Source organism: Acomys russatus, chromosome 29 (genome assembly GCF_903995435.1).
Source record: "Acomys russatus chromosome 29, mAcoRus1.1, whole genome shotgun sequence".
NCBI lineage: Eukaryota > Metazoa > Chordata > Mammalia > Rodentia > Muridae > Acomys > Acomys russatus.
In genome coordinates this window covers 40,286,141-40,496,320 of record NC_067165.1, presented here as the reverse complement: position 1 = coordinate 40,496,320, position 210,180 = coordinate 40,286,141, and the positions used below count along the sequence as shown (strand labels likewise).

Sequence of the window (210,180 nt, the reverse complement as noted above, 5' to 3'; positions counted from 1 at the left end):
GGCCAGCTTGGTCTACAAAGTGAGTCCGGGACAGCCAAGGCTACATACACAGGGAAACCCTGTCTCTCGAAGAAATAATGATAGGGCCAAAGAGATGGCTCAACAGGCTTAGGGGCACAGAGGGGCTCTGGTTTAGTTCCTAACATTACAGCTTACAACTGCCTAGAACTCTGGTTCCAGGGGACTAGACATCTGGTTCCCATGGGCTTTGAGCACACGCACATGATACACATCTATACATGCAATCAAAGTACCTATACACATAAAATTAAAGGAATGGGGGCAAATGAGCCAGGGGGAGTGTGTGCATGTGGAGAAATACTCTTTCTGGAGCCAATTAGAAACTATTACTTTGTCAGGTGTGGTGGGGCACGCCTTTAATCCCAGCACTCAGGGAGGCAGAGGCTGGCGGATCGCTGTGAGTTCAAGGCCAGCCTGGTCTACAAAGTGAGTCCAGGACAGCCAAGGCTACACAGAGAAACCCTGTCTCAAAAAAAAAAAGTGCTTGCTTCCGATCTAAGTTTAACTGCTGGGATCACCGTCCCCCACCATCCCAGCCCCAAGTATACAATTTGGGCTAGGATGCAGCTCAGTGGTAAGATCATCTGCTTGGCATGCATGAAGGTCTGGGTCAATCCCTAGTATCATTTGTTTGAAGATAGGGTTTCTCTGTGTTGCCTTGGCTATCCCGGAACTAGCTGTGTAGACCAGGCTGGCCTCCAACTCAGAGATCTGCCTGCTTGTGACTAATAGTGCTGGGATTAATCCCTAGTATCTTAAAAAAATAATAAGCATAGTCAGACAATACAAATAAGCAGAAAGTTACTCATTCTCCCACCAGTCACATGATGCTGTTCAGTTTACTTTTTACAAGGTTTATCACCCACGGGGCTATGTAGTTAATGATGTTTAATAATACCTCCTCTCCACCCCTAGGAGGTGCTGTTTCCATCCTGTCAGTACTACAGGTGCTGGTTCCTGTTGATTTTTCAGAATTGAAGGGTTCCAAGAGTGGTCTTTTGGAAAGGAGGTGGGGCAAGTATGCAGCCAATCTCCTTACCTCTAGGGGTGAGGTTTGGGATTTTAATTCTTAGGGTAGCTGTTTAATGGAAACTTACTGTTTACCTTCCACCTGCTAATTATAGGTGATAAAATCCAAAATAATTTCAAAAGTAGGTCTGGATTAGAAGGAAGATTGTTCAAAAAAGGATAAGTCAGCAAAAGGAAAGTCCTTGAGAGAAAGGTTGAAAATTATGTCATGCTCATTTTGTGAGTCACCATTGAATGGGTTCTAAAAGGGATTTTGGGCAGACATCCAACCGAGCAACGTCCTGGCCCCAAGAGTACCATTTGGACCCTGAGTCTGTTGCCTGGTTTGCTTTACACTTGGCACACTGAATACAGAATAGCCTGCTCTTTCGGGTGGACCTCTAACGTGACCTAAGCAGTGGCTGTGTTTTTAAAAAGACACATTTGTTTTTATTCTAATTGTATGTGTCCTACCTGCACCACATGTGTGCCCATGAAAGCCAGAAGAGGGCATTGGATCCCCTGGAACTGATATTACAGTTGATTGTGAGTTGATGTTTGGGTACATGCTGAGCCAGCTCCATTTCTTACGGAAGGGTTTTCAAGGAGGAAACACGAGCACAGCATTGTATCAGCCAGCGCTGGGCTGTGGGAACTCTGCTGGGACTGATGGTTCGTGGTTTGCATGTCTTAAATATGATCAGTGTTCAGACCACTCTTAGGCATAGTAGTCGCTCACTTAATCCTCACCAGCCATAGTTAGATTGTGTAGTGAGACTGAGCCGCGACTCCAGGACTTCTGCCTTCGCCTGGTGTCATCACCGTTCCTGCTGCATGCAGGGTCCTTCAGAATTGGTCCAGACTCAGAATAGTTCAGAATGACCAAAGAAACAAAGCAGAGCACGTGGAAGGGCTGTGGCCCTTGAGAGCAGCCATAAAGCCAGTGGTCTCCTATTTGGTTTGTTTTTGAGACAGTCTTACTCTTTAGTACGAGCGGGACTAGAACTCACTATGTAGCCCAGGCTGACAACTTGCCTGTGGGAAAATCGTAAGAGCTAAGAGATGGCTCAAAAGTTAAAGAAGCGTCTTTTGTTTTACAGAGTAGAGGACACTGAGTGAGCCGTGCTTGGGGTTGATGAAAAATATTCAGAGATTGTTTTCTTAAGCCCACAGATACTTATTACTATCAGATCAAGCGGTCTCCCACATTGTTTTCTTTTTTTTTTCTTTTTTTTTGTTTTTCGAGACGGTTTCTCTGTGTAGCCTTGGCTGTCCTGGACTCGCTTTGTAGACCAGGCTGGCCTCGAACTCACAGCGATTCGCCTGCCTCTGCCTCCCGGGTGCTGGGATTAAAGGCGTGCGCCACCATGCCTGGCTCCCCACATTGTTTTCAAGTATTTATTTACTTATTCATATGCATGTGTTGACCTGTGTAAGTTTATGTGCACCACATGCATGTGGGTGCCCATGGAAGCTGGAAGAGGGCATGGGACCCCCTGGATCTGGAGTTACAGCAAACTGTCTGCTATGGGTGCTGGGAGTTGAACCAGGGTCCTCAGGAGGAGCAGTGAGCATTCTTAGCCACTGAGCCACCTCTCCAACTCCTCTGCCTTTTTTTTTTTTTTTTTTTTTTCCTCTTTTAATAACTAACATGGTGGGGGCTGGAGAGATGGCTCAGAGGTTAAAGGCACTGCTCCTCCAGAAGTCCTCAGTTCAATTCCCAGCAACCACATGGTGGCTCACAACCATCTATAATGTGATCTGATACCCTCTTCTGGCCTGCAGGTGTACATGCAGGCAGAGCACTGTATATGTAATAAATAAATCTCTTTATATAAAAAAAAAAAAAAAAACAGTGTTAACATGAAGTTTTTCCTATCCTGAAATGAAACCATAGGTAGTGCAACCCTGCTAACTGTGCCTGTGTGTCTGTGTGTTGTTTTGCTTGAAATGGACTCGTGTAGTCCATGTTAGTTCAAACTCACTGTGCAGCTGGAAATGACCTTGAAGGCTTATCCCCCTGCCTCCACCCTTCAGAGTGTTAGAATGGCAAGCTTGCGCCATCTCATCTGGTCTACGGTGCTGGAGATCAAACCCTGGGCCTCTCATTCGCCAGGCTGGTGCTCGGCCAACTGAGCTGTAACGCAAGCCTCCCCTTCCGGCAGCTATTATTAGAGAAGAGGGTAAGCTGAGAGTTGGTGATGCTCTTAGAATAATCCAGAAGATAGCTAGCTACGTATGACTCAGAACATAGCGTCAGGAGTAGACCCAGGAAGGCGGGCAGGATCCTGGGATAGGTTTGGTTGTGTAGTTGAGATCTGTAAACAGACTGAGGGATGCGCAGAAGGAGCCAGGAAGAAAGTCCACGTGATTCGAAGGACACTGAGGACAGTGATGGGGGTAATGAGTGGAGCAGGGATGGACGAACTGTAAGGATTTCAGGCTCGGTGTAGAAAGTGGAAAATCTCTTTTTGCTTCTGGGTGAACTCACTCATTATGATAATTTCTAGATCAATCCATTTGTCCACAAATTTTGGGAATTCCTCATTTTTAATAGCTGAGTAGTAGTCCATAGTGTAAATGTACCACAGTTTCTTAGTCCATTCTTCTACTGAGGGACACTTAGGCTGTTTCCATGTTCTGGCTATTATGTATAGAGCAGCTATGAACATGGTTGAGCATATGTCCCTGCTATGTGGTATATACTCACTTATATCAAAACACTAGTCCAAGGGATACGTACCATGAAAATCTTTACTTACCAAGAAAGTGGGTCAGAGGAGAGGATACCCATTTGAGACTTTAGGCAAGAGTAGCATGGAAGAAAGAGGAAATAATAGGACCCACAGGGTCCTGGAAACCTACAAGAAGAACTTTATGACAGGCAGATCTGGATCCTGGGGTCCTCCTCAAACTAAGACACCAGCCAAGGAGAATATAGGCAGTAAGCTTCGAACCCCTACCAAGACCTAGCCGATGAACAGGATATTCTCCACCGTTGAGTGGAGAGTGAGATCTGACTCTCACACGAACTCTGGGCCCCTTTTCTGACCATGTCCCCCGGATGGGGAGACCTGGTGGCACTCAGAGGAAGGATAGCTAGTTACCAAGAAGAGACTTGATATTCTGAGAGCATATATAGGGGGAGGAGGTCTCCCTCAGTCACAGACATAGGGGAGGGGAGAAGGGGAGAAATGGGAGGGAGGGAAGAATGGGAGGAAACGGGAAGGGCTAACAATCGAGATGTAATATGAATAAATTTTTAAAAAGGAAAAAAAAAGTGGAAAATCTTTAGATATTTGCAGTATAAGAGAAGTCTGAATCCCAGCACTCGGGAGGCAGAGGCAGGCGGATCGCTGTGAGTTCGAGGCCAGCCTGGTCTACAAAGTGAGTGCAGGACAGCCAAGGCTACATACACAGAGAAACCCTGTCAAAAAACCTGAAAAAAAAACAGAAGTCTGGACTGGTGAGGACATAATTCGGGAGCTCATGGTTCTTGTAATGGCTGAAAGCTATCAGACCAATGGGGTCTGACCACGTAAAATGATTGTTTTAGATGGGCATAGTGGAAAACACCTGTAATCTCAGCATAACCATAGGTAGAAGTGGGAGGAGAAGTGGGAGGCTTGGGACTTCAAGGTCATCTTTGGCTACATCACAAGTTCAAGATGAGACCAGCCTGGGCTACATGGGACCACTTCAGAAGATGTAAAAAATATATGATGTGGGCATTAGAAGCCAAGCGTTGGAGGGCTTAGAGCTAGAATCTCAGATGTTAGGAGGTAGACGCTGGGAGGGTCAGGCATTCAAGGTCAGTCTGCACTACATAAGGAATTTAGGACCATCTTGGGCTACCTGAGACCCTGTCTCGAAATATCCAAACCCAAACAAAACAATCTTCAGTGCACCTCTGTCTTTGCCTGCCTCTCAGTTCCAGGCCAGTGTTAACTACGTTAAGTTCTATTACCCAGTTCTAAGGACCTAAACCTTGTTCTTCAAAAGATCACCAAAATGTTGTGTGTTAAAGCCAGGAACTTCGTTGTGAGTTCGAGGCCAGCCTGGTCTACAAAGCGTGTCCAGGACAGTCAAGGCTACCCAGAGAAACCCCGTCTCAAAAAAAACCAAAATTAATTAATTAATTTAATTAAACTAGGAACTGCTATTTTTATCATTGTAAATCATGGTGTGGGTTGACCGAGATGAGAAAGTTTTCACTGAGGTAACTTACGTGTTTATGGTCAAATTATAGCTGGAGCTGAAGCTATCTTGAAGTCTTCCTCACATGTGCCGCATGGCCGATAGACCTCCAGGACCTCACTCCGGGCCAGTTACAGGTGGCTTTGCTTTCAGAAATTGAGAATATAAACCTATGTCTCAATGGGAGGAGCGCGATGTCATATCTTAAAAATAGCATGCGAGGGCTGGAGAGATGGCTCAGCAGTTAAAGGCTAGGCTCACAACCAAAAAATAGCATGAGAAGCCAAGGAGTTTCTTTGTTGTGAATTGATTTGTTTTTACTTTGGTACTAGGGTAAAGCCCAAGGCCTCACAAATAATAAGGAGGATATCTGCTGCTCCAAGCTACTCTTTGGAGTATTGTCATAAAGAATAAAGAAATGGGCAAGAGCCTTCCTCCAGTCATTTTCAAAGCCCCTGGGATCCCTGGGCCGGACTTGTGATGTAGCTCGCTTCCTGCAGAGTCTCTAAATCTTCCGTCCTTTTGTATCGTGTATCACTTTTATAGCGATTTAAATTATTTATGCTGTTTTGTTGAAAGCTAAGCATGTTGGAAAACTTGCCACTCAGGGAAGAGCAGGAAGTGGCAGGCACACTGCATTGAGGTAGGACAGAGGCTCTTCAGCATTGCTTTAACTTAAGACCCTCAGTTGAGGAGTGTGTGTGTGTGTGTGTGTGTGTGTGTGTAAGGAACCGTGTCTGTCTCTGTGTATGTGTGTGTCTGTGTCTGTGTATGCATGCATGTGTGTGTATTTGTGTATGTGTTCAACAAACACAAGACACAGAGAGAGTTGGTTGTTAGGGCTTCTCTCTCAGGTTCCCTAGTCTCTGTTTTTTGTTTTTTTAAGATATGGACTCATTATGTAGCCATGGCTGACCTGGAACTTGACATGTAGATCAGGTTGGTCTTGAACTCACAGAGATCTGCCTGTTTCTGTCTCCTGAATGCTAGGATTAAAGGTGCATACCATCTTGTCCAGCTCCTTTTTCTATTCTACATGCCTGTATGTATCATGTACATTCATGTGTGTGTACATATACATGTTTCCATTTGTATGTTGGTGTATGTGTACACGTGGAGGCCTGAGGTGAACAGCACAAGTCTTTGTTTTGTTTTGCTTTGCTTTGTTTTTGTTCTTTTTTTTTTTTTTTTTTTTTTTTGAGACAGGGTTCCTCTGTGTAGCTCTAGCTGTCTTGGAATTCACTTTGTAAACCAGGCTGTCCTTGAACTCACAGAGATCAGCTTGCCTCTGCCTCCCGAGTGCAAGGATTAAAGGTGTGTGCCACCACCACCTAGCTGACAGCACAAATTCTTTATTAAATGCCTCTCTCTACTGTATTTGTTGAGGCAGGGTCTCTCAATAGAACCCAAAACTTGGCAGTATGGTCTCGCTAGCTAGCTTGCTTCAAGATCCCCTATCTCTGTCTTAGGAGCCGAGGAATTACAGGCAGAGAGCCCATAATTGTTATTATTAAATTTTTAGTATATAAAATACTGGGTTTCAATATAACATTTTCAAATATATGTAAGATATAACTGTACTTTGCTCATCTCTGCACCCTTCCTTGTCTAGAAGTTTATACAGCGTCTTGCATCTTATTTCTCTGCTTTTCTGCCTCTTTATTACGTAGCACTGGTAACATCTCAGAGATGGAAGGAAATTGCTGATGAAATGGCCTTTTAATATTCTTAAACCTAGCCGGGCATGCTAGCGCACGCCTTTAATCCCAAGCTCAAGAGGCAGAGGCAGGCGGATCGCTGTAAGTTCGAGGCCAGCCTGGTCTACAAAGCGAGTCCAGGACAGACAAGGCTACACAGAGAGACCCTGTGTCAAAAAAACAAAACAAAACAAAACAAACATGTTCTTAAACCTTGAGGTCTTGCAAAGAAAGCACATCATTAATAAATGCATAGTTACTTCCTAACTTCCTCCAGAGTCAGCTGCTTATCTGAATGGTATAGATCCCATTGCTTTACCCTCCCTTGAAAATATCCTGTGTCTTAGTTACTGTTCAACTGCTGTGAAGAGACACCATGACCAAGGCAACTTATAAAAAAAGAAAGCATTTAATTGGAGGCTTGCTTACAGTTTCAGAGGGTGAGTCCTTGACTGTCGTGGCTGGGAACGTGGCAGCAGGAAGGTAGGCAGGCACTGGAGCAGCAGCTGAGAGCTCACATCTGATTCACAAGTACTGAGGCAGAGAGAGGGATGGCGTGGACTTTAGAAACCTCAGAGCCCACCCTCAGGGACACGCCCCCTCCAACAAGGCCACGCCTCCTAATCCTTCCCAAACAGTTCTACCAACTGGAAACCAAGCATTTAAATATATGAGCCTCTGGGGGCTGTTCTCAATGAAACCCCCACAGCCTGTCTTCAAGGCTGTCCGTTATGGTCCTTGTATACCCCTAGAGCTGTCCTGACTTACTGCTTTGTGTCCAAAAACCTAAGATGCAAATGCTATTCACTTAGAACATTGCAGCCCATTCTCCTACACTGACCCTTTATCTTAGAACTTTGCATATATTGAAATGGCAAAATTAAAAAAGGTTGAAAAGGAGATAAAAAGAATAAAGTCAATAGACGGACATGGATAAAGTGTGAAGGATGAGGGGCTGCGGTGTTTCTCAGTGTCAAAGGGCTTGCTTAGGCATGCGTGAACTCCTGGGTACCATCTTGGTGCCAGAGAAGGAGAGAGAGGGAGTGGGAGTGACAGACAGATGGGAGAAAGACAGAGACAAGAGGGCGAATCTATGTAAACAGAGATACCTAATGGATGCTAACTCCAAAAATACACGTTCAATCAAAAGCTAGGCAAGGCTGGGTGTAGAGCTACACACCTGTAATGCCAGCCCTGGGGAGGGAGGGGGGATGGTCAGGAGTCAAACGGCAGCCGCCGACACATAACAGAGTTTGAGGCCAGCCTGGGTTACAGGATATCCTGTCTCAAAAACAAGCTAGTGTTACAGAGTGAGGTCCTGCACATGCGCGCGCGCACACACACACACACACACACACACATATCTGAAATCTCAGCATTTGAGAGGAGGAGACAGGAGGGTGGTGAGTTCCAGACCAGCCTACAGAGGGAGACCCTGTGTCAAAAGACATCTAGTTATGTTTATAGATCAGGACTGAATTTCCCCCTAGATCCCAGCTTTCCCATTAGTTGACTTTCTCGGCACCCGGACAGTCAGTCCAGTTTCTTGCGGACCTTTGTGTTTGTTGGTACAGTGCTGGGGACTGGGCCCAGAGCCTGGCATTGCGTGAAAAGGCAGTGTTCTGCTTCTGAAGCCCCGGTCCTATTTTATTTTATTTTATTTTATTTTATTTTATTTTATTTTATTTTATTTTGAGGACGTTAAGGACAGAATTCCAATGGAAGGGAACAAAAGGAAACAGACCTCCTGAAAAGATAAGCAACTCCTCTGTCCTTTTTTTTTTTTTTTTAAATTTTTTTTTAACTCCTCTGTCCTTGATGGCCACAAGAGCCCACGATTGCTGCCAAGTGCACTCTTCAGCTGTGAGCCAAACATGGCAGCTGCCTTCTTTTTACAAAGTGCATCTTCTTGTTAACGCGCACACGTTCTTGGCAGGGATGTGATGGTGACCTAATTCTGCTCTAAAGCGTGTGGGAGAATGAGCTTCTAAAGTGACAACTTGAGTATTTGCACAAAAGAGAATCAATTTGGTACCTTGCTAGCAGTGAAGTTTTGGGTTTGCTTTATTTCTCCATTTGTTCATTAATAGTTAATTTCTGTTTGTATTATGCATAATGAACCCAGTGCTATGCTCAAGAGCATGCGTTTGATGCCCTGGGTTTGAATCCTGAGTGCACAACTCCTATTGACTGTGACCTTAAAGAAATGATCTTTAGGCCGGGCGTGGTAGCACATGCCTTTAAGCCCAACACTCTTGGGAGGCAGAGGCAGATGGATCGCTGTGAGTTCGAGGCCAGCCTGGTCTACAAAGCAAGTCTAGGCTAGCCGAGGCTACACAGGGAAACCCTGTTCGAAACCACCACCAGCCCCCGCCCCCCAAAAAGAAATGATCTTTGTGCTGATTTCTTGTGACTGTTCTAGCGGATTGCCACAGATGATATTAGTTCTCTATGTGTCCGCACACACATGGTGTACGAGTGTGTGTGTGTGTGTGTGTGTGTGTGTGTGTGTGTGTGTGTGTGTGCTGCGCAAAAGTCCTATGGACATCAGAGGGCAGTGTTTAGAGTCAGTTCTCTCTTTCTATCATGTGGATTCCAAGCTCTCTGGTCAGCAGGCTCATCTTTACCTGCTGAGCCACTCACCAACTCTTCTGTGATAGTTCTTTTTTTTTTTCCCCCGAGACAAGGTTTCTCTGTGTAGCTTTGGCTGTCCTGGACTTAACTTTGTAGACCAGGCTGGCCTCGAACTCACAGTGGTGATCCACCTGCCTCTGCCTCCCAAGTGCTGGGACTAAAGGCATGTGCTACCACACCAGCTTTGTTTTGTTGTTGTTGTTTTTTTTTTTCCAAGACAGAGTTTCTCTGTGTAACAAGTCCTGGATGTCCTGGACTCACTTTGTAGACCAAGCTGGCCTTGAACTCGCAGTGATCCACCTACCTCTACCTCCCTGAGTGCTGGGATTAAAGGTGTGTGCCACCACCCCAATAGTTCTTACGACCAGACGTCCAAAGCCAATCTGACTGGGCTGGAATGAAGGTGTTTCAGGGTTACATTGCCTCCCCAAGCTCAGAGAAGTCTGTGCCTGGCCTCTTCCAGCCCCCATGACTCCTTACATCCGTCTGTGGCCTTACCTCTGCAGTCTTGCTCCCGAGTTCTTCTCCCCATCTCTCTGTGTGTGGTCCAACCTCCCTTACCCATTTCTTTTACTTATCCCTCTGACTCCATGTAGGGTCTACCCTCATAGTCCCAGATAATTCCCGACCCCAAAGCCTTACTTTACAAAGGTCCTGTTTTCACACAAAATTATGTTTGCAAATTCCAATACTATATGTCCCTGCCTCCTCCTCCCCTTCCCAACAACCAGGAAGTGAGCAGTGACCCCGGACATGCCCTCCCACCGTGATGAATTGCACACACGGGCCAAAAGCAAAGCCTAGCCCGGGCTACATAGTAAGACCTTGTGTCAAAACAAACATATCTAATTATAATTTATAGATCAAAATTGAATTCCCCCTAGATCCCAGTTTTCCCAATAGCTGGCTTTCTTGGCACCAGGACAGTCAGTCCAGTTTCTCACATACCTTTGTGTTTGTTGGTGCAGTGCTGGGCACTGGGCCCAAAGCCTGGCATTGCGTGAAAAGCTTAGGTGGACTAAGTGGCCATAGACTGAAGTCTCTGAACCCATGAACTTTGTAATGTAGTTATCTCTGGTGCTTTGTCACAGTGATGGAACACTGGGTAAGAGAGTATCAAAGCCAGGTGCCACTCCCTTAGTCCTGTCTTTGCCGGCAGATATTTTCTCTTGGCACCAATTATATACTTATCTAAAGAGGCCTGTAAGAGTAACAAAGTTTTAGGGTCAGTAAGATGGCTCAGCAGAAAAAAAAAGCATTTGCCACCAAACCTGACAAGCTTGGTGAAATCCCCAGGGCCCTGCATGGTGAATGTTGTCCTTTGATCTCCACACACCAACGGTGGCGTGCGTGTGCTTGCACCCATACAAACACAAAATAAACAAAAGTGCAATTTAAAAAACAAGAAGCAATAAAGGTAAGTTTCAGGAGCACTGTGTGAGAGCTGAGGTACTGTTAAAACGACTGGAGTCTTCTGGATCATCTCGCTGGGCTGAGGGCTTTGGGAGTAGTGGGAAAGCTCTGAGAATCTCCGCCCTCCCTCTCTCCCTCCTTCCTTCCCTGCTTCTCTATCACCCCCCCTCCCCACCCCACCCCACCCCACACACGCTGTGATTTGAACCTAGAGCCTTACGCATGTTAGGCATATGCTTTACTATTGACTGTATCCACAGCCCACGCCCCTGTTCTTGTGTCTCAGGGCTCCCTCCTGGTGGCTAAACTCTCCCCGGTGCTGCGGGGAGCCCATTTCAGTCACAGTCTCTTGCCCATGTGTTCCAGGGCCATCTGTCACTGGCACAACGAGCCCAGTAAACAACAATTTCCTTCTCGAATCATGGTTTTAAAGGCGAAGTTAATTGATACAAGGTTGTTCCTAATTAGTAAAAGTGCCTGTTAGGGAAAAATAATGCCCACACTACAATTCAGAAGAGGGGAATCTTCTCAGAGTGTTCTCATCTGGCTGGGATGATTGATGCCCGGTCAGGACCGAGGAAAAGCACAAGACTCGCTGATTATAGAGGCTGACGGTGCACATGAGAGCCAATAGCTGATTAGAACAAAGACATGAACAAATCACTGGAATTCCAGAGAACAGATCCAATTAAAACTTCCCATTTCAGCCAGTCAAGGTAGCCATGCCTTCAACTCCAACACTCGGAAGGCAGGAGTAAGTGGATTTCTCTGATATCAAGGCCAAGTTGGTCTACCTAGCAAGTTCCAGGCCAGCCAGGAATACGGAGGAAGACCCTGTAGTCTTTACCAAAGCATCAGAGATTATTTTCTTTTTTAAAAAATTATTTTTATTTAAGTGTATGTGTGTATGTGTGTGTGAGTGAGCAGGTGCCGTCGGAGGCCAGAAGAGGGTTGTCACTGGATCCCCTGGAGCTGGGATTACAGGTAGCTGGGAGCCACCCAACATGGGTGCTTGGAACTGAACTTGGGTCCTCTTAACCAGTGAACCATCTCTCAGCCCTAGAATTTGGGTCTTGATTATTCCTTCCTCCCACCTTCTCTGCCTCCCTCCCTCCCTCCCTTCCTTCTGTCCTTCCAATTTTCCTCCCTCCCTCCCTCCCTCCTTTCCTCCCTCCCTCCCTCCCTTTCTTCTATCCTTCCAATTTTCCTCCCTCCCTCCCTCCCTTCCTTCCTTCTATCCTTCCAATTTTCCTCCCTCCCTCCCTCCCTCCCTCCCTCCCTCCCTCCCTTCGTTCCTCACTTTTTTCCTTTTCTAAGACAGGGTCATGTTACATATCTTAGATAGGCCTGAGCTTACTACAGAGCATTGAAGGAATAGGGAGAAACTGTCAACATTGATCTTGTTGTCGCCTTCAGGGTCAACAGAAAATGTGATCCAGGAAGCCGGAAACCTCTCTTCCGGGTCATCTGGATGACTATCCTCTTTAATTATATCTTACCTAACTACCATTGATTTAGTGCACACTGGAGAGAGAGAGAGAGAGAGAGAGAGAGAGAGAGAGAGAGAGAGAGAGAGAGAGAGAAGTTCTTCCTCTCCTTCCACTGTGCGGTCCCAGGGATTGAACTTGGGTCATCAGGCTTGGTGACAGGCACTTTTACCCACTGTACCATTTTCTTGAAGGTGTTACCTCTGCCCTGTGCTCAACAGGTTTTTACGAATACATTTTCTAGAACTTTGTTTCTGTCTGTGGCGTGCTGTTGATTATTTTAGCCAGCTAGCGCCAGGCATTCGTGTTCTGCATTTAATTTGGGTTTTGAAATAATCAAAAGTCACTTGGACCCAAATGCCACCAGCTGGTTGTTCTGAGCTCTTATATATGGCTCCTTGCTCTTTATTACCTTTTGTTGAAACTGGGTCTTAGGTTGTGAGGGTAGCCTTAAACTTCTGACTCTCCTGCCTCTACTGTCCCAGTGCCTTGTGTTTATCACCATGTGCTGTTTGTTCCATGCTGTTGCCTGAATTTAGGCTTTGTACATACCAGGCAAGCACTCCAGCAGCTGCGCTTCATCCAGCTCCCTATATATGCTTTTTATTTTTATTTATTTTGGTTTATCGAGACAGGGTTTCTCTGTGTAGCCCTGGCCATCCTGGACTCACTTTGTAGACCAGGCTAGTCTTGAACTCACAAAGATCTGCCTGCCTCTGCCTCCCTGAGTGCTGGGATTGAAGGTGTGTGCCACCATGCCCAGCTTATATATGCCTTTTAAATATCAGTCTCTGACAGGGCTGGAGAGATATCTCTGTGTTTAAAAGCACTAGCTCCTCTTCCAGAAGACCTGGGTTTGATTCTAAGCAGCCACATGGCTGATTACATCTGTTTGTAATTACAATCCTAAGGGATCTGATGCCTCCTTCTGGCATCTATGGGCACTGCGTGTACATGGTGCACCTCCAACATATACATAAAAATTTTTTAAAATTCAATTAATGTCAATCTTTGTAAATAATCCTAGCTTCCCCTAACTCTCACATCTTCAATTTCCTTCCAACTTCTCTAGCTAAATTTTCAGGCTGGCTGGGATGGGGCTTAGGAATGGTGAACTTGCCTAGTAACAACAAGGCCCCAGGTTTGATCCCCAGGAATAAAGAAAGAAAAGTGGTGAAATACTGATAAAGAGACCTTGAGCCTGCAGTAAAATGTCACCCTGGGATATGTGTGACCCTGTTATAAATAAATAAATATATAAGTGGGTTTCTGCTGTTGTTGGGTTTTGTTGTTGTTGTTGTTTGCTTTTTAAAATTTATTTATTTATTTATTTATTATTTATACAGTGCTCTGTCTGCAGGTACACCTGCATGACAGAAGAGAGCATCAGATCACATTAGGTTGTGAGCCACCATGTGGTTTCTAGAATTGAACTCAGGACCCTTGGAAGAACAGCCAGTGCTCTTAACCTCTGAGCCATCTCTCCAGCCTGTTGTTTGCTTTTTAATATGAGTATTTCATGTTCCAAACTGTCCCGGAATTACTGTGTAGCTCCAACAAGTCTGGAGTTACTATGTAGACCAGACTGGCCTTAAACTCACAGCCACATCACTGCTTCTCATCCTGGGTGCTGGGACTAAAGGCATGCGTCACCATGCCCAGCACCCGAGGGGCTCTTCAGGTGCACCAGACCCTAGCTCTCTCAGCTGTGCAGCCATTCCAAAGTAATTATAAAAGTGAAGAAGTAGATGTTGGGTGCATGCTTGAGGAACTCTGGTGAGTATGGGAATGTGTTTTTTTTTTTTTTTTTTTTAAAGATTTATTTATTATTATGTATACAGTGCTCTGGCTGCACGTACACCTGCAGGCCAGAAGAGGGCATCAGATCACATTATAGATGGCCACCATGTGGTTGCTGGGAATTGAACTCAGGATCTCTGGAAGAGCAGTCAGTGCACTTAACCTCTGAGCCATCTCTCCAGCCTGGGGAGTGTGTTTTATGACATCTATTTTGGAAGATTCTTCTCCATCTTTCTAGATTCTATCAATTGGGGGTGTAGCACAGTTGGTAAAGTGGTTGCCTTGGTCACAGGAAACCCTATGATCCATCCTGAGTACCACATACCCTGGTCACTTGGGAAACAGAAAGCTCAGAAGCTCCAAGGCATCCTTCCTACGTGGAAGAGTGTGCCTTCCTCACATGCACTAAGTCATGTACTCTACTCCAGTGCTGCATAAGAAAGTAGTCACAGCCAGGTGTGGTGATGTCATTAATCCCAGCACTTGGGAGGCAGAGGTAGATGGATCTCTGAGCAAGTTTCACGCCAACCAGGGCTACACAGAGAAACCCTGCCTTGAAAAACAGAACAACACGCTGGGCATGGTGGCGCATACCAGCACTTGAGAGTCAGAGGCAGGTGGATCTCTATGAGTTCGAGGCCAGCCTGATCTACAGAGTGGATCCCAGGACAGCAAGAGCTATACAGAGAAACAAACAACAACAAAAACAAAACCAAAACAAAACAAAACAAAAAAATCTGGGTATAGGTTGGGCAGTGGGGGCTCACGCCTTTAATCCTAGCACTTGGGAAGCAGAGGCCAGCCTGGTTTACAGAATGAGTTTCAGGACAGCCAGGGCTACACAGAGAAACCCTGTCTCAAAAACCAACCAAACAAACAAACAAACAAACTTGGGCCTAGTGGCACATGCCTGCAGTCGTGGCATTTAGGGGAAGTGGGCAGGGACAGGATGATCAGAATCTGAAGTCATCCTCAGCTTCATAGCATGTTTGAGGCCAGCTGGGCTACATGAGACTTTGTCTCAGAGTAAATTAAGAACGGCAAACAAACATGTAGGGCAAGATAAGATGGCTCAGATGGTAAAAATGGTTTAAAAAAAAAAAAAGATTTATTTATTTATTGCATACACAGTGTCCTGCCTGCATGTACACCTGCACACCAGAAGAGGGCACCAGATCTCATGATAGATGACTATGAGCCACCATGTGGTTGCTGAGAGTTGAACTCAGGACCTCTGGAAGAACAGATGGGGCTCTTAACCACTGAGCCATCTCTCCAGGCCCAGTAAAAATGTTTGTTAAATGAGCCTGATAAACTGAGTTCAATTGCTGGCACCCACAGTGGGAGGAGAGAACCATCTCCTACCCTCATACACACATCCCCTCCCCTGCCACAACTATAAGAATAAAACATTTAAATTAATAGACTTTTTTGAAAAAATTGGTCTTCTGTGGAGCATTTCAGGCCAGCTTCAACTACATAGTGAGATCCAGGCTAGCCTGGTCTACATAGTGGGTAGTGAGTTCCGGGTAGCTAGGAATACACAGTGAGACTGTGTCTAAGAGAGAAAAAAAAAAGAGGGAAGAGGGGAGATGAGGCGGAGGGGAGATGGAAGGGAGGAGGAGGTGGAAGAGGGGGAGGGAGAGGGAATGGGAGAGGGTGAGGGGAAAACCGAAAGGGGCAGGTGAAATGACTCAGCAGGTGAGGACTGACCGCCTGAGCTCCAGTCCCAGAACCCACCAACAAAATCTGCTGCAGTGGTCTGCGTGTGTAACCCCAGCCCTTCTCCATTGGCATAGAAAGTGGGTACAATAGAATAACCCCAAAGCCCACGGGCCGGCCAGCCCAAAGAACCAAGAGAGATCTCTTTCCCCAAAGTTGTCCTCTGACCTCCACATGCAACACACACACACACACACACACACCCCACTAATCATAAATAAAAGAAATAAAAACAACAGAGGCAGTCCGCACACTAGAGGCCTGCTGCGTGCATCACTCTGACAGAGTGGACGAACCGGTTCTGAAGTATGTTCAGGTTTTGATTTTCTGGTTCCAAATAACCTTGGCATGTGTGGTGCCACCATATGTTAATATTAGTGAGTCAAACCAAGTCACCCCGTGTTGTTAGAGTAGTCCCCGGAAAAAGCGAGGTGTTGATTGAATTGTCAGGAGCTTCTCAGCTCACACAGGGTTGAATGCCGTCTGCAGACATGTACGTACATCAAGTAGGTACTGGTTAGTATTTATAAAGACTTTGTATAGAAAAACAAAGCTCAGGGACTGAACAGGGCAGAGATTTCTAGTTTCTTAGATCCAAAAATATAAGCAGTCCCTATTTTTAAGCAGGCAACACGATCCGAGGCTGAGAACGTGTGCTATCTGACCTTCCGTTAAAGCAACTGGAAAATACTTTCTCTTCAGGCGCCTGGAGAGCTCAGCAGAGGTCTCAGAAGCTTCCCTCCCCAAAAATAGAAGTAGGCTTTTCAAATGGTTCTGTCAGTGGCGGTGGCAGCTTGTGGCAGTTTAGAGCGAAAGCAACTCACAGATGCACTTGAGCTGAGGTACCAAGCTCTCAGGTCTTCTTGGAGCTCCAGCGAGGACATCTGTGTCCCTCCCACCATCGGAAAGCGACGCCCAACACCTTGGCCAAGATGTGGAGGCTTTTCCAGTGGAGGTGTTCGGCCTAGTGTGCCTTAAAGCAGGGTCGGGGACAGGATCATGTGTCCCGCCCACATGGCTTCTCAGAGGCTTGGCCCAGCTGCCATGTTCCCCAACACTCTGATCCAGCGGCTGTCCTAATCTACAGAGGATTACTTGGGGTATCATAGCTCAGATGCTGCTGGACAAATATAGTTTATAAGCCCAGAACCTTACACTCCCTGGGCAAATGCTCCACAGCCGAGCTATGCCCTCCAACCCAAGATCTATTTTATAATAGTAAAAATTCAAAGTATATTCAAATAGTATAGTCAAATATTCAAATAGTAAAAACTCAAGGACTATGTATAGAATTCACCCATGAACCTACGACCCAAGGGCTTTTTCTTTCTTTTTTTTTTTTTGGTTTTTCGAGACAGGGTTTCTCTGTGTAGCCTTGGCCATCATGGACTCGCTTTGTAGACCAGGCTGGCCTCGAACTCACAGCGATCCGCCTGCCTCTGCCTCCCGAGTGCTGGGATTAAAGGCGTGCGCCACCACGCCTGGCTAAGATATTTATTTATATTCTATGTGTGAGTGCCTACATATATATAATTGCATGGATATGCCTGGGAGTTGTCAAGGGCTGAAGAAAAACATCAGGACTCCTGGAGCTGCAGTTACCGACTGAAGTCACCTGTGGATTTTGGCAACTGACTTCAGGCCCTCCTTGAGAACAGCAAGTGCTCTGAGCCCCTGAGCCATTCCTCCAGCCCCACATTCAAAAGTCAAAACTTCTTAATCCCAGCACTCAGGGAGGCAGAGGCAGGAGGATTTCTGTGAGTTGGAGGTCAAGTAGAATCCTAAGGCTACACAGAGAAACATTGTCTCAAGAAACCATAAAAAAAAAAAAAAAAAAAAAAAAGAAAGAAAGAAAAGAAAGAAAGAAAGAAAGAAAAGAAAAGAGAATGTCTGTATTTATTTTTTGGTTTTTCAAGACAGGGTTTCTCTGTGTTAGCCTTGGCTGTCCTGGACTTACTTTGTAGAACAGGCTGGCCTTGAACTCACAGCGATCCACCTGCCTCTGCCTCCTGAGTGCTGGGATTAAAGGCTTGAACCATTGTTGTCTGGTTTTGTTTTTGTTTTTTAAGACAGGATTTCTCTGTGTAACAGCTCTGACTATCTTGGAACTCACTCTGTGGTCCAGGCTGGCCTTGAACTCACGGGGATCTGCCTGCCTCTGCCTCCCAAGTGCTGGGAGTAAAGGCCTGCGTCACCACCTCCTGGCCTTCTGTAGTTATTTTTTATGAGACAGGGTCTCACTGTATATCTCTGGCTAGCCTGGAACTCTCTATGTAGACCAGGCTGGGTTTGAACTTACACAGCTCTTCCTCTGCCTCCTGAGTGCTGGAATTAAAGGCCTGCGCACTATGCTGGCCTTTGTGTAATTTTTTCAAATTAAATTTATTTATTTAGTGAGGAAGCAGGTGCTTGTTCCTGTGGAGGTCAGAAGACAACTTAGGGGAGACAGTTCTGCCCTTCTCCCATGCGGGCCTGGGGATGGGGTCTAACTCATGTCATCAGACTTGGACACAGGGCCTTTGCCCAATGAGCCGTCTACCCAACCCACCTCTCTTAATGCATTTGGAGGATCAAGACTGAGGTCGGAGGTCTTTCTCTATGTTTTTTTGTTTTTTTTTGTTTTTTGTTTTTTGTTTTTTTTTACCTTATTCATTGATGCAGGGTCTCCCAGCTTGCTTTGAGGGTCCTCTGCTTTTGTTTTCCAAGCTCTGGAATTATATATGAGCTGCCACTTATAATTCAAATTGTGGTTCCTCTTTTTTTTGTTTATTTTTGTTGTTGTTGTTGTTGGTTTTTTTTTTTTTTTTTTTTTTTTGAGACAGGGTTTCTTTGTGTAATATCTCTTGCTATCCTGGAACTCTCTTTGTGGCCTCAAACTCACAGAGATCCACCTGCCTCTGCTTCCCAAGTGCTAGGATTAAAGGCGTGCGCCTCCATGCCCGGCTCAAACTCTGGTTCTAACACTTGTGTGGCAAGAACACACACTCTCTCTCTCTCCCTCTCAATAAAACATTAGGGGCCAGGGAGATGGTGCAGTTGGTAAAGTGCTTCCCACAATAAGCACGGGCCCCTGAATTCAATACCCATCACTCATGTAAGCAGCCAGGCAAGGTGGCACCCTCACGTAACGCTAGAGCTGGGAGGCAGAAACCGCCAAGCCCCAGGGCTTGCCAGCCGCAAGTCTAACAATATAGTCTAATCTCAGTCCACTCCTGTCCCAGTGAGAGACTGTCTCACAGGCAAGGTGAACGTCTCCTGAGGAAGGATAGCAAGGTTGCCCTCTGGCTCCACATGCACATATGTGGCCACCTACGCTACACACACACACACACACACACACACACACACACACACACACACACACACACACGCAGGGGGAGAGAGTCAGAGACCGGCAGAGAGACAGAGAGAGAAGAAATAAAGGATTAGATGGAGTTGCAGCTTGCCACGTCCTACTGCAGGGCGTCTTTTCTTCTTCCTCCTGAGGTAACTTCATCCTGACTTTGGTGACTATAGCGCTCTTGAATGTTGTCCTACTTGACACAAATGCTCTAACAATTCTTTTCTTCTCTCTCTCTCTCTCTCTCTCTCTCTCTCTCTCTCTCTCTCTCTCTCCTCCTTTTTCTTCCTCCTCCCCTCCCCCCAACTCATAAACTTTTCTATCTCCCAGGCTGGCCTGGAGCTCACTATGAGGCCAGGGACAACCTTGAACCCTACAGTCCAGAATTACAGGAAATAAACTTTCTTACCTGACACTGGCCTGCCCTCTATTTTTCTTATCTTTTGCTTTGTGTAACATGTTTTTATTGTAGTGGAATTCACCAGTCAGTGCCTTTGATATCTTAAGATATTTTATTTCAAAGTCATAAAGGTATTTTGTATTTTCCTAGTAAAATGTTTAAAGTTTTGCCTTTTCCGATTTAGGCTTTTAATCTTTTTCTTTCTTTTCAGGTTTTGTTTGTTTGTTCAAGACCAGGTCTCTCTGTGTAGTCTGGCTATCCCGGAACTCACTATGTAGACCAGGCTGGCCTCAAACTCACAGAAATCCCCTTGCCTCTGCCTTCCATAGTGCTTAAAGGCATGTGCTACTGTGCCTAGCTTTTATTTAGGTTTTTAATCTACCCGAATCTTTATGTGATATAAAGAAAAAAAATCATATTTTTCACTTTTGTTGTTGTTGCTTTTTGAGATGGAATCTCATGTAACCTATGCTGTCCTCAGACACAAGGATGACCTTGGACGCCTGATCTTTCTCGGACTCCAGAGTGAGTGCGCCACATGGTACCCTGCTCTGTCATATTGTTGTGCAATTATTCCAGCATCCCTCATTATCATTTATAGGCTAACAGCGGCCCACTGACTGGTAATCCTGCTGCTGGCAGATGTTGTATCCCCACAGCTGTGTGTGAATCTGACTCTCCTGGTCCATTTCTAGGCGTGTATGTTCTTGTGTCAACACAACAGAGCTCCAATCTGTGTAATGTTTTAGAGTCTCTCTAATTAGAGGCAAATGGCTTCCCCACCCCCCTCATTTTCTTAGTAATCATTTTGACAGTAATTTGTGTTTTAAAAAAAAATATTTATTTTTATGTATGAGTACTCTATCTGCATGTACACCTCCATGCCAGAAGAGGGCATCAGATCACACTATAGGTGGTTGTGAGCTACCATGTGGTTGCTGGGATTTAAACTCGGGACCTCTGGATAAGTAGACAGTGCTCCTAACCACTGAGCCATCTCTCCAGGCCTCATAACTTGTGATTTTAAAGAGAGAGTTTCTTTTATACAAAATCTGTGCAGAGCGACTTCATTCGTCAGAGGGTCAACAGCTTATGCACAGCAGGCTATTTGGTCTTTTCTGGCTCTATTTATGGGTCTGGTTTACTACCCTACTCCTTGCACTAAGATCCTTTTTAGCTTGAGCCCCACTGAGTGTTCAATTCATCTAGGGGTTGGTAAACTCGAAGCTCCAGGCTTGGATTTAGGTGGGTGTCTCCCAGGACTCTGTGAGCTCTGTCTAGTAAGCCACCATCCGTTCAGCTTGGTCTCGGGCTTCAGGAAGCTGAGGCACTGAGACCTGTGCTCAGGGGCAGCATATCTTCCTGTTTTTGCTATTATCTTTCTTTCTCCGCACTCTGCTTATTGAAACAGAAACAGCATATTTTTGTTTAGTTGGCTGGGTTTTGTGGGATAGGGTCTCACTTTGTAGCTCCAGCTAGTTTATTCCACAATTTAGCGCAGGCTGGCTCCCAACTTGCAGAGATCTTCCTCTGTTTCCTGAGTACTGAGAATATAGAGACAAGCCCTTCATTCCTGGCTCAAGCTGGAGTTTCTCCACAGCCTCTTACTTGTTTAAAAAGACTTTATGATGTACGAAGTCATTAAAATTGTATGTATTAATGGGGATTGTATGTATTAATGGGGATGCCATAGCATGTTTGGACACATATACACTGAATAGTGTTTAAGTCAGGTTTAGCATATTTATCTCTTTAAACTTTTTTTTTTGAGGTTTTTTTTTTGAGACAGGGTTTCTCTGTGTAGCCTTGGCTGTCCTGGACTCGCTTTTGTAGACCAGGCTGGTCTCGAACTCACAGCGATCCACCTGCCTCTGCCTCCCAAGGGCTGGGATTAAAGGCATGTGCCCATGCCCAGCTTTCTCCTTAAACATTTTTAAAAGTTTTTTTTTTTTTTTTTTAATTTATATGTCTGTGTGCATCTATGTGTTGGTATGTGCACAGGAAAGCAGGTGCCCTGGGAGGCCAGATATGTCAGATCCTCCTGGAGCTGAGTTACAGGTGACTTGGTAGTTGCCCAAAGGCAGGTCCTGGGAACTCAGGTCCTTTCTTTCTTTCTTTCTTTCTTTCCATTTCTTTATTATGTATACAGTACTCTGCCTGCAGGCCAGAAGAGGGCATCAGGTCACATAATAGATGGTTGTGAGCCACCATGTGGTTGCTGGGAATTAAACTCAGGATCCCTGGAAGAGTAATCAGTGCTCTTAACCTCCGAGCCATCTTTCCAGCTCTCAGGTCCTTTTCAAGAGCAGGGAGCACTCTTAACTGCTGAGCCATCTCTCTGGCCCCTCCTGTAACATTTCTTCCTTACAGTGAAACTTTTGAAGTCCTTTCTCCTGGCTTTCAGCAGTATACAGCGCATCTGTCATTGTTACCAAGTAGACAGCATACTGTGCATCAGCACATCAGAGCCTCTTGCTCCTGTGCAATTTCATCAGCCTTTCCCTGTGCTTGATGATTCGTCTCCTCTTCCTCCTCCTTCATTTTAGGGATTGAACTCGGCCTCCCATTCACTAAACAAGTGCTCCACCACTTACCTACACTTCCAGGAGAACTTCTTCTTCTTCTTTTTTTTTTTTTTAAGATTTATTTATTTATTATGTATACAGTGCTCTGCCTTCATGTACTCCTGCAGGCCAGAAGAGGGCATCAGATCACATTATAGATGGTTGTGAGCCACGATGTGGTTGCTGGGAATTGAACTCAGGACCTCTGGAAGAGCAGCCAGTGATCTTAACCTATGAGCCGTCTCTCCAGCCCCGGAAAACTTTTTTTTTTGGATTTTCGAGACAGGGTTTCTCTGTGTAGCCTTGGCCATCCTGGACTCACTTTGTAGACCAGGCTGGCCTCGAACTCACAGCGATCTGCCTGCCTCTGCCTCCCGAGTGCTGGGATTAAAGGCGTGTGCCACCACGTCCGGCTCCAGAGAACTTCTTGATTCATTTATTAGTCTGCCAATTGTTTTTCTTTTTCATTTTTGGTTTTTTGAGATAGGGTTTCTCTGTGTATGTAGCCTTGGCTGTCCTGAAACTGGCTCAACAGACCAGGCTTACCTCGAACTCACAGACCAGACTCTGCCTCCCAAGTGCTGGGATTAAAGGTATGCACCACCACTGCCTAGCTAGTCTGCTAATTTTTACATTTATTATTATTACGGTGCGGTGTATGAGGTATGTGCCCATAGAAAGGGCGCCCTAGTTGAGGTCCTCGCCTTCCATCTTTACGCAGGTTCTGGAGATGGAACACAGGTCACTTCATCCCACTAAGCCATCTTGGCTAGCTTGGCTGGCCCTGTCTGTTTAAGACAGGGTTTCTCTGTGTAGCCCAGGCTGACCTTCAGCTCAAATTGTTGCTCATAATATTTTAAGCAATTTTATTGCTTGTACGTTTCAGTATAAATTATATCAAATCCTTTTGTGGGGAGCTGCAGTATAAATTCTAAATAAAATGAGAGCTGGACTTAGTGGTACACATCTTTAATCCCAGCAGTTGGGAGGCAGAGATAGACAGATCTCTGTGGGTTTGAGGCCAGCCTTGTCAACTTAGTTTCATGAGAACCAGAGCTACAAATTGAGACCCTGTCTCAGAAACAAAGAACAAACCAACCGAAAAAATAAATACAACGAGAAATGTCCAATAAAGGTGGAGTAACTGGGGAGTCTGAGAACTTCAGTGGCATAATGATTTTCCAGAATCGTTAGTGTAGAAGGCTAATTTCATGTTTTAGTGTGTAGGCCTTTCTCTACCCGATAATACTGTATTAAAGTCAGGGATGAGGGACAAAAAAAATCTTAACTTTCAATTCCTGCTAGTAAATCCAAAACACGTCCTCTAATCTTAAAAAGCAGTGTGATTGGCAGGTTGTCATTGTGATTTTTTACTAAGTACTGATTTGAGCTGCTTATGAACGCCTGTGGGGCTTTTCTTTTGAGCTGAACCTAAATCTGATTTTTAAAAAACGTGGCTCGTAGCGCTTTTGTGTTCTTATGAGCTCTGGTAACCCCCTTTAGGGGGATCTCTCTCAGGCCGCTCAGCTCAGTCCATTCACTGGGCGCGATACAAAGCGTTTTGTTCCTCTGCTCACACCAGCATGCCGTCTCCCAAGGAGACGCTGAATGCCCACTAAGTCATGCTTTCCCATTACTCATTCCTCCTTTTCTCCCAAGGTGGCGTGTGGGAGGTGTTGTGCTGGGGTTCGACTAGAATAGGCCAGGAAGCTTTCTGCTGGATACACACTCAAGCCTGAGCGTGGTTCCGTTCCCACCGCGCCGGGCTCGGCGGCTTCGCCGTGTGTGCTGTTTTCCAAACGGACAATGATGACTCCACACTCGGCCGCTCCCACATAATCCCAGCTCTCGGATGGCATCTGGACCGTCCAGTCCCTCAGGGTCACTGAGCCAACCTTTTGTCCCCTTACGAAGCCGGTCATCCGGCTACACGGGCGCGGCTGCTCTCCACCAACAAACACCCTTCGGGGGTCAGCCGGGAGGGGACTCGGGACACCGGCTTCGCCCACCCGGCACGCCCGCACCCGCATCCGCTCCCGGACCACCAGGGGGCGCTCGAGCGAGGTCTTCGTCTCCCGGGGGCATCTCCCGCCCCCTCTGCCTGACTCGCCTTTACCATTGGTCATCTGTCTCAAGATCTTCATCTCGATTGGTCGTCTTCCGCGTCGGTCTCGGTTGCTGGGCGGGCCGAGGTGACGCGCGGCGCTCTAGCTCGGGGCGGTGTCCCGCGCCGGCGGCAGCGGGCGGAGTTTGGCGAGCAGCGACGCGGTGTGATCAGACAGACGGCAGTGGTCCTGGGAGGCGGCCGCTCGCGTCCCGAGCTTCTCTCCGCTCCTCCGCCGCATCCGTCGCCGCGCCCCGGCCTCCCGCCAAACCCTCGATGCAGAGCTGGGCGGCTGCGTGATGGGGCTGCGGAGCGGCGCCCTGCGGCTCGCGGCGGCCGCTGCTCGCGCTGAGGTGCGTCGGTGCCCGGCCTCCCGCGCCCCTGCGCGCCGCGGCGTCTTCTGACTCGGCCGGCTCGCCCGTCGGTCCGCAGCGCGGCTGAGGTGAGGAGGAGGAGGAGGAGGAGAAGGAGGAGGAGGAGGAGGAGGAGGAGGAGGAGGAGGAGGAGGAGGCTGAGGCGGGGCGGCTGAGTGGAGGTGGGCGGTGGTGCTGCGGCGTCCGCCAAGGGGGCCGCTCCGGCGGGAGGGACTCCGGGCCGGGTGATGGGCCCCGGGGGGTGCGAAGCGAGGAAGAGGCGCGGCCGACCGGGGCTCCGGGTCGGCGGTGAGGAGCCTCGCCCTCAGTGGAGAGATCTGGCCGGCGGGGCCGCGAGCCCCGGGCTTTGGTCCAGCGGCCTGCCGGTCCCCCGCAGTGCCCTGCACCAGCCCTCCGCTGCCCCCCGGCTGCCAGGCCCGGCTCTGTCCTCGGGCCAGCAGAGCCGCCGTCGCTGTCCCGCCGTATCTGCGCACATTGCAGCTCTGAAGGGAGCCGGCCCTGCCGATCTTTCCCCCACTTCTGCTCTCTCACCCCCATTGTGGTTGGCATCAGGGTTCCCCACCGGCAATGTGGCAATGCCCCTGTGCCCGATGAAGGTAGGAAAGGGCGTCTGCTGGAGCGGAGGGCGCAAGGGCTGCGCCGATGCGCGGAGGAAGCGATGCCACGGGAGGGGGCTTGTTGGATGCTGGCCAGCTGGGAGGAAGGCTGGTGTGGGCTCGACGTTCAGCGGACCGGGATTACTCTGGCAGCCATATTGGGAGGATGATCTGACAAATCCTTTAGGAGCCAAGTTCGGTCGCTGGAAGGCACCGAGTGACAGCCCTGGCAGCTTTCAGGGTGACTGGCCGCGCCAGAAGCCAAGTTGTGGGGGTTGGGAGGCCGCTCGGAGCAAGCTAGTCATTGTTCATGCAACGCAAACCCTCGCCTACTGTAGAAGCAAAATTGAGCTCCCAAAATCACTTTTTTTCCCCCTCTTGGGTGAGTTGCTATATGAGCCTTCAGGGTAAATTGGCTTGAAGATTCCGCTCCTGTTGGGGTGAAATTCTGTATTTCTGCACTTAGATCATCGATATCCATAGCTGCTTTAGCCCTCAGAGGCCTGTTGATGCCTTTTGTATGCGAAGGCTACTTTACCATGTTGGAGGTGCTTAGCGTACATTGCATTGCGTGGATAGATTTGCATGGTATCTCAACATGCAGAGGTTAGGTAAACTGGAATATTCTGGTAGCAGAGAAGACTTAGAGCAGGATTTCTGAGGAAGCAGGTTGTCATCTTTGTGGAATCTGGAGGTAGCCTAAATTAGATCGTCAACAGATCTCTTGCTTATGTAGCGCTTGCTGTTCCAGGCAGCTGTTCTGCCAACACCGAGCATGCTGCTTTGTGTCATGATCTGCCTGTCTTCACCAGAGAAAGTGGCGACTGGCTTTTAAACTGTTAAAAAGTGATATTACAGTGGATATTTTATTTAAAGGCTGGCATTTTGTGCACTTGGCCTAGTCATAACAAAATTTTAGCTTGTGTTCTCATTTGAGAAGTGTGGTAGTGTTTTCTAATTTTGTTAGTATTGATTATGAAGTAATTGGCATTAATGTTCTATTTGAGGATGGTCTTTGAAGATTAATCCTCTTGATGTTTTAAAGTAGATCTAGAAGTGATCAATAACTGGGTTCAGAGGAAGCCTGTAAATGTGGCTTCCTGTATTTTGAACATCACAGGACCTGGAGAGATGGCATGACTCCTGGCTTCTTTATGCCCTTTAATTTAAACTTCATATATATTATACACACATATATACACACATATGTACATACATATACATACATGTATACACACACACACACACACACATATATTTGGCAATGGAGGCTGGAGATTTAACTCAGTTCTTAGACATGTTAAACAAGCTGTCTACTACTGAGCTATACCCCCACTTTTCATACATACATAAATTCTTTTTAATTTTTTTCTATTTTAATTTTTCTGTCCACTTAAAAATATCCACTAAAAACAAATTCTAATATTTTTCTAAGAAAAGTCAACACAATTTAATTTTTGTATTTTTTTTTTAATCATTAAATCATTAAACAATCTTTTTAAACTTTCAACAGACACTAGTTTTGTTCTTAATTTATACTATTTTATATGTATGAGTGTTTTTGCTTGCGTGTATGTATGTACACCATGTGCATGCCTGGGGCCCTCCAAGGACAGGTGAGGGCCGGATCCCCTGGACCTGCAGCGCTAGGTGATTGTGAGCCACTGTATTGGTGCTGGGAACTGAACCAGGGTCCTCCTCAAGAGCAAGAGCTGCTTTTAACTGCTGAGCTGTTTCTCTAGGCTGGACTTAGTGGATTTTGCAGTACATTAATATTAAAAAAATACAGAATGTCTGTTTTATGATCCCATGTCAAAATAAGAAATAGCTTTAACAGCCGGGCGTGGTGGCGCACGCCTTTAATCCCAGCACTCTGGAGGCAGAGGCAGGCGGATCGCTGTGAGTTCGAGGCCAGCCTGGTCTACAAAGTGAGTCCAGGATGGCCAAGGCTACACAGAGAAACCCTGTCTCGAAAAACCAAAAAAAAAAAAAAAAAAAAAAAAAAAAAAAAGAAATAGCTTTAAGTGTATGTAAAGAACTGAGATTAAATATAATTTAAGCATTTGTTAAAATGACACCTGATTGTGAATCTGAGATTGAGGGAAGAGTTCTTGAGTCTGTATAGGTCTTCACTGTTGAAGGGTTTATCTAATTAAGTACAGTTTTTAAGGCATAGGACAGACTGTTTTTCATTTCAAGACCAGATGTGAATGCACTTTTCTTTTTTTTCTACTAAACTAGTGCAGGGAATAAATTATTGCTCGAGAAAAGTCTGTCAACGGTTTCCAAGGCCAAAGCTTTCTGGCCTTTTTTTTCCTGTTTGCTCTTGTTCTGTGTACAAAATACAGGACAACAATGAATCCTTGCTGCCTTGTTTGCAAACCCTTCCCAGGCTACTCACTGTAGCCAATCTTTCCCAAGAGCAAGCATGTCCCTCAGGTCTTGTAAACCGATGTGATCTAATTCACAGCGCCCTGAAGTTGAAGGTGTCTTTGATCCTAGTTCACTACGACGTCCTTTGAAAGAGGTCTTGCCAGAACACACAGTAAACTTGTGAACTCTATACGAGGGTGAAGAAATATGTATACTTCTGGAACCTTTATTTTGGTGAAGGATAAAGACATTAAACAGATGTGACTAGGATAGGAAAATCTTGTAAAAGCTGTGTGTCTTGGACTGCTGAGAGGCTTTTTTTTGTTTTGTTGTTTTTGTTAACAGCTCAGGGATTGATTTGTTCTCATAGTTGTTAGGAGTTAATTGAGGCTATATAGAGACTCAAGTCTTTATCCTAGGAGAGTGTAAGCGCTGCCATTTGTTCTCAGACTTCCTTTTTTACTTATTATTATTATTACACTTAGTATACTCCCTTTATTTCAATGTAGTTAGTGTACTGCTGCTTGTGCTGTGGCAGTGTCTGCTTTTCAGTCAGCCTTTTTCTCTCTCCCATGCTGTATAGTGTTAGCGATTTTATGATTGTTTGTAGCTGCATATGCGATGGACGTTAAAAGACTAAAAATAGTGCTCTCTTCGGCAGCACATATATTAAAAGGCTAAACATATCTCTTAGATACAGAAGGTTTATTTGGTTGGAGGAGCTGAGAACTGAACTTGTGAGGCAAGTGCTCTACCACCGAGTGAAATCTCCAACTCCCAAAAGCTCTTAAATTAAATTTTATATTTTAAAAATTGACTGTCATGTTGTTTACAACAAAGCTTGTCATTCAGTTATATAGTCTGGTGTCATTTCTCCCTTTAGTAACTTGGGTACCCTTTGGCTTAGTTTTCCCTCTCATTCAAATTTTACTTTATTGTTATTTTTGTGTTGCTAGGCATTGGGCCCTTGGCTTGCAAATGCTGAACGAGGGGCTCTACTACTGAGCTGAGACTTTAGCCTCATACAAGCCTTTCACATCATCTTTGCAAATGTCAGAGATTGTATAAACAAACAGTAGTAGTAGCAGCAATAGTGATAGAAGTATTTTACTCATATTGAGTGGTTTTTATGTCAGGCTCTTTTGTAAGCACATTCATTTTTTTTTTTTTTTTTTTTTTGGTGTTTCGAGACAGGGTTTCTCTGTGTAGCCTTGGCCATCCTGGACTCACTTTGTAGACCAGGCTGGCCTCGAACTCACAGCAATCCGTCTGCCTCTGCCTCCCGAGTGCTGGGATTAAAGGCGTGCGCCACCACGCCCGGCTGCCCATTGATTTTTAATTTTGTAATTATTTTTGTTTTTTTGAAAGAGTTTTTCTGTGTAGCCTTGGCTGTTCTGGACTCACTTTGTAGACGAGGCTGGCTTCGAACTCACAGAGATCCGCCTGCCTTTGTCTCCCGCGTGCTGGGATCGTAGGCGTAAGCACATTTATTAACTTAATTCGTAGACAGCCAAGCCAAGTAGATGTTGCTGTTGTCATTGTCTCTCACGTGAAGAGACTGAAACATGCTGTGACTTCCCTCTCATCAGTAGATCTAGGTTAGTAACCACTGTGCACCCACACACTGGCTCGGCTCTATTCTGGTTAGTCTTGTGCCACATCTTCTACATATCATCCCTTTCTGATCTCAAATTTACCCTCTGATCTTAAGCCCTGATAACTTATGGTTTTCACTTCTGTAGTCTCTGCCTGTGTGTTCCCATGTTGAGTCTCCAGGGCTCTTAGTCTCTTTCCTATACTGATGTCTGGGGTTTGTTGCTCCAGCCTCTTCAGAGCACATGCCCGCTTGAGTCATTCCTGCTGTCCATACCTCTGTTCTTACTCTGGTTTCCTGAGGAAGCCTCACCTAGGGCTGGGGATTAGTGTCACCACCAGTATGGAGTCCCTGGGTTTGTTTTGATGTTTGCTGATGCAGGTTGACGTGGTCCTCTCGGGATGGTTTACAGTGGTTTAAGGCTCCCACTGCCTCTGCTTAGCAGGGAATGTGTCTCTTATTTCACAGGAAAAAGGGCGTGAGCTCCTTCAACCTCCCCTTTTTCTTCTACAAACTTTGCTGCCCTCCTCCATTTCTTTTCTCCAGTTTGAGAAAGGCTGTTCTCCCTGACTTCAGCTAATCCCCTGGTTTGTGCTGGGTGTCTCATGGCTCCTAATCCTTTGGGATTTGTTTCATTGGTTGCTCCTATTTCTCCTTCACTGACTTTTCACCACTGTTCCTTGACCGTGTTCTGTCTTTAGCCTGAGTTGTTCTTTCTCTAATCTGCTTGGCTGACTCTCTTTCACTTCTTTCAGATTTTTTTCTTAAATCTCACTGCCACATCACAGCCTCCCCTGATTTATTTGCATAGCTACATATCATTTCTTCTTGACTTTACTTTCCTCTCCTCAGTTACACTCATGGTGTTTCACTGCTTTTTGTTTTGAGATAGGGTTTCTCTGTGTAGCCTTGGAGTAGATTGGTAGACGGAGACTGGCCTCAAACTTACAGATCTACCTGCCTCTGTCTAAGTGTTGGGATTATGCCCACCACACCAGATTTATATCACTACTTTTTTTCTTTTCTTCTGAGACAAGGTTTCACTGTGTAGTCTTGGCTGTCCTGGACTTGCTTTGTAGACCAGGCTGGCCTCCACCTGCCTCTGCCTCCTGAGTGCTGGGATTAAACGTGTGTGCCACCACACCTGGCTCTAGCTCACTGCTTTTAATGCTTCTTTCCCCCAACAGAATGAAAGTTCATCCAAGACAGGGATTTCCTATAATATGTATACAAAAGTGCAAGTCTATTCTATTAAAAGCTAAGGTGATGAGGGGAGAAAAATCTCTTCTTAATTTCCACCCCTTTTCTCTTACTACAGTCATGATGGGTATTGGCATTTTCACTTTCTGCCACCCCAGCACGGGTGGCTGTTGTGCCGCCTACTTCTCTGATGCTGTTCCTAGCAAGTTTCCAGCCTTCCTTGCTAGGTGAAGGGGGAGCAGCACATTTTACTCTGGAAGTACCTCTCACTTAACTTGCTCTATCCTTGAACTTTTATCTACTTTTGTCTTGGGGGCTGTTTTAAGGCTCCTGTGTTCCTGTACACTTAACACAGCTATCAAGTTCATTGCACACAGAGTTTCATATAGCTTTTAAAGGCTTGCTTTGTTGTTTGCTTTTGGCTTAAAGAACTAGCACTTGAAGCCAGGCGTGGTGGTGCACGCCTTTAACTCCAGCACTCGGGAGGCAGAGGCAGGTGGATCGCTGTGAGTTCGAGGCCAGCCTGGTCTACAAAGTGAGTCTAGGACAGCCAAGGCTACACAGAGAAACCCTGTCTTGAAAAGCCAACCAACCAACCAACCAACCAAACCCCCAAAAATCTAGTATTTGAACTGTATGACATATATTCCAGTTAAAGTAAATAGTCAAAGAAGCCACTATGAGAATTTTTGTTTATTTATAGTTTGTAATATTGCCTTTGGAAAGCATTTGAGCAAATTACTATGAGCTTCACATATGTAATAAAGATGTAAAAATAGAAGTAAACAAAAATCTGCGTACAGAGGGGTAACTAAATATACAGCTTGCCTCGTCCAATGTGGTTATGTTTAGTTTTGAGGCACTTAGAAATCAAAGCAAAAACGAAAAGAAAAATCATAAAGTTTTTAACCTGGCAAAAGAAAAGTTAATGGCTTGTCAAGAGCAACTTTTTCTGATGCTAAATTCTAAATGAATCAAGTGTGGTAGTGCATGCCCATAAACCCAGCACTCAGTAGACAGAGGCAGGAGGAGGTAAACCTGTATCTCATAGAACTGTCTAAATAAATAAGTAAATTTTTGGTTTTTTTTTTTTTTTTGCTTTTCGTTTTGTTTTGTTTTGTTTTGTTTTTCTCTGTATGGTCTTGTAGACTCACTTTGTAGACCAGGCTGGTTTTGAACTCACAGAGATCTGCCTGCCTCAGCCTCCCTGAGTGCTGGGATTAAAGTCATGCACCAGGCTGGGCAGTGGTGGCACACGCCTTGTCTCAAAACAAAAACAAAAACATAAACCAAAGCCAAAAATCAAAAACTAAAGTCATGCACCAGTGTGCCCAGCTACAAATCAAAACTCTAGAGACGGTCTAAGGGAAATGTTTTCAGGCATCTTGGAGTTTTCAATAGAAAAGGAAGATCCTTTTAAAGCCCTTGTAGTGGCGCACACCTTTAATCCCAGCGTGTGGGAGATTGAGACAGATCTCCTGTGAGGTCGAGGCCAGCCTGGTCTACGTAGTTAGTTCCGGGACAGCCAGAGACTCTGTCTTGAAAAAAACAGCAAGCAAGCAAACAAGAAATCCTTTAAAAAGCTAACCTACAGACTGGCTAGATGGCCAGGTGGGTGAGGGCGCTTGCTCTAATGACCTGAGTTGGATTCTCAGCCTTCACTTCTGCAAGTTGTCCTCTGACCACCACACACATACAAATATAAAGAACAACATACTAAAAAGTAAACTAAATATAAAAAAGGAGGCATGGAGAGGGCTCTTGCAGAGGTTTTGAGTTTGGTTCCTAGTACCTACTTTGGGTGGCTCACAACTGCCTGTAATCCAGCTACAGGGGATCTGACACCCTTTTCTGGACTCAAGTACCTGAACTCATATTCACATACCCCCATAAACACACACATAAAGATACCCCATAAACACACACATAAAGATACCCCCATAAACACACACATAAACATACCCCCATAAACACACACATAAAGATACCCCCATAAACATACACATAAAAATATGAAATGCTTTTAAAGAATCTTAAATCCACTTGCTTTTCAAGCTGGGAATTTAGTATTATAACTAAAATGTTTTCAATGAAAGAAATAATAATTTCCATTCAGAATACTTTGTTTCAAGCTGATGAACCATAGGGACTATTTTTTTCCAATCCATGGCTTCCTCCCTTAGAGCCCCGGACTGGGGACAGCATCAGGGCTTTGTGCATATTAGACAAACACTCTGCATACAATTGGCTGCAACTCCAACTCCAAACTTTCACGAGGCATTTCTTTTTTTCTTTTTTTGGTTTTTCGAGACAGGGTTTCTCTGTGTAGCCTTGGCCATCCTGGACTCACTTTGTAGACCAGGCTGGCCTCGAACTCACAGCGATCTGCCTGCCTCTGCCTCCCGAGTGCTGGGATTAAAGGCGTGCGCCACCACGCCCGGCCACGAGGCATTTCTTGATTTCTGAGAAAAGACAAACTAAGAAGCCAACAAACCATGCCCACAGTGCAAAGGAGGATGCTTGATTTCATTGCTGCAGAGGCAGGAAGGACATATGCCTGGTAAATCTAAAAATTGTATCAAGTTATTTTAGACAGTGGTTAAAAGAAAACAGTTGGCTTGTTCAGCCACATTAGAAATTGAAAATTTGATCCGTCAGAAACTATTCCTGTGCAGTCTGATTCTTGGCGTTGAGTTATGATGCAAAAAGCAGCATTCCTGACATGTGCTCTGTTTTGCATTTCCACAGAATGGCTGTAGGATCAAAGATCAAGAACACACATACACCTCTCCCTTTTGGTCTGTCTGTCTTTCTCTTTCTGTTTTTTTCTGTCTGTCTCTCTTTCATGCTGCAGAGGTAGGAGGACATGGTGCATATACATACACATAAATTATAAAATAAGTAAGTCTTAAAATTTTTTTTGAAGCCAGGTGTGGTAGCGAATGCCCTTTAATCCCAGTGCTTAGGAGGCAGAGGTGGCTGGATCTCTGAGTTCAAGGCTAGCCTGGTCTACAAAGCAGTCCAGGAGAGCCAGGGCTCTGTTAAACAGAGAAACTGTCTTGAAAAACAAGTTTTTAAAAGAAGTTCACTGAGATGCGTGAAGTTTGGGATTGGGCAAGTGCTTGTTTCAGTAGCTACCTTAATCTAGTTTTTGAGTTCATTATACTAAGGTAATTTGTTCTTGTTTTTTGTTTTTGTTTTAGATTTATTTAATTTATTTATTGCATATGAGTGCTTTATAGAAGAGGGCAGCAGATCTCATTATATGGTTGTGAGCCACCATGTGGTTGTTGGGAATTGAACTCAAGACCTCTTGAAGAGTAGGTGGTGCTCTTAACCACTGAGTCATTTCTCCAGCCCCCTAAGGTAATTTGTGTTTCAAAAAGAAATTATTATTAGCCTAGTTTTCTAGAGCAACAAATTGACATCAAGGAATTTTTTTTTTTTCAATACAGGGTTTCTCTGCATAGCCTTGGCTGTCCTAGACTCGCTTTGTAGACCAGGCTGGCCTCAAACTCACAGAGATCCACCTGCACCTGCCTCCCGAGTGCTAGATTTGAAGGCGTGTGCCACCACCGCCCAGCACATTCTACTTTCTTAATGCTTCTAACTATGCCATAAGAAAAGAAAACTAGTCAGTAAAGCAGTCTAGAACTGGGGTGTATAAGTGATTTAGAGTACAGTTCGTTACCTGTCTGTGTGCTTTTCTTGTGTGTTGTGTGCAAGTGTGTGCATATATGCGGAGACCAGGGACAACCTTAGGAGTGGTTTCTCAGAAGTCATCCACTGTTTTTTGAGACAGGGTCATCATCATTTATGATGAGTTGGTTGGCCAGCCAGCAAGCCCCACACATCCTTCTGTCTCTGCCTCCAGGCTCTGGGACAGAACCTTGTTTTGGTTTTGAGAAAGGGTCTCACTGTGTAGTCTTGGCTGGCTGAAAACTCCCTGTGTAGACCAGATCGTAGAGATCTGTCTGCCCCTGCCTCCCGACTCCTGAGTACTCCTTGAGTGCTGGGATTTAAGCTGTGGGCCATCGTACTTGGCAAGTTTTGAAGTTGTAGATCCCTGATAGACATCTGTTACAGCTGTAGGTCATTTACATAGTAACTTTTTATAGCTCACTAAACTGTAATTTAAATTACTGTATAAAATTTTAACTCATTTGCGAAGATGTTCTGATTTTACTACAGAGTTAAATTAAAAAGCGCATTATTTTATATATTTTTACATGTTCATGCTGTGGGAAAGTTTGTGGGTTTTTTTTTTTTTTTCACTCATTGCGTTTTGTGGGAAAATAAAATTAAATGTATATGTTATTGGATGGGGAAGTAGTTTAGTTGGTAAAGTGCTTGCCTAGCATGCATGAAGCCCTGGATTTGATCCACCTCATAGAGGTGTGGTGGCATGTACCTACAATCTGAACTCTTAGGAGGGTGGAGCAGGAAGACCAGAGGTTTGAAGGAGAGAGAGAGGGATGGAAATGGGGGATATAAATATGACCATTAGCTTTTATTAATTAGAAAGGAATTTGATGGTTAACTAACAGGGCTATGGTAGGAATAGAAAGAATTTATAGCTAGAAGCTACACAGTGTGGTGACTGATCAGATAGAGGAAGCATGCTTGCATTGAGGTCAGAGACATTTTGGCCCTGTTTGTGTGAGGTTAAATGAAATGCCGGCAGAACAGCTGGGAAAGCAACTAAGCCTGCCACATCATGATTGTGTGAGGGTGCTAGAGATACTCACCTTTTTCTTCATAGTTGCAAGTCTTCCACGTCGAAAGCCAAGTAAAGAAGACTCAGTGTTTGTTGTTTTATTTCTAAGTGTGAAGCTTTGAGTAATTTACTAGACCCTGGGTAGAACAGAAAAAGAAAAACTGAAACCCCCCCCCCCAAAAAACCCCTTAATTCATATATTGAAAATAACTACCAACATTTTAGCAATCTTCTTTTTTATATCTTAAAAAATATGTTTTTTAAGCTGGGCGTGGTAGCACAGGCCTGTAATCCTAGCACTTGAGAGGCAGAGGCAGTTAGATCTCTGTGAGTTCAAGGCCACCTGGTTTACAAAGCTAGTCCAGGACAGTCAGGGCTACACAGAGAAACCCTGTCTCAAAAAACAAAACAAACAAGTGTGTGTGTGTGTGTACACACATATGTTTATACAGTTTTTCTTGACTGAAAAAAATCATTGCGTTTGGTTGATAAATGGTGTCTCTTTGATAACCTCCTTCTCCCTAGTTTTGCTATTTGAAGAAGTTGGTGACTTGTTGAGTATTTCTTCCCGTATTCTGGCCTTGGATAAGATCTTTGTGTTATCCAGATTCTCTTTACTTTCTGTGTCTTGCAAAAAGGTGAGTCTAAGGCTAAATTCTACTCACCTTTCCTTTAAGGGCAGGAACACTTACTAGATACTAGGTAGATGGTGCTGTGCCTTTCCTTTGTAGGACATCAGGGACAAATGAATTGTTGTTCATCTTAATCTGAATCTGGAGTATTTCTCTGCCAACCATCCTTTTATTCAGTGTGTTAAGCACAGTGCTGATTGTGTCAGAAAAGCCTTTATGTTATCACAGTTGGGAAAAAAGAAACATTCTAACTTCTTCTGTGTTTATTAGTCTTTTTTGTAAAGAAGAATTTACCTGTATCAACTATTTCATTATCTTGGAATATTTTATACAAGATACACTGTTTTTTAAAATTTGACTATACATTTGATGTTTTTCAGTTGTGTGTGTGTGTGTGTGTGTGTGTGTGTGTATGTGTGTGTAGAGGAGGGAGGGATGAAGATAAGAGAAAGAGAGAGAGCGAACGAGAGAGACAGACAGACAGACAGACAGACAGATTGACACTAAGACTTCAGCCTCCTACATAGCTGAGGATCATCTTGAACTTCTTGGTCCTCTTGCCTTCAGTCTCCCAAGTGCTGGCATTATAGACACATACTACCAATGTCTGGCTATTTTGTTTTTGTTTGTTTGTTTTCCCTTTTCTGTAATTACTCCATCTTAAAAGGTAGGAACTTTAAAAAATTGACATCTATGTCCTTAGTCATCGTTGACAGATGTTTGATTTGGATTCACTAAAATGTTTTGCTTAGGGTCGTGTTGATATTAACTCTTGCCCCAGCCCAAGTTCAAAGTGATTTTTGAAGGGATGTTCCCTTTGAGGAGCTATTATAGAACAGTATGGATAGAGTGCAGTCCTGTAAAGTGACCACGGTGTTCTCACTGGGTTTGAAGCTGTAAATGCTTAGGAAATACCATTGGCTTCTGAAGTAGTTGAGTCTGCTGTAAGGGAGTCATAGGGAGGAGCTGTGAAAGTGTGTGAGTGTGGGTGAGTGAAGGAGTTTGGCCGCAACTTGGATTTTTGCCTTTGGTCTTAGAGTCTTAGAAATGAGAGTGACATGAAGTCATAGCTTAGGAAGGCTGACCTGTTTGGGGCTGGACTCCTGCTGCATAAGCACGAGTGCCTGAGTTCTGGTCCTTGGCAGCCCTGCAAAAGGACATGGCCTCACACGCAGTGACTGCTGCTGCAAGGGAAGGGTGAGGACACAGGAGGATTGTCGGGGCTCCCTGGCCTGCCAGCCTGGCTGACAGACAGTGAGGTCCAGGTTCTGTAGATACCGTCTCAGGGGATGTGATAGAGCAGGGCTTCCATCTTCCTCTGGACTCCGCGTGAAGTTTAATCTTGAAACACAAGTTCTGGCGTAGCGGAGGGAGATGGTTCAGCAGGTAAAGGTGTCCGTCAGCCTGAGTCCCGTTCCCTGGAGTCATGGGGTAGATGGAGTGAACCATCTCCCACAAATTCTTCTCTGACACAACACAAAATAAATAAAATGTAGTAAAAACATTTAAACAAAACCCAGTACTTGGTGCCTGCCTTAAAACTGTTGAACACTGGCCTGTGGCTATCCTTGGCTTACTGCTTTTCAGTCCTGTTTGGTACAACCCTGCTAAAGGACTATTGGATCAAAACTGAGAATTCAGAGAACAGTTCATTTGTTTCGAGAATCCCAGGCATGGGTTAGAGTACAGATGGTGAGAATGAGAGGTAGAAAGGAACTGGAAACCCAGCATTTAGGAGGTTGAGGCAGAGGAGGATGGACAGGTCAAATCCGGCTTTGGCTATACAGTGAGAACTTATTTCCAAAAACTAGGGTGAAGGGGAAGGTGGGAGAATTGACAGATTTGGGAGATAACTGAATTTTGGATATCATAAGAGTTAAAGTGATAGTTACATATCAAAGTTCTAGGGGAGTTGAAACATTGATGGCGCTGGTCTTTTTTTTTTTTCTTTTCTTTCCCTCTACCTTCTCCACTATGTATGTATGTATGTATGTACGTACGTACGTACATATGAATGTATTTATGCATGCATCCATCCATCCATCCATTTACTCATCTACCCAGTGAGTTTATTTAGGGCCATTGAGGTTTATCTCAGCCCTTTTAAAAAATTTTATTATGAGACAACGTTTTATTGAATCAAGTTTAGGCTGGTGTTGAACTAGAAAACCTCATGGCGTAGCTTCTTGTGTATATAATTACAGACATGTGCTATCACACCCATATTCAGCTATGTTTTTATATGTAGCTCTTTTCTCAATGCCACATTCTGTGTGTGTGTGTGTGTGTGTGTGTGTGTGTGTGTGTGTGTGTGTAGTACTAAACTAGTGACTATAGCCTATGCAACATTAATTGGGAAAGTTAAGCTTTCATTTGATAAATGTGACCACAAAACTATTTGACATTAAGAACTTTTGGTTACTGTAAAATAAAATAAAAAAGATTGGAAAAAATTGTAGCACATATGTATTAAAAGATTAATATCTGGGCTGGAGAGATGGCTCAGAGGTTAAGAGCACAGACTGCTCCTCCAGAGGTCCTGAGTTCAATTCCCAGCAACTACATGGTGGCTCACAGCCATCTATAATGTAATCTGATGCCCTCTTCTGGCCTTCAGGTGTACATGCAGACAGAGCACTGTATTCATAATAATAAATAAATAAATAAAAAAAAATTAAAAAAAAAAAAAAAGATTAATATCAAAATACTGTAATAATTTGAAAAAAATCACTTCATCTAACAAGGACTTTTTTTTTTCCACAACCAGGGAAATAAAGCTCATTAATTCATTCCTTTAATGGATACTGAGCTCTTGAACTGTTCTAGGTACTAATACATATGACAGGAAATCTCTAAGCAGTCTGAACTGGTGTGAAAGAAGACACTTCCCCAAAAAGAAAAATGTCAAATAGTGACGATGTTATTAAGAAAATAAGAGTAAGCTGGGTGTGGTGGTGCATGCCTTTATTTCCAGCAGTGCTGAGTCAGAGGAAGGCGGATCACTGTGAGTTTGAGGCCAGCCAAGGTTACACAGAGAAACCCTGTCTCATGAAGGGAAAAAAAAAAAAAAAAAAAAAAGAAAATAGGAAATAAGAGTAGCCAGGTGTGGTGGCACATGCTTTTAATCCTAGCATGTTTGAGGCAGAGACAGGCAGTCTCTGTGAGTTTGAAGCCAGCCGTGTCTACATAATGAGTTTCAGACCAGCTAGGGCTTGAGAAATAGCTCAGTCAGTAAAGTGCTGAGGGACGGAATCACATCTCCAAAACCCATGTTAAAAAACAAAAGCCAGGCAGTGGTGCAAGCCTTTAATCCCAGCATTCAGGAGGCAAGTGCAGGTGGATCCCTGTGAGTTCCAGGCCAGCCTGGTCTACAAAGTGAGTCCAGGACAGCCAAGGCTACACAGAGAAACCCTGTCTCGAAAACAAAACAAAACAAAACAAAAAACCCTGAGTGCCATGTGTTTCAAGTTCCGGTGTTGGGAAGGTAGAGACAGGTGCATCCTTGGGACTGGGTTTAGGGCCTGCTAAACTGTAAGATGGTATAGTGGTACGTGCCAGCCTTAATCCCATCACTCAGAAGGCAGAGGCAGGCAGATCTCTGTGAGTTCCAGGACAGCCAAGGCTACACAAAACAACATGAAGAAGGAAATCTTGCCTGGTACTAGAAATGTAGTCAGCCCAACCTCAGGCTAGTGAAGTCATAGGTCTTGGCAGAACCTATAACTGCCACTTTACTAAACCAATATAATCCTTAGTTACCTTCTAAATATTTACTCTTTTTTTAAAAATATATATACAGTACTCTGCCTACATGTACACCTGTAGGCCAGAAGAGGACACTAGATCTCAGTATAGATGGTTGTGAGCCACCATGTGGTTGCTGGGAATTGAACTCAGGACCTCTGGAAGAGCAGTCAATGCTCTTAACCTCTGAGCCACCTCTCCATCCCTAAATATTTCCGCTTATACCCACAGATTAGTGTAGTCCTCACCCTTCATCAAGGAAACCTCTCTTCACAACAGATGGAGACCATTACATAAAACCAAAACTGTTCAAAATACAGAGTTTTATGGAGTCCAGTCCCCACCTGATACATCTTTAGCACAGCTCCTGTATTTATTTATTTATTTATTTTTAAAGGTTTACTTACGTATACATTGCTCTGTCTGTCTGCATGTACACTTGCAGGCCAGATAAGCACATCAGATCACATTATAGATGGTTGTGAGCCACCATGTAGTTGCTGGGAATTGAACTCAGGACCTCTGGAAGAGCAGTCAGTGCTCCTAACCTCTGAGCCATCTTACCAGCCCCAGCTCCTGCTTTTATTTATTTATTTATTTATTTAGTTTTTTTGAGACAGGGTTTCTCTGTGTAGCCTTGGCTGTCCTGGACTTGTTTTGTAGACCAGGCTGGTCTCGAATTCACAGTGATCCGCTTGCCTCTGCCTCCCAAGTGCTGAGATTAAAGGCGTGCGCCACCACCGCCTGGCTCAGCTCCTATATTTAAAGTTCAAGACCCAGCCTCGTGTGGTGGCACACACATTTAATCCTAGCACTCAGGAGGCAGAGACAGGCAGATCTCAAGGCCAGCCTGGTCTATAGTGGTCTACAAAGGGAGTCTAGGACAGCCATGGCTACACAGAGAAACCCTGTCTAGTTCAGGGCCCACCCATAAAATCTTTGACCCAAAATTTGTCCTGCTTTAATCCCAGCATCTGTGAATTCGAGGCCAGGCAGGGCTATACAGAGAAACTCTCTCCAAAACAAACAAACAGCAACCCCTCCCCAAAACCAAAACAAAACAAAAACCAAACAAACAACTAAAAGGTTTTCAGATGGAAACATAGTTTTAAGAAATTTGATGAGGGCTAGGTGTGGTGGCCCACACCTTTAATCCCAGCACTTGGGAGGCAGAGGCAGGCAGATCTCTGTGAGTTTCAGGCCAGCCTGGTCTACAAAGCAGAGTCCAGGATGGCCAAGGCTGTTACACAGAGAAACCCTGTCTTGAAAATCTGCCCCCCCCCCAAAAAAAACCAAACCAAACCAAACAAAAAAGAAATTTGACAGCAGATATATATATATATAATATATATATACACACACACACACATATGTGTGTGTGTGTGTGTGTGTGTGTGTGTGTGTGTGTGTGTGTGTGTGTGTATTATTGGAGATTGACCAGAAGACACACAAAGAAAAGATTGATGGCTGTTATTTTGCAGGTTATTTTTAATTAATCAGTTAGAGGCTTTAGATTCCAAAAAAGAGATGATGGGATGGGAAAAGGAATTTCCATTTCTACTGTCTGGTAAATACTGTTGGGAATGTTGGGATAGGCTTTTGGAAATAAACTGAAACAATAGCTTCTTTGAGTCAGCCTTTGTGTCCCTTGATTCTGACGACCTTGTGTACCATGTTTCTCTTTTAAAGGAACCTTGAACATAACTTCAAAAGAAGACGTGATTTTTATCTCTGGACTGCATATACATTATAAGGGCATCAGAATGTCGGGAGCCTCAGTGAAGGTGGCTGTTCGAGTGAGGCCCTTCAATTCTCGAGAGACCAGCAAGGAGTCCAAGTGCATCATTCAGATGCAAGGCAACTCGACCAGTGAGTACAAGCAGCTTTCCATCGGCGCATCTCTCACCTTCCCTTTCTCCTCACTGTGATCAGAGTAAATGAACATCTGTGTCCTCACACTTTGCCATTGAGAGTGATCTATTGAATGCCTTCCCCTTAGGACTGTTTGCTGCAGAACTTAACTATGGACTGTTTGTTTCATTCTTTATAATGAATAGCTGAAGTGTTGGTGCTTACTTATCAGACTTAGGTTCTGTGACAAGAAAGGTATAAACAGTAATTTTTGCTAAATTCTGAAATAAAATATAACTTTAAAGCCTCCTAATATTTTTCTTTCTTTTATTAAATACAATTGGAACTTGCTAAGATGTTCTTAAAACTTGCTTTCTTGGACTGGCGGTGGTGGTGACACACACCTTTAATCCTAGCACTTGGGAGGCAGAGGCAGGCGGATCTCTGTGAGTTGAAGGCCAGCCTGGTCTACAAAGTGAGTTTAGGTCACTATAAAAGAAACCCTGTCTGAAAAACAAAAACCAAAACAACAAAATAGAAATTAAAAGAAAGAAAGAAAGAAATTTTGCTGGGTGTGGTGGTGCACCCCTTTAATCCTAGCATTAGGAAAGCAGAGGCAGATGGATCTCTGTGAGTTCTAGGATAGCCAAGGCTACACAGAGAAACCCTGTCACAAAAAAACAAAAGAAAAAGGAAAAGAAAAGAAAAAAAAAAACCTTAAGCACTTACATTACTAAATTATTTTATATTGGTCTAAAGGCAAAACATTATTTTAAATAGAAGTAGACACTACCATCTTTTAGTCCATACTTTATTTTTTGTTTGTTTGATTTTCTTTTTCGAGACAGGATTTCTCTGTGTGTAGGCCTGGCTGTCATAGACTTGCTTTGTAGACTAGGCTGGCCTGGAACATACAAGAGATCCTCCTGCTTAATAAAAATCAGAGCTTGGGTGTTAGCTCAGTGAGTAAAGTGGTCACTGTGCAAGCATAAGGACCTGAGTGTGCTCCCTAGAACCCTCATTTAAGAATCTGAGTGTGAAATTACATTGCTGGGGAGGTTGAGGACAAGCAGATTCCTGGGGGCCCACTGGCTAGCTGGCCAGCCTAGCCTACTCTGCAGGTTCCAGGCCAACTGAGAGCCCTGTCTTAATAAATGAGGTCATGGTTTCCTGAGGAATAACATCTGAGATTGACCTCTGGTCTCTACATACATGCATACACATGCTTGTGTTCTCTCTGTCTCAGTCTCTCCCTCTCCCCGACCCCGCCACACAAGACAAAAACTGTAAATGTAGGTTTGGGAAAGAGCAAATAAAACGATTCAGTAATAAGACAGGTGTATGATGTGATCAAGGAATAAATAGATTAAAGCTATTTTTAAAAAAGATGTCTTTTTTTTTTTTTTTTTTTTTGGTTTTTCAAGACAGGGTTTCTCTGTATAGCCTTGGCTGTCATGGACTTTGCAGACCAGGCTGGCCTCGAACTCACAGTGATCCACCTGCCTCTTGATTGCTGGGATTAAAGGCGTGCGCCACCATGCCTGGCTAAGATGTCTTATTTGCGTATGACTCTTGAGTGTTGTGCCTGTGTATATGTATGTGAGTGTGCTATGTAATACCCAGTGCCTGAGGAGACCAGAAGAGGGTTTTTGATCTCCTGAAACTGGAGTTATAGGTGGTTGCGAGCCATTACATGGGTGCTGGGATCCAAACCTGGGTCTTCTGCAAGAACAGCAAGTGTTCTTATTAAAAAAACAGAAACCAGAAGCCTTAAACCAGACCAATAACTTATCACAGTGAACATTTTCAAGTAGAGTTGTGTGGACAGAAGGGTATACTTTGTGATAAACTGACACAGTGCAGGCTCTACAACAAGATTTTTTTTTTTCTATTTTTATTTTTTATTTTGTTTTGGGTAGGAGGTTGCAAGGGCAGAGGGCAGGTACAAAGGGACAGGGAGAGGAGTGAGATTAGGGTGCATGATACGAAATTTGCAAAGAATCTGTAAAAAGTTAAAAAACTAGTCTTAGATTGAAAGAGTACATGCAGTTTGTTTGTTTTGTTTTGTTTTTTTGAGACAGGGTTTCTCTGTGTAGCCTTGGCTGTCCTGGAACTCACTCTGTAGACCAGGCTGGCCTCAAACTCAGAGATCTGCCTGCCTCTTCCTTCAGAATGCTGAGATTAAAGGTGTGTGCTATCACCACCCAGTTGAGTACATGCATTTTTAAATGTAGCATTGTTTAAAAAAAAAAAAAAAAAAAAGATAAGCTTATGTGTGCTGCTACTAAAAGGCTGTTGTGCTGTAGACTGGCCTGCCTGTTGATCACAGGACTAAAAGTGGAGTGTGGAATGTTGGTTCTATAATGATTTTTACAAAAAGTAGGAAAGCATAAAGACTGTTTTGGGGAATATGCAAAATTTGAAAGCTTAGTAGTAACAGGCAGCCTTTTTATTTAAGTGCCCTGTGGTCTCAGGAAGCATTTTCTGGCACGACAAATATTACTACTGCCTTAAATATTTTAGAACCCTGAACACAGAAAAATGGCTTTGCTCATAATAACTATTTATATCCCATGTTTCTTCCACTTTAGAAGCATTTTTTTTGTTCGTCTAATTGTTTAGTAAAGAGGAAAATGGGTTCAAAAGTAATGATTTAATTGACATTCATGCTTAAGTTATGTGTGTATATTGGAGACACATCCCCTGAAAGAGGAGATAGGTAGAGCTGGTTTTCTCACAGGGTGTAAGGTGGAATTTTAGTATTTTGCTTTGTCTTTTATAGAATTCTGTCTCGCTCTTGGATAAATCTGCTTGTTTATCAGTCTTCCTTTGCCTAGAATCTTAAAATTTTTATTCCTTAATGCTTAAGCTCAGTGGAATGGAAGTATTTTTTCATTTTTTTCTTTTTCTTTCTTTCTTTCTTTCTTTTTTTTTTTTTTTAAGATTTATTTATTTACCACTTATACAGTATTCTGCCCAAATGTGTGCCTGTATACCAGAACTCATTGTAGATGGTTGTAAGCCATCATGTGGTCTCTGGGAATTGAACTCAGGACCTTAGGAAGAACAGACAGTGCTCTTAACCTCTGAACCATCTCTCCAGCCCCTAAGTATTTTTTCTTGATTGCTTATGTTGCATTTTTAAAAGCTTTCCTATCCACAGATACGCATTTCTAAACCAGATAATGCACATCACAGCAGGCAAAGAGAATGTTCCATGTCTACTGGTTGAAAATATGGGCATGGCCAGTGTGGGATGAGGGCTGGTGTAGAAAAGAATGCTCTTATTGTTTTGCAGTTCTGAGACAGGCCTCACTCTGTAGCCTAGGCTGGTCTCATACCCATGATTTCTCTACCTCAGTCTCTTGAGTGTTGACATTAAAATTGAGAGCCACTACATATGGCAGGAAGGAATGCTCTTTACATTTGTATGATTTTTTTTTCTATTATAAACTAATCTTAATCAGTCATGTAAAAAGAGAGATTGGGTATTCTGTGCCTGTCCACAGCAGAAGTTAGGGCATGTCTGTCCAAAGCCTAGCCTTACTCCCATAGCCCATCTTTCTGAAAAATTCCTGCCACATTTTTGCTTTTTTCTTTTTAAGAGATGTGAATCTTTACCTTTTCTTTTCTTTTTTTTGGGGGGGCGGTGGTGGTGGTGGTTCAAGACAGAGTTTCTCTGTGTAGCCCTGGCTGTCCTGGACTCACTTTGTAGACCAGGCTGGCCTCGAACTCACAGAGATCCGCCTGCATCTGCCTCCCAAGTGCTGGGACTAAAGGCGTGCGCCATGGAGCCTGGCTGGGAAGCTTTACTTCTAAAGCCATATGTCTCCTTGATTAAGTGTTTCACAAAAGTAATGGAGTGTCCAGGTCCTATCCTGCACTGTCAGTAGCCTTCTATTTTCTCAGTAGTGTCAAGATTGGGAAAGATTGAGATCTTCAAGGCCACTTTTCTTTGACACAGGCTTATGTGTTGGTTATTGACTTTCTGGTAGGCTTTTCCCACTCTGGCCTTTTTTCAGTCCTTCCAGTTTCTTTCTTTTCTTTCTTCCTTTTTTTCTTTTTTAATATTTATTTATTTAGTATACAGTGTTCTCCCTGCATGTAACACCTGCAGGCCAGAATTGGGCACCAGATCTCATTGTAGATGGTTGTGAGCTGCCACCATGTGGTTGCTGGGAATTGAACTCAGGACCTTTGAAAGAGAAGCCGGTGCTCTTAACCTCTGAGCCCATCTCTCCAGCCCTTATTTCTTTATTTATTTGCAGACATTGTTTATCTATCCTTCTTTCCTTTCTTTCTTGGTGTGTGTGTGTGTGTGTGTGTGTGTGTGTGTGTGTGTGTGTGTGTGTAACAAATATGGGTGTGGAGATCAGAGGACAACTTACTCTAATCTTTTGATTCTTTTTCCTTTCACTTTTTTGTGGGTTCTGGAGCTTTAGCTGTGACCACCAGGCTTCTGTGGCAAGCACTTGTGCTCACAGAGCCATCTTGCTGGCCCTGTTCCCCTATATTTATGTTGCTTTTTCCTTCTAGGTTAAAGTTCAGGATCACAAAGATTAGATTATGTTCTCCTTTATAGACAAGATATCAGGAATAACCCTTCCTCCTTTCCCCCTCCCTTCTTTCCTTCTTTACTTTAGTTTTAAGGCAGTGTCTCTTGTAGCCCAGGCTGCCCTCTCACTCACTGTGTGGTAGGGGATGATGGGTCTGTTCTACCTCCTCAAGGCTAGAGTTAGAGGCATGCATCGCTCTGTCCAGTATATAAGGTACTTTCCATTTTGCTTAAAATGTCTTAATGTTTTTGATTACTTGTGTATATCGTATTGAGAGATATTTGTATGTGATAAAAATAATACTGGTTTTGGTAAATTAATAAGTATTTCTTTTGTATTCTGTTTCTATTTATCTACCTTCTTTCCAAGGTTTAGTTGGCTTTATGAACGTAATTTGCTGGGATATTAGTGCTGAAGCCTGTGTTTTGGTTGTGTGTGGTCTATTTTGTGTTTATTTAGAAGTTCCTGCTGTGGAGTTCTATTTATAGCACTGCATTGCGGAAGAGAGAGATGATGTATCTTCTGGCTGCTTCTATAAACAAAAAAGGATTCTTTCGATTTAACTGTCAATTTTTGCAGCAGTAATTGTTGTCAGTGTTGTAATTGTTTTCTTTATATTAGGAAAATACTGGGTAGTGTTAGAATAGTTATTTTATAGATATTGTGGTTATTCATCCATATATATTATTCTATAAATATTGTGGGTGTTTATCCATATATATTATTTATCTGTATGTGTGGAGGCCAAAGGACAACTTAGGGAGGTGATTCATTCTTTCTACTTTGTGTGCTCCATGGATCAAACTTGGGTCATCAGGCTTCAGGGCAAATGCTTTTACCCACTGAGCAGCTAGCTAGCCTTGTTTATCTATTTCTCAGCAGTGTACTCTTTCAGGAGTCATTAATCTGGCTGTGATGATCTTCTTTACTTCTCAATAGGAGGAGTTCTGAGGTTGTGTTTCGTATGCCTTGTATCTTCCCCTTTCTTTCTTTCTTTGGCAGGGGGAGGGGGCTGAGGGAAGGGGTGGGAAGTTTCTCTGTGTCCAGTTGGTTGTCCTGGAACCAGCTCTGTAGACCAGGCTGGCCTCAAACTCACAGAGATCTGCCTGCCTCTGCCTCCCATGTGCTTACCCATTTTTTGAATATTCTTCAAGACTATGATTTCATCTAGGTTTAGACTTCTAATGCCAACACTTAGGAAAGGTTGAGGCAGGAGATCAGGATTTTCAAGTCAGGCTTGGGGACTTAATGAGTGTGAGGCCAGTCACAGCTGCATAATGAGAACCTGTCACAAAACAAAACCCAACCCGGTGATAGCAGAGCTAGTGGGATAACTCAGAAGTAGGCCATGTGCTTGGAGCGCTTAGCCTATATGATTTTAGTAGTGAGTGTCTTTTTGTTTTTTTTCGAGACAGGGTCTCTCTGTGTAGCCTTGGCTGTCCTGGACTTGCTTTGTAGACCAGGCTGGCCTCAAACTCACAGCGATCTGCCAGCCCGAGTGCTGGGATTAAAGGCGTGTGCCACCATGCCCGGCCTTTTGCCCTTTTGGTCTGTATTTCATTTGTCATCTTTGTTTCAGATTCTTGCGTCTTAGGGTCCTCCTTTGTTAAATGGAGATGCTGAGTTTGAGGTAGCTCATTGATACAGCCACTGCTTACCATGTGTGAGACATAGGCATCAGTTTCCAGAATCAGTAAACAGGGGAAAAAGATGTTGCAAGTGTCTTTCCGGCCTTCTGTTGGATCAGCTAGAATGATGGATACTTCTAGGGTGATATTTGAAATTTATTTTTGTGGTTAATCTTAGTACCAAAGTTATTTTTTGTCAGAGTTTAAGTTTAATTATTTTGTATTTATTTTATTTTTGTGTGTGTATGTCTATGGATGCTTGCATGCATTTTGTGGAGGTCAGAGGATAACTTGTGAAAGCCATTTCTCTTTCTACTTTGTGGATTCCAGGGATTGAATTCATCAGGCCGAGCAGTAAGCGTTTTTTCTGGTTGAGCAATTTGCTAGCCAGGGATATAAATTTAAAGTCAGAAATAGTTGTGCTTAACTTGGATGGGACTTTTTTTGGGTGTAATTGGAACTGATTTTCATTCATCCATTTATTAAAATATTCTCTCTCTCTCTCTCTCTCTCTCTCTCTCTCTGTGTGTGTGTGTGTGTGTGACACGTGTGTGCTGTGCTATGGTGTACATGTGGAGAGCAACATGAGTCAGTTTTGTCCTTCCTGCCGTACATGGGTTCTGGAGCTTCCCGCTCAGGTTATCAGGCTTACTCAAGAAGTGCCCATACCTGCTGAGCTGCCTTGCTGGCTCAAGAATTTAAAAAATTACATTTATTTGTTTGTTGTGTTTAGTGTGTGGGGGCACTAGTATTTGTGCCAGAGTACACATATGGAGATCAGAGTACACCTTTTGGGAGTTGGTTCCTTTTCCTCCATGTGAGTTCTGGGGGTCAAACATGGTTCATCAGACTTGGTGGCAAGTGCTTGTGCCTCCCACTGGCCCAAGAACTGATTTTTGTTGTATTTTATATAAGCTGCTTTAACTGCTTAAATTGTTTTTATGCCAGAACAGCTAAGCAAGAAACAGCTGGGTCTTGGGGCGGTGGCTCAGCACTTAAGCACTTGTTGCTGGTGCAGAGGACCAGGTTCGGTTCCCTCTGCTCACACCATCCAATGCTGCGGATCCAGAGAATCCCCAAGCTGCTTGTGACCTCCATGGAAATCTCTCTTTGCCTTGGCTTGCCTGCAACCCCTGTGTAAGCTAGGCTGGCCTGGAACATATCTGCCTGCCTCTGCTTTTTGAGTGCTAGGATTAAAGGTGTGTGCCTGTGCCCTCCTAGTAATAAGATCTGCTAGGAAACTTGGTCTTTGTTTTTTTGCTTTCCATTTTAGAGTTCATTTTTAAAAATCCACACCAATAGCATGGTGCTGTGACTGTTTTTGGTAACCTGGTGAGGTGTGAAATGGAGGGGGAGCTAGCAGGCTGTGGAGCTAGTCTGCTGCTTCCTGTTGGTTATTGCTCAGCCAAGGCTTGAGCATCATAGTAGATGAAACGCTGTTCACAGTGGTATTGTTTAGTAATGATGTGGGTATGAGCAGGAAACTGGAGTTTTGTTCTTCAGCAGGCAGAAGCTTTTAGAGTTGTTAGTTTATTTTAGAGATGAAAGTAATTGAAGTAGTGTGATGCCTGTTAGAAAGCACAGAGGAAGGACGTCTTTTATGAATGGTGGGGAGAGGGGAAAGGTAGAATGTTTCTCAGAAGCCCTTTGTGTTGGCAGAACAGAGAACAATGAAGAAATGATTTAACTACACTTATTGTTTCCCGAGGCGTGTTCTGACCAGATTCCAGAGAGCTTCTTCACTGTGAAAAACCTTGTGGTAAATTAGGTGCAGGGAAAAACAAAACCTTTACTTTTTACTTTTTTTTTTTTTTTTAAATTATGGGGAAAGTGTGATTTCTAATTAAAAACAGCAAACACATAAGCTGTCATATTTAGGTACTTAAACATTTTAATTCATTCAATCCTCAAAATACTCTTGTAGCTGGTTTTCTTAACTTTCTCATTGCACTAAAGTCATTGAGGCAAGTAGGGATTATCTCTCTTGCCTGGGCTCTCGTTTATTTTGGAATTAGAACTTGGCTGTCTGTCCCTGGGGTCCCTCAGTCTTTGTCAGAGTCATCTGTGCTCTACATGTCAAGATAGCTACTGTCTTACGGTCCTGTTCAATAATATTTTTGTCTAATTTGGAAATAACTTTAGGTTAAGATTGACTTGATGTTTTTCTTTTTATCTCTGTTTAGTCCTGCCTGTCTTGGTACTCACTCCATAGACCAGATTGGCCTTGAACTCAGAGATCCACTTGCCTCTGTCTCCCAAGTGCTGGGATTACCACCTCCTGGCAAAGATATTATTGTTGTTGTTGTTGTTATTATTATTATTTTGGCTTTTTGAGACAGAGTTTCTCTGTGTTAGCCTTGACTAACTAACTAAGGTGCTGGGACCTGAACTTGGGTCCTCTGGAAGAGCAGTATGCTTGCTTAACCCCCCCCCCCCCCCCCCGAGCCATCTAGCCAGCCCCCTGTGGTTTTTTTAAAAAGTTTTTCAAGACAGGGACTTACTGTGTAGCCTTGGGTGTCCTGGACTCACTTTGTAGACCAGGCTGACCTCGAACTCACAGCAATCCACCTGCCTCTGCCTCCCGAGTGCTGGGATTAAAGGCATGGGCCACCATGCCTGGCTGTGTTTTTCTTTCTTTTTTTTTTTTTTAAGATTTATTTATTTATTATGTATACCAGAAGAACGTACCATACCTCATTATAGATGGTTGTGAGCCACCATGTGGTTGCTGGGAATTGAACTTGGGACCTTTGGAAGAGCAAGCAGTGCTCTTAACCTCTGAGTCATGTCCCCAGCCCCCCCCCCCCCCCCCGCCCCTGTGTTTTTCTTTATTAAGAGAAATCATAAAATAGAGGAGTGCACAAGCATTGGTTTAAGTCTTTGGGCTACTCAGGTTGAATGAGATCTAGACCTTCCAGAGAGCTTTATTTTTTCCTTTCCTTTCCTTTGTCCTTTTTTCATTCTTTTTGTGTGTGTGTGTGTGTGGGGGGGGTGCCTTACTGTTTGACTCTAGATGGCCTGGAACTTGCTTTGTAGATGAGACTAGCCTTAAACTTGTCGCTATCCTCTTGTATTTGCCTTATTAGTGCTGGGTTATAGCCCTGTGCCTAGAGTTAGCTTTGCCTGTTCTTTTTTGTTGTTGTTTGTTTTTAATCTGTTTATTTAGTGTGTATGAGTTTGCCTGAGTAGCAAGTCATGCTGCATGCTAGCGGTTGGAGGACAATCTTCCTGAGTTGGTTCTCCTGCCTTCTACTTTGTTGAGGCATTTCTCTTGATTCTACTGTTGTACTGGGTTTACCAGGCTCTTTGGCCTTTGAGGTTTGTTTATGTGGGTGCATGTACCTGGGTTTAAGGTGCTTGCTGAGGCCAGAAGCAGTGATATCTCTGGGAGCTGCCAACATGGATGCTGGGATCTGAACTCTGGGCCTCATGATTGGGCAGCAAGTGCTCCTAACTGCCGAACCATCTGTTGAACCCCACACCTGACTTTTTTATGTTGACTCTGGGGATCAAAACTCAGGTTCTCAGGGTTATGTGGCTAGTCAGTCCTTTTACTGGCCTCAATTTCATCTCTTTTTAAAATTGTTCAAATTTTGCTCAGGACGATCAGAATTGCTCATTGAGAAGCTTTTTCTCCTTGGTAGGGCATGTAGGATCTCACTGTGCAGGTCGGGCTGGCCTCACCCTTCCTGAGTGATGGCATTACAGGCACGAGCCACCATATCCAGCTTTGAGAATTTTAGAAAATATTATAAAACAAGCATGTTGTAAATGTTATTTTATTATTTCATGTATTTGCCTGCATGTATGTCTCTGCACCACATGTCCTTCTGGTGCCTATGGAAGTCCGAAGAGAGGTCAGTCAGATCCCCTGAACTAGAATTATAGGAGGCTGTGAGCTGTCATCTGGGTGCTAGCCATCTAACTGGAGTCCTGGAAAAGTAGTCAGCGCTCTTAACCACTGAGCTGTCTGTTCACTCAGTTTCTCTCTCCTCTCTCCTCTCTCCTCTCTCCCCTCCCCTCTCTCCCCCCCCCCCAAGAATGATCATATGGTAACACTGAAGAGTTATAGTTTATTTCCTTTTCTTCCCATTTTTGTCTTCTTTTTTTTCCCTTCAAGACAGAGTCTTTTTATGTAGCTCTGGCTGTCCAAGAACTCACTTGACCTCTGCCTTTGGAATGCTGAGATTAAAGGTGTGCTACCTCTCTCTCTCTCTCTCTCTCTCTCTCTCTCTCTCTCTCTCTCTCTCTCTCTCACACACACACACACACACACACACACACACATACACACACACACACACACACACACACACATATGTGTTTTAGCTCTTTGGGATTAAGTATATTGTGAACATCTATAATATACTTACACTGCTTTTTTATTATCATGTTAAGGATGTGGTTTGCTATTTAAAAATGAGTAAAGCACTTTATAGATATGTGCTTTGTTCAAATTTACTTTATGCTTTCTGTCTTTTTACTATATTGCCAAAAGACTCTAAAATATTATGGCCTTAGATTTTGAAATATAAATGATTTATATAATGTTATTTTGTGCCAGTTTCTTTCTTAATTTTTCACATAGGATGCTTTCGGCAGAGGAGGCTACTCTGATATTACTGGGGTTTTTGTTTTGTTTTGTATTTTTGAGGCAGGGCCTTACATATCTTCAAACTCATGATCCTCCTGCCTCAGCCTCCTGAGTGCTATGATTAAAGGCATGAGCCACCATGCCTAGTCCATCACTAGGATTTTTAACAAACCCAAACATGCTTTTTGAGAAAACCCCAAACACGCTTTTGAGAAAAGATAATATAAAGTTACAGTGCTCCCACGCTGATATGTTAATTATGGTTGTAGGCTGAGTCTTAGTAGTTTGTCGACAACTGTATAATTACTACATTAGTGACTTTGAGATATGAGATAAACAAATTTACTCTGGAGATAAAAAAGGGTTCTAAATACAAATCTTGTTTTAACTGCCTTGTTTTCTAGGGTTCAGTAATGAAAACATTTCTATATGTAACAAAAGTGGAAAGCAGGCGAGAAGACAAGGAGGAGGGACTAAAATTGAGTACTTAATAGACTTTGGAAGGTTTTTTGTTGTTGTTGTTGTTGAGGTTTTAAAAAAAACATTATTTAGTTTATTGTGTGAGTGTAAACACATGCATGCATACATATCCCATGGTGTGTCTGTGGAGGTAAGGGAGTCAGTTCTCTCCTGCCAGTGTGTGGGTCTCAGGGACCAAACCCAGGTCGTCAGGCTTGATGGCAAGCATCTTTCCCTGATGAGCCACCTTGCCAGTACTCAAAGATTTAGCTTTTTAAAAAGACATACTTGGGCTGGAGAGATGGCTCAGAGGGTAAGAGCACTGTCTGCTCTTCCAGAGGTCCTGAGTTCAATTCCCAGCAACCGCATGGTGGCTCACAATCATCTATAATGTGATCTGATGCCCTCTTCTGGCCTGCAGGTGTACATGCAGGCAGAGCACTGTATTCTTTTTTTGTTTTGTTTTGTTTTTGTTTTTGTTTTTTGAGATAGACAGAGTTTCTCTGTGTAGCCTTGGCTTCTCTGGACTCACTCTGTAGACCAGGCTGGCCTCGAACTCACAGTGATCTGCCTGCCTCTGCCTGTGCTCTTTTCTGGCCTTCTTAAGGTAATCAGTGTTGACTGTGGCATGAGGAATTAAGGGTTTGAACTCAAAGGCAAAAGGTGTGAAACATTTCTGGAGCGGATGAATGAGAGCTAAATTGTTCCTTTTGATGTAAGGGGCCTTAGCTGCTGCAGCTGCTTCAGATTTATAAAGGGGAACTTAGAAAGCAGGCTTGAAATAAGACTGAACCAACCATTCAGGAGAGGGCGGTAGAAGGAACACAACTTTTAGGTCAGCCTATGAGACCTGTTCCTCACCATTTCCCCAAGTGTGTATGCATATACATATGTACATGTTTTAATTAGAAAATAATTTAATATTCAAGGTAATACATATATAAATATAAAATATTAAATATTAAAAATAAACTAAATTTCTGAGCGATATTGACACACGCCCTTATTCCCAGCACTCAGGTAGCAGAGGCAGGATAGGATCTCTGAGTTGGAGGCTAGCCTGGTCTACAGAGGGAGTTCCAGGACAGCCAGGATTACACAAAGAAACCCCATCTTAAAAAACAAAAACAACCCCCCCAAAAAAAAAGTAAAAAGAAAAACAAACCCTAAATCTAAAAAAGGAGGTATAGGAAGGGCTCATTGGTTAAGAACACATACTGTTCGTGTAGGCTTGAGTTTGGTTCCTAACATCTACTTTGGGTGGCTCACAACTGCCTGTAATTCCAGCTGCAGGGAATTAGACACCCTTTTCTGGATTCAAGTACCTGAACACATATTTTACATACCCCCACAAACATGCACACATGTGAGTGAGGGCGCGCGCACACACACAGAGTTGAAAACCAATCTAAAAAAGATTATGCCTGCTGAGGTGGCTCAGTGGTTAAGAGCACTTCCTGAGGATCTGGGTTCAACTTCCAGTGCCTACATGGTGGTTTCTAGCATCTGTAACTCCAGCTCCAAGCACCCAACATTCATCTTTTACCCTTTGCCACTAGGCATGTAAATGGTCCATAAACATAAATGCAGGCAAAACTCCCATGCAAGTTAAAAAAAAATCTTAAAAAATAATTCGAAAGCTGGGCGTGGTGGTACATACCTTTAATCCCAGCACTCTTGAGGCAGTGGCAGGTGGATCGCTGTGAGTTCGAGGCCAGCCTGGTCTACAAAGTAAGTCCAGAACAGCCAAGGCTACACAGAGAAACCCTGTCTCGAAAAACAAACAAACAAAATCTATAGATGCAGATACAGAACTTAAGAAGTAGAACATAGGGTCTGGAGAGTTGACCCAGTGCTTAAGAGCACTGGCTGCTCTTCCAGATGATCAGGGTTCAATTCCCGGCACTCATTTGGTAACTGTGGTTCCAAGATACCCGATGCCCTCTTTGGGCCTTAAGGGCAGTAGGCAGGTATACGCAAAATGCATAGACAGACATGCAAACAAAACATTCATATATATAAAATAAAATATTTTTAAAAAGAAGTAGGAATTACTATGTTTACTGATGCTCCTGAAAGCTCTAGTAACAATGCTGACTTTTGTATTATTTAATTTTCTCATTTGGGAACTGAAATATTTCAAATATAGGTAGATTTAATATTATTTATGTAAACTATTAGACAGTTATACTGTGTGTGTTGCTGGGGATTGAGCCCAGGCTCTTATATATCTTAGGAAGCCACTGAGCTAGGTCCCAAGACCTATAATAAAAAACTTTTGAAAAATTAAATATTTCTGAAGCCAGGTGCAGTGCATCTCTGAGTCGGAGGCCAGCCTGGTCTACAGAGGGAGTCCAGGACAGCCAAGGCTGAACAGAGAAACCCTGTCTGGAAAACCAAACAACACCCCCCCAACCAAACCAAAAACAAAACAGGGTGGGGCCGTGAAAGTAACAGAGTGGTAGCATACTTGCTTAGCCTGTACAAGGGCTTCAGTCCCTAGCACCGTGCAAACAGACAAACAAGAAACCCAGGTTGGTTGTGTTACTATCAGAAGCTTCAAAGATCTGGGAGACAAGCTTGCTGAGGAAGAAGACAATGTTTCCAGTGAACTTACTATCCTCTGATGTAGATTGTCTTTGTTTTTCCCTTAGGGAAATGACAAATCAAGGGATAGGATCTGAGAATTTGTACTTCTTCGTGTTCTGACAGAACTGGTCACTGGATGAAATATGGCTTAAGTGTTTGATAGCAGCCAATTTTCTAGATGTTACGAGTGTTTATTTAAGCATGCGTTGGAGTGGTGAAGACTGACTTCAGGGACATGCCTTCCACCTCAGGGTTCTTACTAGTTTTCAGCTCTGACTCATGCAGTAGGATTCTGATTTTTGTTTTCTTGGAAGACTTTGTTGTTAAAGTCCATTAAAACAGGGAAAGTTTAAGTGAATAAAGATAATTTTAAAGAATGCCTATGGTTTACTCTGTGTCTCTTGGGTAATCTTTGGATGTGAAGAGTAAGAATTTACGTGATGATGTCCTGGGCAGTTGTGGCAAGTCTGCAGATTCAAATTCTGGATCTGCTACCAGCTAGCTCTGTGGCCTGAGGAGTCCCGAGCTTTTCCATGATGGTTTCTTTATAAGATGGGATGAGAAAACATTTGCCTCATTGAGTGGTTGGGAGGATAAAAAGGGTTACCAAACACAAAATGCTTAGGGGTTGGAGTAACTATGTAGCAAATGCTGGCTGGTATGTTGTACTCTTTTGTTAGACTGATTAAATTACCATTTATTTGTAGGGAGCTGTTCTTTCTAGAACCATGTTCACTAGTCACATGATTCTGTGTAATGTGAGCCTTATTAATACTCTGTCAGCATTTGAGGTTGGAACGTAAGTCTGTGGCTGTACCCGGAGGAATCCAGAGAGAGGGAGAGCTAAGCACCGTAGCAACTGTTGCTATTTGTGTCCTGCACACCAGCTGCCCAAGACAGATTTACTTTTTAATCCTGTTTTCACTGATAGTTTGGCATGTAGCCTTGCCTCAGCAAAAGGAATTGGTTGAGATGTCCAGTATCTGAGCAGGTTTTATGACCACATGTTTGGGAGAGTCTGTCTCATGTGAAATAAGAGATGATAAAGCTTTGGAAGGATTAGGCTGCAGCATTCAGCCAGTTGCTGCAGTGCGCTGTGGTGGTGGTGTTACATGAGAAGTCATCTTCAGTGTGTGTAGTGAGACTTGTGGTTTATTAGGACTCTGGTTCTGCTTAAGCATCTATGAATACATTACACGTCATCTACTGTGGATTTCAGAAGCATAAACTTTGCATGGCTGCCTCACAACCAAGTGCATTTTTGAAGTAGATAGCAAGCACTTCACAAAGAGTTTGTTTCACATTGGCTTGGATTAATGTAATAATACCTTTTTTTAAAAAAATTTTTGGGAGCGGATTACGAGACAGGATTTCTCTGTATAGCTCTAGCTGTCCTGGAACTTGCTCTGTAGACCAGACTACACAGAAATCCGCCTGCCTCTGCCTCCCAAGTGGTGGGATTAAAGGCATGCAATCACCACCAACTGGCTAACTTTCTAATATTTCTTCTTCCTTCCTTCCTTTCAAAAGATTTACTTACATATTTATTATGTATACAATGTTCTGCCTGCACTTCAGAAGAGGGCACCAGATCTCATTTATATATGGTTGTGAACTACCATGTGGTTGCTGGGACTTGAACTCAGGACCATTGGAAGAAAAGCCAGTGCTCTTGACCTCTGAGCCATCTCTTCAGCCCCCAGTTTTTATTTCTTATCTGTTAAAGTATTTCAAACCTTACAGGTGCTTTGAAATAAAAATAGCTCATTTCCAAGTTTTAGCTGCTAACTTGCCAAGGGAGGACAAACATTCAGTTCTAGAAGATTTACTGCAAACCTGCTAAATACAAGGGTCTGTTCTGAATACTGGTAACACTCAAATGAGTGTCGTGGTATGATTTTTTGTGTGTGTGTGTGTGCGCGTGCGTGCGCGAGCAAGCACACGCTAACATAAATTGCCTTTTAAACAATGAATGATACTTTTGTTTTTTGATTTTCTTGTTAAGACTCAATAGTATAAATGTGCTGTTTGGGATGATTTAAACATATAATATGATATATTAAGCTAATGAACTTGTAATTGAAGGACTTAACACATATATTTTTATTCTTTAGGTATTATTAACCCAAAGAACCCAAAGGAAGCACCAAAGTCCTTCAGCTTTGACTACTCTTACTGGTCCCACACCTCGGTGAGTCTCCTGCCTCCCGTTTTCTTTTTTGTCTCTTTTATCCTTAGTTGCTCCAAGATCCAATTCTAATTTTCTGAGTGTGGTCAAGGATGAGTTTCTCTCTCTCTCTCTCTCTCTCTCTCTCTCTTTCTGTGTGTGTGTGTGTGTGTGTGTGTGTGTGTGTGTGTGTGTGTGTGTTTGAGGTGTTAGGGTTTTTGTCGTTGTTTCTTTGAGACAGACTCTGATTGTCCACATTGCTGTTGGACTCACTGTATACCTTAGGCTAGCTTCAAACTTGGGGCCATTATTTCTGACTTACCGTCTCAAGTTCTGAAATTACAGGCATGAACCACAACACTTGGCTAATAAACCCTCAGTTCATGAGTTCATTTTTTAAAAAATATTTATTTGTTCATTCATGTATTTTGTGTGTGTGTGCAGGGGTCCATGTGGAGGCTAGAGGTTGGTGTCTGGTGTCTTCTCTATTGCTTTCCACCATCCTGAGCGGGGTTTCTCTGAGGCTGTAGCTCACTGACTGGCTATAGACTGTCTGGCCAGCGAGCCCTAGGATCCTCTTGAGTACTTCTTAGCACTAGGGTAATAGCAGCTTTGTTGTTGTTGTTTGTGTGTTTTTGTTTTTTGTTTTTTCTTTTGTAGACAGGGTTTCTCTGTGTAGCCCTGGCTGTCCTGGGACTTGCTCTGTAGACTAGGCTGACCTCAAACTCACAGAGATCCGCCTGCCTCTCCTGAGTGCTGCGGTTACAGGTGTGTACTACTGTACCCGGTTTCTGGGCAGCTTTTACATGGGTGTAGGCATTCATGTTTGCACATAAGCCCTTTAGTCATGGAGCCAGTCGGCCGGCCTGCCTGCCTGCCTGCCTGCCTGCCTGCCTGCCTGCCTGCCTGTCTGTCTATCTATCTATCTATCTATCTATCTATCTATCTATCTGCCTATCTGCCTATCTATCTATCTATCTGCCTATCTATCTGCCTATCTATCTATCTAATGTATGAGTGCTCTGTCTGCATGTATGTCTGCACACCAGAAGAGGGCATCAGATCACAGCATAGATGATTGTGAGCCACTATATGGTTGCTGGGAATTGAACTCAGGACCTCAGGAAAAGCAGATAGTGCTCTTAACCACTGAGCCATCTCTCCAACTGAATTTATTTTAATTTTAATTTTTTAGACAGTTGTTTTGAAGCCCTGGTGTGGTGGCGCACACCTTGAGACCCAGCAGTCAGGAGGCAGATGGATCTCCGAGGTACAGGCCAGCCAGGGATATGTAGTGAGACTCTGTCTCAAAAACAAAAACAAAAACTTAAAAGAAAAAGAATGAGACAGGGTCTCCTTTGGCTTTGGACTCACTGTGTGAGGCTGAAGCTGACCTTATTTAATTCCTGATTCCCCTGCCTCTCCCTGCTCAGTGAGGAAATGCACCCAGCCATGAGTTGTTGTTCCTCCTTCTCCTCCTCCTGCTCTTCCTTTTGGTTTTTTGAGACAGGGTTTCTCTGTGTAGTCCTGGTGTCCTGGACTCGCTTTGTAGACCAAGCTGGCCTCGAACTCACAGCGATCCACCTGCCCCTGCCTCTGCCTCTGAGTGCTGGGATTATGGGCATGTGCCACCGCACTTGGCCAGGAGTTCATTTTTGACACAGAGAATACTACCTGAAGAATAAAATTGTCACTTTAATCAAGTATTTTGATTCGTCCCTGACAGCTTTAGTCCGTGGAGAGCCAGATTTTGTTGACGCTTAAAGACTGCTTCTGAACTTGATTTGCTTCCATTTCTGTGCCGTCTGTTTTGTAGACATTCTAAGTTTTTCCTGTTTTCTGAGGAAAGGTATTCCAAACTATCCACAAAGCCTAATCATTAAGGAAAGGGTTGAGGGAGGAATTGGAAATTCTCTTTACCAAAGTGAAAACAGCCGCACTATTTACAGTGAGTTCAAAGAGGTAGTTTTCTCTGAGGACCTGACCTCTGAGGACCTGACCTCTGGTCTTTTATTCCCATTTTCTACTTAAGAGACTCTTGGCGCTCCACCCACTACAGTGTCTCTCTATGTGACTGTCTCAGTAAGATGAAAAAAAGAAATATGTGTAGAAGGTTCTTAAAAATGTATAACATTGTCTAAATGACTATTCTGACTCCAGACATTTTTTAAAATATGGAATATAGGAACGAATGTTACGAAAATGCTCTAACTTTTCCTCCTAATCTTTACAGCCTGAAGATCCTTGTTTTGCATCGCAGAATCGTGTGTACAATGACATTGGGAAGGAAATGCTCTTACATGCCTTTGAAGGGTACAATGTGTGTATTTTTGCCTATGGGCAGACTGGTGCTGGGAAATCCTACACGATGATGGGGAAGCAAGAAGAAAGCCAGGCAGGCATCATCCCACAGGTAAAGCAGCTTGAATGTCAGCATCTGTGCGTGTCCATACTTGTGGCCTCAAATTGCCTTTTATTTGGCAAAAATATATTCAGAGAATATGCTATGAAAGGCGCTCAGCCAGACAACCTGTTTATTTCCCTTGAAGGTACTTACTATCTAGAAAAAAAGATTGACAGGTACGTACATAGACTTTTAAGATGGGAAAGTTAACATTTTCTAAACATGTTGCTGTTTCTGCATTGCCATGTTTTCCTATCTTCTAGTCGTTGCGGCTTCTTCAAGCTTTTTTTCCCCTTGAATATTGGAACACTCAGGAGATGTTGGTCTTATCTTATTTAAAGTTTCTAAATGGATCATCTCTAAAGAATAGATTTTTATTTTCCTTTTTTGTGGTCCTGAGGATAGAACCTAGGACCATGTGTTCTAGAAAAGTATTTTGCAGGCAACTACAGTTCTATCCCTCCCTCTTTTTGTTATTTTTCATTTATTTTATTTTTTTGTTTTTTTGAGACAGGGTTTCTCTGTGTAGCCATGGCTGTCCTGGGCTCACTTTGTAGACCAGGCTGGCCTCAAACTCACAGTGATCCGCCTGCCTCTGCCTCCTGAGTGCTGGGATTAAAAGTGTGCGCCACCACGCCTGGCTTTATTCACTTGATTTTTAATTTGTGTGTGTGCTATTATGCCTGGTTTATAGGGTTGTGGGGATCCAGCCCAGGGCTTTGAACATGCTAGGCCAGTACTTTACCAACTGAGTCACACAGCCCCCCCCCACACCCTCTTTAGACTGTAAGTTTTGATTGTGACGAATAATGTTGCAGTTAAGTGTTTTTTGCTTGCTTTTCTGCCTTTTGAAAGAGTTTCACTGTTTAGCTCTGGCTGTCCTAGAACTCACTATGTAGAGCAGGCTGTCCTAGAATTCACAGAGATCCCCCTGCTTCTGCCTCCAAATACTATTGGTGGCCTGTACTACCACATGCAGGCCATGGCAGCTACGTCTTTGATCATAAGTTTGTGCTCGTTTTCAGTTGTTGTTTGTTTTTTTTTCTGTAGTGGTACATTACTAGTTACTTGAGTACAGTATGAAGAATGAGATTTGGATAAATGGAGTTTTCTTCCTAAGGCAGCAATAGCAGTCTTCTATTGTTGAATGAGAATAACAGTTAGGAGCTTATCAGAGTACACATTTTTTATTTAAAATATTGTGATCGAAGTTTATGACATGCACATTTAGAGAGAGAAAAAGAAAGGATATCTTAATAATTCGTTCCTCTGACGCTGTGCGTGATGCAGCGCGTCTGGCTTACTGTCCCTTCGTTCTGCTTTTCTAGCTGTGTGAAGAGCTGTTTGAGAAGATTAATGACAACTGTAATGAGGAAATGTCTTATTCTGTAGAGGTGAGTACAGCTATTATTGAAACCAGGTACTTTTGTATATCTGTCTTTACATTTCTTTTCTTTTCTTTTCTCTTTTGGACAAACGGTCTCTCAATGCAGTCCTAGTCTCAGTGTAGCTGGAACTCAATATATAGACCAGGCTGGCCTCAAACTCACAAAGATCTGCCTGCCTCTGTCTACTTAGTGCAGTGATTAAAGGTGTGTACCACCATGTCCAGCCTTCCTGTATTATTTCTCTACCTACCTACCTACCTACAATCACATGCCATGATGTAGGAATATGGGAATGGAAGTTACCAGAGCTGATTCTTTCATACTATGTGGATCCCAAGGATTGAACTCAGGTTGTAAGGCTTGGTGGGAAGGGCCTTTCTCTGCTGAGTCATCTCACTGGGCCTCCATTGCTGCTGCTGCTGCTGCTGCTGCTGCTGCTGCTGCTGCTTCTTCTTCTTCTCTTCCTCCTCCTCCTTCTCCTCTTCCTCCTCATTCTTATTATCATTATTTTTAAGATTTATTTATTTATTATTATGTATACAGTGCTCTGCCTGCATGTACACCTACAGGTCAGAAGAGGGCATCAGATCACATTATAGATGGTTGTGAGCCACCATGTGGTTGCTGGGGATTGAACTCATGACCTCTGGCAGAGCAAGCAGTGCTCTTAACTGCTGAGCCATCTCTCCAGCCATCATCATCATCATTAAAGACAGTGTCTCTCTATTACCTCTGGCTGTCCTGGACAGCCAAGGCTACACATAGAAACCCTGTCTCAAAAAAAACAAAACCCTAAAAAAAAAAAAAAAAAAAGAAAAATCAGGTGAAGGATTTCTTGAGCTTATAGGTAATAAGAGAAGATACCATTTTGTGAGTTTCCAGAAATCATTTGGGGTGCACCTTCACGCCCTAGTCAACACTATGGTTCCTTGCCACATTTCCTGACCTCTTTTTTCTACTTCTGCACCTATTTGTCCCAGCCATACTGACTCTTTTTTTTATCTCAGTTTCTATAATGAGACCATAACATTCCTGTCTCAAGGCCTTAATATACAATCTGTCTATTGTCTAAAATGTTCTTCCTCTGGATATCTTTTTGTTAATTGTTTGAGAATTCCTTGATTAAATAATACATTTTGATTAACTCCTCCTCCTATTGTTTCTTTCCAACCTCCCTTCCCCCAGCACCATTGTAGCCTTCTCATTTCATGTGTTTGTTTTTTATTGTGCTTTTGTTTTATTTTAACCTCACTGTGCTCACTTAACATTGCCAGGATGTGCCTGGGTGTAGGACCATCTATTGAAGCATGGCTTCCCTCTCAGGGCGAAAGCTTTTTTCCATAATTAAAAAAATTTTTTTTAATACTCAAGATTGAACACACAAGCACACTAACACTTTACCACTGAGCTACATGCCCAGCCTTGTACTGATTGATCATGTGTAGGCATTTTTTGGGGGTGGGTGGGAGGGGAAGACACAATTTCCTTTCTGCCTGGGCAGACTATGTAGTCTAAGATGACTTTGACCTTTGATTCCCCTTTGTTCACCTTAGTGCATATGATAGGTGTAAGCCACCATCCCTGCTTTAGTGATGCTCAGAATTGAGCCTAGGGCTATGTATTCTAGGCAAGTATTCTATTTACTTAGCTATGTTCCTGGAACTATTTAACACACACACACACACAGACACACACACACACAGACACACACACACACACACACACACACACACACACACAGAAGTGCCAAGTCACATATAAGGTCAAAGGATACCTTACAGGAGTTGATTTTTCTCCTTTCTCCTCCCACCATGTTGGACCCAGGGACAGAACTCAGGTTGTCAGGCTTAGCAGCAAGCTTCTTTACTCACTGAGCTATCTTGCTGTCCCCCAACCCTGTTTCTAGTTTTCTTTTTGTAGTCTAGAGATTAAACCTAAGGCTTCGTATAAGCTAGGATGTACCACTGTGCCACACACCCTGGCCTTTTGCTGGATACCTTTTTGTTTAAGTTTCAGTCTTCCTTTTTCAAATCCTTGCTCAAGTCTTGCCCTCTTGGTGCCTTGACCATTACAGCTAATATTAGAACTTGACCGTACCCCAACACTCTGATCTCTTGCTTTGTTCTGTTTTTCTTTCCCAGTGTATTCATCTTGTTCTAACATATTTCAGGTCCCCAGAACCCATATAAATGCCTGGTAGGTGTGGGGTCCTCCTGTAAGACAGAGACAGAGACAGGATCTCACGGAAGCTAGCTAGCAAGAGCAACCTTATCCGCGAGCTCTAGGTCTGATGGAAAGATCCTGCCTCAGTGAATAGGTGGAAGAACAGTAGAGAACCATTCTCAACACGAAGGCAAATACACACATACCTTCACAGCACATATACATAAAAATAAGAAAAGAAAAAAAAAAACCTATTGTTGGAAAGATGGCTCAGCAGTTAAGAGTGCTTGCTGCTCTCCCACAGGACCCAAGTTTGGTTCTCAGCACCTGGCCAAGTGGCTCACGCCACTCTGTAACTCTAGCTGTAGGGGACCTCATGCCTTCTGCTGGCTTCCTCCAGCAGCTTCACTCTCAGGGATATATATAAGCAGATATACAAGCATACAAATAAGTAAAGATCTGAAAATTCCTTTTTAAAAACCTCCATTGTGTGTATGTGAAAAATTTTATGCTTACATTTTTTATTAGCACACAATGACAATGTGTTTCAGTGTGTTTTCATACATGCATATAATGTGTTTTGGTCATATTCACTCTTCAGCCTTTCTTTTCTTCCTCCCATGATCACTGATGCTCTTTCTTTCCACTAGATCTACTAGTCCTTTCTTTGTGTTTTTTGTGGGGGAGAATGTGACTCGATGAGTCTAAGAGTTACCCATGGGAACATGGGAAGGGGTTATTTACAGAAGCTTGGGCAGCTTGCCAGCAGCTGCTTTGCTGTATCAATGTCTCTTTTTCCATAGCAGCCATTAACTATATCCTCAGACTCAGATGGAGCCTTGTGGGCCCTACCCTCTAGCCACTTACATGCTACAAATGGTATTTGTGAACTCCTTCCCTTCTGTTTCAGAATGTTGACAGTCCCAATCTTGTGCACGTCACCATAGATCTTGTGAGTTCTCGAGTGCAGTGGCCATGTCATGCCCAGAAGCCAGTGTTCTGTAGAACTCTACCCGTTCCTTCAGTTCTTACATCCTTCTGCCCTCTCTTCCACTATGTTCCCTGATCCTTGGATGGGGTGAGGCACTGTTCATTTGGGGCAAAGCATTCAACAGTTGCTTATTCTTAACATTTTGACCAAGTTCAGACTTGAGTAAAGTTCATTTGGCTGAGATTATGAAGGCAACATACTGGTTTACAACTCTCCTATGAGGAATAGCTACTCACATTTCTACAAGTAGCATACTGTTTTTCTGTGGAAATCCTGATGACTTGATGAGCAAGGTATTAGAGGGAAGGGAATTGACTAGACAAACACTGCTTCAGACCAGGTTATAGCACAATTCCTTCATCACCACGATAGAAGCGTCCTGCTGATGGGACAGGAATTCGCGGAGTATATTGTCTGAGCCTTCCTAATTGTTCAGTAAGCCATTGTAATTGGTGAACCATTACTCCTTCTAGTGGATGCCTTGCCCATAGTTAATAACACTGTGGTCAATCTTAAAGAATTAGTTACTAGACTGAGGAGACAGTTCAGTTCAGAGCTTTTGCTGTAACCGAGCCAAGATGGTCATGTGAATGTGTAATCCCAGCTCCAAGCAGGCAGGGACAGCCAGTTCCCTGGTGTTCTCTTGCCAACAAACTCCGTGCCAGTGAGGGACCCTATCCCTGCCCCCCTCCCCCATATGGTGTATGGTATCTGAGAAAGGACAGCAAAGATGAGCTTTACCTCTACCCCTAGCTTTCACATGCATATCCACACAATTACATACAACAAAAGAATTAATCATTAGTCTTTCTTGTTTTCTCTGCTCTGACTATCGCTCCTTGGTTTCATTACCGATAGAAATATTAATTTCCAGACTCTTAGAATAACCTCACTTTAAATCTCAATATTGATAGTAATAATACATTTTAAAAATATCAATAAAGCTGGGTAAAATGGTACATTCCTGTAATCTCAGCACTTGTGAGGGTGAGAGAGGAAGATTGAAATTTTGAGGCCTGATTTAGCTAGTTAGAAACACCCTGCTTCAAAAGAGATGGGGCGGGCTGGAGAGATGGCTCAGCAATTAAGAGCACTGTCTGCTCTTCCAGAGGTCCTGAGTTCAATTCCCAGCAACCACATAGTGGCTCACAACCATCTATATTGGGATCTGATGTCCTTTTCTGGCGTGCAGGTGTACATGCAGACAGAACACTCATATGTATAGAATAAATAATTAAATCTTTGTTTTGTTTTGTTTTTTCAAGACAGGGTTTCTATGTGTAGCCTTTGCTATCCTCAAATCACTCTGTAGACCAGGCTGGCCTCGAAGTCACAATGATCTGCCTGCCTCTGCCTCCCTGAATGCTGGGATTACAGACATGTACCTCTGTGCCAGGCTTAATAACTAAATCTTCAAAACAAAACAAAAAAGAGAGCTGCCACTAATAAAGTTCTACTAAAAATATATTTTCTTCCTGAGACAAATAACTGTTATGTGTGCTTGTTTGCTGCTTCCTTCTCTCTCTCTCTCTCTCTCTCTCTCTCTCTCTCTCTCTCTCTCTCTCTCTCTCTCTCTCTCTCGCTCTCTCTCGCTCTCTCTCGCTCTCTCTCGCTCTCTCTCTTATGTATACAGTGCTCTGCCTGCATGTACACCTGCAAGCCAGAAGAGGGCACCAGATCTCATCATAGATGGTTGTGAGCCACCATGTGGTTGGTGGGAATTGAACTCAGGGCCTGGAAGAGCAGCCAGTGCTCTTAACCTCTGAGCCGTCTCTTCAGCCCCTGCTTCTTCCTTCTTGAGAAAAGACTATTTCTGACCTATGCAGCACAACCACACATACTGCTAGTAGAGTAGAAGGGTCCATGGCTGTGGTCTTCTAACCCATAATTGTTCGGCTTTTTATATTTTGTTTAAAATGAGACAGGATTTCTACTCCTTTTTTTTTTTTTTTTTTTTAAAGACCAGGCTGACTTTTTAATACATGATCCTTTTGTCTCTGCCTCTTGAATTCTGAGTTTTCAAGGTCCTTATCACTATACTTAGCTTGGAAAAAAGTGTATATATCTTTTCCAGATCCTTTGACTTACTTTAATAAAATGTTCCTAGGTGAGCTACATGGAAATTTACTGTGAGAGAGTACGAGATTTGCTGAATCCCAAAAATAAGGGTAATTTGCGTGTGCGTGAACACCCGCTTCTTGGACCTTATGTGGAGGATCTGTCCAAGCTGGCAGTCACTTCCTACACTGACATAGCTGACCTCATGGATGCTGGGAACAAAGCCAGGTATGGTAGCAAATAGACCAATGCTGAGTCCTTTGCCGTATTTTAAGGCCCTTTGTTTTCATCGTAAGGATTGAAGTGACATTTGTAGCTGTGAAAGTTGCTTTAATTGTAGAGTTTTTGCCCATGCTGGAGAGGTATAGGCATCTTTTCAGTAAAATGGTACATGTTGAAACAGGTCAGAACTTTGGTTATATTAACTCTTAGTGTTGATGAAGTCATGGTAAAATGTTAGCTGTAATGTCCACTGAGACTGTGGTAGTAATTGATTCTGGAAGCCATGGGCATCTAGTATAGAATGACAATTAAATGCTCTGGTGATTCCTAAAAGGATAGCTGGAGTATGAAAAGAGATTCCCATAGGGTGCCTTTTGAGTTGGGGGGGAACTTGATGGGCTCACAAATAAGGCAGCACCTAGGGCAATTGTGTAAGTGACAGTCCTTTAGTCTCAGTAAGCTTAAGGCTATTGTCTGGGATAGTTATGTTTGGTTGTATAGAGCCTGTTGTCCCTCTAACTCTTGTGGAAGAATTCTCTTGTCAAACGGTCACCTTTGGTTTATTTAGGACGGTGGCAGCTACCAACATGAATGAAACAAGCAGCCGTTCCCACGCTGTGTTCACCATTGTTTTCACCCAGAAGAAACACGATACTGAGACTAACCTTTCTACCGAAAAGGTAGGATGGCTTTTGATCCCTTGAATTGTGAAGAGACTTGGTGAAGAAATTTTGAGAAATTCCTTTTTTACTACTACTCTCTGCATTTTTTTCCTCTGCACTTTTTTTTTTTTTTTTTTTTTTTTTTGGGACAGGATAAGTGTTGTTCTTTTTATGCAGGTAGTTTTTAAATTTCTACTCACCATTTATTCTCACACCAATTTTCAGTATGCGTCTTTAATGAAACTGAAAGATAGAAAACACAGTTAAGAACATTTAAAACCCTGGGTCTAATAGTTTTCTTATTTTATGCAAGACAGTTAAGTGGTTCTGTTGGGAAAAATACTTTTTCTTCTTGACTGGACAACAGTAGTGTTCATTGGTAAAGCTATTGCACTGGTGTCTGTGGGGATTAGGTATGCATATTATGTTTCCTTCCTGGGAACAACACAACAACCCGACCACAGTCTATTACTGCCCAGTAAGTGCCTTGGCTTGCTTGTGCTCCTGAGAATTGAACTCAGAGCCTGTTGCATGGTGGGCAGACGCTACCCCTGAGCTACTCCAGCCCCTGTGGCATGGTGGGCAGACGCTACCCCTGAGCTACTCCAGCCCCTGTGGCATGGTGGGCAGATGCTACCCCTGAGCTACTCCAGCCCCTGTGGCATGGTGGGCAGATGCTACCCCTGAGCTACTCCAGCCCCTGTGGCATGGTGGGCAGATGCTACCCCTGAGCTACTCCAGCCCCTGTGGCATGGTGGGCAGACGCTACCCCTGAGCTACTCTTCGTAGCTGCTGGTTCTGTTTTTCTGGTATTGAGGATAGAAGCACATCAAGCTAGGCAAGCTCTTCCCAACCACCTTGGACAGCTGGTTTCTTATTTTATTGGGGTTAAATATTGTGGCGACTGGAAGGAAATTGCATGCTTTTGAGGTGTGGCTTTGCTACTTGTCAGTTCATAACGCTGAGCAAATTACCTTAACCTCCTTATGCCTCTGATTTCTCCTTCTGTGACAACTTGAGGGGCTTGTGAGAGGATTCAGTATTAATGTAGGTTAAGTGCATATAATAGTGTCTGGCATCAAGTAGTCACTCAGAATCTGTTAATAAAAATAAAAAACTTAACTAAAAATATTTATGATGATGCTACTTAAAATCTTAAGTTTCATTCAGTTGTATTCTTTTTGTTTGGGGGTCAGGGTGGGATGGGGTGCTCAGAATTGAACATAGGACTTCACGCATTTGGATAAGTGCTACATCACTGTGCTGTGCTTAGACAGGAGTCTCTGCCTTTGCCTGGTAAAGTGAGTGTCATTAAAAGCTAGGATCACTGTGTGCTTAGTGACTATTTTTTATTTCAGCTAATTGAAAGCTGTAGCTTTTGCATGCTAAACAAGTGTTCTGCAATTGAGCAACTTTTGAATAACCCCTTCTGGGTAATTTTGTATAAACTGTCCTAAAATTTTTTGAACAATTTTATTGAGGTATTATAAAAGTGTATAATAGCCTACACACATTCAAAGCATAAAATTTGACCATTTTTGATGAATGCTTACATATGTGAAATAATTAATATACTGAGACTATCTCTTATTCTAAAACGTTGCCTCATGACGTGGTACTTCTCTGTCTCATCTTCTACATCATCGAGGCAGTTCTTTTTTTTTTTTAAACGAGACAGGGTTTCTCTGTGTCACCCTGGATGTCCTGGACTTGCTTTGTAGACCAGGCTGGCCTTGAACTCACAGAAATCCACCTGCCTCTGCCTCCCATGTGCTAGAATTAAAGTCGTGCACCACCACGCCTGGCCCTCAAGGCAGTTCTTAATATGGTTTTTGTCACTGTGGATTAGTTTATATTTAGTATAGTTTTATGTACATGAGATAAATACTATATTTTTTTTTGCTTTAATGATTTTGATGCTCATTTGTGTTATTATGTAATAGTTGGTTCCTTTTCATTGCTGACAGATATTCCATTACTTAATTCACCTGGTCTTATGAACATTTGTGTACATGTGTGTAGAGATTTGTTTTGTTTCTTGTTTTTGTTTTTGTTTTTTTTTTTAAACACTTGTTTTATTCTTTACTCCAGGCTGACCTCGAACTCCCTGAGCTTCATGGTCTCTTGCTTGAGCTTCCCCAGTGTTATACCCAGCATGCACAGCTGCCAATCTGAGTTTCATTTTATTTTCGTTTATATTGATAAGTACTCAAGAGTAGAATTGAGTCTTGTGGCAGATTAGATCCTGGGTTTAGGTTTGGGGTTATCTGTTTGTTTGTCTTTTGAGGCAGGGTCTCTCTATTATGTAGCCCTGTCTGTCCTGCAACTTGAACTCACCAAGATCTGCCTGCCTCTGCTTCCTGAGTGCTGGGATTAAAACCAGACTTAGCTTAAGAAACAGCTAATCAGTTTTCAAAATAATTATTGCCACCAGAAGTACATAACAGCTCTAGTTGGTCAATGCTTCATGTTTCATGTGCCAATTTAATAGGTTTCTTGTTTGTGTGGATGTGTGTGTGTATGCACACGTGTGTACATGTAGAGGTGTTAAGACACAGCCTCACTATGAATTCCTGGCTAGCCTGGAACTTGTGTGGAGACCAGACTGGCCTAGAATTCACAGAAATCCACCTGCTGTGCTTCCTGGGTCTAAGGACTACTCCTGTTTGTTGTTGTTGTTAAGTCTTGAGCTCATTACCACTATGTAGAGCACTCTGCCTTTGAGCTCATGGCTGGTCCTCTGCCTCTACCTGCTGAGAATTGGAGTCCCAGTCACGTGCTACCACACCTAGCTATCTTACTTATTTTTTAATTTCCATGTTGTTGTTCTTTACTTAGGTCAGTAAAATCAGCTTGGTGGATCTAGCAGGAAGTGAACGTGCTGATTCAACTGGTGCCAAAGGAACTCGATTAAAGGTATTTATTTTAGCAAAATGATTTAGTCAATGTTTTGTATCACGGGTCTATAAACTATGGCTAGGGACCAAATCTACGTACTGCCTAGTGTTATAAATAAAATTCTATTGAGAAATAGCTGTATCTTTTAATTTATATGTTGTTTATAGTGACATTTACTAGTTTATTTATTTGGATACGGGTTCTCATGTAGTCCAAGCTGGCCTTGAATTTTATGTAGCTCCGATGAACTTGAACTTTGATCCTCCTGCCTCTATCTGACTGTTAAGATTATAGGCACATGCTACCATATCTCCTTTACGTGGTGCTAGAGACAGGACCTGGGGCTTTGTGCATGCGAGTCAAGCACGTGACCAACTGTGCTGACCCTCTGTGACTGCTCTTATGCTGCAGAGGAGGAATTGCACCAGAGACTTTGTATCCTACAAAGTACAATTTTTTGTTTGTTTCTTTGGTTGTTGGCTTTTCGAAACAGGGTTTCTCTGTATAGCAGTGCTCTGGCTATCCTAGACTCAACCTGTAGACCAGGCTGGCCTCAAAGTCACAGAGGTCTGCCTGCCTCTGCTTCTGGAGTGCTAGGATTAAAGCCTTGTGCCACCACAACTAGCCCAAAACGCAATTTTAAAATTGAATTTTAATTTAAAAATTCCTAATTATTGGTCTATAGTTTCAGGCCGGGCATAGTGGTGCACCCCTTTAATCCCAACACTCAGGCAGAGGCAGGCGGATTGCTGTGAGTTCAAGGCCAGCCTGGTCTACAAAGAGAGTCTAGGACAGAGAAGACCTGTCTTGAAAAAAAAAATTACTGGTCTGTAATAATCAATAAAACGATAAATTAGATAACAAAATGCTTGAGGAAGGATTTATGGTCAAGAGTGAGGATTGTCTCCATCAGTAGTATCTGGAGCTGGTTCGCGTTAAGCTTTAACACTTGACGTTGTACTTCCCTCTATAGAAATGCTTGTAATTTTAATTTTCCCTTAGTGGATTTAAACTTCTAAATCGTTAAAATTATTAGTGCATGTAAAAAAAAAAGAGTGAGGATTGTATTGTATTTTGAGAATTGGGCAAAATTTGTTTTGATGGAAGAGATAGTAATTGGAATAGAGTATACAAAATACAGATGTAAGAACGAGTGTGGACTTTGACAGAGATGTTGTTTAACCTGGTCAGGCCTTTCGTGTTGGTGAGTTGTGTAAGATTTTGCAATAGAGGCACCTTGAGGGTAGAAAGGATTGGGAGGTGGGCGAGGGGTCTCGGCATGTTACCAGGGAAGCAGAGGAAATACCAAAGGCTTCGGGAGTCTTTAGAAGTTAGGCTGTAATGATGCAGATATGCTCACCTTGAAGCAATAGGAGTGGTATGCAATAGTGGACATTCTTTTCGTAAATGTTCATGTTTGGTGTTTATTTTAGGAAGGTGCGAATATTAATAAGTCTCTGACAACTTTGGGCAAAGTCATTTCGGCCTTGGCGGAGGTGGTAAGTTTTCTGTTTCCTTCTAAGACAAAGTGTCTGCTCACTAAGTAAGCTTCTTTAAATGTTGTTCTGGCTTTGGCCTTTTTATGTGATGAAATGTTTTTTCAGGTAGGACTAGAGCATAGTACAATTTGACTTTGTACTGACGGTAGAATGAAAACAACTATAGCTATGTAAAGCTAGAGCAAAGACCTAAAATTTAATTAATTTTTTTGTGAGCCTTACTTCATGCCTCCTAATAGCCAAATGTATTTTTGTAGGTTTTCCTAGATCGTCTCTTATGCTAGAATACAGTATTTTTGGAATGTTTTGGAGAATGATGTTGATTTAGAAGCCAATAATATATATTCTTACAAATACAGTCCTGTATCAGTCAGTGAGATGAATGTCTTCTCAGAAATGCACCATTAGCAGGGTGGTGGCGCACGCCTTTAATCCCAGCACTTGGGAGGCAGAGGCAGACGGATCTCTGTGAGTTCGAGGCCAGCCTGGTCTACAAAGTGAGTCCAGGATGGCCAAGGCTACACAGAGAAAAAAAAGAAAAAAGAAAGAAATGCACCATTGGTTGATTTTGTCACTGTAATAAGTGGAAAGAATATACTAAAACCGTGGGGAAAATAGTATAGTGATGCAGTCTCAATCACCAAATGCCATGTATTAAACACAATTATGTGTACTCTGTGTTGTATGTGACTGGCAATATAGTAAATTTCTTTCCACCAGCATTTCTGCAAACAATGCATTGTGCTACCACCTGAAGACAGCAACAACATTGTCATTTTTCATTGCCATTGTAATATTAAAAGACAATCATTGCCTCTGCACTGTATATGTAGATTAAAATGTCTTTCTTTTTTGCCGCACTGGCACATTAAAGCTAAACCAACATTGGTATGCTCTTCATTATTAGATTTAAGACCCAAGGTAGTTTTGTATGTTCACATTTAGATTAATTGGTCATTTAAACCACTAAAAAGAATTTAATATCGTCCTGTCTCTAGAAAATACTCTGATTTCCATTTATTCTGGAGGCTTACCTTGTGTTGCTTTTCTCTCCTTTAAATGCTATCATTTGTAGGATAACTGCACGAGCAAGGTACGGTGGGGATTGGTCACACTGAACTAGCTAAATGATTAGCTCTGTGGTTTTAACATTTCAAGAGGATAAATAAGGCATACATTAGAATAGAACCTTCAAAAAGGTTTTCTCAGGCTTTGGAATTTAGAATGATTATTTAGGGTAGCTGTGAATCATGAGACTTCGCATCAGAATAAATCAAGGAACATAAAGTACTTTGGAGAGGGAATAAAAATAAAGGAACAAGAGAGAAGTTTGAGGAAGCTTTTCCATTGTGTCATGTGTCTGTTGTACTGATCTGTCTGAGTAACTCTTAACAGGTCTGTAAGCCACCCAGAAGAGTAGTAAGTTAAATTTCTTTGGAGTCAGCCAGGTTTGGTGGTGCACGCCTGTAATCCCAGCACTCTGGGAGGCAAAGGCAGGAGGATCTCTGTGAGTTGAGGCCAGCATCATCTACAAAGTGAGTCCAGGACAGCCAAGGCTTCACAGAGAAATCCAGTCTTGAGGAGTTGGGGGGAAGAATTATATGAGAGAAAGTCAGTGTAGAGGCAGTATTTATATGAAAATATTTAGTATTGGGCTGGAGGGATGGCTCAGCCCTTTAGGCTAGGCTCACGACCAAAAATAAAACAGTACTCAAATGCTTAATTTGTTTCTTTTCTCCACTTTTTGGGTTTTGTTTGAAAAGATTTTCTTCATCATTGTTGTGGCCTGTTCTATGGTACATGTGCAGATATTTGAGGACAGCATATGGTAGCTGCTCTCTCCTTTTGGGAACCAAACTTGTTTTCTGGTGTGTCAAGTGCTGGTTTTAGTTCTGCTGTTTTTTAACTCCTTGTCAAAGATAATGTGCCTGAAGCATTTATAAGTTAAATACTGGGTTTTTAAAAAACTTAATGTTTTAAAGACATAGTCTAAGGACATGGGTAGGATATTAGATAGTAGTATTACATTGTTAAACTTACTAAATATATCTGCTGAACTATTTAGATCTTGTGTCTGTAGTTTACTCAAGCAAAAATATGATTAAAGCTACATGATAGGTCTACCATGTATATTGTAATGCCGCTCTCTTGACTATTTGTGTTAAATTTAAAAATGAAATGCTAAAGGAAATTGTTTTGCATGTGCTTTTGAAGAATTGAACTGTGAGCAGAACAATTTCAGTCATGATAGAATTCTGTTAGAGTTTGATTCACTTTAGACCTTTAGACTGGCTTTTTATGTGAATTTTCCCCATAATGTTGCTAAAGTTATTCCCTTTTCTTTAATAGAGTAAAAAGAAGAAGAAAACGGATTTTATTCCTTACAGGGATTCTGTACTTACTTGGCTCCTTCGAGAAAATCTAGGTATGTTGACCACTAGTACATGCTAATTTTGTAGTTGTCATTTGAAAGCTGTTTAATGATGGTCCTCTGGGCCTCATTATTGCTTGTCTGTTTTGGAGAAGTGTCAGCTCTAGCTATTCATAGTAACTACTTGAGTGTTACCTGTCTATTCTGTTTTTGTGTTGGTTTTCCCTGGTTGGAGTCACTTGCTTCAGGACAGACACTAAGGAACAGTAACTGTCTTCTGCACTTCATACATCTGCTTGAAAATGTTGTTCCTTCTTAAGAGCCCCCTACCCCTATCAAGGCTTATTTATTTCATGTGCTCGAGTGTTTGCCTACATGTATGTGTGTGTACCATGTGTGTGTCTGCTGCCTGCAAAGCTTATAAGGCAGCATTGGATCCCCTGGAGTTGCAGGCTGTTGTAAACCACCACGTGGGTGCTGGGAACCGACTACCGTTTTCTGCAAAAGCAGTTAGCACTCTTAATCACTGAACCTTCTATCCAGCCCCTTTCTCAGCATACTGAAAAGCACATATTCCTCTGAATTTTACACAGTCAGCTGTACTCCACACAGCACTCCTCCTTTCAGTCTTTCTCTTCATTCCTTGCTCCTCAATTAGAAAAAGTCATCAATCAACTTTCCCATTACTGAGGGCAGTTTTGGTGGAGTGGTTGAGATCTTGGTTAGAGTGCTTGGTTGTTTAAGACAGGGTCACATACAACCCAGGCTGGCACTGAACTCCTGGTACCACCTCCTGGGAAGGAACTATAGGCACGTGCTACCATGCCTGGCTAGAGTGGTTTTAAGGGGGTATAAGACAGGAACTGAAGTCAGGGGATTCAGAAAGCAGAATATGAGTGGAACAGTGCATAGCATGGGAACATTTAGCATGTTGCTGGGTTCCAGGTTTGGTGGCACATACCTATAATTGCAGTCCTTAGTAAATGAAGGAAGGCAGTAATAAGATTGCCAGCTCAAACCAACATGACGACGTAAGACTCCCCACCCCACCCCCAAAAAAAAGTAAAAAGAAAAATGGTTTGGTTTTTATTAAATTTCTAACTGCTGTCAGCTTTAACACAGTAAATAAAACTCTTCCTCTAAAAACTGATTGTAATTACAATTCATTCTCTTAGGTGGCAACTCTCGAACTGCGATGGTCGCTGCTCTGAGCCCAGCAGATATCAACTATGATGAGACGTTGAGCACTCTGAGGTACTCTGCTAGGATCGAAGTAGCTCAGTAGTTCTGTGTGCCATAGAGTTTCTTATATTGTAAGGGGCATCATTTGATCCTATTTTCTCATAATAAAAGGAAAATGATTTTTATTATAATAGAGTTTACTTCTATGGCTTTCAGATTTGTTAGGGCAAATGAGAGCTTTTTTATTTTATTTTATTTTTTTTTTAAGGAAAAACAACAACAACAACAAAACCAAAACAAAACAGGAGAGACGTCCAAATTACTTGCATGAGATATTTGGATAACTTTTAGATAATAAAATTTTCTTGTTGGTATTCATTTCTATTAATAAAAGTGTTCCTCTCTACAGATAGTCTATAGATGTGTTCAGATTGTAAAAAGTAATGCAAACATCAGCACATGTAATCAGTACAGTGTAATCAGTGTGTGTAGCACTAAAAAATACCAACATCGTATTTATCAAATTTTGATATGTGGAGTATTTTAATCTGAAACTATCTTCTTTTCTCACATTAAAGATACATGTTTTTTAAGATTTTATTTATTTTATGTGTATAAGTGCTCTGTCTGCATGTACACCTGCATGCCAGAAGGGGGCATCAGATTACGTTATATATGGTGATGAGCTACCATGTGGTTGCTGGAAACTGAACTCAGGACCTCTGGAAGAGCAGACAGTGCTCTTAACCACTGGGCTATTCCTCCAGTCTCTCTCTCTCTCTGTCTCTCTCTCTGTCTCTCTCTGTCTCTCTCTCTCTGTCTCTCTCTCTCTCTCTCTCACACACACACACACACACACACACACACACACACACACACACACACAAAACAAACAAACAAACGGTTTCTCTGTGTAGCCCTGGCTGACCTGGAGTTGCTTTGTGGACCAGGCTGGCCTTGAACTCACAGCAATCCACCTGCCTCTGCCTCTTGTGTGCTGGGAGTAAAGGTGTGTGCCACCACGCCCGGCTTCCTAAAGTTATTTTTCATATGGCAAAAGAACGTTCTATAAGCTGACACACTGGGTTTGAGCCCTCTCTGTGATCTTAGCCAATCACTTAAGTTCTTCTGAGTCTTTGTCACCTCTGTAAGGTGCTAGAAAGCCTTGTACAAATAATTTGCTTATCGAGGTGCTTAAAATGTCTAAGAACATTAGAGGTAATGGCATGTTACCTGTAAGAAGTAGAGCCTCTGAGAAATAGCAAGGATGTATTTTCTTTCTGTAAACAGATATGCAGATCGTGCAAAACAAATTAAATGCAACGCTGTTATCAACGAGGACCCTAACGCCAGGCTGGTGCGGGAGTTGAAGGAGGAAGTGACGCGACTGAAGGACCTCCTTCGTGCTCAGGGCCTGGGAGACATTATTGATAGTAAGTAGTGAACTAAGGGTCATGCAGACTCTTACTTTCCTCTCCAGATTCTTATGTTTAAAAAACACTTAGGGCCGGGTGTGGTGGCACTCAGGAGGCAGAGGCAGACTGATCTTGGTGAGTTCAAGGCCAGCCTGGTCTACCTGGTGAGCTGCAGTCCAGCTAGAGCTACACAGTGAGACCCTATCTCAGAGGAGTAAGTAAATAAAGCATGCTTAGATTTTAGAGACCTGATGAAACTAAATGGTAGTACAAATGGTTTTATGAGGTTGTTTCTGCTTTAAAATGCCAATGAAATAACTTCAAATTTTCTTTATGCAGAATGTGCTGAGATATCCAAAGGTTTTTTTGTTTGTTTGTTTGTTTGTTTTAAGATTTATTTATTATTTATACAGTATTCTGCCTGCATGTGCATTGGATCTCATTATAGATGGTTGTGAGCCACCATGTGGGTGCTGGGAATTGAACTCAGGACCTCTGGAAGAGCAGCCAGTGCTCTTAACCTCTGAGCCATCTCTCCAGCCCCTTGTTTTGTTTTATTTTTTTTTTTTAAGATTTATTTATTATTATGTATACAGTGTTCTGTCTGCATGTACACCTGCAGGCCAGAAGAGGGCATTAGATCTCATAGATGGCTGTGCGCCACCATGTGGTTGCTGGGAATTGAACTCAGGACCTCTGGAAGAATAGCCAGTGCTCTTAATCACTGAGCCATCCCTGCAGCCCAGGTTTTTTGTTGTTGTTGTTTTTTAATGTTAAATTCATTCTGAAAAGTTAACTACTTCATAAAAATATTCTCTGGAAGCTTTTGCTTCCCTGCATTAGTGCAGCAGTAGCTACGCACATTGAAGAACCATTCAAGTCTACTATGAGATGTGCCTTTGCATGACCCTGGCTCTCTATGGAAAAGTGAAGAGGAAAAAGTCTAATTCCTGTAAGGTTCAAGAACTATCCTTCCAGAAAGTACTGATGCACAGAGTTCTTCCACACTGCATGCCTTTAAAGCCTTAGTCATCTCTATATAGCTCCTTCCAGTTGTGGGTGGCAGTGCAGCTCATTATTGCCTAGCGTGTGCAAGGCCCTGGTTTTAGCCTCAGCAGTTTAGGAAAAAGTTCTTGCCATAAGATAGATTATTCAGATAGAATGAGTTCATTTAACAAAGCATATTTTTATTTTAAATTTAAAAATACTGTATCCTTTAAAATACTAATAGATTTCAAACCCTTCTCCAACTTAGTTCATATGACTAGAACTTGGATTTTAATTAATATAATTTGTGAAATGATAATATATATTACTGAATTTTCATTTTGTTATCTTCCCAAATGCTACTCTATTCCCACTCTATGGCACTACTTAATCTGAACTCTGACCCTTCTTGTATTTTCCCTCCTGCTTACCTATAGTTGATCCATTGATTGATGATTACTCTGGAAGTGGAGGCAAATGTGTGTATATCATGTATTGGTTATTTCCAGTACGCTGGCTTACTAATCTGCCTTTGCTGGGTCAGCCTTACAATGAGCTTTGCATGCCAGCCGTCCTAACAGGGAAATCCCAGACAGAGTGTGATATAAAATCCAATTCTCTTGTTTTTACCCTTCTCCATCTAGCAAAGTAACTTAATGATTTTTACTTTATGCCTTCACTGAGGTTGAGAAATGTAGAATTTGAGTCTTCCACTCAGTCAGTGTTTCCATCCATATAATTAAATCAAATTCAAAATCACAGTTGATAAGGTTAGTGATAATAACAGCTTACATTTATTGAATGTTTATAATATACCTGGCCCTGTTCCAGGTGCCTTAAACATAAAAACAGCTTTTTGATCCTGTTATTGATGGAATAACTTTATCCCTATTTTAGCATAGCCGGGAGTGGTTCGTCTTCTGAGGTGCCGTGGTTTCTCATGTTTAGGTTAGGCACTTTAACTCAGAGCTCTTGCTTAATTACCAATACATCAACACCTTTCCCCCTCTTGAGTTGCTTCCTTTTATGATCCAATTATTTAATAGAAAATTTCCTTTTTAATTAGCATTGTAAATGTGAGTCTTTGTATAATTACAAAAATCATTTCTAGTTAGCCAAACTGTCTGTAATTAAAGAGCTCTGTGCGTGTTGGGTTAGCACTCACCTGTGCTTACACTCCATTGGTTTTCTCCCTATCTTGGGGCCTTATCTTGCTTGGTCATTAGATAGACATTCTTCCTCCTTTCATAAATTACTATTTAAAAATTTAAAATATGTATCTAAAGTATATGGCTTAAATAAAGATGTATATTACAAAAGATCATAGACCATTTTCTCCATATAAATGTTAAATTGACAAGGAAATAGTTTCTTAATGTGTTTAAGATAACTCATCAAGATATGTCAGATCTCAGTTTGGGAGTTAATTTTTAATTCTGTTGGTTTGTTTATCTGTAGAAAGCCATTTCAGACAGGGGAATACATAGGAGAGCCCAAATGTAGTACCCGTTACTCTGTTGACTTAAGCCCAGACACACATGTGGCTCTTGCCTGCAACAGCTCTGTCTGAGATCTCCGAAGCTGAAGGATATTGGTGTGGAGAGGGTGCCTTCTTGTTCTCGCTTTTGTGTTAAGGTGCTGCTGCTGCTGGCCTGTTGCCTTTCTCTTCTCTGAGCCGCTGTGGCATTTCCTGAGAACCGTGCATGACTAAGTTTTAATCTGTACCCACAAAGGAGAGCAGCCCTGGCCACTCCTCACTTTCCCTTTGGATTGCTTTTAATTCACATTAGGGCTTGCATGTGTCCACAGGACCTTCTAATCTTCTCCCAGCCCTCCTTCCCACCTTGCTGCCATCGTCTGATGGGTGATTTTTGCTCTAGTTCCTGTTCGCTGTTTAAGACCTTCTTCTTTGCTTGTTTCCCCATGTTCAGTATTTGCAGATGGTAGTTTTCAAACTGTCTTGCAGCAACTACCATAGGCTTTCAGGGGTTTCAAGAACTGTTTTCAGTAAATAGTAAAGATAAGTAAACCCGAGAGTGACTATGTTTCCTAACTACTTCTACTGCCTCATGTCCTTTAACAAAAACCTAATTTTGATAAGAATTTAAGTAATGTAGATTTTCTCAAATTTAAAAATGAGGGCCAGCAAGATGGGCCAGTGGATGAAAGTGCTTGCTACTGGGCCTGATTTAGATCCTTGATTCCCACATAGTGGAAGGAGAGAACTCACTCTCACAAGCTGTCCTGACCACACAGGAACACACACAAAATAAATGAATATAATAATTAAAAAACTCTTAATGGGCTAATTTTAACGTAGAGATGTAAGCGGATGTGGTGACACACTCCTGTAATCCCAGCAGCATCAGCACTCAGGAGTGGGAGGCCAGAGAGTCAGGAGTTCAATTAAGGTCATTCTTGGCCATATAGCCAGTATGAGGTTAGGCTGAGCTGCGTGAGACCCTGTCTTCAAACAAACAAGACAAAAAGGACTGTACCTATGGTTTTTCTCTGCAGTTCATATGAAAGGATGGTTAATAAATGAAGTACAAAAAACCAAATCAGTGCGTTTTGTTATTGGTGGACTTTTACCAGGACCAAGTTTAAGACTGTAATTTTTAGTTGTATTTCAGACTTAGTGAAAATATGTCTTGAAAACTTGTCTATCAGACTAGGAAGGAGACTTAACCAGTGGCCCAGTAATTGTGCCATTAAACACAGAAGGGTTTTGCTAAATTATCAAGTGGTTTTTGTTTGCTGTGACTCGTAAGTTGAAAATATACTAAAACTTATTAATTCACTAATTGTTCTTTACTGTTGAAACAACCATTCATGACCAAATTCATACTATTCTTCCTGAAAATTTCTCTCATTTCTATAGTAATTAGAATATATTTTTGGCATGTTAAAATGCTGCTATGCAGAGACTCTACTAAATGCTCAGAGTTGTAACTAACATAATATTTTTGTCTGAATTCCATTAAACACTATGGCAGACCAGTATTAATGATATTAATTGCTATTTTCCCCTTTCTGTTAAAAACTATAGGGTTTTAAAAAAAAAAAGTAAAACTGTAGGTATTGAAGATTTAGAATACTAGGGAGAACTGAAGGGCTATAGTTGACCTGCTTAGGAAGAATGTCTTTGAAGCTCTGGTTATACCCTCCCACATTGGAAACATTTCCTTTCTAAATTCAGAAGTGGCTAACTGCTTAGGATCAAATATTAAAGAGCGACATGTTTTAGAACTGCCATCTAGAACAGTCTTACAGCTTGCCTTGTGTTATAGCGTGTGTTAATCTTGGTGCTTTGATGCTGTCCTTTCTCACACTGGTGTTCCTTCCTGTCTTTTCTCCTCTGCTCCTCGCCTTCTCCTTTTCCGCCTTCCCTTCTTTCTGTCTCCCAGATCTGAAAGATTTTCAGAACAATAAGCATAGGTACTTGCTAGCCTCTGAGAATCAACGCCCTGGCAATTTTTCCACAGCATCCATGGGGTCTCTTACTTCATCTCCATCTTCATGCTCACTTAGTAGTCAGGTGGGCTTAACATCTGTGACCAGTATTCAAGAGAGGATCATGTCAACACCTGGAGGGGAGGAAGCCATTGAACGTCTGAAGGTAAGTGTGAAGATTGAATGCAAAGTGTTCTATGTCGTTCCCGAAGGCAGAACCGGAACTAAATGGGCATCACAGAAATTTTGGCATAGCACATGGAGATGTTAACAGCTAGAGGTGACCTGGAAATGAAAATATTCGTTTTATTTAAGTTAATTTCTTTTGATCAGAATGCTTGAGTTTGACTTGGACAGATATGGAAGGGTTATAAGTTAGCCATGCAAAATAGTAGAGGAGTAGAGATTCCATTAATTTTGGGGTGATTTATAAGTCACAGTGGCTCAGTGGTTAAGAGCACCGTCTGCTCTTCCAGAGTTCCTGAGTTCAATTCCCAGCAACCACATGGTGGCTCACAACCATCTATCATGACATCTGGTTCCCTCTTCTGGTGTGCAGGTGTACATGCAGGCAGAACACTGTATATGTAATAAATAAATAAATAAATAAATCTTTAAGAAAAAAAATTAGTTGTAAAGCCAGACATGGTGGCGTGAGCCTGTTAACCCAGTATTCAGAAAATGGAGAGTCATCCTGGCTACATAGTGAGTTTAAGGCCAGCCTAGGCAATATGAAACCCTTTCTAAAGTAGTGATAATTTAGTTTTAAATGAAATAACTACTTGGAAAATTTGGTTTCATTGAAGATAGACTTCTCCATAGAGCCATTCTTCTATTAGTAACATTAATGTAACATTAATTGGGAGTTTGAACATTGCGTAGGGATACCAGGTTTATAAGGTTTCATGAGATTATACTGTCTAGAATTCTTCAGTTATGGGGGATGAGGGCTCTCTCCTCCTGTCTGGTGCAGCTGGGGTCCCTGGGCCATGGTGCTGCACATTTGCAGATTGCCCACTCTACTGATTACTTGTTGGAACCCATTACCTGAGAAAAAGCAACTTAAGGGAGCGTTTCTTTAATCTCATGGTTTGAGGTTAGTCTAAAGAGAAGGCATGGCTGGAGGAGGATGAGGCGCCTGTTCACATCTTTGCAGACCAGGAAACAGGGCAATGAGAATGCCAGGACTCAGCTGCTTTCTCCTTCCTCCTCTTTCTTCAGTCTGGGACCCCAGCTCATAGGTTAGCTGCTACCACACTCATGGTGGCTCTTCTCTCTCTGTTCTGCTTCTCTGGCAGAGCTCTCTCAGACACAGTCAGAATGCATCTAATTTTAAATGCACTTAGGATGATTAACTGTCACATTATGCCTGGCTCCCGGCTCTGCAGATGGAATTCTTTCAGTCTGTTGCTGGCTGTATCCACTTGTGTCTTGTCTCTATGTGAAGATCAGGAGCAGTGCTTATCCTCTTCCTTCAGTGACTACAGTGAGAGCAGACAGGTGTCATCTGCGCTGCCAGCCATCAGACCACATTAGGAACATCGTGTTTTCTCTTTTCCTTCTTGTTACCTCCAGGGATATTGTTTCTCTCTACCTTTTGGCCTTTGTGTTCAAGAGTCCCAGGGCAGGGAACACTCACTTAGAATATGGGAAGTCACAGCCAAGCTACCAGTCAGGCATCCTCTTCGCCATCACTCAGTATCCGCAGTACCAGTTGTTGCCCATGCAGAGACTACTGAGCTCAGCAGTGCTCTAATAGGTAAAGGGTAAGGAGGAAAGGAAGGCAGGCAGTGGGCTTGTTGAGTCAGTGTCAGATGCTTTCAGGGGAAGTGTAACTGTATGAGTGGGCTTCAGAATTCTTTCTTGTTATCACATCCTTTCCCTTGACATTTTACTTAAAAAAGAAAAAAAAGGTGGTTCCAAGGTAAAAGCAATGCTTTTGTGTTTTGATTCAGAAAGTCAGTGGAATCTAAAATTCCTGGCAAAAGAAAAGGAAGGAGAAATCTTTCTATTCTGGGTTGCAAGGTTCAGGGTAAGCTTTGCTAGTGTGCCACTCAATTAACATTTTCTCTAAGCTGTTGGAGCTCCATGCCCCAACCCAACCCCGACAGGGTTTCTTTGTGTAGCCCTGTCTGTCCTGGAACTCTGTCTGTAGACCAGGTTGGCCATAGAGATCTGCTTGCCTCTGCCCTGGAATGGTGGGACTAAAGGCGTGTGCCGCCACCACCACCTGGCTTTTCCCTGGAGCTTTAAAAACAATAGCTTTTAAAACATTGTAAATATTATAATTTGAAGCCATAACTTGAAAAAAGAAGAAAGTGCCTTCCATTTTCCCCTGCCTTTATTAGTTGTTGTAAGATTTGTGTGTTTGATGTTTACTTAATTTTAGGCTTAATTTTGAGTTTGAGTTGCTTTTGTAGTTAGAAAAGATGAAACAGAATAAAAAACAAGTGTATGATTCTTACCTTCTCAAAAAAGAAACAGAGCCGCGACTGTCAGTCTTCCTCGTCCTGTCCCCGTGCTTTCCCTGCTGAACATGCTGTGTTAAATTGTGACAGTGCTGCTTTAACCTGTGCCCTTCCCTAGGAATCAGAGAAGATCATTGCTGAGCTGAATGAAACATGGGAAGAGAAGCTCCGTAAGACAGAGGCCATCCGAATGGAGAGGTCAGGAGATACAAATCGTGGATGCTACTGAGTTTTCTGGGGAGTTTAAGTTGCTTCTGTAGTAAGAAAAGATGAAATAGAACTAGAAACAAAGAACCCTCTCCCTGTCCTAAAACACAATGCAAATAAATCCACCTGGGAAGTATCCAATCACATTTCCACTTTGAAGTGAAATCTATGTACTTGAAGCTCCTCTAGGGCAGCGGTTCTCAACCTGTGGCCAGGGGTCGCATATGAGATACCCTGCATATCAGATACTTACATTACGATTCATAACAGTAGCAAATTGCAGTTATGATGTAGCAACAAAAATAATTTTGTAGTTGGGGTCACCACAATGTGAGGAGCTGTATTAAAGGGCCGCAGCGTCAGGAAGGTTGAGAACCTGGGCGCAGGAGTCATGTGCTTAATAGTTAGCACACTTCAGTGTTGCTTGGGACTGAGAAAAATCACACTAAGTAAAGGAGATTTTCATTTGTAAAAAGTAGATTTCACTTGGCAAACGTCCATATGCAAAGAGCTGTTTTGACTCTATCGAGTTATTTTGTTGGAACCTTTTGTGTAAAAGGTATGATCTAGGATGCAAACTTAAAATTCTTATTCTGCCTATACTATTGGAATAATTGCGTACTTTTTTTGTTTGTTTGTTTGGTTTGGTTTGGTTTTTGGTTTTTTTGAGACAGAGTCTCTCTGTATAGCCCTGGCTGTCCTGCACTCGCTTTGTAGACCAGGCTGGCCTTGAACTCACAGTGATCTGCCAGCCTCTGCCTCCCTGGGATTAAAGATGTGCGACACCACCACTGGCCCACTTCTTTTTTTTTTTTTAAAGCCAGTTCTTACCTTCCCCCTTTATGAAAATGGGGAGACATGAGATGAGCTGTGATGTACTGAGAAGTAAATGTGATGAAGACTTTTCTTTCATATGTTAGATGTTTTAGACTGGAACTGTTGGGGCACACAAGATGTCTCAGCATGTGCAGGTGTGCTTACTGCTCAAGCCTGATTTCCTGAGTGGGATCCCTAAAGCCCACCTAAAGGTGGGAAAAGAGAATCTAGTTCACAAATTGCCCCCACAACATCAGGGACACACAAAAAATAACAAACAAAAAACCAAAAGCCTTCCTAGAATTGCTGTACCAAAATGGTGGGCGGCATGAGAGCATGTAGCATTTGAGAAACGTCACATTTACAGATGACACTTCATATACCCAAGCCACCCCCTTCCACTTACCCCTGTATTAAATCTGTGGCTTCACTACTGTTAGAACCAGAGTGCTGGCCCCCGCACTGTGGTTGTTCTTAGATTCCGGGGAAGCTGTTTGTTCACGTTGGGCGCACAGCCTTAAGCATGAGCAGCACGTGAGCACGCGAGCCTTCTTTGTGATGAGCATATCATTCTCTGTCTCCCTTGCCAGCTTTTCATACAGCCTGGTTTGCCTGTCTTGTTTTCCAGCCTTTAAAAGTAATACTTGACATTCTGATTTGAGGTTTGTTTGTTCGTTTGTTTTTTTCTAGAGAAGCCTTGTTGGCTGAGATGGGAGTTGCCATACGAGAAGATGGAGGGACACTTGGCGTTTTCTCACCTAAAAAGGTAGGAAACCGTGTTGTAAAAATCAAGCAGAACAGTTTGCCTCAGTAAGCCACTGAATGTCTTTCAGATAGACTTATTTTATCTAGCTCCTTAGCCTCATTTTGGATATTTCTGCTTTCGTCTTACAGTACAAGGGCAGCCTCGGTGTGAGGTGGTGATAGTGTTTACAAAAGGTAACCCAGGGCAGTGAGTCTCGGCCGTTTAGCCTTGGGCATATGTAAGCATCTTCTCCTCTTATTGTCCTGATCTAGCTGTAGCGCCATTTGCTTATATAATGCTCCTTTTTACTGTCCGGTGCCTGCCTAGCATGCAGTTAGGCCTGGGCTTGATCTCTAGCACCAGGCATTTTGAGGAGGGTGCCACATGTCTGTCATCACAGCATTTTAGAGCTGGCAGCAGTAGTCATCAGCTCTGCTCTGTGACTTCTGAGCCACTTTCACCTGTTGATGTTCGCAAACAGCGGAACTGTTTCGTGCTTGCTATTACTTGCAGCAATTTCTTTAATAAAGCAGCTCTAGTCTTTGCCATCTAGATAGATGCCTCTGCTGCATTTTCAGCATACTTTTGAAAATGATTTGTTTATTTATATGCTGTATTGCCTGTACATCATATCCCATTATAGATGTTGCTGAGGTTGGAACACAGGACCTCTGGAAGAACAGCCAGTGCTCTTAACCACTGAGCAATCTCTCTAGCCCCCATTAGTGACTTTTTAGTTAGACTGAGAGCAAGTCTTATGTTTTCTTTTTGACCTGTGTTGGTGCCTCCCCCCCTCCCCCAAGACAAGGTTTTCCTGTGTGGCCTTGGCTGTCCTGGACTCACTTTGTAGACCAGGCTGGCCTCAAACTCAAGAAGATCCACTTGCCTCTGCCTCCCAAGTGCTGGGATTAAAGGCGTGCATCATCACTGCCCAACCTTGTGTTGCTTCTTAATATTGGAAACTAGAATACAATTATTAAATATTTGTTTTGCATGCTTATTTATATGACAACAGTAGAGCATGTATTGATGTACCAAGCATATGTGTCACAGCACTGATAGTTCCTTCAAGGTTCTGATACACTCAGTTGTAAGTGGTACCCTACCATATATATGGCCCCAGCTTCAATGTCCTAGTACTGTACTGTTAAGAACAAGTCTCTAAGGGCATAGATTCTGTTCTAGGTTGGAGTACAAGGGAAGACAGTGATGAGTTGGCAGTGTTCACATGGTATTTGTGAGGGTTCTTTTGGTTACTTTAAAAAAAAATCATAGTTGCAAAACTGTCCTACAAATTCTAATATGTTATTTTTAACAGAAAAGATTGGTTTAGCTGGCTATGGCAGCGCACACCTGCAGTCATAGCACTTGGGCAGTTAATACAGGAAGACCAGAGTCCAGCATTTGCTTTATAATAAACTCAAAGCCAACCTGGATCTTAAACAAGAAGAAAGGGGTGGAGAGATGGCTCAGCAGTTAATAGCATGTGCTATTTTCCCATTGGACCCTACTTTTGATTCTGGCACCCAAGTTAGGTGCCTAAAAACAGCCTATAACTTCAGCTCTAAGGAATCCAAAGCCCTCTTCTAATCCCTGTGGGCACCCATACACACATGGCATTCATTTACACACACACACACACACACACACACACACACACACACACACACACACAAACACACACACAATTTGGTATTTAGCCAAGCATGGTAACACATGGCCTTGTTAACAGCACTTGGGAGGCAAAGTCAGCTGGATCTCTGAATTCAAGACTAGCCTGGACTACAGCAGGAGCTCCAGGACAGTCAGGGCTACATAGAGAAACCCTGTCTCAAAAAACTAAAAAAATAAAATAAATAACAATATGGTATTTAGTAGGAACTTAAAGTAACCCAAACAATTGTAAGTAGCATAAAATTACAAGTTAACGCTCTACTTTCAAAGGTTTTTCTTGCTTTTATTTTCTAGACTTTCTCAGGAAAGGGAACGAAATACCGCAACACACAATAAACTCAATAAAGATTGTTGCTGAGGCTCCTCTTTCTAATAAGACTAAAAAGAATGCTGCACATTAGCTGGGTGTAGGCAGCAGCAGCACACACTTTAATTCTAGCACTCTGGAGACAAAAGCAGCCAGATCTCTGAGTTTGAGGCTAGCCTGTTATATAGGGAAAGTTTCAAGACAGCCCAGGATACACAGAGAAACCTTGTCCTTTTTTTTTTTTTTTTTTTTTGTTTTTTTTTTTTTTTTTTTTTTTTTTTTTTTTTTTTTTTTTGGTTTTTTTGAGACAGGGTTTCTCTGTGTAGCCTTGGCTGTCCTGGACTCACTTTGTAGACCAGGCTGGCCTTGAACTCACAGCGATCCGCCTGCCTCTGCCTCCCAAGTGCTGGGATTAAAGGCGTGCGCCACCACGCCTGGCCGAGAAACACCAAAAAAGGGGGTGGGGCGGGAAGAATGCTGCCTGTGGGGGTGCTGGCATTACAGGTGTGTGCCACCTCACCCAGTATGCTCAAGTGCTTTCCCCGCCCCCCACAGAGACACTTAATTAAAAAAAAAAGTGGGCCAGGTATAGTGCCACACACCTTTAATCCCAGCACTTGAGAGGCAGAGGCAAGCGGATCTCTGTGAGTTTGAGGCTAGCCTGGTCTACAGAGTTAAGTCCAAGACCACCAACGCTACACACAGAGAAACCCTGTCTCAAAAAAATCAAAAAGAAAAAGAAAAAAGAAAAGGTGGATTTTCTTTATTTCAGACCTCATGTTCTTCTTGTTATTAATGTTGTTCTTTTTTAAAATTGTATTTTATGTGTCTGTTTTGCCTGTATGTATGAGTGCTAAATGCATGCCTGGTCCCCATGGTCCAGATCCCCAGGAACAGGTGTTGCAGATGCTTGTGAGCATCCACATAGGTACTTGGGATCAAATCTGGCTCTTCTGGAGGAGCTGCCAGCTGTCATACCTATTGAGCTATGTTTACTCTAGCCCCATTATTTTTTGTATTTCTTAATTTATTTTTTTGAGACAGAGTTAGCCCTGACTGGCCTGAAAGCCTTTGTATATATAAGGCTGGTCTTGAGATCCACCTGCCTCTTCCTCCTTAGTGCTAAGATTAAAGGCATGCGCCACCATGCCCAGCAGGACTCATGTTCTTCTTTTTTTGTTGTTTTCTTTTTGTTTTTTGAGACAAGGTTTTTCTCTCCTGGACTTGATCTGTTGACCAGGCTGGCTTCAGACACACAGAGATATGCGGGCCTCTTCCTCTGGGAGCAAAGGTGTATGCCACCACCACCTGGCTTAGAACTTCTGTTCTTAAACAGAATGTAATAGTCTATTCTGAGGAGGCCTGTTGAGATCTTTTGTTAATTACAGAGTTATAGCTAGGACTTTTATTGGTCCTCTGACTTCAGGGACTCTAGGAAGTCTACAGCTTCCTCCTGTTTGCCCCAAACTGATAACTATAACCTTTTTTCAGACTCCACATCTTGTTAACCTCAATGAAGACCCACTAATGTCGGAGTGTCTGCTTTATTATATCAAAGATGGAATTACAAGGTATATTTGCTTTGTTTGAGTTATTTAGCAGTTTCTTTTCTTCTATCCAAAAATTATAATAATTCGCTTATTTCTCCTATCTGAAATGATTATAAATTATCTGATCTCCTTTCCCCAGTTGTAAGTGGAACCAGTTAGTACTTAGTTTCCTTTAGAAGAGCCTGAATGAACATTACCCTATAACAACATGTATGAGTTCACTTGAGAAGTTGGTTTTGCCCTGTTTCTTATGTTGTGTAGTTGAAAGCATCTGATGTTTAAATAAAAAGTGCTGCATTTGTATGTCTATCTATCTCAAAGGATGTTCTTTGGGAGAAAGCAGCTCATTGTCTGTAAGTGCTTTTTGTGTCTGAGTTTCCCTGGGAAACACTTTCCCTTGTGTTCAGGGTTGGCCAAGCAGATGCTGAGCGGCGCCAAGACATAGTGCTGAGTGGGGCCCACATTAAAGAAGAGCATTGTATCTTTCGGAGTGAAAGAAACAACACTGGTGAAGGTGAGAGTTTCGTGTTTTAATTTCTCAAGCAGTTTTTTCCTCTGGAGTATGAGAAATCCTCAAGATGTGGAATTCATATCTCTGTTAGTGGAAGTTTTTTGTCAATCAAATATTGAAAAATGGAGAAACCTGGGATGTTTATAAATGCAAGGACAGACATGGTTACTTAACATGAGAATAGCATGAGCAAAAAGAGCCCTTTTGTTACTGCCAAGAACTGAGCAGGGTGCAAGCAATTAGGCTTGCTCCTGAATTTTAAGTACTTAACAGAAAAGTAAGAGAAAAACTACTGTTATAGATAATAGAAGTTTTGAAAACTCTTTAATATTAGCCCAGTAGAGTTTATCTTTGTCTTAAAGGGAAGAAGTCAGTTTTGTGTACGCTCCCACCCCAGCCCAGTTCATTAGCAGGACAGCAGCTGTCTAGTGGCATCCCGTGCTAGGCACTAGCTTCTTCCCTGAATGTATGATTCTCTCTCAGCCAAAATATTAGCTTTCATCTGTGCGTCATACTTAAGATTGCTGCTATGTCAGATTTTATCAAAATGAGTACTTCTATTTTCTTCTGAGGCTCGTAAAATTTAGTTAAATGTTTTTAGCACAGCCATAGTTTTCTATACTGATAATAGTTGTAGTAAGGATATATTCTGGTTACCCTGAGTCCTGATAGTGAGCCGCGTTTCATTGTTTGATTGCACTAGTTTATAATAACATCTGTTTGTATTTTTCCTAGTTATTGTGACTTTAGAGCCCTGTGAGCGCTCAGAAACATATGTGAATGGCAAGAGGGTGGCTCATCCTGTTCAGCTGCGCTCAGGTGAGGCTGAGAGTCTGACATTATCCGCAATGCTTGTGTGAGCAGCTCAGACTTTGACTCTTTACTTAGAGGCTAAACTTACCTTAGGATTCACGTTCTTGTAGAACTACAGAGCTGTCTTTTTAATCTTGCTTTTGTTGTTGCTTCTTTGGTGTTTTTGAGACAGAGTCTCATTAAGTAGTCCTGGTTGGTTTGAAGCTCACTATATAGACCAGGTAGGCCTCACAGGGATCTTCGTAGCTCTCTCCTGAGTGCTGGCATTGAAAGCATGGGCTATCACACCCAGCTTCATAGCTGTCTTTTTCTATTAAGAGAGTGAAATTTTGCTGCCTTGAATCCCAGCACTCGGGAGGCAGAGGCAGGCGGATCTCTGTGAGTTCAAGGCCAGCCTGGTCTACAAAGTGAGTCTAGGACAGCCAAGGCTACACAGAGAAACCCTGTCTCGAAAAAACAAAAAAAAAAACAAACAAACAAAAATAGAGAGTGAAATTTTGTTTCTTTTTTTGAGATAGGTTTTAGATGGCCTCAAAATTGTAAGCCCTTTGCCTTGGCCTCCTGAGTGCTAGGATTACAGACATATGCTATCTTGCCTGGCAAGATTAACATTTTATAAACTAGGTACTATTTATTAAAAATGGACTCCTTGGAACTGGGCCATTTGCTAGTGTATAAAGGGCCCTGGATTTTATTCACAGCACTGTGAAACACATGAATTCTTATCCCTATTGCTGTTTCGTTCTAGGGAACCGTATCATCATGGGTAAAAACCACGTTTTTCGTTTTAACCACCCTGAACAAGCACGAGCTGAGCGGGAGAAGACTCCCTCTGCTGAGACCCCCTCTGAGCCAGTGGACTGGACATTTGCTCAGAGAGAGCTTCTTGAAAAGCAGGGAATTGATATGAAGCAGGAGATGGAAAAGAGGTAATTTGTAAGAACTATGCAGCCTGTATGCCAACTCTGAAACATGTAGCAGTTTCACAACAGCCTTGTGATTTCATAACTTACTCTTTTTTTTTTTATTTTTATTTTTCTGTTTGTTTTACTTCTAGACTGCAGGAAATGGAGATCCTTTACAAAAAGGAGAAGGAGGAAGCTGATCTTCTTCTGGAGCAGCAGAGACTGGTAGGAATCTGTCCTGAATCTGCAACTACGGGGAAGGGCAGCTGCTCTCACACCTCTAGCAGGCTATCATTGGCGCCACACATTAACCGACATTTTCTTAGTGGAGAACTGGCAATCTTATTCTGAGAAAACATCTATAGAGGTACTGTTTTGTACCTTGTATTTCTTAAAATTAGATCTTCTGTCACATTCAAGAGCTTTCTGAAGAAATAATGAGAGCTTTATGACACCTTTGCCCTTTGGGTAGTGCCTTTTGAATGTGCACCAGTGGTCATTTAAATCATAGTGATTTATCTTGAACTTGGTGGGAGTTTGCCTTGGTTTTGTTTCCGGCCACCTGATAGTACTAATTCTCTGCTCTTAGGCTGATGTGGGGTTGTTCTTGTGCTGGGCAGGTTGTTTCTCTTTTCTCTTAAGTTAAACTGTGTCTAAAAGTGTTGCTGCTGCACAGTTGCATGTGTTAATCCTTTTCTGTTGCCCTGCATGGAGTCTGAAATCTCAGTAAGGTTCTCAGTGGCTTTTGTGGTACCAGTGTAGCGGGGCTGCATACTCATCTCAGGAGAGGGACTCTGTTGGCTCCGGGTTGAGAAAGGATTTGGAGAGGCAGTTGGAAGGTCAGTTGACAATCTCGGCCACAGTGGGTTAGCAATTTATGATTATAATTGATTTCCAAGGTTTTATAAGAATGACTCATGAATAAATAAATTGCTCTTGGTAGGTTTTAATATTTAAGGCCAGCCACAAAGCCCTATTAGTAAGAAGGTCCATAGTGTTGGATGTGGTGATGTGCACCTTTAATCCTTGCACTTGGGAGTAGAGGCAGGAGGATCTCTATGAGTTTGAGGTCAGCCTGGTCTACAGAGTGAGTTTCAGGACTTCAGGGCCACAAAGAGAGATATGAATACAATGGATATTTTAGGAAGTTATCATTTTAAAAAAAGAAAGAAAGAAAAAGAAAAGAAGGCATTAATGCGAAAGCAGGGAGAAGGACTCTGGCTTCTTCCTTTAATGTGAAATACAACACATGTCTTAGCCTTTGCCATGCTCTGTTCCATTGGAGAACTATTGCATTGTGGACCATGAAAGCCAAGACACTAAGCAAAAACAGCTTTTATCAGAGCACTTGGTGCTTTGCAGTGGGTTAAACCAGTTAATTTATTATCTTTAAAATTATAACATGTCCTCAAAAATATATATTGGAAGAATAAATAAAGTGTTTGGAACAAGATGATGTCAGTGTTACAGGGAGAGCATCTCTAGGAGGCTCTCTTGGCTTTGGCCGTAATGGTTAGGGCTTGAAAGATTTGTTTTATGATAATTATGTATATGTGTCTGTGAGACATCAAGGAAGAAAGGGAATTAAGCACTACTTACTAACAGTGGTGCCTCCTATTTAAACATACAGTGCTTTGTAATTTACAAAGAGCTTTAGCATGTATCATTTTACTTGATCTTTGCAACAACTGCTCGGTAGATGTGTATGTAAATGAATTATCGAATGTTGTCTTCTGGTCATAGTTAAGACTAAACGTAAATGAATTATAGAACATTGTCTTCTGGTCATAGATAAGACTGAGGCTTCCGGAGTAGCCTTACGTGCCTGCTAAGTCATGGATCTAAACCTTAAACTTGAGTTTTCTGACTTATTTCAGTGTCTCTCAATCACTGGGAATCTTTTAAAAACATAGGTAGTGATTGAGGCCAGGGGGATGGGGGGTGGGATCTGAGATTCTGAGTTTCTCAGAAGTTCCCAGATGGTGATGATGCTAGTGGCCTTGGAACACACTGTGAGTAAGTAGGCATTAAAGGGTAATAAAGTTAAAAAAAAAAAAAAAAAAAGAGTCACAGTGTCTGGTGCTCTTCATTACCAAAAGTTAGTGATCACTTTATGCCTTGACATAAAGACAGAGATGGAGCCCAGCACAACTGAAACTCTCATATCCACAAGGCTGAGGCCAGAGGATCACAAGTGCATAGCAAGTTTACACCGTTCAACCAGACACTGCCTACAGGCCTAAAACAAACAAAAGAGCAGGCGGTTATGGCTTAGAGGGGCAGCGATTACATAGCATATAAAGGCTCTGGTTTCAACCCCAAGGAAAAAAAAGGGAAGAAAGGAGAAAGAAGGACTACTAAAGAGAAAGTAAGGTGTCTTTAGATGTACTTCCTGCTGGCTTTTACGGGAAGGTCTCTAGTCGTCAGGTCATAACGTCCTGGCTGCCATTTGCTCTGTCTGTCTATAGATAAGCCAGGGTAGTAAGAGAAGTTCCCTCCAGCAAGGAAGCACTTTCCATTCAGAAGTCTAGCTGGCTTCTATATATGCTTCTTGACTTTGAGAGGAACTGATATCTAACACTTTTAGCCTAAAGATAATTTACCAGTAATAATACTAATAGAAAATGTGATTTTATGATTCCATATTGGTCAACCTTAAAGATTGAGAGGATATGAAAAAGTTGTTGTTTTTACTAAATATTTTTAATTTTTAAATTAAATTTTTAAAGTTTAAAAATATTCATAAATTATTTTTAGATAAAAATTATATTCAAGTATTGAGTACTATAATTTTTAACATAATGACAGTATTAAAATTGGAACTCAGAGTCCACAGGCTGGCCCATTTGTTTTTGTTTTTGTTTTTTCAAGACAGGTGTGTAGCTTGGCTGTCCTGGACTCATGTAGACCAGACTGGCCTGGAACTCATAGTGATCTACCTGCCTCTGCCTCCCAGAGTGCTCCCACTTCACCCAGCTCATTTCAAAACTTTTAAAAATTGGAATTCATGAATTTTCTGTAATGGCAGTTCCTCAAATGCCTCTCACTTTTCTGTTTCTGAGCATTCTCTTGCAGTTAGTCTCTTGTATGCCTGTGTCTTCCATTCTTGCATTCTCACGTGTTCCTGTCTCTTCTTTTTCTCAGTTGTATATATTTATTTATTTGTGGGACTTTACCGCAGGCCCATAATGCTTTTGTTATGCAGTGAACATGGGGTGACTCACTTAGTGACAGGGGAAGTGACAAGGCCCAAGTAGTGTTTCCAGCTCTGTAATCAGTGAATTCAAATAGCTTTAAATCCTTTTTTGTTGAAATGAGACTTTTATCTTGTTTTTGTATCATGGTAGAATGAGATATGGTGGTAAATTTGAACTATAAAGAGGAGATAGTCTGTAGAGCTAATAGGATTTTAAAATACTAGTATTTTTAAAAATAAAGAAAATAATGACAACTTGATTTAATTTGAATTTTAAAAATTTATGTAGACTGTTCTGTTTCATTTTAGAGTTTAAAGGTATCTTTGATTTCTCAAGTCTGATGCTTAAATATTGATTAGAATACTTGTCATTTCCTAAATTCAGTAATACTCATTTTATCCCTAAGCAATTATAAAAGAAAAGCAGGCTGGGCGTGGTGGCGCACGCCTTTAATCCCAGCACTCGGGAGACAGAGGCAGGCAGATCTCTGTGAGTTCGAGGCCAGCCTGGTCTACAAAGTGAGTCTAGGAAACTCTGTCTCGGGGGTGGGGGGTGGGGGTGGGGTTGCGGGGAAGCAGCCAAGAAATAAAATGATAGTTATGTGGAAGAATCTAAGATAATTTGTGTTCCATAAAACTGAATTCATATAGTTGAAAAAACAATGCATTCAAGTGAGACATACTTCTTCCTCTTCCTGTTGATGTTGTCTTGAGGTTGAGAAGCTGCTAAGTCACTAAAGCAGCTGCTGCACAGGCATACAGGCATGAGTTCATGTTCCAGAGCCCAGGGGAAGAGCCAGGCATGGCACCTCAGGCCTGTGTGTGATCCCAGCCTAAGAGGTGGCAGATAGTTAGATCTCTAAAGATCATTGGCTGGCCAGCCTAGCTGAACTCATGAGCTCAGAACATTGACCTTTGACTTTCACACATGCAACGGGGGTGGGGGTGGGGGTGGGGAGAAATATTAGCTTCCCACGTCTTCTCTTTTGGGGTGCTAGGATTGAGCCCATGGCCTTGCCCGTGCTAGGCAAGCCCTCTGTCGCTAGGCTATACTTAAGGCTCCCATTCTGCCTTTTTACTAAAAAGGAGAATACGGAACAAAATGTCATAGTGAGTCACATATTTGCTGTGCAAGCATGAGGACTTGCATTTGGGTCCCCCGGCACCCACGTAAAGCCCGGACATGGAGGCATTTATCAATCTAACCTGGGGAGGAGAGGCAGGTGGATTCTGGGGTCTCATTATCAACCAGTTTAGTCCAAATGGCAAGCTCTAGGTTTAGTAGGAGACCCTGTCTCAAAACACAAGGTAGAGAGACATGATAGGAAGATCTCTAACATAGACCTCTGGTCTGCACACATGTGCATACATGCGTATACCATATACAGTTCCAAATTATAGCATCCGTAAGCTAGCCTTAATTTGCTTTTCCTTATTAAATTTTCAAGTAAAATTCATAAGTGGGTTTAGTACCTATTTATTTAGAAGAAATGCAGATCATCATCAGCAGTATTTTTAAATTCAAAAGCCCAATCATTGTCATTATTGCAGATACTATTTTTTAATTCCCTCCCAAGGTCACGTATATACAGATAATTGTGTCTTGAAAACAACATACACTATTCAGTTTTGATGTCTTTAATGGGCAGTGGTGGTGCACGCCTTTAATCCTAGTACTCCGGAGGAAGAGGCAGGCAGATCTCTGAGTTCAGGGTCAGCCTGATCTACAGAGTAAGTTCCCTGACAGCCAGGGCTACACCAAGAAACAGTTTTGATAATTACAGGGAAGAATAACTTGTATTAAAAACAGTTGGTTAGGAGAGCTGGAGAAATGGTTTAGAAGCTCAGAACACAGGCTGCTCTTCCAGAGGACTTGGGTTTAATTTCCAGGAGCTCCCAGCACTTGGGAGGTAGGGGCAGGTAGATCTCTGTGAGTTCGAGGCCACCCTAGTCTACAAAAACAAAAGAAGCAAACAAAGGGGGGCGGACAAAGAACAGTTCGTTTTGGGCTACAAAGATGGCTCAATAGTTAAGAACGCTTGTTGCTTTTCCAGAGGACTGAGGTTCAATTTCAAGTACCCACATGAAAGCTCAGAAATGCCTATGACTCCAGCCCCAGGGGATCCAGCGCCCCCCTTCTAGACTTGGCAGGCACCAGGCACGCACATGGTGCATGCACATAAGTACATGTAGCCAGCACTTGTGTGCACACACAATTAAATAAATAAATAAATATTTTTAAAGAAAGAAGAAGAACCTGCATCTGTTATGAAGCTGTAACACTTTAAGCCTAGGCTTGTTTTTTTCCCTTGTGTTTTAAGAAGAATCAATGTTGCACTTCAGATAACTGAAAACAGTTCAAATATCTCTGTTTTGTATACAGACTGTATTCTTTGTTTTTGTTGGCAGCATTGTCACTTAAAAGCAGTAGTCGTCAAGTAGCTGGAACTCACATGGGTTTTCTATGCAGAAAACATGAATTGTTTTCTTTTGTATGTAGAGTTTTTGTTGGTTGTTTTTTTTTTTTTTTTTTTTAATCAAGGGATAATCTTACACTAAGCCCAGCTTGTCCTATTTGTGGCAATCCTTCAGTCTCAGGCTCCTATGTGCTGAGGCTGTGGGTATAAGCTTCTGAAATACACTGTTACATTAAAGTTGTAGAGTGCCGGGTGCAACCAGCACTTGGGAGAGCTCTATTAGGAGTTCCAGGCTAGCCTGGTCTACAGGACAGGCAAAGCTACACACAGAGAAACCCTGTCTCAAAGAAAAAAAGAAAAAAAAAAGTGTTGTAGAGTGCTTGCCTAGCATGTACAAGGCCCAAGCACCCTGTCCCAAGGAAACAGGTTTAAAATATTACTCAGGAATTTTAAATTGTGGTTTGATTTTGTTTTTTTGAGACAAGGTTTCTCTATGTAGCCTTGGCTGCCCTGGACTCACTTAAATTATGTTTTAATGAAGGGTGGATTGATGACCAGCTTAAATTTTCTTTTGGTAACTTCTCAAAATTTTAGAGGGAGCTTTTATTGGCTGCCTTGTGTTTAAAAAAAAAAAGACGTGATTCTTCTTTCCCTGGTGCTTTTTTTTTTTTGTAACCTTAATGTACAGATGAAATGGATTAACTTACTATGCAAAAGAAAATGGCAAATCCAGTATCTGTTTCTAGAAAGACCAACTTCAAAATCCTTCCACCCAACGGGAAAGGGCTAAGAACCTTCCATGTTCTGCAAATAGCAGCTCTTAACACTTTAACATCGTCGCTGTCTGCTTCTTTCTCTACTTTCTATCTAACTCTTTTCTAGGTTTGCTCATTTTAGTAAAGCTAAGCAAAACTTGGCATCCTGCAGCCTTACTAACCTTTGTTAATCTGCTGCTCATCACATCTTTATATGACATCCGTGCTCACTCTTGGGGAAGGAGAGTCTGGAAGACAACAGCAATAACCAAGGCAAATGCGGGAGCGTGGCTGCATGGGTTGTTAGCATGCGTGGGACTCAGGGCTTTACTTGTGTTCTTGGCATGGTGGAGGAGTTATCTCACACTGCTAAATTCCTGTGACTAGAGTGAGAGACTGTCAGCCCTCCAAGAAATACAGTTCACTTACCCCAGAAAGTAGCATTTGAATTAGGAATACAAAAAAATCTTTATGTTGATAGTAATCTGCATATGCGTAGGTTTTAATAGATTTCCTCATCTAGGTTGTGTTTTGGTTTGGGATTTTTGTTTTGTTTTGTTTTTCAATTTGTTTTTTAGATTTTTGTTTTGTTTTTAAATTTGGTTAAAGCGTTTTGCTTGCTTTTTCTTCAATTTGATTTTCATTTTTACATTTTAATTTTGGTTATTTGGGGGCCATTTTTTTTATTTTGTTTCTCCAAAGGACGCGGATTCTGATAGCGGGGACGATTCTGACAAGAGGTCCTGTGAAGAGAGCTGGAAACTGATTACTTCTCTGAGAGAAAAGCTACCTCCCAGCAAGTTACAAACCATTGTTAAAAAGTGTGGCCTTCCCAGCAGTGGAAAGAAACGAGAACCAATTAAAATGTATCAGATCCCACAAAGAAGGCGCCTGAGTAAAGATTCCAAGTGGGTTACCATCTCAGATCTTAAGATTCAGGCTGTTAAAGAGATTTGCTATGAGGTTGCCCTCAATGATTTCAGGCACAGTCGGCAGGAAATCGAAGCCTTGGCTATTGTTAAGATGAAGGAACTTTGTGCCATGTATGGGAAGAAAGATCCCAATGAGCGCGACTCTTGGAGGGCAGTGGCCAGGGACGTCTGGGACACTGTTGGGGTCGGGGACGAGAAGATTGAAGATATGATGGCCAGCGGGAAAGGTGGAACAGATGTAGATGACCTCAAGGTTCACATAGACAAGCTGGAAGATATTTTGCAAGAAGTCAAAAAGCAAAATAATATGAAAGATGAAGAAATCAAAGTCTTAAGAAATAAAATGCTCAAAATGGAGAAAGTCTTGCCGTTGATTGGATCTCAGGAACAGAAGAGCCAAGGAAACCATAAAACAAAAGAGCCCCTGGTTGCTGGTGCTAATAGCATCTCTGATAATGGTGTCAGTAAGGCAGAGAGCGGAGAACTAGACAAAGATGAACGCGTTTCCCAGCTGATGAACGGCGACCCAGCTTTTAGACGTGGACGGCTACGTTGGATGAGGCAAGAACAAATTCGGTTTAAGAACCTGCAACAACAAGAGATAACAAAGCAGCTCCGTCGGCAGAATGTACCACACAGGTTCATCCCTCCTGAGAACCGGAAGCCCCGCTTCCCCTTCAAGAGCAATCCTAAACACAGAAACTCTTGGAGTCCAGGGACACATATTATTATAACAGAAGATGAGGTTATTGAGCTGAGAATTCCAAAAGATGAAGAAGGAAGAAAAACAAGTAAAGAAGAGAGCCAAGAAAAAGTGGGTAGAGCAGCATCTAAAGATCCCCAGTCAGGATGGGGCTCTCAGGGCACAAGAAGTCAGGAGCATATCCAGGTTAGCAAACAGCACATTATCAATCAACAGCCACCACCTCAGCTGCGCTGGAGAAGCAATTCTCTCAACAATGGCCAACCGAAAAACATGCGCTGCCAGGCAGCTGCCTCCTCGGAGTCAGTGAACTCCCACAGTGGTCACCCCACTGCTGATCTGCAAACTTCCCAGGCCAAGCGTCATGTTCACCAACACCGTCAGTCTTACTGTAGTTACAACACTGGAGGTCAGGTAGAGGGCAGCACAGCCAACTGCTGTCCAAAGCAGACTGACAAGCCCAACCACTGTGGCCAGCTTGTGACCCCGCCAAGGATGAGGAGACAGTTCTCAGCACCCAATCTCAAAGCTGGCCGAGAAACCACAGTATAGTTAAATTACTGGACAAACTTGAAGCTGTAGCAGAGGAAACAGGCAGTGTTAATGTTAGCTCATAGATTGAGTTGGTGCCCACTATATGCATTATGATTTTACTGTTGTGTTCATACGAATACTAACTGGTTTTTATTGTTAGGATGTAAAACACTGGTAAATGTTTTGATGCCTCCCTTTTGCTTGTGTATTATCAGTGGGCAGGTTCTAGAATTTGGCATAAAATATCAAGGCCTTGTGTACTTTCTTTCATGGTGCCTAGATTATTAATGTACTTACACTGGCTTGTGTTGTTTTGGTGTAAGTTTTGTTAATTTTTTTATAGTACTTAGAAATTTATTTGGTGTCGCAAAAGGCCTGCCTCTTATCTTAGTTTATGCCAACACTCACAAGAGGAATTTGATACATATATATATAAAATAAATGCCTCTTATTCCCTATAAACATTAGAGATTGGTTGAAAAATAACATGCAATTGTGTGGACATGGCTTTAGATTTCATCTTGATGTCTGTTCTTTTCATCAAATATAGCTGGCATTTTTACAAGCTCAAAGCCAAGGTCTTCAGACATACTTTGCCCTACACAGCTTGCATCTCACACATCATCATTTAAGGAACTGATTCAGTACTTTTTAATGTATCAGAATATATCTATATCTCAGAACTCTAAAATCGTTAAATTGGCAGTGTTTGGGTTTCTATTTGATTTGTATCTTGAAGTTTACTGACTATCTCACACATATAATGATCTATATTTGCTAAAATTATGCCAACAGAAATACCAACGAAAAATGTGTGCTTTGAGCAATGTGTGTAAGTTTCTAAGAAGATTATTTGGTGAGAGAAAGAAGAGATGGGACATGGCAAGAAGGCTGATATATACCTCCTCATTGCCTTTTTCTAATAGCTGTTGAGATAGTCTGGAGATGGTATATATAGTAAACTGTTCCTGGTCAACAGTAGTAATGCGTACAGATCCTCTAGCAAGGAAAGATAGGTCCTGAGGAACAGTCATTTTCCTGTCAATACCTCACTTCACCATGTTGTGCTTGCAGTTTGCCTTGATGGAGGGAAAATCCTCTTTGAATTAAAAAAAACAAAAACAAAAACAAAAAACAACGAAATAATGAAAAAGAAAAAAAAAGAAAAGGTGGATTTTAATGGAAAAATAAAAGAATGTCTGGCTTGCTAGACACTTCATCTCTTGGACTTGTCAGAAGCTTTCTAAGAGCCAGTTATGAAGAGCTAGAGATCGCCAGACATCACAATACTGAAGATTTCTAAGTCACACCAAGTCATGTGCCAAACATCTGTCTTCCAGTGGTGTGAAAGCTTGCAGACGAGAGAGCGTAGCACTCAAGGAGGCCTCGAGACTCATTTTATGCTTCCCCCTGCTTTGTGTGTGGGTACTATGCTTTATTAGAGCACATTAGTTTCGATTGTAGTGGACTTTTTTTTCTCTTCTAAGAAAATGCTGTCTGAATGCACGCAAAGTTGCTTCCAACTTTTTTTTTTCCTTAAAAAAGAAATTTGGGGAAATATTTTTGCTTTCATAGCTAAAATAGTTCTAGTCTTCAGCGGAAATTTGTTTGGCAGGTTCAATTTGGGTGAATGATGCTTGCTGTGTGTGGACTTCACTGAGATGACAATCTCTGTGCTGTTTGGTTTGAATGTACTCTTGGTGTAGGCTACTTGCAGTCAGTCACTTCAAAACCTCTGTGTAAATCTACAGTTTTCTTTCTTCTTTACACATAATTATACCGACTCTTTAGGGTTTGTCAAAAAATTCATTTTCTAAAATTAAAAGTATTAATTACTTAGGTTCCAAATCTGTAGCAAAAATAGGTTCTTCTTACAGATAAATGCTTGCCTTTGCTACTAAACACTGGCACTGAGCCAACTCCCCACGTTGACATTAGAATGAAGAACACTGTAGTACTTTCATGTACAGATGTGGGTTTTTTGTTATGCCCACAGGATAGTCCAAAGAATTACCTTGGTTCTTCATCTGCTAATCTTACTGAAATAACCAGACATCTAAAGAAGCCCTAACTTTCTAGACAGCCAGGGAAGAAATGAAGCAAGGTTTCACTGCTAGTGATGTTCTCTCATGCATTTGGGAGCACTTACCTTAGAAAACTGTGCACAGGATTGCTTGATTGACTCACTGAGCAAGCATATAATGCCATCATGCTTTGTGGGCACTTATTACTTGAAGACAGAGTCTTGTTGATTTGCCCAGGCTGGTCTTACACTTGTAACCCTCTTGTCTCAGCTTCTGCAATTGCTGGAGTTGGAGGTGGGTGGGTGACGCCAGGTTCAACTTGTTTTCTTGTTTGTTTAGGGTTTTTTTTAAAAAAATATGTGATGGAATCTCTCCCTCAGCTTAAATTAAACAAGACCAAAGAGAAATTGTCTTGATTAAAACATTAGTTTATTATAAAAATGTTTCTAAGTGTTGTAATTGTGAAATGGAGAAAAGTGCTCATCCTTGGGAAATTATAAGTGACCTTGCATTACTGGGACTGTAGTAGAGTCCTATGTTAATTGGATATTGTTTTCCAGACCAGAATGCAATTTTATGGACAGTTAGAAAATCTGGTTAATAAATTTAAACCAAAGGGCTTTTCCTTTATTCTTGCTTCTGATTCTTCTAGTACAGCAAATTGTTTGTCCTTTCAGAGGAAAGGGAATGAAAAAGAATTGCTTATTACATTGATGTGACTTGAAATGACCTTTTGTGCTTTAGATGTAAGATACTAAAAACAAAACACTGAGTTCTCCACCCCGAATGCTATCAGATTATAGGAAGTTCCTTGGGCTTCCCATGGGCAGCTGCTGTAGCCGGTGCCTTACTGGTCCTTTGTTGACTTGCCTTAATGGTTTACACAGAAGCCTGAGAGGAGAGGAAGCTTCCTGTGGTCTGGTGTACCATGATGAAGGAGTCTTAGATTCAGCGCAAAGAAAGCATGTATTCTGTACTGTGAGAGACAAGCTCATTACAATTTTCCTAAGTGTCCAGTTGATGTCATCTTCCCCAGATTTTAAAATCTGCTTTAGGTAGACTTAGTTTGGTCCACTTTAGGTTGTGACATGTACTGTTTTTCCTATTATTACTGTAAAAAGAAGTTGTGAATCTTCTTACTGATGAACTGTGGTTTTCCTCTCAATTTCTTAAAACAATGCTTGAAGATTGAGTGTAAGACTGCCTTTACAGAAAGGGAGAGTTAGTTTGTAATATTAAAAAAAAATAAAGTCCTCATTAAATAGAACTTGGAGTGATCTTTTAAGTGTGATTTGTCTCTGGAGGAGGGAAAAGTGAAATAAGGTAATGCTGATTACTCAGTCTCTTCCTGCCTCATATTTACTGCTTTTTCATCCTAAGACAGTTGTTTGCCAAATATCATTTTCTTTATATTTTTGTATGGACCTGCATTTAATGTCCTTTTCTATTTTATAAAATTTGGTACCACACAGTGTAGCTAAGTGGCATACCAGCATTTAACCTACCACACAAAGGCCTGGGTTTTGTCTCTAGTATCACAGAATGATAAGAAAATACTTTAAATTATACTTTATTTTTTTTCTCTTAAATTTCATCATGTATGAGTAAGAATAATACTTTTTTTGTCAGTTTTTTTTCACTGCGTAGTCATGATTTGAAATTATTTTAAGTGACATAACCTTTTCTCTCTACTATAGCCTCTGTTTTTCTCCACTCAGATTATTATTAGTCTACTAAAGATGAACCATGAAAAATTAGAATTTTGATTGTGTTTTTTTTTTAAATGAACCATTGGTCTTATTAAAAAATTTGGACCTGGCCAAAGGTTGGAGACATGGCTCAGTGGTTAAGAGCACTGACTGTTCTTCCAAAAGATGGAGGTTCAATTCTTAACACCCACATGGCAGTTCACCGCTGTCTGTAATTCAAGTTTCAGTGGTTCCAACTCCCTCTCACAGATATGCAGGCCAAATTCCAAAGCACATAAAAATAAAAATAAACTACCCCAAATTTTTGACCTAGTAAAAATTTTTTAAGTTGGAAAATTAGCACAATTGTGCTTTGCAAATTAAAATACAACATATGCAGCTCATATGCATGAGTTCTTAATATGTTGTAAGAGATGCTAAGCTTGACTTGTTCTGGACCAGTTTCCTTTCCCCTTCAAGTACTTTGTATTTTTCTGCTTTGGGAAAAACTAGTAGAGGTTTCAAGACTCCTAGTGTCCTGGGATAGAGAGGTGGTTCTAGTGTGGTGTGATATGCATGCAGCGATGGTTGTGTGGGCAGAGCCACATCCAGAAAGGATAATGGGAGGAAGGAAGCCCTGAGCCAAGATCAAGTCCACAGTACAAATGAGAATTTTCCAAAGTTAAGAACAACAAGGGAAGGAAGGATCAGTGAGGAAGAGAGCAGGTCGGGATGGGGAGATGTGACTTCCCTGAGAGGGTCAGATAACCACATCTGTGGTGGTGGGACCAGACCGTGGCACGAGAAACTACCAACTCATTGTCAACAGGGAGATCCCTTTGTTAGATCCAGCTCTTAGAAAGCTCACTGTGGTCACAGGATAAAGGGTAGATTGTGGGCATGCAAATTGAGAGCCACATGGACCAGTTGGGAAGTTGCTACTTACTTAATCCAGGTGAGAAAGAGTGTTTCTCAAGCAGTGCCAAGGAGATGAGAGCTATTTTGAGTTTAGAAACAATGTCCTGGGCTGGGCTTGGCGGCTTGCTCCTGTCATCTCAGCACTGAGGAAATAGACAAGAGATCTCGTGGGCCAGCCTTGGCTACATGAGATCTTGTCTCAACAACAAAAGTTAAAAAAAAAAAAGAAGAAGAAGAAGTTACAGGAGTGTGGCATGATGGTTCAGTGGTTAAGAACACTTGTTGCTCTTGCAGAGGAGCTGGGTTTGAATCCTGCACCACAGTTCCAGTTCCAGAGATCCAGCAGACACACACACTACACATACATGCACGCAGGCAAAATATTCATACACATAAAATAAATAAATCTAAAAAATTTTTAAACCTTTGCTTTAAAAAAAAAAAATTGTTGAGCCGGGAGTGGTGGTGCACACCATTAATCCCAGCCCTTGGGGAGGCAGAGGCAGGTGGATCTCTCTGAGTTAGAGGCCAGCCTGGTCTACAGAGTGAGTCCAGCACAGCCAGGGTTGTTACACAGAGAAATCCTGTCTTCAAAAACAAAAACAAACAAAAGATTGTTGAATCCTTGGGGAACAGACATTAAGATTTGTCTTTCTGGTGATGAGGAGCACATTTAAATGTTGACCAGTGAGGTGTCACCTGGGGTATGGGTGAATGTCACCATTCCTGTGGTTGCTTGCTCGTTTTAACTTGACATTTGAACCCAAGTCTCTTGTTAAAAGCTGCCTGCCCAGAAAACTAATGTCTTCAATTTTGCTTAACTTGTCAGCTGAGAGAGACGGAGCTGTGCCACCCCTCATCCGTCACCTGGAAGCCTGACTTGGGCCTTTGCTTCTGTTCTTGACTCAGGCTGTTCATTGTCTGTGCAGTAACCAGAGTCATCTTTTTAAAATCCAAGTCACATCCTGTCAGTGGCCTCATAGTCTCCCATCACGCTTTCAAATCTGAATTGTAGCATTGTTTACGAGGCTTTACATATGGGGGCTACTTGCCCACCTCTGATTTCATGTCTTAATGTCACAGGACAGATACCTCTGGCCTGTTGTTCCTGCTCAGTTACACTTCCTCATGACTGCAGCTTGTTTCTTACTGTGCTTATCTTCCAAATCTCTGCTTCTGTCCCACCTCTTCCTATCCCAACTCACTTTCAAAAAAAGTTATTTTTTAACCAGGCATGGTGGTGCACAGCTTTAATCTCAGCACTGGAGAGGCAGAAGCAGATGCATCTCTATGAGTTCGAGACCAGCCTAGTCTACCTAGTTCCAGGACAGCCAGAGCTACATAGTGAGACCCTGTCTCAAATTAATTGATTGATTAATTTGTTGAGATAGGATCTCATGTGTCCCATTCTGACTGTGAACTTTGTATGTAGCTGAAGATGACCTTGAACTTGTGGTCCTCCTCCCACCACCTCCTTGGTGCTAGCATTACAGGCATGTGCCACCACGCCTAGTCTATCCACACAGTGCTAGGGATGGAACCTAAGGTTTGGTGCATTCTAGACACGCACTCTGTAAACACTGTTTTAATAATTACAGACTTCTCTATACACTTGCTTGGCTCTTCCATGAGAATTTAGCTAATAGTATAAGGCCCGCCTTATCTGTTGTGTTCATTTCACCAGTCACCTACATATACAGGACTCAGAGCAGTCAGTCTCAAGTGTAACATGTCACAGTATCCCAGAAGTCTCGTGAGAACACAGCCTGCTGGATCCACCTCCAGAATTAATGATTGACTAGGTCTGGCGTGAGGCTTGATCATTGCATCCAGAGTACCTAAGTGATGTCTGATCACCTTTGAAATCTAAAACTGTTGAGGCAGAAATAGGGTTGGAAAACATTTTCCTGTAAAAAGGCAGATAGTAACATTTTGAAAGTTGGTGTTGGGGATGCAGATGGGGCTTTGTATATGTCAGGCAACTAAGTACTCCATCACTAAAGTGTACCCCGAGTCCTTAGTGATACTTTAAGCTTGCCTGACCATATGGTTAGGTCCAGACAATAGGTGTGCTGCTCCCTGTTTGAGTCCTTTTGCTCTCTGTTTCAATTTGCAAGAGAAGTATGTGCCAGATGCTTGGGTGGTAAATGACAGTATGCTCCCCGACTTGTGAAATTCAAAATTATGGAGAAGCAGCCACTGGACAGATAACCACACTGGTACTTATCAATACTGGACAATACAGGACAACAGGTAAAAACGCAGGATGCTGTAAAAAATCCTAACAGGTGCCTCTAGGAATGAAAGCAACCTCAGTTTGATTTCACTTTCCCTACCACCTAATCTGAAAGTATTCCTCCCGATCCCTCTTTTCTCCACGATCATCCCTCAGCTGTCGTCTACTTTGGTTCATATTCTTCAGAATGTTTCTCTCTACTAAACGTAGTGTGTGCCATGTCGACTGTTTATCATCTCTTTACCCTCACCAATGCGACCTTTTTCTTCCTAACCTCTACGTCGGTAGCATCAGGTAATTAGTAGGGACACAGAATACGTCAGTCGAGAGGTTGGAGGGCGACTATACAGGACTGGAGTTGGGTTTCTAACACCCGTGTCAGTCAGCTCACTGTGCCATACTGATATCCTTGGAAACTCAGAAGCAGCCAGGTTTGGGAAAGGGTTTTAATTCAAAAAATGGTATTGTTATTTGAACTGTCAAATTATAATCAAAATTCAGCTGGAGGTTGGTTTTCCCACCATCTTGAGGGTGATGAGAGATCTTTTATTCTCACTGAGGCCTGGCTGGAGCATGGAGAGAAAGCCATCCTCAATCTTTTTTTCTTTCTTTCTTTTTTTCTTTAAAGATTTTATTTGTTTATTGTATATGAGTGGTCTATTTGCATGTACACCTGCAGGCCAGAAGAGGGCATTATACCACATTATAGCTAGATGGTTGTGAGCCACCATGTGGTTGCTGGGAATTAAACTCTGGACCTCTGGAAGAGCAGACAGTGCTCTTAACCGCTGAGCCATCTCTCCAGCCCCCGCCATCCTCACTCTTTAGCTGGCAGAGTCTAAAGATTTTTGGGGGTGTTGGTAGTTTGACCAGCTTATAGACTTATTCTTGAAGAAATCCCCAAGATAAAATGTTGATTTTTTTTTTCACCTGATGATTTTTAGATGAAACAGCAGGCATTTCTCTTTTTGCTGGAAGAATCTCATATAATAAACAGACTTTAAGGGGAGAACACTTAATGGCTACCCAACTTAACATTTCAAGAATACAGAGAAGGGGGAAAAAAAAAAGAATACAGAGAAGCTGAGATGTATGGTACAATAAACTTTATTTTTTTAAAAGATTGATTTATTCATTTTTTTAAAATTTAAGTGTATGTGTGAAGTGCCTTCGTGAATTTATACGCACTGCAGTGCCTGCAAGTCCAGAAGGCATTGAATTTCCTGAAGCTGGAGTTACAGGTGGTTATGAGCCACCTCATGTGAGTGCTGGGACTTGAACCCTGGTCCTTTGGAAGAGAGCAAAGTGCTCTTAATCCCTGAACCATCTCACCAGCTCCCTGATTACTTTATCTACTTTTTCTGATCAGTTTAAAAATTAGAGACATCATAATAGTTGGCTCCTAAATGCTTCTAGATGTATATCTCCTAAAATCAAAGTTTTTCTATTAATGTGATTATCCTCTAAGAAATTTAATGCTAGTTCTTCATCATGTAGTATACAGCCATTTTTTAAAAATCTCATTTCATTTAGAAGACAGTGTGTTTTAATCTGAGACCCAGTTCAACATTTATACATCGAATCATCGGTTATGACTTGTAAAATCTTGTTACGCTGGGCAAGGATGGCGCACTCCTTAATCCCAGCACCAGGAGATTCGAGGCCAGCCTGGCCTACAGAGTGAGCTCAGGAACAGCCAAGGCTACACAGAGAAACCCAGTCTCAAAAAACAAAACAAAAACATGTTTAATTATTTATTTACTTTATTTGCATTAGTGTTTTGCCTGCGTGTATGTCTGTGAGAGGGTGTCGGATCCTATGAAACTAGACTTGCAGACAGTTGTGAGCTGCCATGTGGATGCCAGGAATTGAACTCAGGTCCTCTGGAAGAGCAGCCAGTGCTTTTAACTGCTGAGCCATCTCCCCAGTCCCAACAAAAATCTTTTTATTATGGGCTGGCAAAACAGATCAACAGGTAAAGATACCTACTGCCAAACATGCTGACTGAGTCCTGTCTCAGGAGCCCGCATGATAGATTGTACCTGGTCTTTGCTACTTTGTGGGTTCTTCTTTTTTCCTACCCTTTATCACACCTCCCCTCCACCCACCCACCCACCCATTTTACTCCCTATCACTAAATAGGAGAGAAAGGAGAAGAGAGGGAGGGGACGGGTGGTGGAGAGAGATCCCTGAATCTAATTTCATTCCTTTTGTTTCTTCTTTGAGCATGACTACTAACAAACCACAACCATCCTCCCTGAGTAGCCAATGACCACTGACCTATGGGTGGAGCTCGAGCGTTTCTATACCCTCAGAAAAGTTCCCAGAATTCCAAATATCACATAATCACAGAAAGTATCTGCCACTGGCAAAACCACACCTCTGCTAGAGCATGAGGCAAATCATAGTCAGCTGCCGTGAAGCAGCCCCATATTTCCACACCTGGGATTAAAACAAAAGTATATTCTTAGAATATTTCTGTGGGATTTTTTTTGGGGGGGTGGTGGTGTTAAAGAAACCAAAATTCCAGCATTCTCACTACAGTAGCAAAGGACCGATTTCTAAAAGTTGTTATTTGGCCTCCACCTCACTGCAGCACACATATGCCTACATACACACACACTATAATAAGCAGATGAGTAAATAAATAGAATTTAAAATTTTTTAAATGGAGAAAGTAATAAAGAAGGAACCCAACAGCAACCTCCAGCTTCTACATATATGTGCATACCTTTATGCACACACAGAAACATGTATATGCATGTATACACTTGAGTGCCATTTTACTAACACAGTTTTTTTTGTTTTTGTTTTTGTTTTTTTTTTTTTTGAGACAGGGTTTCTCTGTGTAGGCTTGGCTGTCCTTGACTCCCTTTGTAGACCAGGCTGGCCTCGAACTCACAGAGATCCACCTGCCTCTGCCTCCCGAGTGCTGGAATTACAGGCATGTGCCACAACGTCCGGCCAACATAGTTTTATTTAAGAAGACTTTGACATGTCTTTTAGAAGGTTTATCTGTTCTTTTCCAGCTGTTTGGTAGGAAGATCATTTACTAAAATTTTTAAAGATGAAGAAATTATTGTTTAAAAAAGACTTAGCTTTCTGGAATTATAAGACTATTATTAGAACCAATATTTATCCCCATTTAATAATAATAAATGTTAATTTTAAAAAGAAACAAGAATGTTTTCCCCATCATCCAATAAACATTGCCCCCTTTGAGGCAATACTATTTGTATTGAAAATACATGAAGTAAGGCTGAAGAGAAAAGACATGGAGCATTGCTCAGTAGTTAAGAGCACGTCTTCCTCTTGAAGAAGACATGAGTTCAGCTCTCAGAACCCCCATCAGGGGGCAGCTAACAACTTCCTGTAACTCTGGCTCCTTGGGATCCAACAGCCTATTCTGGCCTCTTCAGGCTCCTGCACTCACACATGTGCAGTCCTACACATAGATACACAATTTAAATAATGATAATAAGAAAATACATGGATCAGGTGATGAAACAGAAGATAAATCTGATTTGTAAGCCTAGTGGTGCTGGTGCATGTATTTAATTCAAGCACTTGGGAGGCAGAGTCAGGCACATCTCTGAGTTTGAGGCCAGCCTGCTCTACAGAGAGAGTTCCAGGACAGCCAGGGCTACACAGAGAAACCCTGACTCAAAAAAACAAAAACAAAAAAAGTATGGTTTGTATTCATACCCGTTTTACTTCACATACTAGTACATTTAAAGTAAAGTTTCTTCTGAATAACAATTATTTCAGTTCATTGGTGCTATGGGCTTTTACAAGGAGCTTCAAAATCTAGTCTTAATTATGTTGCCTGTGAATAGTTAGGAGAGAGGGCTCTAGGAGGTGATGTCGACTCTGCTCTTCGCTGGTATCTTCTTCCTCTGGATCCTGCTGTGTGGGTTACAGCTCCCCCTCTCTTGTGTTCGCCCCTTGCTGTCTGTGCTTGCCCAACGCTCGCTCCTTTCGTTCCTCCCTTCCTTCTCATTTCCTCCCTTCGCTACATGTTGCCCTTTCTTTTCATTCAGGACTATGAAAGCAAATTGCAGGCCTTGCAGAGGCAGGTGGAGACCCGATCTCTGGCTGCAGAAACAACGGAAGAGGAAGAGGAGGAGGAGGAAGGTGAGATCTAGAGCCCATTGCTTTTTGTCTTGTGGATCAACATCACCAAATCGGACCTTGGAGCGCGTTACCAAGCCAGGTTCCTCAGATTGACCCAGCAGTTGATTGACCTCGTACTGAGCCTGTTGGAAGACCATTTAAAAGATGCCCAGGGCTGCAGCTCTCTGCTGTGTTCTACAGCGTGGCGGGGGTTGGTAGTGCTTCTAGAACTTGCAAAGTTTCTGAGGACCGTCTTCATACTGTCTTTTGGGAATTTCCCATAGCTCCTCTTATCACTGCACATTAGAACGTCATGGGTCAGTTTCCTGTCAATATAGAACTTAACCATTGCTTACATAGTTTGTTCAGTTTTCTAGTTCCCATCAGAGATTCCCTGCTGAGGGATTTGGATTGTATTGGTGTACTTGAAGCCATTGCAGGAAGATTTGCTTGATTGTGACAGAGTCTTGCCAGATAGCCTTGTAGCATCGTCAGTCCTGACACTGTTGTAGACTGGCCTTGAACTCATTACTCTTCCTGCCACACAGTGTCCCAAATATGGGGGTCATAGGTGTGAGCCACCATGACTGGCTGATTCCTGACAGATTGCTAATTACATTGTTTAGTCATGCTTACCTATGTTAATTTTCCAGGACTTCGTAACTGAATTGGGACCTTTTGTTGTTAGTTATTATCAAGTAATGAACATTGTATAATATCGTAAAGTTCAGGGACTTAAAAAGTTAGATTACATATTGGAATTAGATCTTTTAAAGATTTATTTATTTATTTATTTATTTATTTATTTATTTATTTATTATGTATACAGTGCTCTGTCGGCATGTGCACCTGCAGGCCAGAAGAGGGCATCAGATTACATTATAGATGGTTGTGAGCCACCATGCAGTTGCTGGGAATTGAACTCAGGACCTCTGGAAGAGCAGGCGGTGCTCTTAACCACTGAGCCATCTCTCCAGCTCTAGAATTATATTAAGAAGGAAAAAAGAAAGTAGCCAGGCATGGTGGCACACACCTTTAATCCCAGCACTCAGGAGGCAGAGGCAGGTGGATTACTGTGAGTTCGAGGCCAGCCTGGTCTACAGAGTGAGTCTATGACAGCCCAAGGCTACACAGAGAAACCCTGTCTTGACAAACCAAAAAAAAAAAAAAAAAAAAAAAAAAAATATATATATATATATATATATATATATATATATATATATATATATTAAAAGGAAGAAAGGAAAGGGGGTTGGCAGGATGGCTCATCAGGTAAGGGTATTTGCTGCCAAGCTTGGTGACCTAAATTTGATCTCTGGAGCCCACATTGTCAAAAAAGAAAACTGACTCCTACAAGTTGTATTTTGAGCTTCCACATGCATGCTATGGCACATGTCCCTGCATTGGGAAGTTTTCAATAAATAAACATAATAAAAAACTTTTAAATTTATTTTAAGAAGAGGGGTGTGGCCGGGTGGTGGTGGAACACGCCTTTAATCCCAACACTTGGGAGGCAGACGCAGGTGGATCCCTGTGACTTTGAGGCCAGCCTGGTCTACAGAGTGCGTTCCAGCATAGCTAGGGCTACACAGAGAAACCCTCTCTAGAAAACCAATAAATAAATAAATAAATAAATAAATAAGGATGTGTGTGACCCCAGCAGTTGGAAGGTTGAGCAGGAGGAGGAGGAGTTCAAGGCCAGTATTGACCATATAGCATATTTGAAGCTAACCTGGGTTGCATGAGACCCTGTCACACACAAACCAAACGACCCTGAACTGTATTCTTATGATTTTAGTTTTTCTGAAGTATATATACTGCAGAGGAGGGAAGACGCTTCTGGTTATTAAATCAGCTAATATGTTCCCTCTGTTTTTCAGTTCCTTGGACACAGCATGAGTTTGAGTTAGCCCAGTGGGCATTCCGGAAGTGGAAGTGTCACCAGTTTACTTCATTAAGGGACTTACTGTGGGGCAATGCAGTTTACCTGAAGGAAGCCAACGCCATCAGTGTGGAACTGAAGAAGAAGGTATGGAGGGTGATGGGAGCACAGATCATCTGGAGGAGGCAGGGGGTCCACTTAACTTATATTAATAGCCTCCTCACATGTCCTATGCCGTGAAACAGCTTTATTCCATATACATACCAGCCCAACATAGGTTGTATTTAAAACAGCTGTTTTCTGGCTTATTTTACAAATTGAGTATTTTAAAGGAGAACTGAATAAGTAGTTAATATATAAATGCTTCGGTTAGATGTCTGGGGGAAAATCTTGGCTTTTCTTTTCATTCTCATCTTTACTCACGTGTCTGAGACCTCGATGTTCCTTCGTCACCAATTTGCTCCTCTTCTAGGGCCTGAGAGGCACTGAGTACAAGACAAGTGCATGTGCTCTGCACTCAGCCAGCCATAGTCTAATCCAAAGCCGTTTAACTGACCTAATAGTCGTGTAATTCTGTTGCTTCACCTACAAACTTGGGTTGGCAGGAGAGCCTGTGACCAAGGGAGATGAGAGGTGAGAGATGGGTGCGTACAAAACACCATCAACAGTGCCTGGACGTGACAAAAGACTGAACTGCTGCTGGTAATCCACCACAAGACTTTGTGCTTCCTAGGAAGCAGTCTGCCACTTAAACCCTCCAACCTCCAAATATTGTTACCAAACTTCCACACAACCTCTTTGGTTCTCCTGTGTGCCGGACTGTTTAACAGCTGGGGAGCATATTGTACAGTAAGAAGAAACACAGACGACCTGATAGGAACCTTGATTACCTCCTCCTAGGGGATATGTTTATGTCTGTACATTGATGTGGGTGTTCTCTTCACTCATGACCTCAGAAACACTTTTTAATTAATTATTAACCATTTTCTTCATTGAGTGGACTAAAGTCGGGCACTGTATCTTCTTTTTCTTATTCCTGTACCTGGTATTTAACTGGTATTTGTTGGTAAAAAAAATACAAGGTAGTACTTAGCAAGAAGTAAATGACATGATGCAGCCACAACGCTTACTACATAGTAAATGCTTTGAAGAGTCATAGTTGCCGTCCTTGTCCTCAGCATTCAACTGAAAAGCTGCATGCTTGTCCTCTCACATTAGCGAATGACTCGGTCCACCTTTTGGTCTTTTGTTTATGTTCCACAGAAATCTTCATTCACCCACTAAACTATATTTACTGAGGTTTTAGTTTGTGAAGAAAACACATTACGACTCCTGGAAAACAAAGTCTATAAATACCTTAGTTTAAAATTAAGATTGTTTCCTGAATTTAAAAATATAGGTGGAAGCCAGGCAGTGGTGGTGCACATGTTCAATCCCAGCATTTGGGAGGCAGAGGCAGGAGGATCTCTGTTGAGTTCCAGGCCAGCCTGGTTTACAGAGCGAGGTCCAGGACAGCCAGGACTACACAGGGATAGCCTGTCTTGAAAAACCAAAAATAAAATAAGATGTATGTAGTTGGCCTGTCTTTCAGCTAGTCCCAGCTTTTCATTGACTGTATGCTCTGTGCTTCCCCTCTGCCCTCAGCTGTGCTGCTGGCTGTCTCTGAGGCGTACCTGCCGAGATAGTGATGTGCATATCTGTCCATCCTTATTCTCCCTCTTCAGGTGCAGTTTCAGTTTGTTCTGCTGACGGACACGCTGTACTCCCCTTTGCCTCCTGAACTACTACCCACGGAGATGGAAAAAACTCATGAGGACAGGCCTTTCCCTCGTACAGTGGTGGCAGTGGAAGTCCAGGATCTGAAGAATGGAGCAACACATTATTGGTCTTTGGATAAACTCAAGTAGGAAAATATTCCTAAAAGATTTTTTCTTTTAAAGAAAACAGCTGGGCATAGTGGTGCAGGCCTTAATCGCAGCACTCAGAAGACAGAGGCAGGAAGATCTTTATGAGTTTGAGGCTAGCCTGGTCTACAGAGCGAGTTCCAGGATAGCCAGGGCTACACAGAGAATCCTTGTTTTGAAAAACAAAAACAAAAACAAACAAACACAGTGACTTGCTTAAGCGGGTTCCCTCATACTCACCTCTCTATGAGGATGATGTCAGTTTCTCCTCTGCAGTGACTAAATGCTGTGACCAGTCAACAATATTGTCATCCGTTCACTTTTTTTTTCAAGCCAATGAAACTCATTTCTCAGACAACTTTGACATGTGCTTATTTTTAAATTTACTTTCATAAGCCCTCTTAAATTTTAATTGAGCCAGGTCTGTTTTTATGTCTATCTTGGCTCTAGCAATTATCTTTCTCTTCCCATCATTCTGAGCCTCATGGTAATATTAATTAAACAAAGAAGTGATCGTTTCTCTCCTTTCACAAGATAATTCTCACTGTCTAGTTGTATTTGAGATGTCAAACACCATTGAACTACATTACTCCCATGACTGTAGGTTTAACCAAATTGGATCTTTCTCTATCTCGCCCCCTTCCCTCCTTCTCTCTCTGTTGCTTCTTGTACGGACACACACACATTTTTCTACTTTACATTTTTTATTTTGGTGGCTCCTCTCTCTGCTCACACATTTTGGCTTTTGGCTGCCTCTGTTTTTAAAGCATTAAATGATACAAGCAGCTTCTTTAAAATATCTTTCATGCTAGAAGTTAATGCAATCTCATGGTCTTAACTCAGTGCACCCCACATTTGCTAACTAGGCAGAGACTGGACTTAATGCGAGAGATGTATGCCAGGGCAGGTGAGATGGTCTCCAGTGCCCAGGACGAAAGCGAAGCAGCCATGACCGGCAGCGACCCGTTCTACGATCGCTTCCACTGGTTCAAACTTGTAGGAAGGTATGTAATGATTTTGTTGTCTTTTAAAGAAATAACAAGTACTTTTAACTTTTTGAATGTCGGTAAAAAGTATAGGGGAAAGGAATTCATAAAAGCCCCTTCTCAGGCTGAGGCTGTGGGTCAGCCCTACATGTCCCAGGTTCAATTCCTAGTAGCATTAGAAGGAAAAACCAAACAAATCAAAAAACCTACCTCCTCTCTGCATCTTACCCACTCAGAAGCACTGTATTGTTTACTGCAGTTTCACACGGTGCGCATATTACTTTGACTGTCAGACCTTTTAGCCAGAGTATTTGACAGCCATCCTGGACTCTCAGCTTACTGGCAGATTGTTTTGTGGCTGATCAGAGTAGGTTGAGAAGAAAAAGAAAACTTGTCTGAGTCCTGTACACTCCATATAGAAATCACAGTGTGTTACCAGACTACAGTTGCCCCGTGACCTGATTGATCCTCAAATATTTTTCTTTGAAGCAGTGTGTCTTGCTTTAGTAGTTGCCCAGGGCAAGTTAGTTACACGCCATGGTTGGCCTCTTCAGTTTCTTTTACGCATACACCACTCTCAGCATTTTATGAGAGAAAAAGTACCTCTGAATTTATTTGGAATTAAGCTTTCAAGAGATTTAGAAATGTAAAAGCAAGGATAAGTACATTTTTAAAAAGTATTCTATGTGTGTATGGGTGTTTTGCCTACATGCAGGCCTGATGCCCACCAAGGCCAGATGAGGGCATTGTGGCTCCTGGAACTGGACTTACAAATGGTTGTGAGCAAATCTGTGGGTGCTAGAAACCAAATCTGGGTCCTCTGAAGAGCAACCAGTACTTTTAACCACTGCACCATCTCTCCAGTCCCATGAAAATGTGAATTTTGGACTTACTAGTTTCAGAATTTTGAGTTATTCTTTCATTATAAATGTCCTGGGGTGGTATGTGATGGAGCCGACTGGAAAGGAGTTACTGAAGTACTGTACTTTATTAAAGTCACCTTTCCCACTCCACGCTGATGGTAGACTAGGGTTTGCAGAAGTGGATTCTCCAAACACGTCTCAATCAAGCATGTGCTGCTTTGCCACACACAGCTTCATGCATTTGGTTTTCTGCCCCGAGCTGACAAGAGAGTACAAACACTTGAAGCCTCGCTATTTGTCCTGTGAGTGGCTTTTGGCGGACAGGACATCAATCTCAATCTTCCATATAAACTAGAGAACACAGACATTTTGTAGTATTTACCTGAGTGGTCGATTCATGGATGTTCTGCTTTTCTTATTCTGTGGATCTGTTCTTGTCGATCTGTTCAACCTGCCCCGTCCCCTCTTACCTGAGCCGTGCAGTTTACGTTCATTTTACCCTTTTGCTTTTCTGTTTGCTTTTACTGTGTTGATTCTATCAGTGGATTCTGTCCTGTTGGCACCTGAGCATCCTGTTTAACCAACTATTCCTCTTTCCCTGCCTGTGTTAATCGGCGTCTTACCTGGTGTCTAGCTCCCCCATTTTCCACGGCTGTGTGAATGAGCGCCTTGCCGACCGCACACCCTCCCCCACTTTTTCCACGGCCGATTCCGACATCACTGAACTGGCTGATGAACAGCAGGATGACATGGAGGATTTTGATGATGAGGCATTCGTGGATGACACCGGCTCTGACGCAGGGACGGAGGAGGGATCAGATCTCTTCAGTGATGGGCATGACCCATTTTACGACCGATCCCCTTGGTTCATTTTAGTAGGAAGGTTGGTGAGGTTATTGTGAGAAAGGCAAAAAGGGACCAGCTCTTGTTCTAAACGCCTCTTTGGGCCCAGGCGTTGTCTGTGAGGCCCAGTCTACTTAGCACACCGTACAACAACTAAGGAAGACTACCTGGAGGGTGGCTTGACCCAAATTGCCCAATAATGTAGTGAAGGCTCGGCTGTAATGTAATTGTGGTCCAGATGCTTCATCGCCAAAGGAGTGTGGTTAGTGAACCATGCGGGCTAAAACGAGCAGGAGCAGAGCAAGCCCGAGGTTAGGCGAAGGAGTCTGTGCCACCTCAGAAGTTAGAGGGCTGCGGTGGAGTTGGTCCTATAAAATAGTCCGGAGTGCCTCGGTCCCCTTTGTGGACAGTGGCTGTCTTGCTGTGTTCTGGGCTTATCTTGAGCTTCTGCCAGAAGTAACCTGGAGGTTTATAATGAACCTCAAAAAGTTCTCCATTGTCACCTTTGTTTGCAGTACGTGAAACTGCTTCATGTTGAAGTTGTCTCCGGCTCCTGCTGAGCAGTGCATATCCTTCTTTCAGACACGCGTAGATTCCTGGTATTTCTGTGTCCACATCCCCTCTGTGTAATGAAGCAAGAGTAGACCGCTAACTGCTTTAGGCTGGCCACAGTGGGGCACACCTGCAGTCCCAGCACTTGGGATGGAGGCAGGAGTATTAGGAGTTCAGGGTTCTGCTCGGCTTCACAGGCGGTTTGGAGCTAGCTGGGGGCGCGGTGTCTTGTCTCAGAAAAGAAGAGCAAACGTTAACGATGCAGAAGAGCCACATCGTGCTGACCCCTCTTACAGATAAGGGCTCTAGCGCTGTTGGGTGGGTAAGACAGCCACAGAACAGTGCAGCGAGTCTCTGGACACAGCAGAGACACAGGACTGAAACTTTGGTGTCCTATGTATTAGACACCTAGTGGGAACTCTCTGCAGAAGGGCATGGAAGAGCAGAAAGAAGAGCTTGTAAATAGAAGTGAACGCCGAAAGTAGCGTGCCGTCTCTGAGTTTTACAGTGTAGCTCCTCCATGAACAAATTGTTTGCACGTGGTGAATTGCCAAGTGTTAGGATTTTAGAGAAGTGGATTTATATTAAAATTGAGAAAAGCATGTGCAAATGGTGCTGTATTTGTTTTCTGGATATCTGTTTCCCTCAGTACGTTTCCATTCTGTTCTAAGAAGGTTGATCACTAGCTCAGCCACTTCGCCTACAGCCCCTGCATCTGTTTGCTCTGCTCTACAGCACCACACTATGAGGAGTGGGCAACTTCTTCTCATGTGGCCTGGTGAAGAAAATCCAGACCCAGTGGTCAGGAGGAACCTTGGGTCCTGAGCATCTCTCGCTAACTTAGGACAAGTAACTTAAATGGTCAGGAGAAAGAGAGCTTTAAAAAAATCCTCTTTCCCTTCATTTTTATAGTCTGTAATAAGTGAATGTAGCCAGTAAGACTTCTGCTTAGGAGCCAGGCCCAGTGGCACATGGCAGAGGCAGGCAGATCTCTGTGAGTTCAAGGTTAGCATGGTTGACACAGTGAGAGCTGCAGGAGAGCCAGAGCCACACAGCGAGACACCGTCTCCCAAAAGGAAAAAAAAAAAAAGGACTTCTGCTAAGGAGCATCTGTATCTTGAATCATTTTTATGAAAGAGTTAAGGCAGAATCTTCACTAATATGGGCACTCACTAGGTTAAGTAAGATGTGTACATTTTTTCTAGTTTTATTCCTTTTGTCATATTAGATGATATAAGAATAAATATATTGCAGTCAGCTCTACACTGATTTTCATCTAGAATATTTATGAAGCTATGGGCTCAGGAGTTGACGTTTCTATTTGTGTGAGTTTTGGGGTTCTAGAGCTAAGACTGCCTTGCAAGAAGGAGCCGAGGTGTTGGCAGTGTGGCTGGGGAGAACTCAGTGCTGATTTTCCAGGTTCAAGTCCTATCGCCAAACAAAGAGACACCGGGAGACGGTGAAGTCATAGCAGTCAGTACAAGGAAGAAGAGGTCTCCATTTTTTCGCTCAGCCACATTTCTCCAGAAGAGCAGCATCACTGAGTTGTGTCGTAATGATAGGATGTGTAAGAGGTCTAACTTCTTTCCTGTTTTTATGATTCACAGTATTAGATTTCCCTATTGGCACATAATTATGAATATAATTCACGTATAAAAATTTGCATGTTTCCTTTGAATTCCACTTGTAGGTTTGCTTTATGGCCATAGCTGCCTCTGGTGAATCTTTGTATCAAGAGCAAAAGAGCTTGTCCCTTTAGCTAATTCTCTTACGGCATGTTGGGGCGTTATGGGCCGTCATCATAGCTTGGGAGGGACGTAAAATATCTGTTAGTCTTCTGGGATCAAGGGGGCAAAGGATGGTTAACCTGTGACCTTTCTCAAGTACCTAAACTGACATATTTTCTCTAAGTATCACCATAATTATGCTGATTTTCTTTTTGTTGACAAATTAGCTTCTCTTACTGATGTAACCTCACATCATTTTCTGCTAATGTGTCCTTTACATCTCCCTCCTCCCTGTTCTCCTTCAGTCTGCCAGGTCAAAGTATAAGGATGTTCAATACAGAGTTAATCATGAAATTCTACTTTAAAAGCTTCAGATAAGAACCTATATACAATTAAGCTTAATTGTAAAACTAAACTGTCTGGTCTTCAACCCCATCAGAGACTTGAGAAGGAATAAAATTAATTACCTGAGTAGACAGGGAGTGCAGGTTAGCAGCTTCCCAAATGAGAAGATGACAGAGATAGTTTCCTGCCTGAACAGTCACCCCTAAACTGTCTATAACCTTGGAGCAGCATCTTCAGCCTTCTGGCCCAGTGTATCTGACATACATATTTGTGAGGCAGGAACTATTAAGGACTTGATTTCCCTGTGAGATATGATAGATATTGATTAACATGCAGAATTTTAGATGCACCAAGATAGGAAAGATGTTTTCTTCAAGTCTGCCAAATACAAATAGCCAAAAGACTATGATAGTAACATTTATATAATCCCTGATTGTTTCATGGTTCTTCTTGCTGTAGGTAGTTTATTGTTTATATGTGTAATAATATAAATGTATATGTAAAAAATTAATAATAAAAATTCTAAAAAGAACCTATATACAGCATTGGGCTAAAGGCTATAACATGACAAAAAAGTTGTCAAGTGAGTGCATCCATGCCTCACAGGCCAGTGCCTCTGCCTTGCCATAGACTTGTCCCTAGAAGTGGAAGTGTGCAGTAATGCCCTCAGTGCTTCTGTCTATGGAAGAGCCTGTACCATGGGTAGAAGGAATTCTCACCTTTAGTGTGTAACATAGCATTATTTTTATGATGATATGCCTGTGAATCTATATTTTTAAAAACCAGTAATTCATGGGCTGGTGATGGTGCTTAACACTATAGTACCTGCTTAACTTGTCGAAGTCCCCAAAACATGCTCAAGGTCCTACAGAACACTGGCATGACAGTGCTTTTATATTTTTCTAATAATTATACCTAACATAGTAAATTAAGTAATAGCAGGAATCTAAGTGTTCTGTGTAGTTAATTTCCATCTTAAGTCTGCTTTTGAAAAGTCAACCAAGTGTAAAGTTAGCTGGCTTGCTTTTCTGCCGCTGATAGAACCCATCTTCCTGAAAAGCCTTCCACTTCTGTGTAGGACAGATCAGATTCCTGATTTCTAACATACATAGCTATTCACTTACCAGATATTTATTGAGTGTGCAAGCCACACCCTCTGCGGATAGGTGAGCAAAACCAGAGATGATTCCTGTCCTCACAGTCCTATAGTCTGGTGAGTGATGAAGACACTAAGTAATAACCACAGCATAAATGCACATTATAGCCACGATGAAAGAATTGTGTGTGTCACATGAGTCATATGATACCTGGAGGACCTGTTGTGGAAAGTAGCATTCACAGTAAGATCTAAGGATGTGAAATCAAAGCATGGGGTGGAAGATGAGAGCATAGAGGTCTGACTGGGATGCCATTGAGCCAGGAATGTAGTTTGTTTGTGTGTTGACTTTGGAAGTGAAATTAGCCATTTGGTTCCACATGCTAAATTCTTAGTTTTTTAAACTCAGTCATGGTAGTGGTGTTTGATGACCCTGTTTTAATCCTTTTTAGGTTACATTTTCATTTATAAGTTTTTGTTCAACAAAAGTTTAACCCTCTGTGTTAACATTTCCTCCCTTTGGAGCAGACTGAAAGGGAATTAGACATCATGATACAGTTTCCTGTATCATGGGGGAAGGGGGAACCACATTTGTGGTTATTTTTGTTTGCTTTTCATTCATATTTCATTTGTGTTCTCAAATGTTATTACTGTGATGTGTTTTTACTTATTTTCATAATTGCTTTTATTGTTTTGAGTTGAAACCTCGGTATCATTCCTTCATCCTTCTCCCCTTGTTATAACATAAATGTTAGATCAGGAAATGCAGAGGACAGCCCTGTGTGTCAAGTTTATGTACTCCACCTTTCATTTTTTGCACAAAGATCAGCATATACCAAGTGAGAAGATAGGAGTAACAGTAGGAACTAGATTCCACTTTCCGTTCCGATCATTAGAATGAGAGTTCTTAAAATTTGTGATTACTAGTTTTAACTGCTTTAAAAAAAAAAAAAAAAAAGGTGAATGAGATAGGTGATGGCTCAGTGGGTAAAGGCGCTTACCACCAAGCTGGGCTACCTGGCTTGGGTCCATGGAACCCACATAGTAGAAAGAGAGGCCGGACAATTTCAGTTATCTTCTGTCTTCCACACTCTGTGAGCATGTCATCCCTTCACCCATGCGCTCGCGCGCATGCGCGCACGCACACACACACACACACACAGACGCGTGCACACACGCACAGTCTAGTGAGAGCAAATTAAATAGAATTAAAAACAAAACAAAATCTACACAATAGTGAACCTTTAAAAAGCACAAACATGGCAGGACTCATCTAGTTAGTTAGAAATCTATCAAGTGTTGGCCAGGCCTGGTAGCGCAGGCCTGTAATCGTGGTTACTGGGAAGGCTGAGACAGAAGCACTGAGATTTTTAAGGCTTGCCTAAAGTACAGAGTGAATTCAAAGCCGGCCTGAGTAACCTAGTGGGCTGGGCTGTAGTTCATTGTTGAGGACGTATGCAGTAAGTATGAGGCTCTGGGTTTCTCCCCCAGGGCCACAAAAGAAGGAAATAAAAGGGAGACTGGAGAGGCTTGTATGTTCCCTTTCATGTGTAACTTTGGTTTGAGGAACAAGGCCAACTCCATAGGGGCCAGCTGTGTCCTCTCCCCTAGCATTTGTCTCAGTCCTGTTCAGTCTCCTGCAAGCTCACTACGCAGAAACTTCTGCCTATATAACCTCTCTGCCTACATGTCTGTTTCTCCTATAAAACAAGGACTCACACTGCTGTGGTGTAAAATCCATTTTAGAACTAGTAACTGTCTTTCACTCATATTTAGCTGTCTTTTTACCACTTGGTTTCTGTTTTGTGTATGGAGAGCAGCCAGGCTCTTCAGTGGGCTCCTTTCTCCTGGGCAGAACTCACAGGACTTGAACGTCTACTTCCAATTGTTACTCTTCTACCTATGGTGTAATTTTTAGTAAGAGTACTTTGGTGTAAGTTGGTCTTTGTCAGCTGCTTTGCCATGCATTTGCACTTGCTTATGTATTGTCTGAAAAAGCAGCCAGAATTCAGAGGTGACCTCAAAAGGCCAGCAGAGTTGGGGAAGTGAAGCAGTCAGTCTCTCCTTCCTCAGATGTTCTGATGTTTGTCTCTGGGTTTCTGTCGACAGAGCGTTTGTGTACTTGAGCAACCTGCTGTATCCGGTGCCCCTGATTCACAGGGTGGCCATAGTCAGCGAGAAGGGGGAAGTGCGAGGATTTCTTCGTGTGGCTGTGCAGGCCATTGCAGGTGAGTGACCTTTTTCTAGACGAGAGCTGTGGATTCTTTCCTGTAGAAAAAGTAGGCCAGGGGCTGGAGAGATGGCTCATTGGTTAAGCGCAATGGCTGTTTTTCCAGAAGACCTGGGTTCAATTCCCAGCACCCACAAGGCAGCTCACAACTGTCTCTAGCTCCAATTCCAGGAGAATCAACACCCTCACACAGACAAACATGCAGGCAAAACACCAATGCACATAAAATAAAATTAAAAAAAGAAAGAAATCATAGAAAAAGCAGGTAGCTCCATGTGGGTGACACCAGTCGCATACATAAATGGTAGTGTGTTTCTTCTACTTGGGAAAGGCCTCCATTAGTTTTTTTTCTATTAGCTTTAACCCCTACCACAACTGCCCAAGTAGATTTAGCTTTAGTCTGGGATATTGCTGTCTTAGAAAAAATGGTGTATAACATGAATAACTCTTGGATTGACTTTGTGGAAGTGATGGACAGTTTAGACTAGCATAGTGCTTTGTGCAGTTTGAAGTTAGCCTGACCTAACTTTTTTCTTTTTGGTATTTTGAGACAGTCTCTCTGTGTTAGCCTTGGCTGTCCTGTACTCACTTTGTATACCAGGCTGGCCTCGAAGTCACAGCAATCCACCTGTCTCTGCCTCCCGAGTGCTGGGATTAGAGGTGTGCACCATCACGCCTGGCTGGTATTGTCTTTTTAAAAGAACAAAAACAGCCAGGCATAGTGGCACACCCCCTTTGATCCCAGCATTCAACAGGCAGAGGCAGATGGATGTCTGTGAGTTTAAAGCCAGCTGGTCTGTATGACAGCCAGGGTTACATAGTAAGATCCTCTCTCCAAATAAAATAAAACAAAACAAAAACCCCAAATTTTTTGAGATACTATCTTTTCTGTATCACTCAGGCTGCTCTCAAACTCAGCCCCCTAGGTTTGTAACTATACACCACAGTGGTTGGCTCAAGTGTTGGATACTTTTTCATATTTTTAATTGTTTTTAGTGTAAGGGTTCACTCTGTAGTCTAGGCTATCCTGAACTGACAACAATCCTCCTGCCTTGGCGTCCTGAACGTTGGTATCACAAGTGTGAGCCAGCACACTTAGCACATGGGTTTGACCTATTGCATCCTAACTGTGCGAGAGTAACAAGGCATTAGGTAGTTCTTATGTGGTTCTTCTAGTAGACTCAGCTGAGCACAGTGGTACATACCCCTGGAGGTGAAGGCAGGAAAAGCAGGAGTTAAAGGTCATCCTTAGCTCCATAGTGAGTTTGAGGCCAGCCTGGAGTACGTAAGACCCTGTCTCAAACAGAGCAAACCAGAAAGCATTTATTTCACTGCTAACTGTGTATGAAAATTCTGATACTTTCTCGTGATCATGCCAACATTCTGAGGAAAGAATATGGCTATTTCTGTCTTAACTCACAGATGCTGTACTGTATAAAATAACCTTTCAGCCTTTTTCCCTTGAAAAACTGTCAGATAGTCACATTCATATTGAGTTTATATAAATATAAAGTGTTCCCCAAGTTTCAATATTTGTTGCCTGTTACTGAGTAGAGTCTTGCCAAGCATGTTGAGTGGTCAGACGTTCTAGGTGTAACATTATAAACAAACTCAAGATTAAAGCCAGTTCTTTTCTAACTCTTCTCATTTGAGCAGAAGAAGATAGTTAATCTACAAAAACAGTTGGAAGCAGCAGCTATACTTTTGTTGCAGAGCCATTCATTCATATGCAGGCATAAGGTTATTGTATAATTCAATCGCTGGTTTCTGTACCCTTGTATCTGGTTGCAGTTCTTGATCTCAGACACTTCAGTCTCAATGTTATGTGAACACTGCTACCCAGTTGTCCCCTGGCATGCCAGTAAAGCAGTTTATAGCCAATCGCTGAGCAGAAGGAGAGAATAGAGGTAGACCTCCTGCCAACCAGAGGAGGAGTCGGAGGAAGAAGTAAGGGATCGAGCCACAGGAGGGGTATGGGGACATCAGGAGAGAGAGCTGGAAGAGGGACAGCTACAAAGTGCAAATAACTTTGGGATGTACTCTGGGAGGAAACCAGAGTAGCTTAGAGGGTTAAGAATAGAGTAATAACTACTCAGTTATTATGTTGTGAAGCTTATTATTAGACAAATATAAGAGTCTCAATTATGTGTTTGAGAGCCAGATTAAGAAAGAAATTGAGAAACAAACTCATTTTTGTAAAAATAGCTTTAACATTTGTACACTGAAGTCTTCCCTCCTTACTCAGTAATTCAGTAAGAGCTGCTCCCTCCTCCCACATGTACTTTCTTTCAGTCTTTGGTAACTTTCTTTCTATTTAGCGGATGAAGAAGCTCCTGATTATGGCTCTGGAATTCGACAGTCAGGAACCGCTAAAATATCTTTTGATAATGAATACTTTAATCAGGTAAGTATTTGGGAAGAAAGGAACACCTTGAGGAAAGAAAAAGGAATTAAATGGATTTATGAAGAAGGTGTCCAATGCTGACGCCTCATTACTTTGTCTAGCACTTTAGCAATTCTAAGATGCTGGGGACCCCACAGTTACTCAGTAAAATATGGGACATGTCTAACAGTCACAAAGATGAAAATGCATTAGCATATTGCCTTTTCTCAGGCAGTTCTTAGTCCATTTAATTATTATTTTGTACAAATAATTATTTGTTGTACAAATAAAAATATTATTTTTGTAAAAATAAAAATATATTGGGGAATGGGAGAATATGTCATTTACCTAGTCTTGCCATACTTTCAGAGTGACTTTTCTTCGGTTGCAATGACTCGTTCTGGTCTGTCTTTGGAGGAGCTGAGGATTGTGGAAGGACAGGGTCAGAGCTCTGAAGTTATCAGTCCTCCAGAAGAGGTCAACCGAATGAATGACTTGGGTGCGTAGACAGATGACTGCCGCTGTCCATGAGTACTACAGTCAAGCAGCATAATTACTTTGGTCAATTAGAGGCAGAAAGAATGCCTAGCTCCCTGCGCTTCATATTATTTGAACCATGTGTGTGTCATTTCACTCTTTAGATTTGAAGTCAGGCACTCTGCTGGATGGGAAGATGGTGATGGAAGGATTTTCTGAAGAGATTGGTAACCACCTGAAACTGGGCAGTGCCTTCACGTTCCGAGTCACTGTGCTCCAGGCCAGTGGGATCCTTCCAGAGTATGCAGACATCTTTTGTCAGTTCAAGTAAGTCACCTGTATCAGTTACTTTTCTGTTGCTCTGATAGGATGCCCTGACAAAACACAGCGTAGAGAAGAAAAGCGTTTAATTTAGGCTATGGTTTCAGAGGGGTAAAGCCAATCTTGGCAGAGAAGACAGCATGACAGCATAAGCTGGCTGATCACATTTTCATCCACACACAGGAAGCAAAGAGACAGAACAGGAAGTGGGGCGGGGTTATAAACCCTCAAAGTCTGCCCACAAGGTTGTACTTCCTCATCAAGGCTCTCTTCCTCCATAATCTCCCAAACAGCTACCAAGTAGGGACCAAGTGCTCAAATACATGAACCTGTGGGGGACATTTCTCATTCAAAAAAAAACCATACTGCCCTTTTGCTGGGCCCATTTAGCAAGCTGTTAACTGCAAAGATGTCCTTGTTGCTGTCGAGTACTTTATACCTGTGAAAGATTAAGGCTCTTGAGAGAGAAAGCATGACAGATCTCTGAAAGAACACTTTCTTCACTCAGGACGAGAATAAGAATGAAAACCCTACACTGGAATGCCTCCGGTTCCCTGTGGAGTATGCACCCTATCCCACTGGAGGACTCTGGTGTTCCCTAAGTCCAGGGGCACAGTATCTGATCCAGATGAACCTGGTAGTTCTCAGGACTTTTCATGCTGAAATAGCTTCTTTAAAAACAACGGTTAAACAATTGTCTAGCCAGCAATATCACATATTTAATAGTTTGGAAAAAGGATATGTACATAATGTAAAGAAAAACAGCCACTATATGAAGCGTGTATACAGGAGACATCAGTTATGTTATTGGTGCCACTGAGGTGGCAGTTCAGACTCGCTAGTACTCATGGTGCATGGCCAGGAGAAGGAAAAATAGAGGAGGGGTGGCAGAGCAAGAAAAGGACCTAGGTCCAATTCCCAGGCACATACAGAGGGGCACACAACCATTTGTAACAGTTCAGGGACTCTGATGCCCTCTTCTGGGGTCTGCGTGCACAAACGTGCATGTGGTACACCAGTATACATACAGCTAAATAATAAGCACATAAAATAAAACAAAAAATTTGGAATGTGTGTATTTTTTAAAAGAGTTCCAAAAAGATACTGCATAAACACAGAATACTGCAGTGCAGTGGCAGGGATCGTTGGTACTTTGGAGGATTTGCAGAGGTACTGCCATCCTCAGACCTGGTGAGCTGATGAAAATCAAGAAGAGCATATACTGATATTTTCCCACTATTCAAAATCTTTTCCCCATTGGGGACTGGAGTCTGGCTCAGTGGTTAAGAGCACTTGCTGCTCAGACCCAGGTTCAGATCTCAGCATCCACAAAGAGCTTCACAGCCATCCTTAACTCCGGTCTCAGGTCCTCCTCTGCGCACCTCAGAGGATCATGGCAGACTTGAGTAGCATTCAGCCTTGGAAGCACAGGTGGGTGAGGCTGGAAGCCAGAGCGGGGTGAGACCCCTTGACTCCAGCGTCTCCAGACATGGCGTCCAGACATGGCGTCCTTCCGTGTTTCACAGGAAAAGCCGCTTCACGTTTGATTCCAGCTTCCTCTGAGTCTTTGGGTCAAGGAAGGAAAGGTTTGGGGTGGTGTCCACGTGGGACAGCTGATCTGTCCTCACTGTAGGGTTTCTGGGTTCCAGGTCTTTTGCAGGGGTGTTGCTTGAATTGGAAGGCAGGTCTTTGTCCCAAATTCCAATGCTCTTCTTGGGGCACACATATGGTACACATACACACATGCAAGCAAAAGACTCACTTGAAACAAAGCACATCTAACATTTTAAAATATATTCTTCAGACATCTGTGTGTTGAGCCCTATGGGTAAATACCTGCTATCTGCTGGAGAAACAGGCGCGTAACGTGCATCGCTGTAAACAGAGAAGTCATAACTTTGAGAAGTAGTTTCCTAATGCCGTAGGAACACAAAAACATCAGACTTATGTCAAAAGGATGCTTTTGAGCACCTCTTTTCTAGATGGCAGACTCCTAAGCATGTGCAGCTTTACTGTTCTTGCAGAGCTCACATTTGCCAAGTTTTCTCTATATATGATTTCATTTTCAGTAAAACAAACAAATGAAAAACTTCTGCAAAAGAACAGACTTTATACTTTGTTGATTGGTGTCTTCCTCCCCACCCCCACCGCCACCCCCCGCCGCCCCAGGTGTTGGAGTAGGTTTGTTTGCTTGGTTTTTGGGTGTTGGTGGAAGAGGTTTGGGGGCATAGGTTTGTTCATTCGTCTTGGGGTTTTGGTTGGGGGCTAGTTTGCTTGTTTTAAGACAGGGATTCTCTTGAGTGTTCCTGGCTGCCTGGAGCTGCTATGTAGACCTTGCTGGCCTTGAGCTCCTAGTCCTCCCTCCTCTCCTTCCTGAGTGTTCATATTGCAGTCATGCACCACCACATCCTGCTACAAATTTGTTGAATTGACTTCTTTACTCCCTGTAAGTCATGCTTGTATACATGTCCATTTGTGTAAATAATCAGGGTCACTTAACTTTTTAGCAGTTTTTGAATCTGAAATACTATCTGTATGATATGGAAAATGCTGACATGGAAAGAAATAATCATCATTTGGCCCAGTAAAAACAAACAAACAAAAAAGTTTGTTATCAGAGCCCTAAGTGGGCTCTTTAAACAGATTCTGTTAGATGTAGCAGCACACGCCTTGTATCCAGGCACCTGGAGGCAGAAGCAGACAGATTTCAGTGAGTTTGAGTCAAGCTTGGGCTTCATAGTGAGATTCTCACAAAACAAACAAAAGTAGATTCTGATGAATTCTGATGCAGTATTCATCTGCCTCTTTTTATTAAGCTTTCTACATCGGCATGATGAAGCATTCTCCACGGAACCCCTCAAGAACAACGGGAGAGGAAGTCCCCTGGGCTTTTACCATGTACAGAATGTGAGTAACCTGAACACTTTGCTAGAGTCTCCACCAAACTGCCTTTCATTTTCCTGTCTACTCTGTAAAGTGAGAGAGGGGCCCGGGCTACAGTTGCAGCCCAGCTGGCAGAGTGCTCACCTCACATGCACGAGGTCCTAGATTTGAACCAGCACAAACAAAACATTTTAAGTATATGAAGTGAGAAAAGAAAGGACAATCAAAGTAAACTTAAAGATGAAACATGAATGTGGGGCTGGAGAGATGACTCAGCTGTAGAGTGTGGCATGCTCTTGTAGGCTCGTGAGTTAAGGTCCCAGCCCATATCGTGTGGCTCACCACTGCTTATAACTCTGCCTCCAAATGATCCAAAGCTCCTTTCTGGCCTCTGTGGACAATTGTTCACATATTCAACATGCACAGATCTCAAATGTAGACATATACACATACATAAAACATAAAACATGTACTTGATAAATACTGATCAGCTCTTTAACAAGCCTCTGGCTCACAAAACCACAGATGTCTTAGAATTAATAAGAAGAAATAAAGAATATGGGGACATGAGAAAGGTATTCATTAAATACAAAAGGGAATGTTGCCCATGTGGAAATATTTTAGGATACTTTTTTTATGTGAGAGAGAACAGTTATGTGGAGAGAGAAGATGGGTTTTCTGAAAGATGTAGCATAAATAAAAAGGGAGAAAAGAAAAGAGGGTGTCTGAAACTTGGCGTTGCACCTTGCTCATCGTCCATATTCAGTGCATGTTTTTGTTACATCTGGGCCTTGTAGAGAAAGCCGCCTTAGTGGAGTTTCAGCCAGAGCCATTCCTCAGGCACAACAAGCGAAAAAGCAGGTAGAGAGAGTGACAGGCAAGTCTTGACATATTGAGTAGTAGCAGAGTAAGGTCGATTCTGCTGCATCGTGGAGGGCCTGGAATGCTGAAGCTTGGCAAAGTCACGTAAGAGTGAAAAGCAGAGGAAAACCTGCCGTGTGGTGTAGGAGGCCGGGCAGTGAGGCACCCAGCACACACAGGACGTGAGCAGTGCTGAGGGCTGCTGGAAGCACAGGCGTGAGTCTTCCTACCATGGTCCTACCCTGATCTCACTTGACTCTCTTCTTACTAGATTGCAGTGGAGGTGACTGAGTCATTTGTGGACTACATCAAAACCAAGCCCATCGTGTTTGAGGTCTTCGGGCATTATCAGCAGCACCCACTTCATCTGCAAGGACAAGATCTTAACAGGTTTGAGTGAGATGAGCAAAGACTTTGATCGTTGCTGCTCTTTTGCTGTTTAGTTCCTCAGTTCCTAGAAAAGAAACTCTCTTGTTGTCTTTTGTTTTTGTTTTTTGAGACAGGGTTTCTCTGTGTAGCCCTGGCTGTCCTGGAACTCACTCTGTAGACCAGGCTGACCTTGAATTTACAGAAATCCGCCTGCCTCTGCTTCATGAGTGCTGGGATTAAAGGGGCGCACCACCACTACCTGGAAGGAAAAAATTCTTTTGAGGGATGAAAATAACTAAATAATAGAGTTATAAGTACCCTGTTTTTACTCTTAAGAAGTTTCACTCCTTTTTTGTAGCTAACTCAATCACTAAGTCAGTTTATAGCCAGTTAAATTCTGTCCTGATGACTTTGAATACCTTCCTTTTGTTCTAAGAAGAAATTTTTAATAGAAAGATGGTGCAATAGAGCTAGAACATGCATGTAATTGTTTCTGGCGACCTTTACTTTATGAAGTAGAAACTCAAAAGTGGAGTCATCACAACTAATGAGGAGATCAGTGACACGAATTTTACTTGTTTTTGCTTTTGAGACAGTGTCTCTCTGTGTAGCCCGGGCTGTCTTGGAGCTCACTATAGTAAGCCAGGCTGTCCTCAAACTCACAGAGATCTGTCTGCCTCTGCCTCTGAGTGCTGGGATTAAAGGCGTGCACCACCTAGTGACATAACTTTTTATTGGTGGTAGTGGCAATGCCAGTTGAGATTTACAGGCTGATTTCTATCAAAATGTGTTGGTCTCTGTGTGGGATTGTATTGGGTATCTGTCTTCTTAAAAAGATTTAAGCAATGGAATGCCAGTGGTGGTGGTGCACACCTTTAATCCCAGCACTTGGGAGGCAGAGGCGGCTAGATCTCCAAGTTCAAGGCCAGCCTGGACTACAGCATGAGTTCTGGGACAGTCAGGGTTACACAGAGAAACCCTGTCGTGGGAGGAAAAACCCTCTAAATAGACAGATACATAGAGAAAGAGATAGATAGATAGATAGGTAGATAGATAGATAGATAGATAGATAGATAGATAGATAGATAGATACATACATGTGAACATGCCATTAATGTCAACACTTAACTCTTTTTAGTCCTGGCAAATGTTTTCCTTCTCTCTTTGCAGTCCACCTCAGCCATCTCGAAGATTCTTCCCCCCACCCATGCCTCTCTCCAAACCAGGTGAGCGCAGCAGCTATACTCTGTCTAGTGTGTATACAACTATTTTGAATCATTTTCAGACAAGAGTCACACTGGAGTTCCTTTTCTCTGTGTCCTCATGCTTGGTTCCTGATCTGAGATGAGAAGTCAGAAACACCTGGCTTTGTCTCTCTGGTCTTCTCATTCAGACTCTGATAACCCTCCTTCTTCTCTGTACTTAATGTGTAATTACTTCTGTCAGTCACAACATTTCTTTGAATGCTAAATTTATTCTTCATGTTCAGTTTTGTTGTTGGGACTTTTGTTTTTGATTGACACATAATAATTATATATACATACTTGCGATATATGATACATTTGTAACTATACACTTTGAAGAACACTTGTATATATCAGTATAATTAGCATATGTATATCTTACGCATTTGTAGTAGGTATATTTAAGACCCTGTCTTGTAGCATTTTGACATTGATAATAATAGATACCCTATTATACAATAGAATACCAGAATCTGTTTCTCTTCATTTATCTTGTTTTCACTTTTCTTTATTTTTGTTTTTTCCTTACTGCCCACTTACCAAATTCCCACCCTTACCCTGTGCTCACTCTCCTCCCTCTGTATCCCACGTCCCCACTGGCCTTCAGACCATGAAAGAAAGATTGAGCTGATACGGTTTCTCATGTCTGACTATGTGAACACGCATGTGTTGGAGACCTTTTCTGAGCACGCCAGTGTGCTAGCTTCCTCTGCTGTAGCCACGTTCCAGAACGAGGCTGACTCATTGCAGCCTTTTCTCTTTGTGCCAGTTCCCAGCTTCCAGAACGAAAGGGCACCCAAACGACGTGGTTAGTAGCTAATCTAGCTCTCCTTAGATGTAGAGCCATATGTGAGACGTGATGTTTCTGTTGGTTCCCTTGCTTTACTGTAGAGATCGACACATTGTCAAGATCACATCACAGTTCTTCAGGGAGACTGTAGGGAACCCCTTTTTACCGCCATCTCTTTCACAGCTCTCTGAGGATGACATGCGCTGGTTTTTTGGTTTGGTTTGGTCATTTCCCTTGAGACAAGGTCTTGAGTCCACCAGTCTGGCCTTGAACTACCTAACAGCTGAAGATCTTGAACTTATGGCCTGACTGTCTGATCCAGAGGCGTGTCTGTTCATGCATGTACCATCATACCCAGTTTATGGGGTGCCAGGGATCAAACCCAGAGCCTCATCTATACTAGGCAAGCATTCTTCCTACTTAGCTACGTGTTCACCCTTCCTGATGCTTCTTTGTGTCTTTTGCAGTAGTTTTTTGTTTTTGTTTTTGTTTTTTGGGTTTTTTGTTTGTTTTTGTTTTTGTTTTTCGAGACAGGGTTTCTCTTTGTAGCCCTGGAGTCCTGGACTAGATTTTTGGACCAGGCTGGCCTCGAACTCACAGCAACCCGCCTGCCTGTGCCTCCCAAGTGTTAGGATTAGGTCAGATGTGGTGGCGTATGCCTTTAATCCAGCACTTGGGAGTCAGAGGCAGGCGGATTGCTGTGAGTTTGAGGCCAGCCTGGTCTACAAAATGAGTTTAAGACAGCCAAGGCTACACAGAGAAACCCTGTCTCAAAAAAACAAAAAAGAAAACCAAGTGCTAGGATTAAAGGCATGTAGTCGTATTTTTTATTTTGGTTTTTTAAGACTAGTGGTTGGTTTCTATTTGTTATGTTAGGAATCAAAGCCTGGGACGTGTGCCTGTTAGACAAGCATTTTACCACTGAGCTGCATTCAAGCCTCTCCCCTCCCCTCCTTCCCTTCCCTTCTTTCTTCCCTGAGAACTTAGGGTTTACTTACTTAGATGGCTACCAGAACAGTAACCAGTTTCCTTTTTAGCAGCCCCAGCACATGTGAACCACAGTTGGGTGACTACTGCCAGTGGGCTGTTGGTTTGAGAAATGCTCCATGATTGATAAAGACTCTCCATATACATTATGCTAATGAGTCTTCACAATACCTTTTTCAAAGTAGTAGACTAAATATGATGATCCACATTTTATAGGTTGAGGAGAGACTCACAGAGTGAGCAGCTTAACCAAAGCCACATAACATGAGTCTTGTTGGGCTATGGAATTTAAATCTGAATAAAATGTGAACAGATGATTACTTACAGGTTCCTGTATTTACAGATCAGACCAAAGTCTCAGATCTGTCTACATGTTAGAATCATTGGACAGTTTCAGGCCTCTGGAGGCAAAATCACTCATAACCCACAGACAATATGATTTAATTCTCTGGGGTGTGACCTGGATTTCACCATCTTTAAAATCTTTGTGACTCTTAGGTTTGGGGAGGTCTGGGAGCTGTGGGTTGGCAGACAACCCTGGTGACATGCCAGCTTCTCCCCTAGTGCTTCCCAAGTGTCGTCTACCCAATATGGTTATGATGTATGCTGTGCCCCCAAATAGAAACTCTGGAAAGCAAAAGGTTTTTAATGATTTGTAAAGCACATGCATTTTATGTAAAAGCCTGTTGTCTCAAGTTTAGAAACAGTGTTTTGAGAAGGACCATAGTGCTTGCCTTCCCTGTGCTCTGGATGAGGGGTGCTGATGGGCTGAGTGCATTAAAGTGCCTATACTTTTGCTGAGTAACCAGAACGGGTTTTGACATGTTGTAAAACTTTCTGAAAGTTCCAGCCACCAAGTTAAACACCATGAACAAAACCAGCCTTGGGCAGAGCATGAGCAAGTATGACCTTCTGGTTTGGTTTGAGATCAGTGAACTGGAGCCTACTGGAGAGTAAGTCCAACTTAAAAAAATGTTTTAAAAAATGTTTCAGAATTAGAGATATAGTTTTGGGCCCATTTTGGCTCATGCATAATTATCTTGTCAAATTCCTCTTTGGGATTGAGTTTGGATGTCTTGCTACTGAATGAGATGTTTGGCAGAGGCCGTCCAGTAGATTTGCTTTATAGCAACAGCAATATGATAAAGACCTAATGCACTTGGTTAGAGGGAAGACTGCTGCACAGTGGCTCTATTAAGGTCAGAGGATCAGGTGGTACAGAATTTGCTTCAGGTTCAGACAGAGGTTAGTGGAGCCTGCTGAGATGGCTCAGCAGATATGGCACTTGCTGCCAAGCCTGACAAGCTGAGTCTGATCCCTAGGACAAACATGGTGGAAGGTGAGAACCAACTACTGCAACTTGTCCTTCTACTTCCACACATGTACCATGGTCGTCTCACACACACACACACACACACACACACACAAATAAATAAGTGTAACCTTTTAAAATTAGAATACCAATCTCAGTGAGGGGAGCAGGAGCCAGATATTACCCTGAATTAAAAATTGTCACCTTGCCACTATTTGAGACCACTATATTTTCTATTGTGTCATTGTAGGATACTTTGCAGTACCTTCGTCCCATAGCTATAAGAGGCTAGTAGCACCTCTCCTCGATTGTGCTGACCAAAGGCATCCCCTAGAAAAGAGCCACTCTACTAAATGAACAGGGTCAACATAAGCTTCCTTGTCTTTATGAGCTATTAGAATTAATGATTAATGCAGTCATTGTTTATAGTTGCTTCTGAAATGCCTTGGGAAAAACATGAGCGTATCTGATCCTGAAACAGGCAAGCAGCTGGCTGCATCCGTTAACACAAGTTAGGGAAAAACTGTCACGTAGAGTTCCTCTGTGTGTAACGCAGTGAACTGCCATCAGAGATGATCAGCACTGTGAGCCATTAGTGTCTGCTGTGCGTACGACCCTGTGTTAAGTATAGCTTTGGAACTCCTCAGTTGCCAGTCACTTTGAAGAGTGCGACTTTCCATAAGTAGATCTGTAATGTTATCATAGCTTGCATTATGATGAAGTAGTTACAGTGATGGTTTCTACTGAATTAATTGCTTTCTGAAGCTTAAAATATTTAGAAATAGAAACTATCTGTTTCTTACTCCTACTCAGTTCTGTAACAGTTATACATTATTTACTGAATCATTATGCAAGGAACAGGGATGGAACCAAAAACACATCACTCTTTTCTCAGCACCCCTGTCAGACAGAGATGATGAGAAATAGATATGTGCAAAGGGGACAGATGCAATTGCTCTGTGATTAAATGCCTGCATGGGACCAGAGTGTAGAAAAAGGAAGGTCCCCATGGCTACAACCCAGGAAGACTGGCAGGTCTTGGTAGCCCTGACTTCTGTCTTTTGTGTTTTTATTTTTACAGGTATATTCCAGCTGTGGTTGACCATACAGCAGGCTTACCTTGCCAGGGGACATTTTTGCTGCACCAGGTACTGAAGTCTGAAAGAGAACAACAGATTTCTTAGTTTACCATCTGTTTGGAGGGGGGAATGTAGGAGGACATTTTTGTTTTGTCTTGTACCTTTTTTTTTTTTTTTTAAAGCAGAGTAGGCAATAGCTGGGAATTAAACACAAAACTTCCAATACTGTTCCTGTTTGTATTACTCAGCGTTTTCTAGAGTAACAGAATTTATAAAATGAATCTAGGTAGGTGGGTAGATAGATAGGTAGATAGATAGATAGGAAGGATTTATTTGAATGACTTAAAAGTTGTGGTCCAGCTAGTCCAATAATTGCTGCCTGCGAATGGAAAGTTCAACAGTCCAGTAGCTATTCAATCCACAAGGCTGGATGTCTTAACTGATCTTCAGTATAGGTGTGTCCAGCCATTTTTGGGTTTAGTTATTTCTAGATGTAGTCAAGTTGACAATCAAAATAGATGTCACATTGTTATTTTGCTTTTGTTTTGTTTTTTAGTTTAGTTTTTTTTTTTTTAACAGGGTTTCTCTGTGTAGCCTTGGCTGTCTTAGACTCACTTTGTAGACCAGGCTGGCCTCGAACTCACAGAGATCTGCCTCCCTTTGCCTCTTGAGTCCTGGGATTACAGGTGTGCACTGCCGCTGCTACCACCACCCGGCTGTTTTTGTTTTTAATATACTCTTTAAACCTATTTTAGAATAGCTATTTTGAAAAAGGGTCTGGGGCCTAGGCCGGTGGTGCACACCTTTAATCCTAGCACTCAGGGAGGCAAAGTCAGGAGAATCTCTGTGAGTTCTAAGCCAGCCTAGTCTACAGAGTGAGTTCTAGGACAGCCAAGGCTACACAGAGAAACTCTGTCACACATACACACAAAAAAGAACAAAGGGGAAAGGGTCTAGGGGAGGCCTCATCCTTGACAGAGCCACTGCAGAAGTCACTCTCCTTTAAGGACATCAACAAAGGTAGGTTGTCCATGTCCCAGCAGATGGCCCCACATCCACACCCACACACGTGTTCAGCACTAACGGGATGGTGTGTATTGACAAGAAAGGAAGAGGATGGGAAGAGGACGAGGTGGAAGCATGCATGAGTGGGAGGGAGGTGGTGGGGAGACTGAGGTAAAAACATTGCGTCAGTGTATGAAAAAAATCAGGATCAACTACTACCACTTGTGTCACTTTCATACAATTTTATTTACTTTCCATAATGTTTATAAGCTTTGTGTCTCATTGCCAGTATTCCTTTTGTCTTATTAATTTGTTTGAGACAGATTCTTTCTCTGTCCTCCAGCTGGCCTCCTGGGTGCTTTTTCTTCTCTTGTGTTGGTTTTGGCTGTACAGGCCATTAAATCTGTAGCCCTAGTCAGGTGCAGTAGTGCACACCTGTAATCCCAGCACTCAGAGAGGCAGAGGCAGGTGGATCTCTGTGAGTTAAAGGCCAACTTGGTCTACAAAGCGAGTCCAGGACAGCCAAAGCTACAGAGAGAGACCCTGTCTCGAAAAACAAAACAAATAAACAACGAATCTGGAGCCCTTTGCATACTAGGCAAGTACTCTACCACTGAGCTATGTCCTTAAAACACTATTTTTTGTAACAGAGTCTTTTTCTTTTTTCTTTTTGGTTTTGTCGACCAGGCTGGCCTTGAGCTCACAGAGATCAACCTGCTTCTGCCTCCCAAGTACTGGGATAAAAGTTATATGCCACCACCGCCCAGCTTGTAACAGTCTTGTTGTGTAGCACAGGTCCTTGATTTTAAGAGATCCTCCTGCCTCAATCTTCTGAGTTCTAGGACTATAGGCATGTGCCACCAAGATCAGCCAGAAGTTCCTCATGAGAGTAGATGAATGAAAGTTTGAGTGGATTAAAATACATTTCTTAAATGTACACTTATTTATTTTATAAATTAATATGCAAATCCCAGTGTGTTACTAGACTTTTATAATTGCAGCATTCAGGAGGCAGATGCAGGAGGATTATGGATTCAAGATTAGTCTTTGGGCTTCTTAGTAAATTCGTGGCCAGTTTGAGCTACAGAACAAGATCCTGTCTTTTTTTTTTTTTTTTTTTTTTTTTTTTTTTAATTCAGCCAAATGCTCAAAAGTACTTCTTGTCCAGGTAACCATGTTGCATGGAGTGCCATACCATAGAGCATATTATAGGGTTGCAATCAATCAGTCTGTTGGTCTGTCTCTGCCTCTCCCACTTCTATGTGTATATCTATCCGTCTGTCCCACCTCCACCCCCCCCACCTCTCTTTGCTTCTCTGTCTCTCTCCCAGGATGTATTAATTCCTCTTGCCTCTAGCTTCATGCTGTGATTACAGATGTGAAACACAGTGTCCTACAAGGCATCTCGTAAAACCAGGCCTTGTTAAGTTCCCAGCGCACTCCTCTAAATTGTAATCTTGTTCCATTACCTAGGGCATCCAGCGGCGGATCACGGTGACTATTATCCACGAGAAGGGCAGTGAGCTCCACTGGAAAGACGTTCGCGAACTGGTGGTAGGTGAGTACACTCCGTCAGCTGAGGGCGGCCCGGCATTTTAGCCGTCATTCTGTGTGAGTGCAGGAGAGGCATGGAAAACCAGAGAGCCCAGAATGAGGAAAATAGAGGCCTTGAGTTTAAAGCTGCGTCTTTCTCTGTGAACTCTCTTTGTAGACCAGGCTGACCTCAAACTCACGTAGATGCGCCTGTCTCTGCCTTCCAGGGCTGGACCTGAAGGCGTGCGCTGCCACCACCCCGACATGTTTGAAGCTCTCTTGAGTGCCGGGGTTGTGGCTCAGGAGTAGAATGACTACGGAGTAGATACAAGGTTCTGAGTCGGACCCCTAGTACAGCGCGAGGGGCGCGGGGGGCGAGGGGACCCCTAGTACAAAGAGAGGGGCGCGGGGGGCGGGGGGACCCCTAGTACAGAGAGAGGGGCGCGGGGGGCGGGGGGACCCCTAGTACAGAGAGAGGGGCGCGGGGGGCGGGGGGACCCCTAGTACAGAGAGAGGGGCGTGGGGGGCGGGGGGACCCCTAGTACAGAGAGAGGGGTGCAGGGGGCGGGGGGACCCCTAGTACAGAGAGAGAGGGGTGCGGGGGGCGGGGGGAACGACTCCTTTTTCCTGTTCCTGTTACCATGCCATCCAACTATTAACTATGAGTATGGATCTGAACTAGAGGTTTTGAGATCATTAAGACATCTTTGCTCATTCTGAATGTGCAGTTAGTTAGGTGTGAGATAATCAGATGAATCCATGCTGTGGCGCAGTGGTAGAGTCCTTACCTAACATGTGCAGAGCCCTGGCTTCCATCCTAGTGCAGGAAAGCAAATGAGACAACCTTAGAAAACAATGCAGGATCCTGCACTTACCCAAATGATCTCTAAGCACCACCTAAAGTTACGGAGGTTGAAAGTGTGTGTGTCTGTGTGTGTCTGTGTCTGTGTAAGACAGTGCACACATGCTCCCTCCTCCACTAAAATATAGTACTGAAGATTGACCATAGAGTCCTGCATGTCTCCGTTATACTTTTTTAAAAAGATTTATTTATTATTTATACAGTATTCTGCCTATATGTATGCCTGCACTCCAGAAGAGAGCAGCAGATCTCATTGTAGATGGTTATGAGTCACTATGTGGTTGCTGGGAATTGAACTCAGGACCTTTGGAAGAATAGACAGTGCTCTTAACCTCTGTGCCATCTCTCCTGCCCTTATACTTTTTTTTTAAAGACAGAATGACACCAAGTTGCCCAAGCTGGCCTCGAACTTTTTTCTCTCTAAGATTAATTTATTTAGCCAGGTGGTGGTGGTGCATGCTTGTAATCCCAGCACTCGGGAGGCAAAGACAGGTGGATCTCTGAGTTCAAGGCCAGCCTGGTCTACAGAGTGAGTCCAGGATAGCCAAGGCTACACAGAGAAACCATATCTCAAAAAGAACACACACACACACACTGGGCTGTAGCGATGGCTCAATGGTTAAGGGCACTGTCTGCTCTTCCAGAGGTCCTGAGTTCAATTCCCAGAAACCACATGATGGCTCACAATCATCTATACTGGGATCTTATACCCTTTTCTGGCACACAGCTGTATATGCAGATAGAACACTCATACGTAAAGTAAGTAAATAAAATCTTAAAAAAAGAAAAAACAACCCCCCCCACACACTAAAAGATTTATTTATTTACTTATTTATTTATTACTATGTATACAGTGCTCTGCCTGCACATACACCTGCAGTCCAGAAGAGAGCATCAGATCACATTTTAGATGGTTGTGAGCCACCATGTAGTTGTGGGGCATGAACTCATGACCTTTAGAGGAGCAGTCAGCACTCTTAACCTCTGCACCATCTCTCCAGTCCTGACCTTGAACTTGTGATCCTATTGCTAAGTAGCTAAGATTATCAGTTTGTGCCACCAGACATTTTGACTTGACAAACTTATGTCTTGTTTTTAATGTGCTCATCTTCTGGTTTATTTATCCCTTCTTTTAGGTCGGATTAGGAATAAACCTGAGGTAGATGAAGCTGCAGTTGATGCTATCCTTTCCCTAAACATCATCTCCGCTAAGTCCCTGAAGTCTTCCCACAACTCCAGCAGGTAGGATACCCTTGGTCACAGAAGTGTCAGCCTGGGTTGTTTGACGGACTCACATTAGAGTCCCTATTTCTAATGACTCCTGGTACAGTTGAAGAAAGAGATTCCCTTTTTACTTCAAAGATTCTAGCACTTACCCAAATGATCTCTAAGCACTAAAATTTCAGAGGTCGAAAGTGTGTGTGTGTGTGTGTGTGTGTGTGTGTGTGTAAGAAAGAGTGCACACACGCTTCTTTCTCCAGTAAGATATAGTGCTGAAGACTGACCATTGGGTGGTGGTACACAGCTTTCATTCCAATGGTGGGAAATAGAGACTGGAGTTCAAGGCTAGCCTGGTCTACATAGCAGGCTCCAGGGCAGCCAGGACTAAGAGAAACCTGGGGCGGGAGCCAGCAAACTGTTTTCAGAGCTGGAAAGATGACTCAGTGCTTAAGAGTGCTTACTGCTCTTGTAGAGGACCCAAATTCTGTTCCCAGCATCTATATCACATGACTAGGAACAGCCTGTAATTCCAGCTCCAGAGAGATCCAGTGCCTCTGGCTTCTGTGGTCACTTGTACTAATACACACATGCCCAAATACAAACAAACACATAATTAAAATAGTAAAAAATAAACCTTAAGATAAAAATGTGTTTCTACTTTAGCCAACCCTGCTGCCTAAAAAGAAAGGAAAAGAACTGGAGATGTGTCTATGTGTTCATTTACCCATAGACAATGGGAATGTTCTTTCAGGAGTACTGTTTAAGTAAATGCAGCACAATGTAATGAAAAAAGAAAAGAAAACTCAAAATGCTACCCACGCGCTTAAATAGACAGATTCGTTATTGCTAAGACTAAATGTTTGCCAATGAAACGGTTGCTGGGAAGAAAGAAGTTTCTGCTCCTAAAGAACATAGAGATGTGCCCCAGGGAAAAATGGGGCCTTGTGTTCAGTTTTTGTTTCCTTATTTTCTTTTGTGTATACAGCTGATTATTTATTTGCATTTGTTTGTTTGTTTGTAATTTTTGAGACAGCATTTCTCTATATATTCCTGGCTATCCTGGAACTTGCTCTATAGACCAGGCTGGCCTCAAACTCAGAGATCCACCTGCCTCTGCCGCCTGAATACTGGGAGCAAAGGTGTATGCAACCACCTCTTAGTCCTAAAGTTGATAATTTAATATGAACTATTATTTATAATATTGGATCCTATCAATAATGGATTTTATTTTTTTACTTTAAACTAGATTCTCTGTAAATTTCCTTTTATACTCAGGTGTGACTGGCATTGCAGAAAAGTACATAGCCAGCCTTTCCATGTTAGCCTGGAGTTAAACTCCCAGGGTCTCTCACCTACCTGGGCCAGGAGAAAGGTTAGGCTATTGTCTCAGAGAATCCACCTCCTGAAGTCGGCAGGGCTGGGAACCAAGAGCTCATGCGTGTCCAGTGTGGGCCGCGACACTGCCTTCGCATTATGGAATTATTTCTCTGTGCTGCTTTATGCCTCGGGAAGTTTGTTTATGTGTGTGTTGGGAAAGGGGTAGGGGTAAGACAGTAGGCAGAAACAGAATGAAAAGGTTTGGGCCAGGATTAATTTTTTTTTTCTTATATTGCAGTTTTGCATAGGAAAAGAAAACAAACAAATTTGTGCTTGCTTTTCTGCATATAAGGAGAGTTGGCATGGCCTGTGGAAAGGGGGCAAGTGTGAAGGGCTGTTATGTTTGGGGAGAAGGTAGCATCACCTCTTCCAGGTAGACCATAAGCACCATGTCTCTGAAATCAGCAGAGAAACCGTGTGACTCTCTCCTGCCAGTGTTCAGGTGTCACTCCTGTTGAAACCTTGATTGTGCTGGACGTGCTTACACCCAAGTAACCTTGAAAAGCCCTCTGACCCGAGCCAGCCTCAGATCAAATGCTTTATGAAGAGAATTGGGCTTGATCAGATCTAGTGTAATAGAAGTTATTAGTTATTAGTTAGTTAATCAAGTAAGTTGGCTGCAGTCAAGAATGAAAGGTGCACATCTTGAACTTGTGTGTGTGTGTGTGAGGTGTGACATATGAAAGTCAAGGATTGCTTGCTGGGGCCAGACATGGTGCAGCTGCCGCACGGTGTCTGCTGGGTCATCTCACAGCCTGTACTAATGAGGCTCTGTGTGCACGCATTTCATTCGCCAAGCTCTCACTGTAGGCTAAAGCGTTTTCTTTAACTATGAAGTCACTCGTTGGAATTCTAATTGTCTTTCCTGTAAAAACCACACTCGTAATATATCCCGTGGTCTCTAGTTGGGGTGACAAGAACTAGAAGCTGAATGGAAGAGGGTTAGAGGATTGTTGTGGGCCACACAGTGAAAGTCTGTCTCCAAAGAAAAATCTCACTTAAAATTAACCTCTATTTCTAAACAACTCAGAACTTTCACATTAGGAAAAAGCGTTTAAATTGGTCTTCACAGAAAGTTCTTTTTACCTTTATATTTGATCAATAGGCCTAGTGTTTAATTAACTTTAAATGATTAGAATAATAAACACAGCTGGCATAAAGACATTCAAGAGGGCTCAAGGGATGCTCAGCAGTTAAAGCACTGGTTGCTTATCATGAGGACCCAGATTTGGTTCCAGACCTATATAACAACTCAGAAGTGTCTGTAACTCCACTTCCAGTACCCTCTTCTGAACAACTTTGCCACCAAGGACACATATGGTACACTTACATTCCTGCAGGAAAAACACTCAAACATTTTTAAAAAATATTTAAGAACAGATATGTAGCCAGGCATGGTGGCGCACGCCTTTAATCCCAGCACTCAGGAGACAGAGGCAGGCAAACTGCTATGAGTTCGAGGCCAGCCTGGTCTACAAAAGCGAGTTCAGGACAGCCAGGGATACACAGAGAAACCCTGTCTCGAAAAAACAAAAAAAAAGTCTTGAGAGAAGGAGCCATGTCACTTGTAAGTCCCTTATTAGAATGTGTCCCAGAGTTCTCTGTTTAATGTTTGTCCACTGGAATTCCGTTTGCTTGTTAGCATATTTTGCCTTTTAAAAATATTTTTCTCTGCGTGTTTCTATTTCTCCATATATATTTGTTTGTTTTTCTTTCTTTCTCTGTCTTTTGGTTGCTGGACTAACGAAAGCCTTTTTTGTTTTCGCAGGCTCTTTCTTGATAAGGATATTCCTAGGTACTTTCTGTTTGCTTTTTTGCACCTAGAGATTCTAGTTCACCAGAATGCTTTGTGTCTTGAGTTGCTTTGTTGCTGTTTTGATTCAGTGCTTTATTTCCTGGCTAAGCCTGAGCTGCACCGAGAGCAGAGCAAGGCCTTATTTTGCAACCTTCAGAGTGCCGCTGGCACCTTCGCTCTGATGTGTGAACAGTGGCATGTGTAACGTTTCAAATGACTTACTGTTATAAATTATTTTCTCATTCCATTTACTAACTTTTTAAAAAGATTTTATTTATTTATTTTATGTATATGAGTGCTCTACCTGCATGTACACCTGCACGCCGGAAGAGGGCATCAGATCATATTATAGATGGTTGTGAGCCACAATGTGGTTGCTGGGAATTGAACTCAGGACCTCTGAAAAAGGAGCCAGTGCTCTTAACCTCTGAGCCATCTATTTATCCAGCTCCCATTTACTAATTTTAAATGGTTCTTCAAGTTGTACTTTTCTACATTCTAAAATAGAATATTTTACAATCTCAGGCTTTGTTCTCTGACATTCCCTCTTTTCCTTCCCTGTCTCTCCACTCCACCTCTCTCAAAAGCTTGAAAGGTTTGTTGCCTTGCAGACCTCACTTATTTTCTCTGTTTTGTTCTGTGCCTACCACACTACCACACAGAGACCAAACTGGCTACACAGAATCTCACTGTATAGACCAGGCTAGCCTTGAATTCAGAGATCCTCCTGACTCTGTTTCCCAAGTGTCAGGATTAAAGGTGTGTGCCACTACATCTGGTCTTGTGCATTTTTAAACATTCATTTTTTTTTTAATCTGTATATCTTAATAGGTTTTTCTTTTGAGGATAGAAAAAAAAACTTGCAATGGAAAAAAAATCCTTTTGGGATAGAAAACTTCCTGGTAGTGAAGTGTTTTCTATTCCTCTTACTTTATTTAGGAAAGAAAACTGAAGAAAGTGATCATAACTGTTTACCACTCTAAAGGCGGTGGAACCTAGGAGAATGCAGCCCAAAAGTGGGGTGTACTGAAATCTCATTCAATAACCAACTTATTCAGAGCGTCAGACAATTTGTACTCTGAGGCTTAAGAGCAATGACATGAGTAAAGTGTACAGTCACAAGGACAAGCTACACATGGCAAAAGCGTATTTTCCCATAGAGGGGTGTAGACAAATAATAATAGCCAGTTGCATTGAATGATCTGAAGTAAACTCAGCCCATCCACCACACCTGTGAGGGGGAAACACAGTCCAAGACCAGTTCCATGATTTGAAGAAACTGAGATGACAGGATCCTTGTCTTGTTGTCCTGGAGTTTTCTCACAAGCACTCAGGGTTCTCCTCACACAACTCCGCCCTTAGATCGTGTGCTAACAGTCCATGAGTCGGTAATACAAACCTACTTAGCTGACATATGATTACAATATGTTTATATCTTAGTCTGGATGTCATTCAGCAATGACATCCACATAGTGATCTGGAGGTCACATAGTGTTGCCTAGTGGACTCAACAAGCTGTGTCCGTGGCTGGACGTTAGCCCTCCCTTCCCCACCTGTCTGTCTCTCTGTATCCATCTCTGGCAGAGGCAGGTAGGTCTCTGAGTTTGAGGGTGGCCTGATCCGTATGAATGTCATATCCCATTATTAGATTTTTCTTAAACCAAACTTTAAACAGGATTTTGGGTACGTGAAGGTTGTCTGCTAAATCTCTAAGCCAGGAAAAAGGCTTCCCTTGTCTGGCAGTTCTGTTGCACGTGGGTCACTTGATGACAATTAATTGTTGTTGTCTGTCTGTCTGTCTGTCTGTCTGCCTTCTGAGTCTGTATGGAGACCTTTCTTGTCCTACGCTCATTGCCTCAAAGCCTTGACAGTGAGAAACAGTCACAGTCTAGGAAAACACTGATAAGAACAGCTAGAGAGGGGAGTGGCCACACCTCAAACCTGGGCACTGGAAAGATGAGGTGTACTCAGGGAATTCACTTTCAGAAAGTTCTCTCTGCTTGGGAGAGTGCTTAGAGAGAAGATATGCCCGTTGTCATTGGAAGTCTAGAAAAGCAGAGCTAGTGAGGTCACTGCTTGGAAAGATGTAAGGAAGAGTGTGATTGGCAGGAAATAGGGTGCACACTCCTCTGTACAGGTGAGCTCTGCTCTGCCTAAGAGCAAGTGCTGTGAGGGGGATGGGGCTACAAGAGGCATTTCCCCCATAAGGTGTCATAGTTCCAATAAGGAAAAGGTGCAGAGCTTGGAATTGATCTCTATCCCCACCAGTGTCACCTGTGGGTCATGTTTTGCCAATAGGAAAAACTAATACTTGAGCTTGATTGAACCAGTCTGCCAAATTTCGCTTATGAAATCAACTATCAGGTTGATTTTCAGTTGCATTTAGAAGGGACAAATACTACCTCTAGTGTTGTTAAATTATTCCCTACTATTGATAGATCAACTCATGTTGGTTCATTGAAATAACGTTCTTCATAATTAAAGTCTGCCCATTCCTACCTTACATATCCCAGATATAACCGTTTCTAAGAGTCACCTGAGCTGGGATGTGAAGTTTAGACCTTGGGATGTGAGGGCAGGAGCTTAGTTCTTGTTGAGTCCTTACTTTTTGTTGGTTGGTTGGTTTTTGTTTGTTTTATTTTGTTTTTTTCAGACAGGGTTTCTCTGTGTAGCCTTGGTGTCCTGGACTCACTTTGTAGACCAGGCTGGCCTTGAACTCAGAGATTCACTGGCCTCTGCCTCCTGAGTGCTGAGATTAAAGGTGTGCGCCACCACACCTGGCTGAGTCCTTCTTATCTCATTGAAACAGACAAGATGGCTCCTTGGACTTTTTCTTTCCGATTCCGCCCACGTTCTTCCTCATCCTTTTGAATGCTCTCATAGTTATGTGGGGCTGGTTTTGTCTGAGAAAGAGTTCTGCGCTGTGCCCTGGCCAGTCTGGAACTTGGCGTTTAGACCAAATTTGTCTCAAACTTCTGCTGTCCTCCTGACTCTGCCTGATAGGCAAAATCTCTGTCAAAAAGCAGGGATGAGGTGCATGACTAAGTGACCCTAGATGATGGAGGGGGCAAGTGGATGGGCACCCGCCTCTTCCTCTAGGAGATCAGGCTTCCTCTGTTGTGAGAGTGTGATGAACACAGTGGCCGTGGTTGGCATGGGGTTCCTTAGGATCCCTGCCTCTAGCCGTCCCTCTGCGATGACAAATTGGCTCCTTTTGCTTGACACATTGTCTTTCTGACCTCAGGACCTTCTACCGTTTTGAGGCCGTATGGGACAGCTCCCTGCATAACTCCCTCCTTCTGAACCGAGTGACACCCTATGGAGAAAAGATCTACATGACCTTATCTGCCTATCTGGAGGTAAGGGACCCATAACTGCAGCAGGCCCTAGAAATAGGCAGTGACAGGCAGCTGTCATCCAAAATTCAGCTCATTTTTTCATCCTTATCCCCCTCCATATCTTTAAATTGTTTATTTGATTTTGCTTTGCTAACTGTTAGGATTGTTTTAGACTCTGTTCCAGGGCTCTATTTTGTCAAGAGTGCAACACTGATTACTTAAGCTTCAGAAACCCAGTTAAGACAGTTTGATACCATGCTTTCCCGGTCAGAGCAGACTAGCAGTTCTGGGTCTTGGAACAAGCCTGAGTTCTTCTGGTTTTATTTTTATGTTTTGAGTGTCATGTACCCAAGGCTTGCCTCAAAAACTGTGTAGCTAAGGATGACATGTTGCTCCCGTTTCCATCTCCCAGCATGCACCACCATGACTGACTGGTTCTGACTCTTGTGCTATCACTTACTGCCCCCGTGGCCTTAGAGAACCTCTCTGTGTGTCACTTTCCTCTTCTCCTACCTTATTATTCTTCTGTTGTTGTTGTTGTTATTTGTTTTGATTTTTTTTAGACAGATTTTCTCAGCTGTGTGGTTGTGGCTCACGCCTTTAATCCCAGCATTCGGGAGGCAGAGACAGTCAGATCTCTGTGAGTTCAAGGACAGCCTGGTCTACAGCTCCAGGACAGCCAAGACTACACAAAGAAACCCTGTCTTGAAAAACAAAACAAAAGATAGAGTTTCTCTGTTAGCCCTGCCTGTCATGGAACTCACTCTATGGACCAGGCTGCCTGCCTCTGCCTCCTGAGTACTGGGATTAAAAGCATGCACCACCACACCTGGCTTCTTTATTTTTATTTTTTTAAGATTTAGAGGCTGGAGAGATGGCTCAGCAGTTAAAAGCACTGACTGCTCTTCTAGAGGTCCTGAGTTCAATTCCCAGCAACCACATGGTGGCTTACAGCCATCTATAATGAGGTCTGGTGCCCTCTTCTGGCCTGTGGGTGTATACGCAGGCAGAGCACTGTATACATAATACATTATTTATTTATTATGTATACAGTGCTCTGCCTGCATGTACACCTGCTGGCCAGAAGAATGCATTACATCACATTATAGATGGTTGTGAGCCACCATGTGGTTGCTGGGAATTGAACTCAGGACCTTTGGAAGAACAGCCAGTGCTCTTGGCCTTTGAGCCATCTCTCCAGCCCCTGGCTTCTTTATTTTTAAATAACATGTAATGATAGCATTTTCTCTCAAAGGAAAATAAGTGTATTCATCATGAATGCCCCTGGCTTTGCATTACTATCTGTTGAGTGGCTTTTGAAGTCACTAGTAAAGCAGAAACTTTCCTCTCTACACACCTGGAACCAGCTTTCCAAATCTGTCCCTGTGTTCTGCCTGCATCATGCAGCCCCTTGTCCTGTCTGTTTGCAGTTGGATCACTGCATCCAACCGGCTGTCATCACCAAGGACGTGTGCATGGTCTTCTATTCCCGGGATGCCAAGATCTCACCACCGCGTTCTCTGCGAAGCCTCTTTGGTAGTGGCTACTCAAAGTCACCAGACTCGTAAGTTTTTTAAACAAGTTCAGTTTCCAGGTCTTTGGGCAGTCCAACAGAAGGAAACTCCAGCCCTTAGATACCCAGCTTCTGTTGTAAACCACTTGAGTAGCTGACACCTGGGATGTGATGACTGCTATGGTGGCATTTGATACAATGTTAACCAAAACATGAGTTGATGAATAAAAGGAGGGTACTATACTGTAAATACTTCCAAAACAGGTTTGCAAGAACTAATTGTCACTACTATTCATATTTTTGGGTTTTGGGTTTTTGGTTTTTTTTTGGGTTTTTCGAGACAGGGTTTCTGTATAACAACTCTGGCTGTCCTGGAACTCTCTCTGTAGTCCAGGCTGGCCTCGAACTCATGGAGATCCACCTGCTCTGCCTCCCGAGTGCTGGGATTAAAGGCGTGCGCCACCACTGCCCGCCACTATTCATATTTTTAATGAATTGATGAGATTTTTTTTCATTATAAGCATTATTATATATATTTAAGGCACATAAAAATATACATTTGAGAATACGTAGCACAGATAGTTGAGTATCACCACCCAGGTTGATAGTAAAGCAAGAATCACTACAGTGCAGTGAGAGGTTGACGGCGTCCTCCTGTGAGCAGAGTCCAGATCTTGTTGACCATTTCATTCCAGTCAGACATTTTCTTCTCTTCTCTTACGTCCTGTTCTACTCATCATATTGAGTATGATTTAACAGTGGACAAAATATTAAACTGAAAACAAGCTTCTCCTGAGAGAACACAAGTAAATAAACAAACAACAGTTTGTGATAAAAATAAACCAGAAAGATGGCTCATGGATAGAGGGGCCTGCCCTCAAGCCTGAGTCCCAGAACCCATGTGAGAAGTGGCTCCCCCAAGCTGACCTTCAACCTACACACACACACATAAAATGAAAAAAGTGTGTATCTGGGTGTGTAATTGTAGCCCATTGAGAAAACACATTCATTCTTATGTAAAAAATGTAGGTTTTTCCTATTTTTGTGTTACAAGAAACTCAGAAGGTGTTCTACTTTATTTTCAAATAGCAACCGAGTTACTGGAATCTATGAACTGAGCTTATGCAAAATGGCAGACACTGGCAGCCCAGGTAAGTAAGCTCCTCCCACACCACAGGCTTCAAGGGTAATCCTAGAAAAGTGGAGTCTTTCTCATGTTGGGAGTAGAAACTCTTTTTCAGTATTTTAAGCCAGTTTTGTAGTGGTGGTGTTAAGATACCTTATTTGATTTATGATGTATAATGTGTTTATAAAAATGGTGTCCAATGAGATATACTGGGATGTGAAATATAAACTTGTTTAGAGAATTGGAACAGCTCAGGGGTGTGGTGACACACATCTTTAATCCCAGCACTCAGGAGGCAGGCGGGTCTGTATGAGTTCAAGGCCAGCAAGTTCCAGGACAACCAGGGCTGTTACACAAAGACACCCTATCTCGAAAAACTAAAAATAAATAAATAAATAAAAGTTAAAAAGGTTTAGAAAGCTTTGCTTGAGACAGGGCTTTGTTCAGGTCTGCAGCTTACCATAGCCCCTTGCCCTCCAACTGTTAAGATCACAGGTTCTGAGCCACCATGCCTAGCTATTCAGAAAAACCTTACAACTGCTTTCCACACTGCTTTCACAGAGATGATTTGTGAGCAACAATATCAGCTTTACCAGGGAAGTTACCAGAAATTCACATTTAGGGTTGACATACAGGTTAATAATGGTAAGGTATTTGTTTAGTATGCACAAGGGCCCAAGTCTGAACTCAGCATTTAAAAAAAAAGCATTTGGGAAAATACCATGGGATTCTCTGTCTGAATATCTGTCTGCCTTTTTGGTTCTTGGGACAGGGTTTCTCTGTGTAGCCCTGGCTGTAATAGACTAGGCTGGCCTCTAGCTGAGAGATCAGCTTGCCTCTGCCTCCCACCGCCTAGCTTTCTATTTTTTATGGTATTGCCCTGACTGACATGGAACTCAGTGGGTAGATCATACTAGCCTCAAACTTGCAGCGATTACCTGCTTCTGCCTCTTCAGTGGCAGAATGGAACACATGTGCCACAATTCCAGGCATTGCTCTTATTAATAAATAAACTCTCATAGATTTTAGGGCCAAATTTAGTTTGCCATATAAAAATGTGTACGAGTTAGTAATTTGTTCTGACCTAAATTGGAATTAGATTTTTCACTGAGGGATTTAAAAAACAAAGCAAAAAGCATGTTTCCTCTTATATTAGGCATGCAGAGGCGGAGGAGAAAAGTCTTGGACACCTCTGTGGCGTATGTGCGGGGGGAGGAGAACCTAGCAGGCTGGCGACCTCGTGGAGACAGCCTCATCCTGGAGCACCAGTGGGAGCTGGAGAAGCTGGAGCTGCTGCACGAGGTATCGGGGCAGACTGGGCCGCGGCAAGGACTTGGGCAGGCTAGCAGCCACCTAGTCCTACTCCTCCTTCTCTCCATGGCGTCTCAGCTTTTTGGTTTTCTGTGGTGATGAAAACATAATCTGCATTCTAAGACGCTCAATGAGCTTAGATAATGGTGTTCATATTCTCAGGTGGAAAAAACTCGCCACTTCTTGCTGCTTCGAGAGAGACTTGGTGACAGCATACCCAAGTCTCTGAGTGACTCATTGTCCCCCAGCCTCAGCAGTGGGACCCTTAGTACCTCTACCAGCATCTCTTCTCAGATCTCAACCACCACCTTTGAAAGCGCCATCACACCGAGCGAGAGCAGCGGCTATGACTCAGCAGACATCGAAAGCCTGGTAGACCGAGAAAAAGAGCTGGCTACAAAGGTGGAGTGTCCTCTTTTCTTAGTCTCTACCACCAGGGCTCTGACATAGTCTCTCTGGTCTTCATTTTCTGCAGTTTTCTTTGAAGACACTGATACTAACACTAAATGTAGAAATAATAAGGATTAATTGTTGCCCCTAAGCTTAAGACTGGGTCACAAGCATATCATAGTGATGTGTCTTATAGATGTGGTAGTGGGAACTGGCCTTGGAAGGACATTGAGAGACAAGAAATGAAATGGGTCCTGGGATGATATAAATATTTTAAATGGTATTTGTGTCTGTGTTTTTATAACAAGATTAAACATTCTTTAGTAGGGCTAATAGTGTATAGCTCAGTGGTAGAGTACTTTTGCTCAGCAATGTGCAAGGCCATGAATTTGACCTTAACTGCTGAAAAAAATACATTAATTAAATAACGACGGTAAAGTTTTTCCATAGCAGAAATAAAATGAATAGCCTTGTGAGACAGGAAGAGAGAGCTCCTTGTTACAGTAAGCATTAAAAGCGATGAGGCTTTAGCAAGGCTGTGGTGGTCAACACTTGTAATCCCAGCACTCGGGAGGCAGAGGCAGGCGGGTCTCTGTGAGTTCGAGGCCAGCCTGGTCTACAAAGCAAGAGGACAGCCAAGGCTACACAGAGAAACCCTGTTGGGAAAAACAAAATAAACAATAACAACAAAAAAGATGAGGCATCTTTAAAGAGGACAAGAGGGGTTCTGAATGGATGGGAGAAGGCAAAGAGTTGTTGAGGGTGACTCCTGGGTGTGTAGTGTGCGTGCAGCTGGTGACAGAGGAAATAGAAAACTGAGATGGGGGTTGTTTGTCTTGTTTTAGTAGTCAAGTGATCTTCTAGTGTGTTTAGGAAAATGTATCCAACTGGAATTGTTCATATTTTTGCTTTTTGATTTTCCAGTGTGGGGAATTGAACTTAGATCCTCATGTATTCTAGGCAGTCACTACTATTTAAGCTATGTTCCCAACTCATTCCATGTCTTTTATTGAGTTGAGAATTAGAGGAAATGTCCATTCTTTTGGATTTTTTGAGGCAAGGTCTTCCTGTACTTCCTGGCTGACCTGGAACTTGTTATCATGATCAGGCCGCGCTTTAACTTGCAGCAAACTTCCCAGCTCTGTCTGCTGAGTGCTGGAATTTGAGGCGTACGTTTCTGTGCCTGGTCCTGCTCTTATATTTCTAAGCACTTTTTAAAAAAAGACTTATTCATTTAATCTGTATGAGATCTTGTTTACAGGTATGTATGTGCACCACCATGCGTGTGCCTGGTGTCTGCAGAAGTCAGAATAAGGTGTCTGCAGATGATACCTGCTGTCTGCAGAAGTCAGATTCACTGGAACTGGAGTTACAGACAATTGTGAGCCACCACATGGGGGTGCTGGGAACTAAATCCTGGTCCTCTGGAAAAACACCCAGTACTCTTAATTGTTGCACTCCGGCCCCAAACTTTTTATTTTCTTTTGAGATAGGTCTCGTTATGTAGTTCTTACTGTCCTGAAACTTGTTATGTAGACCAGGCTGGCCTCAAACTCACAGAGATCCACCTGCCTCTGTTTCTCTGGTGCTCTCATGGGCCACCATGCTCAGCTCCCAAGTACTTCTAAGACATGATGTTTGTAGTAATTTTCTTTGCTTGTGTTAAGAATGGTTGTGAACATCCATTTGGTTTTTTATTGCCTTACCTAGAGGCATGATAGCTTTCCTCAGTATATTGCTAGTTATTCTAAGGCAACATGTGAGTTGTAGCACAGCTATTAGATATGTTAGTCCTTCTTGTATACAGGGCTCATTTAGCCGCTGGAGTTTTATTATGTTCACACTGTCTTTCTCTCATTTTCAGTGCCTGCAGCTTCTTACCCACACTTTCAACCGAGAATTCAACCAGGTACATGGCAGCATTAGTGACTGTAAGGTGAGCAGTGACTGAGGCCATTGCTTCACACCATTGTAGTGATGACTGTTTCCTTTCCAGCTGTTGTCTGCCTAGGTCTTTGTACACTTCACATTCCTTCTTCTACACAGTCCCATGTTTGGCTCCCTCGTCGCTTCTGGGTTTTGCTCCAGCATTGCTTTATTGGGAATGGGCTCAGTGCCCACAACAAGCTAGCAACTCCCTGAAACTTTCATTTGTTTTCATTTTTATTGTTTTAATTTTATATGTATGAGCATTTTCTTGCATGTAGCTCTGTGCCTGGTGCCTGTGGAGGACCCAAAAGAGCATTAGATCCCCTGGAACTGAAGTCACAGTTGTGAACCACTTTGTGGGTGCTGGGAGTTGAACCCAAGTCCTCTGTAAGAGCAGCCAGTTCTTAACTGCTGAGGCATCATTCTGGCCCCACTATCCAACACTTTTTATTTAATTTATTTACTTAATGATTTTTGGTTTTGTTTCTTTTTTTGTTTGTTTGTTTGGGTTTTTTTTGTTTTGTTTTGTTTTAAGACATGGTCTAACTATGTAGCCCTTGCTGCTCTGGAACTTTCTGTTCAGTTGTCTTGAACTCATAGAGATCTGCTTGTTTTTGCCTTCCAAGTACTGAGATCAAAGGCATGGGCCTCGATGCCTGGCCATCTGGCATTTTATTAAATAGTGTATGCTTCCTGAGAGCAGGACTTTGCCATGTGCTTACAACAATGCATGTATGCTATAAGTGCTTGATGCTTATGTGCATAAGGCTGTTTAATAGCCAGAGAGTTAGCAACACAAAAAGTTTCTCATTCTCCCCTCTCATCCCCCTCCTCGCCCCTTCTTCTTCTCCCAACTCTGGGGAGAGCACCAAGGGTCTGGTGCATTGTCTACAAACAGTAGTAATTGTATGTAGCGGTTTGTTTTCTTAGACTTTGGTCAGTTTTATAAAAATGAGGTGCTGGTTGTCTTGGACAGCTGCTGCTGCTCTCCACAGCAGAGGCTGAGGTCCAGTGCTGTCTGTACAAGCTTGAGAGCCTGAGTTCAGATCCCCGCACCCATGTAAGCAGCATCGTCAGTGGAACATGCCTGTTATGCAGTGCTGAGAAGGCAGAGACAAGTGGATCCTGGGGGCTGCTGGCCAACCACTCTGGCTAGTTGTTGAGCGTCATTGTTTTGCTGCTGACTCTCACTGGCGATGTCCTTGTTTTAGTTGTCTGACATCTCTCCAATTGGACGGGATCCCTCGGTGTCCAGTTTTAGCAGCTCTACGCTCACTCCTTCCTCCACATGCCCCTCTCTGGTGGACTCAAGGAGCAACTCTATGGATCAGAAGTAAGCACTCAGATTTCACAGAAATAAGCAAACGGATCTCTGAGTTTGAGTTCCAGAACAGCCAGGGCCATACAGAGACAGCTGTCTGGGGAATGGGAAGAGTACTGTGTAATGCTGTCTTCTGGATGTGCCATGGCCATTGCACTCCTGAGCTCAATAGCAGCTGCAGTTGCCTGCCTGAGATCTGCATAAGATGAAGCCAGTCAGAATTCTACCAAGGGTAGGAGTGGGCCTCACAAGGCCTCATTCCTAGCTGAGGAGCTATTGGCAACTGATGGCTGCTGCGAGAGTCATTTTTCAGGGGAGCATGGCCAATAGTAGGCTGCCCATGCTCTAGTAGATGGCCCACACCTGTGAATACACATAGAACCACCTGAACTCAGTGGAGTAGTAACATGAAGTTGGAAGGGGCATGCATTGGTGAGCCAGAGCAGTTGGAGGAACCAGTGCCTCAGGGCTGGCCATGAGACCGATAGGAAAGTCACAAGGGAACAGAGTTCATATGCGGATGCTCGTGTGCTTAGACCAGCAGGAGAGACTGTGAGTGGGTGGCCCCCAGTGTCCTCTCCAAGGAAAACATGAGGTGGAGCTGAGATCTGCCTCTCGAACACCAGCTTGTCTCAGCTGGACTCTGAAGCTGGTGTGTGCCTCTGGGTCACAGGCAGGGCACTGTGTTCTGGTGAAACCTTGTCCACGTGTGCCTTGAGCTTACTGAAATGCTTCTTACCTCATTCTTCCTCTGTAAGGACCCCAGAAGCCAACTCTCGTGCCTCTAGTCCCTGCCAAGAATTTGAGCAGTTTCAAATCATTCCAACTGTGGAGACACCCTATTTGGCCCGAGCAGGAAAAAATGAGTTTCTCAACCTTGTCCCAGACATCGAAGAAGTTAGGGCAGGGTGAGTACTGTGTCTGCCTCTTCCATGCATGGCTGTTCCAGCCTAGAGCACACTGACTGTCCTTGCTGTGTGCATTAGGCGTCTGAGCCTGGCACACTATGTTGTTGTGGCCAGTGATAATCTAGGCCAAATGGATCATTTACCTGTCTTGTTGCATCTGAGGACTTGCCTAGTGAAAGCATATATTAATGGTTCTTAATTATCATTTGCTTCAGATGAAACTGACTTCTTGGGGCTGGAGAATTGACTGCTCTTCTAGGGGTCCTGAGTTCAATTCCCAGCAACCACATGGTGGCTCATGACCATCTATAATAAGATCTGCTGCCCTCTTTTATCAGGCACAACATTGTATACATACATAAGAAAGAAAGAAAGAAACAAAGAAAAAAGCAAACAAAAAACCAAACTGACTTCTTTTGTAATGTCTTTTTAGCTCCGTGGTATCTAAGAAGGGCTACCTGCATTTCAAGGAGCCACTTTGCAGTAACTGGGCTAAACATTTTGTTGTGGTTCGCCGCCCTTATGTCTTCATCTATAATAGTGACAAAGACCCAGTAGAGCGTGGCATCATTAACCTGTCTACAGCACAGGTGGAGTACAGTGAGGACCAGCAGGCCATGGTGAAGGTAAGTCTGTCCTGGCTTTGCTTTCTGTTGCTACCTGTGTCCTTCCCTTTTGAGTTTGGAACTCTGGTCTATGGCATGGCTCCTACTTTATATCTGAGTAGCTTGAACTTTCAGTGTGATGTGCTGTGCACCTTGTGAATATGGCAAGATGGTCCCAATTGTTCATTCATTACAATAACTTTCTCATTTACCTAATGTTTCTTTCCAGACACCTAATACCTTTGCTGTATGCACAAAGCACCGTGGGGTCCTTCTGCAAGCTCTCAATGACAAAGACATGAATGACTGGTTATATGCCTTTAACCCACTTCTGGCTGGCACCATAAGGTAAGATGTTGCTCTTTTGTTTCATTTTGTCTTGTCCAGACAGTCTTTTTTTTTTTTTTTCCCCCCTTCCCAAGACAAGGTTTCTCTGTGCAGCTCTGACTGTCCTGGAATTCACTCTGTAGACCAGGCTAGCCTCAAACTCACAGAGATCCACTGGCCTCTGCCTCCTGAGTGCTGGCACTAAAAGCATGGGCCACCATGCCGGGCTCAGGCATAATGATGTCATATGGTAAGACCGAGTCCCCTTGTTCCAGTGAGATGTCCATGTCCTCAGCTATGGGACATTGGCCACACCATCACCACTTAATCTCCTTTCGTTTTTAGTTTTCAAGAGGTCCCAGGTAGGTCCAGGGCACTGAGTAAAGGAAAGATCATGAGTGTGGACTCCCACAATTGAGCCCTCTGTTGCTGAGGAGCTTATCTCACAGAGTTCCCAGAGTAGAGAAGACCACAGTCTAGCCCAGTGGTTTTTTTCCTTCCTAACACTGCCATTCTTTTGTTTGTTTGTTTGTTTTTGAGATGGGGTTTCACTGTGTGGCAGCCCTGGCTGTCGTGGATGAGCTTTGTAGACAAGGCTGGCCTCTGCTTCCCGAGTGCTGGGATTAGAGGTGTGCCTGACTCACTGCCACCCTTTAATGCAGTTCTTCATGTTATGGTGACCCCATAAAAATATCTTTGTTGCTACTTCATAACTGTAATTTTTCTACTGTTATGAGCCAAAATGTAAATATCTGATATGCAACCCCTGGGAGAGTCATTCAATCCCTAAAGGCTGAGAACCGCTGGTCTAGACGTTTGTTTCAGAGCATAGACACCTGGGCTTGTGGCATCACTCATGAAGAGCGATGAAAACCCACTCAGTTTTCTAACCATGCCTCCCATTTTTCTCATAGGTCAAAACTCTCTCGCAGATGCCCAAGCCAGCCGAAATACTAGGTGACTCTGCTGAGCCTTGCTCACCTTCGACAGATAAAGAAAGTGTTACCTCTCATTCTGTTTGTGATTCTTGACGGTTATTCTTGTCTGTAATCCTGTGGCTTAACTACTTTTCCCTTGTCACCCGGTACTCCTCTAGCTCTCCTGTCCCCTCTCTCCACAGTTCTGTACTCCTCTCCTTTTTTCTTGTGCTGAGACTTGTAGCATGTGGCCTAACAAAAGGGGGAAAAACCACTACACATGTTCATATGCACTCACACACGCCCTGAGGGGGCCCAGCAGATCTCCAAATGATTTTCCCATGTTCTTCAGCTTCGTTTTGAATGACAGGTCCCCTTCATGGTCGCTGTCTGGCTGTTGTCTCTGTCTGTCTCTGGTTTCAGGGTACTTTCTCTTTCTCTTTTTTCTCCTCTGTTTATGCTAATACTGCTTTTTCTTGGGTGGTTTAGAGACTGAGGGAGGAGACATCTGGTATTGTCAGTCCTGAGAAAAGAATTTGCTTTTCCCTCCTTCTGTCTCTTTTTTTAGTGGCTGATCCCTGCATTTCCATTCAGGGAAGGCACTGTGGAAAGCTCAGAAATGGATTTATATTCTCTGTACAAATCAGGGCATGTAGCATTGATTTTTAGAGTGGAAGATACAGAGGGGCCTTTGTGATAGGCCTGGAACAGCGGCTGCTACTGGCCCTTTAAGGCCCAGGCTGCTGCAGTAGATTGGGCAGTGGGTGATGAGCGTCCTGTAAACTTTTCTCCTCAGTGGGAAGGAGGCTTTTGTCTAGGAGTTTCCCAACTCTGTCCTCAGCACTAGTAATGCTGGAGGCACTGTTTGGAATTATGTGATGTCATGAACACATTTCCCACAAGGGGGAGTGTGGGAGTGTTTGACTTTCTCTTGATAAACTAGATCATTGTTGCTTTGAGAGCACTGAGTGCAGCTTGTCATGGGCACAGCTCCCTCTGATCAAAGAATTGTAGTTCCAGCATAAACTTGGCAGTCGCCATCTGAACCCAGTGGCCATTTCTAGTAATATTTGTCTCCATATAAGCAAACATGGCAGGCTCTGTTTTCTGTATGCCAGAACTGACCAGCCCCTACCACCACTCCAAACAAATCAGAAAACACTTAAGGTCGAAAAAAGAAAGTGTCCCCCAACTGCCCTGTGGTTCACTATTGGATCCACGCCCCACATGGTGTGGAAATACTCCCTTAGGGAGAAGAGTTCACTGCCCCCAGTCTCTGTGGCTTCTAGCAAACCAGGTCGCGGGTTCCAGAGGATGTCACAGGAAATAATGCTCGTCCTTCACCTGCCAGTGTCACAGGACTCAGGAGAGCACAGAATGCCCCAGGTTTGCTTACTTTGGTTGCAATGCCAGTGACTTGGGGCTCGTTCCTGCTGCCATCCACTGGTCTTGCCAGGCTGTTTGAGCGTCACTCAGGCACCCAGGAAAGCATCTGCTCACCTTCACTCTGGGACAGTCCCTGGCCACCTGAGGGTAGTGAGGAATGAATCTGTTTCTGGTCAAGAGCGCACTCACCAGAGCAGAGCCGCCACTAGGGAGGCGTCATGCAGACCCTTGCTTCTGACCTCTCAGCACACTTCTCTCTGAAGAGCAGGACTGGTGACGCCTTTTGTTACAGTTGCCTTGTAAAGAAACGGAGAAGTGGACCATGGAGAAAAGAAAGGGCAGAAACCCGACTGTTCTTATCTACAAGATGATGGGCTTTTTGGTGGATTTTTAAAACTTTTTGTTTCATTTCGTTTTTCTTTTTCGAGACAAGGTTTCTTTGTGTAGCCTTGGCTGTCCTGGACTTACTTTGTAGACCAGGCTGGCCTCGAACTCATAGAGATTCACCTGTCTCTGCCTCCCGAGTGCTGGGATTACAGACATGTGCCACCACGCCCAGCCTAAAACTTTCTTTCTCTCCTTAAAGCATAGGTCACTAACTGTAATGTTACTTGTTTTCTAAGCATATATATGAGATTTTTTAATGTAGTTAGAAGTCTCTGTTGTCTAATGGACACAACATGCTTTTCTAGTGTATACTCAAATTCAGCAGGTTCTGTCTGAGCTTGGAGACAGCTTCCTGGACCAGAACTAAGTCTAATTTCAGGGAAATGAATACGAAAGATCGCTTTCAAAGTGAATCACTAATGTTGCTGCTGTTACAAAGTTAGATGGAAGGATCCGTGTCTGTGACGAGAGGTATGAAGCCTAAGGGAGAGTGAAATTGTGCGATACACTAAACCCTGCAATGACTTATGTTTTCTTTTTCTTTCTTTTTCTTTTTTCTTTTTTTTTTTTCCTTCTTCTTTCTGAGACAAGTTTTCTTTATGTAACAAGCTCTGGTGTCCTGGACTTACTTTGTAGACCAGGCTGGCATTGAACTCACAGAGATCCACCTACCTCTGTCTCCTGAGTGCTGGGATTAAAGGCATGCACCACCACACCTGGCACATTTTCTTTTAGCTCAAACAAAACTGGTTTAGAAAGTCTTTGCTTTGCAAATATCAAACGTTAGCATGAGCCAAACTGGACCACCTCTTTATAAGATGCCCCATAAGGAGGCCCCATTAGGAAGCCAGGAAAGGCAGGGTTGGGCCTTGGGCAGGTGCTCTTCCACCTGCCTCTCCTCCCACAAAGCCCATGCTCACATCAGAATCTGAGCACCTGGGGGGGGGGGCGGGTTGTGTTGTTTCCAGAGAAGGTCACCTCTGCTTTGAAGCTGTGAAAGAAAAAGCATTTTATGGCAGGACCTGTTCATGAGATTTTTGTGGTTGCCATGGTAGCAGGAAAGTTAAGACAACCTTTAAGGTAATGTTTTTCTTTTTAATTTTCAAAGCACTCCTTTCAACAACAACAAAAACTAGAATAAAGACATACAAACTACAGAAAAGTGAGTGCTAGTTAAAACTAATTACCACCCTCTTCCTTGCCGTCTTCATCTTCCTTTCTCCCAAGCAAATATGGCCTCATAACTGTCCCCCTGGCCAGTGCTCAGGCCTTGCCTGCTTCTGTGCGACTACCCTGGGAGTCAGTCAGCTTTCAGGCCCAGAATGTGCAGGGGCCAAGCAGCCCCTGCACAAGGTCAGGCCAGAGCACAGGCCAGGCTGCTTCCGAGCAGGCTCCTGAACTCCACCCATGAGCGAGGAAGTTAGTGAGGCAAGTGCTGAAGGTTCCTCAACTAAGACAACATTATTACTTTTTTTTTTTTTTTAACCTTCAGCTACATGGAATTTATGTATCTATTACATTTTCAATTTTTCTCTTCTTGTTTAGATAAAAGAACGAATGGTGGTTGTGATAGGTCTTTGGGGTCTGAAAACAGATGGCTTTTCCTGACACATATTTCAAAGCATTGACTTTGTTACCTGCTGCTTCTAGTCTAATTTACAGGGATATTTAACTTTGTAGGTATTTATATATTTATATGGCTATAATGAGTTGCACATTGGACTGAAAGGGGATGGCTCTGCCCTGTGTGCCTCCTGTTGGGACTCTTGCATTTCCCTCGTGGGCGCTGTGCTCCGGGTCTTCTGAACAGTACCAGGGATGGGTGGTGTGTTTGGCATGAGTCCTTCATGTTTCACTTGGGTTCCTTCTTGAAATTGTAATCTTTAACTTGCTCTATGAGAAGAAAAGAATTATTCTGTTGCTGCTCTTAGAAGGTCTGCTGAGTGCATTTGAATAAAACTCTGGTGGTGTGCACTACAGCCATCCACCATGCCCAGTGGTCTGCCGTGAGTAAGACCACGACTGTGGAGCAAGTCAGAGGTCATCGGCTGAGAGATTATTGCTGCTGACTGTTCAAAAGGCCATTTATGAAGTAGGTATCTGAGCTCTGAAAGATCCCCAAGAGCCCCTAATAACTTAAAACGGAATGAAGAGATCTCTATCTTAAAGAAATTAAGATTTGATACAGACTTGGTGTTAAAAACCCACAGCCAGAGGTTAGGGGTGTAGCTTAGTGGTAGAGCACTTGGCAGTGCTGTGTGGTGTTTGGTTCAATCCCCAGAACTGCAAATCAGACAGACAGAAGGCCTCACGGTAGATAACTGCTCCCTCAGAAAGTCCAGGCGGAGCTTGGTCTCGTGTGGCGCCCTGGATGTTCATGTTGTCATGTCTTTAATTGGTTGTTTTTCACGCTGTGTGTTCTGGCATCAGTTCACCTAAGGGATCCACCAGCCTTCCCATGTTTAAGCGTCGTCTGTCACGAGTCAAGTCTCTTGTCACCACCCCATGCTATATCAGAATCCATGCAGCATAAGTGGCCTTTTTGAACCAAGACTTTGCAAACTGATCTCTCCCCAGTGAAGGAGTTGAGCACAAGCAACAATGTACATTATTAATTTTGGATTTCATTTTCATGTTTTATTTTGTAAATATCTGATGTTTGGAGCTTGAGTATACAAAATGTAAATACAGTTCTTGTATTTGTACTAATCCTGATTCTTTTGCTGTATAGCCTTAGATGTGTAATGCAGACATTATCTAACTGTGTATGGTAACCTTGCATCACAGAACTGCTAGTGAACGAGGTAAAAATAATAAAGGTACAACCAGTGCATCAGATGACTTGTGATTATTCTTCTTGTTTGGTTAGGTTTTTCCAGGCAGTTTCTCTATGTAGCCCTAGCCGTTCTGGAACTCACTCTGTAGACCAGGCTGGCCTCAAACTCAGAGATTTGCCTCCAGAGTACTGGGATTAAAGGTGTGCGCCACCACTGCCTGGCTTTTGTAGTTTATTCTTGTGCCCTTTTTTTGAAAGTCATTGCATACTAATTTTACTTCTTACAGAGATAACTTTTTTTTTTTTTTTTTTTTTTGAGACAGGGTTTCTCTGTTATCTTGGCTGTCCTGAACTCACTTTCTAGACCAGGCTGGCATTGAACTCACAATGATCCCCCTGCCTCTGCCTTCCAAGTGTTGGGATTAAAGGCGTGTGCCACCATGCCCAGCCAGAGATAACTATTTTACAATATATATATATATATATTTTGTTGTTGTTGTTGTTGTTTTGTTTTGTTTTGTTTTTAGACATAGTTTCTCTGTGTAGTCCTGGCTATCCTGGAATTCACTTCGTAAACCAGGCAAGCTTTGAACTCAGAAGTCTGCCTGCCTATGTCCCCCACCCCGGATTATTGGGATTAAAGGAGCATACTACCACTGCCCAGTTTATTTTATTTATTTTGCTTTTTTTGAGACAGGATCTTACAATGTGATCCTGGTTCACCTGGACTCACTATATACATCAGGCTGAGCTCAAACCCACGGAGATCGGCCTATCTCTGCCTCCTGTGTACTGTTATGAAAGGTGCATGCCACTATGCCCGGTAATAATAAAAACCGCGGTGTGACCTACAGGTTCCTTTCCGATATAACTGGAGAAGCATATATGGTAATTGAAAGAGTTTTCTGTCAAATATGTAAGCAACTACTTTGTCTAAAAGAAATGGGCATTCTCCAGAGGCCCCTTTTTGTAGAACTACCTATGATAAGTTACATTATACTGGGGTTCAGGGTAGGGCGGACAGCAGTTTGAAATTTGCAATGATGTGGTCAGGTGTGGTCAGTGCTCACCTATCATGACAGTACTCAGGAGGCCAAAGCAGGAGAAGCAAGTGTTTCAGGCCAGGGCTGGGAATGTAACTGGGTTGACAGACTGTTGATTTGACATGCACAAAGCCTCCAGCAACACATAAACTAAGTATGGTGGCACACACCTGTAATCTCAGCCCACGGGGAGTGTGAAGGCAGAAGGCTTAAAGGTTCACGCATATCCAATTCTAGGCCAGCCTACTCCACCCAAAACAAAACAGAACGGTGATGTGTTCACTTGAGTGTCCGTCCTTCACCTTGTCTGCTCCTGAGTGCAGGGTTTCCACCACAGGAAGCTGCTAGGATGTGGTGAGATGGGGCAAAAGTGAACCCGGAAGCTAGTGAAGGCATCTGCGGGTTCCATGATGTGCTCCTAAACAGTCTGGGGGCCACAAAAGCTAGACTGGGAAGTGGGAAGTGGGCCTGTGTGCCAAAGGCTGGCATGGAAGAAGCTGCAGGATATGCAGAGAGGTCAGGTCAGACTCAGTACGTGTTAAAGATGGAGCTGACGTATTTAAAGCCGAGTGTGTTGGGCCATCCAGATGACTTAGCCAGCAAAGGTACTTGCCACCAAGCTTCATGACCTGGGTTCTACCCCCATTTTCCCACATGGTGGAAACAGAGAACTATCCTACAAGCTGTCCCTTGACTTCTACATGCACATCCTGGCACCCACACCAGGACACACACATACATATAAGATACATGCAATCTAATTTTTTCTCTAATAAAATTAGGCTGGGTATGATGGTTCATGCTGTAATCCCAGCATTTATGGAGGGTGAGACAAGCAGATTTTCAATTTAAGACCTGTTAGGGTTACCTAGTAAAATTTCATCACAAAACAAGACAAAGATGCCGAAAATCTGTGTGGAGCAGGAGAGGAAACAGGAGAGTAGCTCACTGGGTGTGCGCTTCAGCAAAACATGAGCGTTGCAGCTTCCTGGGGGGTTGAAGATGGTAGAAGGTCTTTGTGGACATAAATGTTCCAGACAGGCAAGGAGACCCCAGGGCTGAGCTGAGCACTTCAGTACATAGAGGTCAGGATGAGCACTTCAGTACAGAAAGGTCCCATGAAGAAGAAGAAGAAGAAGAAGAAGAAGAGGAGGGGCTGGAGAGTTGGCTCAGTGGTTAAGAGCACCGTCTGCTCTTCCAAAGGTCCTGGGTTCAATTCCCAGCACCCACATGGCAGCTCACAACTGTCTGTAACTCCATGATGTGACACCCTAACACCAATGCACATAAATTTAAAAATTAAATAAAAATATTTGGGGTTGGGGATTTAGCTCAGTGGTAGAGCGCTTGCCTAGCAAGTGCAAGGCCCTGGGTTCGGTCCTCAGCTCTGGGGAAAAAAAACAAAACACAAAAATAACAAAAAAGGATAAATAAAAAATTTTTTTAAAAGAGGAAGAGGAATGGTCTCGCAGGTCTCTGAAGTGACACTTGGCCACCAGAGTAAGGAAGTATCAAAGAGGAAGAGCTCAGCTGCCACATCCTGTGAGGCTGAGGAGCCAAAAACAAGGACTAAGCAATGACCACAGGCTTGGGCAACAGGCGATGCTAAGAAGTTTGAGGGAGTCCCTCAGAGGCATCACTGTTTATTTCAAAACCAACTGAGAAAAAGGTAGAAAGAGACCACAACACCTGTTTCCCATGCTTCTCTAGCGTGTGTGTCCACATGCAGTGGTTCCGTGCGGAGGTAGGAGGACGGTGTGCCGGAGGAGTCCGTTCTCTCTACCATGCGGGTCACAGGCATCAGATTCCAGGTTTTCAAGTTTGGTAGCGACGGCCTTAGCCCACTGAGTCATTCTGCTGGGCCCAGTCACTGTTACTACTACTAAAGCTGCTATTAGAGGTTGCAGATTAGGTTTGGAGCAAATATAGTTCATCTAAATCCAAACCTCAGTAGCTGAGGTGTTGAGGGTTTGGAGTACCTCTTTGTTTTGTTTTTGAAACGGGGTCTCCTGTAGCCCAGGGGCGCCTTGAGCTTGCTCAGGTGGCCTCGGACGCCTGATTCTTCACCGTCCAAGTGCTAAGACTTCAGCCCTGCCCTACCTTGCCCAGCCTATGACATGGGGCCAAGCCCAGGGGCTGTATATACTAGGCAGACACTCTTTTTTTCAAGGCAGAGTTTCTCTGTGTAGCCCTGGCTGTCCTGGAACTCACTCCGTAGACCAGGCTGGCCTTGCACTCACAAAGAATCCGCCTGCCTCTGCCTCCCCAGTGCTGGGTTTAAAGGCGTGCGCCACCACCACCCAGCTAGGCAGATTCTCTTACTAGCCAAGCTATGTCCTGTGTCCCCAGCCATCCCCTCATTTCTAGAACATCGGGGATCTTGTTAAAATATAGATTGGGGGGAAGGGGTGCAGCGGGTTGGTGGTTGTTTTTTGTTTTGTTTTTTGCATGGTGTCTGAGAAAGCCAGAAAAGGGCAACAGATACCCTGGGGCTGGAATTGTGAGCTTATTTGTGGGATCTGGAACCTTCCTAAGTCCTCTAGAAGAAGAGTAAGTGTTCTTAACCACAGAGGCATCTCTCCAGTCCAAGGATGACTCCCGATCCTCCTTATCTACTGCCCTAGTGCTGGGGTTACCTGTGTGTGTGTGTGTGAAACTCTATTTTATTTGGGGTATTGACACCTCTACCTCCCGTCCACCAAAACCTTAACCCTGGGTCTGAGAAAGAATGTTAGTGGGTAGAGGGGGCGCAGACCCCTTTACTGCTCCTGGCTGTTTAGGGTCAATTGGGTTCTTCTGGAGCAATACCAGTCTCTGTCAACAGCAAATGCTGCAGGCAATCTCCTCCAAGCCACTGTGTTGAAACATTTCTCTCCATTCACCACACTGGTCTCAGGTTTCTCCAAACTGCTACTCACCTGAGGGCCACCATCAGACACTACCCTCTCTCCTATTTATCTTCCTCAGAGTCTTGGACCACGCCCCTCCTTATGCCACAAGAGGCAGGCCTGCTGACAAAGACCACCCGCGCGAAACAAGTGTGGACAAACTAAAGCCCAAACTAAAATCCCATACTTGATATTAAAACAACAAATATTTACATAACATAGCTGAGTTTACAAAAGGAACCAAAACTTCCATTACACCTGGGCACTCTGGAAGAGCAGCCATCTCCCCAGCTCCCTGGCCTACAAGTCTTTATCTTTCAGCCTCAGTTTCCTAGGTGCAGGGATCGCAGGTGTGTGCCACCATGCTCGGCTTTATTGACAATCCCTGCAGAGATTTCTAGTGCAAAGGGAGAATCTATTTATTTGAGACAGGCTCTCTCATGGGCTGGAGCACACTGAGCAGGCTACACTGACTGACCACCATCTGACTCCACCACCCGGCACTAGGATTACAAGAGTCACCATGCTTGCCTGGGACTCAGGTCCTAACACTTTACCTTAAGCTACACCCTGGTCCAGTTTTCTGTTTTTCCTTATTATTGGATAGGAAGATTTTGCAGGCTCCCTTTGGAATTGTCTTGTCCTTGCATAGCCCTGAGTATCTCTCGTGAGAATGTCACAAGCTCAGTCTTCTGGTGGGGGAGGCAGTCTGTGAGTGTGTGTGTCTGTGAGATTAGCTTTATGAGATTGTCTGTGTGTGAGTATCTGTGAGAGTGTTTGTGTGAGTGCATGCGGTTCCAAACTGCTCTAGCCTGCCTCCAGGCATGCAAGTTCAACTGTAGGAATTGCACAGCAAGGTTGGTGGCAGGGCTGAACTGTTCAAGTCATTGCTGACACATCCTCTTACATAAGTTAAACACAGGGTTCCGCCCTGGGAGGATCTGCTCTAAGGAACTGAGTTTGGTTGGTTTTTTGTTTGGTTTGTTTTCGAGGTGTTAGGGATTGGACCCAGGGCTTTGTACATGGCAGGCAAGTGCTCTAGCACAGAGCTACACCCAAAGCTCCTTTACTTTTTGAGTCAAGGTCTCTCTATAGCACAGGCTTGTCTCACGTTCAGTACTGTTGCCAAAGCCTTCAGAGGGCTGGCTGTTTCTTACATTTCTTGATGTTAGTGGTTAGATCCCAGCCAAAAAATGTTTTGGAGTAAAGTAAGTTGGTTTTTTTTGGGGGGGGGGGCGGGCATTGTTTAGAGACAGAGTTTCTCTGTGTAGCCTTGGCTGTCCTAGACTCGCTTTGTAGACCAGGCTGGCCTCAATCTCACAGCAATCCTCCTGCCTCTGCCTCCCAAGGGTTGGAATTAAAGGCGTGCACCATTGTGCCCAGCTCAGTAAAAGAAGTTTTAAGCATTATATACGGCACACTTGTCAGTATGACCAGGACTCTATGGTCACTGGACTTGGTCCCACCTCTCTTAAGCCACTCTATAGTTTTCCAACAATCCTGGGAAGCACTAATGTTTTCCCTTAGCACCTTAACAGAAAACTGAACAATCCAAGTAAGGGTTTAACAGCAGTCAATTAAGAAAACTGCTATTTGATATCTAAGTACGTGTGTATAAAGTAATGTCTATTCGGTGGTGACTTAGGAAACTCCAGATGTTTAGTCACATTGACTCAGCATAATTCCTCCCTTGTTAAATCTCAGACTAGAGTAATCAATCTATTCCTGCAACAAAGTGCAATGGCAATCTTCTGTTGGAAGTAAGCCCACAGAAGGAGGAAGTAGTTGCTGAGAACTTGAAAGGTACACCTGTCTCCACAGCTCTCTGAAAGAGCCATGCTTCCTACAAATGGCTGTTCTCCCAAACTCCTCACCGAGAAATCCAATGCAGCCTAAACCCTTTAGTACACAGTTTAACAAGGTTTTTTTTTTGTTTGTTTGTTTGTTTGTTTTTCAGTTTAACAAGTTTTAAGTAGGCACGATCATGTCTTGTTGATCCTGTTAAGAAAGAATCCAGGACTTGGTTGCAGCTGGGCCCAGGGTTAAAGTTCAGATCTGCCGCTAACTGGCTGGGAAAGTCAGTTCCCTGAGAGCCTCACACAAGACGAAGAATGGTTTGTTTTCCCTAACTTAAAAAAATAATAATTTGAGATGTAACAAGGATAAATTAATTTAAAAAATTTTTAAAAATAATTTATTTGTACTTAAATGTATAGATGTTTTGCCTGTATCCATGTCTGTGCATCGTATGTGACCAGTGCCCACCGAGGCCAGAGCAAGGCACCAGATCTTCTGGAACTGGAGTTGCAGATGGTTGTAGAGGGTCAAATGTAATGAGTGCTCTCAGCCACTAACCCATCACTCAAGCCACAATAATAGTTTCTTTTTTAAAAATATTTTACTTAATTTTAATTTATGTGCATTGGTGTGAGGATGTCAGATCTTAGAGTTACAGACAGTTGTGAGCTGCCATGTGGGTGCTGGGAATTGAACCCGGGTCCTTTGGAAGAGCAGGCAGTGCTCTTAACCACTGAGCCATCTCTCCAGCCCCTAATAATGGTTTCTTGATCAGAGGGTGTAAGTAGTAGAACGCTTGCCTAGTATACCTACGCCCTCAGCTTAATCTTCAGCTTTGTGAAATGGGGTGTGGTGGCACACCTATCTGTAATCCCAGCACTTGGGAAGTAGGGACAGGAAGATCAGAATTGAGTTAGTTCCAGGCCAGTCTTAGCTATACGAGGCCGTGTGTGTGTGTGTGTGTGTGTGTGTGTGTGTGTTGTTTTTGGACATAAGGTTTCTCTATGTAACATTGACTGTCCTGGAACTCACTCTGTAGACCAGGCTGGTTTTGAACTCAGAGATCTGCCTGCCTTTGCCTCTGCCCAGTGCTGGGATTAAAGGCATGTGCTACCACTGCCCAGCCTCCTATATTTCCTGAGCTGGGGTTTATCCTTAATTGCTATAAGTCTAAGGTGACAAATGCAGCCTATGTAAGGGAGATGCCTGTGGTGGTGGCAGCCAGTACAGGAATAACTGAAAGTGTTCTGGTCCTCCAGGGAAAGCCAGCTGACCCAGCTCCTCCCTAGTGGGCCCACTCACTCCTGTTGAACTGAAGAGGAAGGCCTTGGAGCTGGGTGTTACGGCACAAGCCTGTAACCCTAGGAGGTGGAGCTGAGAATTGCAAAATCGAGGCCAGCCTGAGCTATGCAGTAAGATGCTGCCTCAAAAAAAAATCTAGTAACTGTGGCAGAAGAGATGGTTCAGTGGCCAAGAGCACAAGCTGCTCTTCTATAGGATAGGAATTTGGATCCCAGCACCATGTTTAGAGGCAGTTCACGACAGCCCACAACTCCTACTCCCTCTTCTGGCTTTCTCAGGAACATGCACACACTTGCCTATACACACATAAATAAAATAAAGCAAAACAAAAACAAAAACAGAACAGCTAAGTGCTAGGGCCACTGAAATAACTCAGCAGGTAAAAATGCCTGCAGACAAGCCTGCTGACCTGAGTTTGGTCCCCAGAACCCACATGGTAGGAGAACATGACTGACTTCCATATATGTGTCCCAAGCACAAACACATATAAGCACAAAAAATAAACAAATATAGGGGCCCACAATCACCGAGGGCTAGAGATGGAGCTCACTGATAAGGGCTTACACATCCTTCACAAGGCTCTGGACTGGGGAGGCCTCCAGTGGAGACTCACAGTGCCAAGGGAGCCTTATTGTGTAAAAACACAGGGCTGGACTTCATGGTACATAGTTGCTATCTCAGCGCTGGGAAGGCTAAGGCAGGAGGATTGCTGGGAGGCTGAGGCCACCCTAGGCTACAAAATGAGACCTCATCTCAAAAAAAAAAAAAAAAAAAAAAAAAAAAAAAAAAAAAAAAAAAAAAGAAAAAAAAAGAAAGAAAAGGAAATACTTCAAGCTCCAATACCACAAATTAAAACATTTAAAGCTTAGAAGTCATGGCTATGCACTCAGACCTTGTCTCAAAAAAAAAAAAAAAAAATTAATTATAGCAAAACATAAACTTGGAAACCTGGCCTTTCTGTGCCCTGGGGGCCTTGCACAGGCTAGGCAATGGGTTGAGGGCAGTAAGAGAATCTTCCTGGAGCAACTGCTACCTGGTACCCCCTGTTCCCACCCTTGTCTTGGAAATGATGGTCTGGCAAGCTCAGAGTGGGGGAAAATTTGACTGTGTTGGTGTTTACAGGGGGCTGGAGGAGTGAGAACAGCAGGCACCTGTCAGACAGACAGAGACACACACATACACAAACAGAGACAGAAAGCCACACAGGGACAGGGCAGGGCATGTGGTACAGTGGCAAAGCACTTGCCTAAAATGCTCAAAGCCTGTGGTTTGAGCCCTAGAACTGGAGTGAGGAAAAAAAAAAAACTCAAGAAGCTGGTACAAAGCAGTCTTTTCATTTGCCATCAAGCGTTTATGCTTAGGTACTGTATGCAAGCCTTAAGAAAGATGACAGGAACTCACTGAAGGACACGACAGACACTCCTGGACAGAGATGGGCAATGCAATCAGCAATGGGAAAAACCGCACTAACACCTGAGTGTGACTAGGAAAGTAAGCTGAGACTAAAAGGTGGTGGGATCCAGCAGGTGAAACAGCACCTTACTCCAGAGCCAGAAACTCAGACATGCTGAGGAAGTGGCAGAGATGAGCCCCTGTGTGCCACTGCGTGCACAGTGAAGGAGAGCTGCCTGAGCCAGTCTTCAGTCTTGTACCGCGACTTCATCCTCTGTGGATCCAATTGAGGAAGGGCTGTTTTTTCACCTTGGCTAAAATGCAAGTAGCTCCTGGAGACCTGAGCTCCGGCTAAGGCAAGCAGTCAGAGACACTGCGCTGGTTTTTGCTCTAGAAAAAGACAGTTGTTGTAAGTAGTGATGGATGCCTTTGGGAGACTGAGGCAGGAGAATTGCTGGAGCCCAGGAACTCCAGGCTAGCCCCGGCCACCAAAGTGGGGCTTGAAGGTGTAGCTCAGTGCTTGCGTGGCATGAATCCTCAGCATGGCATAAAAACAGGAGTCATGCATGCCTGGCGAGGTGCTTGAGCGGGTAAAGCCCTTGTTAAGCACGCAGGAAGATCTGGGTTCAGAGGTACTCACGTAAAGCCAGTGATGAGCAGGACTGTAACCCCAGTGTTCCTATATGGGGAGGGAGGCACAGACACAAGGGAGAGACATCAAAGCAAGCAGGATTATGGGTGCGCACCACACCTAGTGCTGAGGATAAAACCAGACCTTTGTGCATGGTAGGGCGGCACTCTGCCAACCGAACAATATGCCATCACCTCCGCGTTCGGATTAAAAAACACAGGCCGCTCTTCCAGAGGACCCAAGTACGAACCCCGGTGGTAGCTAACAACTGTATGTAACTCCAGTTACAAGGGATCCGCGTCCCTCTTCTTGGCCTCCCTGAGCACCAGGCGCACCCAAGGTGCACGGACATACATACAGGCAAAACCCATACACATAAAATACAACAATAATAACTAAAACCAAACCCAATAAACCCTCAAGCCTCTCCTCCACTCCCCTCTTTTCTCTTCTTTCCGTGCCTGTGGGACCACGCGCCACTGCTGCCGTGGAGACCAGAAGCCAGCTTTGTGAAGTGGGTTCTATTTCCACCCTCTTGGCGCTTTACCTGCTGACCATCTCGCCCCAGCTGCTAAAATGGTACATGCGACCCCACTGGGTTCCCACTGCATGAACACGCTTGATTCCTGCCTCAGTGTTGAGGGACATACAGTGAAAAGAGGCTGCCGCCAAGGACCAAGCGCTCTTGTGAGCTTAATAAATTGTAATGAGTGGTCTAACCAGAGTTACATCGTTATTGCTGCACCAAGGCCAGGGTCTTCTCTTTCATGTAGAGCTGCAGACTCGAGCCGCTGCACAGGCAGGAGGCTTCGCGCAGCCCGCTAGACCACTTACGCAAACTTTGCAAAAACTTCTCTCCGGCTTGCAAAAGCTCCTCTCCTGCTCAGAGTGCCATCGACTGCTCGGCGCTCTACACGTCTGGCTCTGGGGGTGGGCGGGCCCGTTTGCCCTCAGGTGGTATAACAGGCGCCGGAGAGAACCAATAGCGTGGGACATCGCCCCGCCCCTGCCTTCCGATTGGTCAGTGCGGTGGGAAGCCTCTGGAGGCGCCGGGAGCCGGACATCCCCACACTTACCTCGGAGCGGTTTGTCCTCCGTGCTTCTTCCTCGTCTGCTCTGCTCTGCCCGAAGCCGCCATGGCCCAGTGAGTGACCCGCACGCGCAGCCGGGCCCGGGAGACTTCCGGAGCTGAGCGTGGTGATGGCGGGGGCTCTGCCTATTTGCCTCCCTGCTTTTCCCAGCCCCGGGGGTCGCCTGGCCCTCCTCGCGCAGCTCGGACCCCTGCACCTCAGGGTCCCCGCCGTGGGGGGCGGAAGCTTGACCGCCCCTTTCTGGGATGGGCTCGCGGGGGCAGTGGGAAGGCCGCTCTGGGTGGGTGGGTGACGGCCCGCAGGCCAGCAGGAGTGATGGCCAGGCGCAGGGCACTAGAAGCTTCCTGTGCCCACACACCCATTAGAAGGAACTTCAAGGTCCGTGGAGCAGAAGTGGGGAGGGTGCGGGCTACCTGTCTTATTAAAAGCGATCGAGTGGCACTAATATGCTTTCTTTTCTTTTCCCGGCATTTCAGAGCTGACATTGCGCTGATTGGACTGGCTGTCATGGGCCAGAACTTAATTTTAAACATGAATGACCATGGATTTGTGGTAAGTGCTGGAGACATCTTGCCACGGGAGCATTTTTCCGTGGGTCCCTAGGCGCCTGGATCGTGCTGCTCAATCAGTAAAGGCTGTTGTTGCTTACTGTCTTTGTGAAAGAATTTCAGCAGCCAGCAGTAGTGGTGCACACCTTTTTGATCCCAGCACTCGGGGAGGCAGAGGCAGGGGAATCACTGCGAGTTCGAGGCCAGCCTGGTCTACAAAGTGAGTCCAGGACAGCCAAGGCTACACAGAGAAACCTTGTCTTGAAAAAGCAAAAAAAAAAAAAAAAGAATTTGTGCTTTATATGTGGTATCCCTGTCGAAGAAAGAGCATATAGAATATATATGAAGCAGAGGTCCCCAGCCTGTGGGCAGCAAACCCTTTGGCAAACCTCTATCTCCGTAAATATTTTAACATTATGATCCATAGCAGTAACAAATGTACAGTTGTGAAGTAGTTATGAAAATGACTGTATGGTTGGGGCCCCCACAACACGAGGAACTGTATTACAGGGCTGCAGCGTCAGGAACATTGAGGGCCACAGGTGCAAAGACAGCCAGATCTTAGAGGATACAGATCTGTAGCTCAGTTGGTTAGTGAGACTTGGGGTGTGTGAAAATGAGATTTTTTTTTTTCCTTTGTAGACAGTTCCTCAGTGTTGCCACACTGGAGTCTCAGCTTCCGGGCTCAAGAGATCCTCTCATCTTAGCCTGAGGAGGAGAAGATCCTCCTGCCTGTGGGCTCTGAATGTTCTTTCTAAATAGTAACATGGCTTAGATACCAGGATTACCTGGGACAAAGGACCAGGCAGTAGTGACAGGCTCACCTGATCAGCAACAAGTGGCAACTGGCCTTTGGCTTGGTGCTCTGCTGTTTCAACCTGCTGTGACCAACCTTTGTAGGGATCCCCCAGGATGTGAGAAGAGAAGGCAGATCAGTTCTCTTCAGACCAGAATATAGACACTGCTCTGTTGCTGGATCCACCACCAGCATGTGTGTCCCAGATCCTCCTAAGGCCTTTTGTCCTTCCAGGTCTGCGCTTTCAATAGGACCGTCTCCAAAGTTGATGACTTCTTGGCCAATGAGGCGAAGGGAACCAAAGTGGTTGGTGCACAGTCCTTGAAGGAGATGGTCTCTAAGCTGAAGAAGCCTCGCAGGGTGATACTTCTTGTGAAGGCCGGGCAGGCTGTCGATGACTTCATTGAGAAGCTGGTAAGGCCTGCCCTGTTCTCCACTTCGAGCCACTCAGAGCTGTTGTGTGTCCCTTCCTCTAACTGGCTTGTTTGCCATTTCTGGATACAAACTGATCAGGTCTGATAAAATGATTGCTTAAATGGTTCAGTCTTTATTGGCACTTATGTAACAGTAATTTTTTTTTTTTTCATATCCTGGTTTGTTTGTTTGTTTGTTGAGACAGGACTTCCCTGTGTAGCCCTGGGTGTTGGGATTAAAGGCTTGAGTTACCACCACCCGGCTATGTTTTTTTGCTAAAAAGATTCTTTTCATTTTATTTTATGTATATAAGTGTTTTGCCTGTGGGTGTAACTGCACCGCATGCATGGGGCACCTGAGGAGGCCAAAAGACACATTGGGAGTCTTTGTGATTGGAGCTAGTAGGCAGTTGTGAGCTGCCATGCGGATGCTGGAAATTGAACCCAGGTCCTCTGCAAGAGCAGCCAGTGTCCCTAACCATTGAGCCATCTCTCTAGCCTCTATTTAAAAACACACACACACACACACACACACACACACACACACACACACACACACACAAAAGAAACCTTTTATTTATTTAGAATTTGTGTGGGTCTAAGCATGAGACATTGCATGTGAAGTTGGGGACTTTTTGTGAAATTTGGTTTCTGGAAAGAACTCAGGTTGTCTGTCTTGATGACATGTGTCTGTACGCTCTCAGCCTTCTCATTGGCCCAGAGGTTTTATTTTTATTATTACTGTTGTGTGGGGGCATAAAAGCTTGCAGGTGGAGGAGGTCAGAGGAGAACTTGGAGGAGTCTGGTTTCTTTTCTTTTTTTTTTTTTTTTTGGTTTTTCTAGACAGGGTTTCTCTGTGTAGCCTTGGCTGTCCTGGACTCACTTTGTAGACCAGGCTGGCCTCGAACTCACAGTGATCCACCTGCCTCTGCCTCCCGAGTGCTGGGGAGTCTGTTTCCTTCTTCCACCTTTGCTTTGGTTCCCAGGATCAAGCTTGGGCCTAGGCTTATTCAACAAGTGGTTTTACTGAGCCATCTTGATGGTCCATGGTGGTGTATTCTTGGGTGGTCATAATTCTGAGACACTAAGGCTATTTTTGTTAGAGTTTGTGAAGATTTGAACAATAGTCACCTATTAATGTTTGCCTTTGACAGTCTTGTGCATTCCTGCTGTGTTCCCCTGGCTCCAGTGCTAGAGACCTAGTGCAGGGCCTGGTGCATGCTGGGTAAGCACAAGCACCCTGCCCCTCAGCCACATCCCAGCCGTGTTTCTAGTTTGTTTGTTTGTTTGTTTTATTTTTTCAAGACAGGGAACTACTATGTTGTTTGGGGAGCAGGGTGAGTTGTTTGGTCTTTTGGAGCGGGTGGGTTTTTTCGAGACAAGAGTTTCTCTGTGTAGCCCTGGCTGCCCTAGAACTCACTCTGTAGACCAGGCTGGTCCCAAACTCACAGATTCTGCCTGCCTCTGACTCTGGAGTGCTGGGATCAAAGGTGTGCCCCACCACCCGGCTTACCGTGCGTTTCTGTTTCTTGCTGGCCTGGTGCTTACTGTGGAACAGCCCTGGCTGGCCTGGACCCTGACAGTTCTCCTGCCTCAGTTACTTAGTGCTAGGCTTACAGGCACCGTCTGCCATACCTGTTTGCATTTTCTGTTTTGGTGTTGATTCTGAGGAATAGAACCCAGGGCCTTTCGCCTTGAGTAATACCACTAAGATGTGTCCCTGCTCTGGTGTCTTGCAGCACTGATAGGGATATTTATGAACGTTTAGTGCTACTTGCTAATAACTGTAGTGTCCAGAGTGGGGAGTTTTTTTTTCCAAAGTGGGTTTTATTTAGACATGAGTTGGAGTTATTGGGTTTTTTTCTTCAATATTCCTATAAAAGTTCCCACAAATCGGGGGCTGGAGAGATGGCTCAGAGGTTGAAGGCGCTGACTGTTCTTCCAAGGGTCCTGGGTTCGGTTCCTAGCGGCCACATGGTGGCTCACAACCATCTGCGATGAGATCTGGCGCCCTCTTCCAGCATGCAGGGACATAGGCAGGCAGAGTACCGTATAAATAATAAATAAACAAATCTTTAAAAAAAAAAAAAAAAAAAAAAAGTTCCCACAAATCATTAAATAAAACATACTTGTAGCAGTTTTGTTGGCTTTAACAAGAATAATTTTTGAGGTGCTGGAGAAGTGGCTCAGCGGTTAAGAGCACTGGCCGCTCTTGCAGAGGACCTGAATTCGATTCCCAGCAGCTGTATGCAATGGCAGCTCTAAGGCAGCCAGTGTTTTCAGGCCTCCATGGGGTGTACACTTGCATACACTCACACCTACACAAAAATATTTTTTAAAAAAGAGTATCTTTGGGGAGAAAAAATACACTTATGAATGAAGGGGAACAGGTAGAAATAATTTATTGAGGTATCCAGAATTAACTGCAATAACCACTGGGAAAAACAAGGCACTGACTTAGAAATGATGCAAATATTGTGATCACAGAGGAGGGCTGAAGTGTCCGGGGAAAGGTGTTGTTAAGTGGCTTAGAGGGGAGGACACTGGGTAAAGGCCGCACTGAGCCTCCGTGCAGCGAGATGGCAAACTGCGCACATTGGCTCTCAGTGGGCGGAGAGCTGGTGGATTTTTCTTCAACCTAGGAAAGTACTAGCATGACCTCAAGTAGAGCTTTGGAAGCGGGGGCTGAGCAATAAGGAGTCAAACCCAGGCAGCCGTGGAGGTGCATGTCTTTAATCCTAGCCCTCCAGAGGCCGAGGCAGGAGGATCTCTGTGAGTGAGGCCATTGCAAATTCCAGGCCACCCAGGGCTGCACGGTGACACCCTGCCTGAGGAGAAGGGACAGAGGAAAGGGAGAGAAGGAGAGAAAGAGTGTGCTGTGCAGGGGTCTGACTGGGTTAGGGAGCCACAGACTTAAAGGTACAGTTATGGCCAAAGAGGATTATCGGAGTTTACATAGTGAATGCTTTTCCACTGTTTATTTGGGATAAATCTTTGTTTTCAGTGGCCAAGGTATGTTTTATTTCTGCTTTTGGTCCACTCTAAGGTAGTGTTTGGTTGCAGGTACCCTTGCTGGACACTGGTGACATCATCATTGATGGAGGAAATTCTGAATACCGGGATACAACAGTAAGTGTTCTTCAGCTCAAATTCTTTCAGGTCTCGAGAACATTCTAGAAAGAAATAGTAGCATTGTGCATGTGACAAAAGAGTGAACTGTCTTGTGATCCTTTGGGGATTGGTACTGGCATGCTAGATCTTACACTTTTCCTGCTAAGATAGCTGATGGGTGAGACTCCCAGCTGCATGTATAACTCAAGAGACGATAGTTTAGATACAGCAAGCTCCACCTTCTATAATACATGACATGTTGCCGCTGTGCATGGCATTGTGGCGCATGCCATGGGAGACAGAGGCGGGAGGATCTCTGTAAGTTCAAAGCCAGCCTGGTCTACAAAGTGAGTCCAGGACAGCCAAGGCTACCCAGAGAAACCCTGTGTTGGGGGGAAAATGGTATCGGGTGCCAAGGCAAGCTTCATGGTCTAAAGTGGGAAACAGCAGTACATCACCACCGAGCCTTGTCATTGCATTCCGCCATTAAAATGGGAATGTGTACACCGGATGTGGGTGGGGAGATACCTCAAAAAAAAAAAAAAAAAATCAGGTTTTTCTTTTAAATTTTTTACAGGGCCTCAAACTTGTAATCCTCCTGCCTTGACCTCCTGAGTGTTTTAGTTATAGAAGTCGGTTACTTCTTTGAACTGCAACACTGAAATGTATATAAATGGTCTTGAATGGCTGGCTACTCTGAGGCCCTTGTGTCATTTACTCACCGAAGTGAACTCTCTCTACTGGCCTCACACCTCCTCTCATTCATCAAAGGGAATTTATTTTGTGAGAAAACCCTGACATTGTTTTTCTCTCTTTTAGAGAAGATGCCGAGACCTCAAGGCCAAGGGGATCCTGTTTGTAGGGAGTGGAGTCAGTGGTGGTGAGGAAGGGGCCCGGTATGGGCCGTCGCTCATGCCAGGAGGAAACAAAGAGGCCTGGTGAGTACATCACCATGTGCGTTGCAGCACAGGACAAGCCTGGGGTGAGATGGAGGAGAGCGCTGGGGGGCGTGGGCACGTTTCTGCCATCTGGACAGTTTGCTCCTGCATCACGCGTGTGCATGCTCTCCTCTCACCTTTGTCCTATCAGAGACTCACCCCCCACCCTGGGAAGCTTAAGCTTGGCCCAGACCTAAGCATTGGCTTTGCAGGCGTCTTTACCTTCCTAGGGATGGAGCCAAGGCCTCGTACATGAAACATGTGCACTTTGCCACAGAGCCGCGTCCCTCTTAGGGAGCGTCTGCCTTGCTTTTCCTTTGTGTGTTGACTCGGATGTTCTGCAGCCTCCACTCTAAGGCTCACACACTCGTCAGCAGTTGGACTAGTGTTTCTCTGGAAAGTTAGCACATCCATCACTACGGGAGTGGTGTCCTTGAGCACTGGAAGCGCAGGCCTCTCTTTTATTGGCTGAACTCCACTTCCGCTTTCCGCAGGCCCCACATCAAGACGATCTTCCAAGCCATCGCTGCAAAAGTGGGAACTGGCGAACCCTGCTGTGACTGGGCAAGTTCTGGGCTCCCTCTGACGCGTGCACAGCCGAAGAAAGACTCCCTTGGTCCCAGTGGCTAGCTCTGTGCTATAAGCTTCTCAGGCTAAGTCACTGTCCCAGCTGGTACCTGAAGAACATACTCGTCTGTCTTAATGTCCTTGTACCTTAACCTACCTTTCAGGGTCGGGGGGTTACTGTGTTAAATCAGCTTCCTCAATCTTACTAAAAAGAGGATTTCATAAATAGGAGCAGGAAAGACGAGAGGAATGAGAGTCTTAGTAGCTATTTACTTCGTGGCCAAAGACTGCCCAAATTAAACTGGGTTTGCCTCCTTGTCACATCAGATGTCTCAAGCCGTGAGGATGGAAGATTCTTTTTTATGTAGCCTGGGTTTTGGGTTTTCTGTGCTTGGATGTTCACCAAAACTCAGGAATCTGGCCATAGACACTATCCCTCCTGTTTGGTGTTTCTGTGAGAATAAACATCCCATCTTTTGGCTTCAGCCAGTACCTTGGATGGGAAAATCACATGGGCCTAGGGAGGCAAGAGTTGCCACTGGGAGGGAGTCTTGTTAACTAATGGTGTTAGTTAACAGATGTGTCTCCGTCCCAGGGACAGATCAGCACAGGAAGGCTGGTCTGAGGAGCACCCATTTGTGCTGGATAACTAGTTTCTACGCTTTCGTCAGCTTCTCTTCCTCCTTTTCTTTCCTTGATTTTACTTTCTTGTTTCCCTTTTCCTCCTCTTCTTCCATTTTCTCTTTCTCTCTGTCTCTGATTTATATTTATCTACCTGGTGTGTATGCATGGGAGAGAGTGAAGAAGCTGCATGTGGCAGGCAGAGGACCGTCTGGGAGTTGGTTATCACCCTTCCACCATGTTTGTGCCAGCGTCAAGCTCAGGTCTTCAGGCTTGGAGCAAGTGGCCTTTATCTCCTGAGCCATCTTACTATCCCCACGCCCAGTGTCTCCTCACCACCTCCGTCTCCTGAATTACAGACCCGCACTGCACCACACCTAGAACCCCCCACTTTATACCTGTCATTTTACGTGCTCACTTTATTATTTTAGTGATGCATATGATTAAGGGTAGGGATAACAAAAGGACCCAGGCGTGTGGGCAGGAGGGAAACCCTCCCACTGACCTGCCAGTTCTGGTGGCTGCCTTTCCCCAAGGACCAGTGAGTGACCTTGGAGATGCTAAGAATGGTCAGAGGCTGTGGTGGGAAAAACTGCTCAGTCTTTCCAGTCTTCCTAGTGTAAGGACTAGCAAGAGACTCCTTGGCAGGGCAGTGACAGTGACTTCCTTCTAACTCCCTCTAGGACAAAGTCAAAAGGAAAAGCCAGCTTGCGTTGTGGGTCTTGACTCAGCCAGAGTCGGTACCTGTGGCCTGCAGGCTTGGTTCAGGCCGTAAGGATAAATGGTAGGGACTGAAGGCAGCTGGCGGTAGGCTCACTCACTTCCGGAGCAACAGGAAGGGGAAAGTGAGATGTTCTCAGACTGCAGTTAGTGTCCAAATCAGAAGGGGCAGGCCAGCGATAAAGGTAGATCTGATAGAAATACGTCGTGTGGATACCAGCAGCCACTGCCAGCTGCTCTGCGGTAGAGGTAGCTGCATGTGGCCGCACAGCCTGCAGCCCTGGAGGACTTGGCTCTGCTGACTTTGTTTCCATTCCCTGTCCATTGCACAGCTTCAGAGTAACACTCACAAGTAACTGAAAGACCCCCTCCTTAAACACCCCGTGATAAACTGATAAGCTGGGCACAGCTCAGTAAATACCTTACCGATGATAGGAACCATCAGAAAATGCACTTCTGGACTCAAAATGCAAGGCCAGACCTTGGTATAAGGTCATTTTACCCTTAGTAGCTATTAGGAACAATTCATTACATTTGTATCCAGGAAAAATACAAGTAATTCGATTTATTTTCATCAGAAGTTGCCAGAAAAGTGTAAAGTTCAAGAGCATGGAGGCTAACCTGTGGCTGGAGTAGGGGAAGAGGGGGTTGCTTTTCGTAGTGAGAAGTAGTGAGAAATCCAGGCCAGAGGCTAAGGTGTTATTCCTATCACTGCTGACAGGTTCCTATTAAAAAGTAGCATATCATATTAGGCGCAGTGGCGCACGCCTGTAACCCAGCACTCGGGGAGGCAGAGGCAGGTGGATCTCTATGAGTTCGAGGTCAGCCTGGTCAACAGAGCAAGTCTAGGGCAGTCAGGGCTACACAGAGAAACAAACAAACAAAAAAGCACTATGTTTTCTTGTGTTACTTTTGTATGAGAGAGAGCCTTTCTGATGTCTTCTTTAGGGTCCCCGAGACTTCTTTTTACTAGTCTATTGCCCTGAAGTCCTCGTGTTGCTTCTCGCCTTGACAGGTGGGAGATGAGGGTGCGGGGCACTTTGTGAAGATGGTCCATAACGGGATCGAATACGGCGACATGCAGCTGATCTGCGAGGCTTACCACTTGATGAAGGATGTTCTGGGCATGCAGCACAAGGAGATGGCCCAGGTGAGTCCCAGGCACGGCCTGCACCTGGGTAGTCACAGCTCGGATAGAGAGAGCTCGCCACTGGCAATTAGCCCTTCCTCCTTCCGGTTTGCTGCCTGTCTGGGGCCTGCATGGGCTCAGCTTAATGTATGGGAAGCTGCAGTAATGGCATCATAAAATCTGATGGCCAGCCATGAAGCAGTGATCATCGTCAGCAGTTAGAGAGCCGTGCACTTTGTGTGACCTCATGTACCTCCCTCCCCATGGGATGCGGGGCCTGGCCTTAGGCAAGTGCTCTGCCTCAGAGCAGACCCAGTCCTGATTCTCTCTTGTGCTCTGACCTTTGCCCCCTAAGGGAGCTAAGTAGTTCTCTATGTTGATGAAGGTAGGATTGGAGCTCTGGAAGTTACTCAGAAAAGTTCATCCCAGGGTCTGGAGAGATAGCTCAGTGGTTGGGGGCACTTGTTACTCTTGCAGAAGATAAAGCAGGGTTCGGTTTCCAGAGCCCATGTGGAGGCTCACAGTCATCCATAACTTCTGTCCAGGGTGTCTAAGGTCCTTTTCTGACCTCTGTGGGCCTTGTATACAGGTGGTGTGTGTGAATAGATGCAGGCAAAACACCCAAACACACAAGAAAGAAACATAATAGTAAACAATAATAAATCTTTAAAATACTAAGTTCATCCCCGTGGGGAAGCACAAGCTTTCCCCGACGTTTTGTTATGAAAGTATTAAAGCACAGAAGCAGCTCACTGTCCACCACTGAGCTGGGCCCAGTCCCAAGAGGTGGGTTTTTAGATAGGGCAAGAAGGGGACGGTGTGCATAGACCCAGATGAGGCGCTTGGCTCCGAGAGGGGACAAAGGAAGCAACAATGACAGCTGCCTGGCCTGGTGAGTGGGCAGGAGCAGGCGTCTACAGGCTGCCAGGAGGAGAGCCTGCTGCGCCACTGCTCAACAGTGCAACCACCAGCTACATGCAGAAGCAAGGAGATGGCGGACGAGCCAGGGAGCCCACAGAACCCTCTGACCCGGCTTTCTCTTCTGTGTGTAGGCGTTTGAAGAATGGAACAAGACAGAGCTGGACTCGTTCCTGATTGAAATCACTGCTAACATTCTCAAGTTCCAGGACACCGATGGCAAAGAGCTCTTACCAAAGATCCGGGACAGCGCTGGGCAGAAGGGCACTGGGAAGTGGACCGCCATCTCGGCGCTGGAGTACGGCATGCCCGTCACCCTCATTGGTAGCGTTGCACCTCTCTCTCACCTGCACCTCTGGTCCCTCTGCCCTGATCCTGGGTCCTCCTGGCACAGGTGTGGAGCCAGTCTTTGACCATGTTCCAGGGCGCCCTTCTCTCTGTGCACATGGGAAACTGTCTCCTATGAGCTCTGAGGAAAATGCAGAGATTACTGTCCTTGCTGTGGGCTTTTAACTTTGAGATATTTTTTGCATTTGACTTAACTCTAGTAAGTAACCTAAGACCTTTTGTCTAGTTGGTTCTTGACACAGTCTTTTGTTTGTCTGGGTGTTAGGGTATTTGGAGAGGCTTGTTTTTTGAGACAGGGTTTCTTTGTGTCTGTGGCTCTGGACTCATGTTGTAGACCAGGCTGGCCTTGAACTCACAGAGTTCTGCCTGCCTCTGCCTCCCTGAGTGCTGGGGTTGCCCTGCCATACCCAGCTGCTAAAATTTCTTCAATGGATTCAGTAGCAGAAGGGCACAGACGAAAACATTCTGTTTATGGAGTTAACATTGATTAGCATTGTACAGGCTTTGTCCATATACACTGAAAAAATAGGGCATAACCTGGGTCCCTTCTCATTTAGAAGAAAACCATTGTTCACATTACTTTCTTTCTTCCATGTTACTTTCTATTAATGTATACATCCAATTCAAAGAAATAGAAGGCTAAAGTGTGGCTCAGTTGGTAGAGTGCTTGCTACCATGCTCGAGGCTCTTGGTTTGATCCCAGGCACTGCAAAAAACCAAAGCCAGAAAACAAGAGAAGAAGAAACAAAATACTAGTTTTGGGTTGAGTTGTTTTTTTGTTTGTTTGGTTTGGTTTTTTGTTTTTCGAGATAAGGTTTCTGTTTGTTGCCTTGGCTGTCCTGAACTCACTTTGTAAAACAGGTTGGCCTTGAACTCACAGTGATCTACCAGATTCTGCCTCCCGAGTGCTGGGATTAAAGGCGTGCGCCACCACCTGGCTCTGTTTGTTTTTGAGACAGAGTCTCACTATGTCTTTGTTTCTGGAGCCCTGACTAGTCTAGAAATGGTGGAGATCTGCCTACCTCTGCCTCTTGAGTGCAGAATAAAATAAAAGGCTTGGCAGAGGCAGGTGGGTCTCTGAGTTCAAGGCCAGGCTGGTCTATGGAGCAAGTTTCAGGACAGCTAAGGCTACACAAAGAAACCCTGTCTCAAAACAACAAAATAAATAATTGAATGAAGAATGAAATAAAGGAGCTGGTGTTGGAGATACTGTTTAGCAGGAAAAGGCTTTTGCCACCAAGCCTGATGATCTGAGCTCAGGCCCTGAGACCCAAATGGTAGGAGGAGGAGGAAACCAACTTCTACAAGTTGTCTTCTGACCTCTGACCTCAATATAAATGCCGTAGCATTCATATGTCTACAAACATACACACAAATAATGGAACAAAAAACATTTAAAAAGAATAAAACAAAAGCCAGGCACAGTGCTCCAGTGGCCATAGTTACTCAGGATGCTATGACAGGAAAGTAACTTGAGCCTAGGAGCTCAAGACCACCTTGGCGTGTGTGTATGTGGTGTGTGTGTGTGTACATATATGTATGGGTGCGGGTGGACATTCCCATACATACAAATGGGTAGGCCAGGGGTCAGCATCAGCTGTCTCCCTCAGTCACTCTCTGCCTTTACTTATTTTTGAGACAGTCTCCTCACCGATTGGCTGGAGTAGCGGGGACCACTGGTCTGTGGCACCCGTGAGCTGTGGTCATAGTTATGTGTGGCCACATCTGGCCTTTGGGGGGAGCTGAACTCAGTTTTCATGCTTGCATGACAAACACTCCACCAGCCCTGTCTTTTTCCTTAAGGGATAGAACGCCCCTCCACCAAGATCGGAAAGAGCATGAGAGCCCGGTGCTGGCAGGAGGCTTTGCTCCTGGAGGAGCGGTGCTTCTGTAACAGATCAGGTGTTCTTCTGCTTGCGCCTCCAGACAGGGCTGTCTCTCCGTCCTTCTCCTTTATCTGATGGTTAGTGGTGCCTCACCCTGTGTAAGACAGGTGGGCTTGGCGCGTCCTGCTGTAGTACGCGGAAGTTGGTGCGTTTTGGCCAATCCCAGTGGTGCTGTGTGCAGGGAGCATCAGTGCACCAACACTCAGCTGTGTGTAACAGTGTTGCTATCTTCAGAAGCACCCTCTGGATTTTAGAGACTCGGTTCCCTCCCACCAACCAGGTTGGCTATGGTCCTTTCCTACCTAAGGAACTAAGAGGAAGCAGTCAGTCAGGCCCAATCACCTGACTGGAACAGTTTGCCACACTTGCTGTTGCATAACTGTCTTACAATGGTTCCCTCCACAAATGTCGAGTCATGCTGAAGGGAAGGAAAGTGGTTGGGTTAGGGCCAGAAGACATCTTAGCACTTGTTCTGAAGTTACAGTTCCCAAAACTGAAGTACCATGTTAGTTCCCAGAGATTCAACCCATTTTGTTTGGAGGAAAAGAAAATTCATTCATCTTAAGTAAACTGAACAAGTAGTCAGCTGTGTGAAGATGTTAAATGCCTCAGTGTGCTGTATTGAAGGGTACTGTGAAACCAGTGGTGATGGGTATTAAAAAGAGCTTGCGGGGACCAGGCGTGGTGGCGCACACCTTTAATCCCAGCACTCGGAAGGCAGAGGCCAATGGGTCTCTGTGAATCTGAGGACAGCCTGGTCTACAAAGCGAGTCCAGGACAGCCAGGGCTACACAGAGAAACCCTGTCTCAAAAAAACCAAAAATACTTTTCTCAAGTCAGGTGTGTTAGGTAACACCTGTAATCCAGGCCGCTGGGAAGCAGAGGCAAGAGGGCCAGGGATCAAAGCCACCCTCTGCCGTGTGGTGAGTGTGAAGGCAGCGTGCACTTGATGAACTCCTGTCTCACAACAGAACTTATTTCTCTGACTAGAAACTGTTGTGGAATTTTAGTTGTGTAATTAACTTTCATGGCCCTTCCCCCGACCCAGGGTAAGGGAGAGCTAAGGTCGAAGCGTGCAGGTTGGATCTCTCTCGCCCCTACCCTGCTGCTGGTGCCCTTTCCTGTGGTTTCAGGTGTTGGGTCTCTGACTGGCCCTCTCTTCCCCACTAGGAGAAGCCGTCTTTGCTCGGTGCTTGTCTTCTCTGAAGGAGGAGCGAGTTCGGGCCAGCAGAGAGCTGAAGGGCCCCCAGAGGGCCCAGCTGGAAGGCAGTAAGGAGTCGTTCCTGGAGGACATTCGCAAGGTGGGCCGCCCCAGCCTTTTGTAGGTTTATAGAGAGCCTCGCCATGCTCTCATTTCTGTACTGTCATCCTCACTGGGCTCTCCTGAGGTGAGAGTGGCTGGGAGGTGGGTGTGGCTGCTCCACTCACCGAGGCTCTGAAGTCTGGTGTCCCTCCCTCTCTAGGCCCTCTACGCTTCCAAGATCATCTCCTATGCTCAAGGCTTTATGCTGCTCAGACAGGCAGCCACTGAGTTTGGCTGGACCCTCAATTATGGTGGCATTGCCCTGATGTGGAGAGGGGGCTGTATCATCAGAAGGTAAGTGGAGGCAAGCTCAGGGCTGCCGGCACAGGCCCCACGAGGGCCTGTGAAAGTGCCCACACCTTAAAACAATTGTAGTTCAAAATTCAAAAGTGTTTTTTTAAAAAATGAGTTGGGCCGGGCGTGGTGGCGCACGCCTTTAATCCCAGCGCTCGGGAGGCAGAAGCAGGCGGATCGCTGTGAGTTCAAGGCCAGCCTGGTCTACAAAGTGAGCTCAGGATGGCCAAGGCTACACAGAGAAACCCTGTCTTGAAAGAAAAAAAAAAAAATGAGTTGGGACTGCTGGCCACAACTTTAATCTCAGCTCTTGGGAGGTAGTCAGATCTCTGAGTCTGAGGCCAGGCTTGTCTACAGAGTGAGTTTCAGAACAGCCAGGGGCTACATAGACAAGCTCTGTCTCTAAAAACAAAGAAACAAAAATAGAAAAGAAAAAAATCTGGGGCCTGGAGTAGTGCTGTACATCTTTAATTCCAGTACTTGGGAGGCAGAGAGACGCAGGTGGATCTCTGTGAGTTGGAGCCCAGCCTGGTCTACAAAGCGAGTTCCAGGACAGCCAGGGCTACACAGAGAGACCCTGTCTCAGAAAAACAATAACAACAACAATAAACCAAGTCAGCAAACAATATGTAGAGCACTGATTCCAGCGCCAGAAAAGGTTCAGAACATGTAGAGCCCCTTGTCCTAGCCTTGCTTCCTAGGCAGTACAGTGAGCCTGCTTTAAGTACATGTCATGGTCAGTATCATCAGCCAGCTACAGGTGATTTAGAACACACAGTTTGTGTGGGTGAGTTAAGGCACCATTCATTTGTTTCTCTGGGGGAGGTACTATAGGTTTCAGGTGCATATGGACGTCAACAAAACTTGTAGAAATTCTGCCAGACTCCACTGATCCAGTGGTATATTCTGGGTCTGGGAGATAAGTGCAGGATGAGTTTAGGGAGCCCTGTGGGTAGTCAGAACTTCAGCCAAACGTGACTACCCCAACCTTCAGAAGCCCTTGCCTCAGCTGGCGGAGCACAGTGCTTCTTGGAGTCTCCTAGAATTAATGTTTGGAACCAGTATTCATCGGCCTCCAGGAAGTCTCATTCTCCCCATCCCCAGCTACCCTTGTAAAAAGTTGTAGGTCCCCTTTGTTCCAGGGGTTCTGGGTTTGACAGTTGGTTTCCCAGCTGAGATTCTATCTTGTGAAGAACCAGTGTAGCCTCTCATTTGTTTGAGCACTTTTTTCTGCTTTGTATCTATTTCATCCCTGGAAATATCACTATTGGTTAGCCATTCCCAAAGGTCCATACAAGTCATGTCACCATAAAGTCACTTTACTGTGCTGCCCATTGCTGGTCAGGCCATTATGGACGTTGCTTTGCCTGTGCTGCCCATTGCAGTACCTACACTTGCCTTCAGTTCTTTCCTTCTACCTTGTGAGTCCTGGGGATTAAAGCTCTTTGGGGTTGGCAGTAGGCCCTTTGCCTGCTGAGCCGAGTCACTGGCCCATTAGGTACTAGGCTGTTTAAAGAGGTGCTTGAGCACCCAGGAATTTTGACTGAACTCATCCCCTGTCCACACTTGAGGGACAACTCAGTCTCTCCAACTGGATTGTCTATACCATACCTGTAAGTAGCTCTGTGAGAAGTGTCATGCCCCTGAATTTGTCTCCTGGGGCCCGTTTTTTGAGACAGGGTTTCTCTGTATAGCCTTGTCTGTCCTGGACTCGCTTTGTAGACCAGGCTGACCTCGAACTAACAACAGAGATCCACCTGCCTCTGCCTCCCTGAGTGCTGGGATCACAGGCATGCACCACTGCATCTGGCTTTCTTTGTTGTTTGATGAGGGCAGAGGTTTTCACATAGCCCAGGCTGGCCTTGAGTTACTGATTCTTCTGTCTCCACCTCTCTGTACTTAAAAAAAAAAAAAGAAAGAAAAATATTTTTAAAACAGTTCTTATGGGGCTAGTGAGATGGCTCAGCAGTTAAGAGCACCCAGGTTCAATTTTCTCATTCCACCATGTGGGGCCAGGAGTGAGTTCAGATTGTCAGACTGAGTGGCAATCACCTTTCCCTGCGAGCCACCTCATTGGCTCCTCTGTATGTCTAAAGGGCATTCTGCCAGCTCTGGGGCGTGAGAACTGCCTTTTCCCCTCTGTAGAGCACACAGAAACTTATTCTTGCAGATAATCGGCCTTTTAGGATTGATTTCTTGCAACCTATTTCAGTGTGTTCCTGGGGAAAATTAAAGATGCATTTGAACGCAACCCAAAGCTTCAGAACCTACTGCTGGACGACTTCTTTAAGTCAGCAGTTGACAGCTGCCAGGTATGTAGCTGGCCATGGTGGTGCTGGCTGTCTGGATGTCTGTGGAGTCTGTCCTGTAGCCACTGGGGCAAGCCCAGCCACTGACCTTCTGTTCTCCGTGCTCAGGACTCCTGGCGGCGGGTGGTCAGCACTGGGGTGCAAGCAGGCATCCCCATGCCCTGCTTCACGACTGCCCTGTCCTTCTATGATGGCTACAGACACGAAGTGCTGCCAGCCAACCTGATCCAGGTGAGCTAGGGCGCGGCTGGTGCCCGAGGGTTGTATGCCTACGTGTCACCCTGACCAACTGCATTTCTCTCCTAGGCTCAGCGGGATTACTTTGGGGCTCACACCTATGAACTCTTAGCTAAACCAGGAGAATTTATCCACACCAACTGGACAGGCCACGGTGGCAGTGTGTCATCCTCTTCATACAACGCCTAGAAGGCCTGTGACCACGCCCTCCCTCCCAGCTACAGGACAGCCCCTGTGGCACTCAGCACTCCTCTTTGCCCTGGTTCCTGCTGAGATCTTTCAGCCAAGTGTTGGCTGTGATTGCTGAAGACGGGACCAAGGTCTGTTGTCCAGTAGTTTCTAAACCACCATGTATTCCACTCAACCTTTCGCACTGCCCAGGAGCTGACCTTGTGCGCCACTGCGTGACGGCTCCCTGACTGAGCTGTGCCATGTGGGTCAGGCAGGCTGCAGCTCTTAGCACACAGAGCGGATGGGTGTGTGGGATTGTACAACCTGGACCACGGCTCATATGTGTACGTTCTGCTGTCTCCACTCAGTAAAGGCTATATGTTGTTAACTCTTCTCCAGCTGCTTCTGGGTGTGCCTGGACACACCAGCTGCTGTCCCACCAGCAGAAAGGTCTGCTCTGAGTTCACTATATGGGAATTGATTTGTTTTCCTTTTGAAGGTGATGACTAAGTCTGGAGGGAGGTGAGGAGGCACCGAGGAGTCGGTGGCCAGGGGCTCTCACGCTGGGTCTTTTTTCCTGGGCACAGTAGGTACCTGGATGTTTGTGTACCATCCACCCTGTCACACACTTGTAATAAACTTTTTAGACTGGCTTGGTCCTCTTTGTGTCTCCTGCACTAAATCTGTGGAGGTCTCACCCTGGTATGCCCCCTCAGTCTGTTCCTGAACCAGGCTTTTCATATGTCCTGTTTACTGACGGCATTACTGGGGCTATCTGACTGTGTTAGACGCTTTTTCTGGACAGCTTTAGAGTCAGTCCCGAGAGTAGCCTGACAGTAGAGCAAACAATGCTTGTTTGGACAGCTGCCATCTCATCTGTCTCCTACCTCAGCCTCAGAAGCCCGCAGAGCAGGCAGAGCTGACGGGGAAAGCAGCTTTTCATCAACTCCTCCTTGTCTTTTGTTATTTGAGGTGATGGCCCTCAGATCACGATCATTCTGCCTCAAGCCTCCTGGGGTACCAGGTGCTTTTAAACCTCTTCCTCCATGAGAGCCCGGCTCACCTGCCCTCAGCCCCCACTTGCAGGCTCCTTCCCCTGTAGTCCTTACTCTGAGGCAGATGGAAGCTTGGAGAATAGAGCTGATTTCATTTCCTGTCCACAGTCTCTTCTCTCATGGAAAAAGATTGTCAGAGTCTCCAGTGAGAGCAACAGCATGTGGTACTCAGCACCACGCAGGCAGCGGCAGCTGCCACTTGGGATGTGGCCTGCCTGGTACCAGGGGATGCTGTATTGGGGAGTCTGCATTGTATACATGTGCAGAAGGCCTCTGGCCAGTGTCCCGTGTGTAGCACACAGTAGGTGTACTAATTAAGAGCAGATTGGAGCTCCTTGTCCCATACCACCAGCATGATGTCCCCCTGGAGAGTGAAGGAGTGCTGGTTGGGGGTCGAAGCCCTGTTTTCTGTGTTCCCAACAAGCTCAGTTGTTGTCCGGGCTTCTGGGCACCGACTGAACACAAAGCCACACAAACTAAGAAGCAAAACTGCCAGGGGACTAATGTACCATCTCATCAAGGCCACGTAGTTAGGGTTTGAGTTCAGAGCTGTCTCAATGGCGTTTTCCTCACAGGCCCTTTGCAGTGTGTTGATGTGCATGTGTGTGCTTAATGCATGTGGAGGCCCATCGGTTTTCTGAGATGAGTTCTCTCACTGTGACCCAAGGCTCACCCAGTTCAGCAAGGCTGGCCGGCTGTGAGCCCCAGGGAGTCATTCCTCTGCCTCTGCCTCCCACCACAGGACTGAGATGTCAAGCATATGCCTGGTGCCTGATGATCTTTGATTTTTCATAGGGCTTCTAATCCGGCCCCATGTATTACTAGCTGTGGTCACAGCATTTGCTTAGTGTGACTTAAGCCCTGACAACAGGAGGATGGCCCATACGGCCAACCCTGACCGCCTGAGTTCAGTCTCCGGGGCCAAAGGGAAGAAGCTGGCGGGTTTGTGCCAGTGTGTGCTGGGCTGGCCATAATGACACAGGAGCTGGAAGCAGGAGGGTGGAGAGTTTAAGGCCAGCCTGCACTTACCTAGACGGTGACTCTGACCCCTTACCTTCCTCCAGGAAGCAGGCACCAACAGAAAAGCTGTTGGGTGTTAGTATGGTTCAGTGATAGAGTTCTTGCCCACCGTGCGGTTTGCCATTATACTTACACGGTAAAACAACAGATAGAGGTTTCCCCTCAGAGCCTGTGACCTCCTGGGCTTTTTTTTGTTTGTTTGTTTGTTTTTAAACCAAGGTTTCACTATGTAGCTCCCCTGAACTCAGCAGGTATGGTCTCAAACCGCCAGATGAGTTTAAGTTGTTCAACAGAGCAGGAACTTGAACCCTAGCAAGCCAATGCCAGGGGCCAGGCAGTGAGACTGCCTTCCCCTTATGTACAAACAAGATACCTGTACGTAAATACCTCTCAGGCATTTGTCACACTAGCTGCACACCTAGTATGTGCCAGGTGCCATTTCCCCAGTGGTGAGAGAGGCAGGAAATCCTTATTAATGGAAGCTGCTTTGCAAAGCTGTATGTTACAGTTCAGTTTAAGGGAGAACTGATGAAAGGTGCTATCGAACCGATACTTCTGGTGTCCTGTTTAATGATCTGAAAATGGCTCAAGAAGTTGTAAATGTCTTTTTTTTTTGGGGGGGGGGTTTTCAAGACAAGGTTTCTCTGTGTAGCCTTGGCTGTCCTAGACTTGCTTTGTAGACCAGACTGGCCTAGAACTCGCAGTGATCTGTCTGCCTCTGCTCCCCGAGTGCTGGGATTAAAAGCATGCACCACCACGCCCGGCTTTAAATGTTTTATTTGCACTAAGGAGGATGGGAAGTGAGCAGAGGGCATGAGTGTTGACATAAGGCTTAGGCTGTTCAGCATCAGATGTGACCTCTACCCGCTTCCAAGCAGTTAAGCCTGTGAAGAGCTCTCGTCCTTGTGGCTGTTTCTACTTGAGAAGTTGACCTCCCCCCAGGCAGATGAGATGGGAAGTGATCTTAGGATCATGAGGGGTACAAGGCCAGCACTACAATATTATAACCCGGCAGCCCTGGCTTTGATTGCAGTGGAACAACGGTGACATCTAGTGCCCACTCTAGGCTTCTGCACCATCAGTAGAAATAACTTTCAAAGTAGGTCAGCATCCTGCAGATATGCTCGCTGCCTCAGACCCAGCCACATGTCACCACAGGGATGTTCATTGGCCCTTTCAATGCAAGGTAGCATGTGGGGTACAGAGAGTGGAGACTGATTGAGAACTAATTATTCGTTTTCTCTTTCTGAGATGGTTTTGCTCAGTCGGCCTTGAGCTCACTACCCGCCTGCCTCAGCCTAAGATGGTCACCACCATCCTGGCAGAGTATATGATTTGCATATGGAGAAGCCGCTGTGAAAAGTGGGGAGACTAGGTTGTTTAAAACCCTTGGAGGCTTAGAAAGACAAAAGGATAATCAAAACGCAGTGCTGTGTGTGGTTCTATTGTGTAAAGAATGGAATCTCTGCTGGTCAGTGGTGGCGCACGCCTTTAATCCCAGCACTTGGGAGGCAGAGGCAGGCGGATCGCTGTGAGTTCAAGGCCAGCCTGGCCTACAAAGCGAGTCCAGGACAGCCAAGGCTACACAGAGAAACCCTGTCTTGAGGAAAAAGGAAGACAGAAGAAGAAGAGGAGGAGGAGGAGGAGAAAATGGGGGAAGAGCCTTGAACTCATTGGCAAAGGAGACAATTTCCTGAAGAGAACACCAACAGCTCAGTCTCTAAGATCAACAATCAATAAATGGGACCTCATGAAACTGAAAAGCTCTCTAAGGCAGAGGCCACTGTCAATAGGACATAAAACAGCCCACAGATTGGGAAAAGATCTTCACAAACCTTACTTCTGAAAAGGTCTAATATCCAAAATATATAAAGAACTCAAGAAATTAAACACCACGAAACCAAATAATCTAATTTAAAAGGGGTACAGAGCTAAACTGAGAACTGTCAACAAAGGAATCTTAAGGGCTGAGAAACACTTAAAGAAATGCTCAACACCCTTAGTTATCAGAAAAATGCAAATCAAAACAACTCCAAGAATCCATCACAGTAGCTAATACCAAAAACTCAAGTAAAGGGCTGGAGAGATGGCTCAGAGGTTAAAAGCACTGTCTACTCTTCCAGAGGTCCTGAGCTCAATATCCCAACAACCACATGGTGGCTCACAACCATCTATAATATGATATGATGCCCTCCTCTGGCCTGCAGGCAGAATACTGTACAATAAATAAATAAATAAATAAATAAATCTTTATTTTTAAAAAAAAAACTCAAGTAAAACCCAGAGTGGTGGCGCACGCCTTTAATCCCAGCACTCAGGAGGCAGAGGCAGGTGGATCTCTGTTGTGAGTTTGAGGCCAGCCTGGTCTACAAAATGAGTTCAGAACAGACTACACAAAGAAATTCTGTCTCGAAAAACAAAACAAACAAACAAAATTCAAGTGAGAGGGCTAGAGAGATGACTTAGAGGTTAAGAGCACTGGCTGTTCTTCCAAAGGTCCTGAGTTCAATTCCCAGCAACTACATGGAACTAGAAAATATCCATTTGCCTGCAAATTTCATGATTTCCTTGTTTTTAATAGCTGAGTAGTATTCCCCTATGTAAATATACCACAGTTTCTGTATCCATTCTTTTTTTGTTTGTTTGTTTGTTTTTCGAGACAGGGTTTCTCTGTGTAGCCTTGGCCATTCTGGACTCACTTTGTAGACCAGGCTGGCCTCGAACTCACAGCGATCCGCCTGCCTTTGCCTCCTGAGTGCTGGGATTAAAGGCGTGCGTCATCACACCCAGCTGTATAGCTGGGTCTTAAGGTAGCACTATTCCCAACTCTTGTGGAAGAGTTGGGGAAGGATAGAAGGGCCTGAAGGGGATAAGAACCCCACAAGAAGACCAACAGAGTTAACTAACCTTAGCCCATGGGGGCTCACAGAGGCTGAAGCTCCAACCAAAGAGCTTCATGGTCTGGACCTACACCCCCTACACATATATGTAGCCAATGGGAAGTTGGTCTTCATGTGGGTTGCCTAGCAAGTGGAGTGCAGCTGTCTCTGACACGGGCTCTGTTGCCTGCTTTTGGATCAGTTGCCTGCCTTGCCTGATCTCAGTGGGAGAGGATGCGCTTAGTCCTGGTGCAGCTTAAGCAGTGGATTGATAAGGGGTGGAGGGGTGAGGGTGGGGAGGCGGGGCTCCCCTTTTCTGAGGAGAAGAGAAGGGGGAGAGGGGGAAGAGGGTGGGAAGGTGGGACCAGGAGGGATGTAAAGTGAATGAAGGGGGCGGGGGGGGGGAGGGAGAGAGAGAGGGAGGAATCTAGCTCTAGGTGGAGACAGACCCTTGTCTTAGGGCTAGCCCAGTGGGACAGTTCAGGGACCTGGCCAAGGGACACCACAGGAAGACAAGGTCACCTTAAGAGTCTGTTCTTTTCCTGTCCTGGATTCCCTACTGCTGCCATGGGAGTTCTGTGACCTGTTCCCCTTTTGAGTCCTCACTTTGTTCTCCTCTTTCTTTCTTTTTTGTTTTTTGTTTTTTGTTTGTTTGTTTTTTGTTTGTTTGTTTATTTTTAGAGGCAGGGTTTCTCTGTGTAACAGCTCTGGCTGTCCTGGACTCACTCTGTAGACCAGACTGGCCTTGAATTCACCAGAGATCCACCTGCCTTTGCCTCCCAAATGCTGGGATTAAAGGCGTGCGCCACCACCGCCCAGCTTTGTTCTCTTTTTTCTGTCTTTCTCTTTCTGATGTTGGCCGGAGCCTAACTAGGGTGCTTTGACCTCCATTTTAGGCTTAAAAGCCATTTTATAGTAAAGACAAACTAGGTTCATTCCTGCTTGTGAGTAAATCTGTCACTCAAGGATTAGGCTATGTCCCTTCTGTAACCTTAACTACAAATGCCTATTCCAGCAAATGGCAACCATGTCTATGCTTTAAAAAGCTGTTATAACCATCCTGCAACCCTACTTTTGTTTCAAAAGGTTGTCTGCTCCATAACCGTGCCTTTTTGCCCACCAAATTGCCCATTTGGAAACCCTCTACCTCTGAGCTTTTATAAAAACCTTGTCTTCCTCACATCCAATGCTGACCTCTCAAACCCCACCTTAGCAGGAGGCAGCCCGTGTACACAGATAAAAGACTTGCTTTAACTAATTGCTTGCTTTAATTAACTTGGCCATGAAGATTTGGGTTGGCGGTCTTCCTCCTCAAATCTTTGGGATTAACATAGTGTGGCAGGCTGTGGCCGTGTGGTGTGGCAGGCTGTGGCCGTGTGGTGTGGCAGGCTGTGGCCATGTGGTGTGGCAGGCTGTGGCCATGTGGTGTGGCAGGCTGTGGCCGTGTGGTGTGGCAGGCTGTGGCCGTGTGGTGTGGCAGGCTGTGGCCGTGTGGTGTGGCAGGCTGTGGCCGTGTGGTGTGGCAGGCTGTGGCCGTGTGGTGTGGCAGGCTGTGGCCGTGTGGTGTGGCAGGCTGTGGCCGTGTGGTGTGGCAGGCTGTGGCCGTGTGGTGTGGCAGGCTGTGGTCGTGTGGTGTGGCAGGCTGTGGCCGTGTGGTGTGGCAGGCTGTGGCCGTGTGGTGTGGCAGGCTGTGGCCGTGTGGTGTGGCAGGCTGTGGCCGTGTGGTGTGGCAGGCTGTGGCCGTGTGGTGTGGCAGGCTGTGGCCGTGTGGTGTGGCAGGCTGTGGCCGTGTGGTGTGGCAGGCTGTGGCCGTGTGGCTGACCTCCATGCATCCCTCCTCCATTCTCTTCCTTGGAGATTTACAGCTTGCCTGTCCTGGGGTTCATCTTTTAAACACTAATGCTTCATCCTCAAGTTTTCTGTTTGTGTATGTTCTTAGTTTGTTTTGTTCTTGTTTGGTTTGGTTTTGTTTGGTTTTTCAAGACAGGGTTTCTCTGTGTAGCCTTGACTGTGCTTGAACTCACATTGTAGTCCAGGCTGGCCTCGAACTCACAGAGATCCACCAGCCTCTGCCTCCCAAGTGCTGGGATTAAAGACATACACCACCACCACCGGCTATGTTCTTAATTTTTTTTAACTAAGAGACAAGAACCTGCTGGGTACGGTGGCACCTGTACCTTTAATCCCAGCACTCGGGAGGCAGAGGCCCGAAGATCTCTGTGAGTTCGAGACCAGCCTGGTCTATAGAGTGAGCTCCAGGCTACATAGTGACACCATGTCGTGAAAAACTGCAAAAAAGAAAGAAGGAAAGAAGAACCCTAAACAGGAGCCTTATTTCCCTGGTATCGTTTAACTCCTTTGCCAGGACTCAGGACTCCCCAAGACTTCCCCCTGCCCTTCCTTCCTTCCTTCCTGCCTTCCTTCCTTTCTTTTCTGACCACACTGGCCTTGAACTCAGATCTGCCTGCTTCTGCTTCTGTCTACCAAGTGCTGGGATTCCATTGCCTTTTAATTCTTTAATTGGTAAGGGAAGAGGAACTCATTTCTGCCCCCTAAACAGCCTCACTGCTGTCTTTTTCTTTCTTTTTTTATTTTTCAATGTTGGTTTTTCTTTTTCTTTCTTTATTTTTTGTTTTTGTTTTTCAAAAGAAGGTTTCTCAAGCCAGGCGTCTTGGCACACACCTGTAATCCCAGCACTCAGGAGGCAGAGGCAGGTGAATTGCTGTAAGTTCGAGGCCAGCCTGGTCTACAGAGTGAGTCCAGGACAGCCAAGGCTACACAGAGAAACCCTGTCTGGAAAAACAGAAAACAAACAAACAAACAAACAAAGAACAACAATAAAAATTCATGGCTTTTTGCAACACACCCTGAGGTTGTATATGTGTAGCGTTCGCCAAGGAAGCACTGCATTTAATCACTTACACTAATTAGCTACCACATGTGTGGTTTGTGTGAGTGTGAGCACACAGTGCAGGTCAGAAGCTGACAAATTCTCCTCTGTGGGTTCTGGGGATCAAACTCAGGGACCCAGGCTTGCAGGCACAGGTGATTTGACCCACCAAGCCATCTTGCTAGCCCAATTATCATTTAGTAATTGTAGGCTATGCATGCTTGTGTCTGTTTGTTTTATTTTGTGGTTGTGTTTTGTTTTGAGGCAGGGCCTCACCATGTAGCCCTGGCTGGTCCCAAACTCATAGAGGTCCACCTGCCTATGACTCCTAGTGTTGGGATTAGAGGGGTGCACCACCACACCCAACACATACATATTTTTTAAAATTTAAAATCTTTATTATTATGCATATGTATGTGTGTATGTTACAGGTGCTTTGTGAGCCACCTGATGTGGGTGTTGGGCCCTCGGTAGAGCAGCAGGTGCTCTCAGCTACTCCTAACCACTGAGCCATCTCATGCGTGTTCTTACAGATGGTTAAGTGGCAGGCCTTGAGACAGCGTCTAAGATTGCTGCACGGGGTCCTGGAGTCACACCAACGCCAGCAAGACCCTCCCGCGAGCCGCCGCCAGGGGGCGCGCGCGCGGAGCAGGAAGGAGGCGCTTCGCGCTTTGATCCTCTGCGCGGCCCGTCGCCGAGGTAGAGCGGGAAAATCCGAGCCGACTGTGGTGCGCCTGCTGGGGCTGCCCGCAGTGATGGAGGAGGCGGAGGCTGAGGAGCAGCAGCAGTTCTCTCACCGGCAGGTACAAAACAAACGGGGTCCCAGCAAGGGCAGGACGGCGATTTCCTGGGAGAGGGAGAGGCCCCCAGGTTTGGCCTCCGCGTGTACGCATGCGTCACTCGGCTGCAAGGCGGGGATGGGGTTCGCCTGGAGTCGGCTTCCTGCTTGCGGGTGTCCTCGGCTTTCCCAGGGCGGTGAGGGCGGGATGTGGGCGCTAAAGGGAGAAAACGGAGCATAGGTGGCGGAGGGTTTGCCCAGAATGCGGGAATCCGTGGGTTCGAGGCCCTGCACCGCACCTACCAGGCGCGGTGATGAGCGACTGTGATCCCAGCTCTCCGGGGTGGAGGCCGAAGCAAGTTTAGCGTCATCTTCGGGGATGTACCGAGTCCGAGGCCAATCTGGAATACAGGGGGTCTTGTCTCAAAAGGGACCGGGTGGTGGTGGCGGCGCCGCACGCGTTTAGTCCCTGCACTCAGGGGGCGGCAGAGGCAGGTGGATCCCTGTGAGTTCGAGGCCAGCCTGGTCTACAAAGTGAGTCCAAGACAGCCAGGGCTACCAAGAGAAACACTATCTTGAAAAATCAAAAATTAAAAGGGGGTACGGGGTGGGGGGATGGGATGAGTGAGGGGAGAGAAAGAGAGACAGACTGATTTTGAATTTCGGATCAATTAGCTACCCAGAGATATCCTGCCTCAAAAGTGAATTCCACCACTCAGGAGTGAGAGCAAGCCGATGCCTGTGAGCTCGAGGCTAGCCTAGTCTACACAGTGGTGACCTGTAGAGAGAGAGACGGGCGGAGGGGGGCCGAGGGGGGTAGGATCTGCACGCTAGATTCCTAGGATAAGAGAGAAAAGAATACAGAAACTGTTAGACTCACCCAGCAGGCTGTATTTTTCTTTTCCTGGTGTCCGGATAATTGAAAATTAAGCCAGGAGGTTGTGGCACATGCTTTTAATCGCAACACACCCAGGAGACAGAGGCAGGCAGATCTCTGAGTTCAAGGTCTGCCTTAGTCTACATAGTGAACTCCAGGACAGCCAGGGCTGCACAGAGAAACCTCCTCTCGTGGTGGCGCACGCCTTTAATCCCAGCACTCGGGAGGCAGAGGCAGGCGGAGTTTCTTCTTTAGCTAGTCCTGCGCTCCACCAGCCGTCTGCCCTGCTGGCTTGCTTTAAGAAATGCAGCCATTTGGAACCGTTGCTAGAGTGCAGCTGTGAACACCCAAGTGCCCACCGTCTGTTTTCACTTGGCAGCAGCTTGCTTTATTTCATTGGTTCTCAACCTGTGGGTCATGACCCCCTTGAACTAGATATCCTGTACAATATTTAAATTATGATTCATAACAGTAGCAAAGTTATAGTTATGGAGTAGCAACGAAACAGCTTTATGGTCTATGTATTAAAATTAAGTAAGAACTGAAATAATTTTAATGCACGGGGAACTGTGTTAAAGGGTCTCAGCATTAGGAAGGTGGAGAAGAGCTGCTTATTTCTGTAGCAAGCACGTTTTCAGGATCTTATTTAAGGTTTTGTTTTGATTTGATTTGATTTGGGTTCTGCCCCCCCCCCACACACACACACAAGGTTTCTCTGTGTGGCCTTGGCTGTTGGGGACTCACTTTGTAGACCAGGCTGGCCTCGAACTCGAAAAGATCCACCTGCCTCTGCCTCACTGAGTGCTGGGTTGAAAGTTATTTAAGTATTAAAGCCCAGGACTTGGGAGGCAGAAGCAGGCAGGATCTCTGTGAGTTCAAGGCCAGCCTGGTCTACAAAAAGAGTTCCAGGACAGCCAGGGCTACACAGAGAAACCCTGGCTCAAAAAAGTATTAAAGCCCTGACCCTGCTTAGGGATCAGCTGAGCACCATTTTAGCTTGCTGGGTGGAGGTTCTAGTTTCAGAGCACGCCTTTGATCCCAGCCCTGGGGAGGCTGATCTCTTGAGTTCCAGGCCAGTCTGTGTTACAAGGAGGCTCTGTATGAAAAATGAAAGAAAAATCAGATGAGAGTACAGGTCAAAGCCAGGGTGGCATATTTCAGCTCATATCCCTTGCAGACAAGGAAGCTGGTCTGTCTTTCTTACATGCCCCTGAGAGTCTGTCACATTTCAGAAGTTAGCTTAGCTGTTTGAGACTGGGGCTTCCATAGCCCATGTCGGCCTGGAACTTCTGACTTTCTGCCTCCACCTCCCAAACTCTGGGATTACAGGCATGTGCCCTAGGCCTGGAATCGCTCGAAAGTTTAACTTGGATGGAATTCCTTTTTTTTTTTTTTTTTGGTAAAAGATTTATTATGTATACAGTGTTCTGCCTGCATGTACACCTGCAGGCCAGAAGAGGGCATCAGATCACATTATAGATGGTTGTGAGCCACCATGTGGTTGCTGGGAATTGAACTCAGGATCTTTGAAAGAGCAGACAGTGCTCTTAACCTCTGAGCCATCTCTCCATCCTCTGGAATTCCGTTTGTTTGATTATTTATTTTGAAGATTTATTTATTATTGTTTTGCCTGCATGTACACCTGCAGGCCAGAAGAGGGCACCAGATCTCATTATAGATGGTTGTGAGCCATCATGTGGTTGCTGAGAACTGAACTCAGGGCCTTTGGAAAAGCAGTCAGTGCTGTTAACCTCTGAGCCATCTCTCCAGCCCTGGAATTCCATTTTTCTTTTCTTTTTTTTTTTTTCGAGACAAGGTTTCTCTGTGTAGCCTTGGCTGTCCTGGACTAGCTTTGTAGACCTGGCTGGCCTTGAACTCACAGAGCTCTGCCTGCCTCTGCCTCCCGAGTGCTGGGATTATAGGCGTGCGCCACCATGCCCTGCTAGTTGTCTTTCTTTCCTTCATCTAGGATTGGGTTACTTTTGTCTTCTTGGTATTCATTTTCATTTTGTTGGTTTTTTGGTTTGGTTTGGTTTTTTTCTTTTTTCTCTTTCTTTTTTGGCTTTTTCTGAGACAGGATTTCTTTGTGTAACAGCCCTGACTGTCCTGGAACTCACTCTGTAGGCCAGGCTGGCCTTGAACTCACAGAGATTTGCCACCTTCTGCCTCCCGTGTGTCACTATCACCAGGTTCATTTTGTTGTTGTTGTTTTTTTCTTTTGACGCCTACAGTTTTGAAAAGCCCATTAATAGCAAAAGTGTAACAGGAGAACATAGACTATGGTTAAATTATTATGTCATATTTATTTATTTTATATTTATTTATTTTGATGGGGTACTGTCAGAGGACAGCTTTCAGGGGTTGGGCTATCAGGCTTGGCAGCAATCACCTTTACCCACAGTTCACCATGACACACACCCACACATTTTTTTGGAGGGGAGGTTTGGTTTTTCATGACAGGGTTTCTCTGTGTAGCCTTGGCTGCCCTGGACTCACTTTGTAGACCAGGCTGGCCTCGAACTCGCAGCGATCCTCCTGCCTCTGCCTCCCTGAGTGCTGGGATTAAAGGCGTGAGCCACCGCGTCTGGAAATCTTGCTTTCTTTTATTTTTGGTGCTGGGGATTGAACTCCGGGCCTTGGCCATGCTAGGCAAGCACTGTGCCACTGAACTACTTTGCTGGTAGTGCATGTTCAGTACGATGGCTGCTCCATTTTTGTGTCTGTATTCTCAGCTCGTAGAGCCGACAGACAGTAAACACTTACTGATTAAATGTGCTTGTAAAACTGAGTTTAAATTAGCTTCTCAGCTCGGGTGCACCTGCTGAGGACCTCACCACCCACTCAGGCAGCATTCTTGGCATGTAGACGGCATTGACCAAGGTGGGCAGCGTTCTGCCCTTGAGTTTAGCCACTAAGTCTGCAGCACGGAAGAAGGCAGGCAGTCCAGTCCTTGGGGGCCGACAAAACTTGCAGGAGCCACATGCATTCATTGAGATCCGAGTTCTGTTCCCAGCCCCGACCCTACCTGGGTCTTCTCCCTGCTTGGTTGATGATTCTTGTGTCTCTTCTGCCAAAGGCCTGGGTTTACCTTGCCTGGTGTCTGAGATGTTAGGGGGACAGGTCCCTAGCTCATCTGCCTGGCCTCGAGCGTCCTGGCCTACTGCAGTTGGCCCTCATCTTGCCTATGCAGTGGATACTTGCTGGTGTCTTAGATTCGGGTGTCCACGCGCCTGCCTCAGCTCTGGTTTCAGATGTCATAGAGTGAGCCTCCGAACAGAGCAGCTGTGTCCTCTTGAGAGACCCTCACAGTAAGACCTGTTGACCCTCCCTCATAGGAGGCAGTTAGGGCCTCTAGGCCCTCGCTTCATCTCAGTCACCAGCTGCATGTAATTGTGCCCTAAGTGCGCCTGGCCTCAGGGTCTCTCCTGTAGAGAATACAGACTGTGGTCAGGTACCACACGGCACTCAGTCTGTGCAATCCTGGGGAAGCTGCCCTCCGTGCTGGGTTGAGACTTGGCAGTCCTGCGGCTACTTTGGGCTCACCCGTGCAAGCTCTGTCTTTGCCCAGTGAGTACATTGGTTCCCCAAGTTAGGCATGGTGGAATGCCGGTGCCCTGTAAGGAGGGGTTTGCCTCTCCCGGGGAAAGTGCTCACACATCAGTGGGGAGAGCACAGGTGTAGCTTGCTCAGGGCCTCTTCCCCCTTTCTCCACTAGGGAAGAGCAAGGGTTTTCAGTGTTGAAAAGGGCTCCTGAGGCCTGGGGATGTGACTCGGTGGGAGTGTTTCCCTAGCGTGAGTGGCTCTGGTTGGGTCCCCAGCACTTGCCAAAAGTGGGTGAGGGGGTTCCTGAGGGACTGGAAGGCTGTTGAGGTGGCTTGTGACCCTCCAGATCAAAGGATCGTCAGGTGTCTTTCCTGGTAGTGTCCTGTCATCTGTGCACACAGGCCGAGGCTTCCGGGGACGGTAGCTTAGGCCACAAACTGGTTTCTCATTGGATTCCCAATATGGGCCCTTAGTAAGCAAGGCTGGATGGGGCAGGATTTGACAGGGCCTGGTGCCACGGCTCCTTGCTGGCTCTCATAGATCTCACCGTTCTGTGACCTGAGTCATAACCATGAGCTGGAAGGCAGGATTCCCCGAGTCACACTCCTGAGTGTCCTGACCTGTTAGTACACTTACTGCCACTCAGCCGCAGGGAAAGAAACGCAAGAGTTAGGCAGCCCCTCTCCTTGGTCTTAATCTCCAATATGTGTGAGCTCTTTTTTGCAGCCCCTGAGGACTTTGCTTTCCCCGCAGAGACTAAAGGCAGCAGTTCACTACACGGTCGGCTGTCTCTGCCAGGAAGTTGCTTTGGACAAACAGATGGAATTCAGCAAACAGACCATTGCAGCGATAGCGGAGGTGACTTTTCGACAATGCGGTACGACCTGGGGGCCACTGTGGTGCAAGCCGTGGCGTGTCTCAGGCCCACACACAACACCTAGCCACAGCCTTCCTCAGCACCTTGTGCCTGTGCGATTTGGGTGCTGTGGGGAAGGCCCGTCAGAAGGCATCGGCATCTTGTTTAAACTGCCCCGGTGGCGGCTGGAACGTTAGACACTGTCTCCATTTCAGTGTTCTGTGAGACTTCCGTGCTTTCCATAGTGTGTGTGACAGCACTTGCTTGACTTGAGAGGGACGAAGTGTCACAGTTAGGACAGGACTTGTAAGAAGAACGGAGGGTGCTGGGAAGGATGGGGTTGGGATGGGGCCGAGGCTGGGGGTGGGGGATGGGGGTGGTGATTTTTAAAACGTGGTGCTGTGCTGACTAGAAACCAAGGCTTCGCTCCTTCTGAAGGTGGAGATCAGCCAGCTAAAATCTATTTTTTCCCCTCTCTTTCAGAAAATTTTGCCAAAGACCTTGAAATGTTTGCCAGGTGGGTAGAGAGGCTGATTTTGTACTTTGAGGGCCGTTGACATCACTGTGCCCCATCTGGGGGTGTTATTTCAGGAGCTCCTGTTTTCTGGAGGGTTGTGGCTCGTCATGATCCTGCAGGGAGTCAACACCTGCCGTGAACACGTCATTTCAGACTGTCTCCGTATCTCCGAGTCTTTGCCGGTCTCCCAGTTACCCAGCTCCCCCCTGTCGAAGGTCTGAGTTGTACCCCCCACCCCCACCCCCAGACTCTGCACATGTTTGGCTGCCAGTTTTAAAAACTGTTTCTTGGGGACGGCCTGATGCTCAGGGTCTGGGAACCTGGGGGTCGGTCCCTTCATGGAGCGGACTGCATTGTGTCGCAGCCCTGATTGTTTGCAGTGTACAGGGAATGGCGGGCTGTGAGGAAGACACAAGCATCCTGGGAAGTGCAAGAGGCTTGCTCTAGCTGGAGAGGCCTGAGCTTTTACAGGTGAATTATGCTCTCCTCAATTAGTACCTAAGATAATTGGAAGCCATTGCTTCTACAAGCGGTTGGAGTGACTGAGGCCCCTGCCCGCTCAGCCCCGCAGCAGCTCCGCTCCTCACCTTGCTCCTCCGCTGTTCCTCGGATGGATAGTCTCAGTGACTTACAGCAGCCGGTCCTCAGGGGGCTCTAAATCTCCCCTAGAAACTGCTGAGCGTCATCAGCTTAGCCAAGAGAGATGAGGTAGTATTATGGGATGCTGATAGCTCATCCAGCTGCTGCGTATTCTGCCCACCCCGCCTCAGTCCCATGAAGTGCTGTTGCCTTCGAGTTCCTTTTGTGTTAGCTGTGGAAGTCAATGAAATCTTTACAAACATTTTTGTGTATTTCTAGAAATAAGCGAGGCCTGTCATCCTGCTACTTGGAAACTTGAAGCAGGAGAATCACAAGTTCTATATTGGTCTGGCCTACATAGTGACGCTTTGTCACAAGATCCAGAAACTGGGGGTGGAGAGGTGGTAGCTCAGTGGTTAAGAACACTTGTTTTTGCAGAGGACCTGAATTCAATTTCCAGATCCATATGATGGCCCCCGACTGTCCGTGACTCTAATTCCAGGGGACCCACACCCTCTTTAAACCTCCTCAGGCACCAGGCACAAATGTGGTACAGAGGCATACATGCATACCGGACACACATACACACACACACACACACACACACACACACACACTAAAATAAAATCAGAAACTAAAGATGGGCACAGTGGTGCACGCTGTAATCCCACCACTCTGGGAGTCATAGGCAGGCAGATCTCTGTGAGTTCGAGCCTTGGCTGTCCTGGATGCACTTTATAGACCAGGCTGGCCTCGAACTCACAGAGATCCTGTCCTGCCTCTGCCTCCCAGAGTACAGGGATTACAGATGTGTGCTACCACACTAGGCCAATAGTATCCATTTTTAACTGTGATTCTTTTTTTTTTTTTTTTTTTAAGGAGCTGCTGGGAAAGTGAGTTTGAGGTAGTGTCTTGCTGTATGGTCTAGGTTGGTCTCAAACCAGCAATCCTCTTGCCTCTGCCAAGTGTGGGGGTTACAGGTATGGGTCACTGTGCCCTCCCTGGTACAGTGGTGCTGAGCTCAGTGGAAGATTTTTCACCAAGCTCTTCTGTAAGGCTGAGTTGGAGACAGATCGTTGCAGAGCTGCTCTCACACCCTCTCCACGAGCCTGGCAGAGCAGGTTCTTTTAGGGAGTCCAATTTCCTCTCACAGCTCCTTGCAGACCCTAATCCTCGCTGTGGCATTGCTAGTCAGAGGCCAATGGGAAGACCAAAGTCCCAGGCTGGCCTGGGCTGCATAGCAAAACCCCGTCTCAAAGAAAAACCAAATCAAGGCCATATATAGTGGTAGAGGCCTTCAAGGGAGGCAGGGCAGGCGGATCTCCGTGAGAACTACATATGCATTCCAACCTGGCCTGTCTTAAAAACAAATCCTTCCTTAAGCCAGGTTCGATGGCACACACCTGTAGTCCCAGCACTCAGGCAGAGGCAGGTGGGTCTCTAAGTTGGAGGCCAGCCTGGTCTACAAAGCAAGTCCAGGACAGCCAAGGCTACACGGAGAAATCTTGCCTCAGAAAACAAAACAAACAAAAAAATTCTTATGTCTGAATTTTGCATTCATTTTTCTGGTATTCCAGTTCACTTTCTTATAACTAAGTATTTTGAAGTTTATCGTCGAACAAAGTTGGCATTCTCAAAAGGTCACCTGTGCTTATGCAGACTTCAGTACTCTGTGGCAGTCTGACCCAGGGAGAACCTGGGCGCTACAGTTTCAAGTCAGCTGGGAGATAGTCTTTGCAGGGTGGGTTGTGCAGTCACTGGTACCACTAACTGAATAGTTTTGTGGCTTGATGTGGCAGCCCAACCAGCATTTGTACCATTGTTCCTGTGAGAAAATACACTTAAATTCTAGGGCTGGGACTTGACTTGGGGAGTTTCTGCTATGGAGAGCAATGGCAGATGTGCAGCATCCCTACTCATCCAGCTAAGACCGTGAGGACAGTAAGACCTACACAGACCGGCACCAGGCTGAAAGGTGCTGCACTCCACAGATGTCCAGGAATACTCACTTTGTGAAAAGGCAGTACGCTCATTTCTTTCTTGTGTTTGTGTGTGTGTGGTGTTTTTTTTTTTTTTTAACATTTATTTACCATGTATACAGTGCTCTGACTGCATGTACACCTGCATGCCAGAAGGGGGCACCAGATTTCATTATAGATGGTTGTAAGCTACAATGTGGTTGCTGGGAATTGAACTCAGGACCTTTGGAAGAACACATAATGCTCTTAACCTCTGAGCTCCTTCCCCTTTCACTGTATTTTAAATCATGAGTATGAACAGACTGAGACTGGCTCATATTGCCTCTCACTGCTTAACTACGCACCCTCCAGGACATCTGCAAGGTGGCTTTGTACTGTGTGGTTGCTTCTGCCTGGTCCTTGCAGCTTGCTAATGAGAAGTTTGGTGGGGGGGGGGGGCGGGAACAGGAAGGGGCCATATTTGGTTTTGGTTTGTTTTTTGAGACAAGTTTTTTTTGGGGGGGGGGTGTTGGTTTTTGGTTTTTTTGAGACGGGGTTTCTCTGGTTAGCCTTGGCTATCCTGGACTTACTTTGTAGACTAGGCTGGCCTTGAACTCTCGAGATCCACCTGCCTCCTGAGTGCTAGGATTAAAGACGTTCACCACCGCACCTGGCAAGACAAGTTTTTCTGTGTAGTCCTGGCCATCCTAGAGAGTCTGGAGACTGGCCCTGAATGCAGAGACTGACCTTCCTCTACCTCCCAACTGCTGGGATTAAAGGTGTGTGCTACTACCAGCCAGCAAGCAGTGGAATTTTAAGCCATGCCTGGTGGCTAATGCCTGTAATCTTAGCACTCAGGAGGCAGAGGCAGGAGGATTGCCAGTTTGAGGCCAGCCTGAGCTATGTGATCAAGACCCCCTCTTCTGATCTTGAAGTGTGTGTTCTCGTACGAGCGCTGTTATAAAATGACACAGAATGTACGCATTCAGCCAGGGGTAAAGGATGACAGTGGTCATTAATGTTAAATTAGTTGTTGCTGTGTGATTCCATCTCCAACTGAGCAAGCTGACATTCTATGAGGACTAATTGGTGCTGAGGATACAGTTTTCTAGTTATCTCTGCTAGCAAAGCTCTTTAGACAGAAGTCAGTAATGACAAAATCTGTAATAAATGACCTAATATAGTCTACTATCTCATATGTCTGTCCACACGTGTGTGTGTCCCCATGAGCATGGGTACCCACAGAGGCCAGAAGAAGGGCAGTGGCTCCCCTGGAGCTGTAGTTACAGGCAGTTGTGATCTACCAGCTGTAGATGGAGGGCATTGCACTCCACCCTCTGCAAGAGCAGGGAGCAGCCCTATCTGCAGGCCTGTCTCTCCTGCCCGCATCTTTCACAGTGATGTTCTGCTTCCAAGCTGTGGACAGAGCAGAAGGCAGAACCAGTTTAAAGGGAGCTCTGTGTTGCGCCAGGCGTGTGCATGTGTGCAGGGGTCGGGCCCCAGGAGGGCAGCTTCAGAAGCCAGCACCGTGTTGGTTTCTTGCTCATTGACCTACTTAATCTCTACCTAAGCAGAGGCAGTCTGGTATCTTCCGATGTGCTTTTTCTTCACCAACATTGTATACTCACCCTGCACAGTCTGATCGCACTGACTACCAAGACACACACACACACACACACACAAAGCTGACTTGAGATGGCTTTGAATCCTCAGACCCCTTCTCTGCTCTGCCACACACTGGGCCCTCAGGCGTCGGTGTCCCCCGTAGGGCTGCTGGTGCCTTGGTTAGTAAGTCCACCCACTTGGTGTCTTGATTGCCTGATGGTTCCGTCTGAAGAATGGTGCCACTTAGGCATCCTTGCTCGTCGCGGGTTTGACCGTGAACTCCGATTTCACCAAACTCTAATTCCAGACGCTTTGTGACTCGCTCCTGCCCTTTCTGCAGACATGCAAAAAGAAGCACGATTACCACTGAGGACGTGAAGCTCTTAGCCAGGCGGAATAATTCACTGGTGAGAGATGAATTTCTTCCTTCACTCCCCTTCCCCGCCGGAATACATTATTCCCAATTAATCACTGGAAGGCGTGTAGTTATTCCTCAGGGCACCTTGCATTAAAAACTAGAGACGGTTGAGCCATTCGGCCCTGCCTGTAATTTATAGTCTCCTTTCATTATGATGGATCTTGCAAAGCCAATTTCAATTTTTCTAATCAGCCCTCTCTGGATTCCATAATTTACCTTTTTTGTAATATTGCAAAACTTTGGTCCCATGTTTCATTTACAGCATGATGTCACAGACTAGGCATGAGTTGGTCTGCGGGGATGGTTTGCCTGTGGTAGCCACCCTACCTCCATCCCATGCTGGACAAGTGGTACAGCACCATGCTGTATCCAGCACCCTCTTTACTTGTTTGTAAAGCTTATTTCTTTATGCGTATGACTGTTTGGCCTACATGGATACCATATGCTATAGCCTTGGAGGTCAGAAGAGGGTCTCCGATACCCTGGAACAGGAGTTAGCCAATAGCTGTGAGCTATAGCGTGGTTCTTGGGAACCAGACCTGGGCCCTCTGCAAGAGCAACAAATGCTGTTAACCACAGGTCTGTCTCCCCAGCCCAATTTCTTGTCTGAGTCAGGGTCATGCTGAATTATACAGGCTAGTCTTGAACTTGACTTTTAGCCGAGGTAGGCTTTGACTATGTCAGCACCCCAGTAACTTGGATTACAGGTGTCCCTCCTCCACCCCCCCCCCCCCCGAGGCAGGCCATACCTGTAGTTCTGATGAACCAGAGATGGATGGACATCTGCAAGGCTGGCTATGCAAAAAAGAGCACAATTTCTTCTTCTTCTTCTTCTTCTTCTTCTTCTTCTTCTTCTTCTTCTTCTTCTTCTTCTTCTTCTTCTCCTCTTCCTCTTCCTCCTCCTCCTCCTTCTTCTTCTTCTTCTCCTTCCTCTTCTTTTAATTATTTATTATGTATACAGTGTTCTGCATGCATGCATTTTGTGTGCCAGAAGAGGGCACCAGATCTCATTATAGATGGTTGTGAGCCACTATGTGGGTGCTAGGAATTGAACACAGGTCCTCCAGAAGAGCAGTCAGTGCTCTTAGCCTCTGAGCCATGTCTTCAGCCCAATTTGTGTTTTTCCACATCTAAGGAATCATTTTGATCAAGCTGTCATCTTGTAGGTGAAGACACTTGACACTTAGAGGTGCCAGGGTCACCTGGCTATGGCTAATGGCAGATCTAGAGCACAGCGACCCTGCCTGGTCCCAGCCCTTCCTCTGATCTCCTTGCCACAAGAACAGGGACTGTACTCTGTGTTGTGTCTGTCTCCGTTTCTTGGAGAGTCTTGCTTCTCAGTAAATAGTTGAGTCTGTGAATTTCCACCGGTTCTTTTGGAATGCTGGAGATGGTATAAGTTGTTATGATTATTTGTAGGTTTGTTTATGGACAGACTTAAAGTTTTGTTTTACATATACACAGCTAAAATACATCACAGAGAAGAGTGAAGAGATTGCTCAGCTTAACCTGGAGCGAAAGGCCAAGAAGAAAAGGAGGCTGGAGGATGAAAACAGGAGCTCCAAGGAGCCCGAAGCTGAAGCAATGGACGGTGAAAGTTAAGCCCTGGCCACCTGGGGAAGGAAGCCTTCAGCAGGAAGAAATGTGTCCGCCGCCACAGGCAGTCTGAAGGCATAGAGACAGTTAAAAGAAAAATCACAAGTGTCCGGGCAGCTTTCTGTGCTGCCTGCTTCAAGTCATTCTTGGCAGAAGCTTAAAAGAGCTGGGAATTGCTGCAAAGCCGTCCGCATGCTGCACTCAGCACTGGAAAGGCTTGCGTTTGCATGGCACACTCACTGTGTTACTGACTGATGAAGCGTGTGAGCAGTCAGGCATGCTGGGTGTTTGGGGGATAGGTGTAGTCCTTCACTGTTTTCTGGGCCAAATGACAGTCTCTGAAAAGTGAGCGAAGCCATGTTTACTTAGCTCTGGCTGCTAAGGGTTCAGGCCCTCAGCCCTGTGATCACCAGTGAGAGATGGTTTGGGAATGGAATTTCCAACTCTTTAAAGGCATTTTCTTCAGAAACATGGTTTTATGTGACTTCTCTGCAAATTTGTCATTAAGCATTGGCTCTCCTGAGCAGGGCTTTGCTTGAGGAGAAAGTCTGGAGCTATCAAATGTCCCAAGGACCCTGTTCTGCTGTCCCTGTGTCAGTGCTCAGGGCCTGCTCTCTTTCCCTTACAGTGGTGGGGGACAGAGAGATGTCTGGGGCCAGGGAGAAAGGCACTTGCCACGGCTGATGACCTGAGTTTAATGCCAGGGTGGCAGAGAGAGCTGGCCCCTGGAAGTTGAGCAGGGCTGTGGCCTTCCTTTTAGAAGGAGCCTCTGGTCGATTGCTTTGTCCAGTTAGGAGCCTTCCTTGGATCTTGGTGCTCTGAGATGGGCTTTGTGGTCTTCCTGGCTATGCCAAGTCTGTGCATTTGTCCCCATAATTCTGAACCTAGGAGTCACGAGGATCTGGAGGTGGCCCAGGACTTTGTCACTGTCTTGGGAGGAGGTAGGCTCTGAGGATGGCCAAGCACAGGTTCTCAGATAGTGACTGTAACCTACACAAGGCAGGCATCTTACACCTGGCCCACGGTTTTTAAAAGGTGTCTGCGGCTGGGGGAGGGGCATGTGTGTGCTGCCGCATGAGTGTGCGCGTCAGAGGACAGGTTATGTCACAGAGCCCGTGTGTTCGTGCCTTCCAGCGATGTGTGGGCTCCAGGGTGGACCCCAGGTGATCAGGTCACTATGTAGCCCTGTCGGTCCTGGAACTTGGTTTGTAGGTCAGGCTGGCCTTAAACTCTCAGAGATCCATCTACTTCTGCCTCCAAAGTCCTGGCCATTTGTTTTTTGGACCAAAATAATAAACACCACCAGTCTTAAAATAGTTGTATATTTCC

At 44.3% G+C, this 210,180-nt stretch overlaps 3 protein-coding genes across 3 annotated transcripts; all 3 read left to right on the top strand.

Moving 5' to 3' along the window:
* The first annotated feature begins 24,516 nt into the window (after positions 1-24,516).
* Kif1b (kinesin family member 1B) lies at positions 24,517-157,553 on the top strand. The gene is made up of 49 exons (XM_051172190.1): positions 24,517-24,829; positions 41,307-41,486; positions 57,409-57,485; positions 59,695-59,874; positions 61,194-61,259; positions 66,515-66,693; positions 67,256-67,367; positions 70,188-70,265; positions 71,681-71,746; positions 72,822-72,839; positions 74,096-74,171; positions 75,293-75,371; positions 76,590-76,732; positions 78,139-78,180; positions 81,109-81,320; positions 83,741-83,820; positions 85,336-85,411; positions 88,863-88,942; positions 89,329-89,435; positions 90,168-90,251; positions 90,994-91,174; positions 91,303-91,375; positions 110,594-110,687; positions 112,547-112,695; positions 114,273-114,451; positions 115,319-115,456; positions 116,936-117,184; positions 122,974-123,092; positions 125,413-125,498; positions 125,847-125,976; positions 126,119-126,281; positions 129,092-129,182; positions 130,291-130,409; positions 131,559-131,614; positions 134,254-134,362; positions 135,803-135,869; positions 138,279-138,363; positions 140,337-140,442; positions 146,838-146,952; positions 148,362-148,495; positions 149,534-149,595; positions 150,727-150,872; positions 151,044-151,283; positions 153,136-153,207; positions 154,412-154,533; positions 155,280-155,429; positions 155,863-156,055; positions 156,264-156,382; positions 157,276-157,553. The coding sequence occupies exons 2-49, from the start codon at positions 41,381-41,383 to the stop codon at positions 157,316-157,318; spliced, it is 5,451 nt and encodes a 1,816-aa protein (XP_051028147.1). The 5' UTR covers positions 24,517-24,829; positions 41,307-41,380; the 3' UTR covers positions 157,319-157,553.
* Positions 157,554-171,865: 14,312 nt separating this feature from the next.
* Pgd (phosphogluconate dehydrogenase) lies at positions 171,866-188,620 on the top strand. Its single transcript, XM_051172164.1, has 13 exons — positions 171,866-172,024; positions 172,448-172,523; positions 173,550-173,729; positions 176,792-176,857; positions 177,659-177,777; positions 178,272-178,341; positions 180,701-180,835; positions 181,867-182,056; positions 185,137-185,267; positions 185,430-185,563; positions 187,776-187,875; positions 187,981-188,103; positions 188,179-188,620. The coding sequence occupies exons 1-13, from the start codon at positions 172,017-172,019 to the stop codon at positions 188,296-188,298; spliced, it is 1,452 nt and encodes a 483-aa protein (XP_051028121.1). The 5' UTR covers positions 171,866-172,016; the 3' UTR covers positions 188,299-188,620.
* An 8,174-nt stretch (positions 188,621-196,794) lies between these two features.
* Cenps (centromere protein S) lies at positions 196,795-208,884 on the top strand. Its single transcript, XM_051172187.1, has 5 exons — positions 196,795-196,927; positions 202,076-202,199; positions 202,662-202,695; positions 207,178-207,244; positions 208,720-208,884. Exons 1-5 carry the CDS (start codon positions 196,880-196,882, stop codon positions 208,855-208,857), a joined length of 411 nt encoding a protein of 136 aa, XP_051028144.1. The 5' UTR covers positions 196,795-196,879; the 3' UTR covers positions 208,858-208,884.
* The last annotated feature ends 1,296 nt before the right edge of the window (positions 208,885-210,180 follow it).

Bases quoted from the DNA above. Each gene is read 5' to 3' on its own strand.
- Kif1b (XM_051172190.1), top strand. From the start codon at position 41,381: ATGTCGGGAGCCTCAGTGAAGGTGGCTGTTCGAGTGAGGCCCTTCAAT. The intron at 89,436-90,167 runs GTGAGAGTTTCG...TATTTTTCCTAG, and splicing joins AAGAAACAACACTGGTGAAG to TTATTGTGACTTTAGAGCCC. The intron at 123,093-125,412 runs GTGAGTGACCTT...CTTTCTATTTAG, and splicing joins GGCTGTGCAGGCCATTGCAG to CGGATGAAGAAGCTCCTGAT.
- Pgd (XM_051172164.1), top strand. The intron at 177,778-178,271 runs GTGAGTACATCA...CGCTTTCCGCAG, and splicing joins GGAGGAAACAAAGAGGCCTG to GCCCCACATCAAGACGATCT. The intron at 178,342-180,700 runs GCAAGTTCTGGG...TCGCCTTGACAG, and splicing joins GCGAACCCTGCTGTGACTGG to GTGGGAGATGAGGGTGCGGG.
- Cenps (XM_051172187.1), top strand. From the start codon at position 196,880: ATGGAGGAGGCGGAGGCTGAGGAGCAGCAGCAGTTCTCTCACCGGCAG. The intron at 196,928-202,075 runs GTACAAAACAAA...CTTTCCCCGCAG, and splicing joins AGCAGTTCTCTCACCGGCAG to AGACTAAAGGCAGCAGTTCA. The intron at 202,696-207,177 runs GTGGGTAGAGAG...CCCTTTCTGCAG, and splicing joins GACCTTGAAATGTTTGCCAG to ACATGCAAAAAGAAGCACGA.